This window comes from Lissotriton vulgaris, unplaced genomic scaffold, assembly GCF_964263255.1.
Source record: "Lissotriton vulgaris unplaced genomic scaffold, aLisVul1.2 SCAFFOLD_324, whole genome shotgun sequence".
NCBI classification, from domain to species: Eukaryota; Metazoa; Chordata; class Amphibia; order Caudata; family Salamandridae; genus Lissotriton; species Lissotriton vulgaris.
Window position 1 is genome coordinate 1,455,604 of NW_028246214.1, and position 288,358 is coordinate 1,743,961.

Consider the following 288,358-nt stretch of genomic DNA (forward strand, 5'->3'; position numbering starts at 1 on the left):
TCGTTGTGGGTGTGTGTGCATAGAAGTGTGGTTGTGTGTGTGGTTGTGGTTGTAGTTGTGTGTGTGGTTGTGTTTGTGGTTGTGTGTGTGGTTGTGTGTGTGTGTGGTTGTGTGTGGTGTTGTGTGTGGTTGTGTGTGTGGTTGTGTGTGTGTGTGGTTGTGTGTGTGTGGTTGTGTGTGTGTGGTTGTGTGTGTGTGGTTGTGTGTGTGTTTGTGTGTGTGTGTGGTTGTGTATGTGGTATGTGGTTTTGTGGTTGTGTGTGGTTGTATGTGTAGAAGTGTGGTTGTGTGTGTGGTGTGTTTGGTTGTGGTTGTGTGTGGTTGTGTGTGTGGTTGTGTGCGTGGTTGTGGTTGTGTGTATGTGTGGTTGTGTGTGTGTGGTTGTGTGTGGTTGTGTGTGTGTGTGGTTGTGTGTGTGGTTGTGTGTGGTTGTGTATGGTTGTGCGGTTGTGTGTGGTGTTCTGGTTGCATGTGTGGTTGTGTGTGTGGTTGTGTGTTCGGTTGTGTGTGTGGTTGGTTGTGTGTGTGGTTGTGTGTGTGTGGTTGTGTGTGTGGTTGTGGTTGTGTGTGTGGTTGTGTGTGTGTGTGTGGTTGTGTGTGGTTGTGTGTGTGTGGTTGTGTGTGTGTGGTTGTGTGTGTATGGGGTTGTGTGTGTGGTTGTGGTTGTGGTTGTGGTTGTGTGTGTGTGGTTGTGTGTGTGTGTGTGTGTGGTTGTGTGTGTATGTGGTTGTGTGTGTGTGTGTGGTTGGGTGTGTGTGGTTGTGTGTGTGTGTGGTTGTGTGTGTGGTTGTGTGTTTAGTTGTGGTTGTGTGTGTGGTTGTGTGTGTGTTTGTGTGCGTGGTTGTGTGTGTATGTGGTTGTGTGTGTGTTTGTGTGTTTGTGTGAGTGTGGTTGTGTGTGGTTGTGTGTATGGTTGTGTGTTTGGTTGTGGTTGTGTGTTTGGTTGTGGTTGTGTGTGTGTGGTTGTGTGTGTGGTTGTGTGTGTAGTTGTGTGTGGTTGTGTGTGGTGTTCTGGTTGCATGTGTGATTGTGTGTGTAGTTGTGTATTCGGTTGTGTGTTTGGTTGGTTGTGTGTGTGGTTGTGTGTGTGTGGTTGTGTGTGTGTGGTTGTGTGTGTGTGTGGTTGTGTGTGTGTGTGGTTGTGTGTGTGGTTGTGTGTGTATGTAGTTGTGTGTGTGGTTGTGGATGTGTGTGTGTGTGGTTGTGTGTGTGTGTGGTTGTGTGTGGTTGTGTGTGTATGTGGTTGTGTGTGTGTTGTTGTGTGTGTGGTTGTTTGTGTGTGGCTCTGTGGTTGTGTGTTTGGTTGTGTGTGTGTGTGTGTGTGTGTTTGGTTAGGTGTGTGGTTGTGTGCGTGGTTCTGTGTGTATGTGGTTGTGTGTGTGGTTGTGGTTGTGTGTGCGGTTGTGTGTGTGTGTTTGTGTGTGTGGTTGTGTGTTTGGTTGTGGTTGTGTGTGGTTGTGTGCATGGTTGTGGTTGTGTGCATGGTTGTGGTTGTGTGTATGTGTGGTTGTGTGTGTGTGGTTTTGTGTGTGGTTGTGTGTGTGTGTGGTTGTGTGTGTGTGGTTGTGTGTGTGTGGTTGTGTGTGTGTGTGGTTGTGTATGTGTGGTTGTGTGTGGTGTTGTGTGTGGTTGTGTGTGTGGTTGTGTGTGTGGTTGTGTGTGTGTGTGTGTGTGGTTGTGTGTGTGGTTGTAGGTGTGTGATTGTGTGTGTGTAGTTGTGTGTGTGGTTGTGTGTGTGTGGTTGTGTGTGGTTGTGTGTGTGGTTGTGTGTGTGTGGTTGTGGGGTTGTGTGTGTGGTTGTGTGTGTGAGTGGTTGTGTGTGTTTGTGTGGTTGTGGTTGTGTGTGTGGTCGTGTGCGTGGTTGTGTGTGTGTGTGTGTGGTTGTGTGTGTGTGTGGTTTGTGTGTGGTTGTGTGAGTGTGGTTGTGTGTGTGTGTGCTTGTGAGTGTGGTTGTGTGTGTGGTTGTGTGTGTGTGTGCTTGTGTGTGTGGTTGTGTGTGTGTTTGTGTGTGTGTGTGTGGTTGTGTATGGTTGTGCGGTTGTGTGTGGTGTTGTGGTTGCGTGTGTGGTTGTGTGTGTGTGGTTGTGTGTGTGGTTGTGATTGTGTGCGTGGTTGTGTGTGTGGTTGTGTGTGTGTGGTTGTGTGTGTGTGTGTGTGTGGTTGTGGTTGGTTGTGTGTGTGTGGTTGTGGTTGGGGGTTTGGTTGTGGTTGTGTGTGTGTGTGTGGTTGTGTGTGGGGGTGTGTGTGTGTGTGTGAGTACAAATACTTTACACATTGCCTCTTTAGTTTAGCCTGACTGCTCTGTGTCGAGCTATTCTAGGATGAGCACAGGTAAACTTAGTGTGTACTACACTGACCTGACTAGGATCGTGGGTCCCTACTTGGACAGGGTGCAAACAACTGCAAAGTAGAGACCCAATTTTTAACAGTAAGAAAGCAGATCCCCATAAAGAACAAGTTACTTACCTACGGTAACAATATATCCGTAAGAAACATAGGTTAGGTATGGATTCCATAGCTTCAAATTACCCCCAGGCATCAGACTGGATCTGGAAAGTTTTTTGTCAGCATTACCCCTGCACATCGAAAGATGGCGTCGGTCGGCTCCGCGTTCGTCGTTGGCTTCATGGTCGCCGGGATGATATCACGGTAGCTACATAGAGGCAGCCCTCGCGCACTGACATCAGTTCTGTACAAGACTTTCCATGCCAGAAGCGCAGACCCATGCAAGACACTGACCACTGTTGCACAAAACTAGGGCCCTGAAAGGAAGTCTGTTGGAATTGGGGTAGCCTGGCCTAGGGCAAGACTAGCATATCAGAGGCACACTGTAAAGGTTGCAGACCACCCAAAAGTAATTCCACGTAATAGCACTCAAAAAGAAAACACTACACCAAAAATGTGGGAAAATACGTACTGCTTTATAAAAATAATATACTCTCTGTTCTCCAATATAAATAGCTCAGAACATTTCAGGTCACTTTAGAATCAGCAGTTAAACTTTTTAAATTACTAGCAGATTATCAATTAGTCTCTTCAGTACATTACATTTAGTTGTTTTCAAATCAATATTCTACTTCCCAAGATGTTATCCTGTTCAATAAGTCAATACACTTGTCAATGGATTAATCATAACACTTTAGACTTTCCCAGATCAAAGACCCACATCAATGATGCATTTCATAAGACCCCAGAAGTAATTACAACTGGTTACTGTATTGTGCCCAATACTGTCTTTCCCAACACCAACCCCCCCTCACTTCCTAGTACACAGTTGCTGATGATCCCCTCCAGTTACTCCCTCCTGTGTGTCACACAGCTGTGGCAATTAATAGGATGTGAGTTATCTCCAGATGATCTTTAGTGCCACTCTCCCCCTTTTTAGTACACCTCCTTACTTGTTCTCAGCTGTTGAAGTTGTCCTGCGCCAAGAGGGAGAGGGGACACGGAAAAGGAGGGGCTAGGAACCGTGGCTGCAGAGGCTCTCTCAGGGGACTGCTCGGTGTTACTAGGTTTGGGCCAACTCCGTGTTGAGTCTCTCACTTAGTGAGCGTCAGGGACCGAAATCACGATGCCCCCAGGCCCCCTTCCAGGCCTCTTAGCTCCCCCTCCCTGCTCAGGCCAGCTCTTCAGTGTGGCGCTCGAGCAGGAGGAGAAGGCAGGATCACTCGGCGCTCCTGAGAAACTCCCCCGGCGCCTCTCCTCACAAAGGCACTCACTCGGTGGTCATGCGCGGAAGCGCTTGCTCTCGTCCCGCCTCTCCTCACAAAGACACTTACTCGGCGGTCATGCGCGGAAGCGCTCGCTCTCGTCCCGCCTCTCCTCACCAAGACGCTTCCAGGAAGGACATGCGCGGAAGCGCTCGCTCTCGTCCCGCCTCTCCTCACAAAGACACTTCCAGGAAGGACATGCGCGGAAGCGCTCGAGTAGGGATTCGCCTTCCCCGTTTCTTCAAGGGAGACAGTACTTTGCCGGCAATGCGCTAGAAGCGCGGAAGGCGCCCCAGGGGTCCCGTCCACAGAGAGAAGCCTCAATAACCTCAAGGCTCAGTGGATCCCGGGGCGGGCGATGTCTCCAGAAAACGATCAGCACCCCAGGGGTCCCGCTCTCAGTGGGGACGGCGCTGTCTCCAGAAAACGATCAGCACCCCAGGAAGGTAGGAGAACTGTGCTAGTTCGTTTCCTTAACCTCAGCGCCCACTCTGCCAGGTCCTTTTAGTGCTCAAGTTGAGATAGGGGTTGGGATCTAGGGAAGAAGGTTATCCTTCCTGAGTCTCCTTCTGCTGGGCAGAGGACTGCGCACCGCAGCACTGCAGTCTCGTTCTCCTTGGACTTCCCCTGTATAGTTTGGACAAGGGGCAAGCTAGGCGCCCAGGGTCTCCAGTAACCCTTCACAGCGGGGTCAGGACAAGTAACCCAAAAGGGGAATAATGAGGTGACAACCCAAGGCAGCTTCCCTATCTAGGAGGTCAACCCTATGTCTAACCTCTCCCACCCTTAGTTACAGCCTGTCCTCCAGCTGACTTCCACAGGTAGACAAAATGGCTGCCCCACATTCCGCCTTATATAGGCTGCCCTTCAGTGGTCCAGAATGGACCAGAAGGTTCTAGAATGCCCTATGTTAGGCTATGGCCAAGTTCTGTGTGTGACAGTTGGGGCAGTTGGTGGACACCATTTTAGGTGGTGCCAAATTCCTGTCAGAACAGGCCTCTGGGCCTGAGGTAAAAGATTATGAGGGGGAGAAGGAACACCTATCCCCCTGGCCAACACCTACAAAAAGTCAGTAGACAAAAAAAATTATCAAGGGTATGAGGGGCAAAAAGGGGACAAAATAAATAATAATTAGGAGGGACTTCGCCAAAAAGCCAGACAGGTCTAACACGCGTCCCCCCCAGCTGAAAGTGGGGAGAACTACCCAACCCCTTGGGAGTCCTCATCACTAAGGCGGAAATACCTGGAGAGACCGTCTGCATTGGCGTGGTCCACTCCAGGCCGATGTTCCACCTGGAAGTCCATTCCCTGTAGGGAGATGGACCACCTCAACAACTTGGGATTTTCCCCCTTCATTTGCATCAGCCAACGAAGGGGTCGGTGGTCAGTCTGAACCAGGAAGTGCGAGCCAAAGAGGTATGGCCGCAGCTTCTTCAGAGCCCACACCACCGCTAAAGCTTCCCTCTCAATGGCACTCCACTTCTGTTCCCGGGGAAGCAGTCTCCTGGATAAGAAGACTACGGGTTGATCCAGGCCCTCTTCATTCAGTTGCGATAACACTGCCCCAATGCCATGTTCTGATGCATCTGTTTGGACAATGAACTCCTTGGAGAAGTCTGGGGCCCTCAGGACCGGTGCCGCACACATTGCCTGTTTCAACTTTTCAAAGGCTTGCTGACAAGCCTTTGTCCAAACTACCCGTCGAGGTTGTTTCTTGGAGGTGAGCTCTGTGAGGGGTGCTACAATAGTGCCATACCCCTTCACAAAGCGACGGTAGTAGCCTGTGAGGCCCAGGAAAGCTCGGACCTCAGTCTGTGTCTTCGGGGCTTCCCAGGCCATGATTGCCTCAATCTTCGCCTGCAGGGGCTGCACAGTCCCCCTACCCACCAAGTGTCCAAGGTACACAACCGACCCCTGCCCAATCTGGCATTTGCTGGCTTTGATGGTCAATCCAGCTTGTCTCAGGGCCTGGAGAACGGTCTGCAAATGCTGCAGATGGTCCTCCCAGCTGCTACTGAAGACAGCAATGTCATCCAAGTAGGCAGCAGAGAAACTCTCCAATCCAGAGAGGACCTGGTTCACCAGCCGCTGAAATATGGCAGGGGCGTTCTTGAGCCCAAAGGGCATCACACAGAACTGGTAGTGTCCCTCAGGTGTGGAGAAGGCTGACCTTTCCCTTGCTCCATCTGTCAAGGAGATCTGCCAGTACCCTGAAGTGAGGTCAAAGGTACTCAGATATTGGGCAGCTCCTAGCCGGTCAATCAATTCATCCGCCCTAGGGATCGGATGAGCATCAGTCTTGGTTACTGAATTCAGTCCTCGGTAATCCACACAGAACCTTAGTTCGGGTGTGGTGCCTGGTGGTGCGGCTTTTGGCACGAGCACCACCGGACTGGACCAAGGGCTGTTGGAAGGTTCAATTACTCCCAGCTCTAGCATCTTGGCAACTTCTCCATGGATGCTAGCCTTCACCTTGTCAGACAGCCGGTAGGTCTTGGACTTCACTGGTGGGCTGTCTCCTGTGTCCACATCATGGGTACACAGGTGGGTCCTTCCCGGGACAAGGGAGAACAACGAAGAGTACTGCTCCAGGATCTGGCGGCAGTCCTCCCGTTGCTCAGGAGTTAGAGTAGGAGAGAGAATCACTCCCTCCACTGACCCATCCTTCTCTTGGGATGAAAAGAGATCTGGGAGAGGTTCGCTTTCCGCTTCCTCTTCCCCGTCAGTCACCATCATCAACATGACTTCGGGCCTCTCATGGTGGGGCTTGAGTCGGTTGGCATGCAGCACCCGTAGGGGCTGTCGAGGGGTCTTAAGGTCCACCAGGTATGTGGCCTTACCCTTCTTCTCCAACACCTCAAAGGGGCCTGTCCAGCGATCCTGGAGGGCGCTAAGCTCTCCAGGCTCCATCACCCACACTTTCTGTCCAGGCTCCAATTCCACCTGGTGAGCATTGTGGTCATACCACTCCTTCATGACTGCCTGGCTGGCTTCCAAGTTGTCAGAAGCTTGCTTCCACAACTTTGCCATTTGGCTCCTGAAAGCCAGCATGTAGCTCACCATATCCTGGGGGGGTTTCCTGGGAGACTTCTCCCAACCATCCTTCACCAGGCTGAGAGGACCGCGTACAGGGTGCCCATACAGAAGCTCAAAGGGGCTGAAGCCCACTCCCTTCTGGGGCACTTCCCTGTAGGAAAAGAGTAAACAGGGTAGGAGGACATCCCATTTCCTCCGCAGGCTCTCGGGCAGACTTCTGATCATGCCCTTCAAGGTCTTATTAAACCTCTCAACCAGTCCATTCGACTGGGGGTGATAAGGAGTGGTGAACCGGTAGGTCACTCCACACTCCTTCCACATTGCCCGCATATAAGCTGACATGAAGTTGGTCCCCCTGTTGGACACAACTTCCTTGGGAAATCCCACTCGGGTAAAGATTCCCATTAGGGCTCTTGCCACTACAGGTGCAGTGACTGTCCTCAGAGGTATTGCCTCTGGGTACCGTGTGGCATGATCCACCAGTACCAGGATAAACCTGTGACCAGCTGTTGTTGGTGGATCCAAAGGCCCTACAATGTCGATGCCCACCCTCTCAAAGGGTGTGCTAACGACTGGAAGTGGTTCCAGGGGAGCCTTTAGCTTCACCCCTGTTTTCCCACTGGCCTGGCAGGTTACACATGTCCTACAGTAAGTGTTGGACGCCACTTTCATCTGAGGCCAGTAAAAGTGGAGGACAAGCCGTGCAAAGGTCTTGTCCTGGCCTAAGTGTCCTGCCAGGGGTATGGCATGAGCCAATTCCAAAAGAAAGGCTCGGTACTGTTGCGGGACTACCAAGGCCCTCGATGAACCAGGCGAGGGTACCTTGGGTTCACTGTAGAGGAGTCCATCCTCCCAGTAAATATGGTAATGTCCCGTAACATCACCTGCTGCTTGGGCTTCAGCCTGTCGTCTCAGTCCCTCAAGGGTGGGGCACTCCCTCTGCCCCTTACAGAAGTCCTCTCTGGTAGGACCTCCCTCCACATGCCACTCCGCAGGGATGGGCAAATCCTCCAGAGAGTCTACTTCCCCCTCCACGGACTCCTGGTCCACCACCGCAGGTGGCCGATCTGTCTCATGGGGTGTGGAAGCCGGAGCAGGCTGTCTCTGTCTCCGGGTCTGTCCCTTCTTAGCAGCGGGTTGGGCCATTGTTCCAGGCTCCAACCCAGGCGAACTCCCTCTCCGGGCAGTCGCAGACCGTGTGCTGACACAGGCCCAGTCAGGTGTACCCAGCATCGCAGAATGCGTCCGGTATTCCACCTCTCTCCAAGTGTTGTGTTCCATGTCATTCCCCAACAGACAATCGACCGGCACGGCAGGGCTTACGGCAACTCGAAGTGAACCTGCAACCCCCTCCCACTCAAAGGGAACCTCAGCCACTGGATAGTGGCCCATTCTGCCGTCAGCCATCGCGGCGGGGTGGAGTACATTAGGAACAACCTGCTCTGGAGACACCAGCTGACTTCTCACCATAGTCATGCTGGCTCCTGTATCTCTCAGATCCTCCCCTCTCTGGCCATTGATGGTAACCCATTGCCCATACTTTGTAGTATTTGGGGGCACCTGGATCTTTGGCACCATCTCCCGCTCTCCCAGGGACACTAAGGTGACACCCGCCCACTCACCCCCCTTATCTAAGGGCACCTCCTCCCCGAGCGCTACACTAGCTACTCCCGGTGACTTTCCTCCGGTGGGAGGGGGTGGTCTCTTTGGGCATCTGACATCTCCCTTATAATGTCCAACGCCACCGCATTCAAAACAGTGGAGAACCCTGGGCTGCTGGCTTTGGCCAGGATTAGGGTTTCGGGGCGGGTTTGCCCTAGGGGTGAAACCTGCTCCCTTCCCTTGGAAGTTATTTTGGGGACCTTTAGAGAACTCTTTCTTTTTCTCCCCCCTCCTTCTTCTGGGGGGCGCCCTGTCCGGCTTTTTGAGATTCCCCTCCAGTCCCCTTGGAGGACACCTGGGTACTTGCCCAGATGTCCGCCTCCTCTGCAAGCTTCCGGGGATTGGTCAGCTTGCTGTCCACCAGGTGTTGGCGCAGCTCAGGAAAACATTTCTCGAGGAGGTGTTCTTTCAAAAATAGATCGTACAGCCCCTCATAATCCTTTACCTCACTGCCCTTGACCCAACCCTCTAAGGCCTTTCTGGCGTAGTCAAGGAAGTCCACCCATTTCTGAGTACTTAATTTGTGGCTCCCCCTAAACTTCTGTCGGTACTTTTCTGGGGTAAGCCCGAACTTCCTTAACAACGCCAGCTTCATGGTGGGGTAGTTTGTCTGTTCCTCTGGATCCAGGGCCAGCAAGGTGTCCCGACCAGCAGGAGGCATGTACTTGTACAAACTACCCCCCCAGTGCTTCTCCTGCACCCCATGAACCCTCAGAGAAACCTCATAAGCAGCCAGCCACTTAGCTACATCGTCCCCCTGACTGAAGCTCGCTATCAGGTCCTTTGGTATATAGGGTTTGGTCTCCCTGGCTGACTCCTTTGGTTCGCTGCCACCATTCCTACTAGGAGAGGACCCCCGTCGTAGACTTTGGAGCTCCAGTTCCTTCAGTCTAAACTCGTGGGCCATCCTCCTCTCCTCTTTCTCCTGCTCCAACTTAGCCAACTCCCACCTTAACTGTCTTTTCTCCCTCCTATCGGTGAGCTCGGCTTCCGTTAGGCTTCCCCCAGAGATGCTACTGCCCCTTCTGGAGTAGGACACTGGTCCGGTGAGTAAGTTTTCCCCCTCATGGCGGAATAACTCTTCTACCTCCCCCACCGTGTCCTGGTCGACCTCTTCATCCTCCTCCTTCTTTCCTTGGTGTGCCTCCACCCAGGCCCTAAGACTGGTCTGGAGCTCCCCCTTCCTGGCACCATGTTTGAAAAATACCCCCATTTGTTGGCAGAACATTTTCAATTGTGACACGGAATAGACTTCCAGGTTTTCCACAGCGAACTCCATTGTGAGTCAGGCAAACCTAGATACACACCAGAAATTTCAGAGTGGCAAGGGCAACCTAAAGCCAACTCTACCCACCACCAGGAATAAATTTGGAAAAAACAAAAAGACTAATTGCTAGGGCCGCAAGGAGAAAACTCCTGGTGTAGGTTTGGTGTATTACGTCAAATTAATAGTGAGTAGCTGCAACCAAGTCAGGATCCCACCGCTAGGCACCAATATGTTGGAATTGGGGTAGCCTGGCCTAGGGCAAGACTAGCATATCAGAGGCACAGTGTAAAGGTTGCAGACCACCCAAAAGTAATTCCACGCAATAGCACTCAAAAAGAAAACACTACACCAAAAATGTGGGAAAATACGTACTGCTTTATAAAAATAATATACTCTCTGTTCTCCAATATAAATAGCTCAGAACATTTCAGGTCACTTTAGAATCAGCAGTTAAACTTTTTAAATTACTAGCAGATTATCAATTAGTCTCTTCAGTACATTACATTTAGTTGTTTTCAAATCAATATTCTACTTCCCAAGATGTTATCCTGTTCAATAAGTCAATACACTTGTCAATGGATTAATCATAACACTTTAGACTTTCCCAGATCAAAGACCCACATCAATGATGCATTTCATAAGACCCCAGAAGTAATTACAACTGGTTACTGTATTGTGCCCAATACTGTCTTTCCCAACACCAACCCCCCCTCACTTCCTAGTACACAGTTGCTGATGATCCCCTCCAGTTACTCCCTCCTGTGTGTCACACAGCTGTGGCAATTAATAGGATGTGAGTTATCTCCAGATGATCTTTAGTGCCACTCTCCCCCTTTTTAGTACACCTCCTTACTTGTTCTCAGCTGTTGAAGTTGTCCTGCGCCAAGAGGGAGAGGGGACACGGAAAAGGAGGGGCTAGGAACCGTGGCTGCAGAGGCTCTCTCGCCTCAGGGGACTCCTCGGTGTTACTAGGTTTGGGCCAACTCCGTGTTGAGTCTCTCACTTAGTGAGCGTCAGGGACCGAAATCACGATGCCCCCAGGCCCCCTTCCAGGCCTCTTAGCTCCCCCTCCCTGCTCGGGCCAGCTCTTCAGTGTGGCGCTCGAGCAGGAGGAGAAGGCAGGATCACTCGGCGCTCCTGAGAAACTCCCCCGGCGCTCTCCTCACAAAGGCACTCACTCGGCGGTCATGCGCGGAAGCGCTTGCTCTCGTCCCGCCTCTCCTCACAAAGACACTTACTCGGCGGTCATGCGCGGAAGCGCTCGCTCTCGTCCCGCCTCTCCTCACCAAGACGCTTCCAGGAAGGACATGCGCGGAAGCGCTCGCTCTCGTCCCGCCTCTCCTCACAAAGACACTTCCAGGAAGGACATGCGCGGAAGCGCTCGAGTAGGGATTCGCCTTCCCCGTTTCTTCAAGGGAGACAGTACTTTGCCGGCAATGCGCTAGAAGCGCGGAAGGCGCCCCCGGGGTCCCGTCCACAGAGAGAAGCCTCAATAACCTCAAGGCTCAGTGGATCCCGGGGCGGGCGATGTCTCCAGAAAACGATCAGCACCCCAGGGGTCCCGCTCTCAGTGGGGACGGCGCTGTCTCCAGAAAACGATCAGCACCCCAGGAAGGTAGGAGAACTGTGCTAGTTCGTTTCCTTAACCTCAGCGGCCACTCTGCCAGGTCCTTTTAGTGCTCAAGTTGAGATAGGGGTTGGGATCTAGGGAAGAAGGTTATCCTTCCTGAGTCTCCTTCTGCTGGTCAGAGGACTGCGCACCGCAGCACTGCAGTCTCCTTCTCCTTGGACTTCCCCTGTATAGTTTGGACAAGGGGCAAGCTAGGCGCCCAGGGTCTCCAGTAACCCTTCACAGCGGGGTCAGGACAAGTAACCCAAAAGGGGAATAATGAGGTGACAACCCAAGGCAGCTTCCCTATCTAGGAGGTCAACCCTATGTCTAACCTCTCCCACCCTTAGTTACAGCCTGTCCTCCAGCTGACTTCCACAGGTAGACAAAATGGCTGCCCCACATTCCGCCTTATATAGGCTGCCCTTCAGTGGTCCAGAATGGACCAGAAGGTTCTAGAATGCCCTATGTTAGGCTATGGCCAAGTTCTGTGTGTGACAGTTGGGGCAGTTGGTGGACACCATTTTAGGTGGTGCCAACTTTCCTGTCAGAACAGGCCTCTGGGCCTGAGGTAAAAGATTATGAGGGGGAGAAAGAACACCTATCCCCCTGGCCAACACCTACAAAAAGTCAGTAGACAAAAAAAATTATCAAGGGTATGAGGGGCAAAAAGGGGACAAAATAAATAATAATTAGGAGGGACTTCGCCAAAAAGCCAGACAGGTATAACACGCGTCCCCCCCAGCTGAAAGTGGGGAGAACTACCCAACCCCTTGGGAGTCCTCATCACTAAGGCGGAAATACCTGGAGAGACTGTCTGCATTGGCGTGGTCCACTCCAGGCCGATGTTCCACCCGGAAGTCCATTCCCTGTAGGGAGATGGACCACCTCAACAACTTGGGATTTTCCCCCTTCATTTGCATCAGCCAACGAAGGGGTCGGTGGTCAGTCTGAACCAGGAAGTGCGAGCCAAAGAGGTATGGCCGCAGCTTCTTCAGAGCCCACACCACCGCTAAAGCTTCCCTCTCAATGGCACTCCACTTCTGTTCCCGGGGAAGCAGTCTCCTGGATAAGAAGACTACGGGTTGATCCAGGCCCTCTTCATTCAGTTGCGATAACACTGCCCCAATGCCATGTTCTGATGCATCTGTTTGGACAATGAACTCCTTGGAGAAGTCTGGGGCCCTCAGGACCGGTGCCGCACACATTGCCTGTTTCAACTTTTCAAAGGCTTGCTGACAAGCCTTTGTCCAAACTACCCGTCGAGGTTGTTTCTTGGAGGTGAGCTCTGTGAGGGGCGCTACAAAAGTGCCATACCCCTTCACAAAGCGACGGTAGTAGCCTGTGAGGCCCAGGAAAGCTCGGACCTCAGTCTGTGTCTTGGGGGCTTCCCAGGCCATGATTGCCTCAATCTTCGCCTGCAGGGGCTGCACAGTCCCCCTACCCACCAAGTGTCCAAGGTACACAACCGACCCCTGCCCAATCTGGCATTTGCTGGCTTTGATGGTCAATCCAGCTTGTCTCAGGGCCTGGAGAACGGTCTGCAAATGTTGCAGATGGTCCTCCCAGCTGCTACTGAAGACAGCAATGTCATCCAAGTAGGCAGCAGAGAAACTCTCCAATCCAGAGAGGACCTGGTTCACCAGCCGCTGAAATGTGGCAGGGGCGTTCTTGATCCCAAAGGGCATCACACAGAACTGGTAGTGTCCCTCAGGCGTGGAGAAGGCTGACCTTTCCCTTGCTCCATCTGTCAAGGAGATCTGCCAGTACCCTGAAGTGAGGTCAAAGGTACTCAGATATTGGGCAGCTCCTAGCCGGTCAATCAATTCATCCGCCCTAGGGATCGGATGAGCATCAGTCTTGGTTACTGAATTCAGTCCTCGGTAATCCACACAGAACCTTAGTTCGGGGGTGGTGCCTGGTGGTGCGGCTTTTGGCACGAGCACCACCGGACTGGACCAAGGGCTGTTGGAAGGTTCAATTACTCCCAGCTCTAGCATCTTGGCAACTTCTCCATGGATGCTAGCCTTCACCTTGTCAGACAGCCGGTAGGTCTTGGACTTCACTGGTGGGCTGTCTCCTGTGTCCACATCATGGGTACACAGGTGGGTCCTTCCCGGGACAAGGGAGAACAACGAAGAGTACTGCTCCAGGATCTGGCGGCAGTCCTCCCGTTGCTCAGGAGTTAGAGTAGGAGAGAGAATCACTCCCTCCACTGACCCATCCTTCTCTTGGGACGAAAAGAGATCTGGGAGAGGTTCGCTTTCCGCTTCCTCTTCCCCGTCAGTCACCATCATCAACATGACTTCGGGCCTCTCATGGTGGGGCTTGAGTCGGTTGGCATGCAGCACCCGTAGGGGCTGTCGAGGGGTCTTAAGGTCCACCAGGTATGTGGCCTTACCCTTCTTCTCCAACACCTCAAAGGGGCCTGTCCAGCGATCCTGGAGGGCGCTAAGCTCTCCAGGCTCCATCACCCACACTTTCTGTCCAGGCTCCAATTCCACCTGGTGAGCATTGTGGTCATACCACTCCTTCATGACTGCCTGGCTGGCTTCCAAGTTGTCAGAAGCTTGCTTCCACAACTTTGCCATTTGGCTCCTGAAAGCCAGCATGTAGCTCACCATATCCTGGGGGGGTTTCCTGGGAGACTTCTCCCAACCATCCTTCACCAGGCTGAGAGGACCGCGTACAGGGTGCCCATACAGAAGCTCAAAGGGGCTGAAGCCCACTCCCTTCTGGGGCACTTCCCTGTAGGAAAAGAGTAAACAGGGTAGGAGGACATCCCATTTCCTCCGCAGGCTCTCGGGCAGACTTCTGATCATGCCCTTCAAGGTCTTATTAAACCTCTCAACCAGTCCATTCGACTGGGGGTGATAAGGAGTGGTGAACCGGTAGGTCACTCCACACTCCTTCCACATTGCCCGCATATAAGCTGACATGAAGTTGGTCCCCCTGTCGGACACAACTTCCTTGGGAAATCCCACTCGGGTAAAGATTCCCATTAGGGCTCTTGCCACTACAGGTGCCTTGACTGTCCTCAGAGGTATTGCCTCTGGGTACCGTGTGGCATGATCCACCAGTACCAGGATAAACCTGTGACCAGCTGTTGTTGGTGGATCCAAAGGCCCTACAATGTCGATGCCCACCCTCTCAAATGGTGTGCTAACGACTGGAAGTGGTTCCAGGGGAGCCTTTAGCTTCACCCCTGTTTTCCTACTGGCCTGGCAGGTTACACATGTCCTACAGTAAGTGTTGGACGCCACTTTCATCTGAGGCCAGTAAAAGTGGAGGACAAGCCGTGCAAAGGTCTTGTCCTGGCCTAAGTGTCCTGCCAGGGGTATGGCATGAGCCAATTCCAAAAGAAAGGCTCGGTACTGTTGCGGGACTACCAAGGCCCTCGATGAACCAGGCGAGGGTACCTTGGGTTCACTGTAGAGGAGTCCATCCTCCCAGTAAATATGGTAATGTCCCGTAACATCACCTGCTGCTTGGGCTTCAGCCTGTCGCCTCAGTCCCTCAAGGGTGGGGCACTCCCTCTGCCCCTTACAGAAGTCCTCTCTGGTAGGACCTCCCTCCACATGCCACTCCGCAGGGATGGGCAAATCCTCCAGAGAGTCTACTTCCCCCTCCACGGACTCCTGGTCCACCACCGCAGGTGGCCGATTTGTCTCATGGGGTGTGGAAGCCGGAGCAGGCTGTCTCTGTCTCCGGGTCTGTCCCTTCTTAGCAGCGGGTTGGGCCATTGTTCCAGGCTCCAACCCAGGCGAACTCCCTCTCCGGGCAGTCGCAGACCGTGTGCTGACACAGGCCCAGTCAGGTGTACCCAGCATCGCAGAATGCGTCCGGTATTCCACCTCTCTCCAAGTGTTGTGTTCCATGTCATTCCCCAACAGACAATCGACCGGCACAGCAGGGCTTACGGCAACTCGAAGTGAACCTGCAACCCCCTCCCACTCAAAGGGAACCTCAGCCACTGGATAGTGGCCCATTCTGCCGTCAGCCATCGCGGCGGGGTGGAGTACATTAGGAACAACCTGCTCTGGAGACACCAGCTGACTTCTCACCATAGTCATGCTGGCTCCTGTATCTCTCAGAGCCTCCCCTCTCTGGCCATTGATGGTAACCCATTGCCCATACTTTGTAGTATTTGGGGGCACCTGGATCTTTGGCACCATCTCCCGCTCTCCCAGGGACACTAAGGTGACACCCGCCCACTCACCCCCCTTATCTAAGGGCAACTCCTCCCCGAGCGCTACACTAGCTACTCCCGGTGACTATCCTCCGGTGGGAGGGGGTGGTCTCTTTGGGCATCTGACATCTCCCTTATAATGTCCAACGCCACCGCATTCAAAACAGTGGAGAACCCTGGGCTGCTGGCTTTGGCTAGGATTAGGGTTTCGGGGCGGGTTTGCCCTAGGGGTGAAACCTGCTCCCTTCCCTTGGAAGTTATTTTGGGGACCTTTAGAGAACTCTTTCTTTTTCTCCAACCCCTCCTTCTTCTGGGGGGCGCCCTGTCCGGCTTTTTGAGATTCCCCTCCAGTCCCCTTGGAGGACACCCGGGTACTTGCCCAGATGTCCGCCTCCTCTGCAAGCTTCCGGGGATTGGTCAGCTTGCTGTCCACCAGGTGTTGGCGCAGCTCAGGAAAACATTTCTCGAGGAGGTGTTCTTTCAAAAATAGATCGTACAGCCCCTCATAATCCTTTACCTCACTGCCCTTGACCCAACCCTCTAAGGCCTTTCTGGCGTAGTCAAGGAAGTCCACCCAGTTCTGAGTACTTAATTTGTGGCTCCCCCTAAACTTCTGTCGGTACTTTTCTGGGGTAAGCCCGAACTTCCTTAACAACGCCAGCTTCATGGTGGGGTAGTTTGTCTGTTCCTCTGGATCCAGGGCCAGCAAGGTGTCCCGACCAGCAGGAGGCATGTACTTGTACAAACTACCCCCCCAGTGCTTCTCCTGCACCCCATGAACCCTCAGAGAAACCTCATAAGCAGCCAGCCACTTAGCTACATCGTCCCCCTGACTGAAGCTCGCTATCAGGTCCTTTGGTATATAGGGTTTGGTCTCCCTGGCTGACTCCTTTGGTTCGCTGCCACCATTCCTACTAGGAGAGGACCCCCGTCGTAGACTTTGGAGCTCCAGTTCCTTCAGTCTAAACTCGTGGGCCATCCTCCTCTCCTCTTTCTCCTGCTCCAACTTAGCCAACTCCCACCTTAACTGTCTTTTCTCCCTCCTATCGGTGAGCTCGGCTTCCGTTAGGCTTCCCCCAGAGATGCTACTGCCCCTTCTGGAGTAGGACACTGGTCCGGTGAGTAAGTTTTCCCCCTCATGGCGGAATAACTCTTCTACCTCCCCCACCGTGTCCTGGTCGACCTCTTCATCCTCCTCCTTCTTTCCTTGGTGTGCCTCCACCCAGGCCCTAAGACTGGTCTGGAGCTCCCCCTTCCTGGCACCATGTTTGAAAAATACCCCCATTTGTTGGCAGAACATTTTCAATTGTGACACGGAATAGACTTCCAGGTTTTCCACAGCGAACTCCATTGTGAGTCAGGCAAACCTAGATACACACCAGAAATTTCAGAGTGGCAAGGGCAACCTAAAGCCAACTCCACCCACCACCAGGAATAAATTTGGAAAAAACAAAAATACTAATTGGGAGGGCCGCAAGGAGAAAACTCCTGGTGTAGGTTTGGTGTATTATGTCAAATTACTAGTGAGTAGCTGCAACCAAGTCAGGATCCCACCGCTAGGCACCAATATGTTGGAATTGGGGTAGCCTGGCCTAGGCCAAGACTAGCATATCAGAGGCACAGTGTAAAGGTTGCAGACCACCCAAAAGTAATTCCACGCAATAGCACTCAAAAAGAAAACACTACACCAAAAATGTGGGAAAATACGTACTGCTTTATAAAAATAATATACTCTCTGTTCTCCAATATAAATAGCTCAGAACATTTCAGGTCACTTTAGAATCAGCAGTTAAACTTTTTAAATTACTAGCAGATTATCAATTAGTCTCTTCAGTACATTACATTTAGTTGTTTTCAAATCAATATTCTACTTCCCAAGATGTTATCCTGTTCAATAAGTCAATACACTTGTCAATGGATTAATCATAACACTTTAGACTTTCCCAGATCAAAGACCCACATCAATGATGCATTTCATAAGACCCCAGAAGTAATTACAACTGGTTACTGTATTGTGCCCAATACTGTCTTTCCCAACACCAACCCCCCCTCACTTCCTAGTACACAGTTGCTGATGATCCCCTCCAGTCACTCCCTCCTGTGTGTCACACAGCTGTGGCAATTAATAGGATGTGAGTTATCTCCAGATGATCTTTAGTGCCACTCTCCCCCTTTTTAGTACACCTCCTTACTTGTTCTCAGCTGTTGAAGTTGTCCTGCGCCAAGAGGGAGAGGGGACACGGAAAAGGAGGGGCTAGGAACCATGGCTGCAGAGGCTCTCTCGCCTCAGGGGACTCCTCGGTGTTACTAGGTTTGGGCCAACTCCGTGTTGAGTCTCTCACTTAGTGAGCGTCAGGGACCGAAATCACGATGCCCCCAGGCCCCCTTCCAGGCCTCTTAGCTCCCCCTCCCTGCTCGGGCCAGCTCTTCAGTGTGGCGCTCGAGCAGGAGGAGAAGGCAGGATCACTCGGCGCTCCTGAGAAACTCCCCCGGCGCCTCTCCTCACAAAGGCACTCACTCGGCGGTCATGCGCGGAAGCGCTTGCTCTCGTCCCGCCTCTCCTCACAAAGACACTTACTCGGCGGTCATGCGCGGAAGCGCTCGCTCTCGTCCCGCCTCTCCTCACCAAGACGCTTCCAGGAAGGACATGCGCGGAAGCGCTCGCTCTCGTCCCGCCTCTCCTCACAAAGACACTTCCAGGAAGGACATGCGCGGAAGCGCTCGAGTAGGGATTCGCCTTCCCCGTTTCTTCAAGGGAGACAGTACTTTGCCGGCAATGCGCTAGAAGCGCGGAAGGCGCCCCCGGGGTCCCGTCCACAGAGAGAAGCCTCAATAACCTCAAGGCTCAGTGGATCCCGGGGCGGGCGATGTCTCCAGAAAACGATCAGCACCCCAGTGGTCCCGCTCTCAGTGGGGACGGCGCTGTCTCCAGAAAACGATCAGCACCCCAGGAAGGTAGGAGAACTGTGCTAGTTTGTTTCCTTAACCTCAGCGCCCACTCTGCCAGGTCCTTTTAGTGCTCAAGTTGAGATAGGGGTTGGGATCTAGGGAAGAAGGTTATCCTTCCTGAGGCTCCTTCTGCTGGGCAGAGGACTGCGCACCGCAGCACTGCAGTCTCCTTCTCCTTGGACTTCCCCTGTATAGTTTGGACAAGGGGCAAGCTAGGCGCCCCGGGTCTCCAGTAACCCTTCACAGCGGGGTCAGGACCAGTAACTCAAAAGGGGAATAATGAGGTGACAACCCAAGGCAGCTTCCCTATCTAGGAGGTCAACCCTATGTCTAACCTCTCCCACCCTTAGTTACAGCCTGTCCTCCAGCTGACTTCCACAGGTAGACAAAATGGCTGCCCCACATTCCGCCTTATATAGGCTGCCCTTCAGTGGTCCAGAATGGACCAGAAGGTTCTAGAATGCCCTATGTTAGGCTATGGCCAAGTTCTGTGTGTGACAGTTGGGGCAGTTGGTGGCCACCATTTTAGGTGGTGCCAACTTTCCTGTCAGAACAGGCCTCTGGGCCTGAGGTAAAAGATTATGAGGGGGAGAAAGAACACCTATCCCCCTGGCCAACACCTACAAAAAGTCAGTAGACAAAAAAAATTATCAAGGGTATGAGGGGCAAAAAGGGGACAAAATAAATAATAATTAGGAGGGACTTCGCCAAAAAGCCAGACAGGTCTAACAAAGTCCTTAACCCTAAAAGTCAGTTTGCAGAACGGGGAGGATGGGTGGGGAGGTAAGGAATCTATAACTAACCTATGTTTCTTACAGATATATTATTACCGAAGGTAAGTAACTTGCTCAGCTGAAAGAAACAGTTAGTTATAGATTCCTTACCTTAGAATAGATACCCCAGCAATACCAACCCGGGAGGTGGGTCTGCACCCTAAGTTCACACCAGGAAGTCCTGGAGAACAGAACAGCCAAATAAGCCCTCTCTGCGGACTTGGCTGTCCAGGCATTAGTGTCTTGTGAATGTGTGCAGTGATGCCCACGTAGCTGCCTGACATGAAGAACCAGGTTTTAGAACCCAACGGTGCCAGGGAAAATGCACGATGTCTTCGAGTTCCCCTGCCTTGGCAAACAGAGACATAGGGCACTTCTTGATGACGTCAAAGACCAAATTTATTGGCTGCAACCAGGAACAGAGGTCTACGAAGCACAACACGGGTGGTTCGCTAGAGACTGCACAAATTCATAGAGCGGAGCATCGTCTTTTATGCTAAAAATCACATTCCTGGGTAGCATCGGTTACATACAAACTGACCAATTGGAGGGTGACATTTCAAACATATCGCATGACGACAATCCCACTTTCTGTTGTCCAGCCCACCAGAAATGACCAAGCAAAATTCAACATTCATGCTCGAGCAGGCCGGACTGACCCATCATAAAGACCTCAACCCATATCAGTAATTAAGCCATAAAGGAAGGAACAGAAGCAGATGACAAGCAAGATAGAAGGGTGTGTGCATGTACCATAAACTCAGCAATGTCCTGCTCTTTGATCTCTATCTGACCAGCTGCTTAACAAGGAACTGGCTCAACGAGGTCAGCCTCGGGCAAGGGAGTCAGTTCGTTCAGGTCACTCAGAAGTCAGCTAAAGGTGTACGTGTCCCAAAGACTCGTTCGGCCGCAGTTATCGGCCTATGTGAGGGCAACCACACAAAATGGCTGCCGTACACAAAATGGAACCCGAGGGTTCAGACGAAATCTATGAATACGTAGTGTTCTCATTGATCGATGATTACGAAAACACTCGTACATACCGCACTCTGATTCTTGCCATTACCTTGCAGACAATAATGACCCTGATGGGGCACTATCCAAATCGAAGGGGATTTCTTCGCTCGCTGGTTAACACTCAGACTAACTCCGTATCCAGTAACGTTCCAACCAATGTATGCTTGTGTCTCATCTCTCGGGATAGTCTCATACGAACTAATTCCCCTAATCATGTCGACTATACCCTTGACCAGAGCACTAGTCTTTGGACTATCTTTCACGGAACGTTGGGGATAGACTCCATGAGCATAAATGAACATCGTTCTATATGCCCAAATAGAACGATTGTAGCTAAAAGGCAAAACCAGGTAAGGAATACCTTTATTGGTAGTATGGGGCATAAGGCCACACACCCAACAATTTGTTGTGTTCATTACTAGCTGGTGTTGATACAGGAGTTGACCAAAGGAATTATTAGCAAATTCCAATTTTCTAACAATTTCATGTTCGGGCAGAGGGTGAAAAGAATGCGAAGAAACAGTAGGAGGAGGCATAGGTTGCATAGTGGGCATGAACGTCACTTGAAAAGAGAATGTCACATATCCAATTAAAAATATCATTAAGCTAAGCAATATAAGCAAACACAATATTAAAAAACGTTTTCTGCTCATTAATTTACATATTTTGCTCTTAAAGCTTATTCTTTCAACAGGTCTCTCCATCTCGAAAAACTCCATCCTCTCTAATTGCAGCTCGCGGCGGTAGGGTGTTCTGTGCTAAGGAACGCGTCTGTCAGTCCAGGGCAACTCCCTTAGACCAACCAGAACCGTCAACCTAACGTCTTCTTCGGCTTGCACTCCAAAGACTTGACACCGCGACCCTACAGCTGAACCCGGATGGCGGTTCGAAAAACAAAAATCAAAATAGTTCCTCGGAGGAGAGCTAACCTTAAAAATATCAGTAAAAGAAAGAATCTCAGTGCTTTATTAGTCCAGCGACTCTCGGTCGCAAATTATAACGCTCTTTGCCAGGCAATGTCTGTTCACGGAATAATAACTCAGGTTCAACAGTGTTCATACTATTCAACGGAGGCACAGTTTCTTGAAGAAGATCGTCACTTTCTTGCTCAGTGTTCGTTCCAATCAAACGGGCATCGCTGAAAGGCAGAAAACGAGGCACTCTCTCAGTTTCAGATTCAGGAAGTCCTTTCTGGACCCACCGGTCGTACGGCAGAGGCAAAGGAGCCCTCTTACAATGTACGCCGTGGATCCAGTTCTTTGTACCGTGCACTCGTACTGCAGAACGGGTGGACAACAGAACTAAATACGGGCCGTTCCAGCGGGGCTGATCGTTCTTGGTCCGCTGGAAATTCTTCACCAGCACCCAGGTGCCAGGTTCAATGGCGTGTCCTGGATCTTCAGAAGCTTGTGGCAGTGAATCATGAACCTGTTGATGCAAAACACGCAATTTAGCCGTCAATTCATACAGGTAGTCAAGCAACACAGGATGTTCTATCTCACTAAACTTTGTCGGCCGCGGCACTCCCCAAACATTTGCCGGGCGACCAAACACTACCTCGTATGGCCTAAGACCCATTCGTGAATGCACAGTCATTCTAGTGGACAGAAGAGCTAATGGCAAAGCATCTGGCCATTGTAAACCAGAGCTCGCTTGAATCTTAGCTAATTTCAACTTAAGAGTACCATTATAGCACTCGACTAAACCAGCTGATTGGGGATGATTTGCAGCGTGGAACTTCTGCTTGATACCTAATCCATCACATACTCTCTTCATCACTTGACCTACAAATTCACTCCCATTGTCACTCCAGATCATTCTCGGCAAACCAAACCTAGGGAAGAATTCCTTAATAAGGACTTTCGCTGGGGACAAGGCAGTATTATCTTTCAAAGGGTAGGCTTCCACCCATCTAGAAAAAGAGCAAACAACCACTAAGACGTATTTCAGGTTGTTGCACCTCTCCATGTGGATGAAATCTAGCTGCAAAGCCTCAAACGGATACGTTGGAGGAGCAAAATAACCAGCTGGAGTTGGAATTCCCTTACCAGGATTGTACATCAAACACACCATACAATTCTTAACCAGATTCTCCACACACTTAGGAATACCAGCATTCTGCCATACTGGAGCTAACAACTTGCAAATCCCTTTTACACTGATATGTGCCAATCCATGAGCCATCGTAACCACTGGAAGTACATACGCATCGGTTAACAACCATCTCTGATGCTCTGACAACTCAATCCAACAACCATTCGAATCCAATTTACCCTTGCTTTCTCTCCATTCATTCAACTCTTTCTCTGTAGCTTCAGCTTGGATGGATTTCACACTCTCAAGCGTATCTTCACACATACTCCTATCCGGAACCCATCTCGCCAGACCCGCAACATACATTCGACTCATCACATTTCTCGCAGTTTCTTTCGCGACTTCATCTGCAAACGCATTACCACGACCAACATCATCCGTAACTTTCTTATGCGCACTGCATTTCACAATCGCGACTTGCAACGGCAAAGTAAGAGATTCAAGAAGTTCATTCACCAATTGACCATGCTGAATCTTAGTTCCATGTGAAGTCAGGAACCCACGCTCTTTCCACAAACGTCCAAAACTATGAGCCACACCAAACGCGTACTGGCTATCGGTATACACAGTCACTCGCTTTCATTTCGACAACACACACGCTCTCGTTAATGCAATCAACTCTGCTGCTTGCGCTGAATTATGTGGGATACGTGCAGCTTCAACAATCGTATGCAAAGTGGTAACAGCATATGCCGCAGTCGTATCACCATTCGGAAGCTTAAAGCACGAACCATCAACCCATAAGGTACCATCACACTCTGGAAGAGGAGTATCCCTAAGATCTATCCTCCCTTTTGTTTCTTCCTCTGTCCTAAGGAAGCAATCATGCTGTTCAATAACATCTGTCTCTACTGAAATCGGCAACAACGTAGCTGGATTCAAAGTGTTGCATCTCTTTATATGTATGTGACTCGCTAACAGTGTCAATTCATAACCCGACAACCGAGCACTAGTTAAGTGCTGTGTCTTGGTACGATTCAACAAGGTATCCACTACATGTGGAACCATCACAATTAGTGTATAGTCCATAACCAAACCAGCAGACTGTCGAATCGAAACAGCCGCTGCTGCTGTAGCTCTCAAACAACTCGGCAACGCTCTAGCTACGGGATCCAAAGTCGACGAAAAATAAGCACATGGACGTTGCTTATCGCCAAATTGCTGAGTCAAAACCGACAATGCACATCCCTCTCTCTCTTGGACATATAATGTAAAAGGCTTACTGTAGTCGGGAGTACCCAAGACAGGAGCCGAACACAACGCATCGCGCAATCCTGAAAAGCTCTTATGACATTCGTCAGTCCAAGGAATAGGATTTGGAGTATCCTTAACAGTAAGAGCTATCAAAGGCTTCGCAAGCAATGAAAAATTAGGGATCCACTGTCTACAGTACGACGTAATACCTAGGAAAGCACGTACTTCTCTCTGTGTCGTAGGCACACTCATTTTCGCAATCGCTTGAATTCTTTCTGGGGTCAGTTTCCTTCCCTCCTTCGATAAGAGGTGACCTAAGTAGGTAACTTCTTGTCAACAATATTGCAACTTTGATAGAGAAACCTTATGATGGAAATCAGATAAATGACGTAACAACGACAAAGTAGCCTCTCTACAGATCTCTTCATTGTCAGCAGCAACTAACAGATCGTGAACATACTGAATAAGAGCAGCACCATCAGGTAAAACAAGCAAATCAAGTTGTGTTTTCAAAGCCTGACTATAGATCGATGGATTTTCACAATAGTCTTGAGGAGCGTGCTTAAACCGGAAACTTTGTCCTCCTAAAGAGAAGCCAAAGATATCCCTACTCTCCACGGCAATCGGGATGCTGAAGAAAGCATTCTTCAAGTCAATCACCGAAAACCACGTGGCTGTAGCTGGGATCAAAGTCAGTAAAGTGGTGATATCAGGCACAACAGGAAATTGCGGAACAACGATCTTATTCACCTCGCGGAGATCGATCACAAACCTATATACAGGAGGCTGTGAAGAATCCGTTCTTTTCAGAACAGGCAAAACCGGACTATTGCACACATTACCTCTCGTTTCCTCAATCACACCTTTCACAATCAGATCATAGATGATCTCCAAAAGTGCTCTTTCACCATCACTGGAAATTCGATATTGCGGAATACGTGGCAATCTAGCATTCGCTTGTAACGTCACAACATATGGCAGAATCTCTAGGAGACCCACATCATTAGGACCAGTAGCCCAAAGAGAATCAGGGAGAGAAGACAATTCAGGTGGAAGTCGATCTTTAGATAAATGCATCGGAGAGATCACTCTCTTACCCAATGTAAGATGTACTCCTGAAGGAGAACAATGTAGCGTCGCATACAATCTCTTCAACAAGTCCAATCCCAACAAGTTCTCACCACAACCTGTCGTTAGAATGAGGGGTGCTTCGAATTCACAAGGTCCAACAGAATAGACAACGGACTAGAAATCGGATTCGTAACCAGGGCGCCAGAAAAACCTACTGAAACATTCGTTAAGCCATACAAAGGTGCGCCAGGGAGTTTAGAGTGCATAATAGAACTCTTCGCAGCACCAGTATCCAACAGAAAAGGCTCTGACACACCTGATGCAATCTCTTCAACATAAGGTCCACTCTGATCTACTGGAACTGAAACAACTCCCTCTCTTTGTCTATGGCTGTCCTAGCAATCATTAGCATCCACATTCTCACCTTCAACATAGTAATCGTCCGCATAGTACTGTGCCGTCCTACCAGACGCACCATTTTGCTGATCAAAGCTATTCCTACGGGAAAACGCTGTTGAGAAGACTCGAACCTTTGTGAGTTTCTTCAGACCACGACGGCATACAGGGGTCGATGAAGTGGCAGGCCTTCCTCCAGAATTTTCACACGAAGCTCCTCACGATCTTCAGGCTTGGACCGGTACCGCTGAAGTCGCCCCACGTTGGGCCCCAACTGAAGAACCGGGCGGCGCCAGGGAAAATGCCCGATGTCTTCGAGTTCCCCTGCCTTGGCAAACAGAGACACGGGACACTTCTTGATGACGTCAAAGACCAAATTTATTGGCTGCAACCAGGAACAGAGGTCTACGAAGCACAACACGGGTGGTTCGCTAGAGACTGCACAAATTCATAGAGCGGAGCATCGTCTTTTATGCTAAAAATCACATTCCTGGGTAGCATCGGTTACATACAAACTGACCAATTGGAGGGTGACATTTCAAACATATCGCATGACGACAATCCCACTTTCTGTTGTCCAGCCCACCAGAAATGACCAAGCAAAATTCAACATTCCTGCTCGAGCAGGCCGGACTGACCCATCATAAAGACCTCAACCCATATCAGTAATTAAGCCATAAAGGAAGGAACAGAAGCAGATGACAAGCAAGATAGAAGGGTGTGTGCATGTACCATAAACTCAGCAATGTCCTGCTCTTTGATCTCTATCTGACCAGCTGCTTAACAAGGAACTGGCTCAACGAGGTCAGCCTCGGGCAAGGGAGTCAGTTCGTTCAGGTCACTCAGAAGTCAGCTAAAGGTGTACGTGTCCCAAAGACTCGTTCGGCCGCAGTTATCGGCCTATGTGAGGGCAACCACACAAAATGGCTGCCGTACACAAAATGGAACCCGAGGGTTCAGACGAAATCTATGAATACGTAGTGTTCTCATTGATCGATTATTACGAAAACACTCGTACATACCGCACTCGTCATTTGCGGTCCGCTGACACCAAAATCGTCTATATCCGACGACCTTTATTGAACAGGTTCAGAATCTAAGGAACCACAGAACCACAGACCCTCCTTTTGCCCTTACATAGGCAACAAACCCAAACCCATGTCAGTCTGAATCCAGGTCTATATTCATCAGATCATCAAGATGTTGCTGTAGCATCATCGTAGTACTTAGCAACTCTCTCTGGACAGGTCTCCTCGCACACGAAGTAGCACAAAGGCCACATATAGCAGGAGCACACTGTATGCAAAGACAGAACAGGAAAAGGATAGCTAAGATCATCCCAATGACCATCAGAATCTTCCATCCCCACGTGGATAACAATCCCCCAAACCATCCCATCAACGACCAATCTCCCTCGTCTATATGTACAGACTCGGAGATCTTATGTATTCTGGAAATGGCCTGGAAAACTGTTGGAGCGTTGTCTGGAATGAAAACGCAGCAGCTCGATTGAATCAATTTACACACCCCACCTCTATCTGCAAGTATGACATCTAGCGCAACTCTGTTCTGAAGAGTCATAAGTCGATCCGACTGGAGCTCAGCAGTCAAGTTACTAAGGGTACCGGCAGTTTTGACTATGGTGGACTCAACCACTCTCGTCAACTGTCGAATGTTCCTGCTATTAGCCATAGGTCCCCAGAACGGCAGAAAACCCTTAAAGAAATCTCCCAATTCTTGTCCTGCGGTATCTTCCTTACTGAAGATACCTCTAGCAACTCTCGTCTTATGGTAATCTGCCGCAGCTGTAAATGTGGGAGGCAACAGGAACGAAACAAAACATGTGCCCGAAAAGTCAGGGGGCAACCATGTGTACGCTTTATCGTAACAGATGAAATAGGTACCCTTAGCTGCTAGGAACGCTGGGGAAGTCTGAGACGCAAAAACAGAAGTCTCAGTGCAAACGCTCTTCCCTAACTGAGCTCTCTGATTCTTGCCATTACCTTGCAGACAATAATGACCCTGATGGGGCACTATCCAAATCGGAGGGGATTTCTTCGCTCGCTGGTTAACACTCAGACTAACTCCGTATCCAGTAACGTTCCAACCAATGTATGCTTGTGTCTCATCTCTCGGGATAGTCTCATACGAACTAATTCCCCTAATCATGTCGACTATACCCTTGACCAGAGCACTAGTCTTTGGACTATCTTTCACGGAACGTTGGGGATAGACTCCATGAGCATAAATGAACATCGTTCTATATGCCCAAATAGAACGATTGTAGCTAAAAGGCAAAACCAGGTAAGGAATACCTTTATTGGTAGTATGGGGCATAAGGCCACACACCCAACAATTTGTCGTGTTCATTACTAGCTGGTGTTGATACAGGAGTTGACCAAAGGAATTATTAGCAAATTCCAATCTTCTAAAAATTTCATGTTCGGGCAGAGGGTGAAAAGAATGCGAAGAAACAGTAGGAGGAGGCATAGGTTGCATAGTGGGCATGAACGTCACTTGAAAAGAGAATGTCACATATCCAATTAAAAATATCATTAAGCTAAGCAATATAAGCAAACACAATATTAAAAAACGTTTTCTGCTCATTAATTTACATATTTTGCTCTTAAAGCTTATTCTTTCAACAGGTCTCTCCATCTCGAAAAACTCCATCCTCTCTAATTGCAGCTCGCGGCGGTAGGGTGTTCTGTGCTAAGGAACGCGTCTGTCAGTCCAGGGCAACTCCCTTAGACCAACCAGAACCGTCAACCTAACGTCTTCGGCTTGCACTCCAAAGACTTGACACCGCGACCCTACAGCTGAACCCGGATGGCGGTTCGAAAAACAAAAATCAAAATAGTTCCTCGGAGGAGAGCTAACCTTAAAAATATCAGTAAAAGAAAGAATCTCAGTGCTTTATTAGTCCAGCGACTCTCGGTCGCAAATTATAACGCTCTTTGCCAGGCAATGTCTGTTCACGGAATAATAACTCAGGTTCAACAGTGTTCATACTATTCAACGGAGGCACAGTTTCTTGAAGAAGATCGTCACTTTCTTGCTCAGTGTTCGTTCCAATCAAACGGGCATCGCTGAAAGGCAGAAAACGAGGCACGCTCTCAGTTTCAGATTCAGGAAGTCCTTTCTGGACCCACCGGTCGTACGGCAGAGGCAAAGGAGCCCTCTTACAATGTACGCCGTGGATCCAGTTCTTTGTACCGTGCACTCGTACTGCAGAACGGGTGGACAACAGAACTAAATACGGGCCGTTCCAGCGGGGCTGATCGTTCTTGGTCCGCTGGAAATTCTTCACCAGCACCCAGGTGCCAGGTTCAATGGCGTGTCCTGGATCTTCAGAAGCTTGTGGCAGTGAATCATGAACCTGTTGATGCAAAACACGCAATTTAGCCGTCAATTCATACAGGTAGTCAAGCAACACAGGATGTTCTATCTCACTAAACTTTGTCGGCCGCGGCACTCCCCAAACATTTGCCGGGCGACCAAACACTACCTCGTATGGCCTAAGACCCATTCGTGAATGCACAGTCATTCTAGTGGACAGAAGAGCTAATGGCAAAGCATCTGGCCATTGTAAACCAGAGCTCGCTTGAATCTTAGCTAATTTCAACTTAAGAGTGCCATTATAGCACTCGACTAAACCAGCTGATTGGGGATGATTTGCAGCGTGGAACTTCTGCTTGATACCTAATCCATCACATACTCTCTTCATCACTTGACCTACAAATTCACTCCCATTGTCACTCCAGATCATTCTCGGCAAACCAAACCTAGGGAAGAATTCCTTAATAAGGACTTTCGCTGGGGACAAGGCAGTATTATCTTTCAAAGGGTAGGCTTCCACCCATCTAGAAAAAGAGCAAACAACCACTAAGACGTATTTCAGGTTGTTGCACCTCTCCATGTGGATGAAATCTAGCTGCAAAGCCTCAAACGGATACGTTGGAGGAGCAAAATAACCAGCTGGAGTTGGAATTCCCTTACCAGGATTGTACATCAAACACACCATACAATTCTTAACCAGATTCTCCACACACTTAGGAATACCAGCATTCTGCCATACTGGAGCTAACAACTTGCAAATCCCTTTTACACTGATATGTGCCAATCCATGAGCCATCGTAACCACTGGAAGTACATACGCATCGGTTAACAACCATCTCTGATGCTCTGACAACTCAATCCAACAACCATTCGAATCCAATTTACCCTTGCTTTCTCTCCATTCATTCAACTCTTTCTCTGTAGCTTCAGCTTGGATGGATTTCACACTCTCAAGCGTATCTTCACACATACTCCTATCCGGAACCCATCTCGCCAGACCCGCAACATACATTCGACTCATCACATTTCTCGCAGTTTCTTTCGCGACTTCATCTGCAAACGCATTACCACGACCAACATCATCCGTAACTTTCTTATGCGCACTGCATTTCACAATCGCGACTTGCAACGGCAAAGTAAGAGATTCAAGAAGTTCATTCACCAATTGACCATGCTGAATCTAAGTTCCATGTGAAGTCAGGAACCCACGCTCTTTCCTCAAACGTCCAAAACTATGAGCCACACCAAACGCGTACTGGCTATCGGTATACACAGTCACTCGCTTTCATTTCGACAACACACACGCTCTCATTAATGCAATCAACTCTGCTGCTTGCGCTGAATTATGTGGGATACGTGCAGCTTCAACAATCGTATGCAAAGTCGTAACAGCATATGCCGCAGTCGTATCACCATTCGGAAGCTTAAAGCACGAACCATCAACCCATAAGGTACCATCACACTCTGGAAGAGGAGTATCCCTAAGATCTATCCTCCCTTTTGTTTCTTCCTCTGTCCTAAGGAAGCAATCATGCTGTTCAATAACATCTGTCTCTACTGAAATCGGCAACAACGTAGCTGGATTCAAAGTGTTGCATCTCTTTATATGTATGTGACTCGCTAACAGTGTCAATTCATAACCCGACAACCGAGCACTAGTTAAGTGCTGTGTCTTGGTACGATTCAACAAGGTATCCACTACATGTGGAACCATCACAATTAGTGTATAGTCCATAACCAAACCAGCAGACTGTCGAATCGAAACAGCCGCTGCTGCTGTAGCTCTCAAACAACTCGGCAACGCTCTAGCTACGGGATCCAAAGTCGACGAAAAATAAGCACATGGACGTTGCTTATCGCCAAATTGCTGAGTCAAAACCGACAATGCACATCCCTCTCTCTCTTGGACATATAATGTAAAAGGCTTACTGTAGTCGGGAGTACCCAAGACAGGAGCCGAACACAACGCATCGCGCAATTCTGAAAAGCTCTTATGACATTCGTCAGTCCAAGGAATAGGATTTGGAGTATCCTTAACAGTAAGAGCTATCAAAGGCTTCGCAAGCAATGAACAATTAGGGATCCACTGTCTACAGTACGACGTAATACCTAGGAAAGCACGTACTTCTCTCTGTGTCGTAGGCACACTCATTTTCGCAATCGCTTGAATTCTTTCTGGGGTCAGTTTCCTTCCCTCCTTCGATAAGAGGTGACCTAAGTAGGTAACTTCTTGTCAACAATATTGCAACTTTGATAGAGAAACCTTATGATGGAAATCAGATAAATGACGTAACAACGACAAAGTAGCCTCTCTACAGATCTCTTCATTGTCAGCAGCAACTAACAGATCGTGAACATACTGAATAAGAGCAGCACCATCAGGTAAAACAAGCAAATCAAGTTGTGTTTTCAAAGCCTGACTATAGATCGATGGATTTTCACAATAGTCTTGAGGAGCGTGCTTAAACCGGAAACTTTGTCCTCCTAAAGAGAAGCCAAAGATATCCCTACTCTCCACGGCAATCGGGATGCTGAAGAAAGCATTCTTCAAGTCAATCACCGAAAACCACGTGGCTGTAGCTGGGATCAAAGTCAGTAAAGTGGTGATATCAGGCACAACAGGAAATTGCGGAACAACGATCTTATTCACCTCGCGGAGATCGATCACAAACCTATATACAGGAGGCTGTGAAGAATCCGTTCTTTTCAGAACAGGCAAAACCGGACTATTGCACACATTACCTCTCGTTTCCTCAATCACACCTTTCACAATCAGATCATAGATGATCTCCAAAAGTGCTCTTTCACCATCACTGGAAATTCGATATTGCGGAATACGTGGCAATCTAGCATTCGCTTGTAACGTCACAACATATGGCAGAATCTCTAGGAGACCCACATCATTAGGACCAGTAGCCCAAAGAGAATCAGGGAGAGAAGACAATTCAGGTGGAAGTCGATCTTTAGATAAATGCATCGGAGAGATCACTCTCTTACCCAATGTAAGATGTACTCCTGAAGGAGAACAATGTAGCGTCGCATACAATCTCTTCAACAAGTCCAATCCCAACAAGTTCTCACCACAACCTGTCGTTAGAATGAGGGGTGCTTCGAATTCACAAGGTCCAACAGAATAGACAACGGACTAGAAATCGGATTCGTAACCAGGGCGCCAGAAAAACCTACTGAAACATTCGTTAAGCCATACAAAGGTGCGCCAGGGAGTTTAGAGTGCATAATAGAACTCTTCGCATCACCAGTATCCAACAGAAAAGGCTCTGACACACCTGATGCAATCTCTTCAACATAAGGTCCACTCTGATCTACTGGAACTGAAACAACTCCCTCTCTTTGTCTATGGCTGTCCTAGCAATCATTAGCATCCACATTCTCACCTTCAACATAGTAATCATCCGCATAGTACTGTGCCGTCCTACCAGACGCACCATTTTGCTGATCAAAGCTATTCCTACGGGAAAACGCTGTTGAGAAGACTCGAACCTTTGTGAGTTTCTTCAGACCACGACGGCATACAGGGGTCGATGAAGTGGCAGGCCTTCCTCCAGAATTTTCACACGAAGCTCCTCACGATCTTCAGGCTTGGACCGGTACCGCTGAAGTCGCCCCACGTTGGGCCCCAACTGAAGAACCGGGCGGCGCCAGGGAAAATGCCCGATGTCTTCGAGTTCCCCTGCCTTGGCAAACAGAGACACGGGACACTTCTTGATGACGTCAAAGACCAAATTTATTGGCTGCAACCAGGAACAGAGGTCTACGAAGCACACCACGGGTGGTTCGCTAGAGACTGCACAAATTCATAGAGCGGAGCATCGTCTTTTATGCTAAAAATCACATTCCTGGGTAGCATCGGTTACATACAAACTGACCAATTGGAGGGTGACATTTCAAACATATCGCATGACGACAATCCCACTTTCTGTTGTCCAGCCCACCAGAAATGACCAAGCAAAATTCAACATTCCTGCTCGAGCAGGCCGGACTGACCCATCATAAAGACCTCAACCCATATCAGTAATTAAGCCATAAAGGAAGGAACAGAAGCAGATGACAAGCAAGATAGAAGGGTGTGTGCATGTACCATAAACTCAGCAATGTCCTGCTCTTTGATCTCTATCTGACCAGCTGCTTAACAAGGAACTGGCTCAACGAGGTCAGCCTCGGGCAAGGGAGTCAGTTCGTTCAGGTCACTCAGAAGTCAGCTAAAGGTGTACGTGTCCCAAAGACTCGTTCGGCCGCAGTTATCGGCCTATGTGAGGGCAACCACACAAAATGGCTGCCGTACACAAAATGGAACCGGAGGGTTCAGACGAAATCTATGAATACGTAGTGTTCTCATTGATCGATGATTACGAAAACACTCGTACATACCGCACTCGTCATTTGCGGTCCGCTGACACCAAAATCGTCTATATCCGACGACCTTTATTGAACAGGTTCAGAATCTAAGGAACCACAGAACCACAGACCCTCCTTTTGCCCTTACATAGGCAACAAACCCAAACCCATGTCAGTCTGAATCCAGGTCTATATTCATCAGATCATCAAGATGTTGCTGTAGCATCATCGTAGTACTTAGCAACTCTCTCTGGACAGGTCTCCTCGCACACGAAGTAGCACAAAGGCCACATATAGCAGGAGCACACTGTACGCAAAGACAGAACAGGAAAAGGTTAGCTAAGATCATCCCAATGACCATCAGAATCTTCCATCCCCACGTGGATAACAATCCCCCAAACCATCCCATCAACGACCAATCTCCCTCGTCTATATGTACAGACTCGGAGATCTTATGTATTCTGGAAATGGCCTGGAAAACTGTCGGAGCGTTGTCTGGAATGAAAACGCAGCAGCTCGATTGAATCAATTTACACACCCCACCTCTATCTGCAAGTATGACATCTAGCGCAACTCTGTTCTGAAGAGTCATAAGTCGATCCGACTGGAGCTCAGCAGTCAAGTTACTAAGGGTACCGGCAGTTTTGACTATGGTGGACTCAACCACTCTCGTCAACTGTCGAATGTTCCTGCTATTAGCCATAGGTCCCCAGAACGGCAGAAAACCCTTAAAGAAATCTCCCAATTCTTGTCCTGCGGTATCTTCCTTACTGAAGATACCTCTAGCAACTCTCGTCTTATGGTAATCTGCCGCAGCTGTAAATGTGGGAGGCAACAGGAACGAAACAAAACATGTGCCCGAAAAGTCAGGGGGCAACCATGTGTACGCTTTATCGTAACAGATGAAATAGGTACCCTTAGCTGCTAGGAACGCTGGGGAAGTCTGAGACGCAAAAACAGAAGTCTCAGTGCAAACGCTCTTCCCTAACTGAGCTCTCTGATTCTTGCCATTACCTTGCAGACAATAATGACCCTGATGGGGCACTATCCAAATCGGAGGGGATTTCTTCGCTCGCTGGTTAACACTCAGACTAACTCCGTATCCAGTAACGTTCCAACCAATGTATGCTTGTGTCTCATCTCTCGGGATAGTCTCATACGAACTAATTCCCCTAATCATGTCGACTATACCCTTGACCAGAGCACTAGTCTTTGGACTATCTTTCACGGAACGTTGGGGATAGACTCCATGAGCATAAATGAACATCGTTCTATATGCCCAAATAGAACGATTGTAGCTAAAAGGCAAAACCAGGTAAGGAATACCTTTATTGGTAGTATGGGGCATAAGGCCACACACCCAACAATTTGTCGTGTTCATTACTAGCTGGTGTTGATACAGGAGTTGACCAAAGGAATTATTAGCAAATTCCAATCTTCTAACAATTTCATGTTCGGGCAGAGGGTGAAAAGAATGCGAAGAAACAGTAGGAGGAGGCATAGGTTACATAGTGGGCATGAACGTCACTTGAAAAGAGAATGTCACATATCCAATTAAAAATATCATTAAGCTAAGCAATATAAGCAAACACAATATTAAAAAACGTTTTCTGCTCATTAATTTACATATTTTGCTCTTAAAGCTTATTCTTTCAACAGGTCTCTCCATCTCGAAAAACTCCATCCTCTCTAATTGCAGCTCGCGGCGGTAGGGTGTTCTGTGCTAAGGAACGCGTCTGTCAGTCCAGGGCAACTCCCTTAGACCAACCAGAACCGTCAACCTAACGTCTTCGGCTTGCACTCCAAAGACTTGACACCGCGACCCTACAGCTGAACCCGGATGGCGGTTCGAAAAACAAAAATCAAAATAGTTCCTCGGAGGAGAGCTAACCTTAAAAATATCAGTAAAAGAAAGAATCTCAGTGCTTTATTAGTCCAGCGACTCTCGGTCGCAAATTATAACGCTCTTTGCCAGGCAATGTCTGTTCACGGAATAATAACTCAGGTTCAACAGTGTTCATACTATTCAACGGAGGCACAGTTTCTTGAAGAAGATCGTCACTTTCTTGCTCAGTGTTCGTTCCAATCAAACGGGCATCGCTGAAAGGCAGAAAACGAGGCACGCTCTCAGTTTCAGATTCAGGAAGTCCTTTCTGGACCCACCGGTCGTACGGCAGAGGCAAAGGAGCCCTCTTACAATGTACGCCGTGGATCCAGTTCTTTGTACCGTGCACTCGTACTGCAGAACGGGTGGACAACAGAACTAAATACGGGCCGTTCCAGCGGGGCTGATCGTTCTTGGTCCGCTGGAAATTCTTCACCAGCACCCAGGTGCCAGGTTCAATGGCATGTCCTGGATCTTCAGAAGCTTGTGGCAGTGAATCATGAACCTGTTGATGCAAAACACGCAATTTAGCCGTCAATTCATACAGGTAGTCAAGCAACACAGGATGTTCTATCTCACTAAACTTTGTCGGCCGCGGCACTCCCCAAACATTTGCCGGGCGACCAAACACTACCTCGTATGGCCTAAGAACCATTCGTGAATGCACAGTCATTCTAGTGGACAGAAGAGCTAATGGCAAAGCATCTGGCCATTGTAAACCAGAGCTCGCTTGAATCTTAGCTAATTTCAACTTAAGAGTGCCATTATAGCACTCGACTAAACCAGCTGATTGGGGATGATTTGCAGCGTGGAACTTCTGCTTGATACCTAATCCATCACATACTCTCTTCATCACTTGACCTACAAATTCACTCCCATTGTCACTCCAGATCATTCTCGGCAAACCAAACCTAGGGAAGAATTCCTTAATAAGGACTTTCGCTGGGGACAAGGCAGTATTATCTTTCAAAGGGTAGGCTTCCACCCATCTAGAAAAAGAGCAAACAACCACTAAGACGTATTTCAGGTTGTTGCACCTCTCCATGTGGATGAAATCTAGCTGCAAAGCCTCAAACGGATACGTTGGAGGAGCAAAATAACCAGCTGGAGTTGGAATTCCCTTACCAGGATTGTACATCAAACACACCATACAATTCTTAACCAGATTCTCCACACACTTAGGAATACCAGCATTCTGCCATACTGGAGCTAACAACTTGCAAATCCCTTTTACACTGATATGTGCCAATCCATGAGCCATCGTAACCACTGGAAGTACATACGCATCGGTTAACAACCATCTCTGATGCTCTGACAACTCAATCCAACAACCATTCGAATCCAATTTACCCTTGCTTTCTCTCCATTCATTCAACTCTTTCTCTGTAGCTTCAGCTTGGATGGATTTCACACTCTCAAGCGTATCTTCACACATACTCCTATCCGGAACCCATCTCGCCAGACCCGCAACATACATTCGACTCATCACATTTCTCGCAGTTTCTTTCGCGACTTCATCTGCAAACGCATTACCACGACCAACATCATCCGTAACTTTCTTATGCGCCCTGCATTTCACAATCGCGACTTGCAACGGCAAAGTAAGAGATTCAAGAAGTTCATTCACCAATTGACCATGCTGAATCTTAGTTCCATGTGAAGTCAGGAACCCACGCTCTTTCCTCAAACGTCCAAAACTATGAGCCACACCAAACGCGTACTGGCTATCGGTATACACAGTCACCCGCTTTCATTTCGACAACACACACGCTCTCGTTAATGCAATCAACTCTGCTGCTTGCGCTGAATTATGTGGGATACGTGCAGCTTCAACAATCGTATGCAAAGTCGTAACAGCATATGCCGCAGTCGTATCACCATTCGGAAGCTTAAAGCACGAACCATCAACCCATAAGGTACCATCACACTCTGGAAGAGGAGTATCCCTAAGATCTATCCTCCCTTTTGTTTCTTCCTCTGTCCTAAGGAAGCAATCATGCTGTTCAATAACATCTGTCTCTACTGAAATCGGCAACAACGTAGCTGGATTCAAAGTGTTGCATCTCTTTATATGTATGTGACTCGCTAACAGTGTCAATTCATAACCCGACAACCGAGCACTAGTTAAGTGCTGTGTCTTGGTACGATTCAACAAGGTATCCACTACATGTGGAACCATCACAATTAGTGTATAGTCCATAACCAAACCAGCAGACTGTCGAATCGAAACAGCCGCTGCTGCTGTAGCTCTCAAACAACTCGGCAACGCTCTAGCTACGGGATCCAAAGTCGACGAAAAATAAGCACATGGACGTTGCTTATCGCCAAATTGCTGAGTCAAAACCGACAATGCACATCCCTCTCTCTCTTGGACATATAATGTAAAAGGCTTACTGTAGTCGGGAGTACCCAAGACAGGAGCCGAACACAACGCATCGCGCAATTCTGAAAAGCTCTTATGACATTCGTCAGTCCAAGGAATAGGATTTGGAGTATCCTTAACAGTAAGAGCTATCAAAGGCTTCGCAAGCAATGAAAAATTAGGGATCCACTGTCTACAGTACGACGTAATACCTAGGAAAGCACGTACTTCTCTCTGTGTCGTAGGCACACTCATTTTCGCAATCGCTTGAATTCTTTCTGGGGTCAGTTTCCTTCCCTCCTTCGATAAGAGGTGACCTAAGTAGGTAACTTCTTGTCAACAATATTGCAACTTTGATAGAGAAACCTTATGATGGAAATCAGATAAATGACGTAACAACGACAAAGTAGCCTCTCTACAGATCTCTTCATTGTCAGCAGCAACTAACAGATCGTGAACATACTGAATAAGAGCAGCACCATCAGGTAAAACAAGCAAATCAAGTTGTGTTTTCAAAGCCTGACTATAGATCGATGGATTTTCACAATAGTCTTGAGGAGCGTGCTTAAACCGGAAACTTTGTCCTCCTAAAGAGAAGCCAAAGATATCCCTACTCTCCACGGCAATCGGGATGCTGAAGAAAGCATTCTTCAAGTCAATCACCGAAAACCACGTGGCTGTAGCTGGGATCAAAGTCAGTAAAGTGGTGATATCAGGCACAACAGGAAATTGCGGAACAACGATCTTATTCACCTCGCGGAGATCGATCACAAACCTATATACAGGAGGCTGTGAAGAATCCGTTCTTTTCAGAACAGGCAAAACCGGACTATTGCACACATTACCTCTCGTTTCCTCAATCACACCTTTCACAATCAGATCATAGATGATCTCCAAAAGTGCTCTTTCACCATCACTGGAAATTCGATATTGCGGAATACGTGGCAATCTAGCATTCGCTTGTAACGTCACAACATATGGCAGAATCTCTAGGAGACCCACATCATTAGGACCAGTAGCCCAAAGAGAATCAGGGAGAGAAGACAATTCAGGTGGAAGTCGATCTTTAGATAAATGCATCGGAGAGATCACTCTCTTACCCAATGTAAGATGTACTCCTGAAGGAGAACAATGTAGCGTCGCATACAATCTCTTCAACAAGTCCAATCCCAACAAGTTCTCACCACAACCTGTCGTTAGAATGAGGGGTGCTTCGAATTCACAAGGTCCAACAGAATAGACAACGGACTAGAAATCGGATTCGTAACCAGGGCGCCAGAAAAACCTACTGAAACATTCGTTAAGCCATACAAAGGTGCGCCAGGGAGTTTAGAGTGCATAATAGAACTCTTCGCATCACCAGTATCCAACAGAAAAGGCTCTGACACACCTGATGCAATCTCCTCAACATAAGGTCCACTCTGATCTACTGGAACTGAAACAACTCCCTCTCTTTGTCTATGGCTGTCCTAGCAATCATTAGCATCCACATTCTCACCTTCAACATAGTAATCATCCGCATAGTACTGTGCCGTCCTACCAGACGCACCATTTTGCTGATCAAAGCTATTCCTACGGGAAAACGCTGTTGAGAAGACTCGAACCTTTGTGAGTTTCTTCAGACCACGACGGCATACAGGGGTCGATGAAGTGGCAGGCCTTCCTCCAGAATTTTCACACGAAGCTCCTCACGATCTTCAGGCTTGGACCGGTACCGCTGAAGTCGCCCCACGTTGGGCCCCAACTGAAGAACCGGGCGGCGCCAGGGAAAATGCCCGATGTCTTCGAGTTCCCCTGCCTTGGCAAACAGAGACACGGGACACTTCTTGATGACGTCAAAGACCAAATTTATTGGCTGCAACCAGGAACAGAGGTCTACGAAGCACACCACGGGTGGTTCGCTAGAGACTGCACAAATTCATAGAGCGGAGCATCGTCTTTTATGCTAAAAATCACATTCCTGGGTAGCATCGGTTACATACAAACTGACCAATTGGAGGGTGACATTTCAAACATATCGCATGACGACAATCCCACTTTCTGTTGTCCAGCCCACCAGAAATGACCAAGCAAAATTCAACATTCCTGCTCGAGCAGGCCGGACTGACCCATCATAAAGACCTCAACCCATATCAGTAATTAAGCCATAAAGGAAGGAACAGAAGCAGATGACAAGCAAGATAGAAGGGTGTGTGCATGTACCATAAACTCAGCAATGTCCTGCTCTTTGATCTCTATCTGACCAGCTGCTTAACAAGGAACTGGCTCAACGAGGTCAGCCTCGGGCAAGGGAGTCAGTTCGTTCAGGTCACTCAGAAGTCAGCTAAAGGTGTACGTGTCCCAAAGACTCGTTCGGCCGCAGTTATCGGCCTATGTGAGGGCAACCACACAAAATGGCTGCCGTACACAAAATGGAACCGGAGGGTTCAGACGAAATCTATGAATACGTAGTGTTCTCATTGATCGATGATTACGAAAACACTCGTACATACCGCACTCGTCATTTGCGGTCCGCTGACACCAAAATCGTCTATATCCGACGACCTTTATTGAACAGGTTCAGAATCTAAGGAACCACAGAACCACAGACCCTCCTTTTGCCCTTACATAGGCAACAAACCCAAACCCATGTCAGTCTGAATCCAGGTCTATATTCATCAGATCATCAAGATGTTGCTGTAGCATCATCGTAGTACTTAGCAACTCTCTCTGGACAGGTCTCCTCGCACACGAAGTAGCACAAAGGCCACATATAGCAGGAGCACACTGTACGCAAAGACAGAACAGGAAAAGGTTAGCTAAGATCATCCCAATGACCATCAGAATCTTCCATCCCCACGTGGATAACAATCCCCCAAACCATCCCATCAACGACCAATCTCCCTCGTCTATATGTACAGACTCGGAGATCTTATGTATTCTGGAAATGGCCTGGAAAACTGTCGGAGCGTTGTCTGGAATGAAAACGCAGCAGCTCGATTGAATCAATTTACACACCCCACCTCTATCTGCAAGTATGACATCTAGCGCAACTCTGTTCTGAAGAGTCATAAGTCGATCCGACTGGAGCTCAGCAGTCAAGTTACTAAGGGTACCGGCAGTTTTGACTATGGTGGACTCAACCACTCTCGTCAACTGTCGAATGTTCCTGCTATTAGCCATAGGTCCCCAGAACGGCAGAAAACCCTTAAAGAAATCTCCCAATTCTTGTCCTGCGGTATCTTCCTTACTGAAGATACCTCTAGCAACTCTCGTCTTATGGTAATCTGCCGCAGCTGTAAATGTGGGAGGCAACAGGAACGAAACAAAACATGTGCCCGAAAAGTCAGGGGGCAACCATGTGTACGCTTTATCGTAACAGATGAAATAGGTACCCTTAGCTGCTAGGAACGCTGGGGAAGTCTGAGACGCAAAAACAGAAGTCTCAGTGCAAACGCTCTTCCCTAACTGAGCTCTCTGATTCTTGCCATTACCTTGCAGACAATAATGACCCTGATGGGGCACTATCCAAATCGGAGGGGATTTCTTCGCTCGCTGGTTAACACTCAGACTAACTCCGTATCCAGTAACGTTCCAACCAATGTATGCTTGTGTCTCATCTCTCGGGATAGTCTCATACGAACTAATTCCCCTAATCATGTCGACTATACCCTTGACCAGAGCACTAGTCTTTGGACTATCTTTCACGGAACGTTGGGGATAGACTCCATGAGCATAAATGAACATCGTTCTATATGCCCAAATAGAACGATTGTAGCTAAAAGGCAAAACCAGGTAAGGAATACCTTTATTGGTAGTATGGGGCATAAGGCCACACACCCAACAATTTGTCGTGTTCATTACTAGCTGGTGTTGATACAGGAGTTGACCAAAGGAATTATTAGCGAATTCCAATCTTCTAACAATTTCATGTTCGGGCAGAGGGTGAAAAGAATGCGAAGAAACAGTAGGAGGAGGCATAGGTTGCATAGTGGGCATGAACGTCACTTGAAAAGAGAATGTCACATATCCAATTAAAAATATCATTAAGCTAAGCAATATAAGCAAACACAATATTAAAAAACGTTTTCTGCTCATTAATTTACATATTTTGCTCTTAAAGCTTATTCTTTCAACAGGTCTCTCCATCTCGAAAAACTCCATCCTCTCTAATTGCAGCTCGCGGCGGTAGGGTGTTCTGTGCTAAGGAACGCGTCTGTCAGTCCAGGGCAACTCCCTTAGACCAACCAGAACCGTCAACCTAACGTCTTCGGCTTGCACTCCAAAGACTTGACACCGCGACCCTACAGCTGAACCCGGATGGCGGTTCGAAAAACAAAAATCAAAATAGTTCCTCGGAGGAGAGCTAACCTTAAAAATATCAGTAAAAGAAAGAATCTCAGTGCTTTATTAGTCCAGCGACTCTCGGTCGCAAATTATAACGCTCTTTGCCAGGCAATGTCTGTTCACGGAATAATAACTCAGGTTCAACAGTGTTCATACTATTCAACGGAGGCACAGTTTCTTGAAGAAGATCGTCACTTTCTTGCTCAGTGTTCGTTCCAATCAAACGGGCATCGCTGAAAGGCAGAAAACGAGGCACGCTCTCAGTTTCAGATTCAGGAAGTCCTTTCTGGACCCACCGGTCGTACGGCAGAGGCAAAGGAGCCCTCTTACAATGTACGCCGTGGATCCAGTTCTTTGTACCGTGCACTCGTACTGCAGAACGGGTGGACAACAGAACTAAATACGGGCCGTTCCAGCGGGGCTAATCGTTCTTGGTCCGCTGGAAATTCTTCACCAGCACCCAGGTGCCAGGTTCAATGGCGTGTCCTGGATCTTCAGAAGCTTGTGGCAGTGAATCATGAACCTGTTGATGCAAAACACGCAATTTAGCCGTCAATTCATACAGGTAGTCAAGCAACACAGGATGTTCTATCTCACTAAACTTTGTCGGCCGCGGCACTCCCCAAACATTTGCCGGGCGACCAAACACTACCTCGTATGGCCTAAGACCCGTTCGTGAATGCACAGTCATTCTAGTGGACAGAAGAGCTAATGGCAAAGCATCTGGCCATTGTAAACCAGAGCTCGCTTGAATCTTAGCTAATTTCAACTTAAGAGTGCCATTATAGCACTCGACTAAACCAGCTGATTGGGGATGATTTGCAGCATGGAACTTCTGCTTGATACCTAATCCATCACATACTCTCTTCATCACTTGACCTACAAATTCACTCCCATTGTCACTCCAGATCATTCTCGGCAAACCAAACCTAGGGAAGAATTCCTTAATAAGGACTTTCGCTGGGGACAAGGCAGTATTATCTTTCAAAGGGTAGGCTCCCACCCATCTAGAAAAAGAGCAAACAACCACTAAGACGTATTTCAGGTTGTTGCACCTCTCCATGTGGATGAAATCTAGCTGCAAAGCCTCAAACGGATACGTTGGAGGAGCAAAATAACCAGCTGGAGTTGGAATTCCCTTACCAGGATTGTACATCAAACACACCATACAATTCTTAACCAGATTCTCCACACACTTAGGAATACCAGCATTCTGCCATACTGGAGCTAACAACTTGCAAATCCCTTTTACACTGATATGTGCCAATCCATGAGCCATCGTAACCACTGGAAGTACATACGCATCGGTTAACAACCATCTCTGATGCTCTGACAACTCAATCCAACAACCATTCGAATCCAATTTACCCTTGCTTTCTCTCCATTCATTCAACTCTTTCTCTGTAGCTTCAGCTTGGATGGATTTCACACTCTCAAGCGTATCTTCACACATACTCCTATCCGGAACCCATCTCGCCAGACCCGCAACATACATTCGACTCATCACATTTCTCGCAGTTTCTTTCGCGACTTCATCTGCAAACGCATTACCACGACCAACATCATCCGTAACTTTCTTATGCGCACTGCATTTCACAATCGCGACTTGTAACGGCAAAGTAAGAGATTCAAGAAGTTCATTCACCAATTGACCATGCTGAATCTTAGTTCCATGTGAAGTCAGGAACCCACGCTCTTTCCACAAACGTCCAAAACTATGAGCCACACCAAACGCGTACTGGCTATCGGTATACACAGTCACTCGCTTTCATTTCGACAACACACACGCTCTCGTTAATGCAATCAACTCTGCTGCTTGCGCTGAATTATGTGGGATACGTGCAGCTTCAACAATCGTATGCAAAGTCGTAACAGCATATGCCGCAGTCGTATCACCATTCGGAAGCTTAAAGCACGAACCATCAACCCATAAGGTACCATCACACTCTGGAAGAGGAGTATCCCTAAGATCTATCCTCCCTTTTGTTTCTTCCTCTGTCCTGAGGAAGCAATCATGCTGTTCAATAACATCTGCCTCTACTGAAATCGGCAACAACGTAGCTGGATTCAAAGTGTTGCATCTCTTTATATGTATGTGACTCGCTAACAGTGTCAATTCATAACCCGACAACTGAGCACTAGTTAAGTGCTGTGTCTTGGTACGATTCAACAAGGTATCCACTACATGTGGAACCATCACAATTAGTGTATAGTCCATAACCAAACCAGCAGACTGTCGAATCGAAACAGCCGCTGCTGCTGTAGCTCTCAAACAACTCGGCAACGCTCTAGCTACGGGATCCAAAGTCGACGAAAAATAAGCACATGGACGTTGCTTATCGCCAAATTGCTGAGTCAAAACCGACAATGCACATCCCTCTCTCTCTTGGACATATAATGTAAAAGGCTTACTGTAGTCGGGAGTACCCAAGACAGGAGCCGAACACAACGCATCGCGCAATTCTGAAAAGCTCTTATGACATTCGTCAGTCCAAGGAATAGGATTTGGAGTATCCTTAACAGTAAGAGCTATCAAAGGCTTCGCAAGCAATGAAAAATTAGGGATCCACTGTCTACAGTACGACGTAATACCTAGGAAAGCACGTACTTCTCTCTGTGTCGTAGGCACACTCATTTTCGCAATCGCTTGAATTCTTTCTGGGGTCAGTTTCCTTCCCTCCTTCGATAAGAGGTGACCTAAGTAGGTAACTTCTTGTCAACAATATTGCAACTTTGATAGAGAAACCTTATGATGGAAATCAGATAAATGACGTAACAACGACAAAGTAGCCTCTCTACAGATCTCTTCATTGTCAGCAGCAACTAACAGATCGTGAACATACTGAATAAGAGCAGCACCATCAGGTAAAACAAGCAAATCAAGTTGTGTTTTCAAAGCCTGACTATAGATCGATGGATTTTCACAACAGTCTTGAGGAGCGTGCTTAAACCGGAAACTTTGTCCTCCTAAAGAGAAGCCAAAGATATCCCTACTCTCCACGGCAATCGGGATGCTGAAGAAAGCATTCTTCAAGTCAATCACCGAAAACCACGTGGCTGTAGCTGGGATCAAAGTCAGTAAAGTGGTGATATCAGGCACAACAGGAAATTGCGGAACAACGATCTTATTCACCTTGCGGAGATCGATCACAAACCTATATACAGGAGGCTGTGAAGAATCCGTTCTTTTCAGAACAGGCAAAACCGGACTATTGCACACATTACCTCTCGTTTCCTCAATCACACCTTTCACAATCAGATCATAGATGATCTCCAAAAGTGCTCTTTCACCATCACTGGAAATTCGATATTGCGGAATACGTGGCAATCTAGCATTCGCTTGTAACGTCACAACATATGGCAGAATCTCTAGGAGACCCACATCATTAGTACCAGTAGCCCAAAGAGAATCAGGGAGAGAAGACAATTCAGGTGGAAGTCGATCTTTAGATAAATGCATCGGAGAGATCACTCTCTTACCCAATGTAAGATGTACTCCTGAAGGAGAACATGTAGCGTCGCATACAATCTCTTCAACAAGTCCAATCCCAACAAGTTCTCACCACAACCTGTCGTTAGAATGAGGGGTGCTTCGAATTCACAAGGTCCAACAGAATAGACAACGGACTCGAAATCGGATTCGTAACCAGGGCGCCAGAAAAACCTACTGAAACATTCGTTAAGCCATACAAAGGTGCGCCAGGGAGTTTAGAGTGCATAATAGAACTCTTCGCAGCACCAGTATCCAACAGAAAAGGCTCTGACACACCTGATGCAATCTCTTCAACATAAGGTCCACTCTGATCTACTGGAACTGAAACAACTCCCTCTCTTTGTCTATGGCTGTCCTAGCAATCATTAGCATCCACATTCTCACCTTCAACATAGTAATCGTCCGCATAGTACTGTGCCGTCCTACCAGACGCACCATTTTGCTGATCAAAGCTATTCCTACGGGAAAACGCTGTTGAGAAGACTCGAACCTCTGTGAGTTTCTTCAGACCACGACGGCATACAGGGGTCGATGAAGTGGCAGGCCTTCCTCCAGAATTTTCACACGAAGCTCCTCACGATCTTCAGGCTTGGACCGGTACCGCTGAAGTCGCCCCACGTTGGGCCCCAACTGAAGAACCGGGCGGCGCCAGGGAAAATGCCCGATGTCTTCGAGTTCCCCTGCCTTGGCAAACAGAGACACGGGACACTTCTTGATGACGTCAAAGACCAAATGTATTGGCTGCAACCAGGAACAGAGGTCTACGAAGCACAACACGGGTGGTTCGCTAGAGACTGCACAAATTCATAGAGCGGAGCATCGTCTTTTATGCTAAAAATCACATTCCTGGCTAGCATCGGTTACATACAAACTGACCAATTGGAGGGTGACATTTCAAACATATCGCATGACGAGAATCCCACTTTCTGTTGTCCAGCCCACCAGAAATGACCAAGCAAAATTCAACATTCATGCTCGAACATGCCAGACGGACCCATCATAAAGACCTCAACCCATATCAGTAATTAAGCCATAAAGGAAGGAACAGAAGCAGATGACAAGCAAGATAGAAGGGTGTGTGCATGTACCATAAACTCAGCAATGTCCTGCTCTTTGATCTCTATCTGACCAGCTGCTTAACAAGGAACTGGCTCAACGAGGTCAGCCTCGGGCAAGGGAGTCAGTTCGTTCAGGTCACTCAGAAGTCAGCTAAAGGTGTACGTGTCCCAAAGACTTGTTCGGCCGCAGTCATCGGCCTATGTGAGGGCAACCACACAAAATGGCTGCCGTACACAAAATGGAACCCGAGGATTCAGACGAAATCTATGAATACGTAGTGTTCTCATTGATCGATTATTACAAAAACACTTGTACATACCGCACTCGTCCTTTGCGGTCCGCTGACACCAAAATCGTCTATATCCGACGACCTTTATTGAACAGGTTCAGAATCTACGGAACCACAGAACCACAGACAGATGTCATTAAGTGGGACTCCACATTACAAAGCAGTGGTAGCTGGATGTATGACGTTACGACGCGTACCGTCACAACGCGTGCTGTTACAACGCGTCTTTTACAACGCAAGTCGTGACAACGACTTGCGTTGGGGGCGCGGATCGAGAATAGTATAATTTACTATTCTAACACCAGTCCCCGTGGACACTAGGGAAGGTGTTGGAATAGTAAATATACTATTCTTAATCCTGTAGCGCCCTCCAGCGCAAGTCGTGGTTACGACTTGCGTTGTAAAGGACGCGTCGTGACAGCACTGCGTTGAAACATCCGCAATGTAAAGGATGTTTCCCGTGGTAGCTGCCATCGCCCTGGTGGAATGCGTGCTCAATCCCACTGGAGGCTCCTTCTTTACCAAAGAATAACAAGTTTAATGCACAAAAAGACCCATCTAGAAATGGTCAGTTTGTGCACGGCCTGACCTTTTTTGGTGCCCACATAGCCAACAAAGAGCTAGTCATGCACCCGGAATTGTTTTGTGCGATCCAAGTAAAAGGAAAGCGCACGCTTTGGATCCAGATGGTGGAGCCTCACTTCTTCTTTGGAAGGATGCCGAGGGGGAAAGAAGGTGGGCAAAGTGATGGTCTGTCCAATATGGAAAGGAGTAACCACTTTGGGAAGGAAGGACGAGTCCGAAGGACAACTTTTTCCGGATGACCAGTCAGAAAAGGAGGCTTAGAAGAAAGTGCTTGGAGCTCACTCACCCTGCGGGCAGAGGTGATGGCCAACAGAAAGGCGGTTTTTAAGGTCAGAAGCCTGAGAGGACAGTTATGTAGCGGCTCAAAGGGAGCTCACATAAGATATGTAAGAACCAAGTTCAAGACCCACTGGGGCATTACGAAGGGAACAGGAGGAAAAAGATGAGTAAAGCCTTTAAGGAAGCAATTTACAACAGGGGACTTGAAAAGAGAAGGCTGATCAGGAAGCCTAAGAAAAGCTGAAATGGCTGAGAGGTAGCCCTCTAGAGTGCCCAGAGCAGAGCCCTGCTGGGCCAAAGAAAGGAGGAACAGAAGAACCTCCGAAAGAGGGGCGGAATGGGGGATCCACAGCCTTTGCTGTGGAGAGGAGAGGGCGGAGACGGATGCACAATCATCTGGGAGAGCGAGACACAGCTGGTGAGACTGAATAGAGGCTACAAAGAACTGCAACTCACAACAACTATCTTTATACTTTACATTTCCCACGTCATCTTCAGTGATAAACACCAACGCTACCTCAACCAAAGATTTGCCAACATTGTAACAATTGGGTAGAGCTACACTACAGTGGGGGACAACCACGGAGCCCGCGCATCGTCACTTACCTGAGGGTGAAGATTGAGACCACAGTGAATAGTGAGCAAGGACCCTAAGCAGTGGCTACTGCAGTTCGAAGCGTCCAAGGCACCAGAGGGCGACAAACTACAGGTATGGGAGGCAAAATGTCCGTTGGCGTGATGGGAGGAATTGCTTCCCCAGATACCACTGTGCTCCTGCTGGAACTGTGTTCAGGATTTAAGGCCCTAAACAAAAGGCTTGACGCCCTAGACAGACAGTTTGACGGGTCTGGGTGAGTGGATTGATCGCCACAAAACCCGCCTGGACACAACGGAAGGGCGTATATCGGATCTGGAAGATGGAGCAGCCCAAACTACTAAGCGCGTGGAGCACCTTGACCGTATAATGAAGACAGTTGCAGTCAATAACGAGGATTTGGAAGCCAGGAGCCGCCGCAATAACGTGTTCATCATGGGAATTCCTGAATCCACCAACACAGGGAGGTTACACCAGTTTGTTAAGGGGCCTGCTGACCGACTTGTTCGGGTCTGAACAATTTACAAGCACATTTGTAGTTGAACAAGCGCACAGAACATTGGGGCCCAGGCCAAGTCTTGGGTGCCCACCAAGACCTATATTGGCAAGACTGCTAAACTTCAAAGACAGAGACATAGCGCTACGCCTCGCCAGAGAAGCTGAAACTCTGTTCTGGCAGGGATCAAATGTCTCCATATATCCGGACGTCACTGCATTGGTGCAGGACGCCAGGCGCATGTTTGCAGGAGCAAGTTTGCAGGAGCGAAGGCTGCAGTGCAGAAGCTAGGCCTTCGCTGTGGGATGCTATGTCCTGCAAGACTCTAAGGGCCCGATGTAGGTCGGTCGGTAACGGCCGAAAATCGGTATTTTCGGCCGTTACAGATCGGTAAATAGGCGAATGGTATGTAGGGGGTATTATTTTACCGAATCGGTAAAATTACCGATTCGGTAATTTTACCGATTCGGTAAAATAAGAAATTGGTAAATTTACCGATTCGGAGCCACCCATATGTAGGTGGGACTCTTCAGAGTCCCAGGAGCCTTAACGAATCGGTATTTTACCATCAAATCCAATTTGATGGTAAAATACCGATTCCGGTGTGCATGCACATGTGTGCATGCACACCTATGCCATGTGACAGGCAGACCTGCCCTTAGGGCAGGCATGCCTGCCACATGGCACCCGTGCCTGTTTTGGTGATGACAGAGGGTGTCAAAGTGACACCCCCTGCACTCTTGTGTAAATCGGTATTTACCGATTCGGTAAATACCGAATCGGTAATGCCCATTCATTCCTATGGGCTCGGTATTTACCGAATCGGTAAATACTGAATTCATCCGATTCGGTATTCCAGCACATCTAGAATACCTACATGTCGGACCCATAGATTTACCGATTTTCAATTACCGAATCGGTAAAATTCTGTAATTTAAAATCGGTAAATCTTTTCTACCTACATCTAGCCCTAAAAGTAGATGTGAATGGGAAGACGAAAATATTCAATAATCCTGAATATGTCCAGATCTTCTGCAAGCAGCATGCGGGGGCAAGCGATTTACATGGTGGCACCTCCCCAGGAGGAGCATCAAAGGGAGCCCAATCGGGCACGAGTGCAGACCTGTTCACAGCTAGTTGATTTGTCCTTTTGGAAGAATGGAGCTGTGTGAACTGTCTGTTGATATTGCCTTAACTGAAGATAAGTGGCGTGGGGTTGTGGAGAGGGGGGCCAGCCTGAGTATACAGAGAAGAATGCGTAGTGGGACTAATGTTACAGAATAGCGCTAGTGCGCGGGGTGCCCATGCGGCGTTGCCACTACCTCAGTGGGCTCACAATGGTATTGAAATGGGAAAGTTTGCCATGTTAGCGTTGTATTAATCAACATTTAATCCTTGGGAACATAGGGAAGCACCTGGTGGGCAGCCACTAGGTGGGGGTGGGGTAGGGGGGAGAGGTATAGAAAAGTTTAAAATATGCAGTCACACCAGTTCAGTTGACAGTCATATGCGTTACCCACATCCTACAGAGAAGACATAGTATGCTTTACTATTCACAATGGCACATTAGGTACAAATATACCATAGCACGAAAGTCGCCCTACTGACATGGAACGTACGAGGCATTAACAATCAAAAGTAATGTTGACTAGTACTTCAATATGAGCGTCAACAATACGCAAGCATCGTTTATCAACAAGAAACACACTTATCACCTTCTTCTCTACATAAGTTTGCATCTGCCTGGGGTCCCCACAGGTTCTTTTAAAACTATACCACGTGTGCTCGAGGAGTAGTGCTACTGGTTAACAAACGATTGTCCTTTGTACATACTGCAACGTTTACAGACCCAGGAGGACATTTTCTTCTGGTAATAGGGGTCCTGGCAGGGCACAAGGTCTTGCTGGCCAATATATAATCCCCAAATACAGATGATCCAGCCTTCTATGAACAGCTCCACTCGCAATTAAACACTCTAGAAGCCGATTATATTCTCTTGGGAGGGGATTTGAATATTCTGCTGGAGCCCAGATTGGACAGTCCTGCTGAGTCCCCGGTAAGCAAGCCCCGGTCCCACATGGTATTAACAGAAATGTTTAACAATTGGGAATTGAAGGACACATGGCGACACCTTAACCCTCAGAGCACTGAATATACTCATTATGCACAACAATATTACGCATGGACAAGACTAGATTACTGGCTGTTATTGCGACCGGTGCTTCCATGGGTTCAAACAGTAGTAAATTGCCCCGCACCCTATCAGACCACTCCCCAGTACTCCTGTCAGTTAAGTACCGGCTGAGGGAAGGTTCGAGAGGCATTGAAGGTTCCCTACCATGGCTTTGAGAGACACGGTCCTTAGAGAGGAACTGCGTACAGCAATAGTGAATTACTTTGCACTGAATACGGGGTCGGTCTCCATGCAGAGTGCTCTATGGGAGGCCTTTAAAGCATGTATCAGAGGGGTATGCATGTCCACACAGACGGCGGTGCTAAGGGACCTGAAACACAGTTTAGCTAGATTAGAGGAAGAACTAGCCAAACTAGGTAGAGAGAACATGGCAAGACAGCCCCGAGATAACACACCTTATATAAACCACAGGACAGAATTATTGGCAGAATATACTGAAGCGACCAATTCCCATGCTTGCACGGCTGCTCCGGCCACATTATAAGCAGACCTATATTACCAAGCTGCAAGAGCCAGACGGAGGGATGGCTTTGGGAACGGCTGCCATTTAGCAGACTTTATTGCAATACTACATGGATCTTTACACTATAAAGGCAGCACCTAGTGCAGATGGGATTAAGGAATACTTAAGCAAGATAGCTATGGTTTGGCTCCCTAATGAGCACAGGCAATTCTTAAGTGAACCATTCTCAACCAATGAGATAGAACAGGCTATTGAGGCTAGGGCTGGATCCAAGGCCCTGGGCCTTGATGGGTTCTCTGGTGCCTCCTACAAAGCATATAAGAGGCTGTTGGCCTCCTACTTACTAGAGGTTTATGCAGAAGCCTTAGAGAAAGGAATACTTCCACCCTCGTTCAAAGAGGCAGTCCTGATATTGTTGCCTAAACCTGGAAACGATCCTGAAAAGTGTGCTCATATCGGCCGCTCTCTTTGCTCAATTTTGAGTATAAAATGTAAGCAAAAATGCTGCCGACTAGGTTGTCCCTACTTATGGAGCAAATTATAGCACCAGCGCAAACCGGATTTATAAGGCAGATCCACAGCTCTAAACTTAAGGAACTTTTTTTCTGTGGTTAACACAATAAATCTGGCTACCCCTGCAGTAGCTGCATTTTTAGATGCGGTGAAGGTGTTCGACTCGGTGGAGTGGCCCATCTTACATGCTATATTGGCTAAGATGGGCGTTCCGAAGGGCTTTGAACACTTGATTAAACTACTGTACACTGCACCGACTGCCCGTATTCGATTCATTGGCATGATAACAGAACCTTTTCTCATAACTAGAGACACCATGCAGGGATGCCCTTTATCTCCATTACTTTTTATAATTACAATGGACCCGCTCATACGCTACTGCCAGAAGGATCACTAATAGAGGGCTCCAGTTAAAACATGGGGCGGTACTAGTGACCTTATATACGGATGATGTGGTGCTGTATGTTCGCACACCAGAGGTTAACCTACAGCCGCTGCTAGGGGAAATAGAAGATTTCGGAGCCCTATCCAGCCTTCACACTAATCGGGACAAATCCGAAGTGTTTTCATTGACACTTGGGGGTAGACACCTTAGGCGACTTGTTCCCTGGTGGGCACGTGTTCTCCCGGACAGAAGACCCCTGCTTCTTGACAGCCACTTTCATGGAGTGGTGTGGCTCACTGGTTAGAGGTGGCAGACCCGGGAGCAGAGGACGGCCCGGGACCAGGGTTCAATTCCCGACGCGGCAGGGTCATGGACCAGGGTCAGCGGACTCGATAATTCTCACCTTGGTGCCTACTCTAACCAGAGATCACACTTGGCAACTCTGGGCATTAGCTTGCCTCATCTCCGCAACGGCCCCCCACATACGCCGGGGATGCCTGGTTTCACCTTGGAGATACCCAGTATCACAGGGAAAGCCAGGACGGGTTCCCCAGCGGTCTATTGCGCAGAGATACTCCTTCGGGAGTCGATTCTAGCGCGTTAGAAACCCGCAAATTAAATGGATCAGTTTGTACTGGCCCGTAAACAAAACACACTTAGGAATGTAAACCCAACCTACCCTACTGAGCCTGAAGAGTTTGAGCCGCTTACATCAGTCATTAAAGATAGCGGGGAGCATGTTGCTTCTTGTCTATACAAGGCATGTCTCACCTTGATGCCACAGTCTCACCTTGATGCCACAGCATGACACTAAAGTTAGGAGGATTTCGTTCTACCGTGCGGGACCATACTTACCGAATGGGGTGCCTCTCATTTGGGGCATTCATAGACCACTGATGCTACTATACATCGGGGTTCTTTACGGATTCGTCTACAGTCTCTCTGATTCTAATTGTTTTAAGACTGTTTCCGTTCCTTAGTGTGCTACAGACGGGCCCTAAGAATACACAGACAACTATTGACACGCAGTGTGCCTTCTAGATACTTATCTTTGGTCTCGTAGACCTTACGAGACACATTCCTCCCAAGTGTCGTAAAGCACTATTTTTTCCTTGGACGCTTGACAGTGCAATCCTTTCCAAAGATTTTCTTTTCTCTTCCACAAAACGTTAAGAAGAATTAGTACTCTACTTATATGCCCACTTGAGACCGCGTTCAAGCCTTGAAGATGTCGTATACACAACGAAACGTGTGTAAGCTGTCTGCACCAATGTGACTACAACATTTCAATGATATTTGAAGCTTTATTGAAATTTGTATAAATGGACAATATTTCAATTGGATTGTTTAACTTTTGGACCATATAAGACCGTGGACATAGTTGTATTTTTCTATTCAATTGTTTTGAAATTAAAATTAACTGACAATAGAGGCAGTCTCCTAAACAATTTTTCTGTGCTCTATATTGTATATTACCAAAGTTAGGGACGCCTGGTCGACTGACATAGGGCAGCCACTCACCAACAAGATATGGGAAGGATGCTGTAATCATATACACAAGCTTATTCATTTCAAGATACTTAGACGGGCTTATGTTACACCACAGCAGATGACCCACATAAAAAGTGCTAAGTTAATGCATTGCCCTAAGTGCAACGCGTTAGCAGCCTCTTTCATACACATGACCTGGACATGTAATATAATAAACACATATTGGCAAGACGAATTTAGCATAATGCAGCAGATGACTGGGCTATAACTGACCCCCTCCCAGTAATTGGCGCTGATGGGTTATGTGGACACGCTGCCCAAAAGTAATTGCAGATTCACAGCAGTGGCACTGATTCTAGCGAAGCGCAAAATAGCTATACGCTGGGGTAGCAGACAGAAACCAACAATTAAAGGGTGGCTCAAGAGCATGTCATATTGCAACATTATGAGTGAGCTACATGCTGAGCTACAACCACCCACATGTCGCCCAAAGGACGTATGGCAGCCTTTACGAGAAAACCTTCGACAGCAGGAGGAAGGAGACACACGACCTAGCCAGGGGAGACAGCTTCTAGAATGAAGTTCATAAATAATGTGGTATAATTACAGGAATTATACAAGGAGATAGTGCCAAAGGAATGAGCTAGGGCTAACGGCTAGAAATAAGGCATACAGGAGGTAAAGGAGGGAACAACTTATGCAAAGTGTATTTGATAAAAGCTACAATAGCGGCACAATTATTTACATATGTGTTAAATAAATAATGATGGAGGATTGGTGAAATGATGTAACTGCATATCAATCTATCCTATGTTTTTCGTGTACTGTCAAAATGATAAATAAAGTTATAAAAAAAAATTGGTATTCTCCAAGTGATTTGTAGCAGCATTGCATGGGCATCAAACAGAATATAGTATGGAAGATGTGAGACCTCAATTGAGTATATAAAAGTGACAAACTTCTCATTAAAATTTTGATTTTTTGTGTGGATTAAATTAAATATTCAATCATTTTTGTATTTGTTTGAGGAATGTTTGTTTCTGTATTTTGTGTATTGTTTTGCAGTTCAAATCATCACAATTGCTTATCAAAATGATTCTGTTCTGTTTGTGGCACTAAGGGATCACTTACTACAACATGGGATGATATCAAAATGACCACAAAATATAGGGAATGGAGGCTCTACTTGATTTCTCGTCCGCCTTTGACCTTGCTTGCCGACCTTCCCTCCTTAAAAGACTACATGTCCTTGATATTCGAGGAACTATCCTGAAAGAGATTGCATGTACTCTTGCTGTCAAGATGCTTCCCTTATTATTTCCCACTTTATCAGCTGGTGAACTACAACGATCTGCCATTGCCCCCTTCCTGCTCAATATCTACCTAAGACCACTACCAGATCTCCTATGCGCCTTCAATTTTTACTGCTATATTTATGCAGATGACACTTCAGTCATTTTAAAGATATTTTAGCCCATCTTTATTCATGTACCATGGGGAAATGTTTTCAGGCCACTGAATGTGGATGTTTGCTAACCATTTTAAAGGCAACACGCGAAAAGATTCTTGTATATGGCAATTGGAAAAACCATCACCATTTGGCTTCAGGAGCTGACCCAACCATTGTACTCTTCTGAAATTAGTAATTTAGGGATGACCATGTGCTCTAAATTATTCCTTTAACCACAAGTCAATCAAGTTGCCAAATCAAGCTTCTACATGATTAAATGTCTTTGAAGTTTTTCCCCATACCTTAGGTTCTAGCAAAAGATCCAGACTGCGGTCGCTCTTGTACTACTGCCCTTTCAGTCTGCTAATGGACTCTATCTAGTAACACTCCCTATTACAGCTGAGGAAGCTAGAAAGAAATCTGAAAGCCATAGCAATACAACTCCTTATCCTACCTATGCAGGCTACATCACACCTGTTTTCCTCCTACACTACCTCCCAGTAGTGTGAAAGATCATGTTCAAAGTATTGAGCACACTCACAGAGCAGTACATGGAGTGGAACTACTATTCTTACACCAAAAACTACACTCAGATCACAAAATAATTTCTCTTCACCCAAGGCTTCCCCCATTATTGATGGCACCTTCATTAAGAGAGAGTCCACACAATGAAATCTACTTCTCTGTCCACACAACCAACTCTGGAATTTAATGCCTTTCAGAAAAGAGATTACTGATAATTACCTTCATTCCTAGAAAGCATTAATCACTTTGGGCCAGATGTAGGTAATCTCAATTTACCTATTCTTAAATACCAAATTTTACCAATTCGGTATTTAAGAATAGGTAAATGGGATGTAGATACATTTTCAGGAAAAATTACCAAATTGGTAGGATTCGGTAATAGGCCCATAGGAATGAATGGCAATTACCGACTCGGTAAATACCGATTCGGTAAAATGAGGGAAACATTCAAGGGTGCCAGGGTGTCACTTTGACACCCTGTTGCACCCCTGAATCGTGCTTGTGTGCAGATGTGGCACACATACATGCCCTAAGGGCATGTATGTCTGCCACATGGCACAGTTGAAAATGCACAGATTTGCATTTTCAAAGGTATTCCTTATTTACCACCAACTTATAGATGGTGGTAAATAACGAATCCTAAAATGGGAAAAGCACTCATTTGAGTACTCCCTACATTGCAAATTCGGTAATTTAGCGAGTCGGTATTTTAAGGAATCAGTAATTCACAGATTCCTTAAAATATTGAATCGGTAAATTACCTAATTTGCAATTTAGGCTACCTACATCCCAAATGCCCAATACTGGTCGGTAACGGCCGAAATTCGGTAATTTTGGCCGTTACCGACCGGTATTGGGCCACCTACATCTGGCCCTTTGTAGTACTACAAGTACAAACTAATAGCTTTGATGCTTACTGACTAGTATTTTGATTCGCGCACAAGCAACTCTTTATTCTCCCCAACACCTCCAAAAGAGAGCCTAGTATGTGACAAACATCAATAATCAAGCAATTCACAGCCTTGAAAAAGGCATTAAGTAACTGTGGGCCAAAAATCCGTTCCGCTCGCGGAATTTCGGCAATTTCGCGAATCGCAAATCTCGCAAAATTGCCGAAAAATCTGCAAATCCGCTCGCGGGCTGATTTTTTTTGGGCCCACAGGAGGCACGTACAGTTAAGGCAGGTGGTCGAGTTGAAGATAACTTTGTAACCATTTTAGAATGGCACCGGCAAGCTGCCAGAGTTGAAGTTGCTTACTTGCAAGTTGCAACTTCAACTCTGGCAGCTTACCAGCGCCATTCTAAAATGGTTACAAAGTTAGCTTCAACTCTGGCACCTGCTTTAACTCTGAAAGTGCTTCCTGTGGGCCAAAAATTAAACCTCAACAGGAAGCACTTACGATATAAATAAAGCAGGTGCCAGAGTTGAAGCTCAAATTCAGTAACGTTTTAATCAACCCAAAACATTAGTGAGCACGGTCGAGGCTGGGCAAGTGTGCTTTAACCCCATATCTGCCGTCGAAAATTAGCTGTAATACTCGAGGGAGGTCTTTGAATCCCTGAGTTTCTCGAGCGCAACCCCTGTGTAGTTCCTGTGACCAAGAGGCTGCTTTCTCCTCACCTGCTGCCTTGCTCGCTCTCTGACCCTTTATACACAAGAGGCATGTTGACACGCATAGAAGCCCCGCTCGTTTGGCCCCGCACCACACACAAGCGGTACCAAACTTCTCCCCGCCCTTTCCCAACTATGATGGACAGCTCACTCAAGGAACCTCGGCGCCTTTTGGCGCGGTGGCAAAGTTACAGGCACACATGGTCAGTGGAGACAAATCTTCTGGCCCTTTACGCAGCTGCAGTGTAGGAAAAGCACTTTACATTTACCCAACGAGGTAGCACTTACTGGATTAGCCAGTAAAAGTACTCCAGTTGAGTAGAGGTATTGCACAAAATGATGGCATCTTTGTGGATAACTAAGCAGGGCAGGATTCATTCTGGCATGAGGCTCCTGTCACAAAAATTAAACCTCAACAGGAAGCACTTACAGATATAGCAGGTGCCTGAGTTGAAGCTCAAATTCAGTAACGTTTTAATCAGCCCAAAACATTAGTGAGCATGGTCGAGGATGGGCAAGTGAGCTTTAACCCCATATCTGCAGTCGAAAATTAGCTGTAATACTCGAGGGAGGTCTTTCAATCCCTTAGTTTCTCGAGCGCAAACCCCGTGTAGTTCCTGTGATCAGGAGGCTGCTTTCTCCTCACCTGCTGCCCTGCTCGCTCTCTGACCCTGTATACACAAGAGGCATATTGACACGCATAGAAGCCTCGCTCGTTTGGCCCCGCACCACACACAAGCAGTATCAAACATCTTCCCGCCCTTTCCCAACTATGATGGACAGCTCACTCAAGGGACCTCCGCGCGTTTTGGTGCGGTGGCAAAGTTACAGGCACACATGGTCAGTGGAGACAAATCTTCTGGCCCTTTACGCAGCTGCAGTGTAGGAAAAGCACTATACATTTACCCAACGAGGTAGCACTTACTGATTATCCAGTAGAAAGCACTCCAGTTGAGTAGAGTGTAAATCGCAAAAAAATCCGCGACTTCGCGGGAAAATCAGCGAATTCGCGGATTGTTTTGCGGTTTCGCACGAATTCGCAGACCGCAGATCTGCAAAATTTGACACTGTACAAATGTTCCTATAAAATGTCAGTAAGGCTAATCTTAAAGGAAATAAGAACTAACAATAGTTTGACAATAAGTAGAGTTAGGATTACATGTGGGGTTGGAATTAGGCTAGGTGTTACAACCAATTTTTCATCACTGTTGGAAATGTCCATATTTTGTGTTGCATTACCCCAGATTGTTGCCTTCTTTTGATGAACAGACATTTCGACCTGGCAAAATAAACTTTTTGCCAGGCCTAAATCCTCCTTTTTGATATTTATAAGTCACCCCTAAGTTAGGCCCTAAATGCCTAAAGGACAATGTGCTTGGTATTTAAAAAGTAGGACATTTCTATTTAAGGTTTTAAATGTGACAGCAGTAAAAGACCCCCAAAGTAGCTTTTCACGGTAGCAAGGCTATCTCGCACATAGAGGAACATGGACTTACAATATAACAACTTATAATGCTTAATTTTGGTTTGGGAGCAGCTAGAAAATTCATTCAAGGCTCGTTTTCATGGTAATTTAAAATCCAACTTAAGAATCACCAGGTGTTATATTGCTATTGTAGAAATTACACTTTTAGAAAGTTGTCATATATCTACCCTAGCCAAAAAGCCCTTTCTGAAGTGTCCAGTGTCACCTAATTGTTGAATGGCTCTTCTGCAGTGAGATGTGGATTGCTCCTAGACTGTGGAGAAAAGGTTTGAGTGTGGAGAGGTGTTTTCCATCTTCAGCAGGATGGCCTGGACGGCAATGCCAAGCCCCTTCCTACTCTTCAACGGGGCCTACCATGTCACTTGCAGATGTAGCTCACATCTAGGCCTGTTTCCCTTTGTCTTGGGCTCCAAACCCAGTGAGAGGGGTAGCTGCCCCAGACTGGTTTGGAGTGACCACAAGGGAGGTTTAATCCATTACCATAGTCACAAGTCTGGGTGGGCATGGGGAGCTCTGACCAGGAGAAGAATGCTTCCGCTGTGTTGTATTTAGGTAGAGAGAAGCACTGTGGGATAGCTTACAGTAAAACACACTGGCAGTGCTGCAAAAGTGGGTAGCACCACCGCCCCCGGGTTCTTATATCCCATTGGGTTGGAGAGGGGCACAAAGATTCCCCACCCACAGTCTAGCACTGGCCATAAATGTGGAAACCCTAGTACCCTCCACAGAACATTACTGGACTTGCGGGAATCAGAAAAAGGACTGCCCTTCTGTCTGAATAACCCGAAGGTAGACTGGACGTGCATGCCTTGAACCTAGGATCCGGGAAGTGACTCCAAGGGTCATTTTGCTGACCTCTTGTTTGGGATACAGGGACACATCAAGCTACAAGAGGCCTTTTTCTGCATTCCTTGCTGACCAGTTCCAACTGGACCTGCCCAGGACCCTGCTGCTGGCCTCTGCTGGAGTGAATCTTGACCTATAAGTGCTGGCCCCCAAGGTCACACCCTTTGCTGGTGTCAAAGTGTATTCCTCTTTAAGTTTCTTGAAAGCTGGGTCTGCCAACCTTTGCTCTGTGAACTGATGGGGGACTGGTACCAACCTGCCAAGGTGATCTGATGAAGGTGCATTGCCACTGTGCCAAAGATTCAGGTTGCTCCCGCTACGTTCTTCTCAGCAGCAGACAATATGATCCAGAGGGAGTGCCTTTTTAAAACCTGGAGCAGCACTATTCTTATTGATCCACACAGTAACAGATAAGTAAATTATCCACCTCTAAAACAAGTATGTTTCACATCTACAATTTTCCTATTGTTTTCCATTTCAGTACTACAAAAAGAATTATCATTTTGAGGTAAATATATACAGCTGGGCATTTGGGAGTGGACTACTGAACTTTGTAAAAGTCTTTGAGATCTGCTGTATCTTATTATTAGTCATGCAAGTTTCAAGACAAAAGAGTATAGAATATTGTTCTGCTAACATTGACATCAGTCCTTCTCAGAATTCATACCACATTGCAAGGCAAATGTACCCGAGAAACCAAGCAACATCAAATGGGGAAAATAATGTGTTTGTTAAGTCAAGAACTTAATAGCTTCACAGTAATTACTACATAGGTTCTATAAAAGAGAGTGTTACTAAACGAACTGAACAAAGACACCACTTGCTTCTTGAAGTATTATAGAGGTCCCCTAATAAGCTAAGTTAGCCTATTTAACAGCCTACAGTGTTTCTAGTAGAAAAACATAACACAATACATATTACCACAACTCTACATCTTTACATTACAATAAGAGTATTGCATGTTTTCAGATTAACTACATAATATTCCTTGCCTACGCATTGTTACTTTGAAAAAAGAAAACACAACTAAAAAATAAGGAATCGCACTCCTGTTTATGGCATGTGGTTGACAACCTTGTAACCGTAGATATGTATTAGCAGCAAAGTGTGCACATGCCTTATTTCAGAAAACTGCAAAGACAAACAATTGGCTTTTACTTAATAAACTCAGAGAGAGAAACCACATAACAATCAGGAAGATACCTCTGAGTGCCCATTTGAGAATCTCGGTAACACTTTAGTTTGTTTACATGAGGTTTAGATGAGCACCAGATACTTGCTTGCTTGTAACACAGCATCAAGAGATTTTCACAAGTCCTATGCCTTGGAAAAATAGAAATGCTGTCACTCGATCTGTAAAACTAGTCTTCTAGATTTCCAAGATTTAGAGAATTATTTTCAACCCTTGACCCGGTCACTCCACTACCGCACGGCCCCCGTGTGCCCGGATTCTGCTGCCGCTGCCTGCTTGGCCCTCTTGCTGCCGCCTCTCGTTAGGGCCCATGCTCTCCAGGCTTGCCCTCGCTCTTCAGGCTTGCCCAGGCTTGCCCCGATCGCCAGGCTTGCCCAGGATTGCCCTCGCTCTCCCCCGCTCCGCTTTCCCGCTCTTTACCCCCTCTGCTCCCCGCCGCTGCTCTCCTGCGGCCCGCCCCCTCTCCTGTCTCCCACTCCCGCCTCCCAGCTGCTCCTCCCTCCCACTTCGCCATAAATGGTGAGGACCGCGAGTATGCGCAGCGGGCGCGCCGAAGGCGTGCCAAAGGCAAGCCCGTCTACGCCCGTCCACGCCTGGACCGCGCCCAGCGTCAGAACCCCTGGACCCCGCCAGAGCCAGCCTACCCGACTGAGCTACGACACCGCCACCCTCCAAGCACTCAACACCGGCCGACATCCAGCCTGCTACCAAGCCACCCTGAAACGCACCCAGGGAGCCTTCACCTGCTACGCTTGCTACTTCACCTGCACTCGGTCCTGCACTGCGCGCCAGCCAAAACAGCCGCCAACAACAACCACCTCAAGTGCATCCTGCTCAACACCCGCTCCATCCACAGGCACGCTGTCCAACTATGGGACCTCCTGGACAAAACGGCACCAGACGTCGCCTTCTTCACGGAAACCTGGATGAATGCCTCCTCAGCCCCCGACATCGCCATTGCCGTCCCGGAGGGCTACAAGATCATCCGGAGGGACCGCGTCACAAGACCGGAGGAGGCATCGCCATCGCCCACAGAAACACTATCCGCATCTCGACCAACACCGACGACACCCTCGCCACCGCAGAGCACCTGCACTTCCAGATTCACACCGACCCCAAGACCACCCTCAGAGGAACCCTCATCTACAGACCCCCGGGACCACGCTCACACTTCAGCGAGGCCATCTCAGACTTCATCAGCCCGCTCGCCCTCGCCTCCTACGACTACATCCTCCTAGGAGACCTCAACTTCCACCCAGAGAACGACCAGGACAACAACACCACCGCCCTACTAGACAACCTTGCCAACCTCAGATTCAAGCAACTGGTCAACACCCCCACCCAATACGCCGGCCACACGCTCGACCCTGTCTTCTCCTCCAGCAACCACATCTCCTTCAGCCACACCAACAAGCTCCACTGTACCGACCACAGCTGCGTTCACTTCAACTTCAGGAAAACAACGACCCACCACCGCCCTCAACAAACCCCCCAAAGATGCTGGAGCAAGATCACCACCAACCAACTCACCACCTCCTTGCGCCTAAACCCTCCCACCGACACCACGGACCCCAACGAAGGAGCCCGCAACCTCACACAGTGGATCACGGACTGCGCTGACACCCTTGCTCCACTGAAAAACCCTCCCAGCAACCTCAACAGCAAGAAAGCCGCGTGGTTCACCAACGATCTCAAAGACTCCAAGAAATCCTGCCGTGACCTCGAGAAAGCCCACAACATGTCAACGGATAACATGACAGCCCTCAAGAACGCCACCTGCAAACACCACCAGCTGATCCGCACCACCAAAAGGTCATCCTTCAGAGAACGACTGGACAACAACACCCACAACAGCAAGGAACTCTTCAACTTCGTGAAAGAGCTCTCCAACCCCAACGCCAGCGACAACGACATCACGCCTTCTCAAGACTTCTGCAACTCTCTGGCCACCTTTTTTCATGGTACGATCGTCGACATACACGACAGCTTCGGCGCTCAGAACACGTACCCCACCACCGAACCTACATCCCCCACCACCACCATGTGCGCCTGGCCACGCAAGTTAACGCCGTTACCTCCTCCTGCTTCAACACACTCCGCATGCTCCGTAAGATCTTCCGCTGGATCCCCACTGGAACCAGGAAAACGGTCACCCAGGCCCTCGTTCACCTGCCGTCTGGACTACGGGAACGCCCTCTACGATGGGACCACCGCCAAACTACAGAAGAGACTCCAGCGCATCCAGAACGCCTCAGCACGACTCGTCTTGGACATCCCCCGACACAGCCACATCTCCGCCCACCTGAGGAACCTGCACTGGCTCCCCGTCAGCAAAAGGATCACGTTCAGACTCCTCACCCACGCACACAAGGCTCTCCATGACTTGGGCCCCAAATAGCTCAACAACCGCCTCACGTTCTACACACCAACCCGCCAGTTCCGCTCCGCCAGCCTCGCACTCGCCACCGTCCCACGGATCCGCAGAACCACCACCGGAGGTAGATCCTTCTCCTACCTGGCAGACCTAGACCTGGAGCACCCTCCCCATCCACCTACGACTCACCCAGGACCATCTCTCCTTCAGGAAGCAACTCAAGACCTGGCTTTTCGAGTGGTAGCAGCCCCCCCCCCAGCGCCTTGAGACCCTAGCGGGTGAGTAGCGCGCTTTACAAATACTCTTGATTGATTGATTGATTGAACCAGCAGAATAGGATAATATTATGTAAACCTGAAAGCGAGCCAGGTTATACTAATGTGTAGTTCACCAATGAAGTAAAGGCTGTTAGCATGCAAATCCCCAGCCACACCCCTCTTGAGTAATTGTTACATTTACACTCTACATCTAATGCAACCCCTGTCGCTCATACACTGACTACCTTTCCGCCAATCTCCGAGGATGTGCTACGTGCACTCTGCTGTAAGATTAAATCTGGCTCCCCGGCTGACCCTATGAAGCCTGACCAGTTGATAAGACTTCTCCCTGTGCTATTAACACCTTTGAGCAAGGTGATTAACATGTCCTTGTCAATGGCCAAGGTTCCTAGATCATAGAAGCAGGCCAGGGAGATGCCACTATTAAAGAAGCCCACCCTTGATCCAACAAAACCAGAGAACTTTCACCCTATCCTCCTACTTCCTTGGTCCACTAATTTCTCTGAAGCCTATATCAACTCTATCTTGTCAGGTTACTTGGAGGAAAATAACATACTGGACTCCTCCCAGTGTGGGCTTCGTCCGGGTCTGAGCACAGAGTCTGCCCTCCTAGCTGCGATCGAACAACTAAGAGCAGCACTGGATGAGGGACGTACTTTGGCACTAATCCTATTAGATCTTAGTGCCTCATTTGATACGGTCTCTCACCAGATTTTGATACAGAGGTTGAAGGAGGCTGGTATAATGGGTTGCACCCTGGATTGGTTTATCTCCTTTCTTTCGGAGAGGTCCTTTCTGGTGTCAGCCCCTCCCTTCGCCTCCAGACCCCATTCTATCAAACAAGGAGTGCCGCAGGGCTCGGCGTTGAGTCCAACGCTTTTCAACCTGTATGTTCAGCCCCTAGCTGAGGCAGCCAAGAGGAGAGGGCTGACTATAGTGTCATACGCCGATGACACACAACTAGTTGTCGCCCTCTCCAATGACTGTCTGAATGACGCTGCAAAATTCCTGAGTGGTCTAGTGGACGTCGCAGGGTGGATGATGGCCAACTGTCTCCAGCTCAATGCCAGCAAGTCTGAGGTTCTGCTGGTTGGGAAAGACCGGGAGCTGGGGAGTTAACAGTGGTGGCCCTCCACCATGGGCCCGCACCCACCCCTAAACAGGTGGTGAAGAACCTTGGGGTCTGGGTGGACTCGGCCTTGAGTTTTCAAACCTAGACTAAGAAGGTACGGGCGTCATGTTTTGGCATTCTGCGCGGGCTTAAACCCCTGCTGGGGTTCTTTGACGCATCCATCGGACAGATGATTGTCCAGGCATCCGTGCTGTCGAGATTGGACTATGCCAGCTCGCTATATTTGGGGGCCAACAAGACAGAGATTGCGAGACTGCAGAGAGTCCAAAATGTGGCCGCCAGAACTCTTCTAGGCCTGCCTCACCGCTGTTCCACCTCCACTGCCATTCGTCAGCTTCACTGGCTGCCAGTGGCAAAACAGGTGCAGTTTAAGTCTCTGTTTTGCTTTTAGGATTTCCCCAGCTCCTGGGATTCTGGCTGACCTGCTCTCCGCCTATGCCCCTTCCCGTCACCTTTGTTTAGCAGGTCTACACTTCGCAGTTGTTTCTCAGGTTAGGAGGGCCCACGCCGGTGGACGCTCCTTCGCATTCTATCAGCTAAGTTGTGGAATGACCTGCCTGTTTATATCCGGAGTATGGACAATTACTTGACATTCCGGGAGGCCCTGAAAACTTATCTTTTCCCAGCCCTCTAGGTGTGGCCGTCTCTCTGGCTTTTTCCTTCTGCTGTTTTGATGGATTCTTTGCTGCTAGCTGCCTTCTTTGCTCGTAGCACTGGGACGCTCCTTTGCTGGGGCAGCTGTTGCGCTTTATAAATCAGCCTAACCTAACCTTTACTTATGTATCCACGTCGTTTTCGACCAAATGAACAAGTTACTTACCTTCGGTAACGATATATCTGTAAGAAACAGTAGTTAGTATTAGATTCCTTACCTTAGAATATCCCCAGGCGTCAGTCTGGATCCGGAAACTTTTGCGTAGCAGTACCCCTGCGCGTCGGTAGGCGTCGTCTGCAGGCGTCCCCTGCGGCTCCGCGTCCGTCGTCGGCGTCGTGCGCCGTGATGATGTCGCTGGAGTATATAGACGCCGCCTCCGCGCGCTGACGTCAGTTCTTTGTACACAGCTTTTCCGCGCCAGAACACGCAGAGCCATGTAAAAAACCAACGCTGGTGCCATTTGAAACTAGGGCCCTGAAAGGGATGACCTTAACCCTAGGTGTCAGTTCGCAGAACGGGGAGGATGGGTGGGGCGGTAAGGAATCTAATACTAACTACTGTTTCTTACAGATATATCGTTACCGAAGGTAAGTAACTTGTTCATCTGAAAGAAACAGGTTAGTATTAGATTCCTTACCTTAGAATAGATACCCCAGCAATACCAACCCCGGTGGTGGGTCTGCGAACCAATACAAACTTACACCAGAAAGTCCTGGAGGACAGAACGACCAAAGAAGCCATCCCTCTGGACTTGACTGTCCAGGCAGCAGTGCCTCGCAAAAGTGTGCAGCGAGGCCCACGTAGCCGCCTGGCAAATGTCCTGCAAGGGGACTCCCCGGCCCAGGGCAGTAGTAGCTGCTGTGGCCCGAGTGGAATGGGCCCTCAGCCCAACAGGAGGCTCCTTCCGAGCCAAAGAGTAGCACGCCTTGATGCACAGAACGACCCACCGAGAGATGGTCCGTTTGTGCACCACCCGTCCCTTCTTCGCACCCACGTAGCCAACAAACAGTTGGTCATCCACCCGGAACTGGCGTGTGCGATCCATATAAAATGAAAGCGCACGTTTTGGGTCCAGACGATGGAGCCGCTCTTCATCCTTTGAAGGATGTGGAGGCGGGAAGAAGGAGGGTAAGGTGATGGACTGCCCGATGTGAAAAGCAGAGACTACTTTGGGCAGGAAAGAAGGTCTAGTTCTCAGAACCACCTTGTCTGGATGAATGGACATGAAAGGAGGTTTGACAGAAAGAGCCTGGAGCTCACTCACTCTCCTGGCAGAGGTGATGGCAACCAGGAAGGCCGTCTTTAAAGTCAGGAGACGGAGAGGACAGGAATGAAGTGGCTCAAAGGGAGCACACATCAAGAAGGTTTGAACCAGGTTCAAGTCCCACTGAGGCATCACAAACGGAACAGGTGGATACATGTGTGTGATGCCCTTCAAGAATCTTGTTACAATAGGAGACTTGAACAAAGAAGGTTGATCAGGCAGCCTCAGAAAGGCCGAAAGGGCAGAAAGGTAGCCCTTGATAGTGCCCAGAGCAGAGCCCTGCTGGGCAAGAGAGAGAAGAAAGAGAAGAACCTCGGAAAGAGGGGCAGAAAGAGGGTCCACAGCCTTTGCTGTGCACCATGCCACAAATCTGTTCCACCGGCAGGCGTATACCGACTTAGTGGAGGGACGCCTGGCTGCCAGAATCACATCACAGACTTCAGGAGGCAAGTCAAATGGCCTCAACTGCCGCCGCCCAATCTCCACGCATGGAGGTGGAGACTGGACAGGTTCGGGTGGAGGACCGTCTCCTGCTGCTGCGACAGAAGGTCCTCCTGAAGGGGCAGGCGGATCGGGGGACCGACTGACATGCTGAGTAGCTCGGGATACCTGTACATTCGAGCCCAGTCCGGAGCCACAAGGATGACCTGGGCCTGGTCGCGCCTGATCTTCTTCAGCACTCTGGGCAGAAGTGGCATAGGCAGAAAGGCGTATAACAGACCGCAACTCCACTCGCGCCGAAAGGCGTCGCCGTGCGAGCGCCATCTTGGAAACTCCAACGCGCAGAACTGATGACATTGCGCGTTCTCTTCTATGGCGAATAGATCTAACCAAGGCTCTCCCCATTGCAGAAAGAGACCTTGCACCACGTCCAAGTTCAGACGCCATTCGTGATCCATCGAGCACCGACGGCTGAGTTCGTCCGCCCTGGCGTTCAGAGAACCTGACAGGTGTTGAACCATTAGAGTCACGCCCTGATGTTCCAGCCACTGCCAGAGGCGCAGAGCCTCTTGGCAAAGGGTCCACGACCCCACTCCGCCCTGTTTGTTGCAGTACCACATGGCGGTGGTGTTGTCCGTGAACACCTGCACTACACTCCCGCTGACAAAGGGGAGGAATGCTTTCAGTGCTAGACGAATCGCCCGCAACTCCAACAGGTTGATATGGAGCCGGGACTCCGCCGGAGACCAGATGCCTCTGATCTCTGCCTCTCCCAAGTGGCCTCCCCAGCCCTGGAGGGACGCGTCCGTCACAACAACGTGCTCCGGTTGGGGAAGGGAGAGGGATCTGCCTCTGACCCAATCGCGGTCCGTAAGCCACCACTGCAGTTGTCTCGCAGTGCCCTCCTAGATCAAGACATGGTCGGACAAGTTGCCCTGATGCTGGGCCCACTGAAACTTCCAGTCCCACTGCAGAGCCCGCATCCGCCACCGGGCGTGATGCACCAGAAGGATGCAGGAAGCCATCAGCCCCAGCAGCCGCAGCATCAACCTGACCGAAACCCGGGATAACGGCTGAAAGATGGGAATCAAAGCCTGTATATCCTGGACTCGCCGTTCCTGAGGATAAACCCGAAACTGCGCCGAGTCGAGAACCGCTCCGATGAAAAGGAGCTTTTGAGAGGGACACAGGTGTGATTTCGGCACATTGATGGAGAACCCCAGCTGGTGCAGGAGGTCTGCCGTCATCTGAAGGTGGTGGACGACTGTCTGGGGCGAGCCCGCCTTCAACAACCAATCGTCTAGGTAGGGGAAGACTGAAACCCCTAACCTGCGCAGATGGGCTGCGACCACCGCCATCACCTTTGTGAACACCCGTGGGGCGCTGGTAAGGCCGAAGGGGAGCACGATAAACTGAAAGTGCTTGTGGCCTACCGTGAACCGCAGGTAACGCCGGTGGGCCGGCAGGACGCGGATGTGAAAATACGCATCCTGCAAGTCCAACGCTACCATCCAGTCTTGTGGGTCTAGAGCAGCCAAGACCTGAGCCAAAGTCAACATCTTGAACTTCTCCTTCCGGAGGAAGCCGTTGACGTTCCGTAGATCCAAGATAGGACGTAGGCCCCCTTTGTCCTTCTTGGGCACAAGAAAGTAGTGGGAGTAGCAACCACGTCCTACTTCTGGCCCAGGAACGCGCTCGATGGCCCCCTTGGCCAAGAGGGTCGTAACTTCCTCCTGCAGAAGCTTCAAGTGGTCCCCCGACACACGGTGGTTCTGCGGTGGCATGGCTGGAGGATTGGTCTCGAAGGGGAGGGAGTAGCCCCTTCGGACGATCTGCAGCACCCACCTGTCCGAAGTGATGGTGCGCCAGTGGGAGTGGTGATGGCGAACCCTGCCACCCACCGGCGTCACATGGGCCTGAAAGCAAGGACTAGGAGGGCTTTGAGGCGGATGCTGCGGGGGGAGGTGTGGTCTGACCTCGCCGTTGTCCCCGACCGCCTCCACGGCGGTTTCCATGGCCGCCACCGCATTGATAACTTTGTTGCGGCGCGTGGCTGGCAGCACGTGTGGGACCGCCCCTTCCTTGGCCACGAAAGGAGCGAAACGAACCCGTTTGCTGGCGCTGGGTCGAAAGACCCAAGGACTTGGCCGTGACCCTGGAGTCCTTGAAGCGCTCCAGCGCGTGGTCCGCTTTGTCGCCAAACAGGCGACTGCCATCAAACGGCATGTCCATCAATGTATTCTGGACATCAGCCAAAAAGTTGGCGGATCTCAGCCAGGCATGGCGACGAATCGCCACTGTCATGGACATCGCTCTGCCCAGCGAGTCGGTCGTATCAAGACCACACCTGATGGAGTACCTTGCTGTGTCTCGGCCTTCAATCATAGCTTTGCCGAGTTTTGCCCGTACCTCCGGAGGGCATTCTGGCAGCAAGTCCGCGACCGTATCCCACAGAGAGTGGGTGTAGCGGCCCAAGAGGCACGCGGTGTTGCAAGACCGCAGTCCCAGACTCAGGGACGAGAAGACCTTCTTTCCATACTGGTCGTACCTCTTGGATTCCCGGTCGGGCGGGGCCAACAGGAATGCGGTCTGGGAAGTCGAGGCCTGGATCACCAGACTTTCAGGGGTGGGATGGGTGGACAGGAACTTGGGGTCATCCGTACACGGACGATGGCGTCTGGCCACGTTCCTATCAACAGGCGAACCTGAAGCGGGCCTGGACCATGTGCCCAGAAGAACGTCAGTCAATGCCTCATTGAACGGCAGCAGTGGCTCCTGTGGGCATGACTGCGGTTTGAGGACCTTAGTGAGGATATTAATCCTCACGGCCGCGACAGGGAGCTCAAGGTGTAAGGCCTTGGCAGCCCTCATCAACACCACTGAATAAGCTGCCCCCTCCTCCGAAGCCACGGTAGGAGGCAAGACAAAGCCAGGGTTAGGGGATTCATCTAGCCCACTGGCGTCATCCAAGTCACCCGTCCAGTCCACATTGTACTGACATTCGCGTGTCAGAGGGTCCTCAGACCCCTCCCAATCCTCTCCGTAATCTACATCCTCACTATACTCGGAATCAACAATGTAGACCGGCTCCCCGGGGTCTACAGGCCCCATCGGCGTCGGACTCGGCGTCGAGGGTATGGGGGCGGCGCCACCCGGGGACGGCGTCGGGGGCAACCCCGAAGGGGTCGGCGCCGGAGAGGTCGGCTAGCCAGCCGGCGTCGATCCAGAAGGCCCCTGTGGCGCCGGGGCCGGAGCCGTCGCGGCGCCGGGGCCGGAGCACCCGGCGGCGTCGAGGCAGGAGCACCCGACCCACTAGGGCCTCCGGACGGGGCCACAGGGCCCGAAGGCGCCGTAGGCCCCGTCGGAGAAGACAGATTCCTCATGGCCATGAGGAACTCCTCTATCTCCTCAGGCGTCGCGCCTTGCCCAGGGACCGTAGGGTATGGAGCAGGCCGCGCCGGCGGCTCACGCGGAGCCGCAGGGGTGGGGCCACCCGAACCCCCGGCCGCATTGCGCGAGCATCGGGGGGAGTCGGGGGTACGATGACGATGCCCCGACTTCTTGTGTTTCCTACCTGAGGAACCGGAGGAATGGTGACGACTTCCGGAGCGTTCGTGGCGGCTCCGCGACCGCTCCCTCGACCGCTCCCTCGACCTCCGGCCGGACCGGGACCTCTCTCGACGCGGGGCCGACACCCGCAGCTTGAGCAGCTTGCGGGACCGCTCCCGCCTAGCTTTACTCGTCAGAGCTCGGCAATCGACACAGGCGTCCACGTCGTGGTCGGGGCCCAGGCATCGGAGGCAGAGTCGGTGATGGTCCGTGACCGACATCGTGCGATCGCAGTCATCACAATTCTTAAAACCAGGCATCCTACCGGCACCGTAAAGATAGATCAAAAGATCAAAAAACTTTGGTCAAAAAGAGACCGGAGAACTGCACTTCTGGGATCTGCGCTAACTGCCGCTGAAAAAAGAGGAACTGACGTCAGCGCGTGGAGGCGGCGTCTATATACTCCAGCGACATCATCACGGCGCACGACGCCGACGACGGACGCGGAGCCGCAGGGGACGCCTGCAGACGACGCCTACTGACGCGCAGGGGTACTGCTACGCAAAAGTTTCCGGATCCAGACTGACGCCTGGGGATATTCTAGGGTAAGGAATCTAATACTAACCTGTTTCTTTCAGATGGGCTAGGCATAGTGTAGTCCCCCCTTTGACAGAGGGCAAACACCAGTCTGTTTTAGCAGAATATATTGTACTTGTAACTTTTAATGCAGAAGAACTTTGAAAAATTAAAGGCACTGTTGCATTATAAGAGCCTCCTCTCCATTGCAGGCTCTCAAGCATTCAAGTTAAATTGCTACCATACTGGGGTTTTTCATCCCACAAATACATTATTTAATTTCTGCTAGAGAACCAGAACACCTTATTTTCTGCAGCGCCTGAATCCCATCAGCTAATTAGTTCAGGGGCTAAAATTGTCCTGTGAAGGTCTGCAAAGCACCATGACTGTCCAAAGATGTTTGGCAGTTCAACTCCCAGATGATTCACCCAGTGGCGGCCGCCGCCTATCTAGGGTGGGGGAGCGGGGTTTGTGGTTGGGTAATAATACAAAATAACACTTGCTTGCTGCCCTGCTCCCGGCCGCCCGTTTCTTTTTTGACCGAGCCCGGATATGGGTGGGCCTCAGAGCACAGGCTCCACACCCAATCCAGACGCTGCTCTTACAGCAGGAAAGCCGTGCCAGGATTGGTCTGAGCGGCCTTGTTTGCCACTCAGACAGTGCCTTGGAGCCTGTGGCTTTTCTCCAACCTTGCTGAGCAACACAGCTGGGTTGGAGAAACATAAGTGTGCATGTTTAATTGCACACGGCATGGCCGGCCCGCCCCATACCCATTGCGCGGCTCAGAGAGCAATAAATAAAATGATAATAACATTGTGTTATTAGCATTTTATTTATGATCTGCTAGCTCTGGGCAGTGGGGCGACCCTTCTCTGCCATTATGGAGCGGCTACCCCTGGATTCACCCGGGTCCACGACTTATTCATACCAAAGCTGCAGTTGGCCCATTAAAATAGTTTCCAATTTGGTACTAGATATTTAAGAAACACATGCCAATGTCACCAGTCCTTCAGACCACAGGATTTAAATTCAATTTATAATACCTATTACCTTAGATTTTCTACATCAATTTTAGGCTTATTCCTCATTAGATAAAAGTGCCCGCCTTGTCATATGGAATATTATCACCCACCTCCTTCCTACATGAATCTTGAGGCTAGATTTAATAAAAAGTTGCCCACCTCAGTACAGCAAACAAAAGTTGCAGCTCTGTGTTGCGTCACCTAGAAAGAGACGAACTGCATCATATCTTCAAAGAAATAGTGCAATTCTACTTTCTCTATGTGCAGGTGCACTTTGTATTGCCTAGCGCTAACACGGGCATTTTTGCCCCATTCTGCAACAGTGTCTGGCTTGTGATCAGGATAGTTTGTTTGCACCAAAACTATCTTTTGAGGGCATTTCCTCTTTGATGGGTGCTGCACATTGCAGCGCAGATGCAAAGAGGAAATAACCAGAGAATTAAAGATATTAATGCTTGCTATGCTAGGACCAGGAAAGCACAGGATTGTAGGGCAAATCCATAAGCCTTTGTACATATGGGCTTGTGTCAAAATGTACCACTCATGGACCACCTCACTGAAGCAAAGTAATGCCAGGCAGCGCAATGCCCTGCGCTGCTTTCTTTTATTGTTATAAAGCAGCACAAACAGATACTTGCCTTTCTTTGTAAATACTAAAAGGATTTTGCATTGAATCTTTTTTAAAAAAGTAACACAAAACCTGTGCAAATATGGGCCTTAGTTTTTCTGAAGATAGTTGCCGATACCTCCTTGACGTCTAGGGTTTTAAACAAATAAACATTCGCAGATTGTTTTAACATCAGATATCAAATTTCAAAACGTTTTCAACGTTAATGTGACAAACTACAAGGATCTGCAGATGTCTCACAAAAACAGTACTGATGGTAGCACACCACAATGGACCCCTAACACCAAGCACCTTCAGACAGGGCAATGGTATGAAGAGGACAGGGAGGAACAAAGAATGGTCGGGAACCATAGGTTAAACGTGTACTAAAGCTAATCTTAGACACTAATAAAAGGATGAGAATCGACAAAGTACAGAGGTCAGAAGCATAATGGAATACACCCCTAATATGATTACTGAGAGCCCACCAGAATCCACAGAAATCGCTACAAGTAACCCCATCTCTGGGGCCAGTCACAAAAAAATCCCCAGACATAGGGATAAATGTTAACCGCTGGCCCAGCCGTCCTCTCTTATACCTTGAAAGGAACCGCTGTTACTCCAGTACCCTCAAGGTACAGTTAGATGAACGGCCTCCGTAGGTTTTGACAGGCGTTCACCAAACTTTTATATATTTTTGTTTTTCAGAAACACAATCCCAAAGTGGGTGTTTGTATTTGAAAATAAATACTAATGACCCCCACTCCCTGGAGGTTTCCTCCTGGGTGTGGGCTCATGATTTGTTTTCTCCTGTTCTTCCTGATGGTAAAGGATAGAAATAAAGGACATTACACCGTCCCTAAATAGGATGGGCAGTGTAATGCCCTTCCTCTGAGAACCCCTACTTCATCTCACAGTTGGATGACGCTTTCCATCTACAGAGAAAAGGACAGCTCCATCAGTGGAAAGCTCAGGGCTCCATGTCCTTACATGAGGTGGACAAGCCAAGCGTTTGGCGGACAGGGTACTCCATTGCATTTGTGATGGAGTACCTTATCTGTCCAGCTCTGAATCACAAATAGTCACAGGTAAACCCTAGGATCCAAAGACACAGTCACCAATGACCCTTGTTGAACCCACATCCAAAGCATTAACCCAAATGTGTGCCAAGCAAAATATTCTTAGTCCAAGAAAAGAGAACACACTCTGCACCTCCACGAAAAAGGCTCTTCAAAGTTGATGCCTGTCTAAACCAAACAGTTGTAGATTCCGGGGATGCTTGTTCTTCTTATTCCTTTAGCAGGCCGCACAGCCTCGCTGCTGATGTATGACGCCTGCCTCAGAATAGGTGTTCCCTAGGGCTGCAATGTTTTTGTCTTCCCCTCTGTCCTTCATGGGCAAATACACTGGGTGTTATGTTGTTTCTGCCTGACCCGAAGAAATAGCCCCTGAATCAGACCCGCTGCCTGACTCCTCAATCGTGATGAGCACAGCCCTGAGCTGGATGGACATTTGTGAATCTTAGGTCATTCTAGCCAAATAACCACTTTCACCCATTTAGCTGTTCATAAAATTCACATTCTTATTTTAAAGGAGATTTATTAATTTTGCACTAATATACTTGCAGTGTTTGCATTTCCTCTAAAGTAATATTGAACTTGAGAGAGGTATATACTTTATGCAGTTCTAGGATATTTCACCTTGGAAGTTTAATCGATGCACAGAACACTCCTATGCCCATTCACAAGTAAAATACTTATCTATTTTTGTAATCATTTGTTTATGGGCTCCCTTTCTCCTACCACTCCTCTATACCACCATGTTTCATGGGTCACCTTCAGCGTGATCTCTGTTGGTGTTCTATAAGGATGAGCTATTCACAGAAGAAGCGGTGATCAGCTTCCGCAGCCTGACCCCATGTTGTAGCACATGTCCTCGTTTGTTTTCTATTTTTTTTTCTATGAGAGTAGCCCTGATGCCTCTGCACTTGTTTACGGGTGGTACTTCTCACTCATACGCCTGCATCTCTCTTCCTTTTTTGTTTTCTCTACAAGCAATCGTTACAATGTGATGTGTAAATCCATGGCGCAGGGCAGGCAGATAAATGCCTGGCACCATGACATTGGCACCTGTAAGTCCACCTACCACTGCAGATTGTTCACATATTCAGCCTATTTTAAGCTACATCTCAGAATATGGTCATCATTAATATTGTAAGAAAAACGTTGACTCAAAAAAGTATTAAAATCATGTAATTCAGGAAGTTCATCCATTGACCCGAATATATGGTTGATAATTGTCAATTGTTAACTTTTCCAAAAGGAAAAAAATAGCTACACGTACCTTTTTAGATTCCATCATAAATAAATTCTCAATATCGTATATGAATACGAAACTATGACTACAATTGATTCAAATAGAAATATTTTCAAAACTCCACAATGTGGAATATGCTCAATTGTTATCAGTCATAAACAAAGGAATATGAATGATGTTTAATATACTGATTGTAACAAAACCCAAAGAGCGCCAAAACAAAATCAGGTGCGATTCAAAGTCTTTTTGAAAATTATTTTAAAACTCCCCTATTTAAGGAAATTCATAATATTTAGATAAATCATAGCAGTCCATATTAAAAATTTGGATTCAACCAGCTACCTCAGTATTGATAATAACTTGGAAAATTAATTCATTGGAAAATCTGACAATCTTAATTTAACTTCACCTTACTCGACAATGAACTTTCATGATATGCTTTATCTTTTAATCAGGTATAATACATTTTATTTAAGTGGTATACAGGAAATGCACTGGCTCATGTCATGGCTTGAACACTTTGATCCTCAGGAGTCAAAGCAACTACACCAAGAAATACATATATATCAATTGGACACAACAGTGATGTTGAACTTTACATAAATGCTGTTTATTAAGAGTGATCCAACAAAATATATCTCACCAAAAATAAGGGGCACTACTTAGAATAAATAGTATGCACTAGCTCTGTAATCAACAAGTAGGTTTTCGCTCCCATATGCAATAGCTATGCAGTAGATCACCCCTTTCTGGATGGATGTGCTAAATAGACTCGATTGGTTAATTAAAACGATCTAATGGTCGTGGCATGAAGTGGTCAAAAGATGCCATATCCCAATTCTGAAGATGTCAAATGTAATGCAAGACTTTTCTAACAGTCATGATGGTGGCAGGGTAATTTTTGCTTAAAACAGTGTTGAAAAATGGAGCAGGTCAGGGCGTCACTGTTTGTTGTGATCTCATTATGGGTGTTATAAGACAATAGACTGCTTGACTGATGGCAACAGAAATAACAGCTCAACGATGTTGTGTCCTTCTAACATTAATGAGATAAGTTGGTTATACTTGCCCTCAAGGAAGCAATATGCATCTATCTAAGCAAGAAGGTGGCATCCTTTTCTGATACAGACCGACGAGAGAGATTAACTGGAGTGGTTACTTCCAGAAGTGACAGAGAACCCAGAAAATGAAAACAGAGGGAGACTTTTAAAAACGATCGGCAGTGTAATATGTCTGTTTAAGTGATTGGTCCAGAATCAATAAACAATTAGTAAATTCCTGACAGGGAATGGCATTGTCCAGTACTCATAAGCCCTTTTAACTGAAAATTAAAATGGCAGATATCCCAAATAGCAACAACTTAAATGAAATGAAATGAAACTTCCACCTAAAAGACCAAGAGATGGTCACTTGGGTATTTGAACATGTTTTGGTGGATTTAAATGTATAAAGCATCCGTGCTTAGTCATCAATCAGCCTTCTGAAAACCCAGTAGACACCCCACATAAATGAAGGTCAAAGGAAAATAATGAAGGTGCCAACAAATTATTTTAGAATAAACCCAGAGGTTTGGTACATGTGTAAATATGAAGTGGTGTACTATCAGGAAAAGAAACAATGCCTCAGCTATCCACACTGGTTTTTAATGTTTATGTCTATCTTTTGCAGAGATATTGCAATAATCCCAATTGTCCTCTCCTAATTTGGGCAGCAAGTGTATCCCAGCTCTGCATTATGCAGATGGCACCATATTGTGTGATCACACAGTTGTGGGCTTACGACAATCAATTAATTGTAGACTTACTGTGCTAGAATTGCCATAGATTTTAATAGATACAAAGAAATAAAGATCTTCACATATGCGGCTTGTACTAACAAGAAGAAAAACGTGAGAAGATACGGTCCGGGTTTAGTCTTTGACAGATGGAGTCGATTCTACCGGGATGTATGAGGACACTACCTCACTCATGCTGATGATACTCCAGTCAACACATTTAGAGATACTTTCGCCCCAGTGGTGTCAGCTTTGTACCTTGAAAGAATGCCTCATCACATTGGTTCCTTTCAATGTCCTAGAATGCTCCCCTCCCCCACACCCAGGCAGTTTTCTTCCATGTTGTGGGGAGTCATTCTAGTTTTTTTCCTGTCCCTTACCACCAGGTTTTTCCTAGCAGTGATGGACAAGAAAAACAAAATTCACCATGCCCCCTAATTAGGGCAATTGCTGTATTGTTTCTCCTCTAACAGCCCCTACTTCATTTGGACTGTCAGAGGAAGTATTCTGTTGACTGAGCCAATGTGACTATGTTAATGGATTACTTAAGGTCTATTCGTCTCTAAATAAGGGCACACAGACTTTGGCAGGGTACAACGTGAAGGATTCCCCTCCTTGCCAAACTCACAATCCTAATTATATCTAGGGGTATATTTTGATTCTAGACAACCCTGCGCCCAATGCCCCAAATCATGGGCAGACATTTTGTAGCAGTAGCGAATTCCCTGAGTAAGCTGAATCACGAATATGGTGAAAGTGCAATTATTCCCAGAGAAAAAGTGTAAACAGCTAAGGTGGTCCCCAGTCCTCAAATAAACACACAATTTTGAGTCCTATAAAATATAAATATATGGCCTCTTACTTAAAATAGCTGAACTAGCAAAGTGACGGAAGTATAGACCCCATACATAAAATAATTTAAAATATAATAGCACAATAATAGAACAATATCTAAAATATTTGTCAAGTTTCTAAAAAGAGAAATGCCATGCAGAAACATCCATCAGTCTAACTGCATAAGATATTTTGGGATTTTTTGAGTAAGTCATTACCCTAGAAGTCTCAGGTTCTACACAAATATCTTGGCATTACCAGATTTTGAATCCCATGATACTAAAGGTGGCAGTTAATGTGAATTCCAAACTGAACAACAATTCCCCAACATAATTATTATCTGTTAACAACGAGTCCAGAATTCTGCCCTCGGGGGTAATCACACTAATCATGTCAGGGAGTGCTTTCAATCGCAGCCATTGACTAGAAAGGTAGGGTCTCGTGGACACATTCCTGGTCAATGAGCCTTCAGGCCTGGGTTCAAATCTGGGAAAGGTAAGTGTATTTCAGATATATAACCATGCAGCTCTTTGTATTGTGCCTCATGTTCCATGGACTACTGCTATATTAAGAATGGTCAGTTTCATGCACTCCAATGCCTTGAACTCAGTATTACATAGCAAACAAAATATTAATTTTGACTATAATATATGCTCAATGGCAGCTGCGTTCACACATTAATCAAAGAAAAGTGTGACCATCCAGCAGTGTCTGCAATTTTCAAAAACTCTCATGTTATGTTATGTTATAGGTGTTTGTATAGCGCACGGCTGCCCCAGCCAAGGGGCGTCCCGGCGCTAGCTGTCTGTATCCAAAGGAGACTGCTGAAGATGTAGACTGTAGGTGACACAACATAACTAACAGAAGAGGTGAGTTTTTATGGCTTTTCTGAAGGATAGAAGATCCTTCATCTCACGAATCTGGGCTGGGAGTCCATTCCAGAGCTTGGCCGCTAGGTATCTAAATGAGCGACCGCCCATTCGACTTAATTTAATGCGGGGAATAGTGGCCAGGTTCTGTCCCTCCGACCGTAAAGTGCGTCGAGGAACGTAGGATGAGAGGAGTGGACATAGCATGGGGGGAAGCAAGTTTCAGAATTTTAAAAGCAAGGCATAAGGTTTTAAAATGGATCCTCTTTTCTACAGGGAGCCAATGTAGACTCTTGAGGGTAGTAGTGACAGATTTGTGACGCGGAAGACCTGTCAGAGCTGTTGCAGCGGCATTTTGAACTCGCTGTAGTCTGGCTTTCTCGGCTACGTTAGTTCCCAGCAGCAAGGAGCTAGCGTAGTCCAACCGCGAAGAATTGCTGATTGTACCACCAATTGGCGGGTATGGTGGTCAAAGTATTTTAAAATAGGCCGTAGGTTTCGTAAAATACCAAAACATGTGGCAGCCACTTTTTTAGTATGATAGGTAAAGTTCAAGGCAGAGTCCACCCATACTCCTAAGTTTTTTACCACATTTTTGGGCACAGGTGGTTGATCCAGAGTCTCAGGCCACCAATTATTTCCCCAGGCTGTTGTATCTTTACCTAGCAGCAGGACCTCCGTCTTGCCGGCATTGAGTTGGAGGTAGTTTGATGACATCCAGCTGGTGATATCTGCGAGAGTCTGTTTAAAATTCTGCACACTCAGGCCGCTCTCGTCTTTTAGTGCTACCACCAGCTGGGTATCATCGGCGTAGGACACCAGTGAGAGCCCGCACTTCCTGGCTACCTCTGCCAGAGGAAGGACATAAACGTTGAACAGGGTGGGGCTGAGGGCAGACCCCTGAGGTACTCCCTGTTCAACGGGACATTCCTTGGAGAGATACGGTGGAATAGAGACCCTAAAAGATCTATCTGACAGGAAAGCCTTGAACCAGCTAAGAGACATCTAATCATTGCCTAGTTTCAAATTGCCTTAAAAAAGTGCAGATATAAGTAGCTGGTACCCTAATTGCTATGTTTACCCTAAATGGCTAAGGGTATGCCCAGATGTGGATCCCTTGCTCGCTGTGCCACTGAATTCAAGCCAGCCTGGCTGATTAGGGGGGATACCCTGAAACCAGTGCCAGGATGCTTGTTTCTGGCTGACGGAGGACTTAGCCTGGCAGTTTGGACTGGACTATTTCAATGGGGAGCAGGGTCAAGACTGCTTTGCATATGGCTGGCTCCAAACTGGGGTGGCATGGTGAACACATGAACAATGGATTTAACACGGATCTCTTGCCTAGGTTTGAGAGTTTGAAATGTTTCAGCATTCAGTCCATGATCTTGTTGTGTTTGCTATGTTTGCCCTAAGTGGCCAAGGGTATGCCCAGACGTGGGTCCCATGCTCGCTGTGCCACTGGATTCAAGCTAGCCAGGCTGATGAGGCGTGATACCCCGCAACCGGTCCCAGGATACTTGTTTCTGGTCCAGGGAGTACCTAGCCTGGCAATTCGGGCGGGACTGTTCCCATGGGGAGCAGGGTCAAAACTGATTTACATATGGCTGGCTCTAAACTAGGGTGGCATGGTGAGCAAAAGAATGATGGATTTAACCCAGATCTCTTGACTGGTGGTGAGTGTTTGAAAATTTTCAGCACTCAGTCCATCATCTTGCGTTTGCTATGTTCGCCCCAAGTGGCCAATGGTATGTCCATGCGAGGGCCCCTTGCTTGCTGTGCTATTGGATTCAAGCTAGACTGGCTCATGAGGGGAGATACCCCGGAAACAGTCTCTGGAGGCTTGTTTCCAGTCCAGGGAGGACCTGACCTGGCAGTTCGGGCTGGACTATTCCCATGGGGATTGGGTCAAGACTGCTTTGCATATGGGTGATTTGTGTACCTCGCCTACTTTGGAGATGGGGAAAAATAATGGAAATAATATAGGGGCAAATTAATGATTTACTATTGATTTCTGTGACCTACTTGTTTTTTCAAACCAGTATATATACGTTTCAGCACTTCGTCCATCATCTTGTGTTTGCTACCTTAATAACATCAATACAAAACCTATGGTTGTGAATGGAACCCAGTCACTTGAGGTTCATAATATATTCTGGACGTATCTACTTTGTTTTTATTCTTATTGCTTTTCTTGGCTAGTACTTCGGGATGCTTTAGTAAATATTTTATGCTATTTGACTCACTTTAAGTGTCTTAGAATGGCAACAGTACTACACTGTATTTATGTACAACACTAGGAAATTAGGCAGCGTAGCAGTGGCAACAGAGTCGGATGCATAGCCCAGAGCCCTTACACCACTGGACTGCGGGTGCTAGTATCCTGCATCATCCGTCCCAGCCCAACCTCTCCTTGCAGTTGACTGGGGGCGATGGGGAGTGCTCGTGAGGAGCCGCAGAGGCCAGAGATGGGCAGTTGGGGCCACATTTCAGGAGCCACCTGTGGAGCGGTCGTACCTGGAACAAGCTCGGAGTCTGGTGCAGCTCAGGGAGGAATATAGGCTGCTTGTTCATCAGGAGGCAAGGAAACTTTATAGGGCACGGCAGAGTAGAATAGTGATGATTGCTCAGACCTTTGCGTGCTACCTCAGCGCTCTTTATACTTCCAGCCTCTCTGAGGAGGTGGTGGAGGGTATGCAAGGTTTTGTGAGTGACCTCCCAGTGCCTTAACTGAGTAGGGAAGCTAGGGATTCTCTTGAGGTCGTGATCACAGAGAGAAAAATTCCTGAAGCCCTAGCCCAAATCGAAAGTGGGAAGGTCCTTGGTCCCACTGGCTTCCCCCCGCTGTTTTTCAAAAGTGTTAAGAGTAGGGTGATCAAGCCTTTGCATTCTCTGTACTGTGAGGCTCAGATGAGGTGCGAACTTCCCCAGGACCCTGGATTTTCTGCAAGCGCAGATAGTGTTGTTTCAAAATCCCAGGAAGCCCCCAGAGAATTGTGCCTTGTACAGGCCTATTCCTCTTCTAAATGTGGAAAGTAAACTTGCTAAAGTTTTGTTGAATTGCTTATCGCAGGTGATAGATGTCGTAGTGGCACATAATCCGGATTCATGCAGCATAGATCTATGCGTCACAATCTCTAGCGGCTCTTCCGCTGTCTGGCCAGGTGACTCCACATACAGAGGCTGGCACTTCTCTTTGCATTGGATGCTGAGAAGGCATTTGATTCCTGGGACTGGCTCTATCTGCAGGTTCTTCTTGACCGTATGGGCTTCGGCCCGTGTATCGGGCATGGGTGAGCCTCCTTCACCAAGTGCCGACAGACAGGGTGTGGCTGAATGGCTTGCAGTCAGAGGAAAATAAATTGGGTAGGGGCACCCGACAGGGTTGCCCCTCTCTCTGTTGCTCTTTGCGGTGGCGATTGAGCTGCTGGCGAATTGGGTTCGGCAGGACATAGTGTTGCAGGATCTCCTCTGGGATGGTGACTGGGAGGATGTGATCTCCCTGTATGTGGACAATGTCCTGCTCTACCTAGCAAATGTGGATTGTTCCTTACCGAGTGTCATGGAGATCCTGCAAATCTTCAGTTTCTTCTTCCGCATACCTATTACCTGGGGTAAGTCCAGAGCATACCCATTGTCCCGTTGGGCGCCTCAGGGCTACTGGTTCCAGCTGTTGGTATGGGCTGACCTTGGGTTCATTTACCTGGAAAATTACGTGACAGAAGACCGTAATCTGTTTTATGATAAAAATACAGGACGGATATTGCAGGAACTTCCACAGGGATGTGGAACACTTGTGTCACCTCCCTCTGCCCCTGCTGGGCAGGGTAGCCTTGTATAAGATGATCTATCTTCTTTTATTTGGTGCAGAATTCATTTTTAGAGATCCCCGATCATTTCTTATAAAGGGTGGAGGCAGAGGTTAGGGAAATTTCCTGGGATGGTGGTGCCTGAGGATCACTCTTAGAACACTGACGAGGAGTCAGTTTGGAAGGGGGCATTGCCCTGCTGGATCTATAACTGTACTACTGGGCCGCTCACCTGCTGTTGGTCAATAACTGAACCTTTGCGCATCAGAGGGAGTCAGCCCTGATGGCCTACAGGTGGCCGCTGGAGCCCCATGGGATCACACGGTGAATCTACGGGGCATGGACAGTAACCACCCTCCTGAAACTGACCGTCTTGGTGGTTTGAGCTTGTGACACACAGGCTGGAATGGGCGGGTTGTTTGACACTGGAGACACCGCTGTGGGACACGGGTACGATGGCGGGGCCGCAAAGGGTGTCGGGCCACCGGTGCTGATATATGATCGGCATCTTCAAAGTGGGTGATCTCTGGAGAGGCAAAAGGTGGCTGACGCTCATGGACGTTCAAATCCAGAATTAAATGCCTTTGGGGTGGACTGGGAAGGGGGGAGTCATTTTTATGATATCTACTGATTAGGTCCATCTTGACTCGGCGGATCCCCTGGCCTTACGATATAGAGGACAAAAGCCCATTGGAGTATCAGGCACTGGTCACCCGCTATGCAGGCATGCTATATTGCGCAGATGTATTCCACACTTCTCAGCAACAGCCAGGCCAGTTACAGAGGCTGCAACCCCCACTCAGAGGACAATGAGTGGGGGTATATTGTAAATGCCCCATGAAGGTTGCTATCCGGATGGGGTTCTGGCTCATTCATTTGAAGCTTCTACACCAGGCATACTATGCGCGTGCTCAGCTCTGCGTTAAGGAGAATGAGTGACACGAACTGCTGCCCGAGGGGCTGTGGACAGTAAGAAACACTGCTCCATACACTCTGGCGTTTTTCCGGAGTGAGGGCCTTCTGTGATGGAATCCTCGACTTTCTGAACTGAGTGTTAACTGCCTTTAATCTGATTTCAGGCTGACTCTGTGACTTGCCGTTTCATATGTATCTGTGTGCTGCAGCAAGCTGGGGGTTTGGTTGCTCCATGTATCATTTTACATACTGTTTGCTTGTGAGAAAATACAATAAAAAGATTTTTTTAAACACTGGGAAATGTAGGTTTGTACTTTTTTAACACTCACATCTTTGTAAGCCACACATCTTCTGTTTGTGGATTTCACAACACCCACCTATCAGCTGACATAGGAATGCTTCACAGCATTATTACACAGTGAATATTTTACCCCAAACACATTGGCTAGGTACAACTTTCAAAAATGTTTCTTCCTTTAAAAAAGAAAGAGAAACCACTGTGTAATATATAATCAAATCCCTCCATTTCTATTCAACGGCACAGATGCGAGATGAAGCAGAGTTATTTTGTAAATTTGCCCCAGTTGTTAAAGGTATTTTGATGGGTATGGCCTCATTCTTTTCTTCTTGTAACATGTCCTCTTTTTGCACTTTTTCTTCTGGGGAATTTGGGAAATTCTGCTTTTCTCTAGACTTCTGCTCTTCTAGGCATATCTCTTCTGTTTTTACTTCGTCGTTCAATATCTCTTCTTTGGGAAGTATAACTTGTTCCAAAGACTCTACCAACGCTTCTCTCAGTTCATCATCAGAGTCTTCAAAATTTCTGAAGAAAAGAACAATGATAATCAAAGCAGTTAAAACTGAACTACTCTTACCAAAATACCAAAAATTCTTTGTAAAAGGATTTTGCAATCATTGTTTTAAAATATTATGTTATCAATTTGGTTATATATTTGAGATTTTGTAAGTTTAGTTTAAATAAGAAGGGGTCAAACTCTGTATTATTAAGGATGCTGTTGATTCCAATAGCTATATTACAATTCAATACCATAAAGAAAAAAAATAACATAACTTGATAGAACTGTACAGAACAATAGATTGACTGATAGTTCTATGTATGGTAATGCATGAATTTGTAAATGGGATTTTAGTATAACAAGTCACCGTCATAAAATATATAATTATCTTGATTGACTAGACTATTAACTTACATTAACAAAATATTACAAAATCAGCTTAACATAGGAGATAATGCGATGATATAGGTCAGAAGGAACATTGAATTTATTTTGAAAAATGTTTTCAGAATTAAGGCACCTTTCACAAGAGCTAGCTTTCATACAATCCCTCTCTCACTCCAAATTATACATGTTCAAAGAAATTGGATGTTAAGGTTATCAGTGACAGAGGAAGGTTAACGCTAAGATAATATTCTCCATTTTCTAAAAAAAACTTGATAATATTTCAGTAATTTGTGTATAAAGATACATTTTGTAGTAGTAATGCTAATGTAAGAGCGAAGCATTAAACCAACTAGCACCAATCATAGCTAATGAGAATAATTAAAATCCATGATTATCTCAATTTCCAGAAAAACAAGTGGATTGGAGGATGGTAAGGTAAAGTACGCTGCAAAGGAAGATTCTTGCTACTGAAAAAGTATCAGCCGCAGTGCCGTCCTTTGGAAATGTTGTTATGAAAAATTTAGATTTTCCCGTGATAGCTGGCAGGAAATTCATTAATTCTTTCAAATTCCGATCATCTCATGTCACCTTTGGTGACATTTCTTTTGTGGTGAAAAGGTAGAATGTGCTGGTCTTGTCAAAATAAGCAATGACAATTTACTACCTATTTGTGATTTTTTGCCTTAGCATAAAGGGCACCTGTTTCTGAGCTCATCTAAGCAGAATCTTAATAAAGGTTTTCTGTGAGACCAAAAATCAAACAAACAAAACAGGTGCTAGGCACAAAACTGAGCAAGTCTTCTCAAGAAACAGAAATTGCTAACGTCCATTCTGTTGCCTCACATGTACACATAGTAATTTTATGTGGTACATGACTTTAGGGCTTTCCCCACCAATTTTCTTTTTTAAAATGATATTCGAGTTGATTATGTTATGCTCTCTTGGTATAGCGCAACAAATCATCCCTGAAGAAATATCTTGGCGCTTCTGCTGAAGTATAAGACTAGTGAAAAACTGACTAAAACAGCCAGGTTTTTAGGAATTTTTTTAACGTACCCAGCTCTCTGCATAAGCAAATTGTTAGGGGAAGTTTATCGCAATAGAATGGGGCCAGGTAGGAAAAAGACCTCCGTCCAAATCTGGAGGTACACGTTTGTGGAATTTGAAGAAGGGCTTGTCTGTGGATCTCTGCCCTCGAGTCGTGTGATAATAACTGTTTCTAGTTTGTAGGTAGTACCATAGATGATGTAATTTGTTACGTCAATTAAAATGTGATCAGTGATGTCACCAATGATGTAATTTAACATGTAATGAGTGATATAACACGTGAAGTCTTAAGCTGTGAGTGACAGGGTGTAAGTTATAATTAGTTCACTGAAGTTTATTTGGCAAATTTCAGTGTTTTTGAGGTTTTGCTTTGTAACTGTAACTGCATTTTAGCAGGTTTTTTGTGTGGATTTCTGGAGTGTTTTTTAATGTATGTTACAATCTTATTACCAAGCCTAACTCTAATGTCACTTTGACATTTGGTTTTTGAGTGAGTTTCTTTGTTTTTTTTATTATATCCTAAACTCAATATTTTTTGGGATCTCACCTCTGTTTATGGCTAATGTCAAGCGAAGCCCTCTGCCCAACTCTCCAAGGTGGCCAACCCTCAGCAGGCGTCCAAACCCTGCTGTGCACGTCCTTTGCCATGAGCAGCAGGAGTTGGCCACAGTGACCGGCCCCTGGCCAGATACTTCACCATACATTCTGTGGGTGACCAGCCACTGGTTCACATTGCCTTTGCCCATGCACAGCAGGGGTTGGCTACTGGGCTTCTCCAGAGGATGGTGCCATGGGAATATCAGCTGTTATAATACACTTCATTAATAATGCATGCCTTTACCATGGATGTTTACAACACATTGTTGTCAACATTATGTTGTTTTACAACGTGGTGTTTTGAAGCACATTATGTGTTCTAACAACTGATATTTTATATATGATTAAATGTGTACATAAACATATATATAGCGAGAGAGAGACTGTTAAAGAGCCCACCCATACCCCTTTTTATAAAAATATACATACACACACATATATATTCTCCCTTAAAAACCCTATGTCCCTTTACCTCTACGTGCCACTGAATCCTAAAAGTCTCTTACCTCCCTATATCTCTACCAAACCCTGAATCCCTAAAAAAACCTTACCCATTACATCTACCTGCACTTGAACCCTAAAAATCTTGTATTACCTTTACCTCTACACACCCTTGACCGCTAAAAACCCTTCCTCCCTTTACTTCTACCTGGCCATCAAATGTAAAAGACACATCCTTTTACCTCTACCTGCCCCTAACCCTTAAATCCCTTTACATCTACAAACTCCTGGACCATAAAAACTCCTTACCCCATTTACCTCGACCTGCCCTGAACCCTAACACCTCTTACCCTCTCTATCTGTACCCACCCCGAATCTTTAAAAAGTCTACCCTTCCTTAACCTCTACTGATCACAAACCCCTAATTAAAACCTTACCCCCATTTACACGTACCTATCCCTTAACCATTCCTTACCCTTTCTTTTTATGACATTAAAAATGTCATTTCAAAAAAACACTTGCCTGCATTGTAAAGTACTGCATCATAAACAGGCCAAAAAAGGCTTGTGTGGTACTTACCTGCATTCTACTGACCTACGTTGTACCAATCATGTTAGTAGAAACTGTGTGGTAAACATTACATACCTGTCACAGTGTACTGCAGACTTCCTTCCCTGGTGCCAGCCCTCAGTACAAGAACCGGTACTGTGGATCCTGCACCATGGTATGGAAGCTTTTATGGAGCTGCAGCACCATGGTAGGGATGCTTGCTCTGGCAGGACCACAGTAAGTCTGTGAAATGACACGGGAGCCTCACTGTTGTACTGCAGATCCCCTAATTCTTTTTTTAATCAACAGGAGTCCATTTGGGCTACACCCTTTCTCAACTTTTTTTCAGGAGTTGGGGACTGAGTCCTAAGTCCTATAATAGTGGGCACAACATATGATCCCAATGTTGCGCCAGCCAATTATATTTAGCATATTGACATTTGGCTAAACCAATCCTGGCGACTGCTGAAGCTAAGCAGAATAAACGGTCAATTAATCTAGCTGGTGAACTGTTTTTGAGTTGGTTGAGTTAGAGAAAAAGCATACGTTTGAGAGGCAGTTGCTTCAAGATAAATTACAGAATGGTATGCAAGCTATGGTGAGTTGAGCAAAGTGCAAGATGGGTTACAGGACAAAGAAAATGTGTTGTACACTCTACAGAAACAGATCAAGAAGCAAGATGAATATTTTGCATCTTTGAAGGCTGAATGTGATAATGCTGTTAAGTAGGACAAGCAAATATTAGAATTGAAGTAGCACTTTGCCATATTTCAGAATGATAGTGTTCAGCAAGCAATGTTATGGGTCAAACTGAGGGCCACAGTACGCCATTGTGATCTATTTAATGGTGAAATGGTGAGGAGGCTGAGTGTCCATGTTCCTCGTGCATCCGAAGAGTGTTTTTCACGAGTTGCTGTGCAAAGGAGGAGAGAAACTGAAGTGAGCTGGCATTAGTCGCTAGGTGTCAGCACCCTCTGGTTGGATGGGTTTCATTTTGGACAACATTTTGCTTTGAAATGTTGGTATTGATTAGGTGATATATATACTGAACGTAGCACTTGATATCTTGTGTAACCTGATTATTTGTGCTGCAAGTTCATACTTCCAAGAAAATATTTAAACTTTAAAAATAACTGTCTTGCAGGAGCACCTCATTGGTGAACATCTTTGTTGATAGAATAACTTTTCTGTGCTTCAAATACTCATAGCCATATGTTGCGGCCTTACGTGTCATCATCATCAGATCTTGGCTCAAGTCTCTCTTCATCCAAATCAATCTCAGAAGACATATCTGCTTCATCCTCCTCCTCCTCCACATAGTCTTTTGGATGCAATGGCAATAGTGTCCCCCCTGCAAGACAGTGGAGTCTGTTAAAAAGGATACTTAAATAATATCACATTTCATGCCCATATTGCTAAGGTTACAAATGAATTTTTATATACTAATAGTTATCTTTATGAAATATTATTTAGTAATCCAATATAAAGCATTTATGCAGTTGTGCAGAGCGTAATATGTTACATATACTAATGTAGAAAGTGGGGAGGGTTTACCAAATGCAAAAATCCCTCCCTAAAGTGCTGAGCAATACACACACAATAGGTCCACTTACACACTACATCGTACTATCAATCATCCCTATGAAAACTGTGCAAAAAAACATATGGATGTCATATATATATATTAAATAAGCATTGGCATAGCCAATAGGTCTTGCCTTTGGGACATTATAAGTGTTTAGCCAGGCAAATGTTGGTGTTGTTTCATCAAGGATATGGTGCTGCATAACTAAATACTTATACGGTCCCAAGAGCGAGACCTATTGGCTATGCCAATGCTTGTTTGGACGTGGCAGCATTATTAAGCATTTTCTTCACCGGTTAGACTTCAATTTTAGAGCATTAAATTGGAGTTAGCAAAACCGGTAACTACCGTGGACTTTACAACTCCAAGTCAGATTACAGTATTCCCAAGCCATAACAGCTCCACACTACATTTTCATGGATGTTAAAATGATGCTGGATTTTACATCACAATAAGACCTACTTGCACTACATAGGTGCAGAGTACATCAAATGGAAGGTATAAAATATCCATAAATACTGTACGTTGATGTACAACTGTAAACTTACTACCACCTTCACTCTAATTCCAGATTCAATGTCTTGACATGGCACTACTGCACATCTTTATGACCACCTTCTGTATATATCTTTGGTATTGAAGACATTGCTGTAGCTTTGCTTTTTTATCTCAAGTCCTCCAAAGGACTTTGCGACTCAGCTGGCTAAAAAACCACCCAAGCCTTTCAAGAATGGACACTAAGATTTTTGACAATTTCCGCTTAACGTGGTTGAGGGGGGAGAAACAAGCATATCCTGGATCTAGCTGGTGGCCTATTTAGTGTAGTCTGAGTGCGACTAAATTAGGTAGGACTGTTTTTATGGATATCGCCTCATTCTGAAGTAGTTTCATATTATGCCATTTACCACAACCAGAACCAAAAGAAATGTGGACATTCATTAGCCATACATTTGAGCATACTAGGCATTGGTTCACTGAACCGGCAAAGAGACAACGTCATTAGGCCAGAACGATCGGAACAATAGTTTTAGCCTGCCATGTTTTTACTTATCGCTCATCAACTTGCCCAAGTTTCAAGTTTCAAGTTTAAAATTTGTATAGCGCACTACTCACCCAGAGGGTCTCAAGGCGCTTGAGGGAGGGGGGGGGGCTACTTTACTTATCGAATATCCAAGTTTTTCGTTGTTTTCTGAAGGAGAGGTGGTTCTGTGTAAGGCGGAGGTGGGTGGGGAGAGAATTCCCGGTCTTGGCCGCTAAGTAGGAGAATAATCTTCCCCCCATGGTGGATCTTTGGATGCGTGGGATTGCGGCGAGGGCTTGATTGGACGATCGTAGTTGGCGGGTTGGGGTGTAAAAGGACAGGCGCGTGTTGAGGAATTCGGGTCCTAGATCGTAGAGGGCTTTGTGTGCGTGGGTGAGGAGACGGAACGTTATTCTCTTGTTGACGGGGAGCCAGTGGAGGTCTTTCAGGTGACCGGAAATGTGGTCTTGGCGGGGGATGTCTCGGATGAGTCTGGCTGAGGCGTTTTGGATGCGTTGGAGTTTTTTCTGTAGTTTGGCTGTGGTTCCGGCGTAAAGGGTGTTTCCGTAGTCCAGTCGGCTTGTGACCAGTGCATGAGTGACCGTCTTTCTTGTTTCGGTAGGGATCCAACGGAAGATTTTTTTTAGCATACGTAGGATGTTGAAGCATGATGAGACGGCATTGACTTGTCTGGTCATCGAGAGGGAGGAGTCCAGGATGAAGCCCAGGTTACGTGCATGGTCCGTTGGTATGGGTGCGTTTCCCAGGGCCGGTGGCCACCATGAGTCGTCCCAGGCGGAGGGGGAAGATCCTAAGATAAGGACTTCCATTTTGTCCGAGTTCAGCTTTAAACGGCTGTTCTTCATCCACTCGGCTACTTCTTTCATCCCTTCGTGTAGGTTGGTTTTGGCGGTGTTTGGGTCTTTGGTGAGGGAGAGGATCAACTGGGTGTCGTCTGCGTAGGAGATGATGTTGAGGTTGTGTTGGCGCGCGATGGATGCGAGGGGACTCATGTATACGTTGAAGAGGGTGGGACTGAGTGATTTATTTATTTATTTACTTATTTTTAGAGTTTTCTATAGCGCGAACTTGAACCGATTAGGTTATCAGAGCGCTTTACATAGCACCAGTTCCGTTACATGTTATCACAGCAGTTTACATAGAATCAGTTACGTTGCACCTTTCAGGATCTTGAACCGATTAGGTTATCAGAGCGCTTTACATAAGACAGCATTCGATGTCCAGTGCCCTCCTCCGCCGTGTAGCGGGGGACCACTTCCAGCCCTCCGAAGTCGTCGAGCTGTCGGGACTAGGCTCCTGGAATTTCAGCTGCCCCTTTACAAGGCACTTTAGAAAGAATCAGTTACGTTACACATTTCAGGAACACCTTTCTTCTTGCTCTAGTGGATAGGGTTATCTCCTCACACGGGGGAAGGGATACACCTGGCTATATTCCAACAGTTCCACAGGCGATTAGTCGTAAAAGCTATAATTCTAACACAGGGAGGGGATACACATGGATACAATCTAAATATCAAATAGTATACTAGTCGTTAGCGTTATCTTCTATCTTGACAGTAGGGATGTGACTGGAAACACTCTAGGGGTAATATAGGGGTGGTAGAGAGTACAAAGGACCGCTGCAAACACTACACGAGTACCAGCATAGAGGAGGGGTGGGTGGGATGCAAAGGTCTAGAGGGAAGGAAGGGCTAGAGTCCAGCGAGAACTGTCCAAGAAAAAAACAGCAGCATTCACAGCATAGAGGAAGGGTGGGTAGGATGCAGGGTATGGAGGGAGGGACTAGTCCAACGAAAGAGTCCTCCAGAGTCCACCAGGGCCCTATCCTCTGCGTTCGTGTTCCCGTAGCCTGCGTCTGCCGGTCATAGAAAGTGTGTCCCCAAGGGCGCCATCTTGAAGTCAGGCACCGCCGGCGCCAAACAGCGCGGCCAGCAATGGGGAAGGGGGGGGGGCACATCTCTGCCCTCGGGCCCAGGCTCGTCTGTGGCGGAGAGAGGGGTGTATGGCCCCCGGAGCAGGTCGGTGGGAAGGCCTCAAGGCGGCGCCGTCATCAGCAGGGGCGCCGCCGTCAATCACCGGCCCTTTACTGGTGTGCCCCTGGAATGCCCTCAGAGTCTCGGTGGGTGACAGCGGGTGGCAGCGGGGGACGCCGTGGGAGCTCTACATACCGCTCAGGTGTTCAGCGCCTGTCCGACTCGCCCCCGGTCTCCGCTCCTCTTCCCTGATGCTCTTCAGCCCGGGCCGGCAGCGGGCGTCCGCCATGTTGGGTCCCCGGCAGGGATCGACAGCAGCCAGCCAGCCACAGACACCAGCAACGAGGTGGCGGCGGGGGACGCGGCAGGAGCCCTACATCGGCTCGGGTGAACAGCGCCCGCCCGTCCGACTCGCCCCCGGTCTCCGCTCCTCCTCCTTGATGCTCCACAGCCCGAGCTGGCAACGGGCGGCCGCCATGTTGGGTCCTCGGCGGGGATCGGGAGCACTCAGCAATCGCCGCTCCACAGGCACCAGCAGCGATCGGGGTAGCCCCGCAGATGCCCCATACCCTCCGCTACAATCAAGAAGCGTGTGCGTCGCGGGGGGCCTCCCAAGGACGCTGGGCTCCCGGCCGGAGCAGCGCGCGGGTGTTTTTCTTTTGATTTAATAAAAAGGCCCGCTCCCTTTCCACATTACAACGCATTAGATGCTCACAAAACAGATTTCATTAAATTTAGAGCAATAAAAACTCTAGAGGACAAACGTGCCATACATTATTTACGTGGCTAAAAATAAGTCACTTAAGTCTGTGGTGTTAAAAATTAAACAGACCGGGAAAAGGCTTTTAATAACTCGCACTGGAAACGAAATGACAGAATTTGCATTTTCCCCTTTCATTATTCATCTCTGGATTTGCACGTGCAATTCAGTCACTTGACTACAAATCCCCACAGGACGCCCTTGGAATTCAGATCCGTAGTGATCCTTGTGGTACGCCGCAGATGACTTCGGTGGCCTCTGATCTAAAAGGGGGAGGCGGACTCTCTGGGTTCTTCCGGCGAGGAATGAGACGATCCAGGTCAATACTTTTCCTTGTATTCCGACGTTGCTGAGGCGTTGTATAAGGGTGCTATGACAGACTGTGTCGAAGGCTGCGGAGAGGTCAAGTAGGATGAGGGCGACTGTTTCTCCGTTGTCCAGTAGGGTTCGAATGTCGTCTGTTGCTGCGATGAGGGCGGTCTCGGTGCTGTGTTTGGCTCGGAAGCCGGACTGTGAAGGTTCGAGGGATTTGTTGGATTCGAGGAAGGCGGCGAGCTGACTGTTGACGGCTTTCTCAATGACTTTGGCAGGGAATGGGAGGAGCGAAATGGGGCGGTAGTTTTTAAGTTCGGTGGGGTCTGCTGTGGGTTTTTTCAGGAGGGCGCTGAGTTCGGCCTGTTTCCAGCTTTCCGGGAAGGTAGCGGAGTTGAGGGAGCAGTTGATGACGTCTCGGAGATGGGGTGCGATAATGGAGTCTGCTTTGTTGAAAATGTGGTGGGGACATGGGTCGGTTGGTGATCCTGAGTGGATGGAGTTCATCAGGCGGATGGTGTCTTCAGTGGTGATTGGGTTCCAGGCGCAAAGGTTGTTGGAGGGGGGTTTTAGTTCGGAGGTGGGTGGGGTGGACTGGTCACCAAAGCTGTTATGTATGTCAGCGATTTTGTTGTGAAAGAATGAGGATAGGGAGTTGCAGAGGTCTTGGGAGGGAGTGATGTCGTTGGTGCCGGCGGTGGGGTTGGTGAACTCTTTGACGATGTTGAATAGTTCTTTGCTGTTGTGGGCGTAGTTATCCAATGTGGGATCAGAACTTTGAAATTTTATATATTTAAGAAATTCGAGGCTCCCTAGACATTACATGTCATCTCTTTGTCCTGAATGTCATTCTGCACTGTAGTAGTGGAAGGGGAATGCCTCCATCCCAAACAATTATCAGTCAACGAATACCTGCTTATTTATTTTGAAAGTTTTATATAGCGCAAACAAGATCTTTGCAGATATCAGAGCGCTTTACAAAAACAGGGGGTAAGGAAACAAGGGGGTGATTAACAGACTTTTGAGCAAAGAATAATTGTAGGTAAAAAATTAATAGCAAAATAGGGTAGGTACATGGGGGAGCATAATAATCAACTAAAACCAATGATACAAATCGACAATCAGACAAACAATAGTGCAGATAGGTGCAGAGTCTCAAATAGATCCAAAGTACAAGTTCAGGTGAATTTAGTCATGAGGATAGCTTTTACTTCTTTCTTAAAGAATGTAGTGGAGGAGATAAGTCTGGTTTCTGGAGGGAGTGAGTTCCAGATCCTGGGTGCCATTCCTGAAAAGGAGCGTTTATATGTTTTAACCTTCCGGAATCTACGAGGTTTCAGAAGAAGATTCTTTGTGCTTCTAGTGGTTCTTGTGCCACCAGATATTGTCAGCTTCTGAGTGAGGTAGCCTGGTGAGTTGTAGTGTAAAGCTCTGTGCGTCATGCAGGCAATTCTCAGGTGTATTCTGGCTTCAAAAGGTAGCCAGTTCAGGGATTTTAGGTCAGGGGAAATATGTGAGTGTTTTTTTGATCCAGTGATGAGTCTCGCTGCAGCGTTCAAAGAGGCTCTCAGGGGTGCAGTTGTAGATAGAGGGAGTCCGCAAAGGGCGACGCTACCGTAGTCTAAGCGAGGAATGACTAGGCCTTGTACTGCAGATTGGAAGTCCTTGGCTGGTAGGAAGGGTTTAAGTTTCCTCAGGGTATTGATTTGGAAATTTGCTCCCTTAGTTGCCTTGCTGATATGCTGCTGCATATTGAGGTTGGCGTCAAGTGTAATGCCTAGGGATTTCGCTGAGTCCACGATGGTAGGTTGGACATTGAGTGCAGTTAGGTGCTTAAGCCAAGTTTGAGTGGTGGAGATTTTCGCGGGAGGTGAGATCAGAAGGAACTCAGTTTTCAGAGCATTGAGTTTGAGGTGATTATCGGCAAGCCATGATTGGGTGTTTCTGAGAGTTGAGTTCAGAAGTTTGATGTCTTTGGGGGATTGTAATTTGAGATATAGTTGGGTGTCGTCGGCGTACATGTGAAAGTGTACATTAGATGCTTGTAACAAGGTGGTGAGAGGTTCCATGACCAGATTGAACAATGTTGGGGATAGAGAAGATCCTTGTGGGACGCCTAATGTTACAGGCACTGGAGGGGACATCAAGTTGTTGCTCTTGAATTTCTGAGACCTGTTATGCAGAAAGGAGGTGAACCATTTGAGAACAGTCCCAGATAGACCCATTTTGGTGTGTAACAGCTCGAGTAAGTTCACATGTTTGACAGTGTCAAATGCTGAGGAGAGGTCAAGAAGGATGGGGAGGCAGGTATCATTTTGATCTAGGATTTAGAGTGCGTCATCAATTATGTGTGTCATAGCAGTGTCAGTACTGTGCCCTGCTCGGAAGCCTGATTATGAGGGTTGAGGAGGTCTAACTGATCAATGTGTTTTGTCAATTGGAGTTGTACGCATTTTTCCAACAGTTTTGCAAGGGTGGGAATATTGGTAATAGGACGGCAATTGTTTAGTTCAGTAGGGTCAGCTGTTGGTTTCTTGAGTATAGGTGTAACTTGTCCAATTTTGAGGGAGTCGGGGATGAGTCCTTGTTGAAGTGAACTGTTAACACTGGTATTCTTGCTTCTCTAGAGGACATTCAGCTTAATTATTCCTGGTCACTTGTTACTGTTCTGGACCTCGAGGGTAGTGCTATTGCAAAAATAATCTGGACAAGCGATGTGCGTCACTAAAGTCATCACTTAGTCTTCAGAGAACCAGCTTATCTCAGAGATCTGAAATTTCTGAGTCAAGTTCTGTGGTCAATAATATCAGTCCAAACACAATTTCCAAGATGCTCTGTATGAGTGAAAGTTGGCTACTACCTATGGTGGTGCTAACCCAAAAATTTTATTATTTACCAAATTATTATTTTTTAAATACAATGTGCAGAATTTACATTGAAGAATGAAGTATGTTTAATGAATGTGTATTGCATCCTCTCCAAGTCTTTGCTTTGCATTCTGGAACTTGTAGTTATATTCATCCCACAATAACATCTATACTGGAATGTCCAAGACACAAAAAAAGCCTAGACGAGCCACTCGTGCAAAGACATTGAATAATTGAGAGCTCAGGAACATACTAAGGCTGTATAATTTTTTTTAGCTGGAAGGTTTTTAAGTAGAGTTTAAAAAATTGATTTACAGTGCAGTAGATATTTTATGTATCTGAGCTTTATTCTATTTTGGTATTGGAAAAGAACATATACAATGCGCTACATTGATGCTATAAATGAAAAGTCCGAAATAAATGAAATTGACTGCTACACCAGCATTACAGGCATAAACCTAGGCGGCGCCTCTTCTCGACACTTTCGTGGAGGTTACCTGATGGACCCATCAAAGTTTACTGGTGAACTACAAACTGTATGGAAAGGCTTCACATCATAAAGCTTTTCAGATGAGACCTGCACTAGTATCCACATAATCATCTGCATTAATATCATGGTTCCACATTTCAACCCACTGCAAACGTCTCATTACATGTAACAGTATATTGGTGTATTTCAAGGCTGACCTTCCTATGGATTCCTCTGGCACATTTGCAACCACGTACAGTCACGATGGAGAGGGCTTTGAGGTACTGATTAATGCACTTCATTTTTACTAACCCCGTACTTAACTAGGAATCTACTTTATTAGAGTGCCCTTCTTCAACATAATTCGAATCCTCTGCATTGCTTACCCATCTGTGGTTGCCCCTAATATGATAATATAAAACAAAGGTGTGGTACAGTAATGAAGAATGGTGTACACCCATCTGATCTATAAAGCAAGTAGCCTTCAGAAACATGAATAATAATGGAATGTTATAGTTTAAGAAAATATGAGAGCCACAAAACCTCAACCCACTTACCGGATTCACAAGCACACAAATATTGTACTCTTACGCATGCATACAAACCTACCTATTTAAGGCTAGGAGGGAAACATGGGGTAGGGAGCAACCAAGACCTCTAGGGAGAAAGCAAGAATAGGTGCACACACCCCCTAAGACAAATGGGCAAATGTTCGATAGACTTAATTTAGGATAGGGGAATTTACCAGTCTGCCCAGATTGAGAGTTTGCTGGAATTTTCCACATGCGGGGTTGGGAGAGGGAGGATCTGCTCTGCAGGAGCCGAGGAAGCCTTCCAATGTGGCATTAGCGTGTGGATAGAGGCAGCCTCTGAGCTGCATTGGAGTCGATGGGCGGCCACTCGGGTCTCGTTTTGAGGTCCTCCATCAGGTCGTGGGAGCCACGGGAATGGATACAGGGATTTACGCAGTTTGCCTCACACGAGTCATTCACCACATGTATGACACAGGTAAGTGACCGGGGAAGGGGTAGAAAATCGTGCAGGTCTCCTCTGCCACATCTCGCATGCTTTAAAGCTGATACAACACATATAGGTACATCACTACCCAATGCATTTCGGACGGTCTGACGGAAAGGGATCTCAGGAACACAACACTCAGCAAGAGAGTGGAGAAACCAAAGAAGAAACCAACCTAGTTGTGAACATTTCATCTTACACTCTGTCAGAACAAGAAATGAAAGTATTACAAAGAGGCACCTCCTTTATTCCAACCAGCCACACCAACGAACTATAGCTTGAGGTTAGTCTATTCAAATTCATGCGCACCTTGCGCTTAAGACATTTCTTTGAGAACATCGCACCAACAACAGATAGTAATCAAGTTGACCAACTGAAAGGTTTACGAACAAGAAGTACGTTCATGGCACCTGCGAGCCACAAATCTCTGGATATCTTTGAAAACCTAGTAAAAAATTGACATCTCGAGCTTCAACTATACAAGGAAGAAAAAATGATCAACATGTCTAACAAGGAATACTCGGTTCTCAACAACTTAGCCAAAAGAGAGGAGATTACATACCAGTCAGCAGACAAAGGGGGTGCCCTAGTCCTGATGGACACTACCTACTATCGAGAACGAGTACAAGAGCATCTTTCAGATACCAACACCTATAGTCTGATGCAACAAAATCCAACTCGACAATACATGGAAGTATTGGTTAACATTCTAACCACATCACATGCGAATGGTGTCATCAATCAAAAAACCAAACAGTATTTGACTCCAAGTAATCCAAGAACCCCTAGCATGTACATGCTACCGAAAATTCATAAAGATCTAAGACACCCACCATTTAGACCAATCGTTTCAACTCGAGGTAGCATCCATGAGAACACTGGCAAATTGATTGACAAATACCTACAACCCTTGATCCAACTATCTCGCACTTATTTGAAAGACACGACAGAATTTTTGCATCAGATAGATGGCATCACTTTTGAAGACAATGAACCAGCAGCGGTGCGTCCATTGGGGCGTAGGGGCGTAGCCCCTCTAAGCCTGGACGCACCGCTAAAATATTTTTGTGAATGCAGCTAGAAATATATTTAAATGCCACAGCGCAGCGCTTCAATCCGGGACACACCCGATTGAATTGGAGAGAGTGCGCAGGGGCAGGGGGTGGGGCTGGCTGGTCTGCTGCACAGCTTGAGTGACAGCAGGAGGCCAGCAGCACTGCGCATGCGATTGTTTGATTGCACCTAACCCAAGCATGCGCACTGGTTACCTTAGTAATAGAGGGACAGCGGGGGTGCTGCTTTAGACGGGCCGCAGCAGCCCCCGGGGTTTCAAATGCGCCAGGGCGAGTAGTTAGTGTGACCCCCCAGCCAATCCTGGTGCTGCATGCGGCACCAGGATTGGCTGGTCCCACCGGCAGAAGGGCAGGCAATCCATCATTGGATGCCGCGCGTGGGTGGTGGCAGCCGCACTGCATATGGCCAATCACTGTGTGACTTCATGTGAAGTCATGCAGTGATTGGCCATTTCGTGACGCGCGCGCTGCTGGTGGGGTGTGACGTTCCAATCTCGTGTGCAGGCAGCAGTCAGCAGACCGACTTCAGCCGCTGGTGTGTAGGTGACGTGATGTCTCTAATCGTGTGATCCAGATCCGATCCATCCTGCTGTGAAAAAGTAAGAGTGAGCTGCTGACTGTAAGTAACATGGGCGTGGGATTGAGGGCTGCAGAGGATCCTCAATGTTGTCGCTGTGACGTGACACAGACCGCAATGGCATGCACTGCCTGCACATCCATCCACTCTCTTCAGCGCCCCTGCGCCACTCCAGACCGTGCCTGATCTCACAGTCACCAGGGAACTTCAGTCTTGGTTCCCTTTCACTTTCATGCGCCATAGGATTAGCGCAAGCAGAAGGGAGGGACAGCCTAGGCCTGAGGTGACCCTTGTGCGCTGTCAGCTGGGCTGGCAGTGGCTTCTCATTCATACATCTTGCCCGGCCAGGGGGCCTAGGACTGATTGACCTCCGTGCCCCCCATCCGATAGCGGGAATTGTAAGCACGCTGCAGCACAGGCCTACCTTCACTCTCGCGCAGATGCCCTCCGTGCTCCTTAAGGTCCGCGGCACTGCAGGGCAGCCAGGCCCGACGATAAATAATGGCGCCAAGTTTGAACTGGAGTCTGTACCTGGTCCGCGCCGCAACACAAACATGCTGCTACATACAGTAAAACACGAAACACCATCTCACACACACACACACACAATGAGGAGATAAACGTTGCACAGCACATTCCTGGATTCCTGGGACCTGGGAGGCTTCATGCAGACCCCGAACAAAGGCCCCTCTGTGTCCCCAAGACTCTCTGCTGACCCCGGGAGTGAGGGATGGGCTGCCGGCTTCAGTGATGTCTCGAACGGGAGCTGGGGAGGGAGGCCGGGCCAGATGTGCAGCTGGTCTAGGCATCTGTTGCGTCCCACAGGGAGGCAGCCAGACTGTCCCCTATGAACCATCCTCGACCTCACAGAGTGCTGGGGGGCGGGGGCACTGTGGGTATGGATCTGCCCTGATAGAAGGGGTGTCTTGAGACTCATAGCTGTGCACATAAACACACACCTGACATACGGCAATCGGCACATGTACCGGCTCCGTAAAAGCGAGGAACTTAGGAAGTGTGCCTTGCTAATGCCTTGTCCAATGTCCTGTTATGTGTGCGATGCTTTCACTGCTGCGTGTGACAAGAAGTGTGCACGGAGGCTGCTCTGGCCACTGCTGCTCTGTGTAATGAGGGGAACAGCTTCACACCAGGCACCGTTTCTGTGTTTTTTTAACGTGAAATCGAACTTGTATATTGATTTTGCAGTTTTATAGTGTTAATGCCTTTGAGTGGTGCAGATTTCTGTTCATTTGCTCAGCTCACCGTATATGAGCATACTGCTTTATGAGCGTTTCACGTGAAAGGTTATGTTAAAGTTGTTAGTGATCTTTTGCTGTTAGTTGCATTAAGTGTAAAAGCCTTTTAGTGCAGTTTTGTCCTTGTTATGGTGAGCTGGTTTGTCAAGTTCTGATGTTGGATTCACTCATTGCTCTCTTTTACAATTTTGGAGAAAATGATGTCTGCACTTAATTCCCTGCTAATTCTTCTTCGTGAAAGGGAATTTAAATACTTGTGTCCCCCTCCGATTGCCATTTTCACTTGTGGCTTGATGCCTGGGAGTACTAACAAAGACCTAGACTTCTGGAACGCAATCATGCCTTGCTATTTGTCAGTAACAAGGAATTTTGGCCCCTAGATACTAACACGTGTTTCCATCGACAAAGAATGGGAAAAACATTTGACATCGGGCCATTAGAGAAGAGGATTGAACAGTCTTAACTGAATATATGTGTCCTTTGATCGCATAATTGTGATCGATGTGGGTGGTTTCCATGATGGCGAAAATAGTGCAGCAAATGTTCTGTCTGATTTTAGAAGGTGTGGAGAGTTAAAAACCCTGCCAGGGCAGGATGTAGTGGTTTATCAGCATGCAGGTCGTACTAGATGTGAAGGCTGGGACCTGCTGGTGAAGCTGTTAGAGAGTCTTAAGGGAAGTCTTGACAGCAAACGAAGAAGGCCTGCATTGTACCAGAACCACTTATGCCAAGGAGGTGGAATCTTGCGCCAGAGTAAAAACATAATAACAGCCTAGTGGTCTGTGCCCAAACTACTTCCTGGGTCACATGCTTAACTCAAAACAAGCATTACAGGACGGGAGAAAGTGGGAAATTGAAAGGGCTGCGTTGTCAATTTATACGCAGTCGAACACACATATGTAGTAACTCTAATGAGCTATTATATCGTTTTTTCAGGAAAATATCTAGGTTGTGGGCCTATATGGTAAATGCCGCAAATCTAGAACTATGCGAACAACGTTGCTGTCGCACAATTACATAATTCCAGTTTCCCTGTGTGTAAGACCTGCAGTCAATTAGTAACTTTGTGCAAAATGGAACACCACCACCTCAAGGGCTGGAAGTAGTGAACATCAGACATGGATTGAATTGATTATTCTAACAGTAGCTACCGTTTGAGGGAATCAAACAATTATTATCTGAAGACTTATTCAAAACGCAATGGCAAAACCAACAGGTCTTGCTTTTGAACCCTGATGATGTATGTATGTGCGCACATATGTCGTGAAACAGCATCCACTTTATTTGCTTTTACAGTTGCATGATAGCAGATTTTAAGGTTGAGGTAAATTCTAAAAATAAAGGTGAGGGAAAGTTAATTTAGGGAAAGAAGTGGCCTGGTAGCAAATTGCAGCTCGGTGACCTCCTGAAAAATAAAACAAATAAACAAAAACAATTTTAAAGAAACAGGGAGGGGTCGACAGAGGACCGGAGGAATACGAGTTGGGGGAGCAAGCCAATCTCAAGGATGAGAAAGGGGGAGCAGCAAGAGGGAGCTATAGATGAGCCTGGTAGTGGGGTGCCTACTAAATCAGAGTGGGACAGAGAGGTTTTGTGGTGAGTCCACGTGTGAGAGGGCCACGCTCAGAAGTTCAAGACTGTCCTAATTATTTTGAATCTGACTGTGGCCTTATATCTTTCTAGAATCTTACATGAAGGAGGAAGCAATCACCTGGAGTTTAACAATGAGGGGAGAAGATGTAGCCTTACAGCCAGAGCAGTTGACCGCGAAGCTGGGAAACCGGTTTCGAGACTCGGCAACAACGATCAACATCCTGTGATTCTGGGCAAATCATTTAATCTCCCGTGCCTAACAAATATAAATGTGTCCATCTGTAACGAAACTGGTGATCAATCAATCAATCATAGCACTTGTATAGCGCACTACTCACCCGGCAGGGTCTCAAGGCGCTTGGGGGAAGGGGTCTGCTATTGCTCGAACAGCTAGGTCTTGAGTTGTCTCCTGAAGGCGAGATGGTCCTGGGTCAGCCGGAGATGGATGGGGAGGAAGTTCCATGTCTTGGCCGCCAGGTAGGAGAAGGATCTGCCACCAGCGGTGGCTCTTCGGATGTGTGGTACGGCGGCGAGGGCGAGGCTTGTTGAGCGTAACTGGCGGGTGGGCGTATAGAAGGTCAGGCGGTCGTTGAGGTACTTGGGGCCCAGGTCGTGGAGAGATTTGTGGGTGAGGAGCCTGAACGTGATCCTCTTGCTGACGGGGAGCCAGTGCAGGTCCTTCAGGTGGCCGGAGATGTGGCAGCGTCGGGGGATGTTCAGGATAAGTCGGGCGGAGGCGTTCTGGATGTGTTGGAGTCTTTTCTGTAGCTTGGCTGTGGTTCCGGCGTAGAGGACGTTTCCGTAGTCCAGTCGGCTGGTGACGAGTGCCTGGGTGACAGTCTTCCTTGTTTCGGTTGGGATCCATCAGAAGATCTTGCGGAGCATGCGTAGGGTGTTGAAGCATGATGAGGAGACGGCGTTGACTTGTCTGGTCATCGAGAGAGAGGAGTCCAGGATGAATCCCAGGTTGCGTGCGTGGTCTGTTGGCTTGGGAGTGGCGCCCAGGGCGGGGGGGACCAGGAGTCGTCCCAGGCGGAGGGCGATGGTCCCAGGACGAGGACTTCCGTCTTGTCTGAGTTCAGTTTCAGACGGCTGTTCTTCATCCACTCGGCGACGTCTTTCATCCCTTCGTGTAGGTTCGTTGTGGCGGGGTCTCTGGTGAGGGAGAGGATCAGTTGGGTGTCGTCGGCGTAGGAGATGATGTTGAGGTTGTGCTGGCGAGCGATGGCTGCAAGAGGTCTCATGTAGATGTTGAAGAGGGTGGGGCTGAGTGATGATCCTTGCGGTACGCCGCAGATGACTTTGGTGGCCTCGGATCGAAATGGGGGGAGGCAAACTCTCTGTGTTCTTCCGGTGAGGAATGAGATGATCCACTCCAGTGCCCTCTCTTGGATACCAGTGTTGCTGAGGCGTTGAGCTAGGGTGCAGTGGCAGACGGTGTCGAACGCTGCAGAGAGGTCCAGGAGGATGAGGGCCGCTGTTTCCCCGTTGTCGAGCAGGGTTCTGATGTCGTCGGTGGCTGTGATGAGGGCGGTCTCGGTGCTGTAGTTGGCTCGAAAACCAGACTGCGAGGGGTAGAGGGATCCGTTCGTCTCGAGGAAGGCTGTCTGTTGACGGTCTTCTCGATGACTTTGGCAGGAAAAGGGAGGAGCGAGATGGGGCGGAAGTTCTTGAGATCGATGGGGTCAGCTGTTGGTTTCTTCAGTAGGGCGTTGAGCTCGGCATGCTTCCAGCTCTCCGGGAAGGTGGCGGTGTTGAAGGAGGTGTTGATGACGTCCCGGAGTTGGGGTGCGATGATGGAGTCGGCCTTGTTGAAGACGTGGTGGAGGCAGGGGTCGGTCGGAGATCCGGAGTGGATGGTGTTCATCATGCGGGCTGTGTCTTCGGTGGTCACCGTGGTCCAGGTGCGGAGGGCGGCGGTAGAGGGCGTTGGTTCGACGGTTGGGTGCGTTGATGGTGCGCTGAAGCTGTTGTGGATGTCGGCGATCTTGCGGTGGAAGAACGAGGCAAGAGAGTTGCAGAGGTCTTGTGAAGGAGTGATGTCGTTGTTGCCGGTGCTGGGGTTGGAGAACTCCTTGACGATGCTGAAGAGTTCCTTGCTGTCGTGGGTGTTGTTGTCCAGTCGTTCCTTCAGTGATTTCTTCTTGGTAGTGCGGATAAGCTGGTGGTGCTTGCGGGTGGCGTGTTTGAGGGCGGTCATGTTGTCTGTGGTCTGGTCAAAGAGCCAGTCTTTCTCGGGGGTGCGGCAGCTTTTCTTGGAGTCCTTGAGTTCGTCGGTGAACCAGGAGGCTTTCTTGCTTCTGGGTCTGCTGGTAGGGTTCTTTAGTGGCGCGAGGTAGTCAGCGCAGTCGGTCAGCCACTTCGTGAAGTTGCGTGCTGCTTCGGTGGGGTCCGTTGTGCTGGCGGGTGGGTTCTGACTGAGGGAGGTGGTGAGCTGTTCGGCGGTGATCTTGCTTCAGCTCCTGTGAGGAACCTGTTGCGGGTGGTGGTGGGTCGTGGTTCTTCTGAAGATGAAGTGGACGTAGCTGTGGTCGGTCCAGTGAAGTCCTGTGGAGTGGCTGAAGGTGATGTGCTTGCTGGATGAGAAGACTGGATCAAGCGTGTGGCCGGCGTAGTGGGTGGGGGTCTTGACCAGTTGCTTGAGTCCGAGGTTGTCCAGCAGGGTGGTGGTGTTGCGGTCGTTGTTGTTCTCCAGGTGGAATTTGAGGTCCCCGATGAGGATGTAGTCGGTGGAGGGAAGGGCGTGTGAGCTGATGAAGTCTGCGATGTCTTCGCTGAATTGTGTGCAGGGTCCTGGGGGTCTGTAGATGAGGGTGCCTCTGAGGGTGGTCTTGGGGTCGGTGTGAATCTGGAAGTGCAGGTGTTCGGCCGCCGTGAGGGTGTCGTCGGAGTTGATCGTGATGTGGATGGTGTTCTTGTAGACGATGGCGATGCCTCCTCCAGTCTGGTTGACGCGGTCCCTCCGGGTGATCTTGTATCCGTCCGGAATGGCGATGGCGATGTCGGGCGCTGAGGAGGCGTTCATCCAGGTTTCTGTCAGGAAGGCGATGTCTGGAGATGTGGTGTCGAGGAGGTTCCAGAGTTTCACAGCGTGTCTGTGTACAGAGTGGGTGTTGAGCAGGATGCACTTCAGGTGTTCACTGCTGGTGCTCGTCTTGGCGGGTGCGGTGCAAGTCCGGATGCAGGAGAAGTTGCAGGATCGCCAGCAGAAGGGTCCGTGGGTGCGTCTCAGGGTGGCTCGGTAGCATCCGGGGGTTCGGCCGGTGTTGAGTGTGGCGGCGTCGTAGGTCCGGCGGATGGGATGGCCTCTGCGGGGGCCAGGGGTTCTGGTGATCATGTAAAGCGCTCTGATACCCAATGTCTCAGTTCTAGTTCGCACTATATAAAACAAAAAATAGAAAAATCAGTTGTTGGCCTATATATGGAGGTGCATTGGCAGTCTGGCAGACCTTGCCTATTTTTGTGGTCCCAGTAGTGAAATAGCAGCAGGCGTTCCTGTAGCCTATGGGTTATAAAGTTTTCTAGTTTTTGTTCCTATTTGGGGACTGAACAGATTTTAATGATCAAATGGCATATTAAGTACATTTTGTTTCACCTAAACACTATAATCTGTGTGGAAAGACATGCGTGATAAAGTCACATGCGTTCTAATGGAAACGTGGTAAAGGTAAGGCGTGGTTCCCAATGCTTTGTAAAGGCTGTTTCCCAACTGCTGTGCAACTTCTTCCACTCTTAGAGCTGAGATTTTCATGAAAGTCTTATAGTCTGAATTCAGCACCTGAGCGTAATAGGACGGAATGTATGAAGCTCTGTGGTTATACTGAATAAGCAGCTACCTATGTTATGCCATCTATTAATGTAATAACTGCACTTTCACAATTGCTTTATTAACCTTCCTGCTTTCTCAAATTTGCTTGAAAATGCACGATTTTCTTCTTTTTTTTCAAAATTTTCTGGGGGGGGTTATCCCCCCAAACCCCCCTTTTGGGGTTCAGGCTCGCTCGCTGCGCTCGCTCGCTACGGTGCAGTATGCAAATCCCTTTACGCCCCACCACTTTCAAATGTCACCCACCGCCCCTGCAATGAACCCATCTGGTTATGCTCCATAGACGTGAAAGCGTTATACACCAGTATACCACATGATCTTGGCTTGGAAGCTATAGAGAACATTTTACTAAACTCTGATTTAGAGATGGATTTCCAGCTTTTCATCTTGCAATTGATGCATTTCACTTTGTATCAAAGTTATTTCTCATGGGAGGGCCAGTGTTATGCACAGTTGTCCGGAACTTCCATGGGCAACTGTGCAGCGCCGGTCTATGCGAACGCATTCATGAAACATTTTGAAGAGAACTATATCTTGAATTGTCATCCTTGGGATACACACGCCAGGGTGTTCTTGAGATATATCGATGATATATTTGTCCTATGGCAAGGCGATCAAACATCTTTGGAAACAGCATTAACACAACTCAATCACATCAATGATCGGATACAATTTACTGCTGAAAGGAGTCAAAATACAATCACTTTCCTGGATGTGAGTGTCACAAGAGTAAACAATCGTTTGGAAACCAACATATACAGAAAGGAAACAGATAAAAATAACATACTGCATTATACGTCATTCCATCAAAAACCTCTTAAGAACCATCTTCCTTTCTCCCAACTACTCAGGGTCAAGAGGATAGTATCAAATTCAGATAAATATGAAGAACAAGCTACCAACATGATGGAACGTTTCAGACAACGAGGTTACCCTCAATCAATCCTAACCAATACCAAGGAACGATGTGACAAGATCACCCGACAAGACGCTTTAGCGGTCAGAAGAAAAGATGAAATGAAGAGACCTGTAGTTGTCTCTAAATTTTCAGTTGTTTCAAAAGCATACAAAACCTCAATATTGAAACATTGGCCAATTGTCAGTACTGAACAGGATTTCAATCAAATTTTCAAAGACCAACCACTATTTGCATATACTAGGGCGAACAATTTGAAAGAAATTATCAAGAAGCCCAAAACAACTTCTTCTGTCACCTTCAAAGGCAACCAACCATGTCTGAACTGCAAAAACTGTAACAACATGATGAAAGGGCCATCGATGAAACATCCAATGAAGGGCACTAACATCAATTTAAGATTGAATGCTACATGTGACACAGAAAATGTAATTTACATAATCAAATGCCCATGCGGACTGGTTTACACTGGAAAAACATCACGTAAACTGAAAGTACGCATCAATGAACATAAGAGCAATATAAGAACTGAAAATACAAAATCTGCTCTAGCATTACACTTTAAGGAAAACAAACACAACGTCAGCCAACTCAGATTTGCTGCTGTAGAGGTCGTGGAAAAGCGTGATGACAGAGACAATAACAACTTTCTATTGAAACGCAAAAATCACTGGATTAAGTTCCTGCAATCTTCCAAACCTTTTGGTTTAAATGACCGGATGGAGTTTTTATGTTATCTTTGAGAAACATTTGTGTGATAAAGTGTATGTTTGAAAATGCAATGTACCATACTGATTTTGCCCCCCCTAGGATTAACATCCTTCACTCATTTAAATCACTTCTTTTTTAAATCACTCGTCAGTTACATTATTTACGCATCAAGTTTTTCATATTCTTATCCGATTGGGGATTTACACCACTATAAGATGGCCGCCGTATACAGAGTCCTTTTTTATGTTGATAGCACACGGGTGATTTCACTTCCATATATACGCCGGTACTTTCTACACTCGGTAGCGAGGGGCGAACGAAGTAGACACATGGGTCTATACTATCTCACAAGTAAGTTCTTGAAAGAATGCGCACGAATGCATGTCACAGTTTCCTTTTGAGGTCTATGCTACGTTCGTTATTTTTTGCACGCAACCACGTTGAATGATCACCCTAATGGTTGAGTTGCCGAGACTATGGGTTATACTCTATCTTAGACACATAATTGAGTCAATCATTTTTTATAAAGACTCGGGCACTACACAGAGCACATTGAATAACCACTGAATATGACTTGGGATGTGAAAAGCGATTTAAAAGCACTTTTAAAACTCGCTGCACTTATGTTGTATATACATGTAATTAGACATTTTTTCGGAGGATTTGATACATAGAATGTTCATTTTGTTTACAGAATACCCCTGACGAAGGACAGACCGTCCGAAATGCATTGGGTAGTGATGTACCTATATGTGTTGTATCAGCTTTAAAGCATGAAATTTGTTGATTATAATCATCTGAGAAAAATCGTTTTCATGTGAAGACAACATGAAATAAATGAAAAGAAGAATCTGAAACAAGAGTTTATGTGAAAAAATGTCTTTATTTTGGAATAACAAAGAGAAACATGTTCTAAAAGGTTGTGCCCAAGGAGCTGGCGCTTACGCTAAGTGCCACAGACATTTATTTGATTACCACACTTCTGATGTCGGGGAGTGATATCCCTGGAGCACACCACACTTTTTCAGTTTAGGATTAAACAGAGGTGTGCGCAATCCGCATCTTTATTGTGAAGAAATAATTATGCCTGCCTTCTCTAATCATATACCAATTCATAAAAAATATACACTTGCAAGAAAATGGGCAGTAGCCCAAGCTCCAGCTTTATATAAAAACCATGTAGGATGGGATGAGGATTCACCTCACCACAAAATCCAGTTAAAAAATCAGCCCACTGCACAAAGGCAGTACCCAGTTAAACAAGAAGCTAAAAAGCAAGTCAAAGAGATTTTAGATCAACTTGAATATCAAGGGGTGATTGAAACATCCACCTCACAAATGAACAATCCTTTGTTTCCTGTCTCCAAGCCAGACGACTCATATCGTCTAGTTTTGGACTACAGACACCTTAACTCCTGTTGTAAAACATTTGCAGTACAAAACTCACACAGTGCAGCACTAATGAATAACATTATACGCAAAAAATATAAAACGACCTTAGATATCTCTAATGGATTCTTTTGTCAAAACATTGCACCTTAAAGCAGGTATTTGACCGCTTTCTCAATAATGGGGTCACAAAAACACTTCTGTAGACTCCCACAGGGATTCAAGAATAGCCCAGGATTATTCTCAGCAAGGGTAACAGAGTTACTACAAATCTACGACGATGAGGCATTATCCTATGTCGATGACATCTACCTCACAGATGATGATCTGGAGACTCACTTAAAAAGAGTGAACACCATAATACTTGGGTTCGCTTCAGAGGGTTACAAATTCAACTTTAAAAAGTCACGAATTGCCCATCTAACAGTCCTATTTTTAGGATATGAGTTAGCAAGTGAAGGCAAGAGCCTGGCAGACAATTTCTTAGAGAAATGTGCTGTATTCCAAGCACCAAAAACGCTGAAGAACTTACAATCAATACTAGGTTTCCTGAATTTCGGAAGAACATACATACTAAATTATGCAGAGAGAGTTAAACCTCTCTATGAATTAATAAGACCTGATTCCAAATCAATAAATTGGACTCAGAAACACACAGAAATTTTAAGATCACTACAAACAGACATGTTAACTAAAACAAATTTGCAAACACGTGAAAACACACGCAATCTTGTAATCCGAGTCATCCCAGGAAGATGCGGATTCACATACCTGACCTCTAATGAGGGAGAAACGGTACCTATAGCTTACAAATCACATTTGTACACTAAAGCTGAAATGAAATCCAGTTCTACAGAAAAAAATCTGATGGCGGTTCAAACTGCTGTAGCAAAAGAAAGAGCCCAAGCCCAAGGCAGAAGGATAACTGTTTTTACAGCAGAATCAGCCCTTGAGGCATTAACATCTACACGCAATTTAAATTCTGTGGCATTAGATCCAGAATGGATACAATGGGAAAATATTCTTGCTGCAGAAGACGTGAAATACTATTTTGACCCAAAACTGAAGAAACTGGGTGATCTAGAGTACGAACAAGAATATCCTCTGCCAATCGAAATTCTGCCTCTAGAAAAGTACACTTGTGTAATGTGCATGGACAGATTTTCACAACACTACAATGTAGTGGAAAAATCATACAAAGCAGTGTGCGCGATTGTTAAAGGTCGTTGGCGCTCTGGTAAATTCAGACCAATGATTACCAAAACTGAATCAATCAGAAACTGTTCAGCTGGACAAGCTGAAATAAGATCGTTAAAGATGGCGCTTGAAAATGCCGATCGTGAATTCCCGACACTAATAGTGTGCGATTCGCATTTCTGCGTCAAGTCTTACAACAGTGACATGCAGACATGGAGCAAAAACGGTTACAAAGATGACACAGGTGCCACAATAAAGCATAAATCGCTTTGGGAACAAGTAGTTCTTTTAAAGTTGAGTCATCAATGTTATGGCGTTCACGTTGCAGGGAATTCATTGGCTAACTCAGCCACAGCGGAAGCGGTTCAACCGGCTTCCGTAGCCACTGAAAAGCGTTCAGAAGAACACATAGATGGGGAAACCATGCTGGCGGTAAAAGCCTCATTAAAAGGCAATTATGCAGCATTACCTCTCAACTATCCACTCAGTAATACATACATAATTGATGCAAACTCCGTTCCGTTTGCTCAAATCCCTGGAGTGGGGGATAGAGTAATTCCAAACACGAACCGGAGAGTTTTCTTGATTGAAAGTGCACACATGGGACTGGGTTCGAGGCACCAACAGATCTTGAAATCTTTAATAAAATTACAATCAGAGTACTGGTGGCCGGGAATGAGCGTGCAAATTTACAAATTTGCAATGGATTGTCCAGACTGCAACAGAGATCGCAGCTGTGAACCGGAACAGAATACTGCCCGGACATCTTTGTTAGAAAGCTTCAGGCTTTCTATGATACAGAAATCCAACCAGAAGAATACGTCCCAATAATTATTAAGACAAATTAACTTGAATATGTAGACCAGCAGCATTCGGCTGGCGCCAGAACTGTTATAAAAGATTTGCGAGTCTTTATCGGCACATACGCAATTGGCATGTTACATTCTTATCAGGGTCCTGCGTTTAGCTCTCGAGCTTACAAAGAGGCCATGAACAGCATGGGCATCGCATTGCGGTACTCTTCTCCCTTCCATCCTGAGGGAAATGCGGTAGTGGAAAGAAAAAAACGGGACATAAAGCAATCTATAACGGCGAGGGTATTAGGTTCGGGTGATGGGTGGGTCAAACATTTAACAAGTGTCCAACGTAGTCTTAATAATCTGCCAAGAAATTCTCTAAAAGGTCTCACTCCATACAAACTATTGTTCGGTACTAGAATGCTAATTCAGGATCTTGACTGTCACACTTCAGTGGTAGAAGAAAGATGCTTTGATATCAAAGACCATTTGGCTGTTTTACAGGATCTAAATGAAACAAGAAAAAGCCTGAGTAACATAAAATTGAAACAACAGCCGACAACCACTTAAGAAAAACCACCTGTCCCAGCAAGACCTGTCTGGATTCCAAAAATTGGGGATCTGGTCAGAGAGAAGATCGCGGTGAAGAAGGAATTTGGGCCTTCTTACAGAAAAGCTGTACCTGTCTTAGCCATCAGCGGAACGAGATCAGTTGTACTACCACCCCTTGCTGGTAAAAAGGAGAGCAGAGTTGTATCCATCGACCTGGTAAAACCACAATCATGTGGCCAATAATAAGTAGTAGGCCCAGTGGACTCCCAAGAAATAGCAGAATACCAAAATTTGCTACAATCCAAGAGGCTCATGCTGAGAGACTAATCAAATTTGATAAACCTGCAGTGAATAAAAAAGGACTATGCAATAATGCCATGGAACTTGTGGCTCTTGAAACCCAAATAGTAACAGTTTGTCAAGAAACACCAATCTACAATGATGTAGCCTCTGACTATTCTAATGAAACAAAGAAAAATGCAAAAGAAATGAAAATCCGGAAAAAATCCCAACAATTGACAGAACTGCATCTGGCTACTTCATCAACTTCGACGACTTCTCAGAAGATCCACGTGAGCATGAAGAAAAGCATGTAACAAAAACTTTAAAAGACAAAATAATGGAACTTTGTCTCTAACTAAAAGAAACATATCTGATTTCACCATGGATTGAATTATGGATTGTGTTAGGTGTACTTACTCTCCTGCTTTGGCTCATCATGGTTCTATGTTTCGGAAAATTCATTGATGGAAAATATAGTACAATGGACACAGCAAGTCAGAACATCAACTTGGTCCTAAAGCCTCACACATCCTCCCACATCGAGAAAAGAGAACTATCATCAGTAAACATCTCAGCCAAACCAATACCCGGTGGGGTAGCATGGGACAGAACTGAATATGACATTTTTGGCCCGGTTGAGCTCTTGAAGTATCCACACCAGTTCAAGGTTTCATTAAGTGACTTTGTGACACCAAGTACTTTCTCTGATGATTGGGACTTTGAAAACATTAATAATATGATGTCAGATGTCAGCCAAATTTACTGAACATGATTACCTACAGGGTTCATCGAATTATGAAGAGCTATACTGTTATAACCACTTTGGTGATTCAATTTGCATAAAACTGCACAGCCTAGAAATGTTTTATCTTATAACCAATGGGAACACTGTCCAACACCGCCAAAAGGCAGCTCAGAAACATTTTATGAGAAATTCCAGTACTTCTCAGGGTTTAACATCAGTGATGCGAAAACGTTTTATTTTAAAATGTTAAATAGGACAGGAATGAAAACAATGTTGACAAATGCTAAATTGGTTTATTCTGAAAATTTTTATAACAAAATGTCTACTTTTGGTTTCGAATTTTGGAAAAACAACATTGACACAAAAACAATCTGGGGCACCAAAGATTGGCAAGTACAAGGCCTAGAAGCATTATTTAGGGCCTGCATGATCCCAGAACAAATGATATTTTTGAATGACACAATTGAACAAACTACTTGTCTTGGCTTAGCTAAGATAAAAGACTTAAATACACCGTCTATTCCAAAACCCGTAACTGATAGTGATAGTACTACAGATGTGGAGATAGACATAACCCATATTTTTAACCAAAACAGAACACATCCTGAATGGAAAAAGTGGTTGATCTGGCCATCAGACACAAACAACTGTCAAGATAGATTCCTGAACAAAACACAGGGGTTCAAAATAACCAGGCCAGACCCAAGATACTTCCAGAGACAACATCCAGGGATAGTTACAACATACAGTGTAGGGAAGCTATGCCTTGAGTGGCTACAGAAATCCACACTGGCTGAAATTAAGCAACACTTGACTTTACTTAAAGACGGTGCCGACTTGCGTGATTTCATAATGGGACCACGCAAACAGCTTCAAAAACGTTTCATAGCGGCCGGTATATACGCTGCGTACAACGAAGCTTGGAAAGTAATGAAAATTGAAACAGCAGAGAAAATACGAGAAATTGATCGTATTAATTTGGAAAAATCACTTTCTGTAGTGGGCAATGGGTTAACGACTCTGTCCTCCAGAATATATTCATTGGACAGCATTGTATCATCTGCTATTGATATAATAGAACAGGAATTACTAATGTTACAACATGGACAGTCTCAATTACTTTCTATCGTACAGCTTGGTTGGACGTTGCAAAATCTGCGTTCAGGCTACGTACCATGGCATTTAATCAACACAACGTCATTATTCGGTGTCTTTAACCTTACTGATAAACAAATCAGTTTGGCACAAAAAGGAGCAGATTATAGGATTCTGAGCATTGAAAAACTTGAGAGATTACCATTGACAATGTCAGAGAGACCTTTCATTGAATGGATAATACACAGAACAATTTCAATTCCGATAACAACTTTCCAGTTTAAATACTGCCAAGAGTATATACCTGCAGGCCAGTATGAAAAGTTGGGTAAAGAATACATCAAATCAACATGGGATTTACCCTATACACACAGATGTTATAGTGAAGGGAAAAGGGATGTATTCCTTAGTGGTAACAAATGTAAAAAAATACTAAGCGGTACACTTCTGTGTCAAGGTATTAACTTGCATGGAACCTGCGAAGGGTCTTCAAATAACCTTTCATGTCACCTGCATGGCAGTCCTGCAAAACAGATAGAGCCATTTTTCAAACAACTTAGTAACGGGAGTTACATTTTAATAAGTGACCACAGCTGTTGTGGGATGGTGCCAGGGAAAGCTTATCTCGTGACTGTAACTTCCAGGGTCGTTTGCTGTATGCAAGTATTGTATCCACACAGCAATCCAGATACGGGGGCTGGGTTATGGCCTTCGTTGAATATCTCTTCTATTTGAATTGAAACTTTAAGCAGAATGAAGTCTATTTTTTTACAGACAACTGTGCCTCTAACGTCATCAAAAGAAACGTATGATCTGCAAATGGCAAGGACATCGGCAGAGATACCTTCTCTTTTATCGACAAATTGCCCCGCGCATTTCGCAGAAATGTTAGGCCTAATCTTAAACATGTCTGATACCAGTGGCATCGCACATGTATTTAAGACAGTTTTTTTGGGACTGTTAGCACCCTTTGAAACAGTTCTGGGCATCGTCCCGAATTTTGTCCTTTCTGTCTTTGGCGGCCTACCATTAATCTTGGGACTCGTGGCAGGAATTTTATTTTTGTTCCTTCTGCTCCGATATGGCAAGCCAATCCACAGACAAGATTTTAGCAACGATGGAAGAAACGATCCTAGCAATACGATACCGAGACCGTATCACTAAGGTCCTCGGATTGGCCCGGCTAAGAGATCTAACTACAACCTGGTTTCTTTCATTCAGACCAATCTGGCAGGATTGCATCTTACCTGTGCTTCGATGTCTGCTATGCGGAGAAGAATGCGTGTTAGACATCTGTCTTACACTACCATCAGCAGTACCAAAGGATATCGATAATTTGCTAGGTCCGGTAACGACTAATGCATCGTGTTGTCCCCAGCGGCTACCTATTCTGATGACGGCAATCGTTGAGACTTCACCACTACGAGTAGGTGGCGGTGAGGTACGAGAGGAAAGCAGCACCATACAGGTACAACCTTCTGTGAGCATTGCTGATCCAAACATCGATGATAGCAATCACGCTCCAAACTGCACAGTCGCAGCATTTTCGAACTTGGTCGAACTTTCACCTGATGTTGTAGACCATTTTTTTGCGAGTCTGTCTGATATGATGTTCTCTCCAGTCAACGAGAATAATTCTTAAAAAACAATGATCACACAGCGTTCCCTGAACTCTGAATTCAGCCTTCAGTTTTGATAAACAAAGCTAATGAAAAAAAATGTGAACTATTTTTTCCCCTGAAAACGAAATTAATTTTTCCATTTCCAAATATTTACTTTTTTTGGCACAAGGTACTCTGCTTAAAGTAGAACTATTCTTAGAGAACAGAGCTTCTATTTTTAGGATACTAGAGACAATATTTTACCTCAGCCTCCAGCACATACAGCATTTTGTATAAATATGTGATGGAATGGTCTCGACCTTCTTTTCTGTATTCAGAGCCATTTCATGTGTAAATTTTTGCAAATCATTCAGCTAAATATATATATGCATTTTTATGAATGATGACACTGCTTGAAAAGCGTACAGTACCAATACTCATTTTCGTGTATTTACCATGTACCATTTCAAATGCGACATGTATTTTGGGGTGGGTTGGAAAACACACATGCATTGTTACATGTTTATTATTGCTTAGTTTATTAGTAATGATGGACATTAATCCGTGGAGTGGGTGTTGTATTTCTATCTAGGACCCTAATTCGATATTCCCGATTCATGCCCTTGTGCGGTCATAATCAATAATATCCCTACAAAGGCATAAGAATCATATTGATATTCAGTAATAGCCCATGCAGTCCAAAGCACAGCACGGCTACTCCCATCGACTCCTAGAAAGCACAACGCGTTCTTTAAACAAACCAAGCCTCCAGCAGCCCGGGAAATTCCCCCCCTGCTTTTTGTTTTGATTTGAAAAAGAACTCCTGGAGTCTAGCAAGAACTGTTAGTTCTTAGTGACGTCTTATGTCCAACCTTACGTCAAACCCGGCACCTTTCCGGTATGAAATACTAACAGTTGCCTTAAACAAACACGCGGTGGTTTGGAGCAGAGCGGCTATCTACTTGCCCGAGAGCCCAGCTGATGCGAGAGCCCACGGAAGCCGCCCCTCCCCTTTGACGCGCTGGAGAAGCTACTTTTTCTCACGCCGAGAAAATCCAGCTCCGGTGTTCCTGAGTCCCCCTTGCGGGTTGCTGGGAGATCGAGTCCTGAAGAACGAGATACCAGACCTCCCACATTCTATTACTAAGGTACGGAGCTGACTAAACCCTTAAAGAGAATTCTTGAATCAGATCCTTGGCAAAAGCAATCTTAACCAACATAACTTAAACTGCTACTTACTTACTCCTTCCCAAGTATTAGGCCTAGGTCAGGTACATCGGGGTAGGCGTAGTTAGAAGCACCAGTTGAGTACGTTAGTCAATGGTTTTATGTATGTATATATATTTTTTCTATTTTAAGTATCATATGGCTAAGAAACCATATCTATGCTTTTACAGTATTATTTCGTAATACTACTTTTACTGTACGCACTTTACTTCATAATAAGTATTGCAATTGTGGCAATTCATTTCTCTTGCATGAGAAAGAAGACTGCTCAATAAAATAACACCTTTTTATTGAAAACGCCCGTCTCTCTATTTCTCTGCACTCTGGTGAAACTAAGTATGCACGATTGACTGAGTGAAATAGCTGTCTATTGTTTTCACACGACTCTAGAGATACACTCTTTATTCTGAGGGAGCAAAGTTGTCATGTTTATGCGGTTGTCAGGAGCTGAATCTCTTCTTGTCTGAATCAGGGAAGTTAACCCCTCCCTATTCATTCGAGAAAGTTTCTAGTGACCTCTGAGCTAGCTGGCAAACCCAAATTAAGTCTAACATAGTCAGTAGAGACCTAGATGACCTCAGTCCTACGTTTACACTGCTGTTTATGTTATTCCAATGTGCAGAGCCTATTGGGAAAATAGGAACTACACTACATAAGATCCGGGCATATAAAGTCTGAATGGAATTTGTGGTATGAGAATGATGAATGCACAGTCCTGACTCATTCAGAAGCGGTCGCTCCACTACGCTCCCTGGCCACTTAAGTATCACTGCTCTTGTTTGCTCTCATCGCGCACTGCTTGATATTACATTTCCTGTGTTTAATTTAAAATCGTAAGCGGCGCTTTTAATCTCAAATCCTCTCTGCCTGATTTGAATCGCAGAGCTTCATTGCGATCATTGCTCACTGTTGTAACCGCATCTGCTGTGCCTGTGTAAAATCATAAGCGTCGCTTTGTAGATCATATTCCTCTGTGCTTTAATGTATTCGTAGCGCTTCATTGCTCCCAGTGCTCATTGCTGTAACTACATTTGTTTGCTTGTCTAGAATCGCTCGCGTCACTGTGCATCATCTTTATTTCTCTGCGCCTGGATTCAATCGTACTGCCCTATTGCCCATTTCCATCACTGTTTGGCTCGCACTGATCGGTATATTACTTTTTGACCGATCGTGCCGGTGCCACTACTGCCCATAGCGTTACTCCGCACCCCAATATCGTCCTGCTTTGGTGTTTGTTTATTTTGCGGCCATTTTGCTGTTGTTGTTCTGCCTCCTGGCCTGTCTCTACACCCCGCCCCCCGCCTCCCAGCTGACCCTCCCTCCCACTCGTAGCTCTGGACTGTCCCGCCTGGTGAAGCGCTGTGACCGTCCTGACTCGTTTAGAAGCGGTCGCTCCACTACGCTCCCTGGCCACTTAAGTATCACTGCTCTTGTTTGCTCTCATCGCGCACTGCTTGATATTGCATTTCCTGTGTTTAATTTAAAATCGTAAGCGGCGCTTTTAATCTCAAATCCTCTCTGCCTGATTTGAATTGCAGCGCTTCATTGCGATCAGTGCTCACTGTTGTAACCGCATCTGCTGTGCCTGTGTAAAATCGCAAGCGTCGCTTTGTAGATCATATTCCTCTGTGCTTTAATGTATTTGTAGCGCTTCATTGCTCCCAGTGCTCATTGCTGTAACTACATTTGTTTGCTTGTCTAGAATCGCTCGCGTCACTGTGCATCATCTTTAATTTCTCTGCACCTGGATTAAATCGTACTGCCCTATTGCCCATTTCCATCACTGTTTGGCTCGCACTGATCGGTATATTACTTTTTGACCGATCGTGCCGGTGCCACTACTGCCCATAGCGTTACTCCGCACCCCAATATCGTCCTGCTTTGCTGTTTGTTTATTTTGCGGCCATTTTGCTGTTGTTGTTCTGCCTCCTGGCCTGTCTCTACACCCCGCCCCCCGCCTCCCAGCTGACCCTCCCTCACCCCTCCCCCTCCGCTATCCACATATGACAGATGCATTTCCGCGCAGCGTTCACGCGCAGCGGTCGCGCCGAAGGTGCGCCAAAGCTAAGCCCGTCGGCGCCTGGACCGCGCCCAGCGCCAGACCCCCTGGCCCCCGCATTATCCACCCCGCCCGCATAACATATGATGCCATCACCCTCCTAGCCCTTAACCCCGGACGCACACCACAATGCTACGAAGCTGCCCCAGGATGTACCCACGGTCCATTCACCTGCCAATCCTGCAAGTTCGCCTGCATCAAGACCCACACCAATTCCACTAACTCCAAACACACCCCAGACTCTAACCACCTGAAGTGCATCCTGCTGAACACCCGCTCGGTCCACAGACACTCCACTGAACTCTGGGACCTACTCGACACTGCCTCACCGGACATCGCCTTCCTTACAGAAACCTGGATGAACGCATCATCAACACCCGACATCGCCATAGCCATCCCGGAAGCTTACAAGATCATCCGAAAAGACCTCACCAACCAAACAGGAGGAGGCATCGCCATCGTCCATAAGAACACCATCAGAATCACGACCAGCTTTGACGATAACCTTGCAACCACCGAACACCTCCACTTCCAGATCCACACCGACCCCAGGACCACACTTAGAGGCACCCTCATCTACAGGCCACCAGGAACCCGCACACAATTCAGCGAAGACATCACTGAATTCATCAGCCCACATGCCCTCGCCTCCGAGAACTACATTCTACTGGGAGACTTCAACTTCCACCTGGAAAAGAAAAACAACAGCAACACCACCACCCTTCTGGACAACCTGGCCAATCTCGGACTCAAACAACTTGTTGACACCCCCACCCATGTAGCCGAACATACGCTCGACCCAATCTTCACCTCCAGCAAACCCATCTCCTTCGATCGCACCACAACTCTCCATTGGACGGACCATAGTTGTGTTCACTTCAGCTACAAAACTACCTCGACCCACAACCCCCCACAACCTATTCCGCGAAGAAACTGGAACAAAATCACCACCGACCAACTCCTCACATCGCTCAACCAAAACCCTCCCGCCCTCTCATCGGACCCAAACCAAGCTGCCACCAAACTCAAACAATGGATCACTCACAACGTTGAAGAATTAGCACCCTTGAAAAACCACCAAACCAAACAGGGTAGCAAAAAGGCCCCCTGGTTCAACGATGACCTTAAGAAATCCAAGAAACTGTGCCGCACTCTCGAGAAAACATGGAGAAAAAACCCAACCACTGACAACCTGACCACCTTCAAGACAGCCACCCGCAAACACCACCAAATGATCCGATCCACCAAGAAATCAGCATTCAAAGATCGACTCGACAACAACGCCCGTAACAGCAAGGAACTATTCAACATCGTCAAAGAATTTACCAACCCCACCGCAGCCTCAAACGACATTACTCCCTCCCAAGACCTCTGCGATTCGTTATCCTCCTTCTTCTACAACAAAATCGCCGACATACATAACAGCTTTGAGAACATTCCCAAAGAACAATCCACTCCACCCACCTCCGAACCTAAACCGCCCTCTAACAACCTTAGCGCCTGGAACCCAATCACCACTGAAGACACCACCCACCTAATGAACTCCATTCATTCAGGTTCGCCAACCAATCCCTGTCCCCACCACATCTTCAACAAAGCAGACTCCATCATCGCACCCCATCTCCGTGATGTCATCAACTGTTCCTTCAACTCCGCTACCTTCCCAGAAAGCTGGAAACACGCCGAACTCAGCGCCCTCCTGAAGAAACCCACAGCAGACCCCTCTGAACTTAAGAACTACCGCCCCATCTCCCTCCTCCCATTCCCTGCCAAAGTCATTGAGAAAGCCGTCAATAGCCAGCTCGCCGCCTTCCTTGAATCCAACAACTCCCTCGACACCTCACAGTCCGGCTTTTGAGCCAAACACAGCACCGAAACCGCCCTCATTGCAGCGACAGACGACATCCGAACACTACTGGACAACGGAGAAACAGTTGCCCTCATCCTACTCGACCTCTCCGCCGCCTTCGACACAGTCTGTCATAGCACCCTCATACAACGCCTCAGCAACATCGGCATACAAGGAAAAGCCTTGGACTGGATCATCTTGTTCCTCGCCGGGAGAACCCAGAGAGCCCAACTTCCCCCATTCAAATCAGAGGCCACCGAAGTCATCTGCGGAGTACCACAAGGATCATCGCTCAGTCCCACCCTCTTCAACGTTTACATGAGTCCACCCGCATCCATCGCGCGACAACACAACCTTAACATCATCTCTTACGCCGACGGCACCCAGCTGATCCTTTCCCTCACCAAAGACCCTAACACCGCCAAAACCAATCTTCAAGAAGGCATGAAAAAAGTAGCCGAATGGATGAAAAACAGCCGCCTAAAACTTAACTCAGACAAAACGGAAGTCCTCATCCTCGGATCATCCCCCTCTGCCTGGGACGACTCATGGTGGCCATCGGCCCTGGGCACAGCACCCATACCCACAGACCACGCACGTAACCTGGGCTTCATCCTAGACTCCTCCCTCTCGATGACCAGACAAGTCAACGCCGTCTCATCCTCCTGCTTCAATGTACTTTGCATGCTCAAAAAAATCTTCCGTTGGATCCCCTCCGAGACAAGAAAGACTGTCACCCACGCACTGGTCACTAGCCGACTGGAATATGGAAACACCCTCTACGCCGAAATCACAGCCAAATTACAGAAAAAACTCCAACGCATCCAAAACGCATCAGCCAGACTCATATTGGACATCCCTCGCCAAGACCACATTACTGGTCACCTGAAAGACCTCCACTGGCTTCCCGTCAACAAGAGAATAACGTACCGTCTCCTCACCCACGCACACAAGGCCCTCTACAAACTGGGACCCGAATGCCTCAACACACGACTGTCCTTCTACACTCCCACCTGCCAACTAAGATCCTCCAATCAAGCCCTCGCCTCAGTTCCGCGCATCCATAGATCCACCATGGGAGGAAGATCCTTCTCCTACTTGGCGGCCAAGACCTGGAATTCTCTCCCTACTCACCTCCGCCTTACACAGAACCACATTCCCTTCAGAAAGGAACTTAAAACCTGGCTATTCGATAAATAATGCACCCCCTCCCCCAAGCGCCTTGAGACCCTCTTGGTGAGTAGTGCGCTACACAAATTCTTGAACTTGAACTTGATAGTTGGCACTCAGATGCGCAACTAGAGTGAAATTTTTTTTTGGGGGGGCGGCTAATTCTTCTTTAAACTGTGCTTATGTAATAGGTGATAATTGGTACGCTGACCCATGGAGCCAAATATGAATGTCTGATTTGTTGCATGTCAGCCTGGCAGAAAGGTTTAGGCCAGAATCGCAGAAAGACATTGTTGAAGAATGCACCAGAGTGACATTTCAGACCTGCGTTCGCTTCTACGGCAGAGTCAGGAAGGACATACTAGTCCTACAAAGGAGCACACCCGACCTACAAAAAACCTAGACAGAATCAGCCTTAACCACGCACATGCGTGGTTAAGGCTGAGTCGTTGTTCGGGCAAGTCGTTGTTCGGCTTGCGTGACTCCGGATCTCGTTGTTCCGGAGTCGTTGTTAGGGATATTCCCCTTTATTGTACACACTCAGGCAAGAGAGGATTTCACACACTCAAACACTGAACTCTGACCAATTTGTTTTGTAAAAATATTATTTTATTTTATTTTATTTCAAGAGCCAAGCCAGACCTTGTGCAGGTAAGTGAAATAATACTTTGCAGGAATAACACAGTTGAATGCAGTTGTATGTAATTGATTTGGATACAGATAGGTTAATTATTCAGAAACAATTGAAATTACTTTGCAGTTACTGTCTGAATACTTACTAGATTACTTTTTCTACTCATTGGGATATGCCTAGATGTCACACTGGGACATTTCCTAAATAAAAGGTAAGTAAAGCAGTTTTTGTGAGTACACAGTTCTTAAGGTTTCATACAATTTTCCTGCTCCACACTTAAAACATTTTTCACAGAAAAGCCGCCAGTATAATCCTATGGGGGAGGAAATTAACTTATCGGTTTACAGGTAAGTACTTAGGTTTGGGAGTTGGTTTTCTGGGGTTAGAACAAGGGTCCCCCCAGGGTCAAGGATGCACTCCTAGAGAACCCTCAGCCGGCACCAGGGCGGCCGGGTGCAGAGTGCTGATTCACAATGTTATCCAATGAGGGATATCGGGCCCGTGGCTTGGCAGTTCTGGCTGGACTGTTACCATAAGGAACAAGGTCAAGACTGATTTTCATATGGCTGAATCTGAACTGGGGTGACGGAGTGAGCTAAAGAACGATGATGGATTCAACCCAGATCTGTGACTGGGGGTGAATGTCTGAAAAGTTTCAGAACTTTGTCAATCATTTCCTTGTGTTTGCTTTGTTTGCTTTAAGTTGGCAGGGTATGCCCAGACATGGGTCCAATGCTCACTTTGCCACTGGACTTAAGCTAGCCTGGCTGATGAGAATTGTTAACCCAAAACTGGTCCCAGGATGCTTGTATCCAGTCCAGGAAAGACCTGGCTTGGCAATTCAGGCTGGACTGTTCCCACGAGGAACAGGGTTAAGACTGATTTGCATATGCTGGGTCTGAACTGGGGGGGGGGGGCGGACGCAAAGTGAGCTAAAGAACGATGATGGATTCAACCCAGTTCTGTGACTTGGGGTGAGTGTCTAAAAAGTTTCAGCGCTCCATCCATCATCTCCTTGTGTTTGCTTTGTTTTCCCTAAGTTGGCAGGGTATGACCAGACTTGGGTACATTGCTCACTTTGCTACTGGATTCAAGCTAACCTGGCTGATGAGGAGTGTTACCCCAAAACTGGTCCCAGGATGATTGTTTCCAGTCCAGGGAAGACCTGGCTTGGCAATTCAGGCTGGAATGTTCACATGAGGAATAGGGTAAAGGCTGATTTGCATATACTGGGTCTGAACTGGTGGAGGGGGGGCGCAGTGAGCTAAAGAACGATGATGGATTCAACCCACATCTGTGACTTGGGGTGAGTGTCTGAAAAGTTTCAGCTCTCCATCCATCATCCCCTTGTGTTTGCTTTGTTTCCCTAAGTTGGCAGGATATGCCCAGACGTGGGTACATTGCTCACTTTGCCACTGGACTTAAGCTAGCCTGGCTGATGAGGATTGTTAACCCGAAACTGGTCCCAGGATGCTTGTTTCCAGTCCAGGAAAGACCTGGCTTGGCAGATCGGGCTGGAATGTTCCCACGAGGAACAGGGTCAAGACTGATTTGCATATGGCTGGGTCTGAACTGGGGTGGCAAAGTGAGCTAAAGAACGATGATAGATTCAACCTAGATTTGTGGCAGGGGTGTGTGTCTAAAAAGTTTCAGTGCTCCGTCCATCATCTCCTGGTGTTTGCCTTGTTTGCCCTAAGTTAGCAGGATATGCCCGGACGTGCTTCCCTTGCTCACTTTGCCACTGGATTCAAGCTACCCTGGCTGATGAGGGGTGTTACCCCAAAACTGGACCCAGGATGATTGTTTCCCGTCCAGGGAAGACCTGGCTCTGCAGTTTGGGCTGGACTGTTCCTATGGGGAACAGGGTCAAGACTGATTTGCATATGGCAAAAAAGAGGGACTTTCCTGGCACCCAAATGCAGCTGGGCATGGGCAACCTGACCAATCCATGGCCCTCTGGTGCAGCCATCAACCCCCATGCATTCTCATATTTAGAAAGGCTTGCTGAAGTAGCATACAAGAAGGATTATCCATGGGGTATGGATGATAGCTGCAGTGGACATCACCAGCCCTTCTCTAGAGACAGTAGGGACTTTACCCTGGCTTGTGCCATTGGCTTAAAACCAATTCCATCTTGAGCTTGCCTGCTATCATAATCCTGAATGCCAAGTTTGTCCACTTCAATCAATCAAACTTATTTTATTCGATTAAGACAAAGTTAATCATAAAAGTACAAGTATACATCACAGATAAAAAAGTTCAGATTAAAACTGGAAAGAAGCATTTCATAAATGTTAGCCAATACACAATTTCCTCGTTTTCAAACACACGCATAAAAAGGAGGCAACAGTATTACAAGTCAAAGGATCAGACACCATATGTAAAAAATGCAAGGCCAGGCGACTTTGTCTAAAATTGTGCGTACGTAAAAGCGGAATTAGAAACCTTTGCCTTTGTTTACAATAACATTTACAGAAGAAGAAAATGTGCAAATCAGATTGTTGCGAAGTGTCATCACATGGGCAACACAGGAGTTCTTTTGGGCAAAGATACCAGCAGAATGGCCCAACATGCAGGTAATAAAGTTAAGCCGAAATCTTAATGGAATAAACCTGTGCCGTGGGATTGTTACAAATTCCAAATAGAAAGATAAACCCTTGTTAGAACTGGGGGTCTCTAGTTGGCAGAGGTAGGTACCACTGTCCAAATAGGGAGCCTTGATTCTAGTCAGGGTAAGGAGGAAACCCTCTGAGATAACCCCTGCTCACCCTCTAGGTAGCTTAGCAAGAGCAGTCAAGGCTATTCAGGAGGCAATGTGTAAAGTATTTGTACCAACACTCACAGTAACACAGTGAAAACACCACAAACTGACTCCACAACAGTTTAGAACAATAAAGGTATTTAATCTAAACTACACAAGACCAAAACGACAAAAATCCAACATACACAGTTCAAGGATATGGTTTCAAAAGAGTTCTTAAGGTTGTAATGTAAGTTCTTTAGGTTGCGATAAAATAATCCACAGATGCGTGAAAAGTTCACAGTTGGGTCACGTTTACTCACAGTACCTTTTAGTTGCGACAAAGTTCCAAAAGCAGAAGCTGGTGCGGTGGAAAACAAGCGATGCGTTGCTCCTGAGACCCTGGGGAGGCGATGCGATAGCCCCGCTGCAGCAGCGGGCGTGTTGCGACGAATCCTGTCTGTATGGGGAGGAAGGCCACTTGTATGGATTCCGGTGCGTAGGTTCCGTAGGAAGTTTGTTCTCGCAAAGGCACGATGCGACGTTCTCTGGAGTTGCGACGATCTCCGGGGCGACGATGCGCAAACCAGCAGTGATCTTCTCTCTCGCAGTTCCTCGATGCGATGGCTCCTGCGATGACACTCGCAGCGGCGTGATGCGGTCCGCGAGCAAGCAGTGCGGCGATCTCACCCAGCGACAACACTCACAGCGATGTTAGACTTTCCCGCACCGGTCTGGTGCGTCCCGCAGACGAAGGATGCGACGGCTCATGCAGTGGCAACAGGCGCTGCGACAATCTCGGCCTTCGTAGCGGCGGGAATTTCCTCGCACTGTCGGGGATGCGCTCCGCAGCGAGCGATGCGATAACGTTTCAATTGCAAAAAGTCTCTCAAGCTTAGTTTCAAGCTTCCCAGCACAGGTACAACTTCCAGAGGCCCCACAACTGGATCAAGCACTCTAGGAAGGACAGAACTCTCTCAGCAGAGTTCAGGGAAGTTGGGGGTGAAGTCCTTTTGTTCCTGGGACTTCAGAACAGGGAGCCAGCTCTTCTCAGGCCCTTGGAGATTCCTTCAAGACAGGGGACACAGCACAACAGCAAAGTCCTTCCCCTCTCCTTGGCAGCAAAGCAACAGGTCAGTCCAGCAGAGCAACAGCAGGACAGTTTTCCTTCTTCAGATTCAGCTTTCTCCTTGGCAGAGGTTCCTTCTTGATTCCAGGATGATCTAATTTTCTGTTGTCAGGGGTCCTGTACTTATATCCCTTAAAGTCTTTGTTCTCTTTGTGCATGTGGGCCCTGAGCCCGGTCTGAACCAGTTCTGGGTGTTTCTTGAGTACTTTGTTTTCCTGGCTTCTCCTTTCCTTTCAGAGTGAGGGGCAGGGTCGTCAGACGCCCAGCAGGAGGTGGAGCCAGCATTGTGGCAGGCAGGCACAGCCCTATTCAGGCCCAGGTGCTAACTCCTCCCACCACTCAGGTTGCAAATGCAGTCATTCAGCCTAGGGCTGACTCAGCCAGCCTCCCGGGGAATCCCCAGCCCCTGTCACTCTCAAACCAGACAGTCAATACACAAACAGGCCAAGGCACACAGAAGGGTCAGACAAGAGAACAGCAACTTTCTAAAAGTGCTGTTCTCAAACACAGGATTTAAAAACAACCTTTCCTAAAAGATGTGTTATTAAATTCTGAGTTCAGGGATACTAGACTCTTTTGTCCTATCTTGTTCCTATGGGAAGAAATGCTGGTAGCCACTGTAGCCGGCATCCCCATGTAAACCTATGAAGCAAGATAGCCTTACAATAGTGAAAAACGAAAATGGCTGCCTTTCACTACCAGAGCATGTCACCTGCACCAGTACATGCTCTACCTTTCACATACACTGCACCCTGCCCGGGGGGGTACCTTGGGCCTTCCATAGGGGTGACTAATGTGCACAAAAAGGGAAGGGGTAGGCCTGATCAGTGGGGACACTGGCCAGGAGGACACAGCAGTTCCTAGACTGCACACAGGCACTGCAGTGGAAGGCCCGAGACACCATTTTAGAGCTACTCATGTGGGTGGCACAATCAGTGCCGCAGGCCCACTAGTAGCATTTGTCCTCACCAGCCCTGGCACACCCCGTGCACTTTACTAGGGACTTTGTGGTGATACAAACATGCCAAACGGGTATATCTAATCATGATAACAATTTACATAGGGAGCACTTACACTCTGGCACTGATCAGCAGTGGCAGAGTGTCCAAAGCATCTAAACCAGCAAAACGAAATCCAGCACAGCATCAAAAATGCAGGAGGTAGAGGTAAAAAGATAGGTGGAAACCACGCCAAAGATGCCAGGTCTAACAACCCTCAATCTGCAATGGACCTTCAATATATTCTTTGACTGTAGATTTATTACGGTAGACAGTCAATGTCCCATCTTTAGCAGTGGTTATTAAGCGGGCCTTTAATGCCTTTTTAGAGACAGAGGCACATTTTTCTGGGGATACAAATAAGCTTCTGAGATCAAGAGTATATAAAGTATCTTTCACTTACTTTAACCATAAAATATTATCCCTATGCTCGAGGGATAAGCAATCCCGTATTATTTGTTGCTTAAGTTACACTGTGTCTCTACACCATATTGAGTTCCATAAAAGAATAGGTGCAACATTTATCCAATCAGTTATGTAAGTGATGCCTAATTCTTCATGTAGATTAAAATTAGAACAACCAATTGGGAGACTCATCATTGATTTCCAAAACAAATCCTCTGTTGTTTGTATCCTCTTTACTGTAACATGGACCCACACCCCTCCACCATACGTAGCTACTGTCCTAGATTTCGCCCCATAAACCTTTCTTAAAAAATCTAGGTTGCTCGTTCCCAGCTTATTTGAAAATGAGCGTATTGCATTTGTACTTTTCTCCAACAAGACCACACAATTCACTACCATATTCCTCTAAGAGGTCTGAGAATCAAGCGTGACTCCTAGATAGGAGAAGGACTTGTGTCACTTTACGTTTTGAGATAAAAAAAAGAAGGAGGTTTGCTCAGCTTTGGCCCTGTAATTAAAACAAATGACTTAGATTAATTTGTCTGGAGATCAAGGCCTTTCATAAAATCCACATAGGTATTTAACAATTTTTGTAGGATTTTTCTTGTTCGTGCAATTAAAACTGCATTGTCTGCATATAATAAAATTGGCATATGCAACTTTCCTATTCTTGGCACATCTATATTTGAATCTAACAATTTAGACTCTCTCCCGTTAGTATAAGCGAGAATAAAAAAGGGGCGAGAACGCACACTTGGCGAACTCCTCTTGTTACAGGAAACCCCCTAGTACATTTTACCTGTGACCCATACATGACACATGCTTCAGCTCTTGAATAGAATCGTCTAATGAATTTGATCACTGCCTGATCTACCCCATTTCCCTCATAATTCTCCACAGCTGTGGATGAGACACATAATCAAAAGCCGCGCTAAGATCGATAAAGGCTAGATATAAATTTCCCTGCTTTGCGTAGGTATACTTTGCTATGAACAAACTCAAATTCAGGCATTGATCTTGAGTGCCTCTCCCTTTTCTGAAACCGTATTGTGCTGGTATCAAAATCTTATTAGTCAAAGCCCACGTCTCAAGTCGATTCAATACCCATCAATTTTACTGTGCTATCTAAGAGAGAAATAGGTCTAAAGTTCCTAGGGTCTTGCTTATCTCCTTTTTTCAAAATTGGTACTAAAATGGCCATAAACCAAGAGGCAGGAGGTCCCTCTCTTGCTAAAGAGTTAAAAATATTAGTAAGCAGAGGACTCCATAAATCAGGGCAATCTGTAAAAAAGTCTATTGGAGCGCCATCAAAACCTATGCTTTATTACTTGTACATTGCTACATTCCAAGCATACTTCCCCTATATTAATAGTAAGAATAGTGCTAGAGAATGGGATCAGCTCTACATCCATTAGCTCAGCGTTTACAGGTGGGGCATTAACTCCTTGGACACTCATGACGAGCTCAGCTCTTCATGATGTACACCTCCATACACTCATGACGAGCTGAGCTCGTCATGAACAATGGGAATCAAAGCCTTCCAGCACAGGAGGAAAATAACACTAGCATCGATGTGGTTAAAAATATTACTGAAGTGCGCCTCCCAAGAGTCCTCGTCCACATGCGTATCCAAATTCGGCTCAGAGTTTGATTTTAAAAATGGGGCGTTTAATCGTTAACCAAAAATCCCTTACATTGTTTGTGATGGATGCAACCAATAATTTATCCCAAGTTTCAATGTCTTTAACCTGCTCTTCCTCGCCACCGTGTAAGTTAAGCGGGCCTGCTTTACAAATTGGAGATTTTTAGGTACGGTCTTAAGTAATCGGCGTAGGTTAAAATGTGCTTTAGTGCAATCACGATCGAACCACTAGGGTCCCTTAGGTTTGCATTTCCATTTTAAGGGAGATTCCTTTTTACTTCTCGCAAAATAGTTTCAAAAGCCTTAATGATGGACCCTGGGTCCTGATTTGAGTCAAGACATATTTCTCTTTCTTTCATTGAGTTTGAAACTACATGAGGAATAACAACAGCCTTATCAATATTCCCCCACTTCAATGTCATCCCATTCTTTTTCGCTATATAGGGTTTCATATGTGACAAAGTGGAGCCAAAAATACCCGTGCAGTTCACATGCCATGTTATAGCTGCATGGTCACTGAAGCCCAGGAATTCAACTTTCCTGTTGTTGAGCTTTTCACCCAGTCTAGCTGAGGCTATTATAACATCAATTGAGGAACAACATGTAGAGGAGCAAAAGGTATTTAGCGGAAGACCTGTTGATTCAGATCGTGGGTTCATGATCTCCAAATCTTTTAGAAAAATGCATTTCCCATAAGCGTTATGAGAAAAATGCATATTTGATTCCCCATCTTCATCTACAAAGCCACACATTGGGGTTAATGCAGCAGGACAATGATGTACGTTAAAGTCTCCTATCCAAAAAACCATTGGTTCCTTTGTGCTTAGCCCTATTATCTTATTCATATATTCCTCCACTATTGCAACAACTTTAAACATTTCACTTCCAAATGAGTTATTATAAAAATTAATCAATAATATAGTGTTGCCATCAGACCCTTTAATGGGAAACATATTAAAACATTGACAATCATTATGAGAAGGTAAAACTTCAAATTTCAAAGTGTTCTTTAAAAAATTTGTAGTGAAGCCTGAACCTAGTTGTGTTCCCAGTTATGTTAGCATGAGCTTATTAGAAGTTTGAACACCATTTTATATTTCTGCCGCTTTTGCACACAACACTATATATAATTGTTGTTGTAAGTTAGGCTACATGAAATGCTTTACATGAGAAGAGCTTGTCTTCGACATCCCTAGACTTGCATCGTGGCCTTAGTCTGCACAGTGAGTGCTGAAGCCATCAAGGTTATCATAACATAGAAACTGTTTTTCGTACTGATCGGCTTAGACACAACAAATGGGAGCTGCAGGCCAGCCGAGATCCTGGCGCCTTTATTATCACACTGCAGTCATGATTTTAGACACTTGGAAGATTTTCGGTTTCCAGTGATGCAGAGAGCCTTGGCTGATCCTGATGTGATACACTCTTGCTGAGCTGAGAGGTAATGGGGTCCCCCAAGCAAGCCTAAGAGACCTTCTTTAGTTTATAAGACTTACTGGCAGATGCATCAAAGAAAATACCGGGAGCAAACGGGCAGATTCTCAGAATCTGTCCGTTTGCTCCCGGTATTTTTGCATTTGGGATGCATCATCCCAAATGCAGAAATCGCAATTTAAGGAATCTCTAAATAGCGATTCCTTAAATTGCTCTTGCATTTAAGGAATCCCAAAATGAGATTCCTTAAATGCAATGCATGAAACCCAAAAAAATAGCGAATTCGCTAATAGGGAGAGCAAATTACCATGAAGTTGAACTTTGTGGTAATTTGCTAAAACTTTGAAAAATGCACTTTTGGTCACTATTCAAAGTTACATGTTGCGCACACACATGCCCTTAGGGCATGTGTGTGTGTAACATTTGTGCGCAGGTCGATTTCAGGGGTGCAACAGGGTGTCCTTTGGACACCCTGGCACCCTTGAAATAGCAAAACATTAGCGATTCGGTAATAGCTAATCGCTAATAAGGAATATGTAGGAATCGCTAATAACATTGCGATTCCTACATGCATCCCGTTTTGCGAGTCTTTAATAGCGATTCCTTAAAATTCGCTATTAAGGACTCGCAAAAGAGGACAATGATGCATCTGCCAGATAGTTCCTAGCTAGGGAGGGTGATTCACTAGGCGCTATTGTACCTGTTTTCACCATCATTGTAATATGATTTCGCCTTTTGTGTAATATGTTTGCTTATGTTAGCAAAGATACTGCACCTTAGAGCACGTCGTTAAAGTAAATATTTTAACTTTACCCTTGTCTCTTTTTTACTCCTGTTGTGGACTGGTATGAGAGTATAACAAAAGAGTGTTCTTACATCCCACCATTCCTGAGCTTATCCTAGGTCGCATGTTCTGGGTTGTCTAATCATTGGTTGCTTTGCTATAGGACGAAGAGCTAATGTGACACTGATGCTAGCTGGTTGGGGTTTTCTAGGCACTAGGGTGAGTTTTTGGTACACCACATTTCACTGAGGTCCTGGGTCTCTGTGCACAGTTCTGTGTAGGAGCAGAATCCTTGCGATATGGCACACCTAACGTTGTGGTCTTATAGTGAGACTCTCGAGTAGTGCTTGTATCAGTCCATGACCCCCTCACTATTGTTTCCGGTTGACAGTGGTGACGGATAAACCTACCTATAATTAAATAGGTCTTTTCAAGCTTGATACATTATAAACGGTTTCTGTTTGAATTGCTACCCAGTTGTGCTTTATTACATTGCATTGTTCTCTTTTCTTTCTGTGTCATAATGGCAGTTGATATCCCAGTGTACAGTTGTTTGGCTGTACGCGATCATTTGCAGGGTTTCACCGTTGACCTAGAAGGCATGGCAGTGGTTTTTGTAGTAGAGGCAGACGCAGCACACCCATTTGAGCTTTTCTACTCGTGGGTTACGTGTCCTGCGGTTAATGCAGACACTAATGTGTTTCATACTTACACTCCCACTGCCCTGCCTGCGGTGTACACTCCTAATAGGACACAGGAGGTTCCGATTTCTGCTTGGCAGCACCGTGTTTGGTTTGATGGCGCCCTTTCCCACCCTCTTACACCAATTAGGTTAGGTCCTTTGTCCATTCCAGGCTCTTCTTGGCCTGTTTTGGCTGTATTTACCCTGCACCCACGTGCAGGGAAATGTCCCTTACTTGAATTGAGGCCCCTTTATGTCTCTGCAGTAGCGGTTATTAGGGCTTTGGTTCATTATATTTCCCGCAACATTCCAGGTAGGGGTCCTGGCGTTGCGGCGCATCCAGTTGGGCTGAACGGGTTGAAGCTTAGTCCTGTCATGGTTAATGCGGTTGTGGGCAAGCGTCCCCAAGATAAGGATGAAATGCCTTTCTTGCTTGCCGAGAAGTTTGACCAACTGGAGGCAGTATTTCCCAATACTACTCCTGTGGACAAACACAGGATTCTGACAATTAGTTTGCAGAAAGACAAGTGCCTGAAGTGACTGACTGTACTACATGGGGTATGATTTTTGCGGCAGTCTATAAGAGATGCTTCCGCACCCCGTCAATGTCTGTCCTTCCCTCTGTCATTAGGCATGTTCAGGATGAGCATGGGCCGGAGGCGGCTGTTGAATTGGGAATGAGACTCGTGGGAGTGTTTGACGTAGTTTCTGAACTTGTCCTTGCTAACGTTAAGGGAGATGCAGTAAGCTTCCAGGTGTCGAATGCTTTTGTGATGTCCCCGATGCAGAGAAACCCCGTCAGTTACCGAGAATTATCACGGCGGCTTATAAAACCGTTGGCCGTAATAGTCTAGGTGTTAAGCCTTTTGCCAAGATAGCGCAAAAGCAAACGCAGGCGGCGAAGTCTGACAAAGATGATCGCCCCAAGGGTCCTAAACAGACTTGGACCAACAATAAAAAACAGGGGAAAAAACAACAGAAACAGGGGTATCATTCCTCCTCGCCAGTACCTGTTGCATCATAGAGGAAGTGTGTTGACACTGCCGCTGTTCGCCGTCAGAGGGTGTCGTCACATCACTGGAGAAACGTGTCGCAGGGCTGTCGCATCATTGGGGAAGCGTGTCCCAGGGCCTGTCGCTGCTCGGAAAACTACCAAATTTGCCGCACAGCCGTCTGGCGTGCACTCATCGCATCCACGTTGTCGCATTGCAGTAAAGTCGCTATTGTTTCACACCGCACCGTATCATCGCAACACAACGCATCGAGGCGCCATCTTGACGCATCGGCGTGCAGCAAGAATCAACGCATCGCCTTCTCTGCACCCCTTTTGTTTTTGTGTTACGCATCCCAGGTACTTTAAAACTAAAGTGTCGAATTTATCATCTACAAGTTTATTTTTGCAACAACCCTTTTTAAAGACATTCTACTGAGTTTCTGTATGTTGGATTTGTTGTCGTTTTGGTCTTGTTTAGTTTAGATAAAGATATTTTATTTTTCTAAACTGGTTTGGTGTCCATTTGTGGTGTTTTCACTGTGTTACTGAGAGTGTTGGTACAAATACTTTACACATTGCCTTTGGGATTAGCTTGTCTGCTCATGCTAAGCTACCAAGGGGGTGAGCAGGGGTTATCTAAAGTGTGTATCCCCGTTGCCCTGACTAGAAGAAGGGCTACCTATTTGGTCAAAGGTACCTACTTCTGCCAACTAGAGAACCCCATCCAGTGCTTAATTTGTAAAAAAAATGCCAGGCCTCTATTCAGCAGGACATTTCCTCTTGCACTGCCCATTGCTGCATAAGTAATAAGTCACACTCCTACAAGTATGAGAATTCTGACAATTTTAGTCCCCCAAAGTTAATAGAATGGCTTTGGCAGCAGGTATTGCTCATTCTTAATGTATACTGAATTAATAAACAACAGTTGTTGTGCTCATCTCTGAATTTAATAAAACAGATCAACTGTGTGGCAGACTGTCATAGGTGCTGGTGCTGACAATTAAGTGCTGGTGCTGAGCACCGGAAACCATCTGCTCAAATTAAGCACTGGAAATTCCAAGGCTCTACGGGCACACACTTGCCGCGAGTCACCAAAGGTATAACCTCTGGGGCTCTGATTATGATTTGCATGCTATTGAAGAGGATTTACTGCACAGTAATTTACTTGCGGCATAATTGCCCTTGTACAGTGGGTGGAGTAGGGAAGTAAAAGGAAGGTTTTTTCTACCTGGCGGAAGCATTGTATTCTTACTCCATTAAAAAAAAGCACAATAAAACTTGGCTCTGCTGCAGCCAAAGACTCAGGTAGTTTTCCAGATGGTTTTACCTGCCGGAGAAATTGGGTTCTTCCGCAACCAGTAAAACCAAGAAAAACGTAAACAGTAGTAATCAGGCAGAGCTAAATTCATACATAAAACGATGGATCAATTTTGCTCGCTTGACTGTTAATTGGACCCAGGATGATGTCATACTCTCAGCAGCACTGAGTGATTGGCCTTTGTGATTAATCAACAGTTGCCCCTTAGTTTTGAAGAGCTGATTCAGTTGTTTGATGAAGGAAACTTGTTGAGGAAAGGAAGTCATCTAGGAACCTAGCCCAGGGCAGATCCTGCAGATGTGATTGCTGAAATTGCCTGATTGAATATTGAGTGAATGCAGTTGAAAAGTGCAAAAAAAGAGTGAATACAGTTGAAAAGTTCACAGATGTTCTTCTGTGCTGGTGAACTGAACTACACAAGACGTGTTTCCACTCCACAGTGGAACTTTGTGTGCTCACCATTTGCTTAATCGCACAGACATCCTTGCACCATCTCTTCTCCAGGCATGATGTCATCTTGAGGCCACAGAGTAAATCCTGGGTTCAAAGGAAGTGTTTATTTCAAGTAACAGCTGTTTCTGGAGCATGCCACTGTCTGGAGACTGCAATCAACCCCCCAAGCACTGTAGACACATGCATCACAAATAGGTCCCTTCTACAGTGGACATTGGTAGGTGGACACAGCAGCGGCGGCTCCAACGTAATGGCATAGGAGCGTCACCCCACCTGCCGGCGGCTGAAAAAATGAATAATAAAACAATAATGAACCTTTGTTTATCATTGTTTAGGTTTTCTCGTGGAGCCAAGGCTTGGGGGAGGGGCCAGGGTGATGACAGGCTGGAGAGGGTGTATTGGGCACTGCTACTCAGAGTTCATTTTAAAGCACTCTGTATCACACATGAGATGCTTACAGGCATCGGCCCAGGAATCCTGAGTGATCTATGCGCCCATTAGGTACCTTCACGAGCGCTGTGCTCGGCGGATCTGCTACTTGCAAGAATTCCACGAATGCAAAGGACCAGATCAGGTGGTTGATCTTTTAAATGGCCGGCTCCCGCTTAATGGAACTCCCTCCCTCTACATATCCATAGCAATCCTGATCACCTGGCCTTCAGAAGGCTGGTTAAGACCTGGCTTTTCTCCCACTGCTAATTCTCTGCCTTGCTTCCTTACGCTGTGCTCTGCTTCAGTGCTCGGTCGCCTCATTGCTGGGGCAGCCATGCGCTATACAAGTATTCTAATCTAATCTAATCATGGCATGCGCACTGAAGCTCTCTTCAACCCCAGGTGCGTTGCCAGGATGGAGAGAGAAGGCACAGGCTCCCAGTCTAACTGAAAGCACAAAACATCAGTATTCAGGCCAATTGTGATGCTGCTTTCAGCAGCATGAAAGCAGCAACAGGATTGGCCGCAGTGCACTCTGGGAGTTTGTGCCTGAAAAAGCAAGGGGGGCGATGTGGCAAGCAGGTGTTTTTAAAAAAAATATTATTATTATTCCCACCTTTTCTCCACCTCCTCCCTGCCCTGCAAATCTGCGGCTGCCCGAGGCCACCCGGTGGCCATCAGGAGGGCGGCACCGTAGTTACAGAGGGCCTCCCCCCCTACCCTCTATCTTGCTTGGCCACTCACTCCTCTGGGTGTAGGAGGAGTCCCGGCAGGGAGAGGGCTGGGCCAGTGACGTGCGCCCGGGGCGGTAGGCAGGGGGAGGGGTATTTAAGTTCCCCTCGCCATTTTAGATGCCTCTTTGCCGCCCCGGACGCCTCCAGACGCTACTAGGACACTCTTTTTGCAACTTTCACCGGTAAGTGCAGGCCTAGCTGGCCGGTACCCCCCCCCTCCGCCTACTCCCTCTTTGTAGAGGTTGAGCGAGGCTAGGCGGCCTGCTTAGTTAGCAGGCCGCTGTGAAGGTGGGGGTGCCAGACTTCACCGTGTTCGCTGAGGGGTCCCTGGGGGTCGCTAGGGCGTTCGGGGTAGGGCGGGCGCTCACCATTCTGAGCGCCTCGCTGGCCGGTATCGGGGGTCATCGGTGTGAGCAAGTTACAAGTTGATAGTTTCCCCCACGGGTGGCCTCGCTCCTGCGGGAGTCTACACGCTGCTGGGGGTTGGGTGGTTGGTCCATGGCACCCGAACAATCAGCTTGCGGTGCATGATGGTGTGGTCTTTGTCTGCCACGACATGCGAGCACCTTGGGTTTGGATGGGTGCCCCCCCATACAACCCCCCCCTTTTTTCGGTCACAACAGTATTTATGGCGGTGCTCGATACACTGCTTTAATAGGGGGCATGGGGCCAATTGGGATCAAGGGAAGCTCAGAGTTATGTGGACAAAATGCCTTTTCCACACGTTATGGTTATCAACATGGTATAGAAACTATCGGTAGTTGCGGGCAAAGTCAAGGAATGGGCGGCACGCCAATGTAAAGGGCGGAAAGGGACAGTATGTTCAGTACAGGCATTGTAATTTCAGCATAGAATTTTCGTTGCTTGTGCTCATGGTCTCTTCTGTTTCAGGTGTAGAAGGAGGTGACGTGCTGGGTGTGCAGGGACACACAGTAATTAACAAAAGTACAGGTAATGCAGGTGAAGTTGGGCCTAAGGTGTAGGTGCAATGGGACCATCAGGTGGCGCCCAGTTACCGACCATGTGAGATGTGTGGTATAGTGTTCATCTAGCAGGCCATGGCTGTTTACACATTGGCACACAAAGTCTCAGCGTCATATTCATGGATTCCTTTTCCTTTCAGACACCTGTCGTACCGAAACATTCGCATACGCATCTGCACTGCATTCTAGTGAGACATTTCTAGAGGTATGTATCATTGCTCACGGGGTTAGCTCAAGGCGGCAGGAACAGGAAGCGGCTGGGGTGATTCTCATTGAATGGGGGGGTAGGCCGGTGGTTTTTATCACCAGCTAGGGTTGTCCTTGCTCTAGGCCGCACACCGTTATCCCTATATCAAGCTCATGGAGCCTTTCTTTTTCAGGATCCGAGCTTGAAGAGACGGAATGGATAGCCAGGGATCCCCCCCGCTCTTCTCCCAGATGTCCCAAGTTGACGAGTCTCAAGCAGGACTTTCTCAGGATGCACAAATGAAGGCACTCATGGACCTGATAAAGGCCAAAGGGGTGGCTAGGGCCAGTGAGCGGTTGAGTGATAACGGTCCAGGGGATTCCGGGGTTGTCTTGTCGCCACCAACGGCAGAACCCGAGATAACAGAGGACATGTCGACCACGAGGTCCAAGAGATTGAAGAGGCCCACATGCAAAGACTTTCCAGCGGAACCGGCTCGTGCCAAAAGCCGCACTACCGAGCCAGTCAGGAATGTGATAGTCCATGCAGCGGCGTCCCCTCCCACTGTGGTCAGCGCTTCCCCCCCCAGGGCAGCGGTGGCCCCACCCACGAACTTTGCTACACATGACGAGTTGGGTAAGCTCACCAGCACCCTCACAGACTTTATGGCTGAGATTAGAGCAAGACTAAAGACAGCTGGGCAACAGGCAGGCGGCGAAAATATGGTTGCGGGGGGCGGGATAGGGGCACCAGCACCTGCTCCTGTGGCAGTAGCAGAGGCAAATTTTACACAAGTGTGGGAAAGCGAAATTTCACAAGTAGGAACCGGCAGAAGCAACGTCGCGGTTCCCCAGCGAGCAGTCCTACCGGCCCCTCCGCCCCCTGCCGAGCAGCAAAGCGAAGTGCTAGCGCCCCTCACTTCAGCATTGTCTCCTCCTGCCCCCGCCGTACAAGCGCCTCCCGCGCCACCTGTAGCATCCACCCCTGTGGCAAGCACATCATCGCCCAGCGTGCCAGCAGCACCACAAATGTCCATGGCTCCCATGCTTTCAGGGAAGTGATCTTTAGCTTGGCAGGTGCCACAGGCGGCAAAGGAAGGCATCTGGCGTAGGGAATTTATTGATATTTTCTCCCTCCTCATGATCGGGGCCGATGGGGTGGACATTAGGAAGATGGGGGCTAAGGATGAGGAGAAGAAGGTACGCTATCAGGCCTGGCCTGAGAAATCTATCAAGAATTGGAGGCAGGCATTCTCTATCTTAGTCGCAGTCATCACAGAGCGTTTCCCAGAGCATGCGCAGGGCCTGTTTCAATACGCAAGCGTCATCACTGATGAGGCGGAATCGAGCGGGGTCATGGGTTGGTAAAAGTACGACTGCGAATTTAGAAAAAAGATGGCAGTGTGTCCCGAACTGGATTGGGATCAAATGGAGGTTAGGCTATGGATGCAGTACATGGGCAAGGGTAAGGCGGAAGTCACTGCTAAAGCCAGCTCCGTTGATAAGAAAGTGGAGGCAGGGAAAGGCCAGAGACAAGACAAAAAAGGTCATTTCAAACAGTCCTTTCGGGGGGGCGAGGAGGAGGTGGTTACAACAGGGGTGGCAAAAGATCCTTCGTTGGAACTTGCAGGTTGTTTAATGCGGGGAACTGTACATGGGGCAAGGCTTGTAGATTCGCTCACACATGCAGCAAGTGCAGTGGCGCCCATCCTGCCTCGTCATGCGACAAGCGGGATTCAGCTGGGGGCCAGCAGAAACAAGAAAAGTAACAGCCCGACAATTCCTTTCCAGCCCATTCTCCATTGCCAACCGACCCGTCTCCTGCGCCTCCACATGACCCTGTGTTGCAACTCGACATGTCAGCCGTCACTTCTGTTTGGGTTACCACAACTGTTTGTTCCCTCCATTCGAAAGGCCCTTCCCCAATTGTTATTCCCAACCTCCTGCCCCTTCTGAGGATGTATCCCAATGCGAAAGACAGGGCTACATTGTCGGAAGGGTTTTTAGAAGGTTTCAAAATCCCTTACTTGGGGCCGAGGGTCAGCAGGGACGCAGAGAATCTGAAATCAGCTAGGGACCTCCCTGAGGTAGTGTCTGAGAAGAGCCGAAAAGAACTGGCTTTGGGGAGGGTTGCAGGCCCGTTTGACCTCCCCCCCTTCCGGATTTCGTGGTGTCCCCCTTAGGAGTGGTCCCTAAGAAGGAACAGGGGGTTTCAGGCTCATCCATCACCTATCCTTCCCGGAGGGGGACTCTGTTAACTCTTGGTTGGATGAGGGGGCATGTTCTGTATTTTACTGTTCACTAGATGTGGCCATAGACATCATCAGGAGAGCAGGGAGGGGGGCGTGGTTGGCGAAGGCCGACATTGAGGCAGCATTCAGACTCTTGCCGGTTCACCCTGAGAGCCATCACCTGCTGGGTTTCAAGTGGGGAGGCCAGTATTTCTTTGACAAGTGCATGCCCATGGGCTGTTCTGTATCCTGCGCATTCTTCGAGGCATTCAGCTCTTTCTTGCAGTGGTCACTCTCGGTGAGATATGAGGTCAGGGCGGTGACTCACTACCTGGGCGATTTCTTATTCATTGGGAGGGAAGGTACTGAGGAATGCAGCAAAGGGCTTTCATGCTTCATGGATCTGGCAAGACACCTTGGTGTACCTTTGGCTCCAGGCAAGACCGAGGGCCCGGCACAGATTCTCATGTTTCTGGGCATCGAGCTAGACACAGTTAATGGGGTGTCAAGACTCCCTGCCGGGAAGGTGCAGGACCTGCAACGGGACATCCGCGATCTGCTGGGGAGGGACAAGGCACCGCTGGGCGTCATCCAGAGCCTCCTTGGCAAACTCAACTTCGTGGCACGTGTCATCCCTGCGTGCCGGGTCTTTGCTAGGCGATTAGCTAGGGCAACTGCAAAAGTAGTCAAACGCCACCACTTCGTGAAATTGTCAGCGGGCTTGAAGCAGGACTTGAAAATGTGGGGGGAGTTCCTGGATGACTTCAACGGCACGGTCATCTGGAGGGCACCTTGGGCTGACAGTCCTGAACTCAGTATGTTCACGGATGCTTCAGGCAGGGAGGGCTTTGGTGCAATTCTGGGCGAACAATGGTGTGCGCAAGAATGGCCCAACGCCTGGCGCAAGCGAGGCATCACTGCCAACATCACAGTTTTGGAGCTCTTCCCTATTGTCATTGCTCTGCATCTCTGGCCCGGCCTTTTGTCCGACAGAAAGGTCCTCTTTTGGTCGAACAACATGGAGGTTGTCCAAGCTATCAATGGGCAGACGGCCAGTTGCCCGTTGGTCCTCTCCCTGCTGAGGAAGTTAGCGAGAAGGAGCCTGCACTGCAACATGGAGTTTAGGGCGCGACACATTCCTGGGGTCATTAACGTTGCAGCTGATGCTCTTTCTCGTTTCCAGTGGGACCGTTTCCGTGCGGCCTTCCTGCAAGCGAGAAAGGAGATGACCCCCTTCCCACCGGCACTATGGCGCATCTTGGAGTGGAGCAAGAATTGAGAGCAATGGGGGAGAGAGCATTGGCGCCAGGTACCAGGAAGCGTTATGGGAGGCACCTGGCGATTTTCAACGAGGCAGTCATAGGCATGGGATTGGCGGGAGTACCCCTTGTAGACAAAGTACAGGCTTTCACTGTCTGGGCAAAGAAGCAGGGCAAATCTCACTCCTGGATTTGTTGCCACTTAGCCGCTGTTAGCAATGATGCCAAGCTGAAGGGTTTGAGTGATCCAGCCCAGTCCTTCATCATCAGGGCAGCCCTAAAGGGGTGGGCAAGGGACGAACCTAGGACTCCGGACAATAGAGCCCCCATTGATTTTCGCACTCTGCAGTCTATGCTGGTGGCGTTGCAAGCCGTGGCACACTCTCATTTCGAATCCTCTTTGTTTGCGGCAGCTTTCTGCCTAGCTTTCTTCTGAGCTTTTCATAGTAGCGAGCTGGTTGCACGATCCAAGAGTGACATTTCAGGGGATGCTCTGGGCAGGGATGACGTCAATGTAGACACCAACCTGACTATCACGCTCAGGAAGTCAAAGATAGATCAGGCTAGGAAAGGGGTTGTCATTTTGCTGGCTCCATTAGAGGACCAGATAGGTTGTCCAGTCTCAGCGGTCCGTGCCTACCTCGCCCTTCGACCAACAGCAGCAGGTTACCTCCTCATGCATGAGGATCTAAGCCCACTCACCAGGTACCAGATGGACAAAATTATGATTGTCTCTCCAGAGCAGGTTTTGTAAATAAGGGAAAGAAGTTCTCCAGCCATTCTTTTCGAATAGGGGCGGCCACTGCGGCTTCCTGCGCTGGCATGCCAGCGGCAAGCATACAAAAAGTTGGGCGCTGGGAATCCCTTTGTTATAAGCGTTACATACGTCCATGAGATATAGGTCGATTTTAAGTTTGCAGTGATGGTCTAAGTGATATTTTCGTGTGCAGTGTTTGCTGTGTTGTACCATTTGTGTTAATAAAGAACAAAAGGTGAAATTGTGTCCTTTGTTTTAACAGGTTCAAGAGTGTGGGTTTTGGGGCATTCAACCGTCGCAAGGTTAGGCCGATGGGCGGCCATAAGGAACTGGATGCGCGTTTTCTCCAACACGAAGTGCATGTGGATGGGTTTCCCTGGCATGCGCTGGAACTGCCTTTTGCCTAGGCTCAAAGACTCCCTAGCTTCAAGGGGGGCACCTCCCCATCATCTGGTCATCCACCTGGGGGGCAATGACATCACCGACCTGGGAAGGTCAACTCTTTTGCAAAAAATGAAAGTGGACCTGGGAGAAGTTTGCAGATTAATGGGAAGTTGTGAAGTATGGTGATCCGAATTGGTACCACGCAGGATATGGCAGGGCGCTAAGTCAGGCGAAGCAATAGAGAAGTCGAGGAGGAGAATGAACGGCGACATGCGTAAATTCACCTTGCAGAGGGGCATTGGTTTCATCAGGCATGAAATGATTCAGGACAAGATAAAAGGTTACTTTGAACCTGATGGTGTCCAGCTTTCTCCAGTCAGTATGGACCTGTTTCTATTGGACTTACAGGAAGCACTGCAGTGCAAAGGCTGCAAATAGTATAGGAAGTTAGGTGGTAGGGGGCTTGGGCGGCGGCAGTTGCCGCCGGCCGGGCTGTGGCGGAGTTACAGGGCGATCTGGAAGCAGAGAGGTGCAGCACTGTACCTCAGCAGGCACATGGGGGTGCCAGAGCCTAAGACCAGGACCTCAGGGGAGGTCCGGGAATCTGTGTCGGCACCCCAGTAGTCCTTCGGGCGGTTGTGGGCCTGTGCAACCGGGGGCTTGCCTAACTGCGCTCCGTCCCACTCGGGGCGCGAGTAAAATAATTACCATTAGGGGCCGCACTCAGGTGGTTCGCCACGGTGCTGCTTGGCTCATCAGGTGGGCAGGTGGCGAGAATGCGGCCTGCCCTTGGATCGCCCGTTAGATAACCCATCATGATTACATAATGTTGTATGTAATAAACCTGCAGCAAGTTTTTCCCAACATAACACTTGTGTCTTGTGTGTTATTTGCGGGTTTGTAGGTATGTTGTGGGGCGGGGGGGTCCTGTTGCCATGATGTAACTATGCGGCTGCCCGAGGCCACCCGGTGGCCATCAGGAGGGCGGCACCGTAGTTACAGAGGGCCTCCCCCCCGCGCCCTCTGTCTTGCTTGGCCACTCACTCCTCTGGGTGCAGGAGGAGTCCCGGCAGGGAGAGGGCTGGGCCAGTGACGTGCGCCCGGGGCGGTAGGCAGGGCGAGGGGTATTTAAGTTCCCCTCGCCATTTTAGATGCCTCTTTGCTGCCGCGGACACCTCCAGATGCTACTAGGACACTCTTTTCCCTCCCTACCTCTTACCCTGAGTGTCAGCTGGGGGGAAATTGGTTGAACTTTATAATGTATCCTTTTTTTGGTTGCACGCGGAGTTACAGGGCGATCTGGAAGCAGAGAGGTGCAGCACTGTACCTCACAGGCACATAGGGGTGCCAGAGCCTAAGACCTGGACCTCAGGGGAGGTCCGCGAACCCGTGTCGGCGCCCCAGTAGTCCTTCGGGTGGTTGTGGGCCTGTGCAACCGGGGGCTTGCCTAACTGCGCTCCGTCCCACTAGAGGCGCGAGTAAAATAATTACCATTAGGGGCCGCACTCAGGTGGTTCGCCACGATGCTGCTTGGCTCATCAGGCGGGCAGGTGGCGAGAATGCGGCCTGCCCTTGGATCGCCCGTTAGATAACCCATCATGATTACATAATGTTGTATGTAATAAACCTGCAGCAAGTTTTTCCCAACATAACACTTGTGTCTTGTGTGTTATTTGCGGGTTTGCAGGTATGTTGTGGGGCGGTGGGGTCCTGTTGCCATGATGTAACTATGTTAACAGCCAGGCAGCTACTGGGACACAGATGAGCTGTGCCGGGACCTCCGGGTAACATTTAGGGGGCGCATGGCATGTGACAGAAACCAAACCAAACATGGTTTGCAGAATTCACTCCAGGCGTGGTGCACGAGTGTTTGGTGAAATAACTGAGATATAATTTTTTTCAGGCGAGCAACGCTCAATGGGCTGTAAGGGCTTCAGCCCTCCTCCCCTATGTGTTCCGTAGGCTAGGCTGCAGGCCTGCAGCTGTGTGGGTGTCTGTCCCAGGGAAAGTCCGGGAAAACTACAGATGAAGAAGAGAGCGTTTGAACAAACATTTTCTCCAACAGACCCCTTCAGCTTATCTTGCATCTGCAGTATCCTTAAAGGAGGCGATAGGGGTCACAGATGAACCACAACACCCAGGACAAAAACCTCACAGTGGGGGTTCAAATGTGTATGGCAGTGTGCTTTACTGATCACTATTGTTTTAAAGAGAAGCAATGTGTGCTCTTTAACGCTCTATTTAAGGGACTGCGTCAACACTTCAAAAGCAATTTCTGCCGTCTTCCTCTGCTTTCAAGTAAACAAGGTAGGAGTAGCAAATTGTCTTGCTTTGGAATTGCATTTATATAGTGCTTACTACCCATATGATGAGTAATAAGCACTAAATAAATTCTAAAAAGGTAAAGAAATACATTTTGTCTTTTAAATGCAGCGACCAGACTCTTCTGCCAATAGCATCTTTCATGGTGGGGGGCTGGGGCTCAAAGGCATCATGGCGCTTTACACAAGCACCAGATTGGCATTGACTGAAAATAGTGCAGTTGTGCTGCTGGACCGTGCCTGTCCCAAACATAATCTGTGTAATTGGTTAGATGTCATGTAAACATCATAACCCAACTTCTCGGAACATGTTGCCCTGGCCACCCACCAGTTTAGTGAGTAAATTACTAAATCACTGGACAGAGTTCTACCAGTCAGATGGCAAAACAGATATCCAGCTGGCCCATACATCTCCTTCGTTTAATGCCCACTTGATGTCCCTGAAAAAGGAGTGCAAACATTTGGAGAGAAGATGGAGAAAGACTTAGGATGAGTCCTGCAAATCTGAATATAGGAAATCCATCAGACGATATGACACACAGAAATTAAAGCATCTCAAGCCTTCTTCTTCTTCTCCAAAATTGCAAACTCCTCTAACCCTCCTAAAGAGATTTTTAATACATTACTCAGCCCCCAACAATTAGTCTCACTCCGGATGCCTTAGTCGAGCACAGTGATAATCTGGCCCGTCACTTTCAGAAAACAATCATGGCTATATATTCCTCTTTCTCTGACACTATTAACTTGGCTGATGCTCCTTGTAGGTAGTAATCTAACACTGGATCAACGAGAGGGTCTGTTTACTGCCTTTCCAGTCTCACAGTGAATCTTGTAAATGATCTTCTAAACAAAGTAAGATCAGGCTCTCCCTTGGACCCAGCCCCCTCTCCATATTATTCATTAAATACGTCGCTCCTATGCTGACAGTTACTCAACATCTCCCTCTCCTCTGAACAGGCCGCTCACCAATGAAAGCATGCAATAGTCAGGCCAATTTAAAAAAAAAGGAATTTTCACCATCTCTGTCTCCGTAATTATTGGCCTATCTCCTTGTTACCTGGAGTCTACAAATTCTTAGAAAAACATGTTAATAAAATCTCTCCCCTGTCCTCGAATCCAAGGAAGTGCTTCATCCAACTCAAATGGGCGTCCGCCCACAACACTGAAACAGCGCTGTTGGAGGTGGACCAGGAACTGAGACGGCTCCTTGATCAAGGAGGATCTGCAGCCATTATTCTCTTAGATCTCAAGCTGCCTTTGACACCGTGGACCATCTAACTCTCACTCAGAGAATTTCAAAGGCCGGTGTCAAGGGCCGGGCACTAGAATGGCTCAACTCTTTTCTGGGGAACCAAACCTTTCAGGTCTTGGATCAGTCCTATAACTCATCAGACTTCCCCTTAGCTGTGGGGTTCCTTAGGGCTCCTCCCTGAGCCTCACCCTTTTAATCATTATATGCTCCTCCTTACCAACATCGTGCTCTCATTTGGGCTTTCATTGGTCTCAAATGCCGATGACACCCAGTTGGTCATGTCAATTTCCCTCGACCCCAACTCCAGACAGCTGTTTTTGATTCCATGTCTCCAGGAAGCAGCCAGTTAGATGGCTGGTTGTAAATTTAAACTCGATGAGGAAGAAGTTAAACGTGATGTTGAGGAAATAGGCGACCATGTAGCGACCCTTGAAGAGCATGAAAACAGAAGGGATGAGGAACTGAATATGAAGCAGCAAGAAATCCTCCAGCCTAAAGAGCAGAATATTGAGCAACAGGGACATGCGGAAGATCTGCAAAACTGTTGCTGCTGCAACTATGGGTGCATCAGAGGTGTGAAATCAGGTGCAGAGGGAGAGGACATTAGGGAGTTTGTTGTGGCCCTCTTTCGCCAGGTGTTGGGCGACGACCACACAGCTGACATCCAGATTGACAGGGTCCATTGGTTGGGGTTGCCGAGAAGTGGTAAAGCTCCACCGCCGGATATTCTGGTTTGTGCACACGACTGATGGAACTGATTATTAAGAAGGCGAGAGACGCTCACCCCTTGCAGTTCCACGGTCACTCGCCAACATTTTTCCAAGATCCGCCGACTGACACCCTGTTCAAGCGACGTGAATTTCGGCTGATTACGATGCACCTAAAAGAGAAAGGAATCACATACTCCTGGGGTCATCCCTTCCGCATTATATTCCGCTATCAGGGTAAGCTGCGACAGATACGTTCACTTCAGGAGGCCAGGGATGTCCTGGGAATTGCGAAGCCCATGTCCACGGAAATGCAACGTATATCCCTGGAGGGATCGAGGCACACTCAACCTCGCTGGCAGACGATGGTTAGGAACCCATTCTTCCACAGACTGGACACAGCGACTAAAGTGAAGGAACAAGAAGCAGTTATTTCCTTGCTGGCCACTAGCCTGTACCATTCGTCCCCCAGCTGAATGCTTACAGGAAGCACGATGAGCACAACTAAGTGGTGGAGTCGGAGACCGCCCTCACCTTCCCCTAGAGCTTAGTCGTGGGCACTTGCCCCCTTACCCAGTTCTACCGAGACAAACTTTTGTCTCTAGGAATGCTTGCTCTTGTTCCACCCAGTCTGATGGGAACGTTTATAATGATTTCTTGCATGGGGTTTATTTTTTTGTGTATTCTGCACCGGTCATAGGGAGGCCAGATATGCAAGGGTAGCGCCGCACACTCCCTGGCCCACCCCACTTCGCCCATCCTACTATGCGTACACCCCCATATACCACTTAACATCGGATACACCACATGGGTAAGGATGTAAAGATCGTATCCCTCAATGTACGGGGCCTCAACCACCCTGTGAAACGCGCTGCCATCCTCTACCTACTGGAGAATGCAGACAATGACATTTGCATGTTACAAGAAACCCACTTATTAGCTAGAGACACTGCCCGCATGAGAACATGCCGATTCCCACACCAGTACTGGTCCTTGAGTGGCAGTAAAAAATAATGGAGTGCTATCCTGTTTAGAGCAAAATTCGAAGGGAAAGTTCTCTCTACCCCATGAGGTGAAGGGGAGGGTTCTCGCACGTAGAATTTAATGGGGCTCCACTCCTTTCACCTTAATTAATATCTACATGCCAAACACGCACCAATACCCCTTCATTATGAGGACCCTCTCAAAAGGTCCAGCATCTCCTGACGTAGCGATCCTGGTGAGAGGTGGCTTTCACTTAGTAATGGATGATGCCAAGGTCCGTTCCAACCAGCGGTCAGCTCAGATAGGGGCACTATCCCCAGTGGGTAAACAATGGTTCAAAGATAATGGGCTGCATGATGTCTGGCGCCACCACCACCCAGAAACATGGGATTACACATACTACTCAGCTACACACAAATCTTATGCGCGCCTAGACCACTTTCTAGCCTCCACAGCGCTTCTGCATAGGGTGCGTGAAGCAAATATAGAGCCACGGTCCCTGTCGGACCATGCGCTGATCACTGTCACCATTCAATCAGTTGAGGCCAGCCACAAATACACGAGATGGCGCCGCCGGGAGGGCCTGTTGCAGTCACCGGAGATGGTGAAGGTGATCTGGTCAATAATTGTAGAATACATACAACATAATGAAAGGGAGGACACCTCGTAGGCAGCGATATGGGAGGTCCTCAAATTAGTAACGAGGGGGGAATTTATGGCTCTTCCGCTGACAATAGAAAGCATCAGGAGATCCGTCAGAACATTGAACAAGAGGTGGGAGAGCTAGAAACTATACATACTCAGTAAACAATGGGGTGACCCTGTCTCCCTCAGAACATGGGTATAGTAATGCAAAAAGTACAGTGTTTCTGTCGGTTGTAACCAACTATTTCTTATGAATGCAATTCAATTCAGAACAAGTTATTTTCTGCACAAGTTAAATGTTAAAGCGTTTTCAGGGAACACACTGTAGAAACACAAAAACCACAAAGAAATCAGGTTTTTAAGGAATTGGGATGTTTTATATGAATTGCATCATTTATATAAAATATCCCAATTCCTTAAAAACCTGGGGGCATATTATCAAGGGGGTTTATCTCAGTTTTTTTGGCTTTAAAAGCCAAGAAAGCGGAGATAAAATTATCTCCCTATACCTAGCTGTCGCTAAGCGCGAATATCTCCAAAAGCTAACACCTGCCCTGAGCAGTTCTTAGCCATGTTATCCAATGGGAGGTGGATAACATGGCTAAGAGCATTAGCTCGGTAATGCATGAATATCGCTGACTTTTCAGCGATATTCATGCTTTGCGGCGATTTTTATAGCATTTGCGTTAAACCTTGGTAATACCAAGGTTTATTTGCGGTAAAAATCGCCGCAGCTCAGCGGTAAATTTTTCCCGCTAACCAAGCAATAGCAATAATTATCGCTATTGCTTGGTAATATGCCCCCTGATTTCTTTGTGGTTTTTGTGTTTCTACGCTGTGTTCCTTAAAAACGCTTTAACATTTAACTTGTGCAGAAAATAACTTGTTTTGAATTGAATTGCATTCATAAGAAATAGTTGGTTACACCCGACAGTACTTTTTGCAGGAAACTGTACATAAGCGCACAGATGCTCCAAGGGTATGGAGAGAACTGGAGAAGAAACATCTCCTCCTAAAGCCCCTAGATATGAATAGGGTTGAGTACGCCCTACTCCATCTCCACCATAAATTCTACCTGTGCAGCAACAAATGTGGCATGTTGCTTGCTCAGAGGCTTAGAGCTTAAACTCTGGCGGCGGCTATACCATCGATTAAGACGCCCTCAGGCGAGGAGGTGCACTGGGATCTCAGATAGCAGCGACCTTTGGTCAATTCTACCAGTCTCTGTATACCGCCCAACGGATTCTGGACCACCCGCAGAGACAGGGGCTACAATTTGGAAGTGATGTCCATAAGATAAGCCTTAATGCGGACAACGTAATTCCATTCCACTCACCTGTCTGCCCATCCTCGTGGCCGAGCTGGAGGCCTTTGGGAAAGTGTCAGGATTTAAAGTGAACCTAAGATTCTTAACCTTTCCTCCCCCAAGGCACATGAAGAGATTTTAAGGGAGAGATTCCCCCTAAAATCTGTCAAGCAACCGATAACTAACCTGGGCACCTTCCTGGCTCCAGCGATAGCGAAAACCCTGGGGATGAACTACTCCGCTCTGGTGGAACAAACGACGAAGCCCTGGATAGGTGGTTGAGACTAAAACTAGGCTGGTTTGGGAGTATAGCAGCGGTAAAGATGATGTGCTACAGTGGATTCTATATGCTTTCCAGACTCTACCCCTGGCCACCCCCCTCCGAAAGCTATAGGCTCTATGCAACTAGCCATTAACAGATTTGTCTCGGGAGGGAAGAAGGCGCGATTACCCATTTCCCAAATGACACAACCTAAGCAGGACGGAGGGGTGCATCTCCCACTGGTGCATAGATATCTTCAAGCCTCCCACCTCCGGTATATTCTGGAGTGGAATCGTCCGCTCTCTGAAAAACACTGGACCTTTATGGACCAGGCGGTAGCTGGAGCAAATATATGGAGGAAGGCGTGGCTCCCGCGTAATTTAAAGGCCTGGGGTTTCTACTCTTCCCCTGTCACTGTGACGACTCTAAAGGTATGAGATGCCATGCCATTTAGGAGAGGCCTGACAACATTCCCCTAGCCGATGCCCCCAATAGTGGACAACCCAGACTTCCCACCAGGCTGTAAATCTGAGGTCTTTCAGAGATGGAGAAAAGTGGGGTGTTAAAGGGTGGTTTCGCTGTTTGATGTAGAGGGCATACTTTCCTATGAACAACTGCAATTGGATTATGGTCTGCCCAAGTCGGACGACTTCCACTACCTGCAACTTAGGTATTGGGTCACTTCACTGACCTATCTAGTGAAAGCCTCTCGGCCGCTTACCCCTTTTGAGAAGTGGCTAACGTGCAAACAGGATGAAACGCATATGATCTCAGAACTGTATGTTATGCTTGCCACAGGGCAGAAGTGGGGGGGGGCGTACAAAGGATCAACTACGATAGAAGGAGGAGCTGGGGAGGGTCATCTCGGACAAAGACTGGGAGAACATCCATTACAGGGCAGACCACACAGCCGATAACACTGCATGGACCGAATCATCATACAAAGTCACATCCTATTGGTATCTCACTCCAGCCAGCATTCATAGCTGGGACAAAAATCATACTGAGAAATGTTGGAGGGGGTGTGGCCTTTCCGGCTGCTTAGTGCACTTACGCTGGCACTGTCCAAGGCTGGTGCCCTTCTGGGAGGGGGTGTTGAATGATATTGGCAAAGCCTTTGATACTGAGATCCCACGCTTCCTTGCATACACACTACTGGGGCTATCAAACGCGCTGACATTTTCCCTTCACTCACTGAGGGGTAGACAGATGGCACTGGCATTGCTAGCAGCGCGACAAACGATCCTTGCGCAATGGGGCTCCACGAATGTCCCTGACCACATGGCCTGGCTGCATAGACTTTGGCTGACTCTCGCCATGGAACGCCTCTCACTAGTTAAAGATCACAAGGGCGAGACCCTATGCCGAATTATGGGCCCCATTCATCCAGCTACTGTCGAAGGAGTTTAGGAAGGTAACATGCCCCAAATATCTCCAAATTTTGCATTTGATTCCTGAGGTAGAAGGGGCGAAGACGTCCCGCATGTAGTGGGGCAGACCTTATAAGAAGTCTAGGAGCTCATGGAGGGCAGTATCAACGCTAATGAATCCACGACAGGTGCAGATCTTTTTTCTTTTCCTTTGAGGGGTGGGAGGGAGGGACTTTTGCTTATCTCTTCATTCAGTTCTGTGTTGTTTCTAGATTTGTTCTCATTATTGAAGTTAGGTTTTCTACACAATCCAGACATCGCTGCCAGCCCCGGGGTTGTAGGCACTGAAGCTGTGTAAATGTAACTCTCTCTTTGACCCCACACTGCTGGCCAATATGGTTGTAAGCACACAGTTGTGTATTGCCTCAGGATTGTCACTTAATACTAATAATAAGATTGGTTCCATAAACTCAATGAGGATAAGATGAAAGGTATGCTGCTGGGTAATAACTTCTGCAGTAATGCCCCAAGCCCCTTACCAGACTGGCAAGTTGCCTTCTCCAAAAAGCTCAATAAAGAGCTTTGGGATGTGACTGGACCCCAATCTCAAGATGGACCATCAAGTAAAAAAGGTTGCTGCCAGCTGCTATAGCATCTTGACATTATTGAGGAAGGTGAAGAACCTTCTTTCATCTACAGCCAGAAGAGTGATCATACAGGCCCTTGTCCTATCAGGCCTTGATTACGGGAATGACATATATCCTGGTTCACCCAGTTACGTTGTCAGAAGGTTGTAGATTGTACAAAATGCTGCTGCCCGGCTTCTAATGAACATACCGAACATCAGTCTGCTGCTAAAGCTCTAAAAGACCTCCACTGGCTTCCGATGTAATGCCAAGTTCAGTTCAAGTGCCACTGCATTATGCATAGGGGAATTAATAGTAAAAGCCCTTTATTGCTAAGACCATTGGCATCCCAATATCTGCCTGGGAGACTTCTTCTATCTTCCTCATTTATTGAAGGTTCCCCGGATTCGTAGAGCTGATTGGGGTGGACGCTCCACCTCTTTTCTGGCATCCAAACTGTGGAATATATTACCTCTTGAACTTCTGTCTAGTGGAGCACCAATTGACCTTCTGTAAAGCCTTGAAGGCCTGGCTGTTTAGGGATTATTCCTTTGCAGCCCACGATGATCTACGGTTTCTGTTGCAACACTGGGAGGCCCCCGAGTAGCCGTGCACAATATAAAATCTGCAGAATAGAATAGAATAGTTGTGGAAAATCACTTAATCAAAATTTGACTAAAATGTAAATGTGACAGACAGTCCTTGGGGCTGGTCTCTCCTGTGTGCCCTGTGCAGCATGTCCGGCAGGTCCTCCCGCTCAGTGGCTCCCGGATTGCGTACTCAGACCACGCCGGAGGGGAGCGAAGATGGCGGGTGTTAACAATGGGATTTCTGGTTGGCTAAGGCTTGCGCCAAAGCCAGGCAGAAACCATCATTCCTAAGTCAGGGTAAGGAAGTCACCCGCCAAGACAACCCCTGCTCACCCTCTTGGTAGCTTGGCACGAGCAGTCAGGCTTATCTCAGAGGCGATGTGTAAAGCATTTGCGCACGCACCCACCAGCAACAACATCCAAGGCCCCCCACAAAAGGAACTCCACACAAGGTATATGTAAAAATAGCCTTTGTATTGCAAAACACATTAAATAGAAACACACACTTTACAATGTGCCAACAGGCACGGGCAGAATTTACAGGGGATATGTACAGGACAGGGCCACATGGGCCACTGTCAGGAATATGCACTTTTAGAACTAGGATACTTGTTAAAATTAGCACTTAGAATATAAAATCACTGTAGCACCAAATAGCAAATAGAACACACAACCAGTAACTACTGGTAAGAGGTAAGTACCACCCACGCAACCCTAACCACCTTAGGAGAATGTTACGCAGGGAACCAGGACCTCACTAGCATCACCTGTACTAGGAGAAAACAACCACCTAAGTATCACCATACATTTAGGGGTAAGCATGAACAGATTACACATGATGCATCACAACATTCAGAGGTGTAGGGAAGGAAAACACATGATGCATAAACATACATTCAGTGGTGTAAGAACAAGGCACATGACGCATCAAAACACATTCAGAGGTGCAGCACAGGAGAACACATGATGCATAAACAACACATTCAGAGGTGTAAGGAACAAGGCACATGACGCATTAAAACACATTCAGTGGTGCAGCACAGAATAATTCGCAGAAATCACATTAACACAGAACTTACATCAAAGTCCAGGTTGTGCCACTGCGCCAAAACCTAAACGTTGCAGCTGCCCACTACTTGCTGGGCAGCTGAGGGACAAGACAGGACAGGGCCTAAACGCTGCAGCTGGCACTAAGTGCTGCGCAGCTGGGGAACGCCAAGGTAGGGATGAAGGAGTGCGTCTCACTCCTAAGCCCAAGAACAAGTCCCTAGAAAGGAAAGAACCCTAAACGGTGCAGCTGCCCAATACTTGCTGGGCAGCTGTAGCAAATTGCGACAGGGGCTCTCGCTAGCCCCTCAGGAACCCACACTGCGCAAACTGGGAGCCTTCTAGGCTCTGAAAACAAATGTGGCCCTTGGAATCTTGGGGTTTGGACGTACAACTGTGCCCCCTGAGCCCTCGTGGGCACTAAAACAACAATGCCCGTTGTTGGAGTCTTGTGGACTCTGGAGGAATTGGGCCCAGTGTGGGGGGAGCGGCCCGCTGCCTGCCGGGGCCGCTCTACCACCCAGAATGCCCGGGATCGTGGGAGTCCCTCGTGGGGGACTCAAAAAGAACTAAACGCCAGCCAAGAGCCTCTCTGGCTCTAACAATAATTGCCCCCTGGAGCCCCTCGGGGGCTCGAGATAAATGCTGGTGCCTTCGGTGGAGTCCCTCCTCTGGGGACTCAGAAAGAAACAACTGCCCCCGGCGTTGGAGTCCCTCGTGGACTCAGGAACAGCAGAAGCACTGGGGAGTGACCCGCGGGGACGCCCACACTCACCGGATGGCTGGGAGGCGGCGTCTCCTCCCTGCGGCGTCTCTTCGGCTCAGCACTTGCGGTGGGGTCATTCTCTGGCGGCTGCGGGGCTCTCCCTCGGTAATGGGAGCCTCGCCTGACCAGCTGCCCGGCTTCACCCGGCCCCCCATCTCGGGGCCGGGATTTGGAAATGGAGCCCGCGAGGCTCCGGGCTAACAGCAGACCATGGTTTCCTCCAGGCAGGGGGAAGCGGAAACAACGTCCTCCAGGTCCCGCCCACTACCAGGCGGCTGGCCAGATATCGTCTTCCGGTGCTTCTCCCAGGCCGGCGGTGAATCTTGGGGGCCAAAAGGAGGGGTGGGCACCCTCGACACCCAATTAAGAGATAGAAGCGAGGTGGGCACTCGCTGAGGAACACATAAATGGGGTGGGCTCCCGTATATAAAAAAAATACCATAACGAGCATAATGCAGGGTGGGCACCTGCGATGAATGGGCCACCACAGGGAGAATCCCTGCGCTCGGGATTCCCTCCCACACGGCCACAGGGGAGAGAAGCCCCGCGCTCCCAGGGCACCCACAGGCAGCATCAAGTCCTGGGGCAAGGGGAACAGAACGGAAACAGGTCCTGGAGGTCAGGGAGGCAAAGCAGGGCCCGAGGCCAGCACACAGGGCAGTCCAGAAAGGAGACAGCCCCCATGGCGGTCCCTCCTGGGCCCCACCATCAGCAAAGCCCCCTCTGCCAGCATTCAGGAAGTAGAGGGGTCCTCCAGGCATCCAGGAGCTGGGCAGGGCCCATGGAGGCAAGCCTTCCCCTGGGCCCCAGCAGCAGCACGCCCCTGGTAGATTCAAGTCAGGAACAAGAACATTTTGTAAGGGGACACAGCCCCTTTTTATATAGTGAATTCCTTTGTCTCAGGGTGGGGGAAAAACCAGTCACAGCTAGGTTTGGAGCACTGTTGATGTGCTCAGCCACCCTTTCCTTTCACTGGCCAGGCTAGGGTCATCAGTCGCACCACAGGGGGTGGAGCCAGCATTGTGTGTGGGAAAGTCCAGCCCTATTCAGGTCCCAGGTGCACCACTCCCTCACATCACACATGCTAATCTCAACACTCACCACCGGGGCAGACCCATGGAGCCTGGCACACCAGCCAGCTCCAGCCAATCACAAGCCAGCACATTCACTGCACAGACAGGCACACTTCTAGAAGTGGCACTTCTATATTAGACACAAACACGCTGCACGCATCATTGCGCAGCATTCAATCACACTAGTCCGCACATACCAAACTCGAGTCTGCACACCTCACGCATCAGGAACTACCAGTGACACAGACATTCCCCATGCATTCGTATGGGAGGGCAGGCCAACCTTACTCCACGCACTCAGAGTGCGCACGCACATTCCACTGGGACACAGTGAAAGTGCACAGAAACCAAGAATCACCATCCCTAGGTCACATGTAAAAAGCAAAAAGTTCAGGGGTGAACCTGCAGGGCCAAGTCCAACAGCGGGCGATCTAAAGATCTGTTGCGCTTCACTGCAAGTCTACAGTCGTGGTGGGGGCCAGCTGCTGCGTCGGGGAAATAATCGCCCGGTCTGCCCGTTTCCAGGCCTCAGTGGGGGAGCGAGGACAGGTCCCGGACCAGGTGCTCCCCAGAGCACGATCCCGGCCTGGAAGGAGACAAGATGGCGGGTGGTCCACGGAGGCCTAGCCAAAAGATCCGCAAATCTTCACGTCGGGCAGCTTTCCTTCAGCAACGGGCCCACTCACACCCCCCAGGCCACGTACCAGCCATGCAAGGGCTCGGGGGCCCACCGAATCAGCGCCGTCTAGGGCAGATCGCAGTTCCATCTAGGTGCGCGGCAACCCCCGCTTCCTTCGCCTCTGCAGGGCCCTCAGGTCAGGTCAGAAACCGGTGCAAAGAGCACCGCCACAGCTGCTAGACTTTTTCGAACCGTCACCTTAGGAAGGTCTACTCAGGTTCGGTCTCCATATAGCTGTTTGGGGACAGGGGATGGAGCAATTACAAAGTGATGTAGTGGCGAGGCCGGAGGGACGAAAACACACTGCCGCAGTGACAGATCTCCGGTCAGTGTTGCATGGGACTTTGTCATATTCATTGAGGGAAGGCCCGTCGGCCATCTTCAAGTCTGCACAGAGCGGAGGGCCCGATTGCAAAGTGGCCATATCACACGCCTGGCACTGACTGTGGGGGTAGTTTAGCTGATCATCGTGCCCCCCCCCTTGAAGCCCCAACAACTGTCAGTGGACACAGCCTCAGAGACTGTTGCTAGGATAGGGAGAGACCTGCTCTACTGCCGGGGGGCTGGGAGAGGAAACTGGGCGCTGTATAGGCCCCTTTCCCGGCTGCGACACCACTGGGGCCCTCACTGGTCTACCGGGCAGAGAAAGGCCTGGTTTTCTGCACACGCCACCCGGCCAAGCGGGTACTGGGAGTCGTAGAGCAAGAGAATCGCCCCGGCAGCACAAGGCCTGATTGAGGCGAGTGACCGGGTACCGCAGACCTACAGCGACGTAGCGTCGGCCAGGTGGTCCCCCGGAGCATGCTCCGGCTTGAGTTCCGACACTGTCATCCTTCCGAGCCTGGAGGGCTGCTGAGTGACATCCTAGTGGATCCCTTGTTGCCTCCCCCATGAGCCCTGCCCAGCACCATGGTGTCAGCCCGAGCGAAGAGGGAGAAGACCCTCAAGGACTTGCTATCAAAGCAGACAACTGGCCCTGACGCAGTGAACGCAACACCCCAGAACTCGGGGCACCCGGAGCAAATAGACGGAGCAAATGGACCAGCCATGAAGGCCTTCATGATGGAGCTATTCTCTGCCATCAAAGAGGACATATTGGATTTGAAGGGCCAACTCTCTGCTGACCTCAAAGAAGTCCGGCGAGACGTGGATGAGGTAGGAGAGAGGGTGGTCGCCCTCAAGGAGCACGAACTACGCCGCAAAGAGTACTTGCACCAGCTACAACAGGAAGTAATCCGGCTGCAGGATCAAAATCTGGACCTCCAAGCCCATGCAGAGGATTTGGAGAATCGCTCATGACGGAATAATATCCGCATTCGAGCAATCCCATGGTGAGCGGAGGGAGATAACCCGCGATTCTATGTCCTGGCTCTCTTTTGGCAGATCTTAGGAGACGACGGCCCGCAAGAAATTCAGATGAACAGGGTGCATCGCGTGGGCCTGCCCAGAGGAGGGAAGGCCTCCCCACCAGATGTGCTTGTCTGTGTGCATGACATCCAGCTTAAGGAGTAGATCCTACGCAGGGCTCGAGCGGCCCAGCCGATCCAGTTCCCAGGGGCACTCCCCGGCCCTCTTCCAGGATCTTGCCAAACAAAGAGAATTCCGAGTGGTCACCTACTACCTCTGTGACAATGGAATTCCCAACATGTAGGCCATCCCTTTCGCATCATATTCAAGTACCAAGAGAAATTGGGACAGATCCGCTCTCTTGCAGAGACTCTTGCTCTGCTGGAGCTGGACAACACGGTGGATGCAGAGCGGAGGGAGAGCCCCAAAGGCCGGGTCGCACGAAGACTGTCACAATGGCATACAGTTGGGAAAGCGATGGCCTCTGAGAAACCAGACCCGGAGGAGATGGCGAAGGACTGGGAAGCGGTGATCTCCTCCCTTTTGCAACCCCATGACCGCCCGTGTTCCCCTTTAGCACCCCAGTTCAGCATACGGGATGGATGTCATGGAGCGAGGTAGGAGGGGCTCCTGGGTCGACTACCTTTCCTTGCCCAATGGAATGCCCTTCTGTTTTTCTTGGTTCGCCAGGTACTCTGTTCAGTGGTCTGCCACCAGTGGCCTGAACCCCTTTGGTTTTTCTTTGCAGATGGACTTATGTCTACTGTTCCTTCATGGGGTTGAGTTATTCTGGGTTGCCTTTTTATGTACACTTGTAGGGGTTTCTTTAAGGGGTTTCCCGTACAGAACCTGCGCTTGCGTCCCTGCCTTGTCTGCCCACATGCTCTCTGGCCCCTATTTGCGCTCTGTTTCCTCAACCCTATGGGTGTGCCTTGTGTGCTAACCCCATTGGTTATGACTAGAGACCTAAAACTTGTGAGCCTCAATTTTCGGGGCCTGAATCACCCTACCAAATGCGCTGCGATTCTTTCCCTACTCCAACAGGCATATGGCGACATCTGCATGCTACAAGAGACTCATCTGCTTGCTTCCCTCACCAATTCTGGTCATCTGGCGCAGCAAAAAAGAATGGGGTAGCAATCCTTCCGGGGGCTAAATTTGATGGTAAGGTGCTGACTACCTTCTATAAGTCCAGGGGCAGGGTTCTGGCTCTCCGTATTCAGTGGGGGTCCACTTTTCTCACTCTAATTAACATTTATGCACCCAATACACAGCAGGAGCCTTTTCTCCATTGACATATTACCGAAGGCTTGGCCTCCCCTGACTCTGCATTGGTGGTGAGTCGGGACTTCAACTTGGTCATAGACAATGACTGAGACCGCACGGGGTAGTGCTCCACGCACGTGGAAGCTATCTCTCCAGAGGGTAAGCAATGGCTGGCTGAGTGCGGCCTTCACAATGTTTGGCGCCTTTAGCACGCGGACATGCGCGATTACACCCACTACTCGGCGGCACACAAGACATATACGCATATAGATATGTTTTTGTTCTCGCAGACGCTTCTCCTCAGAATCAGTGATGCCTCTATCGCCATGCACTCAGTCTCCGACCATGCACATATCTCTCTTTCTATACGCCTTGACAGGGGCGGGCACATCCCTGCCAGATGGGGGCTGCTCGTAGGACTCTTACACTCACCTGCCACTGTAGATGGGGTTCAGGCTGAGATCTTAGAATACATCCAACACAACGACACTGGTGAGAAGTGCCTGTCTGTTGTTTGGAAAACCCTCAAAGCAGTGATTCGTGGGGAATTCATTGCAAATTCATCTACTGATGCTCGGAGACGCAAGGAAGTCCGTTCGGGCCTCGAAAAAGAAGTGGCAGAATTGGAGGCAATATATATATAAAGGTACCAGAGCCCCGAGGGTGTGGCGGTCACTAGAGAAGCGGATGCTTCTTAAACGCTTAGATCTTGACAGGGCGGAATATGCCCTACTTCGCCTTCGTTTTACTTAGGTAATGGCAGATGTGGGAGAATGTTGGCACAGTGATTGCGTGCCAGGGCAGTGGCGGGGACTTTTACCTCCCTCAAGCAGCCTACAGGCGGGGAGATCCACCTGGACTCCCAGATCGTTGAGGAATTCCGGTGCTTCTACCACTCTCTCTTTAGAGGAGATACACCTGACCCCCCTGACGCTCAAGACTATTTGGATTCTAACAACTTTACTCATCTCCCAAAGGCGCTGGCAGACCCCTTAGGAGACCCAATATGGCTGGACGAGGTTATCTCAGCCATTTCTCGATTGAAGCTTGACAAATCTCCGGGTCCTGACGGTTATCCTGCCCTGTTTAATAAAACATTCTGTCACGAGTTAGCTCCCCTCCTAACACCAAATGCATTCTCTATCTCATAGACAGTGTTCACCGCTCCCAGGTAGGAGATGTGCTTTTTTCCGTCGACACTCAAAAGGCGTTCGATTGAGTATGTTGGACATATCTCTTCGACATCTTGCGGGGCTTCAGGTTTGGGCCCGCTTTATTCAATGGGTGCAGTGTATCTACTGTGACCCCGGGCATTTGTTAGAGTTAATGGGCTTCCTCCCCCTTTGAGATCGCCTGGGGTACGAGGCAGGGGTGCCCCCTCTCGCCCCTCTTATTTGCACTTTATATGGAGCCCCTTGCGCAGAAAATCCGCAATCAACCGAGAATCCAGCATCTCAAGTTCGGAGGTGACATCCACAAGATAAGCCTCTATGCAGATGATGCCATCCTCTCCCTCGCACAACCTCTTACCTCCCTCCCCACGCTGGTTGACAAGCTTGAGTCCTTTGGTCGGCTTTCCGGTTTCAAGCTCAGCCTTAGCAAGTCCCAGGTCCTCAACTTGTCCTTACCGCAAATACAGGTGGAAGACCTCAGGCAGACTCTTCCCCTACACTGGTCTAGTGACCCTGTGCCCTATTTGGGCATTCTTCTAACCCACTCACTCCCACGTACGCTAGAGCTGAACTACTCAACCTTAGTGGCTCAGACGTACAAAGTGCTGGACGGGTGGACTAAACACAGTGTATCCTGGTTTGGGCGCATCGCCGTGGTGAAAATGACGATCCTGCAGTGCATACTATACCTAGTTCAGACCCTCCTGTTAGTTCCGCCACCTAAAGCACTGCAGACCTTGCAGCTTGCCATGAATAAATTCATTTGGGGTAAAAAGAAAGCGCGCCTTTCGGTAGTGCAGCTATCGCGCCCCAAAGGGGACAGAGGGATGAATCTGCCTCTAGTTCACAGATACCTCCAGGCAGCGCACCTTCACTACGTGCTGGAGTGGAATCACCCACTTTCAAAGAAGCACTGGACCTTTATGGACCAGGCAGGTGCTGGCATGAATGTCTGGCGTGAAATCTGGCTTCCCCGCCGGTCACGTTCATGGGGCTTATACTCCTCCCCGGTCACGGCGGCGACAATGAAGGTGTGGGACGAGGTGGCAGTCTTGAAAGGTCTTACCACCTTTCCATCCCCGATGACGCTGATGGTAGACAACCCAGATTTTCCCCCGGGAGTTAAGACTGCAGTTGCTCAGAGATGGAGGAAAGCTGGGTGTAAGCGTTTTGGCCACTTATTTGATCTTGAGGGCCTCATCCCGTTTGATCGGGTTCGACAAGACTATGATCTTCCCCACACTGATGAGTTCTATTATTTGCAGCTCCACCACTGTGCTACCACTAAGGCCTATCTGCCACACGTCTCTCGTAAGCTTACCCCTTTCGAGAAATGGATAGCGAACAAGATCGATGATAAGCACCTCATAGCAGAACTTTATGTTCTCCTCACTCAGCGCACACACAGGTAGTCGTCTTGCGGCCAACTCCGGTGGGAAGAAGAACTGGGTCGGGCTCTCAAATTCAAAGAGTGGGACAATATTAATTATAGGGCTCGCCACACGGCATACAACACTGCAGGGACTGAATTTACATTTAAAGTAGCATCTTATTGGTATCTCACATCAGCACGGATCCACCAATGGGACAAAAACCACACTGAAAAATGCTGGCGGGGCTGTGGCTTGACAGGCTCTCACGCACATCTTCTTTGGCACTGCCTGAGGCTAGAGCGTTTTTGGGAACAGGTACTTAATGATATTGACACGGCAATTGAAACTGAGATTCCCTCGTTTCCCAGCTTACACTTTGCTAGGGCTATCGAATCCACTCACCTTCCCATTACGGTCATTTTGAGGCAGGCAGATGGCATTGGCACTAATCGCAGCTCGCCAGGCGATCTTAGTCCACTGGGGTACTCCCACGGTCCCGGATCATATGGCCTGGCTCCACAGGCTCTGGATGACCCTTGCCATGGAGCGACTCTCGCTGGTCCAAAATCAGAAGAGTGAGAAATACGCAGAGCTTTGGGCTCCTTTCATAACGTTGCTGTCGAAGGACCTCCGTGAGGTCACTTGCCCCAAATTCCTGCAAGTGTTACGTCTAATACCATCAACTGCGGAGTAGGTGACGCCCTGTGTACGTGAGAGGGAGGACTGGAGGGTGGGCATGGTGGGGGGCATGGGTCGCCCTGCGACCCCTAATATCTTGGTACGGGTTCCCCTTTGTTTTCCTTCTTCATGGGAGGCGATTGGGTGGGTGGTTTTCTTTATTTATTTGTTGTTCTCTTTCTAGGTGGGTGCTCGTTTCTGGACTTATGAGGTCCTTGACAGAGTAGGCTTTATCTAATTGCTGGACTTAACTCTGAGCGCTACCAGCCTCTGGGATGTCGGCATTAATGCAATAGTGTTCTATTCTCACTTAATGCCTCATTTGTTAGCCGCCGGCCCCTGTGGCTGTAGGCAAATGGCTGTGTACAAATGTTGAGACACCTACCAATTAACTCAATAAAAAAAATGTGTTCCATAAAATGTAAATGTGGGAGATATTGCTGTAAGTGTGTGCAACAAAAAGATTTAAGCTACCACTTGATGAATACAGTCTAGCATAATTTTCCATCACTTCCCATAATGTGCAACGTTCTGTTGCTCTTGGGCTAGGTTCATGCTATAGAAATACCAACACATGCATGCTTATACTATGTGAAGAGATAATTCGCTTATTATTCTCTGTGTATACTCCTTCCTGTTGAGCTGTTTGTGGGCCCCTCTCATGTTGTGACAGCCAGATGGAAGCTCCCTACAATTTTCTTTATTCCAGTTTATTCTTCACACCTCAAGTCTGCTTTTCAGTGAATGTGGGAGCACATTTGAGGGCACATTGGGAGATTCCTCCCACACTCATCTTCTTGTTCCTTAGAAGCATTTTATCATTATGCAATTCATGCTTCTTTTAATCAGATAAGACACTTTTCTTTTCTGTGCATCGGACAGGGGGCGTTGCTATCATTGGTGCAGCAGGTGCAGTGGCACCGGAGCTCAGAGCCCGGCGGGCCCGTTGAACCCTGACAATTGCTGTATTTACTACCACAGCAGCATTAAAAGTGGCCATTTCTTCTGCTTGCACCAGGCCTATGGCATTCTTGCTAAGCTGCTTCCTCAGACATGCATAGGACCTGCTTGCTAGCAACCATCTTGCAGAAATCTGATGCTTGCAGGTCTGGTGTTCACACTCTGCGCTCCAACAGTGGTCGGTGTGTCAGGGGAATGCATTGAAGATAAACGATCTGGCTTTAATGTGCTTACAGCATGATAGAACAGGCATGCACACATGCCTTTTCCATGCATTGCCACATTAAACCCTGAACTATTGGCCTTCCAAACCTGAATGGTTCCCAGTGTGACAAATGGCTCCACCATCATTTTTAGTACTAGTAGCCCCCCCCCCTCCACCCACCCCCAAGTTCAGGTCTAGTTGTGCCCCTGATTCACATCATGGCTAGCTGCATCACTGTGGGTTCTAGTGTATTCATTAGCATATATTGTAGGACCACCTGCGTTTCTGCTTAGCAATTTGTTGTCCGCTAAAATACTTGAAAGAAGGACAGACACTTAGAACCCAAGATGGCGGCTCTGAAGAATGCTAAATTAGGAATTCTGCTCCATAAGCCACACAACTTGGAATGTTACTCTTTTGCAAAAATCTTCCACCCCAAATCTAAACGCCAACAGAAAGCATAAGAGAAACTGCAAACTAGTGCCACACTACCAACAAACAGTCCATGTAAGAGATCTTGGCACCTTCTCTGGACATATTCTCCCCACCGGCTCACCCCAATCCACCAGTGATATATGTGCTGACTGGGACTATAAGAATAGTTTTCTTTTTTTTCATGTGAAATTCAAATATTTTCCACAAAAACTATGAAAAATGTGCAGTGGTTGTGAACTTCTAAGCAAATTATGCACTTGTGCACAAAATCCATGCAAGTTACTGGTGCGAATATGTTGAAGGGGGCTCATGAGAAAGGGCCAAGCAGCATGTGCCTTTCCATAACATAGCCACTAGGTCTCGCCTTTGGGACCTTATACGTGTTTAGCCATGCAACAGTTAATGTTGTTGCACCAAGGATATTGTGCTGCATTACTAAATACTTATAAGGTCCCAAATGCGAGACCTATTGGCTATGCCAATGCTTGTTTATGTTACCATTGGTTTGCTGTTTTTCATAACTTAATTTTCTCTTTGAAAGCATTGTGGTGGAAGTTAGGTCCCTGAGAGCAGCCCTTCGGTGTGTCTTCAGTTCTCTTTGTTTGGCCACCTCCCCGGATAATGTATATTTTAAGGAACTCCAATATTATAATGTTGCTTGGAAGGCAAAATAAAAGACGACAATAAAGTTGTACCCGATTGTCGTTTCGGAGGCTCCATTTTGTTTTGACTTTTAATTGTTTATAGAGGGAATAGGCAAATATTGAACAACTGTAAATGATTGAAATGCAGTGATACAGAATCAATTTTTGGAAGGTAGTTGAGGTGGTATTGATACTTATGTTGTAACCTGATGATCTATTAATGGCTGTGGAATGTAATACTGATCCTAGCATTTTGTGTACGTAGAAGTACCTAAAAGTGTAAAGGTTTTGCTCAAATTGAATGGAGAAAATTCCAGCCCAGTTACTCAATTAAAAAGTATTCTACTTCATCTGGAGAAAGAGGACTCCCTAACGCTTCTCTCAGATGGGGCATCTGAGCTGAAGTGTCCTAGTGGCTTGAAGGCATCAGTTGGTGCCATGCAGTCTTTATACATCATCACAAAACTAAATAAAAGGAACTACAATTCTTCATTCTAAGTTTCTTCATTGAAAATCCTCATTATGTCAACGATTTCAATTCATCGTGTTTCGTTCCACTAGACATATTTGTTGAACAAAAAAGAATAAGAATGCTTATATAATGCAGAGTGTCCTTTTGTATTCTCCTTCCTGCAGATACCATTCGGTTTTTTGGGGGAAATTTTTGGTTAGCTGCTATTCTTTAGAAAGCATGCCCTAAAAGAGAGAATGATTGAGCTTGGGCTCGGAATGAGAAATAAACGAATGAAGCAGCAGTGCCCCAAAACCAAGGAGCGATACATAATTACACAGACCTCACCACAAAATTCCGTTTACCATTATATTTCCCTGTAATTATATTCATTTTTTACCGTAGGTTCGACTGTATGGAAATACAGCATACTACAGGTGTAGAAAGAGGTGAGCGCCAAGCCCTTTCTTCTTAAATATGCAGTCATACAATTGCCCGCGCGCTTTGGGAGTTGCATAAATGACTGGCAGTGTGTTCCATTCGAGGCCTATGTAGGGTCGGTTGACAGCTGTGCGCATTGGCATGCTGGGAGCAATGGTAGCTGCAGACAGGAAAAAGCTGAAATCCTATGTCTACCCTGATAGCGTTCCTCTGTCGGAAAAATGAAGGTGAGAACATTTGTCCAGCTTTGCGTGGGGGGCGGCTAAGTGGGACAGTGCTGATGGCAGTATATATTTCACAGTGAATTGCTGTCCTTGTGGGAATAAATGCCTTGAACCGGTCGGCGCGAGCCAGCCTTTCCTGCTCAATCAGCAGCCATGGGGCTCGGCTTTGTCCTCGGGTTTGCTCTCGGCCAGAGAATTTAGAAAACAAGCCTAAGTCCGCGAGTGGTGGAGCAACTAAAGGAAATTTAAAAAACAAGCAAAAGTGATGCGGCCACCCCTGAAAGTGAAAAGGAAAATGAAACTGACGAGGAGGGAGTGGAAGAAGGGAGGGGGTAGGGGAGGGGATTCACGTGCTGGAAGTCTGGAAGGCTTAATGAGGCTTGACAGAAACCCACATGGCTGCTGCACGTGTGCACACACATGTGCACACAAGATTTAGGCCAGGAAAAGCCTATGGTAGCACTTTTAAAAGCCTGTTTACTAAATTTCTCGCAGAGCAGTGCATGTGCTGGCTCAGCGAGACCTAAAAATGACTGCAAGTTACTCATGTGACAATGTTTCAGAGTACTCGAGGAATACGCTGAGCAAGTTATGCACTAGCAAACAAGATGCCTACGAGTTCTTGGTACCAGCTGATGTTATGTTCAAGGCAGAAGAAAGGCAATCAGGAAAATCTGCAAACACCTTGCAAACCAGTAATTGCAAACTATGCAAAACTATATTTATGCAATGAAAACTGCACATCCTGGTGTGGTGTATTCTGGCGGTGTTATAGATTAACATATGTAGTAGACTTTAACATAATGTTTATTTACCATGAGTTTTGCTTGTTCAGACTCTGCAGAATAATTTCTTTTTTATGTGCATATTGCCACATGCCTCCAGTTCTAAACTACCCTTCTTAAAGAGAACGTTATACGTCTGCACAGATTAATATTAAAGCATCTAAGAAGTAAAACTTTACTTGCAGAACAATCTTATGAGCTCGCCAGTTTGGGGAATAATTGGGCTCCAAATGCAACTTACAAGAGCACTTATGATGCTTAGAATAATAGTTTTGTGTCCATCAAAGTGTGTCTATTGCCAACATAGGGTTCTCAGTTTGAGAGGGGCCCTCACCAGCCCCACAGAGCCGCTGTAGAATGAAGTCTAGATAAGACCCCCTCTGTTAGAGACGAGGGAGAGGGATTGTTGCAGGAGTCAGCAGTTATTCTAAATGTTGTGTGTGTGGGGGTGGAATCTGGGTTATGGTTCCTCATCCATAACCTGCAATGCACTTTCTTGGAAGCCTGTCTTACTTCTAACTTCCTTGGCATTCCTATGAGCAGAGCCCAAAGGATGGGGTAGGAAGTGCCCATCTGTCTCCGTGGGGTTTGATATCTAATTTGGGGTGACCCCTAAACGGAGCGGTACATGTCACCTGGTGGTGATCTGGAGTGTCACCTGTTGTTGGTCGCTCCAGGTCTGCTCTCATTTCTCACTGCCCTCCAGATATTGAGATAAAACGTTTATCAAAGGTGCACAGAGCAAAGGGGTTACTACCTCCCTTCAGCCTTGCTGTAAAAATCCACCTGTAAATGACTTCGCTTGAACCCCCCCTGTGCTGCTGCCTGTCCCTGGGCTGTCCATGCTGTGGATCCAGCTCTTGCTTGTTTCGAGTCAGTGCAACCGGTTATCACCGCTAATCCCCTCCAAAACAAGGGACCATAAGCCTTAACGTTACCCCGGGCAGTAATTGCAGCCACTGTTTTGTCCCTCGTTGCCTCTTAACAATGACTTCAGAGCACTCAAGCTGATCCTTACCATCACAGATGACCATTTAACTCCCTGACTGACAATTATCTGGGTGTATCGCTCCTCCACAATGGTTCACTGTCACTTCCACCCTCTCACTTTCCACTTGCCCCCTCCATGGGTGAGCCTGTCACTATACCCTGCATTGAAGTGAACCCGATGCTAATAATGTCCCTCCTGCATCTCTGACCTCCCTTACTTCACTGAAACAAGGGCAACTGGTCACTAATCTGCAGTGTCAAACCTGCCTTGAGGCTGCTGGTATCCACCCATTCACCCCTCAATGAGGATTACACCTACTCTTTCTGCTGGCATCCACTTTCCAAATATGTACTCTGTGCTTTTGAAAATATCTCACAACCCAACACCCAAGCTGGATCTATTTCGTTTTAACTTGTCAACTACATTATCACCACTGCAAGAAATTGAATTATTAGTTGAGGGAGGTGAGTACCCATTTCAAGTAATAATGAGAATCCTTGTCAGGGTGAACCACTAAAGTCACTAATTAAACCCCAGCTCAATCGCCTGGTAACTATAGCACAAAGCAAACAGGCTTAACTAAGGGGCAATGTGTAAGTATTTATGCAATATTACACAGTATCAAAGTCAAAATGCAAAACAATACAAAATTCCAAAACAAATTAGAAAAACAGAGTACAATTTAATAAACAAAATGGCAAACATCCAATAAGGAAAACAGGAGATATCAATTTTCAAAGTTTTACGTAAGAATTGAACCAAGAACTCCCAACAGGGGTGTCACTTCCATGTGGGCGGAGGAGCGTCATCCCACTGCTTTCTCACAGTGCGAGAAGTTCAAGTTCAAGTTCAAGTTCAGGAATTTGTATAGCGCACTACTCACCCAGAGGGTCTCAAGGCGCTTGGGGGAGGGGGTGCATTATTTATCGAATAGCCAGGTTTTAAGTTCCTTTCTGAAGGAAATGTGGTTCTGTGTAAGGCGGAGGTGAGTGGGGAGAGAATTCCAGGTCTTGGCCGCCAAGTAGGAGAAGGATCTTCCTCCCATGGTGGATCTGTGGATGCGTGGAACTTCGGCGAGGGCTAGATTGGAGGATCTTAGTTGGGATTTTAGGTTTCTGCTTCTCACTCTGCGAGAAAGCAGAGTGTTTGGTTGGGGGCTGGCGGGTGGGCGGGCCTGCTTTAGGGGAGGGGAGGAGTGGCTTACCCACTATTGTGGCGCTGACTGTTTGGTCAGCCCTTTGGGCCGACCAAACCAGCCATGTGCACTCCATTTTCTCCATGTAGGCTGCCGGTGAAGGTAAGTTTTCAATTTTAAATTAACCCCCCCATGCACGCAACCCTCCTGCCCCACCACTCCCGAGTCTTGCCTGCCGCGACTGAGCCCAAAGTGACAATAATAGTTAATGGTCACCGTAGAACGGGTCCTAGGTGCAATTTGACACTGACCACGATTGAGTGCGGGTCAGACACACTAACAAAGTTTGTCCTGGTCAAACATTTTATCTTCTGACTTTAGTCCCAATCCACCACAGGAGAACACTTCTAAAGCCCACCAGGACCCCAAGGGAGACACTTAGAGCACCATTTCCCAAACTGTGGCTCGGGACCTACCGATTTTTGGTGGGTTGGGAAAGTCCATGCAATAAATAAAGATGCCTTTAAATGCTGTGTTTATCATGTCGCATTTGCTGTGCTTCAAACACAAAGATCAAATCTCAGGCTATGTATTCCGACAAATTGCTGCTGATTCTTTTAACATGGAATTCGTGTGTATTTTTATTTCTCTGACTGAAAAGTCGGAGGAGTTTTTAAAGTGAATTATGTGTCAATCTTGCTGGAGCACAGCAAAGTGTGATATTGTTTTTTTTTTGCACCACACACCAAAACATAAATACCTGTAAATGGACTGTATACATTCAGCTGTTAGGAAAAGCCATAATTAAGCACATTACTTTGTAATTCTGCAGTGTGCTGGAAACTACGATTTTAATAGGATCAAAACAAATCAAGACATTGCGATGCACAAATGATAAATAATACCAGAAACCAGATTTCCACACACATTATCATCATAGAACTTTGTTGTGATTGCTGTGGATCATAAAAGTATAGACAAACAAGACAATCACAGTACACATTCCACACATTATCACTTGTGCGCTATAAAGTTTTATCACTAAACAGTATGTCTGTGCAAAGTTAGAGGCCATTTCAATGGGAAAATGTGCCATCTGTAAATGATAATGTGGTACTAAACAATGCTTTAGGCACATTAAAAAAAATCAGTCTGTCTGAAGTCCACTAAAGGTAGGTGAGTCACGAAAGTTTGTTGTTCAAAAAAGTGTGTTGTGGTTCTAAAAAGTTTGGGAACCACTGACTTAGAGACTCATAGGGTGGCAGGTGGAGTCAAGCCCAGGTCTAGTTGCTACTGATCAGCTGGTCAGTTGAAGATAAGCCACTTGGAGCTTGTTGTGTCCCTGTAGATTGAACAAGAGGTCAGCATTTTGACTCTTCGTGTCCACTTCGCTAATGAGGGTACTAGAGGAAGGGAAGGTTCCAGTCTTCTACGCTCTTCTCAGACAGCAGATTTAGTTCTCTTTTGATCTTCCCCTCGTCCGGGACTGTCCTGAAGTGTGTGCCAATCGATGCCACATGTATTACTGGCATGACCTAGAGGGCGGGAATGACCCCTGAGGGTGCCCTAAACAATAGGAGACAGGTTCCCAGAGCTAACCCTACAAATGTGAACATTTTCAAAATGGGTAAAGTCTTCAGCCACACTAAACCTGGATTCTGTGGGCTGGGGTTAAGTGTGGAGTATACTAGGGTAATCCTTGTGCCCTCACACATCTATCATTACAATCCAGTTCTGAACAGCCCCTGCACCCCCAACAAACGCAGAGACAACATTCTGATAAAATCAAAGCTGAGCTTTTGGCATCCAGACAGTGGGTACACATAAAGTGTTTTATCATTCTCTTGTCCTCCTTTGAAGTGCACCCCAAATGTTATATGTAAAACTCCAGCAGACCTGTCAAGCAGGATGTGACATTCAAGCAGAATTTCACATTCTAATCTCAAAGGGGATGCTCACAGCCTCTAAACCAGGTCTGGGGGAGCGCCTCTTCCCTCTGGGGTTGGTGCCCCCTTGCAACTAGAAGGACAAGTGGAGTGGCAGGCCCAGGCGCGAGATACATCTCCTTGTGACAAGGGAGGCCCCTTTGAAGTGCATCACCGAGGCCTTAGGCAGGTAAACAGTAACTTTTCCAACGTGTCTTTCCGGTAACAGTTGGACAAAAATGTGACTTTACCATTAAATTGTAGTTTGTTTAACTATTAAAAAGAGTCCTTGAATTATTTTGCTAGTTGTTACAAACTTGAAATTAGCATTATAAGGTGTTTTAATGTAATCCAGCACTTCCCTATGGAAGCAGCCAGCCTCGCTACAGTGAAAATAGCTTTTATGTTTTTTCACTGGAAGAACATGCAGAATATTAAACTTCTACATATCCTGCTTTTAAACAGCTGGCATCCTGCCCAATGGACAAAAGGGCCTACATTAAGGGTGACGTATTCATATTTAAAAGGAAGGTTTGGGCCTGTCAAAGGGGTTTATTTTGAAAGGTTGAATTGTCAGGTTAAAACTGCACAGCCAGGCTACAGTGGTAGCTATGGAAACATGCTTTACTCCATCACTGCAGTGGTTGACACAATGAGTGCCGCAGCGCACTGGTGACATTCAACTTACAGGCCCTGGGTACACTTTGGGTACTATATGCTAGGGACTTATAGCTATGTTAAAAATGCCAATCAGGAGTATATGAATGTTGCCATGTTGAAAAGAGAAGCACAAGCATGTTACCACTGGTTAGCAGGGGTAAAGTGCGCAGAGTTGCATAGCCAGCAAGAATAGGGTTCAGTAATAAGGCCAATAAATCCGGGTGACGCTGAAGAGAGAGCAAATTTCCAACACCCACCCCAGACCTCGTTCCTGCACACTTACCTCATCCAGGTAACATGCAGCTCGGATGCTGTCTCATTGGTTTCATCAATGCTCAGCGCCAGTCGAGCCTGGCTAGAAGGCTATATAGGTAGGAGTGAGATGCCAATCTCCCACCTGCCGTACAACAATCCTGCTGATCATCTGGCGGTTCTAGGCTATATGCAAAGACTGAAGACACCCTTTAACCCATAGAGTATATTGCAAGGAACAGTTTGGCACTTGTTACCTGGTTTTTTGGAGGATTAAGATGCCAGGCCATTCCCGGCCTCTCTCACAAGGGCAGCCATGACAAATTAGAGCCAGAGCAAGCTGTGTGTCATTTCCGGCTGCCTTAATGGACACAGCAGAGCAGGGGCAGGAAGAATAAGTGTGACTCTATGTGACCAGAAATAACTTCTCCAGTCCTGGGCTTTTCTGGGATCTCTTGTTTTATTTCTGTGTGTTTGTCCAGTTCAATGGGAATATCTCCCAGAATGCACTGCTTTGTTAAATGACAGATTTACAAAAAGGGGGTGGTGATGAACAGAGTGTCTGAGTTAAACAGACCACTCTTACCCAGTCCAAAGATCAGGGCTTGATCCATCACCGTTATTTATCTCACTGCCCCATCCCAGCTCAGAACCTGGCTATATGCAAATCAGTCTGTCCCTGGCCCAGTGCATCATGGGAACAGGGCAGACTAAACTACCAAGCCAATTCTTCACCAGAAAGGAGACAAGCTACCGGGGACCGGTTTCTGGCATTTCAGCCTTCTTCGGCCCGGCTTGCTTGAATCCTGATGGAGCAGTGAGAAAGGGACTCATGTCTGAGTATACCCTGCCACACCTATAGTGGCCAAAAACGATTTACAAAAAGGGGGTGGTGATGAACAGAGTGTCTGAGTTAAACAGACCACTCTTACCCAGTCCAAAGATCAGGGCTTGATCCATCACCGTTATTTATCTCACTGCCCCATCCCAGCTGGCACGGCACTCCCACCAGAGCCCTGTAACCCATTTAAGGAATGACAGCTACCGGAGCCTTCCATTCCCCACCACATTATCGTCGTTGCACTCACTCCTTCATTTACCCGTTCACTCACTCGCCCCTCTACCATCCATCCATCCTTACACCTATCGGGCCCTCTATTAATGCACTGAGTCACTCAGTGCACGTGGTGCCCATTGATCCATCTATACCAGTGGTTCCCAAACTTTTTTGACCCGTGGCTCCCTTGACCTAATTGGCAGTTGGCCGTGGCTCCCCACCATTTTTTCACTGGTAGCCGGGTGGGGGAGATGTAAGCCCAACCTCGGGAGTACTTCCTGTTGTCTTCCTTAATTTAATTGGGATGCAATCAAGGTATTATAATCATATTTCTAACAAAATAAAAAGATAACATTTGTTTGATAAAAACTTGTTAAGTGAGAAACGATACAATGAGGAAGACGAAAGCAGACGTAGCAGACAATAGGAAAGAGTATATCATATCTCTTCATGTAAGTTTCTTTGCAGAGACGAAAGTTAGAAATATACTTACAGTCCACAATACATCAGTTCATACTTTAAACCTGCCACGTGCGAGCAAGAAGATCGTTTTGTGAAAGTGTTTAAATTTTAGCTTCTTCATCACAAAAATCAATTTTGTAAATGTTGAAAGGCACCTTTTTTCTAGTGAGGGTTAGGGAAGTTGCAAAATAGGTAAGAGATTAATTTGGCTTGGGGGACCAAAATTTGAGAAACATCTTTTTATTAGCATTGAAACAAAAGGTCTTAATTTTGACCTTGGAACCTGCAGTCCTGGGTCCTAGTCCCATTTCTGTGATGTCACCAAAATCAATTGATTGCAGGCAAGATATTTTATTTATTAGTAAATGGAACTGCTAAAATGTGCTTATGAAAAAATCATGTAAGCTAATTACTTGCAGCTGGTGTGCAGTCTAGTAAATAGTTGTTTAATAATGGCGATTTTATGTTCATGGTTCATCGTAAGACACTCCAACAGTGCTTCTTCTGGACAGGCACATGACATATATGCATCCTGTTGAACACTGATCAAACTGCACCTTTGCCCAAGAAGAAAAAACAGAGTAAACCACCTCCCCTATTTGTGGCACACAGGTTAATTCATGAACGTTGTGCTATAAGACATAAGTACATGCAAACATTTATTTCATACGATTGTAACTGATTACGTGTCATATCATAAACTCATGCCCATAGTACAAGTATCAACCATAGCAAGGCACAATACTAAATGGAGTGAGATTTGTCACGGCCCTTGGTCATAATTAGCTTTACACTACAAGCCCTTACTTACCGATTTCCCTGGGAAGAGGGTCCCACGAGGCGAGGCACTGGCACTGCACAACACTGCGGGCAGGAACAACGCGACTGAAACGCTCTGAGCTGCGTCGGCAGAGTAATGTGAAGACTACCAGGGCTTAATTTGTGCCGGTGCTTTCCGGTGCTCAGCACCGGTACTTTATTGTCAGGGCCGGGGCTATACATGTCTTTCAGGAGGCAGTGTTGGTGAAGATAATTTTTCAAAAATACAGACACAGAGTGAGACGGCTTAACTTTTCCCACGTCGTCTGTGCTGCTCAGCTTCTCACTGTCACCCATTCATCAAGGCATGCCCTGACTCCTGGCTGGCTGGCGGCTGTATTTCAACTTTCATGCTTTCACTAATAAAAACAAGCATTTACAATGCAATGGTTTCGCCTTTGGAAAAGTTAGAGTTATTGGCATTGCTCATGACATTTCTTTTTTTTTTTACTTATAAATAAATGGCATTGTTATTTGCATTGCCAACAGCTCTCTCAGCCCACACAGCCCTCACATCCCACACAGCTCTCACAGCCCACACAGCCCACACAGCCCTCACAGCCCACACAACTCTCACAGCCCACACAACTCTCACAGCCCACACAACTCTCACAGCCCACACAACTCTCACAGCCCACACAACTCTCACAGCCCACACAACTCTCACAGCCCACACAACTCACGGCCCACACAACTCACGGCCCACACAACTCTCACAGCCCACACAACTCTCACAGCCCACACAACTCTCACAGCCCACACAACTCTCACAGCCCACACAACTCTCACAGCCCACACAGCTCTCACAGCCCACACAGCTCTCACAGCCCACACAGCTCTCACAGCCCACACAGCTCTCACATCCCTCACAGCTGTCACAGCCCTCACAGCTGTCACAGCCCTCACACTTAAGTTTTTAAGGCACTCCTGATGCAGCAATATTTTACCTGAAAATCCCGAAAGCATGGATTGTGATAATTTCCGGTTATGGTGTTACCCTTCCATTAGGAGACTGCCCTGAGGGTTTTAGAGTTATTGCTGAAATTGTTATTTTTACATTTCAGCATTTGCCTTCGACACTCAGGGCTATATTACATGGACACACTTTGCCAGGTCTTACCTAGTGTAAAGTCTCCTTGAATAAGAATCAAGATTCCGCCTTTTAATTGTAGCTCTATATGTACATATTGTATTTCAATTTATTGCTCTTAATATCTTCCTGTATCTTTTTACTCGGCTGAGAGGATGTCATTATCAAACCTATGTAGAGACACAATGACTACAGCATTAGGAGTAACCTAAAAATCAAAAGAAAAGTTTGATTCGCTTTCTAAAAGTCAGTGTGTGAAACACAACAGGCCTGAAAGCACTCGTCTGTGAGGTCACTACCTCTTCCAGGCTCATCACAGGTGAGTAATGTTAAACACTGCCAACACTGCGAATGGAAGAAAGTAGAAAACCCCTTCCACTCCTAAATCAAAGAACACATTCCTGAATTTCCGATTAAGGAAATTTCACCCGAAAATCAAGACAAGAGCTACACTGCTAAGGAGCACCCGCCTTTTAACTGCAGTAAAATGAGCCTGAAATGTTGAGCTCTCAGGGCCATTATATTAAATGTGGCCTTACCAGGCACCTGTCAAAGATGATGAATGGATCAGTGTATTTTTGGAACCCGTCAAAGTTAGATTAATAAGAGAAAGAGTGCAGAGTGTTTGATTACCCATGCTGGCTGAGACACCACTTACATGTAAAATACAGCAGCAGTGGTTCCACGCAGGCAGTGGTTCCAGGCAGCTTTGTGTCGATCAGAATCTAAGAACGAAGCAAGATCGTTCTTAGGAGAGTCCAAGTCCACAAGGGAGGTGGCCAAGCGCATAGAAGGGAGCAGGGATGGGGTATGTGCATCTTACCAGCCTAAAAAAAAAAACTTGCCATTTTGAATCGGAGAACAGGTGAATGAGACTGACAGGATACCAGTTCTCCGGATGGAGTTTTTTTTACTATTATTATTATTTGACATTTGCATGGTGCGTGGAGTGGCACGGTCTGATATCACAGCACTATGGGTTGTTCCGGGATAACTGGCACGTTTATGAGGTGGACCATTGCAAGCTGGTGGCTCACTAGGATTGTGGGCATGTGTGAACGTCCAGTAGTGTGAGTAGTGCCACTTTACAGAACTACTTGAAAGATGAATAGCATGTTTGCTCTTGTGAACATTATATGGTTTTGGCATTTTGCAAACACCTGAAGAGGTGGTGATACAATTCTATGACAGAGAAATGGTGCTCGCACTGGCAGTATTTGACAAGAGAAGGCCTTCACTGTGAAAAGGGAGAGGTGGCTGCTCTCCCTCTCTCTCGAGATACCAAGCAGCAAAAAGTCTCTGTGAACACGTTGCTGCTAGAAAAAGAAAAGGCAGGCACTTCTTGGCCGAGGACGTAAAAGCCAGCCACAAGCAAACAAGGAGCGGATGAGGCTCCACAGATCTTTGAAAAAAAGCAAAAGTATTTTAAAGCGCCACAGTACCTACTAGTACAGTTTCAGGGGTATGAACGCAGAAGTGATTGATTTAAACTCTGCAACTTTATGAAACAATCTCTCATATTCCTAGCAGTTGACAGACCACCAGGCTAAAAACACTGAAGATATGTGAACCTTGCTGTTGAACTGCCAGGTGTAATAGACAAGGATTCTTCCAGTTATTAACAGGGTGCCTCTGTCCTAAGGAACAGGATGAATGGTTTAAACTGAGACAAAGTTCACCCAGACTGAATGAAGTCTGTTCTACGATGGGCAGACTCTTGCACTGCTTAAACACCCCAGAGCTGAGAAAGGCACCAGCTCAGAAATACCAGAAGCCGGGTTCACTCTTTGTTGCGAGTGACGAGCGGCTGGAGGTGGTCTCTTCAGAAGACCCTGTACTTATCCCCCGTCGTAGATGTACACTTGGACAATCACCATTCTTCCATAAGGCCAGAGCTGGGATCTGCCACTCTACTGTAATGGAGAACACAAGTCATGATTTTATAAGGAGTTCCTAGTCCAGAGCAATATACTGTTTTTTTAGTCTTCAACGGTTCATCTCACACAGTTCACTAGCATGTTACACTTTCCATGGGACAACTCATCTACAGGTCACCCAACACCTGAACATAATCACAATACCCTGAAACAAAAGACAATGCAGAACCTGTACCCAAACATCTATACACACCTCGCTGAAACCTTCTACTGATCTCCTCAAGAGACTATCTTTGCATTTCGATCTTCTGACAGAATGAGGCCGTTTCTGCACTCCCAGAGCTGGCATATCAAAGTGCCTTCACCACGTAAGTAACCTGCCTTTAGAACGAATTACACTGTCAGACAGCTGCAACATCACTGAGCCCCCTGGCATGTCAGAAGTGGAAATCTCATTCAACCAGAGGCACCAAGCAAGAGAAGATTGCAGAGGAGCTCCACACCTCATTACTTTGACTGGTGTGGGAGGACCCCTGAGCAGCAGCAGCAATATGGACTCCCTTCAGTGAGAGTTTGTGAACCGACTTGTGAGTACATCTACCCGAGGCTCTAGTCGCTAGTCACTTCAGTGACTACTGGACCCCTATTCACATATAACGGTTAACACTTGACACATGTTTCCCCGACGAATCAACACTCATGTACCGCTTTTCCATATATCTACCGCCTGAGTTGTGTTGTTTTGCTGGTCTTTCTCTGCTTCCTGCCTTGCCAGCTGGCAACTTTCTCCTCAATCAAGCATGACTGATGCACTGGTAGGGCTGGCTACTTTTTGTTAATTTGATGTTAGCAGATGCTAATCTTGGGACAATTTCACAAGACTGCATCCGTCTGCCACTGTTTTTTTTATTTATTTACAGAGCTGCAGGAAAATTGCAGTGCCAGCACACACAGATCCAGCAGTGAGAATTGGTGGATTTTGCCTACTACTTTCTTTGCTTGAATGTTTCAACCGCCCTTATGTCCTCAAGCAGGACACTCACAACCAGGCAGTAACACCTTCAGCAAACAGCTGAACGAGCTACACTGCAAGGGGCGAACGGGTTGGGTGGTTAAAGGAGGGGAAAACATAATCAACACTTCACTTTTCTGAACAAACATGGATATCAGATACAGTAATTGTAAGTGGTAGAGTGACCATGAAATTTACACCGGGCAGACAGTTTGGCCACAATGAGGCAAAGTGCAAAGCACACTGGGATAGGAGGTAGACACACACAAACTTCATTGTTTCAACAGAAACAAATAGCTATATAAACAACGCCTTATTCACGTCAAAGAGTTGAAAAAGCTGCAATATTTCATAATAACTAGGATAGCCACAAACACCAATAATGGGACAGTAAAAAGAGCATTAGTGGAGCGAAATGTTGCTGGAGCAGGCAGGCATGATTTGGTTGAAGGAATACACTGAGAAAGACAAGCAATCAATAACACTCAAACAAATAATGCTTACAATAGGAAAGAGAACACAGTAAAGACACTGAGGCATTGTCTACAATGACAACAGAACAGGGATCATTCATGATGGGAAATTTACAACGAGGAAAACAAGTGAAATACAATTACACTAAAATATTCTGAATTAGGACAAGGAAACGCATACACCGGAGTAGGGAGACACAACACTGGACATAGACACACACAAGATTTGTCAATAAAGCATCACTGGGGCAATAATATACTAATAAAGTGACAAGAGACCTAACATTGGACACTGACACTTTTTAGAGTTGCCAGTACAGCAACAGAGGGGCAATGATATACTGATACCAGGATCAGGGGTACACTAACATGGAGACTAGGATAACAGGCATGCAGTTAACATTGGGACCGGACACAGGGATACACTTACACGTGATCAGGGAACAAATGGACAATGGCACATAGAAGAGGGGATATGCCTACACTGGGAGAAGAAGCACATGGATTTCTGTACAGGCAATACACAGACACACAGAAAGCAAAAGGTCCCGGGGTACACCCATCATAGAACAGGAGGCACATACTTTGCGTCAGAGAATGAGCAAGGACCTGACAAATCAGTGAGAACACAACAGATAATACTGAATAGAAGCGGAGGATTTTGATTTGAGGCAAAAACACTAGAGCAACAAGACAATGGAGCAGAGAACACCAATACTTCAACTAGGGGACATGATATCCCTTTCCAAGCAAGACATGCATCAACTGTGGGCCAGGGAACACACCACAACAGAATGGAAAAGAACCAACTCTATAACACGCAATGCACTAATAATGAAATAGGGACGGGACAGAAGGAAGCAGACATCCAAACAGTGCTCAACACTCGAGTGGCTGTTGGTAGGAGGATGCAAGACCAGACTGGCCTCCCCTTCCCCCCCTCCCCTAACGGACCCTGCATAGTGTCACCAGGTCACTGGCAGGATAAGGAAAAGATTTAGACTATGACAGAGAACACACTGACAACAGGAACGTGGGTGTCCGTTTCGGGGACAGAGAGAGACAAAAAACGGAGGAAAAGGGCACACAACGAGACCCTGTTACAAGCTGGGTAGGTCAGGAAATACGTAAACACCAGCTCAAGGAATAAGCACACAGTCTTGGGCTCACAAAAAGCGCCAGTAATGAGTTGGGCCAGTGAATACACTGACACTGCCCCAGAGCAAGGAAACATGCTGGCACCAGGAAATAGAATACAGAGGCACCAGGCCACAGAATCCTACAGCGCCAAGAACGCCAAGAAATCATTAGTTGTGCAAATGCTGCACTACTCAAAAGTTGTATAATTACATAACAATGCACCATCTCCTATACTACCACAACCTTTCAGTGCAAATACATTCACTGAAGCACAGTCATCCCAGAATGAATACTAAAACACACAATGCACTCTGGTTGACTCATGCATGAACTCACCTTGTAGCGCAGCGCCTGGTGGATGTCCGCAGCCAGCTGCCCCTTCCACCATTGCCCCTCCAACTCCATGGCATGGGAGAGGCGCAGCTCCGGGACACCCGTGCACCGCTCCGACCTGTGTTTTCAAGAAAGACAACGGAGAGTGAAAGGGGAGGGGGGGCGGGAACGGGCACACGGGGAGGGGGGCGGGAATGGGCACACGGACAGGGGGGGGGCGGGAACGGCGGACAAAATACGTAAACTTACAAAGTGACACCAAAATACGAGCGGCCTTACCCCAAAAATGTATATGGTCATAATAACACACCACAATGAAAAACATAAGGTAAAATATACCGACACAAACAACGCAGACACCAGTGCCCGGAACACGACAACACACCAACTAACGTTTTCAACGTGCTGGCTTTGGAACGCAGTTTAACTACCAGGAACTATTGCAGATTTGGAAACAGTGCTTTCAGTGTTTCTCCTCGTCGAAATCTCGCCTCATATATGAAAGCAAAGCATGTATGGGCCATGGAGGGTCGGAGCGGCCCAACCAGAATTCACACAAGAAAACACCAGGACCCGGTGAAAGTGTGGTGTGTGGCAGCGCAACGCCTTCACCATCTGCCACATTCACAGCAGATTTGGCGCTACCAAAAGAAACGTTCCCTCTCAGTTTGTACAGCCTCTGAACCCACAACTGCAGGACTGTGTGGTGCGCACCAGACATCGGAGCATATTTTTTTGTATCCATCCATCGACCTGGACGGATGGACAAAGATAGTGGGCACCCAGCAACCAAGGTGCGGTGCCCAGGAGCTGTGTTCGGCCTGACCGTTGCCTGCGACAGACACAGAAACTACACCGAGACGTGCCCAGCGGAACTCATGATGGGAGATCCCACACTAGAGGGGTCTTGGGAGCAGAGCTCAATCCCAGTGAAATGATCTAGGGAGCGACCGACCCAGCCCGACGCCTCTTCCTGTGGCTGGACAGAGAGCTGATTGATCAGAGAGACAAGAGAGCGTGTGAGTGCGCCTTGCCTGGGCTGTTGACTGCTCACCGGTGGAAACCGCCCAGCTCGCCTCAGGCTCCCGTCCACAGTTGTTCCTCTGCCGGCTAGCCCCTGCAAAAGCATCACCAACCCTGAAAGTGGTGCAACAGTGGAAGCCGGGCAGCATCTCCTACGGAGCTTTGTATGCCAAACCCCTGACCGCGATTTTGGCCCGCCCACATCGGTGCAGCCTCGCTGCCCGTATCGGGCGCAGTGCTGGCTGGCGGGAAAGACACGGAAGGGGGGGGGGGGAGGCGGGAAAGACACGGAAGCGGGGCGGGGGGGCGGGAAAGACACGGAAGCGGGAGGGGGGGCGGGAAAGACACGGAAGCGGGAGGGGGGAGGGGCGGGAACGGCGGACAAAATACGGAAACTTACAAAATGAAAACACATTTATAAACAAACTCCTTACCTGATTGCCTTGTGGAACTCGAATCTTGCAGCCAACTCCAACAACTGGGGCGGGGGGCGAACGGCATAGACGACATGAGACGCACGCAGCAAGCACTTACCAGAGGAAGACTTCTTCCGGCTGAGGTCGGCCTCGAAATGACAAAAGCAAACACGGACGACAAAAAAAAAACCGCCCACCGCCGCATGACTACACAGAGGGAACGCCCATGGAAAAAATCTCGGGAACGCCCCCGAATCTGGTCCGGCCTTGACGGACAGATCTCTGTTCCAATGGCTAGCCTCCATTTATGGAGCTAGCCAATGGAACAGAGGGAAGTATTCAAGTCCCCCTAACTGAAAACAAGAGATTTCTCTGGGGGTGGAGCTTACACTCCGTTCCCCAGGCGAAACCTAAAAACGGGCTCTCCATGAGCTGTCTTTATTTCCGCTGTTAATCTTCCCCCTCCCTTCGAGCAAGTTAGAGAGCCCCTTCCCCCCCTCCCTTCGAGCAAGTTAGAGAGCCCCTTCCCCCCTCCCTTCGAGCAAGATAGAGAGCCCCTTGAGGAGCGGAAGAAGGCTGGACTCTTCGTGCATGTTATTTGTCACGTAGGCCTTCAGCAGCTCCCTAATGGGTAATGAAGGTCCAGAGAGTTGCTCAACAGACACTGAAATTCCAGCCCGAGATCACTCCAGCCACGCACACATGACAATTTCTTCCAGGATGCAGAGGAGCTTGTTTATGATCATTGAACCCGCCCGGGCAGTCGAGTCAGACTCCAGCCAGGAGAAATGAGTTACGAATGGCTCTGCTCACCCCAGGTACCGATTGTTTTAAAAAGAGAGGCATGATGCAGGCAGTGATCCTTTACCGCTTGTATTACATTGGACGCTTAGCTTTATGGAGTTAATACTCCGAAAATCCCAGTGCCGAGTGTGTGCACATGGATTTTACGAACTCTAATTTGACCTCTTAAACACTGTGCATGCGGGCTAAACCTCCAAGTTATTTTTCACCCTTCTGATCCTCCTGCCCTTTCTTTTGCTCCACCCTTGGGCTTCTCGTGCTCAACCGAGGTCGCTCCGCTCCTCTCCCCTTCCTTCACATCCGAGGCTTGCAGTGAATGAAGCACCTTGATTCCTCTTGTCATGCAATTCTTAGGCCCTTCATTCTCAAGTTGCTTACCATCTGTTTCATCCGGTGCCTCTGCACCGCTATTCTCGGCCATTAATGATGTTTCATCCAGGTATACATTTAAGCACATTACGTTTTCTGTGGGACTCTCATGCAGCCTACAGGCCCAACCCCATCACTTTCCTTTTCATGAGCCCCTAATTCCTAAACCACTGCCTGCACTACACACTTTTCTCCCCCTATCGCTTTGATTTATTTCTTCACCAGCACCTGGGAATCGGAGGCCAGAAAAAGAAAACAAAATGTGCAAAGGCAGAGTTTGCCTTTGCAGGCAGGTTTGCCGTGATACATTTACCATAAACTAAAATCCTAAGCCTTAGTGTCATTAATACAATGTCACCAAACCCTTGCACTTGAAACGATGAGGGTTTTATAAGCTGTTCTGTGCAGCACCAATTATGACTTTAAAGCAGCACTGGGGAGCTAGACTGAGGGTGATATCTTTAAGTCAGGACAAAGGCCATCCATTGACGTCTGCTACGTGATGCGACCTCAGGCTCTCACAGAGACTATTGCCAGGGCCACTGGAATTATGTGACTGAGCCACTACGGGGCGATTTTCACATGATTATAGATTTGCCTCACAGTGGAAACCTTTTTGTAAAACTGGACTAATCAACCCTCAGTTGCTTACTGCTGTGTTTGGATGCTAAACTAGTAGTGAGTTGCAAGTAATGCCCACAGAGTGTTAGCACGTTTAAAAATGATGAACCAATAAACTAATTCTATTAAAAAATGCGCTGCATTGTGTCACATAATTTGCCTTTTACTTGCCACGTAATTTACTCAACCCTGCCACATAATTTGGCTCTCTCCTGCCGCATAATCTCAGTGGCCCGAACTATAGCTCTGGTCTCACAACAGGCATGCCCACAGGTGTTCCAATATCCCACATTTAGCAACTTGAAGGTCAGAGGATAACTTCATATTAGTTTAGCATCATTTATTGTCTACTTGTCCTTTGGAAAAAACAGTCATTAAAACCTGCCCCTGCGAGAAATCTTGCTGTCTGGGCGTTGGAAGATTTGAATCACCCACCCCTGATTTACCTCGAGTCACCAACAACATTCCCCAAGGCAGCCCCCTAGAAACGCTACCCCTTCCACTTCACACAGCCCTGATTGCAATGCTCATTGTAACCTTGTGTGGTGAGATTAAACAGAATAGTGTTTTTAACTTAGTAGAAAATGTAACAGTTCAAATCCAGACAGACACTTTACCACCCTTTTTTCTTTTACTTTACACAAATCTTAATAGTTGGAATAGCCACGAATACAAAATGCTGTATTTTACTTTAGTAACAGCACTTAAGGTGCTGCAGCATCCCTCCCTCGCTCCCAAATACATGTAAGCTGAATTGGCCATAAATAATTTTTAAAACTCTGCTTTGACACTGCACTGTTTCATTCTATTTTGAAGAACAACACAGCCAGAATGCACTTTGGCCACATGTGCTGTGAGTTCATTAATTTTCTTAAGTGTAAGACACATTTGTGTGTTTTTTTAATTCAATTCGTTTTTTTTAAAGACAAATGCCAATATACGGGTTTAGTGAGATTTTTCTTTCATTTTTCATTTGAAAGGTTACAGGTTGATTGTTACAAAATGTATTGATTCATTAAACGTTTTAAGTGGTAAAATGACAGAATGAAAAACTAGTACTGAAATCTAGCAGAGTGTATTTGGCTGTTTCAAGAGTTTTGTGCATGTGTAATGTGTGTAGTGCATTTTGTACAGTTAAGTTTATTAACCTTCAAATGTCGCGTATACATGAAAACAAAACAGGATGGTATCAACATTCAAATGATTTTGGTCCATTGTCTCTTCATCTATGCACCCTGTCAAACATAGACCTCTTTATAGTCTGTTGTCAATTGTATTCTGTGCTGGTTGGGGTTTGACAGCTACATCATTGTGTATTACCTTCATGTTAGGGAGAAAAAGGCCCTGTTGTATGTTGGGAACATTATTTTAAGTGCTAAGGGGTGCCAATTGGGGTAAAATTTGTTCGGATTATTCCCATTTACAATGCACTTGTGAGAGTAAATCCCTTTCTAGAGACTTGTCCCTCCTCCATCTCTCCTTTTACTCCACCCAAGCCTCATCTTACTACTTTGATCTCCCTAATAACCCTTTCTAGATTCTTCCCTCCTCTATCCCTCCCTCCACCCATCCCAAACCTTGTTTTACTACTATGATCTCCTGAATAACACTTTCTAGGTGCTTCCCTTTTCTATTCCTCCATTATACCATTCAATGAAACTAACAGACTCATATGTCCATCGCTCAAATTAGCATACATTATTATAGGACTGAATGATGTGCCAACATCATTACAAGTTATGCATATACCAGGCAGGGGCATATTGTGCCTCTAGCAGAGTAAATATATTCTTTGTGATAGATGCCTTCATAGTGGGCTTGTACCTCTGAGCTCTGTAATGTCATGTATGCTTTGGCTAAAAAATGAACATATATCAGTGGCGAATTCCCCAAATTCTCAAAGCAAAAGAATTGAGAAGTGTCTAAGGAGTGGTACTGTCTTTTAGTAAAAGATTGGTCCGGGGCAGTTTAGTGTCAACCCTGGGGAGGCACAAAATACAACAGAAGATGATAGTCATATCCGCATTACTTTAGAGTCAGGTCTCTAAAGGTCAGAAAAAATTCATTATCTTTGGTTCCAAAAGTCATGACATCCATTTTCTTTTGATGTTTTGCCTTGATTTTATTAAGATATCCTTTCCAAGGAGCTCGAGACCAGCACGTTTAAAGTCAACCATCAAGTTACTAAGGTAGGAATTCAAATCGAGTATTACATGTGGCTTTCAGCCGAGCCAGTTGAGGATGTGGGTGGAGCCAGTGAAGAAAGTGGGTGGAGCCAAGAGAAGTGGGTGTGGCTTCCCACAAAAATGTGAGCACCTGCACTTCATATTTTACAAATTAAGCACTGATGTATAGATTGGCGCTCAATGTGTTTTTGCCTGCAAAATTGGTTACTTCCGGTGCACAGAAGGGTCTAGTCCTGGACATTTATTCATTGGATACCTATACAGCCAGGACTTTTGTGGCAGCAAATGACTGGACTGTGTTTCAGATGAAAACTAGTCAGTTTTGGGACCATTCCTTGGTGCTATTTGTATAGTTATGGGACCATATGTATCAAGCCTTTTTCCCGTTTGCAAACGGGCAGATTCTCAGAATCGGCCCGTTTGCGAATTGGAAAAAGCCTTTTGGGATGTTTCATCCCAAAAGGCCATTGCAAAATAGAGAATTGCAAAATTAGCGATTCTCTATTTTGCAAATGCAATTACGGAATTAAATGTAATTTAAATTTAATTCTGGAAGCACCAGTAATTTGCTATTTGGCCTTAAGGAATTGCAAATTACCATCATTTGCGATTTTCTTAAATAAAGCACTTTTTTGATTTTTTTAAACTGCCATATGTCGCACATACATGCTCTTAGGGCATGTATGTGCGCAAACTGCGCACACATGCATATTTCAGGGGTGCAAAAAGGTGTCCTTTTGGCACCTTTGCAACCTTGCCATTGCATTCTCAATTTGGGATTCTCTAATTGGTAATCACAAATTGAAAATGTCTTCCCATCCATTCCTATGGGTCTCCTAGCCCATAGGAATGAATGGGAAGGTATTCTTTATTTGCGAATCTCAATTTGCGATTCTTAAATAAGGAATATGTAGGATTCACAACATTTTTTGCAAATCCTACATACATTGCATTTTGCGATTCTCTAATTGCGAGTCGCTAAAAATCGCAATTTGAGAATCGCAAGATTCTTTTTTTATACATATGGCCCTTAATCCCCCAACTTACAACGTGCTAGGGGGCACATTTGCACTGTGGTGCAGGGAGGGGGCGGACACATTGTACCCAACCATGTAAATGATAAATGTGATGAGTGATAATTTTAAAGTAATTAGGCCAATGTTGACACTACTGCTGTATTACAGCTGCACTACCTATGAATACCTATCATTATGTAACTTGATTTTGCATTTCGCACTCAATTTGGCAAAAGCAAGAGGTGAGAAGCAATGCAGCCCTATCAGCTTTGTCAATGTGTGTTTGAAGTAAGCACTAAGACAAAAGATAGTCAGGTATCTAGAGAGACCTTTAATAACAGTTGAGGTTGGTTGAATATCACTTTCTTTAGATTGTGTTGCTAATGTACTTTTAAAACTGTGCATTGTTAGATGATATATTGTCATTCAATTGTCAATGCACTTTTGAGTCCCAATATTTTTTGTCCTTTACTTCTGTTGTTAGGGCCCAATATATCTGGCTATATTTTTAAATGTTGATGACGTACTGTATTGTTGTAATAGATGATTTAACTTAACTTAGCAATAACATTGGTGTTGAATGTGAATAATGTGGAGGTCAGCCTAGAAAATGACATATATAAGGAACAGTCAGTTGGAGGGATTAATTTACTTCAGATTATTTACCCTAATTTCTAATGTAACTAAATATTGAAAGATAAAAATAGGTTCACCAGCCCTACACAATTCATTAAAGACAATAGAAGCAAGAAGAGCAAAACCCTGCAGCTGAAAGGGACCAGTAGAATGGATAAATGTGTGTTGAAATGATGTGAACGCCAGGAATATGCTGTGATGTACACTGAAAATAATGGAACTGATTCACATTAGGATGTAAGAGTACATAAAAGAGTACCCATGCAGTATTCTTTAGCATATTCTTCCACACTTTTGTCAATTCATTGCAGGTGCATTTTTAGTTCTTTGAAACTATCTCTCATTGCCATATAAGAAAATATCTGTTTCATGTCATCCCCTGTCGATTGAATATTTGACAGATGATAGTACAGATTGCTCATGTATTGTTCTAAGGAAGTGCAATGACACGCTCTCCTTTCCCAGACTGTAAAAGCGAAGTGTGTTTCACCCAAACTATATCAAACTATGGAAATAATATCACTATACAATTAAGATCACCAACATTTTAAATGACTTCTAGCGGTGAATTTAACTTTTCAGTCCCTTTCCCATGACTGTAGCCCTCTTTTACTACTCATACATGCCTTTGTGAATTATTCCTCCAGACATCTAAATGGGAATCCATTTTAAATATTCAGACACAGTTGGCACAAGTAGAAATTGCACTTTGACTAATAGGGGTTGGATGCCTCAGGGTAGATTCACAAAGGCATCTAAGGGTATCTAAAAGACTATTTCTGTAGTACTGCTTCCCATATTCATAAATGTTTTTGTGACTCGACGCCAGAGTGACCAATTAACTGAACGTTATTTGACATGTACTCTTGGAAACACTTACTATACTTGTTTATTGGGTAAAGTTATTTAAAGAGAAGGAAAATACTCATGGTATACAATATGCCTCAGATCCCAGAGCGAGTTTTGGCATTCATAGCTGCCAAAGGGTTAGTGAATGTGCAAAACTCATGACTGAAAGTCACAAAACTTTAGGGGGAAAAAAGAAAATGTGTAGAGTACACGTAATAAAAAACATAGCACAAGAGGAAAATCTAGGAGAAGAAGTCTGGTGATATTGTAAATTATGTAGCAAGACAAGTGAACAATAACACAACAGGCATGGACACCTTAATGCAGAATACTGAAACTAAAATAGTGTCAGTTTGCAGCCACACTATTGACACAGCCAGCAATTATGTACCAGGCTGTGTTTGTCCATAGTACGGGTTTGTTTAACCTTGTATTGCAGGTTTGTGTACCCCTTCTTCCACACAGGTGTAAAGCAAAAGAACCAAAAGTAAGATTATCTGTCTTTATGTTATTCAAGGTGAGATACAGCTATATTTCCCAAGTCTGTCAATTGACAAAACATGAGGTCACTTGAAAGAACGTGGCATGTACATATCAAACAGAAAGTAACTCACCTGGATGGGCACATCAACACTAACCTTTGGCGCACCCGCTTTCATTTTATTTTCTTTCACTTCGTTGTGATACTGCTGGCGAATTTGATTTAATTTTCTCAGGTATTCCTGTAAGATAATGAAACAAAATGTAGTAAAAAAATGATACACATTCCTGTTTCTCAAAAAACAGTGCAGCAGACATAATTTACAGATGCATTCTACACGTTATAATTTATTATCGCAAATCGAGATTTCTTTACAGCGCGTGTACACCCAGAGGAGTTCTTAACACTATGAGAGGCAAACATGCTCTGGTATTCTGCTACTTTGATTATTATTTAGTGAACAGCAATTTTGAAGTTGCTTTGGGAAACGATAGAAGTGCTTACATTCTTTTCATATTTAAGAGGCAGTGTGCTCCTGAGTGATAGTACAAGGACCAAAAAGAACACCCCCAAATTACAGTCAACGAAAATGATGCTCCAGCAGATCAAGGTCTGGAAAGCGTAATTTATGTGCTGAACAGTATTTTCTAATGTAACTTTGAAACAACTGAGCCAGATCACGTAGACACCTGTATGCCGGGCACAATACTTTCATGAATATCCGAGCCTCATAAGGCATCAAGGGGAGTAGACGTAACAGTGGAATGCCATGGCTGAACCTAAAGTCTCCCGAAGTCATTCTGCTGCCACTTTTGAGTCACTTGGAGGCTGCTCAGCAGTACTTTGGGTCAAGCAGTTTTTACAATAATTAAAATCAAATTACGCTGCAGTTTATTAACATAATAGAAAAGGGGTGATGTCACTGAATTGACCAGAGACCTCATAATGAGGTCCAAGTCAAATTTAACACAGAGGTATTTTTAAAAATTGGGAATCAGAGTAGGGATGTCACCAAGTGTGATGGCCAGCCAACAGGGGTCATGTGCCGTGCTGCTCTGTGACTGTAATCACCTCTGTCTTGTCCGCACGACGTGTAACACAATGTACTCCCATGTAGGATATCTTTCACTTAGCAAACTTTAAAATTATGTTAACAATCTTGGGATATTTTAAGATTTTACATTCTACGTCTATTCTTAGTAAAGACAGGTGACAATTATCATAACAACAAAGAAAGTATCACTCAGCACAATAAATGCATACTGTATTTTCAAAAAGCGCATAAGATGTTAAAATTGTTGACATGGTTTATGCGAGTGGTGTTGATACTGCTTCTGGGTCATCATTTTACTTTGTTCCCTGAAGGTAAAAGAGCATGTGCACCATTTGCTGTTAAATGTAGTTTTTCTTTTCCCCAATTGTCTCAGATTGTCCACATCGGTTTATCCGATTCTTCACACAGATTCAGGACATTTGAAAAAGGAGATAGATAATATCCCATTTGGGGAATTTGTGTGTGCAAAACATAATTGTAGTGAATCTAAGGAGTAGCAGGAGGCACCTCAGAAAGATTCGGGAGACGAGGCTATGATTTGGAAATCATCAATAAAGCATAATAGCGAGTACAGAACAACTTAAGAAAGAAACATATAGCGAGGGCAATAAGAGAGTCGATAAGACTTTAAAGAAGCACTGGGACATAGTAAGGCTTGATCCAGATATAAAAGAGATTTTACCATCAAAACCGGTGGTGGTATATAGGAAAGCGCCCACTCTGAGAACACTTCTAAGTCTGAGTGATACTGCGCTCTATGAAGATAGCAAAAAAGGTGTGGGAGCGGAACACATATAGCTTAACATGCTTCCTAAAGGCTCACACACATGCAGTAGATGCGTCTGTTGTGAGTATGTAACAGACTAAACGAGAACATTTACAGACAGTAATGAGCGAGTACAGTATTATATTGCTTCCTTTATAAATTACAACACCTGTAGTTTGCAAATATGCAATTACATGTATATGTGGTAGGATGTATATAGGCTCTACAGTGGGGAAATTGAAAGTCAGATGAATGGAACATTAACGGGCAATTAAGAATTGTGATGCTATGTACCCTACCGCCATACATTGTCGAGATAATCATAAAATTACAGAATTGGGGGTACGCACAGGAAGATACATTATTAATCTATACACATGTAAAACAAGTAACAATATAGAGATTGAAGACCTTATATTAAGCAACTTGGGGAACAAACTACACATAGGGAAATCACACAAAGAGAATAAGGTGTTCGCATAAACCCTGAAGAAGCACAGTGTGCGCAAAACATGTGTTGGCTCCATAAGAAATTAACGATGTGAATGAATAAAGAATTCATCACAAGAAATTCTTTAGTCTGAAACTGTTACTTATCTCAGTATTGTGTTTTTTATGTATTATACTTAGCACACTGGTAGGTACTAGTGTCCTGAGAGTTAAGCACCGGGCACTGTAACCTTTACCCACAATTAATGTTGCATATATATTTATACACTTACCTAGGAATTATTTACATTTTCATTGGAAAGGCAAGCATGGTAATGACATATTCACAATAAAAAATAGCAGGCTGAGGTCTCGGGTACTGAACTCAGACTGTACTCTTGCAGGGGAATATGCATAAGCCTAATAGGCATAAGCTTCTTTGTCACTGATTGGCCTGCACTACTATTGAGAAAGGCTTCCAAGTTATTAATTGGGTTTACAATTCAATCCAGTTAGCACTTTATCCTCTACAGCCACCCTGTGCAATCTAAGTCCTATGCCGTCTGAAGAGTACTAAACATGTTTTAGGGTTCTGAAAGCTCATTTGGAACACCTTGAATTTGTATTTTGCAACCATCTTGTAATTATACTGCACCATATTTTTCTATCATGCTCTTCCCATTAAAATTGGCAACCAATCACAATACTCAAACAGGACTCTCTCACAAGTTATAATGTTTTCTTTCACAAACAGTGACTTTGTGACAGGTGTGCTAACCATTTTTGCAAAATAGGAGTGTTTGCATCTGCAAAAGAGGTACTTCTTATGTAGTAAACCCGTTGCAGGAGTAGGTAAACTTTTACCGATCCCCAAAACAGGTTTGCTGATGATTACTGATTTGCAGTTTTGAATTTGCATGGTGTGAGAGTACCTTTCTTCCTAACTGGGAATCAGTGTCATATGTATAAATGGTTTGCCATCAGAATACCATTAAAAGTCACAGACATCCAAGTTTTGTGAATGTTACAATTGGAATTTGCGACCTACCTAATAAATATTAATTAGGTAAGTCAGATTGTGACTATATCAAAATCCTTATTTCGTATACGAACCTACTAGTACATATGTCAGTTCACAAAATAAGTTTCAGATTACAAAAAGATTGGTCACATTCGTTATGAGTTTCTAAATCCATTTTGTGATTCAGGAACCTATTACCGAATCGCAAAATAGGTTTAGTGGATAATAATTAGACTTTTTTATTTTGCTGTCTCAAACCCTATGATTTTTGGAAATCTGAGACTTTGCAACCACAAAATGGCTTTGTATATCGGCCCCAAGCTCTTTTTTGCATAATACGATTCTGAACATTTCCCTGCTACCGTAGTCAACTTCCTAAGCAATGGCAGAATGATGCTGGATAATGACTGATAGTAGCAATTGGGAGAATACCCATACCCGGAAGGAATATTACATCAATCCCTAATTAACCTCTTAGGAGACATATATATATATATATATATATATATATATATATATATATATATATATATATATATATATATATATATATATATATATATATATATATATATATCAATTTACACAGTTTGAAAGGTAATGCAAATGGAGTTATCTGGAAAAGTGATCTGGAGAATGATATGAAGATCTACATGCTATCCTTTTTTTATCATTAAAACACTTTTCTACACCACAAAATACCGAATGACTGCCAGATACGCTGAGAAAGTTCCTTGAAGACAAAGATATACCGACATTCAATTCCTCAAATCACAATTTTTCATGGTATTACGATCAAGCTCTCAGAAACTTTCATTTACAACCTTTACTTTGAAACGGTCACACAGATATATTGTTATTTGGTGGTCTTCTATAAGAAACATAAGACCATGAAAGAAACGGAGGTCCTCTCCCACATTTAAAAATAACAAGAATTTCACAACAATTTCGAGAAGTATTATTAATGAAGGCAGAATTCTGTTTGTGTTTATTTCACCTGTTCCTTATCTCCATTCTTCATGATTGGTTGCTGTTGTTGATCCATTGGCTGCTCTTGCTTCATTTCTTGCTGGGGGAAGTGGTTATTGTGATGATCAGCAGTGGATGGACGAAGTCCCTGTACATGTGAAAGAAATTTGTTTGTAAGAAATGGTATTTGCAAGGAGAACATTTATATTTTTAGATGCATCTATCTTCCTTGCTCATTTATCTCTTCAGTCATCTTTCCCTATATCACCCAAAAAATAAACCATGAAGAAACACAGTGGCACTACTGGGATCATTTAGACCTAAGCTGCACTGCAAGCGTTACAGCAACATGGTTTTGTGCCCATTTTTGCACTAATACCTATCATGACCAGAGTGCAATTTCATGGTAATAATGTACTGAAAAAGTAAATAACCACTATGAAGCCAAAAGGCCTGGATATTTCAAATGTGATTGTGTGGGTGAGTGGGAGAATTTGATAATGAGCCAGCGTTTGCATGAATATGGAAATGCATTGAAGGATAAATAAGAGAATGAATGCATCATTCTGTATAAGGTGAGTGAATTCATTGATGGTGGAATATGTAAATGCACTTAAATTTTGGCTTGATGAATTTGTGAGTGCTTGAATGGATTAGTGAGTGAGAAAAGGCACATTAAACCATTCTTACCGTTTGAGGCTTTTAAGAGCAGCAGCTATAGTGTTATAAAAATACAGAAAATTATCAATATCATTGCAGTGCAAATTTTACACAGGGGCTGTGTACAGTCATGCAAAAAAAATCCACAATATATATATGTAAAGAATTATGAAAATGATGCTGTCCCAAGAGTGCCTATAATATGTTAAGAATTATGCCTGTTGCTTTAATGCAAGCAGTACAGTGCAGTGGGTATCAATGTGCCAAGTATGCCCACCATATGTCAAGGAACTGTGACTAATATTGTTGTTTAGATTTTTCCCATCACTCAATAATCTTTAATACATACTCATATTTGTACCATTACTAACATTCTCTTTGCATGTTTAGATGTGTTCCTTTGCCCAATCACTTAGTAGTTCTGGGTGCATGTTCAGATTTTGACCATGAATCATTGATGTTGACCTCTTTTCAGGCTTACATTCAGAGATATGGAGTAGCGGGTCAGGTTTTCACCATCACTCATTAAGCCAAACAATTGTTCAGATTTGCACCATATCTCAGTATTCATTAGAGAACATTGAGATTTCTACCATCATTCACTAATCACCAGTAAATAGCCATATTCGCACCATCACTCAGTTATACTGCAACATTCAATTTGAACACACCAACAAAAATGACACATTTGCTAATGCAACAAAATCCATTTTATACCTATATGTCACATACTCAAGAAGGACACCACTGCCCAATTTTCCTTAAATAATGATTTTTTATCTGCTCTTTTCTCCATATTGCTGCCAGTTGCACACAGAGACAGTGCCACAGGTTGTTACTTCATGTTATTCTGAAGTCATCAGAAAGAGTGCAGGACCTCAGATCATTATTAGATGTCTGTAATCCCATGGCATGTTTGGTTTGTTCTGTATGTAAGGTAAGTGTATGGTGTACTGACATGAAGTGTCTGTGTATGCATTGCTGGAAAGGAGCATGCTGTAAAATGTGGAGAGTGGATGTTGTGATAATGTGATGATGAATGGAAAGCTGGTATCTCTGTGTGATGTAGCTTGTGGCTTGATTACAGCTAGAGTTTTATATAGCGCGAACTAGACCCGAGACATCAAGTATAAGAGCGCTTTACATGAGCACCAGTTTCGTTATAGAAAGACACATTCCTTTTTGTTAGGCACAGGGAGATTAAGTGATTTGCTCAGAATTACAGGATGTTGAGAATGGATCCCAAATAGGATGTGATGGTAACCTGTGGGCCTAACATGACAAAATAACTCACTTCCTACCAGGGGGCTTCACACTATGTGAAACCCCTACCCTCCAACTCCAACACAACTTTTAGCGACAAGGATAAGCAGCAGAAAGTAAGCAATACTTGCTGTCAATGATACAAATGTCTCTAAAGTCAGCAGGTGGGATAGTTGGCTACCAGATGCCTGGCAAACTCAGAACCATGCAATAGTTGGAGTGTGAACAGAAGGCCACTCACTCCATTCTGCAGCATCTCTTGCAGAAGGTCCTTCGGCTGCTGAAGCAAGGAGCCTCTCAATATGACAGGTGATAGACAAGCTTCTTTTTTCAACAATGTATAAGCACTATTTCAATGTGTATAGCTGCACAGTACTCCTTTGAGCTGATACAAAATGTGCAATACCGTTATACGAGCAATGGCTGAAGAGGGCTGACTGTTGGATTTTGTAATTAGAATGTGGGTGCGTGAGCCACCCTGGCAACCATTGCTCAGGTGGAATGAGAATGTTGGGGGTGTACCTGGCAGTTGCTGGGTTGTTGATCTCTGCCGGTCGCATTGATGTATCTCGGTCAAAAAATCCTGAGCAAATATTGCTTAAGGAAGAATATAAATCTGTGTGGGCAGTTCAGGGTGGAAGTTGGAAACAGCTTTTCCTGAAGTATTCAGTGAAAAATTGGGGAGGATCAAAGGATTCTGTCACCGCTTAATTTTGAAGGATGGGGACCAGCCAGTAGTCCAAAAACCCAGACAGATACCTCTTGCGATGAGGAGGGAGTTGGAGCAGGAAGTTGAATACTTATGCCAACAGGGTATAAATGAACCTATAAAAAGCTCCGAATGGTTAGCCCAGGTGGTTTTGGCCAGGAAGGTATTGACTTAACGGACCTGAATGAGAGGATTTCGGTGCAAAGATGTCACTTGCCCAATATCACTGAAATGTTAAGATCGTTTAAGGGTGGCAAAATTGTTTCGACTTTGGACATGTAGTCCGCTTATCATCAAGTCACCTTGCACAAGGAGAGCCGCCATCTGACGTCATTTATTTCTTCTTCTGGTGCGTACAAGTTTAAGAGAATACCTTTTGGGTTGGCATCAGCTTCTGCAGTATTTCAGAGGGTCATTGAAGTGATGTTTGTGGGGGTTCCGGATGTGAGGTGTTTTCAGGATAATATTTTAGTGTATGGGAAAAACATTGAGTCCCATGATGAGAAGTTTTGTCCATTTTGACAGATGGGGGTTACGCTTAAGATAGAGAAATGTAGGTTTGCTGTGGACGCTGTAGCCTATTTTAGGTTACAAGTTGTCTGCTCGAGGTGTGGAACCAAAGGAGGATCTTGTTAGGGCTATCAAGGAGTTTCCGTCCCACAGAACAAGTTGCGCTCCTTCTTTAGAATGTTGGAGTTTTATGCAAGGTTCATTCCGAACTGCAGTGGGAAAACACAGTACATGAGAGGGTTGTTGAAAAAGAATCAGCAGTTTGTTTGGTCCATAGAGCATGAAAGGGAATTTCAAGATGTCAAATGTGAACTTGGGAATGCCATTGCCCTTCAACCTTTTGTTGCCAAGGAACCATCAACTGTGGGAACTGATGCCAGTCAGCATGGTGTGGGTGCTGTGCTGTTGCAGAAAAGGGAAGGCTGGGAGGTAGTTGTATCGTTCGCATCTAGGGCATCGACAGAAGTGGAGCCGACATACCCAGTTATCGAGAGAGAAGCTTTCGCCTCCTGGTGGGGAATGGGTCATTTCAGGAACTATTTGTGGGGTTTGGAGTTTATCATTCGCATTGACCAAAAGTCTTTGTTGAATCTGTTTACTACCAAGGGTCCTAGACATGAAGAGGAGGATCTGGGAGTTGTTCTGGTGGCCGGGAATGGATCGGAGTGTAGAGCATTTTGTCAGGGAGTGTGTGGCATGTGACAAGACTAAAGTGACTTTTTCCAGTCCGGTTGAAGCAATTCCTGTTCCAGATAAACCATGGTTTGAGTTAGGGTTGGATATCATTGGGCCCATGTATGTTCTGAATGAACGTAGTATATATGGGTTGGTGCTGGTGGATAATGGCACAAGTTGGCCAGAGGTCCAGTTCATGAAATCAGCTAACACGAGGGAGGTGCTGGCCTTTTTATAATCCTTGTTTTTTAGGGAGGGTGCCCCAGTTGAATTGGTCACGGGCAAGGGTGCAATTTACATACAAGGAATTTCAAAGATTTATGTATCATTGGGGAATAAAGCATATTACTACTTCTCTTTATCATCCCCATAGTAATGGTTTAGTAAAATGCTACAACAGGATCATCAAGGAAAACTTTCAATTTTCAGTGGCTATTGGTTTGAAATGGGAGAAGGAGCTCATGGATTTGTTGTGGGCATTGCGCACTACTCCATTTGCTACCACCAATGTTTCACCTTTTGTTCTGTTGAATATAGGGTAGCTGCTAACAAAAAGGTCAGACATTGGATGAATGATTTCAAAGTGTTACATGTTAAACTTGAGCGTGTCAAGGAGAACTGAAAGAAGGCTCAGAGAAAGTATGCCAAGGCAGATTCTACAAAAGGAAGACGTCAATCTCTTTCTAACAAAGGGTATTGGGTGAGAGTAAAACTACCAGGTATTGTGGCGAAGGGTCATTCCAAGTTCTCCCAGCCACTGGAGATTGAGGTAGTCAAGGAAAATGTGGTGAAGCTAAGTGATGGCAAAAGGTGGAATAAGGAAAAATTGTCCAAGCAAATAGCAAAATGCAGTCAAGGGAATGAACAGTTTAATTGTGCCTCTGGAAACTCACAGGTCTAGAATATAAACTCAGGAAGGTCTGTGAGAGTGAGGAAGGCACCTTCTCATTTCAAGATTATGTCAGTGTCTGAGGCAATTTAAGAGGCAATGTGTCATTTCAATGGGAATGTAATTTTGCTTTCTTTGCAATATGTTCTTCTGCGTACTTAATAGACGACAACACATTGGGCATGGTAATATAATTTTCTTGTTTATCAATTTGAATTTTTTTGTTGTTGTTTACTATAAAAGGAAAGATGTGTTGGGTTCTGTACATGTTTCAACGGTGGGCCATAGGAAGTAGAGCGCCCAAACTAATAAGGACTTTATTGGACTATTATAGAAATATCTCACCAGTGCATACTAAGTATTACCCTCACCGTCGTTTAGTTATTGATTGTTTTAGGAGAGTATAGCATGGGAGAAGTGGAATGTTTTTAATACTTTGATTAATCATGGAGGATGACCGGGAGAAATTGGCGGCGGAACTATTCCAACAGAGTAAAAATACTAGTGCTAGTGTAAGAAAGGATCCACCCACTAGCAGCTTAAAGGAAACATTTCTTAAATTAAAAAAGCCTAAGAAATTAGAATTATCAAAATGGTGGGATGGAGTGACCCTTAAAAATTACATTGATTTAAAGAGAATACCAAGAGGACTCAGGATATTGATTGTCTCCACTTTCGATGACCTCGATGAGGATCTTCTGAAAGAGCAGGAAGAAAATGTATATGCTTCTTCATTCACTATGATGCATATATTAATTAAAAATGCAGATAGAAAAGTCGAGAAACTTAAAATACAGATTGTGGAATTTGAAAAGGAAATTAAGGAAATTAATTTGACTGAATTAACTGACAAAAATGATGGCATTTTAAAAGAAGTTATCAGTAGACATCAACTACAGATTAAGGATAAAAAACTCAGTAAAATCAGACGATACGAAAGGGATTATAACCAAAGAAGAGTCTTCACATTTGCCAAAGGATATGATGAGGTGGCCAAACCAAAACAAACAGTGATAACTGGGGTGCAGGGCGAACTAATTTCAGTTAATTATAGCAGCTCCAGCATCTCATCTACTGATGAGCCACCCCCATTGGAAGCAGGAGGAGGTATACCATCCAAAAGCTCTTCTTTTGCCGAGGAAATTTTGAGATTCAAAAGGGGAAGGAAAAAAGGATCTGCAGCACAAGAAGGGGGCGGAAACATAGGAAGTATCAGAATAGGGAAAGAAGTCCGGACAAGGTCAGAAAATAGATAGCCCGATTTGTGTTATACATTTGAGCAATGGTGGGGTTGAGACTCTGGAGGTCATAAATCTTTCGGATAGAGTATTGAAAGACAATGAATTCCTTGTTTTGAAAAAAGGATTGTCATTTTGCCCAAAAAATGTGTGTAATTATACAGATTTGGAAATAGATTTGTTTAAATTTTCAACAAAAATGAAATTAAAAAGGTTTTTTGCCACAATGGAAAAACCAATGAATGTGAGATCTATTTTTAGGTGTTCTGAGATGACTAATTCTTGAACTACAAGATGTTCACTTGCTGATGTCAATAACTGAGGGTGAGGGTTTGGGAGTGGATTATGTAGCCACTATGCTGAATATCTCAACTGATTATAGTTGTTCAAGTGGTTTAAGACCAAAATGTAAATTCACACCTCAGGGTATACAGTGTGCTGCAATTGATTTGTATGTTGAAAAAACCTTGGAAAAATTTCATAAATTAGAGGATCGAGGACGTAAAGGGTGGAATATCAATTTGACACGAGAAGAGCGAGTGGCATTAAGGGATTTGATATCTGATGACGGGATAGTGATTCGAGAAGCCGACAACGGCAATTAGATGATACTACATGCTATGTGAAGATTCAAGGGAATCCTATAAGAGAGGCGTCTAGACGGATTACTGAGAAATTATTTACATGGAATGAAGAAGGTTTACTTGATGAAGCAGAATACAAGTACCTAAATGTGGCCAATCCTACATATCCTTTGATCTACATCTTGCCTAAAGTGCATAAATCTAGAACGAACCCTCCAGGGAGACCAATAGTCTATGTAACGGAACATTTGTCGGAATTTGTAGATTCTTTCTTAAAACCTTTAGTAGTTAATTTACCATACTACATAAGGGATACTATGGACGTCTTGAATAAGTTGCAAGATGGTAAATGGGAGGAAGGGCTGATTCTAGTTACACTAGATGTAGTAGGATTGTATACATGCATAGACAATGAGAAAGGAATACAGGCTTTGAATCATTTTTTGGGAAGCCATAGTGCGAGTGTTAGGGACCATTCAAAAATGTTAGTGGAAATGAGTATGTTGATTTTAACTAATACATTTTTTCTTTACGAAGATGAATGGTTCCATCAGATCAGGCGATCTGATGGAACCTATTTATGGGTTGGTTTCAGAGGCAGCATGACTGGAGCCGAGGAGCATCCAAATGGACAGATCATATCTTATTTTGGGTTTGTTTCATTGACGACATTTTAATGATATGGAAGGGTACTCAAATTGAACTGATGGAATATTTTGATTACGTGAACATTAATGATTTTAATGATGCTTTCATTATGAATCAGAATGCCAAAAGAATAGATTTTTTGGGCGTAGAATTGCTCGTGGATGGGGACATGATTAAGAGTAAACTATATAGAAAAAGTACTGCTACTAATTCCATACTAAGAGCAGATAGTGCCCATCCGGTGTCAGTCATTAGAGGAATCCCCTTTGGGGAAATGATCAGAATAAGCAGGAACTGCAGTAAGGATGATGATTTTAGGACTGAATTAGATCAATTTCAATTAAGGCTTCAACAGAGGGGCTATAGGAACAAAGATTTAATAAAAGCCAGGGAGAGAGTAATGAATGTTAGGAGACAATCTACCCTGGAACAAAATCGTAAAGACTCCTCCAAAGCACGACTGGCATTTGTAACTAAATATTGTGCACAGAAGGATAACATCTTTAAAGCTTTGGGTAATTGGAAATTGTTGAACGGTGTACCAGGTTTGATGAATTTGATAAGTGACAAACCAGGGGTGATTTTTAAAAGAAGTCCGACAATTAAGGAAATGGTTACCGGGAACTATATAGAGCCCATAAAAACAGGTGACTCCAATTGGCTACCTAAGCCTCCAAATGGATTCTATGTCTGTGGAACATGTAGCCTTTGTGGTTTAGGAATTAATAGAACAAAGGATGTTTCATATAACACCAATCGAAGATATGTTATCAAGGAGTTTATCAATTGTAACAGTATTGGGGTAATTTATGCTATTGTATGTGAATGTAAAAAAGTGTACATTGGTAGCACTAAACGCATGTTCAAATTGAGAATACAAGAACATAAGCGTGCTATTACCAATCATGATGGTAGATAACCATTACATCAGCATATTAGAGAAAAACATAGCATGCAGGATAACATAATGTTCCATGGTATCCAAAGGATTATTCCTAGAAAAAGAGAGGGGGATTGGGAACTGAGTATCAGGCAGCAGGAAGCCAGATGGATAAGTAGGTGTAGGACTGTGACTAAAGGTTTGAACAGTGACACGGAGCCTCATTATTTTCTATAGTGAAATCATTAGTACATATATTGACGGATATATGGTAATGATGCTTTATGAATGGAGTGATATCCTTATGATGATCTAATGAGTATTCTGGGGTATTTTTTTTGATTTAATGTAAATCATACAAGTAAAGTGGTTGGATGATTGTATAACATATGGGGACTGTAGTTGATGTTGGAGAGAAGAGAGGTGCACTTTGGGTAATAATTAGGGAATAATTGACATGCTTCAATTGGAAATTAACATGTTTACGTAGTACTCAGCATCGGAACCGTTTAGAAGTGATATACGTTTATGAGTGGTATCACCAGAAATTGATTATATTGATATTTTACACACATATAACATAAATTGACAGGGTGTGACTGGTGGGGCTAGGAACCTTTGAGAGTCGGAATGTAGATACAGTTTTTCCCTGATGTAGGCAGGGTAGTCATATATTCGGGTCTAAGATAGATTACAGATTGTATTAATAGCAATAATGTATATACGTTTAGCTTAAATTGGGCCATTTTAAAGACTAAGTTTGAAGGTTGTGGGGACTTTATGTTAATAAAAAAAGTGCAATATTCGGTTCTGAACGAGTCGTGATAATTGGCAGTGATCGTTGGTAATATTGAAAAGTTTTAAAGAGTAACGGGTCATTAGGAACATAATATATACACAGGTTCCTGAATCATTATATAAGGATCGAGACCGTATAGCTTTGAGTTGTTAGATGGTATTTAATATGTGGATCGGCAAGAAGCTGATTGTTAGGAAAAGGCTCTCATGGGATGCCTGTTTTCACCCGAATTGTAAATAATGTGGTGGTGAATTATGATTGGACAAAGAAGTGTTTCCGGTAGGAAAGAACAGTGAGGAGCTGAAAGAAGGTAGAGGACCAGAATGGGAACCAGGTGTTTGAAAAATAGAGTGTATGAATGGACAATATTGGTATTTCAGGACAAGAGAAATCCTGATTGAACGCTGCCATAGCGGACCGCATTGGAAAAAGTTGTGTTGTTAATAGGGAATGGAAACGCGCAAACGGGATTGGTGGTTGGAGTGTTTAAAAAGAAGGAATGGCGCGGGTTTGAGTTTACAGCAGATTTATCAGGATCTGCTGTCAGCGACGCTTCAACTTAGGAAGTGGACATTTTGGAGACTGAGGTGAGAATTAGATAAAGGGGTTTGAATATATTTCACAGGTGAACACTGTTACTATCTTAGAAACAGTATTCTGATGCGAGTGTTCTTCTTATTATGTTATATTATGGCAGACTTATGTTGGAATAAGAGTTCAGGACACTTAATCACGGAGCCAGGAGTATGAATAATTAGGATTTAAATTGTGAGAATTATGATTATTTGTGTTTGACTAATTGGAATTAGGACTTGGGCTGTTCTTGAACTAAAGTATGGGATCGGAATGATTGGAACAAAGGAATATTGATTAGGGATGAATTCCAGTTTATAACTGTAGGATAGATATGAGGTTATTTGAACCACATCATCGTTCGCATAATTGTTATTGGTAACAGGGCAGCTCTTTTACTATATAGGGGTTCCGGTTTTGAAAAGCAATAAAACAGAAGGATAATATTGATAAGGTATTACTTGGGTTGGAATTGGATTAGTTGTACTTGATTAGGGTGAAGAATACATTATTGTGCAAAGTGAAGAAGGATGCAATACCAGCATTTATAAGCTGTATAGTTTGATGAGGTATCTTCATTTTGGATCGAAGGGTGTATTGTTTGAATATTATGTGATTTGGATGAGCATGGGGGATATGTTGACATAGTGGGTGGATAATGTATTACACGATTTCAGTATAGAATGTTATGTGGGCAGGATGATTATGGGTATCCAAAAATGGTTTAATATTATTATTATAATATTGTTCTCATGGAATGATAAATAGTTATTTGCTGATATGCTAAGAACTGGATTGTGATTTTTTTGTTCTTTACTTTACAGCCCTGATGATGTCCTAAGGAGGACAAAACGTGTAGGCTGTTCTTGAACTAAGGCTGTTCTTTTTGTGTTAAACTATTGATCTGGATGAAATAATCATTGCATTGGATTGATGAACATTTATGTTGGAATTTGGATTTTGAAATTTTCTTGCTTCGAACTGTAAAGAAATAACTTTTGACGAAAAAAGAAATTAAAAAGAAAAAATCTGACACGGACTTCAATATTTGATTGGTGATTTTTTGTGGACTAGACGCTCCTTACATCACTATTTTTGTGTTGGGTTCTGTGTCTAGAATGTGGGCGCGTGAGCCACCCTGCCATCCATTGCTCAGATGTAATGAGAATATTGGGGGTGGTCCTGGCAGTAGCTGGCCGGTTGTTATCTCTGCCGGTCACATTGATGTATCTCGTTCAATAAACCCTGAAGCACTTACCTGCGAGTCCCGTTTTCATTGGGACTTTTCACCAACCTAAAGCCCACAATTTGTGTATTTATCAGGAGCAGCTCCTCCATGAGAGCAGAGGAGCGTCCCTTGCTCCTAAAAACAAATGCCCCACGGCAGCTCAAAAGTAAAATGGTAATAAAGTTTATTTATTACCATTTTATTTTGAAGCAACCCGTCCTGAAACCAGTGTCAGAACAGGGCGGGGCCAGTGCTGCCAAGTGGCAGCAGGGAGCGCTGCACTTATGTTTAAAGTGTGCATGCCTCTTTGTCTAACCGTCTTGCGTCGTGGAGGAAAGACATGCGCATTTTAAACTTCTCTAACCTAGCTGTCATAGAAAGCTAGGTTAGAGAAAATGCAGGCCTCCAGTGCTCTTAGGAGGGCTGCAAGAGGCCGCTCCCTCCAATCCTGATGCTTCTCTCATGCTGAGAGACGTGCAAGGATTGGAGAGTAAAGTTTCCTGGTCCGGAGCTTCCAGGAGCGAAGACACCTGAGCAAGAAGGACGTCGTGTGGCAAGTCTGCAAGGTAAGTGACTTTTTTTTATTAATCTTAATGCCACCTGTATGTTGTCCACCCCACCCTTGCTGTCAGATTTCAGTAAGAGACTCAAGACCTCGCTCTTCAACTAAGTCCAGCAGGTCAGTGCCTGGATACCCTCGCTAGTGATATCCATGCTCTACAAATACTGATTGATTGATGGATTGATTGATTGATTGATGCAATGGTTTGATACGCCACTGTCATATACCCCCGAGTCCGCCTGCCACCATTTATAAGATTGAAGCTGTCCAAAAGGGACAACTGCCTCTTTGTGACTTGGATGCCGCACCACGCCCGGTGTTGATATCTGTTCAATCATTTGTTCAAAGATTTGCATGTGCAGCTGTAGTCCAATGATTTATATTGACACAACTGTGATCTCAAACTATTTATATAAGGCAGTTCGAATAGGAAAAATTTGTGGACGCGCATTTCATACTCCGTCTTTGTGATTTGGGAATTGGCTGCAACAGGCATTTGGCGAGACGGTAAGATCTTTCTGACTTACGATAGGATCTTTTATTAGGGATAAAAGGTCACTGGTACAAGGCACGTTTTGATACAAGACAATATCAACTCACTACACCTTGCCCAAAAATGCATAGAAATGTTTTGGTATTTCATCTTGGGTTTTCACTTAATGTTGAGACTTAATCAAGGTGACATCACTGCAGTTGACAATCAAGTTGCTTCTCAAATGCCATCATGTCATAGGGATGCCATCCCTAACCCCATATCGTCTTAGACCTGAGTGGGTTAAGGCTTGCTGCAGTCACAACAGACTAAGAAGTCAACTCACTCTGGGGATATGGACCAGGGGCAGGGGCTGTACTGTCATCTATCCTCATGTGTGCTCAGGTCACCAAAGACTGAAGGAACGGGAGGGAAGGCAGATGCTCGCTGCCTGCTGTAAGGTTACCATTCATCCTGTGGATTTTCAAAGGTTAGGGGAGAGGTGAGGTGGGGTGCTGCTGCACTATCTCCAATTCTCTCTTCCCCTGTTGCTGCTGGGAATGAGAGATCCAAGAGTAGCAGGGGAAAGGAGCTAACGCCGGGTAGCCGGGTAGCTGCTCTGTCATTGTGGTAGAGCTGGTGTGGTGTGCAGTGGCGCTCACCGTTCTGCTGTATCAGATTCACTCTCTGCTTCAGGAAGGAGAAAAGGAGAACGTAGAAGGAGGGGAACGGTATGATAGGTGGGTATGTATCATTGTTTGTGGGTGAGTGTGGAGGGAATGAACCAAAGAGAGGCACATGGTGGGTGGCAGTAAGACAGGTCAGGCTTGCAAATATTTCCTCGTAGATAGGGGTATGGAGAGGAAGTTGGGGACATGAGAAATGCATAACCAAAATGACAATAAACTGATTAGAACAAATGGAAATGGAGAGGCAGTTGGGTGGACAGAAGAATGACAAGAGCCTAGATATTTTTAAGGTGCAGAAGAGCATCAAAAGGGTGGTTATATGTATGACTACATTACCTCTACTCACCCCTTACTTGCTTAGTCCTGAATGTAGGTCAGTGGTTGTATGGAAGGAAAATCATGGTTGGCTTACACAACATAAAACTGGACATGTGTAAGTATCAAAAAGAGAGTGTTTTCCAACTCGACTGGAGTAACACTCTCACAGTCCAGGAAGCATCTCTGCTGGAAACAACACCATTTTTGATAGTTCAGTGTGCACAAAATACATAGCCAGAGGGACCACTTTTCTATTACGGGAGCAGCTCTTAGAAAGTGTTAAATACACAATGGCAGAGTACAAATTTGAAAACAATAGATCAATACACTGACCAATTTACATAATTAATCTCTTCAAGCCCTGGAATCGAATAGCATGTTGGGCTCACCATTTCTCTGCCATTCAGTGTTTACTTACCAGCTGCTTTTCAACTTTCATTTTATACTGGTGCGCTTCCCACCGTCTCTGGAGATAATCTGCACACCTGTATGGAGAATATTTTAATATGTTTGTAATAAACCATTTTATTTCAAAGTGGCAGCCAACCGGCATTGGGGCTGCAGAATTAGCCATATAATCAATATCATTTACAGTTTAGCCTCTATAGAATCATGCCTTCCAATTAGTACTACTAAAAAGAACTTTGCTGATTTCTCTGTAATTGCCACCAGGCTTGTACATTTCTTCACCCAGCGTTGTCCAGTTCACCCTCACCAGTCATCACCCAATGGCTGCAATAATCTCTACCAACATTTTGGATTCAGTTTTGTTTCAGAATAGGACTCGTGGGGCCGGATCACAACACATTTTTGGAAGGCTCTAACTCATGTCCTTGGTAGTAAATAAAACAATGCTTGGTGTAAACACTTTTTACCAATGTATTATGAATAAGATTTCGGGATGTGGTACTACTTGACAAGAACATTTGTGCATATTTATTGTGGTGGTAATGTTTTTGTACTACATTCATGCACTGCCTTGGTGTCATTCACTTTGCATGCTGTGTTGCATTCTATTTTGACTGTCTTATTATATTGTGCTCTGTTGTGTTTTATTTGTGTAATGTTGATCTGTATTGTGTTATTTTGTCATGTTTTGGTGTTTACTTTAGGAATTTTATCAAATGTTGCTACATTTAAAGGCAAAATCAGCATACACCCTTCCAGTTACAGTCACAAACAACCATTTACCACGTTCTAATGAAGTTATATACTGCTGCTTTGGCTTTTCACATATTTAAGACACCAGTCAGCCTAAAACTGTGGCAGGGACTAGTCATGTATACCACTTCCAGTCCTGAAGCCATATTAAAGAAACTATGCGCTGGTACATAAACTGTGGTAGAATGAAGCAAATACATTGTGCCCCATGACATGCTACATAGAGATATGCAAATATGTGAACAACTAGAGGAAATGAACATACAATATATATTCTGCATTTTATATGTCTAATAGAGATTTCTTTGTCCATTACTATTTTTAACTAAAATAAATAGTGCATACTTTTTTGTGCTACGAGTTATGCTTATGTAAGGAAGAACATTGAACAAACTGACACAGCATGATACCTAGTATCAACTTTCCTGTATTTTCGATACCTAATATCACGTAAAAAAGCAACAAATGTGAAAACAGCTTGCTTCACACTTTGCCATAATCTTTTATGGAATTATTAATACAAATCATTACAAAATAATAATTCACTTACGATTTAAAGTTCATGTGAAAATGTATGATAGCACAGCTATTTACTAGCAGATAATACATGAATAAATAAATGACAACATTGTACAATAAGTGTTAGAAAGGCAACATTTAAAATAATAAACCACAATAAATGCACACACATAGTCATTCACATTGATAGGTTTCGGGCAGAAAACATTCATTATATAGTGGAAGAGGTCTCTACCTTTTTTGGTAGCTGTATTGCATAATCAAAATACATGATAACCCTAAACAATAGCTTGGGTAAAAGATTGTTCAAGAGGACTTCAAAAGTTGAGCTGAGGGTATGTGCACCAGGCACGCGGCATAAACACAAAATGTGTGGTAGGCTTTCACTCCTACTGTCACAGAGCTGGCAGGTCCCTTTATAAAGATGCCATCCAGGACTGACCTTCAATAAGGTGTTAACATTAATGTGAGCCTAAGATATGTATTCTGAGTGCCTTTATTTAAGCAGTTTATTAGATATGGTGGAGGTTGGAGGTTTACATAACTCTCATTAGTATATTTAGTGGAATAGGACCTAGAGACTGTGCTCTAAATTGTGCATCACACAGAATCTATAATCTAATACCTAGCCAATCTGCCCAAAGCAGCCTGAAGGTCATTCAGTCGACATTTCTTGCTGTCCTCACTGAACATGAAGCTAACCGTGGTAGCTCCACAAAATGCTAGACCTTGCTCCGAGCTCCTTCTTCAGGTCCTTTTTTGCCATCCCACGCTCCTGTATTATTTGCCTTAAAATGTTATTTGTTACACACATAGCAGAAATGCTTAAAACATTCAGTTATATGGCCCCAGACAATGAGTTTCTTTTAGCTTACCATCGCATTTCTAGGTGTGGAATCTAACCAGCATAATGAAAAAAGAAGAGCTAAAATGGTAAGAGGCAGAATATAATCAAAAACCATAATCAGATAGCATTCCTGAGTAAGGTGATGGTGCATTAGAACGCGGTTCACATTTCCATGCAATAGCCAGTTATGGTTGACCACGAGGCAAAGAGATTAGCATGCAATAAAACAATTTAAAATTTGTGTAGCCCATTTGGCCACACAATAAGGAGCAGGAATCGTTGGCTATGGTTAAGTGAGTTCATTACACCCAAATAATCAATCCAGTAAATAGGCAGAGTAAATATTATGAACGTGGAGCTTTACAACAAGTATATTAACCCCTTGCGTGCGGGGCGTATTTTCCGCCTGTGCTGACTCCGCCTTGCGCGGGCGGAGTCATGACGGAACGGTTCCGTCATCAGCACAGCTCAACCGATGCTGATGACGGAACCATTCTGTCATCAGCACGCAAGGGGTTAAAGCGCCAAAACGGATTCTGGCTTGACAACAGAAGGCCAATAAAGACTGCAGTCAGAATAATCCAGATACAGAAAGAATGCAATTCGGTGTTCCTCTGATAAACTCTGCTAAACATGAATATTTCTAAAGAAGAAGCCTAAGCCTTATATCTAACCACAAAAGGGTCCATAAGAAAAGTTCAGCTGGGAATTTAGAAATGCAGGAAGGTGGAAGCAAAGTGTGGGTTTCAGAAGAAATCCTCTAAAGGGAATCCAGTGTTTAGCATATAGCCTTACACTCGCAAGCATAGGGCAAGCAGAGAGGTCTGTAACTCCCAAGGTCCAAAGGATCTGCTCTAAAGACTAACATATATGTGTATATGTTAATTAAAACACACAGATGCATACTCAGCCACCCGGTCCTCACACCATCCATCCAGGGACCAATGGTGGTGAACTTTACCCTGTGATGGCAACAAATCCTGATTTTCCCATTCAATGAAACCTGGACACTCACAACGACCTTGAGTATCACACCGTTCCGGATACATGATGAATAGGAGGCGTCCTAAGCCAATTTAGCTCTCCACATCTCTGCCAATATTTTCTCTCTCAGACCCCCCTATCACTGATACATAATACACTTTTCTCTAACTAACAGAGCCTTGAAACCGCATTGGCAGAGTAGAGAACGTAAAGGCAAACAGAAAAATACATTTCGAAATGTAGGCCTCGTCAAGTAGGTTTAGTTAAGCACTAAATGTGAACTTTGAATACATGATTATATATGCATGTTTTACTTCAAAATAAGTGCAACAGTAAAAATGTAACTTAGGAAATTGAGTCATGGTTACACCGGAAAAGCACATTTAAATAAATGCAACATAACTTGAGACATAAGTGCAAATATGTAGAAGAATTACACTTCTTCACGGTTAGGTCAAACGTTAACAAACACATGTTTAAGAATCACTAGTGTTCTCCAGGGAAAGCATTTCAGTAGTACATTTGAATACTTATTATCAATAAAGTTAGACACAGAGTATATGCTGCAATCTGTACGTATATATTGCGCTTTTGTGACGAGTAAGGATGGAACTAAAATTGCGCTGCTCCAGTAGTGAATATGGATAGCCTGGTATGTCTCCTAGAAACATCTGTGCAATTTTGTTTTCAGCGTGCGTTTCTTAAAATCCACCCAGGTACCACACAACTTATGAGTGGTGTACTTAATTTGCTGTCCGAACATCTAACTTCAAATACCTTGGAATACACTTCGTTTCGGACCCCTGCAAGTCAAGTCAAGTCAAGTCAAAACCACTTTATTCGATTAATTAAAATCATAAAAGTATACTAGATATTTATAAAACTATTTAAAACATGTTTAAAAGTCAATTAAGACAATTTCAGTCATAATGGCAATTAAAACCCGTTATAAAAAGACAATTACACAATTCCATTTCCATTCGAGCCCAACAATCCATTATTTAAATACATGATACAGAATAGTTAGCTTTCAGCGTTAAGAGTCCAATCTTGATCTCCTGATTCTTACAGATGCAGCCAGAAAACTGGCAATACAGTACATAATTACGGGGGTTTCCATCATTTGCAGAAATAGCAATGCGGGCTTATACTGAGAAAATCTCATCTCTTTCAGCATTGGTTTTACAAACCGATTCCGGGGTTCGGAATACCAGGGGCAAAAAAACAAAAAGTGCGCAGTGTCCTGGGCGGACTGGTCATCACATTTACATGGAGTAGAATCCTCAAGCCTACACCAACCTTTCACATCCCAAAGAACCATATGGATTTGATTGAAACTGAATTTTTGTCAGTAACCATCTATGGAAAAAGTTTGTCACCACTGACAAATAAGGAGCCAACTCAGGAGATGGGGTTACCATTACATGTGCCCTCACTGAGGGTTTACCTAGCTCATCCGCTTCACGCTCGGCAACACAGAGCCTAGTGAAGTTAATCTTCACCCACACTAGATCTGCTTTACACAGGGATTCTGGTCTAGCAAAAATCTCAGGGCGTCCTAGTTTCACAGCCAAGGTCTCTACATAGGACAACCACTGAATATCCCTCATGTGATCTAGTTTGAGACAATCTTTTATGATCTTATGATTAAGACTAAGGTTCGGATTTAGCCAGAGCTTAATCCATAACAGGATGGGTGCTAGTTTTAACATGTCTGTGATGTATCCCAGTCCTAGCTCAAGGTGTAGGGAGTATGTCGCTGTTGACTGAGGTAGGCCAAGCAATGACCGCAAGAATTTGTTTTCCTCCGTTTGGATGCGGTCAGGTTTTACAAACCCCCAAATTGCAGCCCCATATCTTGCAATGGAGACTGTCTTGGCTTTGTAAATAGCCAGGATCGCCTCTGTGGGTTTCCCCCCTAGTCTTTTAGCGAACCCCAAAACTGCGGAGGAAGAACTTCTCACTGCATTCGCTTTGGATGTTAGCTGTGGTATCCAAGTACCCCTTTGATCAAATACTACACCCAAGTAGGTGAAGACCTTTACGCTAGAGATAACCTCACTGCCACAGAAAAAGGTTTTATCTTTACTTTTAGAGCAACCCACTGACATTGTATGGGATTTGCCACTGTTAATCACCAAATCTAGACTGGACATAAAAGTTCCAAAGGAATCAAGCAGCTTTTGCAGGGCAATCGGGGTCCTGGCTATCAGCACCACGTCATCGGCATAGAGGAGCACCGGAATTGGCGTACCCCCCATGCACGGAATATCCTGAGTGACAGCTGTTATGTTAGCCTCCAATAAATTCACGTATAACGTGAATAACATGGGGGCCAAAATACAGCCTTGGCGCACCCCTCTGTAGGACCTAAAACTCGCTGTGCATTTCCCCTCTGTTGTCATCCTTATGGCGGCATACAGATCTTTATGCAACTCCGCCAGGAAAGGCACCAATGAGCAGTCAAGGCCCATTTTCAAAAGCATAGTCCACAGCCTTGATCTATTAACTAGATCAAAGGCTGTGGATAGGTCCATGAAGCCTTGGAATATGGATCCCCTTTTTGCCCTTGTGTACTTGGATATTATGAGGTGAAGATTGAGGCATTGGTCCTCCGTGCTCCTCCCCGCTCTAAAGCCGTATTGAACATCTGTCAGAATATTATTCCCATTTGCCCAAGATGTTATTCTAGCCAGGACAACCTTCCCTAAGATTTTAATAGAGGAGTCCAACAATGATAGCATCTTGGGTCTCCCCGCTGGCCTTTTTTAAACACGGGGATTATAATAGCTCTGGACCAAGATTTAAGAAATCCCACAATGGCTGAGGCATTAAAAACTTTAGTTAAAATATCAGCCCAGTACAAAGAGTTTGCCTTAAACATATCAGAGGGAACCCCATCAGGGCCCGGGGCCTTTCGACCCGCGGTACTCTCGATTGCTTTAATGACTTCAACTGTATCAAATCTAACTGGCGCCAAGGGGAGTTCGGACGCAGGGACCTCAAAAGATTCCTGCTCCATGTTACTACCGTAGATTTTTTCAAAATGGCTAAGCCAGTCTTCCTCAGGGATGTTAAGTTCCAACACCGCATTTTGGTCACGAGAGAACAATGGGGTATTAATAATTGACCAAAACTTGGCACTATTTTTTAAGGTAGCCTTGCCCATGAGCTCGGCCCAAGCTTCACACTTTAATTAATTTTTACGTGCTTGGATTGCCCTGGAATAATCCTTTCTGAGCTGCACCACTAAGACTTTATCCCTCGGACGAGCGTTAAGTGCTTTTTTAAGGAGGTTATGGGCTTTACTGCAGTTATTATCAAACCAGCCCATTACCGGTCTATTTTTATCTCCCTGGCCTTTAGCTGTTAAATTCATGGCCACTAACCGACAGATACCTTCAAAGGAAGTTAAAACCTCCTCACCCTTAGAGAGAGGATTGACACAAATATTTAAATCTTCTGCAGCCATTGACGTTATGTTAAGGAAAAAATCATCTGGAACTACCTGTCCCTATTTTATCCTCCTCCCCTGATCTTTAGCTTTAACTGGTAATACAGCCTGTGGAGTAACAGAAGAATTTAGTAGAGAGAAACCATTAGCTAACTCCATCCCCACGGGGTTGTGATCACTCAATGGCATGGGTAAAGCATTATATAAAATCACATATTTAAGAAGACCTAACGATAGAAAAATGTAATCAATTATCGATTCTTAGTCCCTTCCAGTATATGTAGCTACACGTGAACTTTTATCATAAAACTCTGCCTCATACAGATCATTACTAGCTAGTAGGTTTTCAAGAACCTCCCCCTTCTGGCTATGTTCAAAATGCGGGGGGGGAATACTGTCAGGGCCATCTGGATCGATTAGGTCACAATTTGAACACAAACGTACATTAAAATCACCCAACAAAATAAAATGACAATAAGTGGTTTGCTTTTCCTTGTAGGCACTTAAAAAATCTGTTAGCCACACTAAATGCTCATTAGCAGGGTAGCCATGTGGTGAGTTATAACAGTTTACGAAGAGTATTTTGCTGCCATCAACCAAGGATACCTCTATAACAAGGAAATTATGTGTGGCGCAATCAACCTTTATAATTTTACCCTTTACATTCACCGAGACCAACATCAAAAGCCCCCCTCTATTCCTTCCAGCTGGAGAGGGCAAAGCAGGTACAAAAAATGAAGTAAAGCCATCTAACCAAAAATCGCATTCCATATCCCAAGTCTCCTGCATGGTGACAATGTCATATAGCTTTACAAAGTTTATCCAGTTGGGGTCTCCTCTCTTGGACCGTAGACCGGCAATATTCCAACTTAACAGCCTGACCTTATCCCCCTTGTCAGGGGTACCCATTACCGGTTTATATCCATAGTTAGCAGAAGAAGGTACAGGAGCCATAGGGGCAGGGTCCACTATAGCTTCATCAACCATACCCTCTCCGGCCCCCCGTCAATCGCACATCTCAAGTCCTGAGAGTGCGTCAAACCTGTTATGTGTTGCGATGTGAGGTCCAAATCTAAAGAAGTTCTCCCTACCTAGTCCCTGACTTAGACAATTGGAGCGAGACCCAAACGGTGTAAAGGGACTCAATCCTAGGCTAGGGGTGGGGGCTCCTGTAAGATGATTATAAAAATATCCCAAAGGACGCACACAGATGCTGTTGTCATCGTTAGTCATCGAGGCTGCCCTTAGCAGGACTGTGGCCACATGTTGAGGATATTTAAAATTTACTATCACGCAATCACCGCTACTGGTTTTGCGTGTGGGACCAATCCAATTTGCCCTCCTCGTTGTGATAATTTATTTTGCATATTTTGTGGGAAAACCACAATTTGAGCTCAACCAAGATACAACTTTATTTTTGAGGGAATCATGTGACTACTCAGGTGACTCAACCGAAAGCGAGTTTTGAGGCGGGACGTTTGCCAATACAATTACATAGGGGGCACAATCCGGGGGGAGATTCATAAAATTGCTTCTCCTACTTGGGGCGGCAATCGGATTGGTAACAGGCCCTGGCTTTGGGTGTACTACTGACCTAACTGGTGGGAGTGGGGGTGGAACAGAAGGACCGGGGGATTCTAGGTCAACTCTGGTAGACTGTTGTGAGGCATGCGTTTTTTAATCCACCTTGGCTACCTTCTTCCCACCACTCTCAGGGGGGTCTATTCTAGTAGAGGGGGGTGGGGTGTTAACCTTATCTATGTGGGCTAACTGTTTCGCTAACAATCCTCCTAGTCTTTTTACCTCTGCGGTAACATTATCCAGCTTGCACACTAGAGGTTGGAGAGATTCCGCTAGTTTTGATTCGAATTTGGCTTCTAAGGTACGAATTAACAAGCCAAACTGATCTGGGCTCAGGATTATATTTGCCTCGTTCTTACCCTCCAAGGTCGCAGTTGACTCAGGGGAGGTGTGGTTGTCTGGCAGATGGGTATCTACCCTTCTTTTATAAGTGTGCCTTCCCCCCCTTTTGCTTTGCTGCTTCCTGCAAGTTCTAACGGGTCTAGTGTGTGTGTGGGCAGGTACCACCTCCTCCTCCGAATCCGAGAGAGACTTGTCAAGGACTTCTATATCTGGAGCCCAGTGAATCAGTGCTTCCACTGCGTTGACTACCTCGGGTCCGATATCGGTGACAATGTCAGTCACTGAAAGAACCTCCGGGGGTGGGGAAGGACCCTCCTGATCTGAAAGATTACTTCTACCCAGGGAAGCCCTTCTATCATTATTGATCTTATTTACCATTTTTACTAAAAAGTTGTCAATGGAGCCAGCCCCCACAATAGCCTTGTCCTTCTTTGACCCCGGCATGAATACAAGTATACTTTAATGAGAGCTAACCTATTTGCAAACTAAGCCAATGGACTCAACACCCAATGTTAATGGCGCAGCAGTTACAATTAGTCCTTAAGCACTTCCAGTCACTTTACCGGGGAGATGAGGGTCACCGGATAATTTGCACAGGGTCTCTGGCCCTGCCTCTTCCTGCCCCTGACGGCCACAGACGGCCCGCCCTTTGCCCGGGCTTAGCCCCGGGCGTTCCCACGGGCGCGACTCGCGGGGCGAGAGGGCGCGAGATGTTAAGTAGCGCCTCCTGGCGCTCTGCACCCGTCACAGGTGCGCCGCCGCCCCCGAGGCTTCTGGGGGATGTAGTGCCGTTCCCCTCACGGCTGCCCGATGACGTGGAAGCAACAGGGTCAGAGTTCAGGGAGTCTCCCGGCGCTCCCTATCTGCCAAAATCACTGCTGTTTCCCTCACGGCTGCCCGATGGTGTGGTGAGTCTTTGCATGCGGCCCCCTGCAATGCTGGGCATTAAATATCACCCCTGTGGGAAGAGACACAACCAGACACATTGAATTGAAATACACTTCCCATTACTGTACTAAGCAGGGGCGCCCTATAGAAAATGGTTCTAATCTCAGGGTCCTTATATTTTTCAAAATTACCCTTAATAGATACAGAAGAGATTTTGTACAAACACAATTGGTTTTCTTTGGGCAAATAAACCCTTCTTGGATTGTATTAAATGAATGTACTCACTCAATGTTTGAAAGGGATTTGGGCATGGCAGAAATGCGCCTTCAATACTGGGCTCACCAATTACGAGTGGTTGTTTAGTGACGAACGTGAGCCTGCACTTCAGGCAGAACGAGATCTACTAGAAGAAACAGACATGATGAAACTCTTACACGGGTGCCAAATTCCAGGGTCACTTCCTCTAAGAACCAAGATTCCTGTTCAATGGAGCTTAAAGGTCTCCAATGGATGAGCTATGAGGGTAGATTTACCAAACAAACACGACTCTGGAATGGAACATACTTGACACATGCAGTACGACTGCAAGGGTTTAAGTCATGGGACCGGACTGGGAAATATCTTGAGAGATATATTAGAGGGAGATCACACTAAATACTTCGACACATGAGAGGGTGAATATGAACTTCATGCATCACAATTGTTCACATATTTGCAATTGAGACACGCTTTGGAAGCCCATTGATCACAGATGCTAATGCAACAAGAAGGCAGCCCTTTTGAGATACATTTATATACAGGAGTGGCATTTTGAAAGCATATTGCTCTCTCATTTCTAATTCCCCATCTGTCCTGCCTGATTACAGAACATGATGTGAGAAAGACCTGGGCGTGTGGATGAGGCTGATTGTAGAGATGCTGTGATGCACCCCAAGAGTTTGTAATATCAGCCAGACTGAGCCTGGTACAAGCAAATATTTACACAGGACATACCTTACTAACAAAGTACTTATTAAGAGGGTCTTGTCTCAGTCCCCAAACTTGTACAAGATGCCCTATAGTTGAAGGTGATTTCCTTCATAGCATAGGGCAATACCCTGAAATTACGCATTACTAGCACACATCACAATATCACTGGTGTTGGGGCGGCCATTCGCCTTCTCTCCCAAAATAATTCAGTTGGGAATTATGGATGAGGTTGGAGTCCCAAGGGGAGGGCTGACCCTACTAGGTGTGGGTGTAATGATCGCGAAATGAGACATCGTTAGATGTTGGAGATCAGAAGCAGCTTCCTCAATTGCATCATGGTTATGGGGAATAGATTGGTGCTGAAACATAGAACAACTTTTTTTCAATCAAGAGCTTGCCTGAATACACTCAAAAAATATGGGGTTGATGCAATAATTTTCAATTGAATGCAATAAAAAAAGCCTTTTTGTACAAGTTTGGGTCACCAAGGTTTTTCAAGAGGGTGCGGTTGAAGGTTTTGAGGGCAGCCCTGGAGCTATGGTATAGGCTCAGGCGCAGCTGGGGCATTGGGTACCATTCTGAGAATGCCCCAGTATGGGATGCACCAGGTACACAGGACTGTCTGAAGGACAGTTTGGCGTTGCCGATAAGAAGGGCAGGTATTACAAACTGGTCTGAACTGCTGGATTCCGGGGGGATTCATCCATGGGAGTACCTAAAGGTAAAGATCGGGCAAGGACTCTCAAGATTTAAATACATGCAGTTAACATCATGGTATGAAGCAGAAAAGGGGGAGACCGGCAGGAACAGAGATATTGAAGACCTGTTGAGCGCTAACCGTCCACTCAATAAAGAAATATCTATATGGTATAACAGCTTGCTGGATGTTGAAGACCAAGCGGTACCCCCCTTCTCTGGAGTTTGGATAGATACCCCACTTGGGCCGCAAACAGACTCCCTATATGAACCATCTCTAAAGATTATGTACAGATATGTCAAGCCTGCTTGTTTAAAAAAAACACATTTCTTCGTTATTAATAGACTTTACTATACCCCCGGAAAAATTGCAAAGTTCGCCCCACACCCCGCCCCTAAATGCCCTAGGTGTGCGACACCTCTTGCAGATGACATACACATTTTCTATGAATGTCCAGCACTTGTAAAATTTTGGGCTGAGGAGGGAGATATCATACGAGACATTTTCAAAATCCTTATAGAAATCAACATGTCTTTGGTGTTTTTCGGAGATAATGGACGCCTTAGCCAGACCCTCTCTCAGAAAGATAGGGGTTTATTACTGTATTTGATATTGCTGGCTAGAAGGGAGGTGTGCAAGAGGTGGAAGGACCCCCTACCCCCCCAAAGGGAATACTGGCTCAAAGCTGCATTCACCATGTCACGGTTAGAGTATGATGGAGTGAAGGACAAGGCAACGAATATATGGCACCCTCTCATGGGCTGGGGTAAGACTCTAAGATTACTGTAAACATCCTTGGTCTTATGATTACACCAGGGCCTCTTACAAAAAGAAGAGGCAGGTCGGATGACCCAAGCGAGTGCGGTAAGCCGTGGGGGCGTCAGACTGAGAAGGCGGCTTCATAAGACCCGCAGAGGCTTGAAAGGTGAGATGAGGACCAAAAAAAAACAAAAAAAAGACATACCTTACTAACAAAGTAGTTATTAAGAGGGTCTTGTCTCAGTCCCCAAACTTTTACAAGATGCCCTATAGTTGAAGGTGATTTCCTTCATAGCATAGGGCAATACCCTGAAATTACGCATTACTAGCACACATCACAATATCACTGGTGTTGGGGCGCCCATTCGCCTTCTCTCCCAAAATAATTCAGTTGGGAATTATGGATGAGGTTGGAGTCCCAAGGGGAGGGCTGACCCTACTAGGTGTGGGTGTAATGATCGCGAAATGAGTGAAGACAGCAAGGACCCCCTGGGTAGTATATAGACTCCTAGGGCAGGGTAACAACTAGTGTGAGGAAAATCCCAGGACGTCTAGTGTACACTGTGAACAATCGGGATGGATCAGTAATCAAGCAGGAAAAATCAAGAATTTAACAAATCTATATAAAATATATACCTTTAATGAGTATTTGTTTAAAAACAACATATAGTGTGTGACCACGAGGTCAAACCATAAAATAAGAGTAAAAAATGAATCAATTACATACAGTTCTAATAATCAAACAACATAAAATTCATAATCAGTACATGAAAATTATACACAAAGATGCATGTAGTACATCAAATATTAAAAAGAGAGCATAAGAACTCGACGCGCGTTTCGGCAGTGAACCGCCTTCTTCAGGAGACATAGAATAAATCCTGAAAATACATATATAAAAGAAAAATGTCTATTAAAATACAGTCCATATATCAACACATCAAAACAAGACCTTCCTTACTATCACACTAACCCTCCATTTCAATTTGTTCAATCAGTGGCAATGATTGGCAGAAAGATCTCTGTCGATTGTACAGTACCTGACTAACTATAACTGTTCATAGATTGATCCTTCATACCTGGTCTCAACCTATTATCCTAGAGAGACATAGCTGGTAACCTCTTTTTTGACCGCTATACATTAGCTATATTTCAAACGTTTACACTGTATCACCCCATTGGTGGAGGTTATAAATCTGAAGTAGATTGATTCATCATATATTATTATTATTTACATAATGCAGACACGAAAATATGTTTACAGTACATGAGAGATTACTTACAAACATTGGACGCTCTATCCATGCAGTAACAATGATGGAAGGTGACAACCTCTGTAGTTAGGATGGGATAAGATTAATTTCAAAGGAAAACACCTGATAATATAAGAGAGGACATAACTTAAACAGGAACAGACCTAAGATGAGGTTATTAAAGAATGCGACTGAATGGGTCAAACATACTGCGCAAGACATGTGGATAGTCCTATAATAACAAAGAATGGGATATATCGGGGACAAGGAGGGGATAGGAAAAAGGGAATATTTGAAATGCGACAGCCTTTAGTTGATGGCATAATAGGTTGCTAACTATTCATATAGACTTTTGAGGATATATAATTACATGATCTCCACATTAGTACATGGCAACCGATACTTGGGTAGATGGAGTCTAGACCAGATATGGCTTAATACAGTTTCCAAGTACAGTCATATAACTGGTAGAGAATTAGAGGCGAGCAATATTAAAAAAAAATGAGGAAGAGGGGAATCTCAGACGATAACCATTCAGAGTTATAATTACTTCTAAATCCACAGTAAATAGTGTGTATTAATGGGACCCTAATACAGTTCCACAGTTATGTACGAGTGCGTTATATATATATACCTTGATATTTTCGATGGAGTAGGTTATGTACGTAGCGCAGATGTGATCACTTATACAGGCGATGGTCACAATAATGCTGGTAGGGCAAAGAAATAGAAGTGTGTGTAAAAAACCTCTATTATTAACATTACTACAGGAACTTGATAGTTACTGTAGTCGGCATAAATATTAAGTACTTTCTCTATTAGTGGAACTTGTGTAACATCGAAAACTACTAAGCGTCTATTTTACCTTGGATATTTATACAATGCACCAGAGTTGTGATCCGGTGAGTCTTGCTCGGTATTAGTAGATTCGAGGAAAGATAAAAGTAGTTTCTGTGGATAGAATCATAAATGCGGGTCAATCTCAGTTTCAACCACAATCCATGTTAGGGCATAATTTCAGGAGAATATTTAAAGTGCCTGGGACGCCTAGATTCTTACCTTTAATAAATAAACAATAGACGGACAGCAGGGTGGTGCTGTTCCGACACTCGTGTTGTGTGGTTCCGATTTCCACGTGCAAAGTAGATCAGCCGTCTCTGTAAAAAGAGTCACGGTTGAGGATCAGTAAAGTTTGCATCTCAGTTCGTGATGAAACTAGGGTGATAGTGATCTCGGAGTGCCCTGGGTTCTTACCTTAAATATATACACAATACGCGGGCAGCAGGGTGGTGCTGTTCCGACGCTCGTTTTATGGGGAACCGACCTCCACACAGAAAATAGATCAGCCGTCTCTGTAAAAAGAGTAACGGTTGGGAGTCAGTAACGTTTACATTTGGATCCGTATTCTAGCTAAATGGAAGAGATTTTAGAGTACCCAGCGCGACGGATTTCTTACCTTAGGAAAATAGACAGGGGGCGGACAGCAGGGTGGTGCTGCTCCGACGCTCGTGTTGTGGTGACCCGACCTCCACGGAAATTGAAGATAGCTGCAGGATAATTAGGGTCCAATTTAAACGTAATTCTTGGCGCGAAAATCCCAACGTTGTTACTGATCTTCATAGATCTAAACGAGGGACTACTATGGAAATAGTCGTACTTAACACGTCCCAATCCAAAATGGCGCCTGAACACTCTCGGGTTTGTTTGATTACTTAAGATTTTAAAATCGTTTTCACGATGATAGCGTATCCATTTTAAATGGATATATAATTAATATAGAACCTGGTATTCTAAAGCCCTATACAACGTTATTTGGAATGTTCTTTATATATTTTAGATCTATTCATCTTTAAGAAAAATAGCGGTATTATAGATGCATATACATGTATTTCAAACATGTATCTATATAATAAAGATAGGGGGTGTCCTACACGAGAGATATCATGTAGAGTATATGTGTTATCCTTAAATGATGATGGAGAATTCAAGAATGGGGCTCATTTAAGGGAGGTATTTTCATATGCCTATATATTAGTTGAAGGAACATGTCTGCTTCACCTATGAATGGTGTATGAAGTATAATGTTCTAAATCTTATACATATTTATAATAATTCTGAAAACCCCCCCCGAATTACCAATATTCAAAGTGTTCAAGGTTCTAAGAATCATTACATGTGATCGATATGTACAGAACATATAGGTATTAATGAAATCCATTGTCGGAGAGACATAGCCTTCCCAATAGGTTTGGTTAGCTCGTGTTCACTTGGCAATATTGCCACCGAACCCTATCGAAACTGAAAGATCTAGGGATGACTCAAACTCGGTTACTTACGGATACTAAAGAATGGCGTTCTCCCAGAGAATCTCGGCATTGAGGCCCTTCTTGAACGTTCCCAGGGAGAAAATCCAGAACACCTCCCTTTTCTTTCTTACTAGATCACCACCTTTATTGTTTGGGAGTCTGATTTTCTCTAAAATGCGCCATTTAAAGTCATCTGGAGCATGGTGATTTTCATTGAAATGTTTCACTAGGGGGGCTAGTTGTTTGTTTGTACGGATAGCCGACCTATGTTCTGTGAGCCTGGTTTGGACCGACCTTGAGGTTTCACCTACATAGCCAAGTTGGCATGGGCACAAAATGAAATAAATACAGTTCATAGTCTTACAATTCCACATGTCTTGGGCAGAAGTCTGACAGCCATTATGTTCAAAAAACTCACCTTCAATGATGTTACTGCAGGATTTACAAGATGAGCATTTGACAGTGCCTCTAACCGGGAAATTGTTATTGATTGATCTCTGTAGAAATTCTGATTGGGTATTCGTAGTTGTAAAACGAGAATGTACTATGAGATCCTTAAGGTTTTTGTTTCTCCTATGGGCAAAGATAGGCTTCTCTAGTTTAATACTGGTGGGATTGGAGTTGAGGATATGCCAATTTGAATTGACAATATGTCTGACTGTCTTGTCAAGAGTGGAATGTTTTGTTATACATACCAGTTGGTCATTGGCTGCGGGTGTCTTAGTTTTTAGGAGGTGGTCACGATCGTAGAATCTCGCACGTTTATATGAGTCTCGTATCAATCTGTGTGGGTACCCCCTGTTGAGAAATTTCTGTCTCATTGTTTGGGCTTGGATATCGAAGTCTGATAGATTGGAACAGTTCCTCCTAACTCGGAGAAATTGGGAGAAGGGAATACTCTCCCTTTGGCACCGCGGATGAAAACTTTTGAAATGCAATAAGGTGTTTCTCGCTGTCGATTTTATGAACAAATCAACAATAAGTTTATTGTTTTGATTCTTAATGATAATATCTAAAAATTCGACCTGGGTTTCACTATATTGAGCAGTGAATTTGAGATTCACATCTGTCAGATTGATCCACTCAAGAAATTCAAGAAGCAAATCTTTCCCATTGGTCCAGATAAAGAAGATGTCGTCTATATATCTGGACCAAATGGGAAATAGATTCATAAAAAGGGGCAACCTCATTGTAGATGAATCTAGTTTCAAAAGCTGCCATATAGATATTGGCAATGGAGGGAGCCACAGATGCCCCCATACTGACTCCTTTGACTTGGCGAAATAAGGAGTTTCCAAACTCAACAATATTCTCTGAGAGGACAATCTGTAACAAGTCGAGTAGGAAGTCTTTAGGACATAAGATGTTATAGGTGTCGATGAACCAACTGGTTGCTGATATTGCTTCCTGCTGCGGAATATTGCTGTACAGCGCCTCTATGTCCATCGTCACCAACAGATTTTTGTTGGGATCGAATGGTAGATTTTCTATTTTTGATATCATTGAGCCTGTATCTCTAATATAAGAGGTGATTTTTAGGCACATGAGGGCGTAGGTATGAGTCAATAAATTTGGACAGAGGTTCCGTATTAGTTCCTATCGTGGACACAATGTGTCTGCATTATGTAAATTATAATAATATATGATGAATCAATCTACTTCAGATTTATAACCTCCACCAATGGGGTGATACAGTGTAAACGTTTGAAATATAGCTAATGTATAGCGGTCAAAAAAGAGGTTACCAGCTATGTCTCTCTAGGATAATAGGTTGAGACCAGGTATGAAGGATCAATCTATGAACAGTTATAGTTAGTCAGGTACTGTACAATCGATCTTTCTGCCAATCATTGCCACTGATTGAACAAATTGAAATGGAGGGTTAGTGTGATAGTAAGGAAGGTCTTGTTTTGATGTGTTGATATATGGACTGTATTTTAATAGACATTTTTCTTTTATATATGTATTTTCAGGATTTATTCTATGTCTCACTGCCGAAACGCGCGTCGAGTTCTTATGCTCTCTTTTTAATATTTGATGTACTACATGCATCTTTGTGTATAATTTTCATGTACTGATTATGAATTTTATGTTGTTTGATTATTAGAACTGTATGTAATTGATTCATTTTTTACTCTTATTTTATGGTTTGACCTCGTGGTCACACACTATATGTTGTTTTTAAACAAATACTCATTAAAGGTATATATTTTATATAGATATTGTTAAATTCTTGATTTTTCCTGCTTGATTACTGATCCATCCCGATTGTTCACAGTGTACACTAGACGTCCTGGGATTTTCCTCACACTAATGATCGCGAAATGAGACATCATTAGATGTTGGAGATCAGAAGCAGCTTCCTCAATTGCATCATGGTTATGGGGAATAGATTGGTGCTGAAACATAGAACAACCTTTCTTCAATCAAGAGCTTGCCTGAATACACACAAAACATATGGGGTTGATGCAATAATTTTCAATTGAATGCAATAAAAAAAAGCAAAAGAAAAATGAAGACTATTTATGATCCACTAATAATCTCAATGTGCAACTATTACTGTGTTACATTTGATTTGGAAACTCGTTTTTGTGTTTACCAAACAAGATGTTTGAGTTATATAGTTTATTTTTATGTTGAAAATCTTTTCTTTCGTAGAAGTTCTATAGACAAAAGTAAGTCCTCTTTGAGCCTATATCTTGATATTTTGGACCACCCAAAAATTACTGGGTGCAGTTTTCATGCTGCCATTACCAATTTACATCCCCACCAATTGTCACCAGGGTTTGGTAAAGGAATGTCCTGAAGGCTGTGTAGCTGTGACAGAAAGGATCACCTCAGCCATGTCACAAGAGTATTTAAAAATCAATAGAATTTGGCCAGTATATCTGTTAAGAAGAACCTTTAAAGGAATCCCTAGATTTTGTTGTAATGTCGGAATATTAAATATATGAATGTGAGAAAATAAATGGAAGCCATTTAACATGGATTTTTGTGAACCTTTCTTGGACAATAAATGCTCCTCACACTCAAGTAGCTTGATTCCATGGCTCGCTCACAACTTATTTTGTATTTCACACATGTGGTGAAGGGAAAAAAGCAACACAGAACAACGTTACTGGACTTTTAAGATGCCCTTGCCTCCAATGTCACTTGAAAAGTTTGACTCGCTTGCAGTATTTTACATGAAGCCTACATTTAAAAAGAATTCTGAAGTACCTACATTTCTGCAGAAAATTCCCAACAATCTATTTTACTTTCTGCTATTTCATTGTATGTCAGGCCTCTCAAATACATCATTTGATGGTCTGACCAAATTATTTTATGGAATGGGGGCTCGGCATTAACTCAGTTTACCACCATTGCAGTAATGGGTAACTCAACCTCTACTATTTAAAGGTACGCTTTCAAATGAAAACAACATTTTATGATAGCCAACACCTTTTAACTTGGGCTTTTTACTTATGCTTCTAACTGTTTTATCAAATGATTAGGGATATGGTATAACTTGCTACTATTAAGCACCCAGAGATCTTTCTGGAACACTGACTGCCCAAGATAAATGGATGACAAATTACACTTACCACTGTGGTTGCACTTGTTCTCTCTGCCCATAATACTCGCCGGCTCTTTGAATCCCCTGAGGAATCTGTGGCTGCTCAAATGGCCTCTTCTGGATGTTGTTTAGCTGAGCATAGTAGTGGCCATATTGTCCACATTGAACAGCAGCTGGCCGTCCTCCCAACGCCACATGCGGGCTCCAATGCTGGAAAAACACAACAGTAGAAGAGTGGATCCATAGGTCTATAGAGGGTTTCATTCAAAATATTTAAGAAAAGTTTACGCCTGATTCACACTTTTTTGTGCCATTGTGTGTCTAATAGGTCATCAAATGGTGTCACCTCTGTGCGTAAATGCCTAGATCCTGATTCAGGGACACATGAACTGTAGACATTTATAGATGCAGATTGAAATTTCAGATGCAGAAATCCACTTTATAACTGTATTTTACAAAATTATGATGTTGGAGAAGTTAGGGGACTATGGGTGTCGCCAATGGAGATTCAAATGGATGGTCATGGGTTATGCTGGCAAAACCTGCTAAATTAGAAATGAAATAGTGGGAAATTCATAATCCCATTCCCACTCAAAGTGCAGCTGCCACAAATAAAGGTTGGACTAGATGCGCATTCAGGCTAAGAAAATCCTCTAGACACCTCCATATTTTCTATGGGTTCTAGTGTCGTGTTTATATCTAGGACTCTAATTCAATATTCCTGATTTATGCCCTTGTGAGGTTATAATCAATAATATCCTGATAAAGGCATAAGAATCAGATCCATATTCAGTAATAGCCCATGCAGTCCAAAGCACAGCACGGTTAAACCCATTGACTCCTAGAAAGCACAACGCGTTCTTTAAACAAACCAAGCCTCCAGCAGCCCGGGAAATCCCCCCTGCTTTTGTTTTGATTTGAACAAGAACTCCTGAAGTCCAGAAAGAGCTGTTAGTTCTTAGTGACGTCTTATGTCCAACCTTACGTCAAACCCGGCACCTTCCAGGTATAAAATACCAACAGTTGCCTTAAGCAAACACACGGTGGTTTGGAGCAGAGAGGCCATCTACTTCCCCGAGAGCCCAGCTGAAGCGAGAAGCCCACGTAAGCCGCCCCTCCCGTTTGACGCACTGAGAGACGCTGTCTTTTTCTCCAGCCGAGAAAATCCAGCTCCGGTGTTTCCAGCCTACCCTCGCGGGTTGCTGGAATATCGAGTCCTGAGGAAAGAGATACCAGACCTCCCACATTCTATTACCAAGGTACGGAGCTGATTAAACTCTTGAGAGAATTCTTGATGCAGATTCTTGGCAAATCTATCTTAACCAACTTAACTTAAACTGCTACTTACTCATCCCCTCCCACGTGTTAGGCTTAGGTCAGGTACACCGGGGTAGGCTTAGTTAGAAGCACCAGTTGAGTAAGTTAGTCAATGTATTTATGTATGTATATATTTTATCCATTTTAAAGTATCATATGGCTTAGAAACCATAATAATGCTTTTACAGTATTATTTCATAATACTACTTTTACTGTACGCACTTTACTTTACTTTAAGTATTGCAATTGTGGCAATTCATTTCTCTTGCATGAGGAAGAAGACTGCTCAATAAATAACACCTTTTTATTGAAAACGCACGTCTCTCTATTCCTCTGCACTCTGGTGAAACTAAGTATGCACTACTGACTGAGTGAAATAGCTGTCTATTGTTTTCACACGACTCTAGAGATACCCTCTTATTCTGAGGGAGCAAAGTTGTCATGTTTATGCGGTTGTCGGAAACTGAATCCCTTCTGGTCTGAGCCAGGGAAGCTAATCCCTCCCTATTCATTCAAGAAAGTTTCCAGTGACCTCTGAGCTAGCTGGCGCAAACCTAAATTAAGTTTAACATAGTCAGTAGAGACCTAGATGACCTCAGTCCTACGTCTACACTGCTGTTTATGTTATTCCAATGCGCAGAGCCTATTGGGAAAATAGGAACTACACTACACTAGGGAAGTTTCCATTTTGGAGACATACTACTTTTTAGGTCTCAGCGACAAAAAGCTTCACCTGTTTATTGGCCAGGCCTTTTTTTCTAATAGATATATATTGAGTGCCCTTTCAGTAAGGCCCTGGCTCACGATTGGATAGCATCGTTGTCAGTCCCGGTTGTTTCCTCTTCGATGGATTTCCTCCCTAATTAATATGTGTTTGTTCCACCAAGGAACATTTCTGGCTGACATTGTTCTGATTGGTTACATCCTTCCACTGCTGATGTTGCCTGCAATCTTGAACATTATTTCCTTTTTATATTCCATGGGCGTGCCAGCATTCTTGCTCAGCCCCACATGTGGCACTTTCGCCTTTACTCCCCTCTCGCTCTTGTGTTGCTTTCCTCCCCATCCGCACTTTCCCTTGTATGTTGCTTCCCCGCCGCCTTCCAAATCGGTTTGGGATCGTTTTTCGTTTAAATATTCTTCCCCAGAGCCTTTGTTACTCCCCCCTCAACTCTGCCCTTAGCACCCCAGTCTTGTCACCATCCACTTCCGTCCCTCTCATGTACTATATTGGCCACAGCTATTTGCTTTACCAATGATATGTGCGGTCACCAAGCGCTGGTAAAGGCAGTATCAGTGACCCGCCATTCTGAAAGTATAGAAAAGTTTTTCTATACTTTCAAGTTACCCACCATGTTGCATATTAGAAAGCTGAGACGCAATATGGAGGTCATCGGAAAAGTGTAGAAAACATTGTTTTTATATTGTCAAGATGGGCATATGTTGCATCACACAACGTGATGATGAACGCTGCAGCCTTCTAAAAAGTATAGAAAACACTGTTTTCTATACTTTCAAGATGGTCCCCAACGTGATGACGCAACACCGAGTTGCATGATGCAATGTGGCAGCCATCTTCAAAGTATAGAAAGTAATTTTTCTATATTTTATGCTGATGGCAACAAGCACTGCTGAAGCCAATAGCTCTGCCATTTAAAACCGAAACCTATTGGCATTGCCAATGCGTGTTTTCAAAGTAAATAATCAAAGATCCTGAACTTAAGTAAGCGAAGGCATATGCTATTTGCATGGTTTTGTCAACAGCTAACTCACATTAAATTTAGGAAGGACGGTTTTGTACTTAATACAGGTTGCTTGGCTTTTCGAAGTTAGCATAATGTTTCGTACATTAAGTTCACAATACTAACCCACACTTCAAGGACAGTTTGTCTTAAAATACGCTAACAGCAGATTCCTGTTTTCACTAGTCACCGCCTTTTTCAGAAAAGAACTTCAGTATTCCCCCGTTCATGATTCTCTAAAGACATATGGAAATGGTCAGTAGCCCATAAGTTAACTTTCAGAATAACTACAGAAGTGACGGCACGCCTCTTTAGTTAAGGTTGGTTCTTCTTTCATTGGAAATACCACTATATGATGGGTGGTACAGGGGTCTAATGTGCTGTCAGTACCCTGTATGTGTAGCACACGCTAAGGTGCTGTAATTGTGAGAGGCGATTCCTCTCTGTTTGTACTCCTAACTGCGGGAGACAAAGTTCCAAGGGTCTCTGCCAGGGGTCCGAGACCTGTGCGCATTGGCAATGTCTTCGGTACCGCCTTAAACCTATGGTCCGGTCAGGAGCTCCACGCACCAGCACCCACACTCACGTACCAAAACCCGCTCCGCTGTAGTCAGGCGTCGCAGCACACCTGAGGTACACTCAGTACCTCGGGTGGGGCCGATGATGAAGCATGCCACCAAATAGGATGGTGGGGGAGGGCCTTCATAAAAAAACAATTGTTTTTTCTTTGCAGACACTACACGTGCATTGTAGTAGTAGCTAGTTCTTCTTGTTTATCTCAAATATATTCCATTACCAGCCGTGCCAGGCAGGGGAGAATACATATCATGCCCTTCTTGCTTGCCTTAGGGAAGAAGGCCCCCTGCCACATTTGAAAAGTGAGAGGGGTAAAATCATTGGCTTCAACACCTGTCTTTCCAAACACCATATATAATACAGTGAAAACACAAAACAAGAAAAATCCCAAATCAACTTAGAAAAATAAAGTTAGTTCTAATAAATGATTTGACACCAAAACGACAAAATCCAATTAGTAGAACTAGTGATGTCGAATTTTGGATTTTTTAGAGAAAAGAGCACCAAAAGGCATACAACATCAGTTGTGGATATCTGGTTGTGGCCGACCGCAATGAACCCTGGGCTAGCTAGAGGGGCCCAGTTAGACCCGCTGAACAAAGTATCTTAAACCCTGGACCGCAGAGCATTGCGAGGATCTGCATCAAAGAAGCGATGAGTCAGTTTCGAGGTACAGCGAGGCTGTGATGCGAGGGCCTGCGTCCTCATAGGGGATCTCCTCAATAGGGCTTGTGATGCCAAGTCCAGCGTCGAGGATGCGGCATGCAGGCGGGGCGACGTGTCAGTTTCAAAGAGCTGAGATGTGAGTGGTGAAGGATCCAATCCACGCAGCAGCTGCGATGTATCGGTTTCACTCTGGTTTGCGACGCACAGCTGAGTAGGTGTGTTGGTTCCACTGGATCCACAGAGGCTAGCAGAGCACCTAAAGCCAATTTCCATGCGTCCAGGACTGGGGTGGCACCAGTTGGCATGGCAGAGTCCAGGTGCAGATGCAAGGTTGTTGGAATCCTGTTGTCACTTTGGCTTCCGATCAGGAGGCCAGCCAAATAGCCCTTGGAGTCACTCTGGGTTCAAGAGATGCAGGTCCAATCCTTCTAACGCAGGCAGCAGGTCAGCACATCAGGGATGCAATTCCTTTGGAGCAGCAGTCCAGCAGAATGGCTGTCCATGTAGCAGCACAGCAGTCATTCTTCCCGGAAGAGTATCCACAGGTCCAGAAGCGAACTGAAAAGTGGGATTGAAGGTCCTATTTTTTTACACTGGTGCCTTTCTTTTGGAAGGTGGGAGAAGCCTTTTGAAAGGTTCTATGAAGTGCATGGAATTTCCTGACTCCCTTGCCCTGTCTCCAAGATTGCAGCTGTGACAAGACAGGGTTGTTAGGCTCTTTGTGTGAAGGCAAAGCACAGGCTTATCAGGTGTAAGTGATCATTATTTTTTTCAATTATTCCGGCTGGGGTCATTCAAATTTTTTCAACGAATTGTAGCAATAAAATTGAAAACTTTGATCATTGAATCCGTTTATGGAACTGATTTTTTTATCCAGAATGACTGTAATAACTTTTTTGTCAAGGGGCTGTGGTCCCAAAACAGACTGCAAGCACAAAGGGCTAAGGGCAGGAAATTGTCAACTTTCTAAAAGTGGCATTTTTAAGATTACAATGAAAAATCTGATCTTTTTCATTGAAGAGTTTTTATCATCACAATATTGTATCATATGTACAAAACATGACATGTCCACCTGCTTCCAAGTAGAAATTACAGCGTATTAAATGTAATAAGGAAATTCCAATGTTAACCTATGGGAGGGGTAGGCCTCACAGTATTGAAAAACAAATTTAGGAGTTTTTCACTACCAGGATATGCAAACTTAAAAGTACATGTCCACCCTTTTAATTACATAGCACCCTGCACTATAGGTTACCTAGGGTCTACCTTAGGTGGGGGGACTTATCTATACTGCTATTATAAAGAGAGAACTGTGTCCTTTGAGCCAGGTAAACTCGAAAAGAACACCACCAATCGCAACACCCAATACAGCGTTGGAAAGGGGAGGTCCAGGAGATGGACATAGGCTATAGAAAACCACACCATATACATTGGGGGGGGGACGTTAAGGGAAAAGTAGTCCGTATGGGCGTATGGATACAGTGATTGCGCGCGGCGTTCGGCGTCGTCACAACGCTTGCGAGAGGCGCAATGGCGTGTGGGTGTGACGTCACGTCAACGCGACGTTCGCTGTCCGGACCGGTGTGCAGGAAGGAGCAAGGGAACAAAACACGACATGCGGGGAGGAGCGGTGGCGCGGGACCGACACACAACATTGGAGTGCCCAGCGCGGGGAGGAGCGGCGATGCTGGTGGGAGTGCAGGAAGGAGCAAGGGACACACACCTGACATGCGGGGAGGAGCGGCGGCGTGGGAGCTGGTATGTACGCTCTGCTGCTCCCGCTGATGGCCGCTCTGCTGCACGTCTCCTGCAGCGGTGCGGCCCCCAGCCCCTTCTGCCCCGGACAACGTCGGGGCGGGCTGCTAGTATGTAATAAAAGGGGAGTTTAAGGCTTGGCAAGGTGATTTAAATGCCAAGCCGACATGGCCTGGGACATGTTTTAAAGTGCTACTGAAGTGGGTGGCAAAATGAGTGCTGCTGGCCCACTAGTTGCATTTAATTTTCAGGCCATGGGCATATGGTATACCAATCTACAAGGGACGTAAAAGTAAATTAAATATGACAATTAGGTATTTATAAATCAAACCATGTATAGCGAAGTGAGCACAAGCACTTTAGTACTGGTTAGCAGTGGTAAAGTCCACAGAATCCTAAGACCAAGAAACCCGAATTTCAGAAAAAAATTGCAGTAAGTAGACAACATTTTTTGGGGTGACACTGCAGAGAGGACAAGGTCCAACTATTCCTAATTGGTATATTTAATTTACCTAGAAGTCCTTGGTATATGGTACAAGGTGGACCCAGCCCTGGAAGTTAAATTCCAATTGTGGACTGCAGCACCTATTGTGCCATTCACTTCTGTGGCATGGCAAACATGGCTTCATGCCTACCATCTGTAGCCTGACTGTAGCTGTGTAAAAAGTGATATATCAAATATGAACCCTATAAAGGTCTTGTAGTCCACAAGCAAGGGTGCATGGTATTTAAAAGTAGAACATGTAGGAATGTAATTTTAACATGTCCTTAAAGTGACTAGCACCTAAAAGCTATTTTCACTTCACTTTAGGAAGTCTGGCTAACCCACAGAAAATCAAAGTAAAGATTAAAATCTTTATTAATACTGAATCTCAGGAATGGCTAGAAAAGTAATTAAACATCTATTTTAATACGTATTATAAATCCAATACTATGGTGAAGTTGGATTTGTAATAAATATTAAGGAAGAGTAGCTTTTAGATAGCTACCTTTTATACTTGAAGTTCCTGCAGGCTAACTTCTCCCAGTCACTAATTACCATTTAAATATGTGTGAATGGGGTGGGGTTGGCCTACAAGATGGCAGAGCGGCAGCACTAAATGCTCTCTCTGGCCCCAAAAACCTAATCAGACATTACCCTACCACCCCCATGCCCCCAAAAATACAGGTACAAGTATATGCTGTCACCCCTGGCGGTGGCAAAGTGCTGTATGCCTCGCGGAAGCTGAAGAGTATGGGCGAGCCGCCTCCAATCACTGTCGGCCTCATGGAGGGGCAGAGTGCTGTCCCGAGTGCTTTCGGGCACACTGGACCATGGAGGAGAAGGCGGGTTTGGTGAGGAAGAGATCCCCCCCACAACCGCTTGTTGCTATGGGTTGGTGCCCAGGTGCCGTGGTGGGCCTGAGGGGGCCTGCATTGGGCACTACTGCTGGAGCAACTGATCCTGGAGCCGCAGATGCCGGTCCACTGTGCGGCGCTGGAGGAGATGTTCCTCAGTAGCCAGTGCTGAGCTTCTGGAGCTTGTGGCCGCTCCGGGGAATGGCTGCGAATAAAGGTTTTGCAGTCTCTACGCCTTATGCCTCCCACCTGGCCCGGCGACGCTGAGGCAGGCAGACCTCTACCTGGTGATGCAGGGTGCAGCTACTGAGTGTCCCGCGGACCCCCTGCAGATCCATGGGCTTCCACTGGGTGCCTGCGTGGTGAAAGAGACAGCTGGATGGTGTGGCAGTGAGGTGCGGCTTCTGGGGCCCACGAATAGAGATGAGGCCTGCACACCGTGGAGACATTGCTGGAGTTTGTGAGACAAGCTGTCTTGGATTGGCACCTCCTGCATGGGGACAGAGTGACCGACATTGCTCCCTGAAGAGTGGGATCAGCCTACTTTCCCCCTGCCCCTTGACATTCAAGAACTGGATGCGGACGGTGTGTTGGGGTCCACCTTCACCCACTTGCAATCTGGTGGAGGTTTGGAGTCAAGATGGGGCCCGACTGATCTGCAGCAGTTGATGAGATTGATTACATGAGCCACAGTGCCATGGAGTTCACCAACTGCCTCCCCTCACATTAAAGGAGAATGGTAAAAGAAGATGAGGAAAGAGGGTAGGAGTGCAAGGCGACCTTGCAATCCACTGTAAGCTGGAATGGTGCTTAGTAGGGTGAGGGACATTGTATATTACAAGGGATGCCCCTTCCACGATTAAGCCCCCGGTTGGAGATCGGTACACTGTTGTCGCCCTCGTCGTTATTAGAACCCTATCTACTGTGGTAGGTGGAAACAGCCTGACTCTGGTACATCCTGTCTAGCCCTTAAGGAAAGTGCTCCTTTTTGCATGGTCACGCCCCACTTTTTGCCTGGCATCTGATGCAACCTGACCTGATGTGCAATGGGTCCCTGCCAATCAAGTTTCCAGGGCCCATGTTCTTTCACAAAACTGTACCTTTGTACCTAAAATTGGCACATCTCTGGCCACAGGTAAGCCCCTTGTAAAAGGTACTAAGGGTACCAAGGGCACTGTGATCAAGGAAGTCCTCTAAGGGCTGCACCACCTCTTGTGCACCTCTCAGAGGCCCTGTGCCTTAACACCCACAAGCTGCCATTGCAGGCTTGGTGCAGAGAAAAGTGAAGAAACAACATAGGTAAGTCACCTCTCTAGCAGGGTGCACTAGCCCCAAAGTGAGGGTACAGTGGCATGAGCCCTGTATCTCTACATTGTAAGTGTCGTAAAGCCATAAAGACTATATAGTCTGGGAGTTTATTATTGCAAACTCCACAGCTCCATAATGGCTTTACTAAAACCTGGGAAGTTTGGTAGCAAACTTCTCAGCACATTAAACCCACAAGGATGCAAGTGTTGGATTTAATACAAAATGCAGTCAGAGGGTACCTTAGAGATGAACCCTGAAAATCGGAGTCACCCACGCACCTCATGTGTGTAACAACACCATGATGTGTGGGACAGTTGAGGATCACACACCTGGGGTGCTGCAGAGTGGGGGCTGCTCGGTGACCGCATGTCCTGAAGCGAGAAAGGCCTAGCAAGTACCTACAACAGACGCATTTCACCCAATAGACAGTTGATCAGCCGCACAAAAGGTAATCAGGCACGGGGGTGTTGCCACTTGCGCACCAAGAAACGCGCAACTGCGGACACCGCCGCCACTGCGAAACACGCACGACCTAGGGAATGCGCACATCACCCCTGGAAGGAAATGGAGAAAACGGTCACTAAGCTACAAAAGCTGGTCTTCGAGCAGAGGAGACCCACTCGGGGGTCCTCCAACTGTGGAGGACTGCCATTTGAAAGCAGACTCAACTGGCGACACCTCTCCTGAACCGGATATACGGGAGATGTTCAGAGACTTGAAACAGTCCCTCACAGCCATCGATAACAAAATTGACTCTCCATCAGATAGGTTGGATCGCCTAAAGGAAAAGGTGACGGAATATGTGGAGCGCCTGGAACATGTGGAACAGCGCACTTCCGTGCTAGAAGACGAAAGCGTGAACACTCGTAAAAAACTCCTCAGAATGGAGAAAGTCCTTGAGGTGATTTGAAACAAAAACAAAAACTTGGAAGCCAGGTCGAGCCAAAATAACCTTCGCATTGTAGGGGTGCCAGAGTCTACTGCCATGTCACGAGTAGAAGACTATGTCGAAGAAATGTTGCAAACCCTCTTCAGCGAGTCGCTCTCACCTGTGTGCATTGTAGTGCACGCCCATCGCTCCCTTGGCTCTCCCCCTTCCTCTGTGCACCGTCAAGGCCTATAATTGCACGCCTCCTGAACAATCGGGATAGAGACCTCCTTCTACCCGGACTTCACCTTGGCAGTACAAGCAACCAGAAGAGACTTTCTATCTATCAAATGCTCCCTGCAACAGTTAGAAGTCAAATATTCCATACCCGGCAAAACTTTGAGTATTTCACGCTAGCAGGACCACCTACTTCATGGACCCGAAGATTGCAGCGCACTTCGTTAAGGACCTGCGTCTTAACAAGAAGACTGACTGGCCCAGGAAAGATACAGAAGATGACAATCGCACCAGCAATAATGATTACACATACACAGTATGGCTGAACTAGTAGCGATTATAACTATTTTCTGCCTGCACACTGTTAACGGATGCCTTATTTGCCTGAGGGATTCCTGTGACACCGGGACTGTTGCCTACGACGCTGCTCCACTGCTGCCTGTCATCCCCCCGCCGCAGCCTCACTCCAACAGCGCTGCCGCAGTGTGGGGGAGACACAGAGAAAAACCACAACTCCCAGCGGCCTCCGCGACCGGAAGTCGCGTTGAGGCGGAGAGCGCCAGGAGGCGCTATAAAACGGCACTCACCTGCTGAGGAGCGGGTGCTTGTATAACTATTTTCTGCCTGCACACTGTTAACGGATGCCTTATTTGCCTGAGGGATTCCTGTGACACCGGGACTGCTGCCTACGACGCTGCTCCACTGCTGCCTGTCATCCCCCCGCCGCAGCCTCACTCCAACAGTGCTGCCGCAGTGTGGGGGAGACACAGAGAAAAACCACAAATCCCAGCGGCCTCCAGGAGGCGCTATAAAACGGCACTCACCTCCCGCGTCGCGGGAGCGCGCGGGGCTGCGCTGGGCTAAGCCTGGGCAAAGGGCGGGCCCTCTGTGGCCCTCAGGGGACCAAGGAGGACGGGACGGGCCACCCCCTTGATACTTTGTGCCGTGTAAACAAACTAAGGTGATCTTTTGTACTTTTACCAACCTAGTATTTACTCAAGGGGTAACTTATTATTGTCAGACTTAAGAAAATCAAGTTAAGATGTCTAAAACTAGAAAGACCCCTGTGGCCACGAGATCTGAAACAAGAATAAAAAGTGTCTCCAATACCCCTCTTCCCACAATAACTGCTATCGATCTAATGCTACAGAAAACGATCAGTGTAGTGGCAGATGCCATCCAGGACACAGAAAGACGCCTTTCATTAACTCCAGACCTGTGTTTCCCGGACCTCTCTTTACATACTACTGAAAACGTCAACACTAAGGACAATACAATGAATTCTCAAGAGTCCATTTTAATGTTGTCGTTTACGGGGCTTCCTAGTCCCCAAACCAGAGATAACACACCAATAGCCCTGTCTATACCCTCCATAGGCAACAGCAGGGACAACAGTCTTATGCTGCTTAGTGAAAACGGTACCAACACATGTCTGTCGCCCATAGCCCATCTAGAACCAGGGGCCTCACCTGCGGGAGGTTTAACATCTATAACAACAAAATCTGCCCCTGGAATAAGTTAAGTGATAAAAAATACAACTAGGTGTCGTGGAACACGAAGTAAAAAAACATCTTTAGTCAAAAAAATGTCTCGCCTTAAGGCCAAACAACATTACTCAGCTAAGGACATTTGGTCTACTTTTAGACTGGCTAATCCTGCCCCCAAAATAGTAAACTCATGTCCATCTACAACCAGTCAAGATCCAGGTCCGCTTTTGAGTAAAAAGCAGACAGCCCTTACAAACACGTCTATACACCACACAGATCAGACAGATCACACATTGATAAATAATAAATTACTTCTGGGTGAACTAGAAACCCTAGTCAAGTCTCTCTTGTTGCCTATTAGTGAGAGAGTTATTAACATCGAGAAGGCATTAGGGAAATTTGAAAGGGCCCAAAATGATGCATCTTCCACCTTGCTCAAAATATTGAACGCACCTAAATCAACTTCCACTTTTGTATCAGCTAGTAGTTCCCTTGTTTCAACTAGCAACAAAAATGCATGGGCAAAGAAAGCCACACATAATACTGCCAACAAACAAAATTTGCCAACTCGCCAGGAAAAAAACTCTCCCACCAAACCTGTAATAAACTTAGACGTAAAAGTCAATCCACCTCACATAGCGGCTGCAACCTTTAGTAATGCCCAAATTTTACCCGACATTGAAATTGAGGAATGTGAATGGGCCGCCGAGAGCTCCCCGGTCAAACTAGCACCAACCCACATAGAACCATCGAGTCAAATTAAAACATCAAACCTGAGTATACCTACAAACCAAACAGGAGATAAAATGTTAAAACCGATGGTAGCTAAAAGACCACTTCACATAAATCTTCCACCTGTATCCAGTCTATATACCATCGTTATGATTGGTGTACCCAAATTAGCGGGTGAGAGGACAGAATCTCAAGTGGAATTAAAAAATAAGATGAGCCATTGGCTGAGAACCCATAGACCGATTCCCCAACATATAAATGGTCACATCTCCCATGTGAGAAGGGTAGACTGGGTGGGAACCAGATTTTAATCGACTGAGGGTGATTGTATCGTGGTAACCTTTGGTGACAGTCGTGCAGCTAGTTTTATTAGCAGTTGGAAAAGCGGTGTGACAAATAGCCTGATTCGCACTATGGACTTGAGTTATTTTTACCCTTCTAATAACCCTAGCCAAAATATAACACAATTACAGTCAACCTATGGTCAGGTGGGGTTGCTTGAGCCAACGGCTCATTACCAACCCAGGGAAACCTCATGGCCTTATGGCCCGTCCACCTTAATGGACTTCACAAACTATAGGCAGGAACCCCTACGGCCGAGCAGGCTAAATAACTATCCCATAAGACAACAAGAGAGAAGGGAGTTCTTATCTCGCCCACAACAGCAGTACTAATCATACCCACATCATCTAAATATGCAATACGGGGTTCCTATTTCAAACAGATTTGACGCTCTCTATGCTCCAGACTATCTGGATGAGATTGATTGACAAATCGTACTCCTGTCCCCCCCTTCTACCCCTCCTGAGTCCCCAAATAGGGAAGTATTTTCCCATAAAATAGTGAGCACCACATTAGAGTGTACACACATCTCTATCCAAGAGTCAGGTGAAACATCTAAGGTAGTTCCACCAGTAAACCAATTAGAGAGCATGCTGACTCTAAATGGGCTCAGTCCCTCACATTCTTCCATTCAAGTCTATTGCACAGTCCCCAGTGACGCAAACCCTTTACTCACCATCAATGAAACGCAAGCTGATACAATGACTGTTCGAGGGGATCAAGTGATATCTCCACCCACAAACAAGGCCCAGGTAGCAGGTCTAGGCCATACATTACCACGCATTATAAAACTTTTATCCTGGAATGTAGCTGGTCTGGCCGCCAAGGTAAAGGACCCAACATGGGTGGCATATATAAAAAACTACACCATTCTGTGTTTTCAAGAAACATGGCTGGAAGACGTAAATGTACATATTGAGGGCTTCCAAAGTTTTTTCCAACCAGCAGCCCCGTCGAACAGTGGAAGATCAAAGGGGGGTTTGGCAATTTACATCAACCTCGCACTTATCTGCCAGATTTCAAACAGAGAATCCAATAACAGACATATCCAAGCCCTGGTGCTTAGGAGTGGTAAAAGGGCACTCACCCTCATTCATTTTTATAATGCTGTACTTCCAAACAGGGAGTGTAACATCCTCCATCTACACAACTTCCTAAAAGTTAAAGCAGCAAGTCTGCCTCGAAGCACCCTCATTGCTGGAGACTTCAATGCGCATCCATGTGGCAATCCTGTAATGACACCTATTGGCCTCTTAGGATGTAACAACAGGTCTGGTTTCCATTTTGACCATTCGATGCGTGGCACCCACGTCAACAACCTAACTGATGACAGGAACTTAACTGTTGCAATGTCCATGTCGGAGGATTCTCACATCTTTGATGTCCCCACGTACAAAGGCTCTGGAAACGGTTCTTACATAGATCACATTCTTCTTTCTAGAGATCTTGTCGATTTAGTCACTGATTTTTAAATCCAAACAAGTATCTTCAGTGACCATAACCCTATCTCTATTCAAATTGGAGGAGGCATCTTTGAACACCGGAAGCCCCGGAATGATTGCGGCTCTCTAAAACCAATAAACGGAAATCGACGTCTGAAATGGTCAAAGGTTAACAGTGACACTTTGTACAGCTCAATTAATATCAGCTGTGGTTAATAACTAGGCCTTTGTGTCTCTCCCACCACCTTGCCTGAAGCGACCTTAATCGCCTTTTCCGTTGTGGTCGATAGAGTTGGTCAATTGCTAACTATACCTGCGAGGGGTCATTATGAACACCAACCAAGATGGTTCGACCAAGCATGCTCTAAGGCCGGACGAAATCTAAAAAAAGCACTAAAGGCTATCCCAAGAGATCCTGTCCTTATAAAGACACTGAGAACCAAATATAAGACAGCCTTGGCAGTTCGGAAAAAAGAAGTGAAAGCAGGCATTTGGGAATCTTTGTGTGACCCCGCAATCCTGGGTAACAGTTCTAAGTTTTGGAACATCATAAACAAGCCTCTGTTTGATGACCCTAGCAATCCTACGCTTGGGACCAACATACCCGAGGAAGAGTGGATATCACATTATTATACAATTTTTAAAAGTGACGAGCCACAAGCGGATTTTGTTTTTAAAACTTCTGATGATGAATTGTTGTGCTTTACAGCGGGGGAGGTAGAAAAGGGGATTGAGGGTTTAACCAGCAACAAAGCACCTGGTCCTGACGGCCTTCCTCCCGATTTATTTAAATCAAATATCCATCTATGGGCCCCAGTCCTTACTGCAGTAATAAATGCCGGAATCTCAATTGGCTGCCCAAAGTCCTGGGGGTCCTCGACCATAGTGCCTGTATTCAAGAAGGGCGACCGTAGTAGAGGCAGGCTTTGGGAGGTCCTGCAAAAAATGGGAGTGGAGCAAAACCTTATTAACTTTCTAGCCGATCTCCACTCGGACACAAGAGCAAACGTCCGTTATACCCAAGATATGAAAGTAACCAGGGATTTTAGGATAAATCGGGGTGTTAGACAGGGGTGCATTTTAGCCCCGTTTCTTTTTAACCTTTACATCAATGAACTGGAGGAGCATTTATTAAAAACTGGTACAGACTATCCATATATAGGAAGGAAGGGCGTGCCCGTCCTGCTATATGCGGACAACGCCGTCCTAATCTCCAGAACGGCGATTGGTCTTCAAACCTTGTTAGACTCATTTTTTGCATTTATGAATTCCCGAGGCCTGAGCATCAATAATTCGAAATCCTTTGCAATGATGACAGGTTTACGTCCCAAAAAAATATACCCCCACTTTGTAAATGGCGAAAAAATACCGACAACCAAGACTTTTTCGTATCTTGGTGTCCTTTTCGACCATAAATTAACATGGGCACCTGCAATACAAAAGAAAAAGGGTGAGGTAGTGCGCGCTAACGCAGCAATAATGGACTTTGCAAAGAAAATGGGTAACAGCCCGGTGGCTGCTGTTTTGAAGCTATACCAAGCCAAAAGCACTGCTGTTGCGTGCTATGGGAGTGAAATATGGGGATCTGAACCCTTAGATGCCCTTGAGGTCACTGAAAATAACTTTTTAAAGCAAGTTTTAAGGCTCCCTAGGGGTACGGCAAACTTCTCTGTCCACGAGGAACTTGGTATGCCCTATCTAAGTGATAGGATAGCTGTAAATCCCCTGTTGTGCTGGCTAAATAGCTGGCTAAACACAGATATACCCCTCACCAGAAATATCTTGCAAGAGGCACTAGAGTGGGAAGGGAGGTATAAGATCCCGTGGATAAAATAAATTAGAAGATGTCTCCTTGAACTAGGTCGGCTGGACCTTTTTCTAGCCCCTGAGAAAATAACTAAAACTGATGTAATTTATGTGAAGAACACCTTTATGTCATCCAGGTACTTGGCGAGGGAGGAGAGCGAGTATAAGAAAAACAGTGTGAGATTGCACGCTCTCACAAAAACGTGTCTACATATGGAACCCTACCTAGCTTGGCCTTTGTCGGGATATGAACGCTTTTTGTTGACAAGGTTTCGATTCGATATGATTCATCTATTGTTAGCTGTACCAAGTGGGGCACATAGAGGACAAGTGTTGCCAGCTTGCGGCTGCGACAATAAGTCTCCGTAAGATCTGGCACACTTTTTATTTTTCTGCTCGTATTACATAGTTCCTCGTAATCTGTTTTTAAAACCTCTACTAAAACAGCTGTATTTTGCACAAATCAGACCAGCACTTTACTACCTTCAAATGCTAAACAGTGAATGTACCATGTTTGTATGCAGCTTTTTAAAACTAGCACTTAAATATAGAAAAAGTATGGAAGGTTAATTAATTTTGCTACTGATAGGAATATCTTTTTAACTCAAATTGTATTTTTATCTCTTTTAACTATAACTTTGTAATCCCGCTTGTGTTCGTATCCATGTGGTAACACTCTTCTTATAATTTTATTGTGTGTTAAATGTCTATGAAATGTACTTTTATGATTGTTATATGTAAACAATCGAATAAAGATATTTTACTTACTAGTAGCGATTACCGGAAAAGATTCTGCAAAATGGGCAGATCGGGCTCCAAGAGACTGCATTTCTCCTAACATGTATCCTTTCCCAGTAATAAGTGATTTTGGCAGCTGATGTTCTCACTCATTTGTTATACAACTAGCCTGGGAACTTACCTCCGAAAATGTGCCTGGCTGCGCTGCCCTATGGGCGGACACGTTGGGGTCCTAGTCGTCCCTCTCTCCGGGGATGTTCCCCTTGCAAAACATGAAGACGCACTTATGTCGGGGACAGGGGTTAATTGGGTATCTTGCTCAGCCTGATTGGGGGGCTGGAGTGGGTGGGGGGTGGTCCCTTTTGGGGATGTTCTTCGAATGCAATTGTTTGATGTGCCATTCCCTTCCCTTCTCTTCCTACTTTATCCCTCTACTGTTGCCTCAATGCGCGCATATAGGTGTTCTGGCAAATAAGGTAACCTGACCAGGGTAAAGTGTATCACATGGAGTGTATGATGCGGTCTAAACGATGCACAGAAGACCAGAATAGTAGCCACACAACGGGACCGCCATAAGACAGACATCTGCCTCCTGCAGGAATTGCACCTCCCTGAGTGCACATGTGGGCGGCTGCGAATTGGATGGGTGGGGGAAAAACACACAGCATGCTACTCCAACTACGCTTGTGGCGTAGCCATCCTCATTAGAAAGGTCTGCACTGGTGCAAGCGCGTAACAATTACCGATAAGTTGGGTAAATATGCCATGATAGCAGGCGAGCCAGGAGGATACCCGATCAGAATCTCAATATACAGCCCCAATACTGATGATCCTGATTTCTTTACGGAGGTCTGGAGAGTGGCAAACACTCTTGGCCCCGGTGCTATAATCTGCGGGGTGGGGACTACAATGTAATACTCGATGCCCAAAAAGACCGGGCAGGTGACTCCCGCCGTCCCCACCCCCATGCGGCAACTCAGCTGCAAGCCATAATCTCAGAGGGTGACCTGATAGACGTGTGGAGTCAAAGACACCCCGAAGAGTTGTGGGGTACATCTGTGAGGTCTGCCAGACTTTCTTGGTCACAAATAGACTATTGGTTGTTCTCCCGGGATACAGTGACGTGGGTCACGGAGGTGCAGCACCTGCCCCGGACCCTCTCCGACCACTCCCCAGTAATGTTGACACTGGACCTCCCATACTACTCCACCAGAGCTTTCGCCTAGAGGCTACCAACGGGAGTGCTCCAAGACCAAGTATTTTGTGAAGCCATTAGACAGGCTATATCCGAATACTTCCGCTCAACTCCCGTAGACTCCCCCTCAACCCTAGGGGAAGTTTTTAAAACCGTCATACGGGTCAAATGTATCGCCTAACAGGTGGGCGACCTTTGGTCAGTGCGGGGGGACCTAAAAAGATTAGAAAATACAGGCATTAGAGCAGGAGTTCTTTATCAGCAAAAGTAGCAAATCGTTGGGTACAATCCGCGGCAAACTATATGAATTTCAGGAAGCAGACATCAGGGAAACTCACTTCCTTGGAAAAGAAACTAGAGCCCATCAACATGGGGAGGGAGTACGTGCCAGGAGGACACTGGCGGGGTTACTTCGCAAGCCCTGGGCCAGCGATTACATACCAGAGCTAGGCACCACAGACGATGAGTTGGCAGTAGGCCAATCAACTGTTCAGGCTGAAATGTTCTCCTTCTATGCATCCCTCTACCGGGCCCAACTAGAAACAACTCCACCTGAATTGGAAGAATTTTTGTATACACTGGAGCATGTGTGGCTGGAGGCGGCCCATATGGCCTACCTGGAGGAACCCTTCACAGAGGAGGAAGTTATCAGAAATATCCGGGCCCTCCCTGGTGAAAAAATTCCTGGCCTAGATGGCTTATCAGCAGCATTCTATAAAAAATATGCAAGCCTCCTCGCCCCACATTTAATAAACATGTATGAGGAATCGGTAGAACAGGAAGTGCTCCCCTCGTCATTCCAAGAAGCTCTTATCACAATTCTAAAACCCAACAAGGACCCTCCCTGATGCGGCTCATAGGCCACTTTCAATGATCAACGTGGTAATAAGATCCTAGCCAAGTTGATCGCGGCGCGTCTCTTTCCACTGCTGCCTATGGTGTTGCGCCTGGATCAATGTGGCTTTGTCCCTGGCATGACCACGGCTCATAAACTCAGAACGCTCTGTGCCATGATGCATGAGGTGGACCCACAACTGCAAGCAGCTGCAATTTTTCTTGATGCCATTAAGGCATTTGATTCACTTGAATGGGCATATTTATTTGCCCTACTCCGACACATAGGTCTCAGCCCCAAGTTCATTAGATTAATTGCCCTTCTCTACTCAACCCCCATGGCGCGAATAAGGGTCAATGGAGTGATAACGCCCCCACTCCCGGTCTCCCATGGCACCCGTCAGGGGTGTCCCCTATCGCCTCTGCAATTCGCGGTGGCGATGGAGCTACTGGTGGCCCAGCTGCGACAGTACCATGCTCACAGAGGACTGGGGTTTACCCCCCGGGTATTACTGTTCTCGCTGTACGCGGATGACGTCACGCTGTATGTCAAGTACCCCGCCACTAATCTTGACCCCTAATCAGAGAGTTCCTCCAATTTGGCGGACTCTCAGGTATAGTTAATTGGGCTAAATCAATAATCTTCTCACTAACGGAGGTCACCCCACAGGTCCACTCGGAGTTTCCCCTGCAGTGGACGTGTGACCCAATGAAACCCTTGGGCATATGGATCAGCTGTAACCCAGAAGAAATATGGCGCACCAACTATGGTAGGCAAATGGACTGGCTGAAGCAACACATAAAGAGTTGGATCATGCTGCCTCTGTCCTTGACCGGATGGCTGGCCATCGCTAAGCTGATCATTTTACCCAAGCTCCTCTACCTCTTCGCGAAAATCCGCTCCCTCTCACTAACAGTTTCAGGAAGCGACTTCCCTCAAACATGGTCACCCTAGCATGGGCAGGCAAACAGCCCAGAATAGCATGTGAGATTCTCACCCTTCCATTTGAGCAGGGCGGACTAGGGGCACCTGACTTCAACCTATACTACTGGTGTGCCCAGGCACAATTTGCACATCACTAGATATACCCCACACCATTCATGGCGCACATGGCCCGAGCACGACCAAGGGTCCCTACTTCCCCATCCACCAGCTCTATACCAAACAAGACCCCGACCTAGGACCGAGATTGACACTGTGGGATGCACAGTGAGGGCCTGGCATGACAAGCGTGGGAGGGCAAGACAAGAAGCAATGTACGCACCCATGGGGCCCGATTCACAGAATGAACTTACTACTTTTGGCATTCACAGAATGCACTTACTACTTTTGGTATTCACAGAATGAACTTACTCATTTCGGTATTCACAGAAGTTAGGACTACTAACTTTAGGACTCCTAAATGCCTTCTGTGAATACCGAAAGTCTTAAAATTAGGATTTTTCTCAATTTAGTAGTAGTAAAGTTAGGACTACTAACTTTAGGACGCCTAAATGCCTTCTGTGAATACCGAAAGTCTTAAAATTACGATTTTTCTCAATTTAGTAGTAGTAAAGTTAGGACTACTAACTTTAGGATGCCTAAATGCCTTCTGTGAATACCGAAAGTCTTAAAATTACGATTTTTCTCAATTTAGTAGTAGTAAAGTTAGGAGTCCTAACTTTACTACTACTAAATTGAGAAAAATCCTAATTTTAAGACTTTCGGTATTCACAGAAGGCATTTAGGAGTCCTAAAGTTAGGAGTCCTAACTTTACTACTACTAAATTGAGAAAAATCCTAATTTTAAGACTTTCGGTATTCACAGAAGGCATTTAGGAGTCCTAAAGTTAGGAGTCCTAACTTTACTACTACTAAATTGAGAAAAATCCTAATTTTAAGACTTTCGGTATTCACAGAAGGCATTTAGGAGTCCTAAAGTTAGGAGTCCTAACTTTACTACTACTAAATTGAGAAAAATCCTAATTTTAAGACTTTCGGTATTCACAGAAGGCATTTAGGAGTCCTAAAGTTAGGAGTCCTAACTTTACTACTACTAAATTGAGAAAAATCCTAATTTTAAGACTTTCGGTATTCACAGAAGGCATTTAGGAGTCCTAAAGTTAGTAGTCCTAACTTCTGTGAATACCGAAATGAGTAAGTTCATTCTGTGAATACCAAAAGTAGTAAGTGCATTCTGTGAATGCCAAAAGTAGTAAGTTCATTCTGTGAATCGGGCCCATGGTTCCTCTGATGAAGCATCCACCGATGTAATTTCTGGTGGAGGCTGGTCCCTGCGCTAGACTGCGATCCATGAAGCTCACTAAAATGCGAGAGGTATTCCTGGAGGGCACCTTCATAGCATTGCATCAAATCAGGGACTAACACCGCTCAAGCAGATGACATACTACCAGCTGCACCTACCTCCACTCCTTTCCAGCTGCACCCCACAAATTCCAAACTTTGGAGCGGTTCCTGAAAAACCCTCCCTGCGCAAGCTAATCACGCGCTTAAACACAGATATGCAACACACAGCACCAGTGCGAACACCACAGGTCCATCAAGAATGAGAGGCATCCCAATCACGCAAGACCAATGGACATTTTGCTGCACGCAAGCGCACGCCCTCTCCCCAAACTACAGATTGCGCCTCACCCACTTCAAATTTTTTCATAGATTCTACAGGACGCCAGTCTGGCTCCAAAAGTAGGCCATATCAATGAATCACGCTGCCAGCAATGTAGCTCGCCTGACGTGACGTTCCAACATCTGGCATGGGAATGCCCCAAAGTTCATCACTATTGAGCGACTGTCTTAGATGCAATAGAAGAAATTACGGGCGCCCCCATAGAAAGGTCCCCATTGATGGCGTTGCTTGGTTACGTGAAGGACCTCTTGGCAGATGGCAGAAACTTACTGCGCTGCTCCTCGCTAAGCGACGAGTCGCAATGATATGGGGTAGGGCACGGGCACCACAAAAAGAGGCATGGCTTGGGTATGCGGCGTTTTGCCAGGAACAGTTGTCCGCATACTGGGATCTAATGCCCCCACAATCCTGACCGAAAGATGTATGAGGCCCGCTGCTGCTGTACATGAGATTACACGCAGCAGGCGAGGTGTTACACCCCCAGATCCCAGAAGATTAGGAATATCACAGGACACACCCGAAATGTATGCCATTGAGACTGACTCTTGATCCCCTGACTTGTCGAACTTGAATGACTTACCCCTCCTGCACTCTTCCCCGCTGACTTTCTCTCCCTCTCGGTTGAATGTAATGGCACGTTCCTTTGTGTTCTCTCGGTTTTAATCTCGTGATCACAGAATGTATCCGGCGATTGAATACTACTATCTGCAGTGGAACATCAAAAGGACTGGCTCAGCTGCGACACAAAAGCAGCACATGTGTGGTGAATAATCATAAGATTGTAGTACAGGGCAATGAGAGAAGGTTGCCTGCTGACATTATAAGTGCTGTTAAATGTAGTACTTTGTGTAACTGGAAATTTTGATAAAGAGAATTAAAACAAAAAAAGTAACTAAACAGGAATCCAAGAGTAATCAAAAGTAATTTCTAGGAATTTTAAACTGTTTCTAAAGCATATACAAACCTGTAACGATTACAAATCCAACCACAACTGCGGTCCCTTGAAAAAGTCTTGCGTTTGAGAGTATATTTTACTTACCTATACCAAGTCCTGCTTGGTTCTAAAAATAAAACATAAGTATACCATTTTTTTTATACTTACCTAATTAGTCTGGATTCTGTTTCTGAGTATGTGCCATTAGTCTTGATTGAGTGAATACCATAAATGCTTAACACACCCTCTGAATAAGTCTAACTGCTCGCCCACGCTACCACAAAGAGAGCTGTTGGTACTTACCTAATTTAGCCCCTGTTACACCTCTGTGGACTCTCCTCGCATGGTGGCTACACCGCTGGAGCTTATGGGTCGGCTTCAGTTTGTAGATGTGTGGCAGGAGCTTCACCCTGCAGAGCAGGAGTTATTTGGTTATGCTCCTACCCCTAGTACCCACAGCAGATTGGACCATTTTCTTCTTGCTCATTAGGGGGTCCTCAACGTTGTGAAAGCATCCTATCAGGTGCGTTTTCTCTCAGACTGTGCCCCTTTAATCCTGGACTGCAGGGTGAGAGGTTGACGACCCAGTATCCCTTTGTGAAGGTTCAGGCCTGAGTCTATAAGAGACCCGAAATATGCATTGACATGCAGGACACACTCCAGGGTTTTTTCAATACGAACTGGCACACTGCAGGATCCCGCAGAGTAGAATGAGAGACATTGAAAGTAGTTATCAGAAGGGCAAGTGTTGATAAGGCATACTGTTAGAAACGGGATCCTGGCTGGCCAAGACTCGCGTCGAGGTCAGTCAGGGATCACCATTCCTAAGGTCAGGGCAAGGGAGTTACACGCCAAGATAACCCCTACTCGCCCTCTAGGTAACGTGGCGCGAGCAGCAAGGCTAAACTTGGAGGCGATATGAGTTAAGTATTTGCGCACGCACCCCAGCAACAACACCCAAGGCCCACCACAAAGAAACACTCCACACAAGGTTATGTAAAAATAGCCTTTGTATTATAAAAATATACATCAGATAAAACACACATCTTATTACACTGTGCCAACAAGCACGGGCGGAATTTACAAGGGATATTTGTACAGGACAGGGCCACCTGGACCACTGTCAAGGGTATCAGCACTTTTAGGAATAATTACTGTAGCACAAAAATATATAACAGTAGAGCATACAACCAGTAATCACTGGTAACAGGACCTCTCTAGCACCACCTGTACTAGGGAGAAAACAACCACCTACATGTCACAATACCTATAGGGGTGCAAGAATAAAACACATGATGTATCCACATTCAGAGGTGTAAAGGCACATGACGCATAAGCAATACATTCAGCGGTGCAGTATCAATAACAATTCCCCCATACTCACAAGTCACCACCTGTGACTGTCCCGGTGTCCCAATGTCAGGGCCTAAACGTGGCAGTTGTCCACTAAGTGCTGGACAACTGGAGCAGGGAATGTTAGCACAAAGTTGGAGCCTCTCTGGGCTCAAAGAACCACCACTGTGGCACTGGTGGGCCTCTCTTAGGCTCTCTCACCAGTAAGGGGGGCTGCTGAGCCTCTCAGGGCCTCAGCGCTGGACAGATGCAGCCTCGCTGGGCTGTGGGGTCCCCCTCTCTGGGGACCCAAAGCAATAATGCTGGCCAAGAGCCACGCTGGGCTCTAATTCAATCGGTGCCCCCGGGGCACGGACACAATGCTCCTCCAGAGCCTCTCTGGCTCGTCGAATCGAGGAAGGTGCGGGACGCTGGAGCCTCTCTTAGCTCTTTGACACCCAATGCCCCCGAGCCCTCAGGCTCCCGACACGCGGGGATGGCAATCGAGCCTCGCAAGGCTCGTCACTAGCAAATGCCCCCAGAGCCTCTCTGGCTCTTCACAGCTACCGGCGCGAGGTCGCGCTACAGAGAGGGGGCGGGGCGGACACCGGCAATGTGTCCCGACGCTCCCCCCCCCTCCTCTGCAGGCAGGCACTCACCGGTCTCGCGCTGGTCTCTCCAGCGGCGGCGGGTCTCTCCCGCTGGTCCCGGGGCTCTTCTTCTCACTCGGTGAGCCTCGGCAGGCTCTCTCCCGGCTCCGTGAAGAAGGCGGGACTTCCGGGTTGACTCTCCCGGGCCGCGCGGTGATTGGACGGCAACCTCTTCCCTTCCGGGTCGCCGCGGGCAGCGCGGCGGCTCGCTTTAGGCAGGCAGGCGGCTTCCCAGGATCCGAGGAGTGGGCTCCCTCGTGAATCCAATAACTCGGCAATACCGCAGCAATAAGCGGGGTGGCACCCGCGCTGTCGACTCGCCACACGGGGCGATCGGCCTCTGCAGTCCACAGCGCTCCCAAGCGCTGTAGGCAAATGTAAGCGCTCGTAAGCGCAAAACAGCAACAAAGGCGCTCTCCAAGCGCTAGGCAGGCAATCTCAGCGCTCCTAGCGCTGAAGGGCAGAGAGCAGCGCTCTCAGGCTGCAGGCAACACAGTCCTCAGTGCTCCCCAGCACTGGAGGACAGGACAGGGCTCCAGCAGGACTGGAGGCAGGCAGGCAGGGGGGCAAGGCTGGGCCAGAGCCAGCACACTGGGTCTCCAGGCAGGGAGACTCCCCAAGTGGCGGTCCTTCTGGCCCCAGCAGCGGCACAAGCCCCCTCTGGCAGGATTCCAAAAGAAGAACATTTTCAGTGGGGACACAGCCCCTTCTTATACTGTAAATTCCTTTGTTACAATGTGCAGGGTGGGGGGAAAACCAGTCGCAGCTGGTTCTGGAGCACTCTTGATGGCCCAACCACCCATTTCATTCACTGGGGAGGCTAGGGTCGTTAGACACACCACAGGGGGGCGGAGCCAGCATTGTGTGGGGAAAACCCAGCCCATCCAGGACCCAGGTACACTCCTCCCACACATCACTCATGCTAATCTCCCACTCACCACCGGGCAAACCCATCTAGACTTCCTGGAGCCTGGCATGCCAGCCAGCTCCAGCCAATCACGCTCCAGCACCCTCACAGCACATGCACACATATCTCAATGTCCAGAAGTAGCACTTCCCAACTAGACACAAACATGCCGCAGACACCATCTTGCAGCATTCACTCTCACGAGTTTATACATACTAAACTCGAGCCTGTACTCCCCACGCATCAGGAACTACTAGGGAAACACACATTCCCCATGCATTCCTATGGGAGGGCAGGCCAGCCATACTACACGCACGCACTTTCACTCTGGGATTCAGGGGAAAGTGCGCAGAGACCCAAAAATCACTAACACAGGGTCACAAATAAGGCAAAAAGTCTAGGGGTGAACCTGCCCTGCGGGCCAAGTCCAACACAACCCCCTTCCAGCCAAAACGCAGGGGAGAACAATCACCACCGTGATGGACTTCCCTGCTTGGGGCGATAGAACACGGACGCAGGCCCGCCACTGCCGGGACACTCTCCTGTTCTATGCCACGGTGAACCCCTAGGGTTCCTTCTAAAACTACTGTAAGGACCAGCTGGGCTACCCCACTGGTACTCCTCAGCTGTCCGCGGCCAGGACCAGGCCCTGGGCCACCCAGGTGCCACCGGTCCTTGCCAATTCGCAGAGCGGGGGGTCGTAACCCCTGGCACATAGTGTCCATTCTCCACTCTCCCTGTCTGCAAGACAGGACTAGACTGCCACTGGTTCACCAGCCTTTGGTCTACAACCTCAGGCGGACCAGGAGTCTCAGGGAAGGCTCTCCTCCCCTTACCTCTTCTTCCAGGGTTCCTCCTCCTCCTGCGAGGGGCACCCCCAGAACGCCATTCCAACCTAGAGCTTAACCCCTCAGGTTGCGCCGGGGTCAGAGGTGGGCTTTCCCACCCTCTGCACCCCCTTCCAGAGGTCTGCCCTCTCCCAACTGGAGAAGTTCCCCTGGAAGAACCGGTCAGGACACTGCTTACAGTCATCCTACCCTTCAGGTCAGGCCGAACCTGCACCTGGCCTCCCAACCTCCGGTCTAAAACCTTTGGTGGAATAATTGCCTGGCACTCCAGGACTTCTGGGGACTCACACGCAATCCCCCTGAGGCTGACACATGACCCATGTGTCGTGTGACGGTCTGTCTGGCGCAGATCTCCCGCCTCCTGTCCACCTGACAGGGCGCAAAGATCCCCCAGACCAGAAGTGGCGCCACCCGGGTCCACCCAAGACCTAGCCCCACTGGCTAGTCTCTGGTCCACTGGTGCATCCACTGGGAAACTCGTCCCCCAATCACTCCTCGCTTCGGACTTCTGTGCCCTCCCAACTGGAGCGACACTGCCGGACACTGGAACCCCTGGAGTTCTGGTTACAGACACTCCAGGTTCCCTAGACACTAGGAGATCCTCCTCAAGTGTACTCACAGGACAGCCTAGGTCCCTAACCTGGTGTTCCCTCAAGAAACCACCCAAGTTCTGAGACAGGGCTTCGGGCCTCGGGGTGCTCTCAGCCACCCCCTGACTCCTGCTCCACTGAGCCAGGCAGTCAGCCCCTTCACCCTTCCCACTATACTGGGACCTAGCTGGGCTACACTGAGCCTCTTCCACCACGCTGGGCTGGAAGCTCCCTGTACCACTGCTGTTGGACTCACTCTCCAATGACTGTACAGCACCTCTGGCCCTCTCCCAGCGGTCTGCTTCCAGTGCAAGCTCCCATGGTTCCGACAATCCACACCCCATCAGGTGTTGCCGCAACCCTGGGGAACAACAACTGAGCATCTGCTCTCTGAGAAACACATCGAACAATATGTCCCAATCACATTTCGTGGGCTCCTGTACCCAATCACACAGGGCTTCACAACAGTCCTCCTCAAAGTCTACCCAAGACTGGTGAGGCAGCTTCCTACTGCCCCTGAATTTCAACCTTTTCTCCTCCTCTGGAGAACCAGGAACCATACTCTGGGAACTGGGAGTGGGACTGTCAACATCAACACTCAAAAAGCTGCCACCACTGGACTCCACCCTCCCTGGGGGATCCAGAAAATTCGGACTGCGGGCAGGGGATAACCTACTCTCTAGGGCTATCTTCTCCCTGGCCCAGGCCCTCTCAGCCTCTGCAATCCGCTCATTCACACCCAGCTGCGCCATCTTCCAGGCATACTCTAACCTGAGCTTCTCCATGGCCAGCTGGTGCTCCCTCTCTTCTCTCCTATCCACCCACTCTTCTGGGGACAGGGAAAGGGATGGGGGGCTACATCTGACACGGGACCCAGCAAGGGACTCCCTATCTAGGGGGTACTCACTCTCTGCTGGCGCCCATCCACTGTCAAACTCACTCTCCACATCAGACTCTTCAGGGCTCCCCTTAGACCCACCACCCTCATGGTGTGCGGTCCGGGCCCTCTCCCTCTCACTGTGCTCACGCTCCCAGTCACTCTTCTGGCACAGGATCATGTTATCCCTAAGCTTGGACTGGGTGTCTGACTCACTCACTGGGATGTCTCTCTCCTTACATAACCGTACCAACTCATGCACACTGTACTTAGACAGGCCACACAGGTTAAAAGGAGATTCCATCTTGACAGGATGCTCACAGACACGTGCAACACAAGGGACCTAGCAATCTGAAGTAAAAGTGCACAATTCCAAAACTTCCACTCTCCTTAAAAAAGAACTCACTCATGCGTCCAGGGAAACACCATTCATCCACACACACCCTCCCCTCGGATCGGTAAGGCAGTTTCTACCACCCCTGACTTCTCAACCTGACCACATGTGACACAGGTACCAAACTCTGGAAGCAGGGCGGGGGACAAATGTACTGAACACAATTATCAAATTACACTCTTCAGGAGAAGGAATAATGGAACTTCACCAAAACACAATAATCCCCAAAAATGTGGTCATCTAAAATGCAGAGCTTTGTAGTGGCCAGTTCCTACTGTGGTACAACGCAAACACAAATTCTTATCCCACCGCTTGCCGCCAACGTTAGAAACGGGATCCTGGCTGGCCAAGACTCGCGTCGAGGTCAGTCAGGGATCACCATTCCTAAGGTCAGGGCAAGGGAGTTACACGCCAAGATAACCCCTACTCGCCCTCTAGGTAACGTGGCGCGAGCAGCAAGGCTAAACTTGGAGGCGATATGAGTTAAGTATTTGCGCACGCACCCCAGCAACAACACCCAAGGCCCACCACAAAGAAACACTCCACACAAGGTTATGTAAAAATAGCCTTTGTATTATAAAAATATACATCAGATAAAACACACATCTTATTACACTGTGCCAACAAGCACGGGCGGAATTTACAAGGGATATTTGTACAGGACAGGGCCACCTGGACCACTGTCAAGGGTATCAGCACTTTTAGGAATAATTACTGTAGCACAAAAATATATAACAGTAGAGCATACAACCAGTAATCACTGGTAACAGGACCTCTCTAGCACCACCTGTACTAGGGAGAAAACAACCACCTACATGTCACAATACCTATAGGGGTGCAAGAATAAAACACATGATGTATCCACATTCAGAGGTGTAAAGGCACATGACGCATAAGCAATACATTCAGCGGTGCAGTATCAATAACAATTCCCCCATACTCACAAGTCACCACCTGTGACTGTCCCGGTGTCCCAATGTCAGGGCCTAAACGTGGCAGTTGTCCACTAAGTGCTGGACAACTGGAGCAGGGAATGTTAGCACAAAGTTGGAGCCTCTCTGGGCTCAAAGAACCACCACTGTGGCACTGGTGGGCCTCTCTTAGGCTCTCTCACCAGTAAGGGGGGCTGCTGAGCCTCTCAGGGCCTCAGCGCTGGACAGATGCAGCCTCGCTGGGCTGTGGGGTCCCCCTCTCTGGGGACCCAAAGCAATAATGCTGGCCAAGAGCCACGCTGGGCTCTAATTCAATCGGTGCCCCCGGGGCACGGACACAATGCTCCTCCAGAGCCTCTCTGGCTCGTCGAATCGAGGAAGGTGCGGGACGCTGGAGCCTCTCTTAGCTCTTTGACACCCAATGCCCCCGAGCCCTCAGGCTCCCGACACGCGGGGATGGCAATCGAGCCTCGCAAGGCTCGTCACTAGCAAATGCCCCCAGAGCCTCTCTGGCTCTTCACAGCTACCGGCGCGAGGTCGCGCTACAGAGAGGGGGCGGGGCGGACACCGGCAATGTGTCCCGACGCTCCCCCCCCCTCCTCTGCAGGCAGGCACTCACCGGTCTCGCGCTGGTCTCTCCAGCGGCGGCGGGTCTCTCCCGCTGGTCCCGGGGCTCTTCTTCTCACTCGGTGAGCCTCGGCAGGCTCTCTCCCGGCTCCGTGAAGAAGGCGGGACTTCCGGGTTGACTCTCCCGGGCCGCGCGGTGATTGGACGGCAACCTCTTCCCTTCCGGGTCGCCGCGGGCAGCGCGGCGGCTCGCTTTAGGCAGGCAGGCGGCTTCCCAGGATCCGAGGAGTGGGCTCCCTCGTGAATCCAATAACTCGGCAATACCGCAGCAATAAGCGGGGTGGCACCCGCGCTGTCGACTCGCCACACGGGGCGATCGGCCTCTGCAGTCCACAGCGCTCCCAAGCGCTGTAGGCAAATGTAAGCGCTCGTAAGCGCAAAACAGCAACAAAGGCGCTCTCCAAGCGCTAGGCAGGCAATCTCAGCGCTCCTAGCGCTGAAGGGCAGAGAGCAGCGCTCTCAGGCTGCAGGCAACACAGTCCTCAGTGCTCCCCAGCACTGGAGGACAGGACAGGGCTCCAGCAGGACTGGAGGCAGGCAGGCAGGGGGGCAAGGCTGGGCCAGAGCCAGCACACTGGGTCTCCAGGCAGGGAGACTCCCCAAGTGGCGGTCCTTCTGGCCCCAGCAGCGGCACAAGCCCCCTCTGGCAGGATTCCAAAAGAAGAACATTTTCAGTGGGGACACAGCCCCTTCTTATACTGTAAATTCCTTTGTTACAATGTGCAGGGTGGGGGGAAAACCAGTCGCAGCTGGTTCTGGAGCACTCTTGATGGCCCAACCACCCATTTCATTCACTGGGGAGGCTAGGGTCGTTAGACACACCACAGGGGGGCGGAGCCAGCATTGTGTGGGGAAAACCCAGCCCATCCAGGACCCAGGTACACTCCTCCCACACATCACTCATGCTAATCTCCCACTCACCACCGGGCAAACCCATCTAGACTTCCTGGAGCCTGGCATGCCAGCCAGCTCCAGCCAATCACGCTCCAGCACCCTCACAGCACATGCACACATATCTCAATGTCCAGAAGTAGCACTTCCCAACTAGACACAAACATGCCGCAGACACCATCTTGCAGCATTCACTCTCACGAGTTTATACATACTAAACTCGAGCCTGTACTCCCCACGCATCAGGAACTACTAGGGAAACACACATTCCCCATGCATTCCTATGGGAGGGCAGGCCAGCCATACTACACGCACGCACTTTCACTCTGGGATTCAGGGGAAAGTGCGCAGAGACCCAAAAATCACTAACACAGGGTCACAAATAAGGCAAAAAGTCTAGGGGTGAACCTGCCCTGCGGGCCAAGTCCAACACATACGGTATCAAGAGGAAGCCGGAACGGGAACTGGGAGAAAAGAAAGCACAGCTTACTAATATGCTGCGACAGATGTAGGGACAGGAGAAAGATGAGACAACATTGACGGAGGCAACCAGAGTGGAGGCAAATATCAGAGATAGGCTTGACTGCCACATCTGAAAAGATTACTGGCTACGTCTCCACAGAGAGGGAGATAAGTCGGGATGCATGCTGGTGTGGTTACGTAAGAGAGAACTCCCTCTACCAAATATATTTGCGCTACGAACTCCAGATGGTACACTGGTTATATGTCAGATAGCTATTACACAACCCATATCTGACCACATCACTGGGATCTATACTGCACTGGCGCCGGCACGGTGTCTGGGAGAGGAAGCGTTCCTAGACCGGGTGACTTTCCCCCGACTGACGTTGGCGCAGTCGGTGGGACTAAGAGAGGCCATAACTTTGGAGGAACTAAAGGAGGCGCGCCGTGCTGTGGTGAGGGGGAGATGCCTGGGCCCGACAGACTCCCGGTTGAGTATGATCAGGCCCACTCTGACACCTTGTGCTCAGAACTGCTGGACACCTTAGAAGCACACAAGCTTGGCGAACTACCTCCACACATGAGAGAAGCAGTTATACTCAGCGGTTATACTCAGCCGGGCAGAGATCCTATAGACCCAGGATCATACAGATCACTCTCTATGCTAAATGTAGACGTAAAATTGCTTGCAAAGGTCTTAGGTCTTAGCTCTCCAGCTGGGGCAGATTATAGGACACTTAGTGTGGGAAGATCAGTGGGGTTTTGCACCGGGGAGAGGTTCTCATGAAAATCTGTGGCAACTGTCACATGTAATGCATGAGACCCAGGCGTCCGCCTTTGGGGCAGCACTGGTGGCAATGGACATAGAGGAGGCTATCAAACCCTATCCTGGACATATTAATGGGAAGTTCTGCATCGTATGAGACTGGGGACTGGGTTCCTGTCTTGAGTCCAGTTGCTTTATAGACTACCCCCTGCAAGAGTGCGGTTGGGAGTGGAGGTGTTCGAGACCTTTAGTGTCAGCAGGGACCAGTGCTTAATTTGTAAAATATGAAGTGCAGGTGCTCACATTTTTGTGGGAAGCCACACCCACTTCTCTTGGCTCCACCCACTTTCTTCACTGGCTCCACCCACATCCTCAACTGGCTCGGCTGAAAGACACATGTAATACTCGATTTGAATTCCTACCTTAGTAACTTGATGGTTGACTTTAAACGTGCTGGTCTCGAGCTCCTTGGAAAGGATATCTTAATAAAATCAAGGCAAAACATCAAAAGAAAATGGATGTCATGACTTTTGGAACCAAAGATAATGAATTTTTTCTGACCTTTAGAGACCTGACTCTAAAGTAATGCGGATATGACTATCATCTTCTGATGTATTTTGTGCCTCCCCAGGGTTGACACTAAACTGCCCCGGACCAATCTTTTACTAAAAGACAGTACCACTCCTTAGACACTTCTCAATTCTTTTGCTTTGAGAATTTGGGGAATTTGCCACTGATATATGTTCATTTTTTAGCCAAAGCATACATGACATTACAGAGCTCAGAGGTACAAGCCCACTATGAAGGCATCTATCACAAAGAATATATTTACTCTGCTAGAGGCACAATATGCCCCTGCCTGGTATATGCATAACTTGTAATGATGTTGGCACATCATTCAGTCCTATAATAATGTATGCTAATTTGAGCGATGGACATATGAGTCTGTTAGTTTCATTGAATGGTATAATGGAGGAATAGAAAAGGGAAGCACCTAGAAAGTGTTATTTAGGAGATCATAGTAGTAAAACAAGGTTTGGGATGGGTGGAGGGAGGGATAGAGGAGGGAAGAATCTAGAAAGGGTTATTAGGGAGATCAAAGTAGTAAGATGAGGCTTGGGTGGAGTAAAAGGAGAGATGGAGGAGGGACAAGTCTCTAGAAAGGGATTTACCCTCACAAGTGCATTGTAAATGGGAATAATCCGAACAAATTTTACCCCAATTGGCACCCCTTAGCACTTAAAATAATGTTCCCAACATACAACAGGGCCTTTTTCTCCCTAACATGAAGGTAATACACAATGATGTAGCTGTCAAACCCCAACCAGCACAGAATACAATTGACAACAGACTATAAAGAGGTCTATGTTTGACAGGGTGCATAGATGAAGAGACAATGGACCAAAATCATTTGAATGTTGATACCATCCTGTTTTGTTTTCATGTATACGCGACATTTGAAGGTTAATAAACTTAACTGTACAAAATGCACTACACACATTACACATGCACAAAACTCTTGAAACAGCCAAATACACTCTGCTAGATTTCAGTACTAGTTTTTCATTCTGTCATTTTACCACTTAAAACGTTTAATGAATCAATACATTTTGTAACAATCAACCTGTAACCTTTCAAATGAAAAATGAAAGAAAAATCTCACTAAACCCGTATATTGGCATTTGTCTTTAAAAAAAACGAATTGAATTAAAAAACACACAAATGTGTCTTACACTTAAGAAAATTAATGAACTCACAGCACATGTGGCCAAAGTGCATTCTGGCTGTCTTGTTCTTCAAAATAGAATGAAACAGTGCAGTGTCAAAGCAGAGTTTTAAAAATGATTTATGGCCAATTCAGCTTACATGTATTTGGGAGCGAGGGAGGGATGCTGCAGCACCTTAAGTGCTGTTACTAAAGTAAAATACAGCATTTTGTATTCGTGGCCATTCCAACTATTAAGATTTGTGTAAAGTAAAAGAAAAAAGGGTGGCAAAGTGTCTGTCTGGATTTGAACTGTTACATTTTCTACTAAGTTAAAAACACTATTCTGTTTAATCTCACCACACAAGGTTACAATGAGCATTGCAATCAGGGCTGTGTGAAGTGGAAGGGGTAGCGTTTCTAGGGGGCTGCCTTGGGCAATGTTGTTGGTGACTCGAGGTAAATCAGGGGTGGGTGATTCAAATCTTCCAACGCCCAGACAGCAAGATTTCTCGCAGGGGCAGGTTTTAATGACTGTTTTTTCCAAAGGACAAGTAGACAATAAATGATGCTAAACTAATATGAAGTTATCCTCTGACCTTCAAGTTGCTAAATGTGGGATATTGGAACACCTGTGGGCATGCCTGTTGTGAGACCAGAGCTATAGTTCGGGCCACTGGGATTATGCGGCAGGAGAGAGCCAAATTATGTGGCAGGGTTGAGTAAATTACGTGGCAAGTAAAAGGCAAATTATGTGACACAATGCAGCGCATTTTTTAATAGAATTAGTTTATTGGTTCATCATTTCTAAACGTGCTAACACTCTGTGGGCATTACTTGCAACTCACTACTATTTTAGCATCCAAACACAGCAGTAAGCAACTGAGGGTTGATTAGTCCAGTTTTACAAAAAGGTTTCCACTGTGAGGCAAATCTATAATCATGTGAAAATCGCCCCGTAGTGGCTCAGTCACATAATTCCAGTGGCCCTGGCAATAGTCTCTGTGAGAGCCTGAGGTCGCATCACGTAGCAGATGTCAATGGATGGCCTTTGTCCTGACTTAAAGATATCACCCTCAGTCTAGCGCCCCAGTGCTGCTTTAAAGTCATAATTGGTGCTGCACAGAACAGCTTATAAAACCCTCATCGTTTCAAGTGCAAGGGTTTGGTGACATTGTATTAATGACACTAAGGCTTAGGATTTTAGTTTATGGTAAATGTGTCACGGCAAACCTGCCTGCAAAGGCAAACTCTGCCTTTGCACGTTTTGTTTTCTTTTTCTGGCCTCCGATTCCCAGGTGCTGGTGAATATGGGAAGCCGTTCACGTCAAAATTACAGATCCCCATAAACGACACCTTCTGAAATGCATACCGTGATGCAAAATGATTATGACACACACCAGAACAAATATAATATATGTCAAGGTAAATATGAAACCTGGCAGAGTGAATATACTACTTAGTGATTAATATGGATAACACACACTCTGAATTGAATATGAGACATACTGAAATATACAACAATGATACTTTAATGAATATGGCCCTCACTATAAACAATATAGCAATCAGTGAAACAAATACAATATGCATCAAAAAGAATGGGACATTCCTTGAAATGACTAACATATGCCAAGAGGAATATGACAAACAATAAAATGAAAATGACAGATTGAAATGAATATAAGTTACTGAAATGAATATATTATATTCTGAAAAGAATATAAGGCATATTGAAATTATAATATACACTGAAATGAATGTAACACATGTTGCAAGAAATATAAATTAAGTTGAAATGGATATTACCTACATTGCAATGAATATGAGATATACAGAAATGAATAGGAGATGATTTCAAATGAATATGGCTTGTATTGAAATGAATATAAGCCCCATTGAACTGAATTTAACATGCCTTAAAATGAGTATGAACAAAGCTGAAATTCTCATGACCTTTGTCAAAATTAATATGACATGCATTGAAATTATTATGCTACATATTCAAATGAATATGATATATGTTAAAATGGATAAGTTGCATCTTGACATTTATATGACAAGTGGTAATATCAATATAACATCTATTGAAATAATATAACATTGATTGAAAAAAATATAACACATGTTAAAATGAATATGAAATGAGTTGAAATGAATATGAGGTCTATGGAAATGAATTTGCCATGTTTTAAAATGAATACGAGTAAAATAAAAATGAATACAGCTTGCTTTGAACGTGATTTGATACACATGGACATGATTATGATACGTTTTGAAATGGACATAATTCATGTTAAAATTAATATAAGATGTGTTATTTTGAATGAGACATCCATTGAAAGCAATATGATATATGCGAAGATGAATAGGACATGCATTAAAATGACTATGAGCCCCATTGAAATTGATTTAAAATGTCTTAAAATGAATATGACCAACAGCGAAAATAAAATTAAACTTCTCAAAATGAATATGTTATGCTTTGAAATGAATATGGTATACATCAAAATGGATATTTCATGTATTGAAATGAATATGACCTATGTTAAAATGGATGTGGGCCATGTTAAAATGATTATGACAAGTGTTAAGGTGAATCTGACATCCATTGAAATAAATAAGACATTCATTGAAAGGACTATGACACATGTTAAGATTAATATGAACCACTTTGAAATGAATTTAGCACGTGTTAAAATGAATATGTCCACATCAAAAGGAATATGACATTTATTAAAATGAATATGAAACTATTTGAGATGAATGTAACATGCTTTGAAATGAATAACCACATATTGAAATTAACACAAGCCATGTTTAAATGAATATGACCCCTGTCCAAATGAACATGGCTTGCAATGAACTTATGTTGATTTGCTTTAAAATTAATTTTACATATTGAAATGAATATTACATAGCCTGAAATGATATGATGAGGACTACACTGAATCAACTACAATTAATAACATACATTTAACAGAATATAAAACAAGGAACCATTCTTTATCATGCATCCATTACATGCATCTATTTGCAATGCAGGTAAGTATTTCTACATTTGTCACACCGTACTTATCACACAGGTAAGTATTTTTGTAAATTACATAATTTTTTATGTGTGCGTAGAGATAAAGGGAGGTAAGGATGATTTTAGGGTTTAAAGGTGGTTTGAGGTAAAGGGAGGTAAGAATACATTTTGGTTTTAGAGGTGGGTAGAGATAAAGGGAGGTAATGGTGATTTCAGGGTTTAGGAATGGGTTAGATGTAAAGGGAGGGAAGGAATAAAAAATGGTTTTTCATGTACAAAATAAAAAGAAAACACACACGTATATAAATCCGTATACTTGGGCGTGCACACATATGTATATATCTTTATCGTTTCAGGATGTCTAAATTATGCAAAAGAGGAAGTAGGGAACTCTGGGTAGTTCCCAAGTTTACATGGAGTGCAGTTCCTTTCTATGGTGCACTCTACAACACCCCCAAATCTGCTCACCTCAAATGTCAATTTTTATAGCAAAGTTTTTAAGTATAGGATTTGTACAGTTCCATCCACTCCAAGCTATAAAGTGACTAAGAGCCTCATTGCAAGTTTGGCGGTCTTGGAGTGGGCTGCCACTCCAGCGCCATACTCCAAGACCACCAAACCCGTAGTCTAGCTGCCCGCCATATTCTGATTGAAATACATGTCAGGCAGTCCTGCGGAGGTTAGCCGGCCCATGGCGGTGAGCCTTAGAAAGGAGGCAGCATGCAACCGCCACAGCATTTTCCTGCATGGCATGGACCGTGAAGTCCATGCCGTGCTGGAACACGGGGTGCATACAGACAGGGGAGCAAACCATGTGCCCCCCTGCATGTGTCTCTTGGCCCAGAGGCAACAGAGGGCCACGTAGGGCCCCCTTAGTTTCCTCACCACCACACTTTTCATAGTGGGCTTACTGCCATGAAAACTGTAAATGTCAGGAATCTCGTAATATGCTTGGTGGTGCCACAGCGGCACCACCAGCATATTGCGGGCCTCAGACGCTGCAAGACTGACAGGGATCTTGTAACCTTGTGGTAACAGCGGTCCTACGGCGGTCCGACCATCAAACTCATAATATGTCGGTAAGACTGCCTGTAGCCGCACTGCCACATGGGTTTGGCAGTCCATTGGACTGCCAAATTTGTAATCAGGCCCTAAGTCTTTTGTCATTTTTACAGCAAAATCTTTAAACACAGGATTAGCTAGTGCCATCCATGCCAAGAAATAAAATAACCAAAGTGTTGTACCATTCCAGGCACTGTATCACAGCTTTGAATTGAATAAAAGCAACCCTTGACACATGAGTCACTCAATCAATCATGTGACTTGTACAGCGCGACTACTCACCCGTAAGGGTCTCAAGGCGCTGGTAGGGGGGACTGCTGATCCGTAGAAGGCACTGTGGTTCAGTCGAAGACCGAAGTCTTGAGGTCCTTTCTGAATTGAGGCAGTGATAATGATTATCTGAGGTGGAAATGCAGGGTGTTCCAGGTCTTTGCTGTGAGGTAGTAGAAGGATCGTCCTCCGGCCATGATCTTGCGGAAATGTGGCCAGGGCCAGTTGGGCAGAGCGGAGGAATCTGGTGGGTGAGTGTGATGCAAGGCGATGGTTGAGGTACGCAGGTCCCAAGTCTTGTAGGACTTTGTAGGAGGACCTTGAAGCAGATTCTTTCTTTGACTGGGAGCCAGTGGAGGTCTCAGGTGGCCAGTGATGTGGCCGTGGCGGGGGATATTGAGGGTAAGTCTGGCAGAGGCATTCTGAATGTTCTGCAGAGGAGTTTCTGATTGATGCCGGCGTAGAGTGTGTTGCCATAGTTGAGTCTGCTGCTGATGAGTGTGTGAGTGACCATCTTTCTGGACTCGGTGGGGATCCACTTGAAGATCTTTCGGAGCAAATGTAGCATGTGGAAGCAGGATGATGAGACTACGTTGATCTAGAGTCCAGAATGATGCAGAGGTTTCATGCGTCGTCTGTGGGTGTGGGGGGGGGAATCCAAGGTTTGTGGGCGTGGGGGGATCCAAGGTCTGTAGACATGGGGGGATCCAAGGTCTGTGGGCCACCAGGAGTTGTCCCAGGTAGAGTGTTTTTGTTGGTGAGGGAGAGGATCAGCTGGGTGTCATTGGCATAGGCGGAGATGTTGAATGTGTTTCCTGATGGAGGCTGTGAGTTGGTCCATGTAGATGTTGAAGAGAGTGGGGCTCAGGGAGAGTGGGGCTCTGGGAGGAGCTCTGTGGTCTCTGTGGGTTCAGAGTGCAACTGTGGTAGTCTGATTTTCTGTGTTTGGCCAATGAGGAAGGAACGGATCCATTCTAGGGCTTTGTCGCGGATGTCAGCTTTGTGGAGTCTTGTGCATAGGGTGTGGTGGGAGCTGGTGTTGAAGGAAGCAGAGAAGTGCAGGAGGATGAGGGCTGCAGTTTCACCTCGGTCAAGGAGGGTGAAGACGTCATCTGTGGCTGCAAGTAGGGCGGCCTCGTGCTGTGGTTGCTTCAGGAGCAGTATTGGGAAAGGTCCAGGATGTGGTTCGCTTCAATGAACTCAGAAAGTTGGACGTTGATTGCCTTCTTGATGACATTGGCTGAGAAATGGAGCAGAGAGATGGGTCTGAAGTTCTTGAGGTCCTACGGGTCGGCAGAGGGTTTCCTCAGCAAGGGGTTGATCTCTGAGTGGTTCCAGTCTTTCAGGAACGTGGTGGAGTTGATGGAGCAGTTGATGGTGCAGCAGAGTTTGGAGCAATGGAGGTGGTGGCTCTGTTGAAGATGTGGTTCGGGCTGGGGAGGCACCAGAAAGAACGCTCTTCATGGTCTTAAGGGTATTTTCAGCAATGAGGAGAGTCCAACTGAGCAGGGTCTGCTGGGGTCTGGTGTCATTATGTGCGGTGGTTGCTGGGGGGGGGAGAGGGTCTTGGGTATTGAAGCTGTCATATATCTCCTTCATCTTGTAGTGGAAGAAGGTGCTGCGGTTGTTGCAGAGGTCTTGGGAGGGTGGGTTGTCTCCTGTCTCTGTGCTGGGTTTGGCGAAAAGTTATTTGCTATTGAGTACGTTGGTGTTGATCCTTTCTTGTAGGGCCGCTTTCTTTGTTCTAATAAGGTGGTGGTGTGCGATGACAGCGGTTTTTGATGGTTGAGTGGTCCTCTGGGGTCTTGTTGCTCCTCCATCTCTTCTCGAGTCATCTACTGTGGCGTCTGGACTCATGAAGGACGGGAGAAAACCAGTTGGCTTTTTTGGAATGTCGCTTGCCTGTTTTTTTTTATTAAGGAAGCCAGTGTGTTGTCGCAGTTAGAGATCCATCAATGGTGGTTGCATGCTGAGGTATTAATGTCTGCAGATGTTGGAGGTGGGGTTTTGCTGAGGGAATTGGTGAGCTGTTCTTCAGTGACCTTGTTCCAACTTCTGCAAGGGTAGCGTTGGCTGCAGTGGTGTATGATGGGTTTGGACGCAGGGGTGGTCGATCCAAAGGAGCTCAGAGGTGTGGCTGAAGGTGCTGTTGTTCCTTGTGGAGAAGATGGGGTTGAGCATGTGTCCTGCTCAGTGGGTTGGGGGAAGAGACCCATTGTTTGAGTCCGACAGTGGAGAGGTTCTCCAGCAGGGATGATGGGTTCTTGTCATTGAGGTTGCCCAGGTGAAAGTTGAAGTCACTGAGGAGGATGTATTCTGTGGAGGCCAGAGCGTGTGGCGCGATGAAGTTGATGATGGAGTCGCCGAACCGTGGACGGGCCCGGGGGGGGTCTGTAGATGAGGGTGCTCCAGAGGGTGGTATTCGGGTTGGTCTGGACCTGCAAGTGGAGGTGCTCCATGTTGGTTAAGTAGTCGTCCGAGTGGGTATTGAGGCGGAGGGTACTTTTGTGTACAATGGGGATGCCTCCACTCAGTTTGTTGATGCTGTCCTTGTGAACGATCTTGTAGCCATCCGGGATGGTGATGGTGATATCAGGGGCAGAGGTGGAGTTCATCCAGGTTTCCATGAGGAAGGTGATGTTGTGGTCGATAGAGTAGAGTATGTCCCAGATCTCCACTGCGTTTTTGTGTTGGGAGCGTGTGCTGAGCAGAATACAGCTGAGGCATGGGGTCCGGTATTTGTCGGTTGTGCGGTGGGTAGGGCTGTTGGGCGGTGGTAGGTGAAGGTACAGCTGCAGTTTCAGCAGGAAAAAGGGCCCAAGGTGTCATTTGGCGATGCCCGGCGGCACACACATATGTATAGATCTTAAATATATATGTGCTGTACAGCAAAGGCCCAGGAGCTAGCTATATATATATATATATATATATATATATATATATATATATATATATATATATATATATATATATATATATATATATATACATATACATATATATATACATATATATATATATATATATATATATATATATATATATATATATATATATATATATATATATACATATATATATATATATATATGATGTTATGTAGAAGCAGAGGAATCTTCTTTCAAAAAAATGTTTTTTAATTAATTTTGCACTTGCACAGTATTGCACTTTATTTGCACAATGGATCTTTTGTCCACGTGAGTTACATCGGAGTATTTATCTAATGGCAAGGCATCTTATCAGGGGACTGTATATAAAATATGATGAAAATGTAAACTTTACTATTACACTTACAGTGTGATTATTACTCATAATTTAACAAGATGTTTCAAACTGCGGAAATGTATTATACAGTTATACGTTTACAGTACTTCATAGTTCGACAAGTATGTATTTTAGCTCTATTATTGAGCCGAACACGTGGTAACCTGTTTTAGTATGCACTGTCACTTTAAAAACAATCTCTGGGCATCACAAAATTGTCGAGTGAGCAAGCGGCTGTGTGCTGCATAACGCGTCTTGGCATACGGGAAATAAAACATCTCTGAAGCACTAACTTTGGGTGTGTATCCAGTTTGCGGCGAGTGAAGCTCAGTATCCAGGCAGCGTGAGTTGTATTTTTTGATTTTTCTCATATTGATGACTGTAAAGCTTCGTACAGTCATACACAGACCCCTCCTCCTGCTTAGTTGGCGTTCTTTCCGGAGCAGCACTTCCGGGGCGCAAACTCGACCCAAAGGTTTTGGAGCGCTTTACATAAGCACCAGTTACATACACAGGACACTTTTATGTTTTTGGTAGGCATGGTGAAATTAAGTGATTTGCCCAGAATCACAGGATGTGGAGTTAACCCCGAGGCTCCAACCTTGGTTTCCCAGCTCCAAGGTTGGCAGTCTAGCCATGAGACCACTCCCTCTCCCCTAAAGGTCAATGAGGCCTTAATAACTCCTAACACTTTTGATATGTCTAAAATACCCACAACTTCAGTCCCTTTACCATGGCTAATTACAGCATCTCTAGGTAAAGTGGCTGTGTGGCTGTGTGGCTGTGTGGCTAGTGCTAGAGTCCTTAAACAGTTTGAGTTGGCAGTTGGAGATCATAATTTGGGCACCATTCTCTGCTACTGGTATTGAACATACAACTTGCTTTTGTTGGGATCAAACGCAATTGAGACCCATTTTGATGTGCACTGTCAATGAGGAAAGTTCTTTATGCAGATATTTTTTTATTTTTCCAAAACAGGACTCCATGGGGTCCACAGCGAAAGAAGGGGTAAGCATGGTCCCCTCTAGGCTGGAATTATAAGGGTCAATAATGTTCGAGTTAGCATATGAGCTAGCAAGGTTTAGAGGGAACTGAGAAGTGTGCTGCTGTTTAGGTCGTTTGGTGGCTCAAGAAGGTCGAGATGTAACTTTCAGGCATGCCCCTGTTGGATTAGGGGCCGGATGTGCCTCCTTGGTTGTTAACCAACCCCAAATGGTCCACTGTACTATTTGTACCAGTTGGGCTGTATGATAAGGAGCCGTCCAAGCTTGCATCATTTTGGATTCCCAGAGACAATGTCCTCTTAGTCAGGGATATTTCTGTGGAAATTATCCCCATAGTCCTCTGCAACATTTTATCGATGCTGGTATTCTTAGAGGGAGAAGGTGCTTTTGTGTCAACCTCCTGAGGTGTGCGTTTTCCCATTGTAATTTGGCGTTATCAAAACCTCAAGATCACCAGAGGCAGTATCCAAAGAATAGCAACCAGGTTAGAGCTATACCCAAACATCTTAACAGATTCACACTATTCAGCTCTCCAGTACAATATCAGAGAGCACTCACCCCAGGATCACAATGTCAGAGTGTGGTCCAAGCCTCCTCCGGGCTCTGATGGGTGTAGAACATACCCGTCCACTGCCCGTGCAGCGGGAGTTTGGGGATTGCTTTAAGCGCTAAATAGGTTCCTACCCCTAGCCGCAGATACAGGTGCGTGCCTCCTGGAGCGATGGCAGCTAGGATGTGGAGTCCCCAAGGAGTAAAATGGGGGAGGGATGGAGGCATTATGGGAATGTGTATACACACTGATTCCAGGACAAAAGCTCCTAATGTAATAGTATCTGAATATGCTATCTCGGTTCTATTTCAGCTTTGATGAATGCCACTAGGCTTTAGAGGTGCCATCCTGATGTGTGAAAAAGATCTGCGAAAAGAGGATATTGCTGGAATGTTAATCTATTAAAATATATGCTGTCCCATGTGTTATGGTGCTGTCATTTGTTGTAGGCAAGTGTACTGTTTTGAATAGAGTTGAAATAACACAAAAGCTAATTTGAAACTAAATAAAACAATTAACATTACAGAATGGTTTACATATAAGAACTCTTGAAATTGATATAAATAACAGTGAAACAAATAACACTGTTCTTGAAATTAATATGTGCATCACTGAAATCGAATATGAATCACATTGTGTTGCATAGAATGCTGAATGAACTGGATAAGGATGTGAATGAATTGGATACGGTGAATTGTGTGTATAACACATACTGAAAAGCACGTGACACAGACAGCCAATCACAACCGTATCCTCTGAGGAAGCTTTTTGGCTCAGGGAAGGTACTGTTCCGGCGTGGGGTGAGGCGGTTCCTGTTTGAAGGCCCCGGTCGCTGTGGCCCCTGTTCCCACACCATACCACGAGCTCCGCTCCCATTTATGAACAGCAGGGAAAGCCTGGAAGCATCCGTGCCCATTATCGCCACTCGGTGCGGAGCCTTGATGACTGTTGCCATCAGCGGCCGGAGGAGTGAGACGGGCCTTGGCGGGCTTGCTCCGTGTTAGAAGCCTCTTTGGGCCCGTCATCCTGGTGGTGTGCCTTTCGCTTTCCCTTTGAAAGGACGCATGTCCTATAAACTGTCATGAACACTGCACTTCTCACGGCAGCGCTGTATTGCAGCAGGGGTTGCAGCGCTCTCAGGTGTCCATCAGCCCCCACCCAGACCCCCCCCCCCCCCCAGATCTAGTCAAGTGTCGCTGCTGCTTCATAGCGAGAGCCACTGTTGCCACCCCCAGAGATGCATATTTTTGGAGGAGTGAGGCTGCGGTGATGACGGTGTCTGGGGCCAAGAGCCCGGGTGCACCAGCTGTGAGAGCACTGAGATTCTACTCCGCGTGCCCAGAGGGCTCCGCTCTCCCCTTATGAGCCCCTGTTGGTCAGCCGGCCCATGTACGGGGAAGGTTCACGCTACCTAAGGATCTTTACTGCCGCCCTGGAAAGTGCTGACTGTGCGAGGCTGCATTGCAACATTCAGCTCCTAGCCCTGCAGGCTGTTATCACACCTCTTATAAGGCCCTCAAAGTGGCGTGCCTTTAAATGCTGGAAGTGACAGAGATAGACGCCTCGTCATCAGATCAGCGCCCCATTACATGGTGATGCGCAATTTGCTCCTGGCTAAACACAGTCTGCCCGCTGAATCCGGATCCTTCCATCCTTCCCTATATATGCGGGAGACCACCGATGTCAAGGCTAGTCTCCCGCCTCCTGATTGCTGCAGAGAAAACCCAGAATCCTCTGTGGGCTTCCCTGGTCAGGCACAGTTTGTGTGACTCAAAGTATCCCCTACCAGTGCCAGTGGCCTTCTCTTCCTGGAGGCCAGTGCACATTTTTGTCACGCTCTCTGCTGGCCATGGCACTTTCTCCGTACAATGGCCTAAGCTGATAGGCCTTGCCTAATGTGTACTAGTGAGTGGATTCTGCAAAAGGGAGGTAAGTAGTGTAATCAGTCAGGGAGCGGAGAGTCTTCAAGAAAAAACACTGATAAGGGTGAAAGTTGCAAAAAAAAGTGATTAGCGGTTAGCGCTCTGGTGCTCAAGTGCAACGAGGGCAAGCAGTTCTTCCAAAAAATGCTCACTAGTCCAGCTAACCAGGCCTTTGCGACTAGCTGGACAAATGTAGACCACAAATGATCTCAAAAAGCACGCTAGTGTTTAGAGGCTAGCAAAGTCCTTTAGTGTGCACCTATTCAAATGAATCAGCAATTTGGAAGCCGTTTTAAGACCCTCTAAAGAAAATAAAAGTAGATGCTTTGGCACCAAAGCTAATAAAACATGTATTGACAGGATGCCCGAGAACTATATTTGCGGTCTGGTAGTGGTATCCTGGCAGACACTTTTTTAATGGCCTGTGGAGTAAAAAACGTTAAATGTGATCCTAATCAGCTGTTGTCCTTATTTTAGTTAGTAAAATGTGTACCGTGGCTCTGTGTTCAGAGAAGTGGTCTTTTGAAACCATACTGCTTACGTTTTTTAATGATCTAAACAAAGGACATTGAAACGTGTCCCTTCCAGGCCAAAACAATAATTGATTTCTGAATAATGAGTGTAAAAGGGTAAAGGTAACCATATTCTTTACTTTTCACATTCTTTACTTATTCTTGCATTCGCTATCTATTTGCTTTTTCCAGGATGGTGGTACGTTCTTTTTCCGGCAGCATATTGCTCTTGTCTAGTGCGTAATTTGAATTGAGCCGCATCCAGGTGGTTATAGCGGGGCACAATTGGATTGTAGCTGAAGGCAGTGTGAGTTTTTCTGTGGGGAAGTATGGTTTTCAGTGGGGAGAGGATATGGCACCATGGCCAGAGCTGCCAACTTTAGAATTTAGGAACCAGGCTCGACCTTCATAACCAGTCCACCAGAACACACTCCTGAGGGAGCAGATTCCCGTGCTAGACTTTAGAAGGCCCTGCTAGACCATAGAAGCCCTGGTGTCTTAGCACCAGCAGGGTTAACCTAGTGGTTGCAAGTGTGGGTTAACCTTGAAGGCCTGTCCACCAAAACCCATACTGAAGTTCACCTCCAGTCTTGCGGACAGGCCGAAGCAGCATACCTTAGAGCAGGGGTACTCATAGTACGGCCCGCGGGCCGGTGGCGGCCCGGCAAGCCTGCCCTGGCGGCCCGCGGACCTCGCAGAAATCGTACCCGTATTTAAAGACCACATTTATAGAGAATGTCTGCAAACACTGCCGGGTGCAGCAGCGACACTCAGAGAGACTCTGCTGCTCTGTGGGGGCCGGGTGATACATTCCAGCGATAGTCAGAGCAGCAGAGTCTCTCACACACACACAGCCGCACCCGAGCACTTCACACGTCTTTAGAAAGACCATTTGCATGTTAGTGGAGCTTTGTGAATTTCACCTTTTCTAAGGCCCCTGCAGCTCCGCTCTGCCTAGCACTGGAATTAATCACCCAGTGCCCACAGAGCGGAGCTGCAGGGGCCTTAGAAGAGGTGAAATCAACAAAGCTCCACTAACATGCAAATGGTCTTTCTAAAGACGTGTGAAGTGTTCGGGTGCGGCTGGAAGCGGGAAGCTGTCTCAGCCCTGGCAGACAGTCATGTTAGCAGTCTACAAAAGGTGACATTTTACCACAGTTTCACTTTTTTAAATGTAATGCATCTAATTCCTTCAGTATCGAGTCAAGGGCACTTTCCGATATGGTGGTGGGGGTCATGCGCTTCTTCATCCTGCTTGGAAATGCCCAAGAAGAGCATTTGTCTTTGTTGCTTTTGGAGAGACCTGCAATGATTTTAGCATTAGAATATAATGCATCATAGTGTGGCAAGGGTCTCGGAACACCTCAGGGTTCACAAGGCTGGTGGCACTCTGTCTGGAGTGAGGGCACGTAAGAGATGCTACTTCCAAATAGTGAAATGAATCAAGATTAGCCACTGCTGAGAATTAGTCCTATTGAATAGGAGTTCATGGGGCAAGAGCATTCTAAAGTTAGTGAAACTCTTTACGTCAAGGGAGGTAGAGGGAGGGAGACAGAGACAGAGGGAGAGGGAGAGGGAGGGAGACAGAGAAATGGAGACAGAGAAAGGGAGAAAGACAGAGGGCGGAGTTCGACCGAGGGAGGGAGGCGGGGGAGGGAAGCAGAAGTGAGGGAGTAAGGGAGTGGAGGAAGGGGAGTGGGGGAAGGGGAGTGAGGGAAGGGGAGTGAGTGAGGGAGTAAGGAAAGGGGAGTGAGGGAGGGAGGCAGAGGGAGGGAGGCGGAAATGAGGGAAGGGGAGTGAGGGAGGAAGAGAGGGAAGGGGAGTGAGGGAGAGAGGGAAGGGGAGGGAGGGAAGGGGAGAGAGGGAGAGTGGGAAGGGGAGTGACGGAGGGAGTGAGGGAAGGGGAGTGAGGGAGGGAGAGTGGGAAGGGGAGAGAGGGAGAGTGGAAAGGGGAGTGAGAGGAGGAAGGGGAGTGAGGGAGGGAGAGGAGGAAGGGTAGTTGGGGAGAGGGGAGGAGAGAGGGAAGAAGAGAGGGAGACAGAGAGAGAGGGAGTGAGACAGTCAGAGTGAGGGAGAGAGAGTCAGAGTGGGTGAGACAGATGGAGACAGGGAGAGAGATGGAGGGAGGGAGACAGAGAGAGAGAGATAGAGGGAGTGTGACAGAGATAGAGAGAGGGATGGAGGGAGGAAGACACAGAGAGAGAGATGTGTGTATGCCGGGTCTGGTGGCTCAGTGGACGAAGGCGTCCGCTGAAGGGACCTGTGTTCAACCTCATGGCCACAGTTTTTTTGTTGTTGCTCTAGCCCCGCCCCCTCCCCCACTGACCCCGCCCCCACCGGTGCGGCCCTCGGACACAAACCACAATGTAAATTTGGCCCCCGAGAGAAGGTTTGTGAGTACCCATGCCTTAGAGCAACAGTGACTCTGTCACTGAGGTCACAGAACCCTTGAGGCCAGTCCCCCTCACACATTGGTACCTCCATTGTCCTTGTTTTATCAGTATTAGTGCAACTCACCAGGGATTGGCAATGCAGGATTTGCATGCACACCAAACTACGGGGCATATTTACAGGCACCTATCGCCACTACAGCATCACTTTCAGTGATGTTGTGATGGCGATAGTGGCCTCGCCTTATTTACAAGGCAGCGTTAAGCCACTTAATGTAGCTTAATGCTGCCTTGTAAAGAAGGTACCTTTTCACGCTGTATTTAGCGTGAAAGGGGAGGGGGAGGGCAATGGGTGTTTCGGTGGAATGCCCACTGCAACACCCATTGATTTTGATGCTGCACCCTATTTACAAGGGTGGCATAAATAGAAGGCAGCTCCAAAATTAAGACCAGATAAAACCTGGTCTTAAACAGGCGAAACAAGATGAAATGCTTTATTTCTTCCCATTTTTGCATTTTCCATGTTTGCTGCCTTGTGCAGCACACATAGGAACAGCAAATTGCCTATGATTCTTTATGTGCAGGAAGGTAGCCCTTCCTGCACATAAACAATCATTTTGAAAAAAAATGAATTTTTATAACTTGTGTGTGCCGCATTAAGTAGCACACATACAAGCAGTGGCGGCTGGTGACATTTGAAAGTGGTGAAGCGTGGAACTTTGGCTTCAATGCCACTGGCAAGTGAGTGAGCTTGACAGACTGTCATAAAATGGGTTTGGGGGGTTCGTCCTGTAGGAATTTTTAAAGAGGACAAATGGATGCATTTCCAAGCAAATTTGAGAAACCAAGAACTTTTACAAAGCACTTGTGAAAATGAAACTTAAAATATTAAAATACATAAAGATACTCCATATATTAGTGAATTAAAATTGTTCAACGGTTAGTGTAGTTTATAAATTCAAATTGTACAATGCAGAAAGCAACGTCTGGCATTATCCTACCTGGACACAGGGTTGTCACTCTCTGCACTGCATCTGGTTGGCACTTAAAGCTGAAAATGTTCCTACAATAATGATTATGTAATAACAAGCAAACACATGGGCATTGCAAAATTAAAATGTTCATTATGGTTCGAGCAAAATGTTAACATGTAATTATGTATGTATTAAACTGAATGGTAGAAGCCTTCCTTCTCTTTATAACAAACTTTAGTTATGATGACACCAATAAAGAGAGTCATTTCATATAATGGATTTCCTTTCTCAGTGTTTACACAGTGCAGACTACAGCCCATCCATATGTCCTTTGATCAGTTACCAGGCCAGGTATTTATGTGCTAACAAATGGTTTGTATTTATTGCTTGAATTTGGACCTAAGTGTCTGCTTTAGGTAGTTTTATTCAGACTTAATTTATTTGTTAAGACTGAAACACAGACCTTTAAACTACTTTGGTGAAGGAATTAGCCCAGGCACCTTTCCTTTAATGCCACATCACATAGACAATCTACATACATTGCCACAATATCAACAACATTGCTGATTTTTTAATACGTGCACAGGCAGCGCTCCATGAGCTGCTTAGTATTGCCTTTATTGCTTGCCTTGCCTGCTGTGCTTATGGCTTTTCTTTCAGGGGCAGGCCTGAGCTGAGAGTCGCATAATTCAACAACACTACACGCAGGTAGAACACCACACGCTAGTTACTAAATACTATTTATTGTAGTTAAGCACACCAATCTGAATCCCGATCCTTAAACATCTCACTCTGCTGCCTTTCGACCGGAATAAAACAGAAAGAACACATTGCGCACTGCAAGGCAGTTTAGTGGTAGTGTACAAGGTTAAACAAAAAGATGGATATCCTTTGTGAGGTGGTAGTGTGCACAACATTGCAGATTTTTTTAAACAAGTGCCATGCTGCAGTAGCTCTACATGCACTGCTCTTATGATTGCATTGCTTGCCTCCCCTGTGACTGTGGCTTCTCATTTAGGGGCAGGTCTGACCTCTGGGTCAGATAATTCAACACCACGTACACAGGCAGCACATCACAAACGGGTTGCTATGAGACACCCAATCAGAATACCGATACATAATAATTTTAAACCTCTGCCGTTCGGCCAGGACCAACACACGGAAAGAACACTCGGGGCACTGCAGTCCAGTAGTAATAGTATAACTATGCGAAGAAAACACATATTTTGTGACCTGTGATATTTGATTGTGTACAAGGATGGACTTTACAAAGGCGAGGTCTCGGAGGCCCGCTCTGAGTTTAAGTTCACCTGTGATTTATTGTGACAGGCCTGATCACAGGGTCACATGATGCAAGACTTACACACAACACATAGTGACATACTAGTTGTGAAACGCTATTTCACTGCGCTTATTGTTACAGATCCATCCGACTCCCGATCCTTACTTACTTTTTGGGACAAACACAGACAAAACACACAGTGAAGTGAGTGCAGTAGAGGAAAATTAAAACATCCTTATTCTTGGTATTTGAAATACCACAATTGTGTTTTTACTATGATGCTGCTTAACTTTGCAAAGGCAAGTAGCTGAGGCCCGCTCTGAGCTTGAGTTTACCGTCTGATTACTTTGTGAGATGGCAGTGTGCAGCAAGGCCCGCCCAGCTTAACCGCCAGTTTGTAACTCGTCGTGGACTGTGTGACGCAGTAAGTAATTATAATTCATAAAACAGCAGGGGAGATCTTTCAATGCCCTTTTTAAAAAAAAAAAAAACACGAACAATTAAACTTCAGGGATGTGATGTCACACAATAAACACATTGCATCCCCACAAAAAGGACTGCACTGCCCCCCAAAAAAAAAACATTATGCCACGCACAGTTTGTCTAATCAAAATGACCCATGTGTGTTAGTTGCAGGCAGCAAAGCCTGAAGATATTATCAATGACAGCATGTTAGACCAAGATTGGAGTCCAAGAACTCTAAATAACACCTGCGCAAGCTTTTAGAAAATCGGGCTTCTTCATCTCTACAATAGTAACATAATACTTATAAATGCAAAACAAATTTTCATCTTTAGTTAAAAAAATTCACAAACAGCTTCAGAAAAGTATATCTTATAAATGTCCTCCTACATTTTCTACACCATGGTGGGAGTCTCACGCCATCTCGGAGAGCTGTCTTCTTGCCAGGAAGACACTTGCCTGGAACCACTACGACTTCTCCACCTCTCCTTCTCCTGCAGAGCCGTTAGTGATGCTGCATGCAGAGAGAAAGGGAGGGAACAGCAGGTGACAGAATGGCCGATCACTGCATGGCTCCATATTTGAGCTGTGCAGTGATTGGCCATATACTCCATGGACCTAATCTCCCCACCCCACCCTTCTTCATGTTCAGGAGGACCGGGCCTAACTGCGAGTCCTGGCCAATCCAGACACTGCCCTTTTGCTGAGAGCAGACCAGGATAGAATCGAGCAGGTGAACCCAGCGCTCATTCCGAGTGCAGGGGCCTGCGGCTGGGATCCACCCCCACTTACTATGTAAAAATAATGACAGGCCAGTCTAATGAGCATGTCGGGTTGGCCACGGATAAGCAGTCGGCCAACCTGGTTTGCGCTCCTCAAAGTGTACGTGTGTTGATGAAGTGAGCCTGTATTCCTGATTGCATGTCAATTACCTTCAAGCCGCACCCTCTCATCACGATGCAAGCAACCCAGCCCACAGCTGATTTTAAAAAATGAATGCCCTGCGGACAAAACAAAAACATTTGACTACAATTATTTACATTAAATTCACGGGTTGGGGGCAACGCCCCAACACCCTAATGAGGGAGCCGCCACTGCATACAAGTTACATAATGGCATTCAAATATTGTTTATGTGCAGGTCCCCCATCCTGCACATAAACAATCTCCCCCTCAACACGGGCACCCTTGCACTATGGTGTAAGGGTGCCTGCGTTTGCGCTAGGTAGCGAAAGTTGGTGCCAGTGCATGTGGAAACGCAGGGCTGCCCCATATTCGACTAAATATGGCACATCTCTGCATTTAAAAGTGATGAGACGTGTCGTTAGCCTTTTGGCTTAACAATATGCTTCACCACTTTATTGTAAATATGCCCCTACATTCACAAACTTCATGGTCTCTCTGCTTCATGCACAATGTGAAATGCCAAACAAATACTAGAAATTGGAATGTTTTGCTCCTATTGGCCGCACCTCTGACCTAGATGCTCTGCGGGTGTCTAGTGTATTAAACAAGTTAACAATCTATAGTCCATCAAGAGCAAGTGTGCAGGAGCCCAGAGGCACTCCCATGTCATGAGAAATGAATATACTATACCTGTTGCAGTTCCTGCAACGGGTGAGTGCTGCTCACATCAGAAGAAGGACCTGTCTGTGCTGGCTCCAGAGACTGATAAGATGCACAAAAGAAATACCCTGCAAATAATAGAAGAGATGAGGGTTTACTACTGTAGAGTGGTCCTCGAATACTTGGTGAGTGTTTGCCAACCACGCAGTACTTCTGACAAATGGGGAGAGTAAAAATATGGGCATGCTACACACACGCAAACATCTTAGAACAGCAAAGAGGGAGATTTTGAAAACAAAAATCGAGCAAAGGTTTATTTCCCCATGACTTCTAATGAAGCACGGTCAATTTCAAAATAGAGACCCCTAAATTAATGCCATTTGTGTCTTCAGAATCGGGAGTCTCCAAGTCTGTTGGCATGTATGTGTCAGTACGGATTAGGAGCTTGAACAAACATGGACATTTGGGCTTCCGTTTGTCCCTATCTATAACCATTTTGGTCTTGGGCACAGAAAAAATGTCAACTGTACTCGAGCAAGCTATTAATAAAGTACTATAATGTCCCCTCTGCCTGCCTTTTGAAAAAGCAGACAAGCAGTGTCATGTCATGTGCGACTCCTTCAGCCAGCCCTACCTCGGTAGCCCAAAAAGCCAGGACTTGGGAATTCTGCCAACAGGGACTACTCTTGTGTGAGTCGGACACGTTCTCTCTGCCTTTCACAGCGCTTTCTCTGTGCTCCTGACAGGTACAGAAAAAAAAGTATATTTACATTTCTGATATCTGATCCTGCTGCAGCACATGTGCAAATCTCACACATGACAATAGTGCTGATTCAGGCCTCATTAGAAGTCAATGGGAGAAAAACATTCACCTGATTATTTTTGGAAAAACCTCCCACTTTCCTCTTCTAAAATATTGGCATGAATGTGAGTGCTTTGATAGTATGCACTCCTCTTCGGACTGTCAGCGCAGCATTCTGTCTGTGTGGCCAGCATGACTCCTACCTCAGGATAGGGGTTAATTGCTTTTCACTGCTGACCGAAGGGCTGAGACATACCTGTTGCCTGCACTCTCCCTGCAAAGCTGTTTACTAGCCCTCTCTAACCTTTCCATAATTTCCTGGCCTCCGGAGCATCTGGTGTTTATTCTTAGGAGGCACACTGGGTGTATGAGTACCTCTCAGACTGCTGCCAGGCACTACTGTGGTGTCACAGAACTTCCATCCTCTTACCATGCCAGTGGACGCTTTGTTTCTACTAAGTTGCTCCTGAAGAAAGATAACACTGGAGGACCCTTGATGAGTGTGCTCTACTTTCCAGAGTGTTCTCTATTATGTATATGCACCCAGCAGGGGTGCCTTTAGGGCTCCAGGGCTATGCCCCCCCCCTTTGTTATACCAGGAGTGAATAATAATCTTTTATTCACTTTGGTATAAAAAGAAAATGCTGTCTAGCAGCAGCTTAAGGCATCTCTGTTAGAGACTGTTGGAAAATGAGGCAGTATCTGTGAGGTCTGCACAAATAACATTTCTACATTTGTCCTTCACGGGGAACCAAACACCCCATTGTAGTGCTTGACTCTCAGAGAGTAGTCTTGCAGAGCAGTGTAAGGCTTACTCAAGGGAGGTGGCATGGGCTAGTAATCACCATTTACCAGTACTCAGAACTAACACTCAATAATTGATTGTTCAGTCTGTACTATGCTTTATAAAAGGAAGAGAACATTTATTAAACACTCGCACTACTCAATACCATGCAATAATTTACAAATATACACGAGCTGTTGGAATTACTTTGTGGCATTGCATAACATGGGGTCTAGTATAAGCATGGGCGAATTTTGCGGATCTCGCGTTCGCGAATTTTGCGGATTTGCGGATTCGCAATCCGCAAAATCCGCGAATTCCCGCGAATTTGCGGATTTTTTTTTTTTTTTGTGTTCGCCCGTGTTTCTGCCAGTTCGCGAGGGTTTTTACAATTTCGCAATTTGCGAACTTACCTGTCGGGTCGCAAGTTTTGCGAACTTGTTGTTTCTACATGTCCAGCCTGTTTGGGACACTCTTCTTCATCACTGCCACTCTCTGTCACCACTGCCACTCTCTGACTACTCATGCCACCCTCTGGCCCACCCATGCCACCCTCTGTTTCATCACCACACCCTCTGGTTGTCCAGTGTACATTATTTTCGGCAAAGCAAAGCACACCTTCCCTGCCTCAAGTGACCTGAATTAATTTGGGGCTGATTAATGTGTCACAGAATATTTTTTTAGCTGGCACCTGCTTCCTTAGTGCGCCCTGATTAGTGATCTTTTGCACTTGCTAAGTGCTTTCATTGTTGCAAAATTAGTTACAACACCTGCCCTGCCCCAACTGACAATAATGAATTAGGGGCTAATTAATGTGTCACTGAAAGAATTTAAAGTTCCAGCCTGGCACCTGCTTGTCTGCTCCTTTAGCTGTAAATCAGGACCTTTGTGGCATACAGTTAAGGTCAGAGCAGGGTCACACAATAGTTGCAAGCAGGCAACCGAATTCTGGAGGGCCCCCTCAGGAAGCAATACAAAGAATCGTTACAAATCATGAGGTTGACCTTTTGCACCTGCTCATTGCTTTTGCTTTTGCTGAAATCGTTTTGCGGTTTTTTTCGCGCTATTCGCGGGGCGCGGCGTCGTGCGAAACCGACCGCGGAAGCCGCCAATTCGTGCGAATGAGCATTTTATTTTTTTGCGGCTTGTTGTTTCGCGAGTTTTTTTGCAGTATTCGCGAGCCGCTTGCAGCGCAACACGCGAATTTACCCCAAGGTCGAGTACGGGCGCGGCCATTTTGTTTGCGTGACGTATTTCCGTTTCCGCCCGCTATGTATAATCTCGCGCAGTAAGCGCATTGCGAGTAGAGGTTCGCACGAGATCGCGCGGGAAATCTAGAGGTTCGCACGAGATCGCGAGGAAAATCTCGCGCGAACTGACTTTCGCGCTCGGAAACGGGCGCCGGCCATCTTGTTTTTCATTCATTTCCTGTGTCTGGGCATGGTGTTTAATCCTCTTGATATCTTTCCCATCCTTTGCTTGTTTTCAGTTTTTTTTTTACGATTTTGCTTCTTATCTATCCCTCTCTTTTCCTAGCTGTATATTTTTGTCTTTTCTGCTATTTTTCTTTACTTTTAAACTACTTTTGTAAACTCTTTTCTTTTCTTCTTCCCTATCCTATTCTTTCTTAATTTTCTACTTCTTCCTACCTTACCTGCCCAGACCATGGTCAAGCCAGGCGCCGTGAAGCTGCCCAGGCACTTGAGGGCCGCAGCGGCGGCGGGGAGTAGTGCTGGACCCAGTGGCAGGACAGCAGGCGTGAGATCGAGGGGGGAGCAGGTGACGCGCCGGGAGATATTCAGCCCGGAGGAAGTGGGCGCGCTGGTGTACTTTGTCCAGCGCCGCCTGCCCAGGACCATCGCGGGAGGCGGCAGGATCGCGGCCGGCGGCTATAACATGCGGGAGCGCCGGAAGCGGTGGGAGAAGGTGTGCTGGGCCATATCCCACCTCTACGGGGTCCAGCGCACCTACAGCCAGGTCACCCATCGCTGGACGGACCTCCTGGACCGCGAGCGCGACCTGCTGGACCAGCTCGGCTTGGAGATCCCCGGCCTTGGTGAGTAGTAGTAGCCATTGGCATTTAATCACTCACTACTATGATGTTTTCTCCTGCTCTGTGTTGTTGTATTGCAAATATTTGTTTTTTACATGGAGCAAGCCAATAATGCCGCTGATGACGATTACATTGTAGTTAAATTATATTTCAAAATCTTCTGTGCATTTCAGGTGCACTGCTCTCCTTCTCAGTGGGGTTGCTACTATGCTTATTTGTTTTCTATTTCGTGGTCTCATTGGCCTGAGTAACTATTATGTATGAGTGTACTTAACAGAACTGCGTAATGCTAGACACTAGGGGGCAGATTACATTTACAAGCCCCTTGCGCCACGTTTACGTTGCCTTGCGTGACGCAACAGCGGCGTAAACGTGCCGCATCCCTGCAAGTCATTTACAGCATGACGCATCTAGGGAGATGCGTCACGTTATAAAGCCATGGGCCTGCACCACAATGGGTGCGTTCCTAGTACGCAGGGTGGGCGGTCCAGCGGCTGTGCGCCTCGCAAAATTGCCTGCGTGAAATCTACAAGATTTAACGCAGGCACTTCTGCGCCGCTGCTACGTCAATTCAATTCCTTATGTCTGCTCGAAGCAGGCGAAAGGACTGACACAGCATGTAAAGTATTGGGTGGCCCTGAGCATTACTGGAGTTGCATTGCGTTGGCGACGTGACTCCAGCGATGCGCCGCTCTTACGTGACGAGATGCGTCACGCAAGTGCCTACCCTTGCGCCAGGGCGCGCCGCATTGTAAATGAGGCACATCTGCCGTGTCGCAAGGGTAGTTTTGCGTGACGCATTTGATCTGGCGCATCTCTGGAGATGCGCCAGAACGCGTAAGTAAGTATGCCCCTAAGGGGCAGAATTGCAATTACCGTCGCATCCCTGCAAAGTAGCAGGGATGCGCCATTAATTGTGCGGCCCGCTACCACCACCAAACATGGTGCGCCGTATTTGCAATGCGGCGGCGGCGCCCCATGGGCCCAAAACGTCACCGAAGCTTTACTGCTGGAGTTGCGTCGCAACGATGGCGCAGCTCCATCAATGCTCTGGGGTACCCTATCTCCCCAATGCTGGGTCAAGCCGTACGTCTGCTTCAAGCAGGTGCAGGGTTTGTGTGACGCATCATTGTCCTAAAGGTGACTGATTGATATTTTGTAGATTTCCCTCAGCCACTATTAGGATGTGTTCCAGCGCAGGAATGCCCTCCCTTGCGCCGGAACGCCCCCTGATGGCGCAGGGCTTTATAACGGGATGCATCTCCCAAATGCGTCACGTTGTTATAATATTATACGCCGCACCATGGCGCCCTTTTTTGTTTAGCTGCTGCGTCACAAAAGTCACGCAAGAACGGCGCAAAAGAGCCGCAAGGGCTTAAATCTGCCCCTTCCTTTGTAACCCTGACAATAAGAAAAATAGTGGCGGTGGATTGATAGTTTGAATATTTAAATGACTGGTAATGTAGCAGGCAACTGTTAGTGTTGTCACTGATCTGACTGAAATCACAATGGAGTTTGTCTGTCACTTTGCGTCTTGCCTGCGGACTGCTGCCTGCCAGTCCTAGGTGAACGTTTCAGTACTTTGTTTAGTGAGTTACGTGACTTTCGAAGTCACAGGTCCGCATATAAATGAAAAGTAACCATAATCAATATAATTTCGCAGAAATATTTTGTTATTGTTCTTTTGAAATGTTTGATTTGGTTGACATTGACAAGCAACAATCATCCATGTTTTCTGTTCTTTCTTTCATGTTGTACGTCAGCTCCCCCCAGGGGCGAGAGGAGGACACAGGAGCAGCAGGCGGCGGATGCTGTTCATCAACAGGGCCAGGATCGGGCAGGCGAGGGCTCCTCTGCTGGCCCCAGTAAGTTTTCATTTTAGACTAGTACCTATTTTTCCTAGCGTTCCTCATTTGACTTTTTTCAAAATTGTCTTTGCTCTTCTTGTAGACTGTATCTAAATTCTTATCCTGCCTCTACTATGACTCCCTGTGGTATTACTAGATTATTCTTATTAGTCTGTCTGTGTAGCTAACTAAGATTGCACGGTTGGCGAAACTCCCATGATTCTAGTCAGCAATAGCTCTATCAACTTAGTGCAGTCCTCTGGGATTGTCCATAATGTCTTTTGAAGTGTTCTATCTGGACTCATGCTTGCAAAAATTGCAAAACCTTTCGCTCAGTCACTCTAGTCTGGACCAAAAAACACAGATTGTATTTAAGTTTAAAAGCTTTATTAAAAGTAAACACATTTATTAAAATGAAGTCATAATAAAACTAAACGTTTAACTGATAATGGAAAAGTGGTTAGTGCTGACGATTAATTGAAGACATTTCTTGTGGTCGAGCCGAGCTCTCACCTGGTTTCAACTTGATCTTGTTGTTAGAAGTCCATCTTCTGTCTGTGTGGAGAAAAATGGTGCGTGTTAAAAAAACAGCCTTCATCAGTTGTGCCAAAAAGTGCAGCAAGACAACCTTCCCTGGAAAAAGGGACATTTTTTTTTTAACTTTAACGACAGTCACAAATTACATTGTTTTCACATGTCTTCATTCCTAGACCAAATACTAGTGACTGCTTTATTCTAACATTCTTAAATGTACTTTGTAGGTGGAACATCTGGTGGCGGGGCCAGTGTGGAGGTGGTGGTGCTCGACACCGAGGCGGAGGGCGAATCGGGCGATGCTTCAGGGGAGGAGGCGGCGGCGGCAGCTGTGAGAGTTGAGACGGTGGTGGTGGCGGCCAGAGGTAAGCTCTTATATATTCCTTACTTATTGAGATTGAAGACTAGCTGGGAAGGCAAGAATATGAGATGCATGGCTGGGTGAATGATGAAGCAATGATGGGTGGAAGGACAACAGCCTGGGTGGGTGACACAGAAACTGTATGTGTCCATATACCTGGATCATGCTACTATCTGACTCTTAGATAGCATATGTGTATCTAGAGCAGGGGTACTCCTAGTACGGCCCGCGGGCCGGTGGTGGCCCGGCAAGCCTTCGTTGGCGGTGCGCTGACCTTGCAGACAATCACTGCTCCCCCGGCCCCCACAGAGCAGAGGCTTTTTTGTATTTCACCTGTTAGCGCCCCTGCATCTCCACTCTGACAATCACTGCTCCCCCGGCCCCCACAGAGCAGAGTGGAGATGCAAGGCCACAAAGAGGTGAAATAGAACTAAGCCTCTGCTCTGTGGGGCCGGGCAAGCAGTGATTGTCAGGGTGGAGAAGCAGGGGCGCTAAAACAAACAAAGCCTCAATAATATGTTAATGGTCTTTTAAAGACCTGTTAAGTACTTTGGTGTTGTTGTCTGTGTGTGCGCGTTGAGGAAGCGGTCTCAACCCGGGCTGAAGGCTGACACAGATAGACACACACACAGTGAGATGACAGAGGGAGAGGGAGGGCAGGAGGGAGAGAGAGATGGAGGGAGGGCAGGAGGGACAGCAGGAGGGAGAGAGATGTATGTAAATGCTGGGTCTGGTGGCTCAGTGGATGAGGGCATCTGCTGCAGGGACCTGTGTGCAACCTCATGGTCACAAGTTATCGTTTTGCTTTAGCCCCGCCCCCTCTGACTCCGCCCCCACCAGTGCGGCCCTCGGCCCCAAACTACACTGTAAATGTAGCCCCTGAGAGAAAGTTTGTGAGTACCCATGATCTAGAGAGAGTAGACGGTCAGTGGATGAAGTAAGTGTAACTTTGAAGAGCATGTAACACTAACACTGCACCCGCACGTCCGTTCCAGTGTAGGAAAGGCAAGGAAAAGAACTTTTAATTTTGTCCAAATACTACCATAAATAGTAGCAGTAGTTTGTATTGCAAGCACTGCATAGATCCGGTTATTATGGTGGCCACTCCCTACCTCTCTTAATAAGTTTAGTAGTACTCAGTCATTCATGTGTGGATGTATCACTGCCTGTCACTCAATAAAAAGCAAAGCACCTAAAGTCATCCCATATATAAGCAAAAACATCCCATGTGAAGTGATAGATAATCAGATTATTTATCTTCTTCAATTTTCCATTTCTAGTACTCATTTCCACTGTAGGGTGAAAGTTAAATTAATTAAGCAGTAGCCCTTGAGTTGTAACAGAGTATTCTCAGTGCCACCCGTAATAGAAAAGTAAGAGATTCACCACCTGCATGTACTGGACGGGTACAGTAACGCAACGGCAACGCAAGTCTAGGTCACTCCTCATGGCGTGCGTCTCTTTTTCTCGGGTGCAAGTTTACCGCGCTGGCATTATGCCGGCTTGCAGAAAATAACGTACCAATTTTCCAAAACAAGAGACAAGAAGAAGAATAAGACTGGTGTACTTTCATAGTCGACTCCAATGGAAGTCCACAGTGCTCATAGAATTTGTTCCTTAAACTCCCACTAATGTTAGAGCAAGGATGAAGAAGTGTGAGGTTAGATAGATACTGGCCTCAATAGTTATGTAATGCGCTTGCAAGTTGCTAGTTGTACTGCAGCACACATTTCTGCTGAATGATTGAGTTAATCTTAAAGAGCATTGGTTACAGACTATGTCTTTCTTTCTTCATATAGGTTCTCCTTCCAAACGAACAAGGAGGAAGGAGCTGGCTAGAGCGGCCCGGCAACGGAGAATCGAGGCCACTGTTGCGGAATATCGGCGGCTGGTGGCCCTGGAGGACGTGGAAAGTGTGCGGTCGACAACAACGACAACGTCGTCCTCCGTGGCCTCACCGGCTGCCACCGTGACCCAGCACAGTGGTCCACCGAGACTGAGCCGGGCTGCCAAAGGCAAACGCCACCGCCGAGCAGCAAGGCCAACAGCTGCTTCTCACAGGCCTTGCACCTGCAAGGCAGTGAAGGCACGCCTGCGCCGCACCACCCTGATGGTGTCCCGCCTTCAGCAGGAGCTCGCCTTGCTCCGCGAGGAGCATGATGCCCTGGCCCAAAAAGTGAACAGCATCCACCCCTAGTGTCCCTTGCCCCTTTTTTAGAGACTTTTGGGGGGTGGGAATTGGGAGTTGGGTTTTTGGGGACTTTTGAAGGACAATCGTTGGGGTTAGGGAGGGTCTTGCGGGAGATTATTTTGTTAGGGATATAAATATACTTTTTCAAACTTTATCTGAGCATACCTGTTTTTTACTGCTTGCCTGGTGGGTGGGGGTTTAACGTTGACTGTTTTCCTGAAAGTTTAGTTCCATTTTCTTCCTTTAAGTGTAAATGCCCAAATGTTTTCAACACTAAGTGCCTCTCACAGACTAAGTGAAGTGAATCCAAGAGTCCTAGGACTTTAGTAGTACTACCTTCAGGCTCTCGTCTCTCGTACTAATACTCCATTATACCCCCAAACCACCAAACGCTTATCTTACCTGTAATTTGTGTTTGAAAGTAGGGCTAGGCCCAGGGCTGGCTCCACGGGAAACACCGAATAACGTTGGCAATCTTGGTCGGATAAAATTTCCTCATAGCGGTGGTAGTAGTGGTGTGCCACAGTGGCAGTTGCATGCCTATGAAAAAAAAGAAAATGAAATCTGGTTTGTCCTCCTGAGCAATTCAACGGTACAACTGAGAATATAGCAGGTGACAGAAGTACAGTAGAGCAGTGCCACATTGTAGCCTAACAAATGGTAAAGTATAACTACTAATTCGGTTGAAGTTCTTTCACATTAGCAATGGTTCTTTGTCAAGCAGAGTAAGAATATATCATCGACAACTGTGGAAAGAAAGAATGCGACAGTACAGGGCCTGTGTGGAATTATTGATAACTATATTCAACATAAGGTCTCTGTAGCCAGATACCCGAGAGCCTTGCTGGTCACTATAAATCCATTCACAACAACACTCAATGGGGTTGGTCTGGAAGGTGTCACGTTTACTCCCCGTGATCCAGTCGATGCAAATATGGTTCCACCTCCAAATGTCACCAACACCCAGAAGTGTAAACACAGGGTGTTCGAGGCATTAGGCGAGGGAGAAAAATAACAAACTAAAATAAAAAATGTGGGATGGGTAAAGGTAGGGTCAGCAGGGAAAGGATACCTGTAAGAGAAGACAAGACAGGCATCAGTGAAGTGATGTCCTAACATACAAGGGTACTCTCATATAGTCTCACTAAATAGTCTGCAAGTCTCCCGCCTACTCATGGGAAATGTAGTTTCATAGTACGGTAGGCGCTTAGGGGCTGCGTAACCTGACAGAAGGTATAGTAGATAGAAAAGGAGAAATTGCTTTTTTTCTAGGTGTCCCCTCACTCACCAGGGTTGCCCCTTGGTGACATGCTTCATCATTGGGGCCATCCCAGTCCTCTACGGCCTGGGGCGTGCTGCGACTTGCGAATTACGTAGGAGCACTTACAAATGACTATGTGTGGTGCAGATAGTGGAGTGGACTAAGTGATGTGTTAAGGGATCAATGTAGAAGCCGAGAGAGAGCAAAGAAATGCAGTCACAGTCAGAGAAAAAGGCAAGGGATACTGTATCTATGTGTGGTTGTAGTGGTCCTGTTGGAAGTGGTAAGTAAGTTGCCCGCAGAAAAAAAATCCTCCTATTAGCGGCACTCCTCCATTGCAGCCGACGCTTCGTCCACCGATGTTGGTCACCAGAAGACACCCTGTCCACTGCCTGCCTGATGCTGAATTGTGGCTCGCTACTGTGAAGCCTGACTCCATCCTTTTTTCCCCATTGCAGAGACTGAAACCCGGCCTGTAATTATTCAACGAAAAACAGGAAGTGATATAATATTACAACACCACTGATAAATAAATATAAGGTATGTAGGCTGTGGAGTGCAAAAAGTCACAATTTGTTTTTCCTAGTAGACAGACAGTACAATGTTTTTGAAAGTGCGTACTCTGAGTCACCTTTTGAAGGATAAGTAAGTATGGGCAAATTAATGTAGCGGATCTTGCCCCTCAAGCTAGGTGTACTGTAAACTGTGTTTTAGAACAAAAATAGATCTTCCTAGCAGTGCTCCCACCCAAAAAACGAGGCCTAGCAGAAAACTGGAGACAAAACTTACTTTGAAAGTAAAAGTAGGCCGAAGTACCCTAATTACCCATTACCCCCCGTGGATTGTATTCAAACCACTTGCAAGCAACCAAGCAAAAGTAGCCATAGCCAGCATCGCTCCAAGACTCGAAATCCCCCCCACTCAAACACATGCAATAGAAATACTGCTAACCCTAACGAACCCTAAGTTAAGAATAGTGGCAAAGGCTTTCTTTAACTATGCCAAATCCCCCCTTTCCCACCATGGATTTTCTTCAAATGACTTGCAACCAAAATTACACATTCTCACGAGTGCTCTAAGACCCCAGAACTCAGTTTGAAAAATCTAGAACACCCCGATACACATGCAATCCTGGTGCTAGGGCTAACCCTAACGAACCCTAAGTTACAAAAAGTGCCAAAACTAAAGGCTTTTCCGCGCGGATTTTGTCCCAACCACTTCTACCCGGTATTAGACCTTCCCAGGAATGCCCCAAGACCCGGCAACCCACCCGCCAAGAAGCATAACACCCCCAAACAGGCCAAAAGAAAAATCTCATACTTGCAATATTTCTGGGCCTTCGGTCCAAACGCGCTGCGTAGCTAGGCCATAAGTCGGGGTTGGCACGACGGATTTCCTGAAAAGCAAATGCAATCAAGATTAGAGTGTCCCAGCAGTGCTCCCAGACCACGAAACTCACCCGCAAACAGACGGAACCCCCCCTAAGAGCACCTCAAAGGCAAGCAAGTCATCAAAAACACAAAAAAAATTCCGCCTGGGATTTGGTCCAAAACACTTTTATCCGGTATTAGAGCTTCCCAGCAATGGCCCCAGAGCCGTCAACCCAGGAGAAAACGAGTAGAAGACCCCCAAACAGCCAAAGAGCAAAAGTACAAAAATGGGGACTTAGTCACTTTTTCACAAATTTCCCAAATCACTCCGCGCGCGCTCTGCAGCTAGGCCCTAAGTCCCCTCAGCCACCATGGATTTGCTTCAAACCTCTTGCAAAGTAAAGTATATATAGCCAGCAGTGCTCCCAGACCACGAAACTCACCCGCAAACACCAGCAAGCCCCCCAAACAGGCCCCCGAAAACGCTACATAGAGCAAAATGTCTGAAATAGCCCAAAAAAAAATCGGCCTGGATTTTGTCCCAACCACTTCTACCCGGTATTAGACCTTCCCAGGAATGCCCCAAGACCCGGCAACCCACCCGCCAAGAAGCATAACACCCCCAAACAGGCCAAAAGCAAAATCTCATACTTGCAATATTTCTGGGCCTTCGGTCCAAACGCGCTGCGTAGCTAGGCCATAAGTCGGGGTTGGCACGACGGATTTCCTGAAAAGCAAATGCAATCAAGATTAGAGTGTCCCAGCAGTGCTCCCAGACCACGAAACTCACCCGCAAACACCAGCAAGCCCCCCAAACAGGCCCCCGAAAACGCTACATAGAGCAAAATGTCTGAAATAGCCCAAAAAAAAATCGGCCTGGATTTTGTCCCAACCACTTCTACCCGGTATTAGACCTTCCCAGGAATGCCCCAAGACCCGGCAACCCACCCGCCAAGAAGCATAACACCCCCAAACAGGCCAAAAGCAAAATCTCATACTTGCAATATTTCTGGGCCTTCGGTCCAAACGCGCTGCGTAGCTAGGCCATAAGTCGGGGTTGGCACGACGGATTTCCTGAAAAGCAAATGCAATCAAGATTAGAGTGTCCCAGCAGTGCTCCCAGACCACGAAACTCACCCGCAAACACCAGCAAGCCCCCCAAACAGGCCCCCGAAAACGCTACATAGAGCAAAATGTCTGAAATAGCCCAAAAAAAAATCGGCCTGGATTTTGTCCCAACCACTTCTACCCGGTATTAGACCTTCCCAGGAATGCCCCAAGACCCGGCAACCCACCCGCCAAGAAGCATAACACCCCCAAACAGGCCAAAAGCAAAATCTCATACTTGCAATATTTCTGGGCCTTCGGTCCAAACGCGCTGCGTAGCTAGGCCATAAGTCGGGGTTGGCACGACGGATTTCCTGAAAAGCAAATGCAATCAAGATTAGAGTGTCCCAGCAATGCTCTCAGACCATGAAACTCACCCACAAACAGACGGAACCCCCCCTAAGAGCACCTCAAAGGCAAGCAAGTCATCAAAAACACAAAAAAATTTCCGCCTCGGATTTGGCACAAACCACTTTTAGTGCTTCCCAGCAATGGCCCCAGACCCGTCAACTCACCTGCAAAGAGGTAGAACAACACCCCCACAAGTGCTGAGTCTTTCTTCATTGGGCGTAAACCAGCCCTCTGCTTTGATGGAAATAGGAGTCTGGAGGAGGAGGATAGAGGAGCATGTTCTTCTGAACTTGTGAACCTGAGGAATGCAGACTGCGGCACCTTCAAATAAATTAGCAAACAAGTGAAGACAGTTCTGCTGATGGGCTTGTCTTTGTGATAATCTGATTAAAGTTTGAATTATATTAACTGTGCACAACAAAGAAAGACAGACACACAGGAATAAAAGTGAATAAGGATGAAAAAGAAAGTTATTGATTCGTTGTCTCATTTTCAGGGCTCGAAGTCGGAATCACGGTCCAGGAATAAGAATAAGGCTTCGTCATCATACTCTGCGAATTCAGCCCGGGTGAGGTCAGTGCCACCTGACAGAGTAGAAATTCCCTCATCTATGGTGCTGGCCACCTCCTCTTCATCCGGCACGCTCTCTCGTACTCTTATATCTGGTGGTATGAGGTGCTGATTCATCTTGATCATTGTTAACCTCTCCACATTTTTGGGCGAGAGGCGGCTCCGTTTGGGAGTTACAATCCCACCAGCCGCACTGAAAACCCGTTCAGAAGACACACTTGCGAGTGGGCAAGACAAGTAGTTTAAAGCCAGGTTGGTGAGCTGTGGCCACAATTCTTTTTTCCCATGCCAATACGCCAATGGGTCAGAATTAACATAGACCTCTGTGGAGTCATTCAGATAGTCCTTCACCATCGACTCAAGGTCCTCCTCCAAGGTTCCTCCACTTTGCGTAGCTCTTGCTGTGCCTCTGGCCTTTTGAGAACCAAACCCACGCAGAGCTAGCCAATCCTCTTCAGCCTCCAATGTTTCTGCTGTCTTTCGTGCAGATGATGCGGTTGCCGGTGTCTTTAACGGCTGAGAGGTCACTTGTGCCACAGCCACAGGTGCAGAAGTGGATTGTTTTGACTGGGGATGGCCTGCTGATGTACTGCCATTTCCTTCAATTTCCAGCCGTTCTGTTTCAAACTTCTTGGCTGACAAGGCTAGCCAACGTTTGTACTTTGTAACATCTTCATCAGCAAAAGCAAAGAATGCTCTGCCTGCCAGCGCCTTTTTGTAGCGTGGATCCAGAATAGTAGCACAAATGTAATGCTGTTCTGAGTGGATCTTTTGAAGACGTTCATCACCTTGTAGGAGCTCTAATAATTGCTCAGCCAGAAGCAAAGAAGAGCCTTTCTTTTTGTCATCTTTTCGAAACACAGAACACACCTCCTTCAGTTGGTCCTCCAGCATGTACAACAATGGGATAGCTTTTCCCAAATTAGAGTCCTCCTTGCTGACTGCACGCGTGAAGACCTCAAAAGGACGAAGCATGCGTGTTAGGCTTTCAACTATGTTCCATTGCGGCCCACCCATCCTCAGCTCCTCTATACCCTCTTTCAAGAAATATTGATCGAGTTGCGTATACTGCTCATACAGACGCTCAAGCATGTAGAAGGTTGAGTTCCAACGTGTTACCACCTCCTGGATGAGTGCTTTCACTGGCATTTGACATTGATATAGCATGCTCCTCAGCTGCTTGCGGGCCTTAAAAGAATGCCTGAAATGCTTGCAAATTTTTCGGCAGTTCTCCAATACACTGCACGCTGCACTGTCTTTATTACCCAAGAATTTTTGGACAACCAGGTTTATACAGTGCGCCAAACACGGCACTCTGAAATAGTAACCGTCCCTCATGGCCTTAACTATATTGGAGCCATTGTCCGTGGAAACATAACCAACCTTGCGTTTTAGTGGGGACAGACAGTTAAGGACCTTTGTGTTAAAGACATCCAAAATGTTTTCTGCTGTGTGACGTTTCTCCAAACCAAACATGGCTAGTGTTGCATGTTTCCGAGCACCTTTAAAAACAGTGTTAGTGTCAACACCTGAGTTTAGCTTTGCTTTAGCCCCTGAAAAAGAGACCCAGTGTGCAGTGATGCACATGTAATCAGCGCCTGCGCCACTGGTCCACATGTCTGTTGTCAGATGTATAGTGTGAACAGCACTCTTCTGCAAAGCTGCCCCAATCGCCTTCAGAACATCTTCATGTAGTGCTGGAACCGCAACTCGGGCAAAATAGAACCGGCTAGGAACCTTCCATTTAGGGCAGAGCACTGCCACTAATTCTAGAAAACCAACCCCTTCGACAAAAGAAAAAGGGAGAAGGTCCAGAGCTAGCATTTTAGCCAGCTTAGTGTTATACAGACGGGTCATTGGGTGGTTGCGTTCATATTGCGCTTCTGTAA

The 288,358-nt window shown here is 46.3% G+C and overlaps 1 protein-coding gene across 1 annotated transcript; it reads right to left on the reverse strand.

The window, feature by feature from the left end:
- Positions 1-83,128: 83,128 nt before the first annotated feature.
- Positions 83,129-222,235, reverse strand: LOC147666044 (uncharacterized; the record flags this gene model as incomplete). The annotated part of the gene is made up of 6 exons (XM_086949298.1): positions 83,129-83,423; positions 87,561-87,769; positions 185,907-186,014; positions 190,041-190,160; positions 203,128-203,194; positions 222,054-222,235. Coding segments are annotated over 6 exons (981 nt in total), but the record flags the coding sequence as incomplete, so codon positions are not given.
- Positions 222,236-288,358: the final 66,123 nt, after the last annotated feature.